This window comes from Tamandua tetradactyla, chromosome 9, assembly GCF_023851605.1.
Source record: "Tamandua tetradactyla isolate mTamTet1 chromosome 9, mTamTet1.pri, whole genome shotgun sequence".
In the NCBI taxonomy this organism is placed as follows: domain Eukaryota; kingdom Metazoa; phylum Chordata; class Mammalia; order Pilosa; family Myrmecophagidae; genus Tamandua; species Tamandua tetradactyla.
Window position 1 is genome coordinate 36698676 of NC_135335.1, and position 243793 is coordinate 36942468.

The window sequence follows — 243793 nt, forward strand, 5'->3', positions numbered from 1 at the left end:
TGTGCCTTCTCGGATGGGAGAGAAACCCTGAACTTCATTGGCCTTCTTGAACCAAGGTATCTTTCCCTAGATACCTTTGATTGGACATTTCTATAGACTTGTTGTAATTGGGACATTATCTCGGCCTTAGAACTGTAAACTAGTAACTTAGTAAATTCCCTCTTTTAAAAGGCATTCCGTTTCTGGTATGTTGCATTCTGGCAGTTAGAAAACTAGAACAGGTGATGTGCATAGTTGCCAAGTTGACAAGGGCCGAGCACTGTTGTAGTAAGGTTCATGTGTCAACTTGGCCAGGTGATGGTGCCCAGCTGTTCTGTTGCTGTGGTCTTAAATCATCAGTATGTGAATTTCATCTATGGCTGATGACATCTGTGGGCAGCTTAAGGGAGTACCTTCCTCAATGGGTGAGATTTAATTTAATTAGCTTGAGGCTTAAAAGAAAAAGTCAGAAGAGAGCTTGGCAGCTCAGCACAGGCCAGCACAGCTCAGACCCCGATATTTGGAGATGCATAAGGGAAATGCCCCAGGGAAAGCTGTTTGAATCCAGAAGCCTAGGGAGGTCAGTAGACATCCACGTGTACCTTCCCATGTGACAGAGGAACTTCAAATTTGTAACTAAATAAATCCCCTTTATCAAAGCCAATCCATCTCTGGTGTTCTGCATTCTGGAAGTTTTAGCAAACTAAACAGGTTCCATGTAAAATCTTTTTTTCTTTTTAAGTGTCCTATTACAAAAAAAATGAAGTTTGAAAATGACTGGATTCAATAATATTTATGGTTTCTAGATTTCCTATGGAATGCACAGATTGCTTTGCCCTCCAAAACTTATTCTCTACGTGAACTGAGCACACATTGTGTTTAGTGGGCCTCCAGGTTCTGAAAGGATTACTTGAGCAGTAGCTATTAGAAAGAAGATTTTGGTATTTGTATATGTTCCTAAATTCTAAATAAATTAGTGGCAGTTTAGTTAGCTCTTTGGAAGCTGAGTCTGGCCTTACAGAATAGGCTTGAGTGTAATGTTTATCCTTTTGCCTTCCTTTCTAGTTTTTGACTCCTTAGAAGTTATACTAATAAATTATTGTTTTTTGACTTCATTAAGTCAGGCAATATTGGGTTCCAAAAAACCTAGTTTGTCTGAAGCCCACCATGGTGGTCATAAGACCTATAATCCCTTGCATTGTTAGAGATGACTTCACCAATGAAATGTGAGCTGGAGCTTGAAGTGTGGGGAATATTTATACAAGCAGAAGAGAAAGAGAGGGCACATTTCTAACCTCATGGGAAGAGGTGAACAGGCAGGGACGCACAAAGGATATTTGGAGAACAGTGAGTAGCCCAGTTGTCTGGAGTAGATGGTTTGTGGAGAAGGAAGCTAAGAATTTATATTGAATTTTGTTTACCTGATGAAAAGCTATAGTTTGACATTAATGCTCTAGACACTGGGAGCTATTCTGGGCATGCTGAGTCAGGGATGTGTGATGAAGAAAGTGATGCTTTAGGTTTTATCTGGGCAGGGAAATGGAGCCTGGGAACAGCAAGACCATTATAATGATACAAAGTTAGGGGACTTGAGCAAAGGCAGTAATTGCTTTTGAAAACAGCAGCATCAAAGGGTCTAAAATGGTAACCCAGTTAATATGAAGTTAGGAACCCAAGACTTTTTAGAATACTCTCATTTGTATTCCTATTATATTTTTGTTAGTCTCCCTGAAGGATTATGCCTTGTAGAGGGCATTTCTGGGTTATACTACTACTCAAAGGAAGGGGTTCTTTATGGTTTCTCTTTGTAAAGTTTTATTGTATGAAGGTCTATAACCATATTTTCAGATAAGAATCAAAGAACACCTGCTGATTTCTGTGCCAATTGATTATTACTTGAAAGAAAGGAATATTTTCAAATAGGGTGCTTGAAAGAACTTCATTATTTTTCAATAATGCTGTCAGTCATTTCATGGGCCATGGCTTTCCTCAGAGAAACCAAATTTGAAGGTTTAAAAAGGACAGTCCAGGCAGCCCAATTAGAATGTAACAGACTAATAAAATGATTTTAAAGTTAAGGAACGACTATTTCCTCTTCCCAGTATAGACGTCACACCTCTTTTCCCATGACCCTTACTCACCTGAATTTGTCTTTAATTCCCAAACCATCTCTCGCCCATGATACAAGAACTAGTTAAAAAACTAGCTTTCTAAGAAATCTCACTCACTCTAGCAAAACTCTAACTAGGTAAGACCTGTTCTCAATACATTTTTGTCAGTATGTATCATTCAGTTTTGCTGTGGAAACAAATAACCCCCAAAACATCAATTGCTTAAGCAGGCATTTATTTTCCACTCACATTAGATGCTGGCGGCTTTGCTCACTTCACTTGTCTTCTCGTTCTGAGGGACAGCGTGACCACTCTGTGACAGTGGGAGAAGCAAGGGAACTGGCAGAAACTCGTGGTTTCAGTTCCATTGGCTCCCATGCCCATCTGATCCTGTGCCCAATGTCAATGGAACAGGGAGGCACATCACTTGGCAATGGGTGGAGCTGCATCATCCTTTCACAAGTAAGGAGGAAAGGGAAAATGCAAAAAAATACGAACTACCCATAATGCATGTTGAAGACATACATTCATCCAGCATGCTTTTAGGGTTATCTATAAATGATCTATAAAATAAATGCAAAATAAATAAAAAAGAAAAGGAAACAAGAAAGCAGTCTTTTCCTGATATAATGAAGTCCTTGAAATGGTGATTTTAGAGAAAAAGATCCTGATGTGAACGTGCTTGACCAATCCATGAACTTGGCTAAAACAGCCAAACTCTGGCTTCAAAAGTCTAATCAGACCTAAAGGCTTGATATCTCTTTGACTGACTCCCAGGTCTTGAAACCAGTCAAGGATCCATTTCCTTACTTTAGAACTATAAAACAGATCCAAACAGAGCAAATTCTGAAGAAAAAAAATGAGACCTTTAAATCATTCAAAAGGACAGAGAGGTCTAGGAATTTCCTAAGGAAAAGTCATGTTTTACTCATACATACCCAGACTGCTAGAAAATTACATGTCTACAAATAGTTCCCAAGTCCAGCTCAGGAGGTAACTCTTAATGAAATCCTTGAATCTGAAATTGTTTGGTCCCAGCTGCAGTTGAGCTTCTATTGAGACTAAGGTCCCTTTTGCCTGTGGTCTGATCTGAACATCTCTCCCCTAGTCCCCGAGAGACCTTTGTATTCTAGCTCACAGCTTTAACTGATGGGTTCAGGCTAACATCTTCTTGTATCCCGAGAATCTTTCCTCCCAAAGACACTCCACCTTAAAATTCTCCACTCAGTAATTAAGAGTCATCTGGTCTCATCTGGGGGAGTTTGTGAGGTATCTCTTTGTGGCAGATTGGATTATGTGCTCCCTCAAAAGACATGTTCTTAATCTTAAACTGCAGCCAGGTAGGTGTGAATTTATTTGTTAAAGACCTGTTGCTGATAGTATTTTTAGTTAAGGTGTGGCTAACCTAGAGTGGGTCTTAATCCACAGTACTGGAGGCCTTATAGAGAGAAGACCAGAAGCCAGAATCAGCGAAGGCCACACACCAAGAAGCTGGAAGTCAGCAGAGACCAGAATAGCAGACACAAGGAGAGAGACATGCAAGCCAAGGAATCGCAAAGAGTGCAGGAAGTCAGCACGAGAACATTCATTATGTGCTCTGGGGAGAAAACATGGTCTTCCTAACTTGGTTTTGGACTTCTAGCTTCTGAAACCATGAGCTAATAAGTGCTTGCTGTGTCTGCCAACCCATTGTATGGTATTTGTCATAGCAACATGGTAAACTTTTATACTCATATTTCCATAACAGTAATAATTATATACTATAATCATTTATTCATGCAGAAAATGAAGAAATTACTCTTCTTCATCTAAGCCTTTGGAGATCAGCAATAGTAAGAGTCTGAAGTTTAGTTTGGGGATGTTCTTATATTTTCATAACAGTTCTTCTCAGAATCCCTTTTCTAATCCATTACATACTTTATTAGCTGGATCTCCACATACTTTATTTGACTTTGTAACAATCTGTTCAATATCTTTCTCCTTAAGCTGTAAACTCTGTGATGGCAAAGACCTCATCTGTTTTGTTCATCTTAATCACTATATTCCCAGAACTTAGCAGAATACCAAGCACAGAGAAAATGAGTGGAAAATATTGTGGATTTACTGATTACAGTAAAGCAATATTGGACTAATTGCTTAGGACTTTAGTTTCTTTATCTGTAGGTTTCATCTTCAAAGTCTTTATTGGATGACTGATTTATATGCTTGATTTGTGAAGCACACTAATGTATGCAACTTATTATGAAATGTATCAAAAAAGATGGATTGTTGGATGCAGAGAGGGTTGGGTCAATATGGAATATAGCTAGTAAATAAAATGTTAATTGTAGAATATGGATGGTGGATATAAGGATGCTCACTGTACAGTTATTTCAACTTTCTGTGTGTTTGAGAATCTTCATTCAAAAATGTCAGGAAAAATGTGGAGTTCAGAATAGCCTAAAACACAGGTTTTGGTAGGAAAAAAGCTGAAGGATATAATTCAATATAAAAATTAATAACATTGGGAGTGGCCATGGCCTGGGTGATCTGTGGTAATGATGGAGTTGTGCAGAGTTGTGGATGAGTGGGACTGCTGAATCACTGAAATGATATTTCTTTTGGTCTCCAGTATCTTAGAGCAGCTGGAGGTAGGGACCTGAAATCGTGGAGTTGTGGCCCATGCCAGGCTCTGGGGTCTGTTCTACAACTAACTGGTGTGCTGTGCTTTGAAATTTGTTGCTTTTTTCTATATATGTTATTTTTCACAAAAAAGAAAAAAAAAAGTCGATTGTGATGAAAAAAAAAATTATTCCTTCTAGCCTCCAATGTTCTGGAACAGTTAGAAGGAAAATCTGAGAGGAACGTTTGGTAGCCCATAACAAACTCTGGAATCTGTCCTGTAACTACTTGTTGAAGAGTGCTTTGAGAACTATTGCTTTTTTTCTTTCTTTGCTTTGCTTATATGTTGTTATACAATTTAAAAAGTTAAAAAACAAAAACAACAGTTCAAAGTGGTTAAAATGGGGGAATTTATGTTATATATACATTACAATAAAAAAATTTTAAATGATAGTTCAAAATTATGAATAGAACAGAGATAAAATAGACACACATTTTAATAAAATTATGGGAGCTTGCAAAACAGTATGATTTGTAAGTAGTAGGGGCTGTGAGTTTGCTGTGAGAGTTAAGAGGAGAGAACAGTCATGGAGGACTACTGAGATTGGCAGAAAGTGCTTCATAGAGTAGGTGGAATTTCAGCAGGGGCTTGAAGGATATGTAGGAGTTGGATGGATGATGAGGATAAGTAAAGGAATTTTTAAGGGGCCAAGGATAGCTAAAAAATGATAATGTGAGCATACACGTGCAGCAAGAACACAAAAGAAAGGATGGTGAATTTTACAGCAGCTTAGCTGGAACTGAGTAAGGGGAGATAGGTTGAAAAGCAATGATGATTATAAATAAAATGTATTAGGTTTTTGTTTAAATGTGCGAGGTACTGCATGCAACACTTTCCATGCATCATCTTCTATGAAGCTAGGATTATTACTAAAATCTAGACTAGTGACAAAACCCAGGCTTGGAGAAGTTTAGTCATTTGCCTAAGGTTACATAGCTAGCAAGTGGTAGAATCTGTACTGAAACCAGGTTTGTTTGGACCCAAAGCCCTTACATTTAGCCACTAGACAAATCGTGGTCAACTCCAAGGGCCTTAAACACCAAGTTCAGGGGTTTGGGCTCCACTCCCTAAGCATGGAGATTGTCTTAGTTTCCTGGGCGCTATGCCAAATACCACACAGTGGGATGGCTTAACAATAGGAGTTTATTGTTTCAGTTTTGGAGGCTGGAAGGCTTGCTTCCTCCATGCCTTCCAGTCTTGGAGCATTACAGTAGGGAGAATTCTGGCTGGCTGGCAAACCTTGGGTTCCTTGGCTTTCTCATCACATGGTGTTGTCCTTTCCTTTTTTCTTCAGGGTTCCACTGACTCTCAACATCCAGCTCCTCCCCATGGCTGTCTCTCTCTATTTCTGGATGTGTTCTGCTTAAAGGACTCTGGGAGTCTAGATTAAGACCCAACCTCATTCAGTTAGGTACACCTTAACTAAAAATAGCATCTTTACAAGATCCCATTTATAATGGGTTCATACCCACAGAAATGTAGGTTAAGACCAAGATGTCTAAATTTGGGATGCATAAGCCACCACAGGGCTCCATGGCAAAATTTTGTCTAAGGGAATGGAAGGGTCAGAGATTTTTAAAGAAGTGTACCTGGAAGAAATGTATAAGAGATTGAAGGCAGGAAGCCAGATTAGGAGGCTATCATAATAGGAGGTGCGCATATACCCCCTAAACCAGAATGATAGTTGTACAGTCAGAATAAAGGAATAGTTATCACAAAGAAATAATCTACAGGCCTTCTCTTTCTACTAATATTATATTGAAATCTATTGACGAATTCATTGCTTCAGTGTTAAAGTGCCTTTAGATCTCAAGAGTTATATTGTGTTCTCCCAATGACTGTGCAGCCCACTTTCCAAGTCACTAGGTCTCAGGCTGGTTTGAGAGTGTATATAGGCCAGCATTTGACAATCCGTCTTTGGTTTCTATCTTATAATTCCCTATTATTACCAGTAAGGTCTAGCGTGGATCCAAGACGTTCAAATCCAAGTGTTCCCATCAGTCTGTATGAACTGCTTTTCACCATGTGAAGGGTGAAAATTCTTATCAGGAGAGATGTATGTGTATTTGTAGATGGCAGAAAATTATCAGAGAGGTGGCATTCCCCTGGGAGCATTCATTTATACATGGGGTGGGGTCCCTTACCAGTTTTACTGTGTTCCTCCTCCCTCTCCCTTGGGTTATCTTACTGATAACAGTGGCAGGCTGGGGATAAGTTACCATGAAAGCAAAAGAAGAAGAGTCCTGAAAATATAGGCCATTAGACATGCCCTTGTTGTGCATGTGTGTACTCTGTTGATTCTCAAGCGAGATAGAAAGCAAGTTCTCAAAGAATGAAAGGGTCTTGAATGAGAGGAGGGTAAATCACAGAGAATGAATAATTGCATTATTTTCCCATGTGTTCACACTCAACAGGCTATGAAATTCAAGAGACTGTAAGAGGAAAAGTACTATTAAAACATGAGCCCAAAGCTCAGACACCTGAAAGTCATCTATAATAATGGAAAGCCCCATGGGCTATTGTGAGGCTTAAACAACCTGTTGGATGAATCAGTGCTTTGTAAACTGTAATGTGCCTCTAAACAGCAGGGAGCTATATAAGCTGTAAAATACTAAACAATGTGAGAGATTATTATTATTTGTGGAGGAAAACATTATTCTGAATGTGCCCTGTAACTTCGGAATTAGACAGTAATAAAAGGTTTATTTTAACAAACAATAGAATTTGTCCATTGAAATGCCCTTTCAAGATAGCCTTCATGAGGCTAGACATTTATTTCAAAGAGAAACTATTCAACATATCTGAGATTCCTCTTCTGGGATTAATTTCCTTCAGAACCCATTTATAAGCACACACAATGTGTTTTGGGCCCTATGTATAATCACCTAGCTTAATCATTAGATTTGACTCCAAAAGAATTTTAGCTGTTTTTAAAAATCAAAATTCACTCCCTAGAGCAATGATTCTTAATCTCTTTTTGTTTTGAGGACCTGAAAAAATACACAGTACAACAGTTTGTATGGGAGTCTCTGGATTCACAGGTAAAGAACTCCTCCTCTTGCAAAAGTTAAAGAAATTTTAAAAATGTACTACGGATCTGAGGGCAATTCATTTCTGAGCACATGCGGCAGTCTTGTTGGAATAAATGTGTAGCATCTCAAAGAAATTGCTTTGAAGGAGACCTCATTACTGTATGAATGATTGGTTGGTGTGAGTGTTCAAAATGAACCCCTTATAGTCAGATGGGGCGTGTGTTGTCATTTCTATAGCTGCAGTGGTTTTTGCTCTGTGTACACGTGTCTATGTGTGCACGTCTACTGCTGATGGGTTCCTGAGGCAGCACATGTACTTCCTTGATCCTCAGAGGGGCGCCCTTCTTCCTCCACAGGTGTCCACCCTCCTCCACTCACATGGCCAGTTCAAACTGAAAGAGCCGTAGCCCTAGGAAAAGGTGTTAGATGAGGTGAACATTGTCTGCCACCTGGTTGCAGAAGTCAAAGAAAGCCATTATTGGTGTTCATTCAGCAGCTCCCGGAATTCCTGGAAAAGAGGGGCTTTGGGATTTGTACAGCGGGTCTCCTTTAAGACAGAGAGGATTTCTTGTACGTACAGTGCACGCATGCGCAAATGTGCGAGCACACACACACACACATTTATAAGAGCTACTTCATTTAATTCTTAACCTCCTCCAAAAGGGAATATTGTCTTCACTTTATAGATGTGAAAACTGAGACAGAGAAAATCTCAATAGTTAGCAGAGCTAGGATTTAAATGCAAATTTGAAGTCAAAGCCTGGCTCTTTCCACAGCCCACCACTGTCTCTTCCCATTCCCTTTCTGGCTTTTTTGAAATGGTGACACAAGCCTCTTCCTCTCTGTAGTGCCTCTGGAAATGAAACACATTTCATTTATCTCGCAGAGGATGATGTTTCAAAGGGCACACCAGACACTAGGATTGAGACTCATTTGCTTCTAATACTAACGTCCTTGATGACCTGGCAACCTCCTTACTATGTCTAGGTCTCAGTTTTCTCATATGTAAAATGAGGTGCTGGAACTAGATGAAACTTTCCAGCCAGAAAGTCCAGGTGCTTTGAATTCTGTGCAATCATGCCATTCCCTGCAGCTGGAATCCCCTCCTTGCCCTGATGCTTACATCTCACCTCACAGGTACAGCCTTTTCTGACCACCTTAGATGGAAGTCTACTGACTGCAAAAACACTTACTGCTTGGTGCCATTTTACACACACTTGGCTCATCTTATTTAATCTTGTTCCTGATAAAAATCAGAATTGATAAAAATCAGATCTGATAAAAATCAAAATTCCTCATTTTATTTAGTTCAGGTCTTTAACTCCTATATAGTATCTGAATATGAATAAAACACAATTTATGTTTTAACTGCCTGGTTGTTTCTATTTTTCACAAACAGTGCTGCAACCTGTATTCTTTCACTTGGTTTGTCATGTACATGTTTTGGGAGATTCTCTAGATGGATGTGGAACGGCTGAGTCATCGGTTTTGTGCGTCAGGTATTGCCAAATCGTTCTCCAAAGTGGGTATACCAATATACGTTCCTACTAGCAATATTTAAGAAGAGTTCCATTTCCTGTAACCTCACCAATACTTATCAACTTAATTTTTTTTAACAAGCTGATGGATGTCTAACATTTTGATTATTTGTCCAACGAATGACTATGGCACTTACCACTTTCTCTTTTATGCTATATTTGTATATATGCTGCCTGCACAAGGGCAGAATCCTTGCTTAACTCAGTTCTATATTCCTCCCATAGTAATTGCACAATAAAGACTTGTGAATAAATAAATGGATGAATGGAATGAATTCATTTTATTTCCCAAGGAGATGGTGAGTTCCATGAGGGCAGGGAGGGATGAGGCCTTTATCTCTATTAATCTGGGAAAGAGGACGTGAATATTTTGGAATCCCCCAAAGCTGGAGAGATCACCAAGCACAGTGGTCATAATTGCCCTACTGAAGATCTACAATGGACTGTGACTAACCTCTCGGAAATCATCAAATATTTGCTAATTATTGTGAGTAGCCAATTTCCCAATCTCTGTCCTGTGGCTATCTTTATTAAGAAAGTGTTTATAAATGGAACTTCCCTGCCCCTAGTCCCACCCCATTACTAAGGGTTAGATATAATCCATATGTCCTTTGTACTAGGGTGCTGCATGACCTATGTTAAATGCCTCCACATTTTGTCACCCCAGCAGTTCCAGGCTGAGTCATTTTCTAAATAAGCAACTTGTGGGTTTTGGTTTGACATCACATGTGGAAGATCATGAGTAATTTTTTAAGAACCAGAGTTATATTTGATCAGAATAAGGTATCTTGTGTATGTTAATCATGGCTTTAGGACAAGGGGTCAAAAAGCTCTCTAACCCTCTCCCACCCCTCCTTTCTCTGGGTCAGGGAGTAGAAAGACATGAAAGGTGGATATGGTATGAAGAATTTTTGGGTATATATATTGTTTTGTTGACTTACCACATTATGCAAAGTTTACTAAAATTATATATTATTGCCTCTGCTAAGATTAAATGAAAGTAGTACAGCAAAGCAGTTAAGGTGATGAATTCTGCAGCTCCCTTGCTTGGGTTCAGATTCCAGTTCCACCCCTTAGCAACTGGGTAACCTTGAGGAAGTTATTGAACTTGATATGCCTGGTTCCCTCATTTGTCAAATAATAATAGTACCTATCATGCAGGGTTGTGATCAGAAATAAATAAGTTGATAAATGTTAAGTGTTTAAAGAAGTGTCTGGAACGTAATATACAGGTATTTGTAACTAGTTCTTTGAATCCATCACAATGTTTAGCTAATAGTAAGTGCCCAACAAATGCTTTCTGACTAAATGAATGCATTTTATTAAAATATATTTAAAGGCAGGGGGATAGAAGTGATTGCAAATGTAGACTCTTGGTTGGAGACTGAAGAGACCTTAAAGATCAATTAGTTTAAGCAAATCACCTTCCCTTTTTGTTTGATTGGTTTGTTCCGATTATTTGTGTCCTGGTAGAAGGAGGATTATCACCAACCTGGCGCAACTCACCAGGAGGTTCTACTTTCTGTCTTTTAAGTATAAGAAGTAGGCATGGTTCAAGATCCTTGAACCCAGGAAACAAGGAGCTGAGGTAGTTAGAAAGAGGACCCTGGTCCCAGAGAAATTCACTCTCTGACCTCCTGGCAACTACTGCTTGTGAGAAGAGTTAGCAGGATTGTGGCATTTGGATGAGTATTTTGTTGAGTTAGTAGGATGGGTGTTATGTATAGGACAATTATTTAGATAAAATGTTAATATATTGATTTATTTTTATCAGTGCAGATGTACTACTTTCTTCACAGCATTTGTGGTCTCTGGGAATGTACTCTTGAGTACTGGAGAGTCATGAAGAAGTCGGGATTGAAATCCCTTGAAGACCACCCTCGATTGCAGGATCCTTCACGATGCTGGAGGCCAGGCTTGTGGGACCCCCATTCACCAGAACAGTTCAGTCCAGGGCCCTTGCACCAAAACAGGGCTTTGGTTGAGGTGCTGGGTGCACCAGACAAGTAGGTCTAACTTGGCTGCTAGTGGAACAAGGGTACTATGTTTGTTAGGAAAGCTAGAATTAAATACAGTAGGTAGAAATGCTGAGTTGCTAAAGAAAGCCCAGCTATCCCAGAAGAGAGAAATTCACAAGGGGGGTACCAAGAGGCCCGGAATAAATGGCAACTAAAGCAGAGACATACTCTCAACTACTTGCAAACACGGGTATACACCTACAACCACGCTCATACATAAACACATTTACACACATACCAACACGTCTTCACCTTCATATACTTTTCACATCCCTACATTTGCAAACACACACATTCCTCACATACCTTCTCTCAGTCAAGGGTGGCCTAGAGGAGACCTCATAGTTGATTCAAATGCTGGTTAATGTTACTAATTTTATTACACCAAAGGTCTTAACATTTATTTGGAGATGAACACAAAAGTTGGCATACTACTATTACAGGGTCATGCATACTCCTTACTGCAGCAAACAGATAAGGACTGCTCTCTAGAGGAAGGAAAAATGGAGATTTTGCAGATTCTTATACTCCCAAATATCAGCAGACCCAAACTGCTTCACCACAACTGCAGTCTAGGAATCTTGTGGGTTGGACAGGTGTGTTTCAAACAGTTAAACAGGTGTAAAAAAGGATCCATGTGTAGGTAAGTTCCTAAAACTCAGAGTCACGAGTACTTTCGGTTAAGTATATATTTCCCAAACATGTCGCACTGACTAAAGATGTGGAGGGGCATGCTTAGCACTGCATCTGAGCCAGGTTAAGCTACCAGGAGTTAAGGTCACCCTGGTTTCACAGGGGAGAATAAGACATGACGGCGCTGTCACAATAAGGCCACTAAACTCACAGCTAATGAGGACCTCAGAAAGAAGCTTTCATGACTACAGGAAAGCAGCGCTTTCTTCCCTGATGTCAGGTGCCCCCTGTTAGTTAGGCACCTGCCCTGAGACCGGCACGTGGTCCTTTCTGAGCTGCACAACATCACTTAGCACAACAGGGCAGAGGAAGGGGCCACACAAGTCAAGGTCATGGGACATCACCACTGAGCGTGACTGACTGCTGGTCAACGTCTTAGGTGCCTTTCCCGGTCAGGCCGGGTGCCCCGTGTGTCTGAAGAGCTAATCTGAAAAGAGGCTGGCAAAGGACTTCCTCAAGCTCCGGATGGTCTCCGCTTTGGCTTCATCCTCATTGGTTGAAGACCGGAAGAAGGAGGACTCAGAGAAGCTGAAGGCATTTGTCAGGGACTGCGACTTGCTTGAAGATAAAAACCAGAAAGAACATGAGAGGGTGGTGTTCCCAGCCAGGCAGGGAAGGACGGTGACATGGGGATACACAACCATTCCCACCCCAGGGAGACCAGGGTGATCAAGGAGAAAGGTGGCAGCCAGAAGGGGCAGTGCTGCTAGGACACCAGGAGGCCCCTAAACTTTTCCTAACCTTGAGTGCTGCTAAAACAGGGAAGAATGGGGGCAGTGTGGGAATGAGGGAGAAGGGGAAAAAAAGAGAAGGAAAAAAGGGAGAATGGAGAGAAGAAGGGTGACTCAGAGTTATTTCTTTTCTTTTCTTTTTTAATTTCCTGCTAAATCTTAGAGGCCTCAACCTGGTAAATACTGATCTAGGAATCACACATCCTTCCCCTCTGATGAAATGTAGCAACCAGGGGCCTTGACAGTTTCCACCAACTGTCGAGCAGTGGAACCTGGATCAGAACAAGTCTCGGTTCTCCCACTTCCTCATTTTTGACTTTAGAATAAGCCACGTTACTCTCTGGGGCTTAACTCATCTGTAAAATATAGATGTTCAATGAAATGACTGCTAGGTCCTGTCTGTCTCTAATTCCAAAAGAACCTTTCGGCTTGCCCCAAACTCTAGTGCCTAAGCATCCCTGTTCTTAAAATGGACGTGAACTCTCCAGCAACTTTCCTTAGAGGAACCCTAATGTGAGGTCTACGGAGTTCAGGGTGTCCAGGGGCAAAATATGTACATATCAATCTGATATAAATTGATTAGGTAGTTTTCTAATTTAAAAATACAAATCACACACATTTTAGGGATTTACTTTTTCCTTGTAGAGCCTAGGGAATCAGAGAGGAAACATGGTGAAGGCAAGAAGGTAGTGGGAAGACACAGCGTAGCATTCTAGAAGACAACAGGAGATCAGGATTCTCCAGTTGCCCATCTTGTCTCTTGACTCCCACTCTGTCTTTTTCCTGCTGGCTTCTGGCTCCAGAATTTTTCTCCTGGTGGCTTGGTACTCCCAGGCCTTCCCTAAATGCTGGATGCAACCCAGGAAACTCCCTTCAACAGGACTGCAAATGGTTTCTCTTCTCCCGTAAGCCTGTGGCAGAAGCCCTGCCTTTCATTAGGGCTGGGATGAGCCCAAACATGCTGGCTGGGAGTGGGGGCTCCTCTGCATTCACAGGCAGAGGGCAGAGGGCACAAGCCTCGGCCCAGAGGGGGTGACAGCCAAAGATCTGTCCACAGATGGGGGCCAGAGTCACAGAATGAGAAGGAAGGAGAGATTAAGAAGTCATCACGCAGAAAACAACCGGGTTGAAGGGAGATTATGGGGCAGTTGATATGAGAAATGTGCCCTTGGCTTGGGAAGCGGGAGGGTGATGCCTCTCCTGACAAACAGGACGGGAAAACCCAAAGAAAGCAATAATCTGGAGACGGAGCCCTTAGCCTAGCTTTGCCACTAACCAGTTGTGTGGCTTTGAAAAGGAAAATTAATCGAATCTCTCTTGCTGTTTCCTTGTCTGTGCCATGAGTAGATCATCTCTGGTTTATTTGAGCTCCAAAAACTATAAATCCCTTTTTCCTGCTCCCTGAAGACTTCACTGATTGCACATTACCTCACTCTGAGGAGCTCTGATGGGACTGTAATGAGAGAGGCCTGTTGGGGAACACTGAAACCAGTTCAGAAGCATCTCAGGTTCTTGAGGGAGAGGGTGGGAAACCCAAGTGCTGGCTCTACCCAAACACAGCTATCTGCTTTCCAGGGAGGCCTCGGGTCTTCCCTCTGAGACAGAACAGTGTGATGGGGCTTCTAGGGTTACTGCTGGGAGCTAGAGAACCTATGAGGATGGAGTTCTTCAGGGTCTTGGGCCCTCCTCTGAGGACCACACCAGAGACTGACCTCCTTCTGACAGAGCTGAAGGTAAAAAGTTGAAACAGATTTAACTACTTCTCCCTTTTCCTTCTGGGCAGGCTTGATGATTGGACACCCTAAACTGTGAGTCAGACGCAGTAAAGATCTATCTATCTATCTACCTATCTACCTATCTGTCTGTCTATCTATCTATCTATCTGTCTGTCTGTCTATCTGTCTGTCTATCTATCTATCTATCTATCTATCTATCTATCTATCTATCTATCTATCTATCTATCTATCTATCTATCTATCTATCTATCATCTATCTATCTACTATTTATCTATTTTTCTAATGAGAGAAAGAGAAGAGAGAGGGAGAGAGAAGAAATGGAAAAAGAGTGGGAGGCAGGGTTAAAAGTAACAACCACTACCACAAAAACACCCTAAATTGTTTTCTTAGGGAAGCTGGTATAAGAATAAGATGGGCAGTAACTCTGCTTCACTGCCACTCCCTGGGAAGAAAGGGGAGGGTCTGAGCTTCTAGGTTTTCACTTCCCTCTTTCCTACTCTCTCCAATCAACCCAGACTGTGCTTACCCTTTCCCCCTCCAAAGGAACACCACCACAGAGTATCTGTAGGAGGACTGACTGGAGGTGCTTTCTAGCAGCTCTGGAGCCCAGAGCCTGTGAGGAGGGGCAGGAAGAGGGGGAGGGGAAGGAGCTGCTGAGTTGTCTCTTACTTGAGCTGTGGGTGAGGCTGGGGCTTCTGTGGTGGAGCAGCCGGGGGTGGCTGGGCCTCTGCCAGGGAGCTGCTGCTGGAGGGTGCATCTCCGTGGGTGGTGGGGCCGCCCGGCCGTGGAGGAGTTGAGGAGGAGGAAGAAGAGGAGGAGGAGGAAGAGGAGGAAGGTGGCAGTGATGGTCCAGGGGGGAGCCGGCGTGGAGGCAGCACCTTGCCTGGGGGTTGCATTCCTTGGGGTTGCCCAGGGCCCCCTAGGTTCAGTACAAGAAAAACTTCATAATTTAACCATATTAAAGGGTATCCTTATTAGAATCTATGTCTCAAAGGGTGTGGTTAGTTATTTATCAAAAGGATAAACTATTACAAGAAGCAACCCGAGGCTCTGAAGAGCTCCAAGAGGAGTCCCTCAATCCCCCCGTACACTGCTGCTATGTGCTTGTCCTCAGAGATTCAGCAACTCAGTCTCTGCAGAAGTCAGAAGCACAGAGATGAAACCATGGGGTAAGCAGGCCCCAATCAGAGGCGAGCTCTCCCACAAATGCCCCCTCACACTGCGGGCTGGCCACATTCCTCTTCCCCAGGGGATCCTCAGCTACAGGCCACTCTGCTCTGGGGCCTAGGGAAGACCTAAATTTCACATAGCAGAAGCAGTACAGGATGGTGGAAAGAGCACTGGATCTGAAATCCAAAAACCTAAGAAATAGTCTAGCAAGTCATCAGACTTCTCTGGTCTGGTCCTTGGTTTCCCCAAGAACAAAACCATGAAAAAGTATATCCTAGCCTTAGTTATCTCACAAGACTGTAGTATGTTTCTAGGATAATAATGGACGAGAGAGTTCTTGTAAAAGAACGAGGTGTTTCACAGTCATAGGTGATCACTGACTGAGTGTATCTGTTTGCTGCTGGCCTCCATCTAGTCCAGGTCTGCATTAATTTGTTACATTCCACATGGCCACCAGTGCTTTGTTTCAGCATGAACCTCAAGCCCCATGACCAAGATGAGTCCTTTCTTCCCAGGACCATCCTCAGGAGTTCATCATGATGTACCTCTCAGGTAAATGTGGTGAAATCCTCCATTATTTCCAATCCCATTCTCCCCTGGGGATTTGGTAAGAATTATATGCAAAGGAGAGTTCCAAAAAGGATATACCTTTCTCCCAGCATAAGACAGAAAACCATCAGGCAGCCCATAGAGAACAAGGCCATCCTTCCTCTGGGATAGGTAAGCAGTAAGTATAGTACCAGAGTGCTATGATTTGCTCAGAAGTCAAAAGACATCCCCATTTGTACACATTGACTAATGAGAGAGATGCACAATTGCCCTGGGAGATTCAATTTCTCAGCCTCAATTCCACATCATAGATCTATTAGAAGGAGAGGGTTCACAGAAACTCAATAGCAGAGGATAGGGATTTAACTTAGTTTTCTGGAAATACCAGAACTCTTACACCCTCAATTGATGCAGAATTGTCTGTCTGTGCTACAACAGCATGATTGTCAGCCCATTTACCCACTACATGGCATCAGCTCCCCTTTATCATCATCAATGACCAATCAATGTCATGGTCAGTTACATTTAAAAATGAGAGAAAAGTAGTAAGTTAAGTAAGCAAAACCATAAACATAATTTAGTATGCCTAAGAGGTTCCAAGTTCAAATCAGAGTAGTGAAGATGGTTCTTGATAGATTAGCAGGTTATTTCACGTTAACTGGTTTTTGCCTTTCCAAAGTCTGACATCATTTGTATTAGCACTTTCTTGTAAAGTAATGCAGGTTGATAGCTTGGCCTCTTGTACCAGAAACCTGAGTGCTCTTCTATTTGTACAGGGAGACTTGTATAGCCAAAAACTTTACAACTTAACACTGAAGACAGATATAACTTTTCCTTTATTGCACGTTAAGCTGTACAAGAGAGTCACAAAAGAGAGGTACTTCAATCACACTTCCAGCATTGGCTGAGGTTCTCCCAGCTGGATCAGTACAAAAAAGGGGGACAACATCAGAAAATAAATAGGTACAAAAACACCTGAACAGCAATCCTAGACTGTGACATGGATGTCCCCCAGGCCACAGAATTGTCCCTTAGCATGCTGCCTGAGGGTACGTGGCAGTCAGGTTACACTGCCTGCTTGTGGTTTGGCAGTGGGAGCCATGATCAGTTTCTCCACTACCTGAGAAGTCTTGCCTGACACCCCTTTGCAACCTGACTGAATTCGAATGGCAACTTCATACTTGTGGCTCATGGATATCACATGAAAAGCACCTAGATGTTCATATTGATAACATGCAGAAAAGCAACACCACTGTCAGTTCACCATTACCGCTTAGACAAAAATAAATAAAAATTAAAAATATTCCTGCATTCTGGGAAATGTTGCTTTATTCCTTTCTATCATTTCATCAGATTGGGAGGTATTTAAGAACCTGAATCTTATGCAACCCACCTGGAAGTGTATATATGCATATATGTATATATTTACAACAGATCAACAACTAGCATCATCATCTGAGGGAGGGATCACACGAGAACATTCACACTCAATGCATTTCTCTGTGGCCTCGGACTTTGCCAGCAACAAAAGGAGAACACAGGGCACATGCCCCTTGACTCGTAAATTGTGTTATATAACACCAACACCAATTACTCCTCAGACATGGCAATCCAGAACAGTGACACGTCAGTACAGAGGTGAGAGGGAATGTAAGAGTAGAACCAGAAGCACTTCTTCTAAAAGGCAAACTGCTGGCATGAACTCCACAGACCGTCTTCTAGAGGAGGCCATTTGCTGCCTGTTCCCAGCCTAGCCAGGAGATGGCGAGATGAGGCACAGAACCCAAGGCCTGGCTTTCCTTAACTGTCTTATCACCTGCCCAGAGGTTGGTTGCTTGTTGGAGTAAAGAGGACACACCCGTGACGGTTCTTCCAGAGCCATGGCTATGGGGCCTCCACCCATAACACACACAAGCTAAAACCTAGTCGGTTCTTCCCAGGAGAGATAAAGGCTTCATTCTCGACTCCAGAGGGCTTTAGTAATGGCTGAGGACAGTGGGACTCCACCTCAGAGTTGCACAGGCAATGTACCCACTTGAATGAAATGGAATATTTTGGATTTGGTCTTGAGTTATGATGCCTCAGGAGAGGTCAACAGCAGAATGATCTGATTCTTCCCACATTTTCAGTCTAGGACCAGCATTGCTAAGGAACCATCTCTCTATACAGGTAAAACTTTGGAGAATACAAAGCAGCCTCAGTTCCACAGAAGCATACATATGGCCAATTCAGAAACAGCAACAAAGAAACAACTTGGGGGGACTGGGATCAATACACAGAAAATATTCACAAGTTCACTTTGATATTGCACTTCAGCGGCCCCATTAAAAAAAAAGTCTCATAGCTAATTAGTTAATAATAAAATCAAAGGTGAAAATACAGAACACATTCCTGATAACAGTTTGTTCGTTATATTTCATGTCATCACTAAAAATACAAGAGCTCTACAAGCACAGCCAGCCTATTCACATATACTCAAACTGCACCGTACTTTAGCAAATGGAGAAAAAGGTGGATGCCTTCAAATTCAATGGATGGAGCTATGGAATTTAGACCCTGAAAATCTCTTAAACGTCTATTCACCCTAGTCATGCAGAAAGGAAGCAAAGAGCACAGTTCATTAAAGATCCCAAGCACACTCATGGCTGCAAGCAGTGGGGTTGGTGGGTGGGGCTAATCTGCGCCTGAGGAGAGGGAGAGGGGAGTTGGGTTTTATTTTTGTGCCCCTTACTTCTCCCCTGTCCAACCCCCTACTTCTATTTCACCCCACATTATGTAATAATTTAAAAAATACGATCAACCCATTCAGAAGATAGACTTGGGAGAGGCACGATTCTTTTGTACACTGTTGACAAACAGCCCTGGAATCATGAGTTATACAGAGAAACGTAAGTGAGCACTACAAGCACGAACAGGAACAGGTAAACAACCAGACAGAGGGAGCTGACACTGCATAGGAAAAACACAGTCCAGTCAGCACTGAAAGAACGCAGAAACGGCACCAATGGGAGGGTCTGTGGCTCCCCTCCCCGCCTTCCTTGCTTTTTTTTTTTCCTTTTCTTTCTTTCTTTTTGTTTGTTTTTGGCTTAAAATTTCTGCTTTGAAAAATTAACTACCAGTGACTTTAAGAAGCTTGGACTTGTTTTGGCCCTACTGCAATGCCATTACAGTCGAGAATATACTGTAAACAACCTTGGGGGGGTGGCCGCTGAGGAGGGGTCTTGCTGGTGTCCGGATCCTTAAGTGTCCCGCTCTGGAAGACAAAAAGGCAAGAGAGATAACAAATAATAATAATAAAATTCAAAACGAATTCCAAAAAGAGCTCCTGTGGCTCTGTGGTGTGGCTGCAGTGGGATCCAGTGAGATCTGGCTCATGCACTCTATGGAGCCAAAAACGCCAAAGAGGCTCTCAGCCTCTGGGGTGTTGTTCGGGGCTTGGACTCACTCTGATATGGAGTGTCTGAGACCTCCTTAAGCTCTTTTTTCATTTAACTCCCTTTTAGACTTGTTCTTTCTAGGAGGTTTGAGTCCTGACACCATTTGGCTTCTTCTCTGGTGCCTGCCTGCTGCTGCACTCCCACTTGTACTTACAGGGGTAGGCTCCTGAAGGAAAGGGAGGGTCAACACCAAACTCCAGAGACTGGGTTGGGAGGTAGGTGACTCCAGGGGCAGGAAAGACAGGGCTGGCTTGCTTCTCATCTAGAGTTAACTCCAGGATGGGATCAATGCTGGGGCTGACTCAGAGGTCAGATCCCTCTCTTTGGGCTGGGCTGGAACTCCCATGGGAGGAGCCTGAGAGGGGGTGGGGGCAGCCATTCATTTCCCAGCACCAGCCTTACCCAGAGGGAAGGAGTAAGATATTAATGTAAAAGTGCTCTAGGCCAAGCTGTTTTCCCCTGCAAACAGCATAATTAAATTTTACCCAACAATGGGGCTCCAAGCCCATGCCTTCTCTCCTTCCAGCTTTGATTCTGATTATGCCCTGACAGGATCAAAGACTCATGTGACTTCAGTTTATCTAACATTTTTATAAAGGCAGTGAGCACTTGAAGTTTGAATTAGGCACAGGAGAAATGCCCTAAAAACCTAAGGGCTGCCAAGTGGGCTGATGGTGATGTCAAAAAGAAGCCTGCAAAATGGGCTGTGTCTTCAGCATTCTCCCACTTCCTCTTTCAGTGTTCCTTTCTCCTTGTGACAGGACCCCCAGTCCTACCCCCACGTTGAAGCTGTTCCTCATTTTTTTCCCCCAGGGGCCCTCAGATTCTGGTCATCTATCTCCTCTCCCGCTGATTAAGGCCAGTTTTCAGCTTCACTACCAGAGAAGAAGTGTCATTTTCCCAGTGCCACTGTCTTTTAATATCAGAACTGCCTAAAACCAGTCTGCTATAGAATTTCAGACAGCAATAGCCAGGGAACCTTTGGAAGGTCCTTAGAGCCACCACACCAAAGACTGCCCATTCTACCTAAAATCCCCAACCTCTCACAAATCACAAATTCCTCTCTTCCAAGTACTCTTGGGACCCAGGAGGCTTAGGAATACCCACCCCCAAAAAACCATCTGGAGACCATTCTGTCCAGTCATCAAGACCCATCTGTTTTTCTCACTTAGTATCTTCGATTCATCTTCTCTTGGACAACCCAGGTCAGATCTTTATCATTTTTTTGCTTAGACTACTATAATAGTCTCCTAATCCTTCAGTCTTGTCTCTCTCCAATCTAACTTCTCCATGGCTACCTATTATCCTCCTAAACTCCTTCCCTAACTGCTACTCTACTGCTCTGAATAATTTACAGCTAACACTTAACTGAGTGCTTACCATGTACCTGGTAACATGATGGGCACTTCTATGCAGTATCTCCCTTAATCTCACAACAGCTCCAAGGGTAGAAACAATTATTCTCAGCATCCCTAATGTATAGATAAGGAAACTGAGGCCCAAAGAAGCTTGGTAATTAGCCCAAGGTCATTCAGTAGAGGCTAATGCAGCTGGGTGGGGAACCAGTCTGTGTGGCTCTCCCAATTTTTCCCCATTGTCTACAGGTGGCGTTAACATCAGACTGGCATTGGAAATGTGCTTCAGCTTGGCCACAATCGGCCTTTCTAGCCTTGTCTGTCTACTATGTCTTAAACACAACTTCTTCTACTGGACCTGGCTGCTCATTGTTTATTTTCCAGTCAAGGCCAAACCACTGTTTGTTTAGGCTGAGTCCCCTCCCTTCTCTCCTTTCTTAGCAATCCCATCCAACACATCCTGGAGCCTAAATCAAGTTGCACTCCATCCCTGAAATCTTCCCTTCTGAGGGCCCCTTTTGACAGTGATCTCCTCTCTGAAATCTTGTCATAGCACTTAAGAGACTCATATACCAAAGGGGTCATTTGCAGTGCTGTCTTGTCATCCTGTGGAATTAATGAGGCTCCTGAGAAGACTGCCAGGAGCAGTCCGCCTCTGGCAGACCGCATCTCCATCTTCTCATGGATTTCCAACAGTACAGTGCACACCACTGTTATTCAACATTGTGCTAGAAGTTCTTGCAAGAACAGTTAGGCAAGAAAAAGAAATAAAAGACTTTCAAATTGGAAAGGAGAAATAAAACTTTCACTATTTGCAGATGACATGATCCTATATATAGAAAGTCCAGAAAATTACCAGCGCTAATAAACGAGTTCAGCAAAGTGTTGAGATACATGATCATCATGCACAAATCATTATACACTAGTGATGAGCAAGCTGAGAAGGAAATCAAGAAAACAATTCCATTTATAATAGCAACTAAATTAATAAAATATCTAGGAATAAATTTAAGCGAGGATGAAAAGGAGCTGTACAATAAGCTACAAAACATTGCTTAAAGAAAAGACCTAAATAAATAGAAGGATATTTCATGTTCATAGATCAGAAGACTAAATATTGTTAAGATGTCAATTCTACCCAAATTGATTTACAGATTCAGCATAATTGCAATAAAAATTTCAACAGCTTACTTTGCAGAATTGGAAAGATAAATGATCAACTTCACTTGTAAGTGTAAGGGACCCCTAATTGCCAAAAACATCTTGAAAAAGACAAATGAAGTTGGAGGACTCACACTTCTTTAAAGCATATTACAAAAACCACAGTGGTCAAAACAGCAAGATACTGGCATAAAGTTAGATGGAATTAAATTGAGAGTACAGAAATAGAACTACACATTTATGGCCAATAGATATTTAACAAAACTTTCAAGTTTACTCAATTGGGAAAGAAGAATGTCTTCAACAAGTGTATTGGGAGAACTGGATATCTATATCCAAAAGAATGAAAGGGGACCCCTATCTCAAATCTTATTCAAAAGTTAACTCAAAATTTATCAAAGACCTAAATATAAAAACCAGAACCATAAAACTCCTGGAAGAAAAGGTAGGGGAGCATTACCTGTGGTAGGCAATTGTTCCTTAGATTTCACACCCAAAGCACAAACAACAAAAGTAAAGATAGATAAATGGAAGCTCTATAAAATTCAATACTTTTGGCTCATCAAAGGACTTTGTCAAAAAGGTGAAAAGGCAGTCTACTCAAGGGGAGAAAATATTTGGAAACCACATATGTGATGTCCAGAATATATAAAGAAATCCTACAACTCAACAATAAAAAGATAAACAACCCAATTTAAAAATGGGCAAAAGACTTGAATACCTATTTCTCCAAAGAGGAAATACAAATGCCTAAATTTGTACATGAGAAGATGCTCAACATCATTAGCTATTGGGGAAATGCAAATTAAAATCACAATAAGGTATCATTTCACACCCACTAGAATGGCCACTATCAAAAAAAACAAAAACTAATCAAGGGTTGACACGCCATCTAGTAGGCACCCTCCCCTCCTGATGTCACTATTCCTTTAAAACACAGCTCGAAGAACAAATATCCGGAGCCATTTTCTCTTTCCTTTTGCTGGCTTCCCATCTGTTTTCTGTCTTTTGCTCTCCTACCTATCTTTTTTCCTTGCTTTCTTATCCCAATAAACTGTTAGGCTTTGAAAAACAAAAACAAAAACTCTGCCAATCCTAAAGAATATCTAGGGCATAAGATTCTACAAAGGTTCCATGCACTAGGGTAACTCTCCAAAACCTACAACCTCCATATGGGTCCCTGGATCAGATAAAGTCCTGAAATGCAGAGGGGGTCAGCCCTTCCAGAACATCAACTAGTTCTATCCCCTATCCCTTATTACTGACAGCCCCTTCCAACAAGAAAAAGTTAGAATGGGCATAGCCCACATACCCCTAAAGAGTGGGAGAAAGATCAAAGGTGATGGTGGATTTATACAGAGAAGTTTGGGTTTAACAAATGAGTATAAGTACTGAATCATTATACTGATATTTCTTTTAGCCGCCAGTACCTTAGAGCAGCTAGAAATAAAAACCTAAAATTGTTTTTAACCCATAACAAATTCTGAAATCTGTTCTACAACTAAGTGATGTGATGTACTTTGAAATTTATTGCTTTTTTATATGTTATTTAAAGAGAAGGAAGAGTATAATAGAGCAGATACGATTTAACAAATGAATATGACTGCTGAATTATTATATTGATATTTCTGTTGGTTTCTAGTGTCTTGGAGAAGCTAGAGGGAAAAAACAAAAAATCATGGAACTGCAACTCCTACCAAACTTGAAAATCTGTTCATAACTACTTGTTAAAATGTACTTGGAATTTTAAGGACGTCCAAGTCAATAGGCCATGCCCTTAATCCTGAGGCCTACTCTTGTGAAGCTTATGTAGGTAGTGGAGAAGCTTAGACTACCTATAGGCATGCCTAAGAGTTACTTCTGGAGGACCTCTTCTGTTGCTCAGATGTGGCCTCACTCTCTCTACGCCCAACTCTGCAGGTGAAATCATTGCCCTTCCCCCACGTGGGACATGACATCCAGGGGTGAAAGTCTCCCTGGTGACATGGGAGAGGACTCCCAGGGATGAATCTGGTCCTGGCACCGTGGGATCAACAATTACATCCTGAACAAAAAGGGGGAAAAGAAGTGTAACCGATAAAGCATCAGTGGCAGAGAGAGTTCAAATAGAGTTGAAAGGCTACTCTGGAGGTTGCTCTCATGCAAGCTTCAGATAGACCTTGCTACCTATCGTAACTTGCCAACCCCCAACCAGGCCCATTCCAGCCAATTCTAAAGAACACCTAGGGCAATATATAAGATTCTACACGAGTTCCATGCACTAGAGTAACTTTCCAGAAACCTACAACCTCCAAATGGGTTCCTGGTTCAGATAAGTCCTGAAACCTAGAGGGCCCAGCCTCTCGAGACCATCATCTCCCTACCCCATATTCGTGATAGACCCTTCCAATATGAAAAAGTTAGAATGGCCATAGCCCAAACACCGCCTAAAGAGAGGTATGGAAAGATCAAAGGTGATGGTGGAGTTATACAGTGAAGATAGGATTTAACAAATGAATATGAATGCTGAATCATTAAATTGATATCTCTTTTAGTCTCCAAATTCTTAGAGCAGTTAGAAGTAAAAAACCAAAACTGTGGAATGGTAATCCATGTCAAACTCTGAAATATGTTCTACAACTAATTATGGTGCCGTGCTTTGAAATTTATTGCTTTTTTGTATATATGTTATTTTTCACAAAAAAAAGAAGGGAAAAAAGTCAATTGTGATGATAAAAAAACATTTAAGCTTTCTAGTCTCCTATATTTTGGAACAGCTAGAAGGAAAAATCTGAGAGGATCATACGGTAGCCCATGACAAACTCTGGGATCTATCCTGTAGCTATTTGTTGAAGAGTGCTTTGAATGCTATTGCTTTTTTATTTCTTTGCTTTGTATATTGTTACATTACACAATAAAAAAGCTTAAAAAGTGTACTTGGAAATTTATTGCTTTTTTGTATATGTGTTATATTTCACAAAAGAAATAAAAAAAAACAATTTTTTGTTGCAAGGGTAGTTCAGTGGTAGAATTCTTGCCTGCCAGCTGGGTTTTATTCCTGGCCCATGCACTTCCAAAAAAACAAACAAACAAAACAAATAAAGAAAAACAAACAAGCAACAAAAATTCAACAAATGGTGCTGCAACGGGATACTTACATGGAGGAAGAGTGAAATGTGACCCTCGTCATACAGCATTAAAAAAAAAACTACAAGTGTTGGAGGGGATGTAGAGAAAGAAGAAAACACTCATTCACTGGTAATGGGAATGTAAAATGGTGCAGCTGCTGTGATGGTTCCTCAAGAAGCTAAGTATAGAATTGCTTTATGATCCATCAATTCTGCTACTAGATATATACCCAGTAGAACTGAAAGCAAGGACATGAACATACATTTGCACACTGATGTTCACAGCAGCATTATTAACAATTGCTGAAAGATGGGAACAACTCAAGTGTCTATCAACGATCAACGAATGAGCAAAATGTGGTATATACATACGATGTAATATCGTTCAGCAGTAAGAAGGAATGAGGTCCTGATGCATGTTCATCAACATGGATGAACCTGGAGGACATTATGTTGAGTGAAATAAGCCAGGTACAAAAGGGCAAATATTGTATGATCTCATTGATATGAACTAATTACAACAAGCAAAGTCATAGAATTGAAATCTAGAATATAGGTTACCAGGAGCTAGAATGGGGGTAGAGAATGGGCAGGTGATACTCAATTTATGTGGAATTTCTCTGTAGGATGATTGTAAATGTTTGGAAATGGATAGAGGTGATGGTAGCACATTACTGTGAATGTAATTAACAGCACTGAATTCTACGTATGAATGAGGATGAAAGGGAAGTTTAAGATTGTGTGTTACTAGAAGGAAAGCTAGGATAGAAGTGGGGCTGTATAACACAGTGGACCCTGTGGTGGGTGATGTCTGTGGTGAATAGAACACATTTAGGAATGTTCTTTTATGAACTATGACAAATGTACATCGCTACTAAAAGAAGTTAATAATAGGGGGTTGTACGGGGAAAAATATGCCTAATGCAAACGATGGGCTACAGTTAACAGTAATATTTTAATAATCTTTAAATATAAATAAATCTTTAGAGACAGAACTGTATCAGAGGTTGTGTAGAAGGATAGAGGGATTGAGAGGTGACTTCTAAGGGGTATGGAGTTTTTCTTTTTGGAGTAATGAAAATGTTCGAAAATTGATTGTGGTGATGAATGTACAACTCAGTGATTACACTTATAGTCACTGATTGTACACCTGGGATGGTGTGCCGGTTTGAAAAGATCAAGCACCCTAGAAAAGCCATATTTAATCCTGATCCATCTTGTAGAGGCAGTCATTTCTTTTAATCCCCATTTGGCACTGCAAGCTGGAAACTTGATTAGATTATCTCCATGGAGATGACACGCCCATCTATGGGCATTAATCTTTGATTAGAGGGAGATGTGGCTCCCCCCATTCTAGGTGGGTCTTGATTGGTTTAACGGAATCCTTTAAAAGAGGAAACGTTTTGGAAAAAGTTTGAGAGCCCCAAGAAACACAGGAACCCACGCAGCCAGAGACCTCTGGAGATAAAGAAGGAAGATGCCTCTGGGGGAGCTCCATGAAACAAGAAGCCTGAAAAGAAAGCTAGCAGACATCGCCATGTTCGCCATGTGCCTTTCCAGTTGAAAGAGAAACCTTGAACTTCATTGGCCTTCCTTAAGTGAAGGTAAACTCTTGTTGGTGCCTTAATTTAGAAATTTCTATAATTGGGACATTTTCATGGCATTAAAACTGTAAACTTGCAACTTAATAAACTCCCCCCTTTTAAAAGCTGCTCCATTTCTGGTTTAGGACATTCCACCAGCTAACAAACTAGAACAGATGGACTGTATGGTACATAAATATATCTCAATAAAACTGCTTTTAAGAAAACCAGATATATGCTGGAAAATCCAAAAATTACAGTCATTTTACCCACATCATAAAGCACAAGGCTGAGCATATAAAAACGTTTAAATAAATGCTCATTGAATAAATGAACAAACATCAACAATGGGAAAGAAAATCCAAAAAGGCATAGAGTCTAAGTCTTTTAAGAGAAAAATACAGTTCAATCACAGAGTTAAGCCACACTGAATTTGGTTTAAATTTTGGTGAGCAGCTCTGAAAATGCTCAGGTGAAGGAATGAAAACTGAGGCCTAGTAAATGTGCCTGTTTATTAGGCATAGAAGGTAAAGTAAAAAAAAGCCTTAAGAAGAAGAAGGAATTTGGGCTTTGGGGTTAGGACGGCTTAGGGTTGCATCCGCATCTGCTTTACTAGCTTTGAGTCCTTGGGCAAGTTATTTCACCCCTCTGAATCCCTCTGAGCATTTATTTATGAGGTTTCTGTGAGATAAAATATGCTAACATCTATAAAGCACCTGGCCCCAGTAGGTTTTAAATAAGATACATAGGTGATGGTGATATTGGTGAGGCATTTTCCTTTGAGGCTCAACTGTTTCTTAGGTCTCACTCCCATGATGGAATATCCCATGCAGTATGCTCCAATTCCAGGGATTTGGAGAACTTCATTCAGTTATGATGATGAAGCCTCCTCTGGGCTCCCCTGAGAGGAATACTCAGGTGAAGGACAGCAAAAGCTGGGTTCTTTAGTGAGTATACACAATTATAGTTTGTAGAGGCAATGGACTGGCTTTTGCTAGTTCCCACTCCCAGGGGTTCATCCCGTGTACCACAGAAGACTGCCAGTGTATGACCTCAGTGGTCAAGAATATTGTAAGATGTTTCCCTCCCAGAGAAATGGTATTCTCAGAGAAGGTTATAAAAAGAACACACAGCAAGAGAACAGAACCTGGGTCAATGGGTTAAAGCCCCACAGAGGCAGATTTTCACTTACAGTAGGAAGAACTCTCTATAGTAAAAGCAATGGGAGAGGCTATCTTGGGAAAGGGGAGCGCTCCCTGTTAGTGGATATATTCTTGAAGAGGTTAGAGGATTACCTGACAAAGATACTGTTGAGAATATTCCTTAATTAAATGTGAGCTGGACTAGATTAACACTAAGATTCCTTTCAACCCTGAGAATCTAGGATTCCAAGAAAACTTTCTTTTCAGGCTTCTTGTTTCATGAAGCTCCCCCAGAGGCATCTTTCTTCTTTATCTCCAGAGGTCTCTGGCTGCGTGGGTTCCCGTGTTTCTTGGGGCTCTCAAACCTTTTCCAAAACGTTTCCTCTTTTAAAGGATTCCGTTAAACTAATCAAGACCCACCTAGAATGGGGGGAGCCACATCTCCCTCTAATCAAAGATTAATGCCCATAGATGGGCGTGTCATCTCCATGGAGATAATCTAATCAAGTTTCCAGCCTGCAGTGCCAAATGGGGATTAAAAGAAATGACTGCCTCTACAAGATGGATCAGGATTAAATATGGCTTTTCTAGGGTGCATGATCTTTTCAAACCGGCACACCATCCCAGGTGTACAATCAGTGCTAGGCCTCAGTTTTCATTCCTTCACCTGAGCATTTTCAGAGCTGCTCACCAAAGTTTAAACCAAATTCAGTGTGGCTTAACTCTGTGATTGAACTGTATTTTTCTCTTAAAAGAATCATAATCTCTTAAAATATCATAAATTAAGCTTGAATAGTAGAACTCTAGACCCTGGGATGAGCTTACAGGGTGGCCATACCATGAAGGCTGACCCTAGAGCTCCCCAGCCACAGAAAATGCAAGTGAGACTCTCAAGGATGAACTGAGCTCAAAGATTCCTTTCCAAAAGCTTCAGGAGAAGAGCTTCCAGAGTCAGTCCTTTGGTCTGGAGCCAGGGAATGTGCCTTGGCCACCCCTGTCTGGTGCCTTAGGGAGCTTCTGTCTCCAGCTCCACTAAGGTTGTGGACTGAAGACTTCCCAGGGGCTATGGTAGACAGGGAGGAAGTCCCTAAGGACTGTCCCTTGCTAGGCTGAGACATTCTGGCTCCTCCCACAAGCCTTCTGTCTGCTATGGTCTCAGGGCCTATTCCCTGTGGGGTTTGGCTACCATGGGATCTGTCTCTAGTCACCAAGAGCTGCCTGGGATGCTGGATTCCACAGAAGTCAGGCCATTCTGGCGTCACTGCCAAAATCTGGCCTGTAGCCAGCCTAAAGCAGAAACTCATGGCCAGGCTGAGCTGTAGTTTCCTGTAGAAATTTGGGCTGATTCAGGTAAGGATGTGAAGTCCAGCACTTACGCCCAGTAACGTACACAAAAGAAGGAGAATAAATGGTCTTATTGCAGCATAAGAAAAGAAAACCTCAGCTTAAAGGATGACTAGGAATGACAATGAGCTCAGAGGGTGTCAATTTCAATGCTGCTGCCAAAGATCTGATGCAGCTAGAAGTGCATCAGGAGGAGCCTACTGTTTCAACAAGGGGAGGTCATAGGTCCTTTGGTCTTCTGGTTGATCAAGCCCCACAAGAGAATACACACAGTTCTGGGTACCTCTTTTAAGAGGGATACTGGCAAAATAAAATGAGCCCAGGGAGTAGACAGGATAATGAGCAGTCTAAAAATGTCATCTTTCCTCATGTGACTTTGGGCAAGTTATTTAATCTCTCAGTCTCAGTTTCCCCAGCAGGGTGGAAGAAAAGGATTAAATGAGGTTGCTGTGGAAGTACCCAGGACTTAGCAGAAGATCAAAACCAGTCAAATGAAAGTTTGAAAAAATATCAAGGGCTGGCTTGGGTAATAGTGTGCTTCCTGGCATTAGAAATGCTTAAGCAGAGTCTGGGCAAGCTCTGGTCAGAGATGCTGTAGAGAGGGTTCAAGTGGTTGCAGGCGGATGACTTCTATAGGCTCTTCTGCCTCTGGGCTTCCATTTTCCTTCCATGCATTGTTCTGTTCCTTGCGTTCCTGAGATACAAGACAACTCCTTCCCACCCCCAGAGTCCTGGGCCCAGCAAGACCCCAAGGTCCTAAGAGGTGATGATCAGTGTGCCAGTGCAGAGGTGCCATGCATGAACAGGCTGGGAGGGTCTCAGCAAGGAGAGGGTACTGCTGCCCTCCATCAAAGCTAATTGGGCTGGATATCCTGCTAGTGCTTGTGCTGGTGAAGCTCCGAGACTTCTTTCAGTTTGCAGGTCTAGTACTTGGCTGTCAGGAGGAAGATAGCAAGGGTTTCCCATGTACAGGGTCACGAACACCCAGCACTTTCCATTCTTACCTTTCCCTATGCTCTGGTGGGAGTCCCAATAAAGCACAGTGCATGGTATTATGCAGAGTTCCCTGAACTAGGTGCAAAAAGATCCATTGTTCCCGCTTACCAGCTATGCCATTTGAACAAGTTATTTGCATTCTCTTTGGTAATATGTAAAGTAGAGAGAGAAATACCAATCCAACTTAGCTCACAAAGGTGTTCCAGTGCTTAAAATAACGATGTGGAAAGTGCTTGGCAAATATATGTGATCATCACTAATATTATCTAAATATCCATCCAAGGGAATTGAGCTTTAATTGTAGAATTTCAGGTGTCAGTGGAGAAGATATTTTTGGGTGGCTTACTGTTGTTACCTGGTACGTTGTAGTTCAGTGTGTGGAGAATTAAACTGAAATCAGATTACTCAGGAGGCTCTAGGCTGGCTGTACCAGGCCCTCTGAATAGCAGTGACTTGGTCCCAGTAAGGTCCCTGCAGAGGCACAAAAGTCAGTTCAGAAAGACTAAATATTAACTCTTGATGTGTTTGGGAAGGAAATCACTGGCCTGGGAGAGAAACCAAGTCCGTGGTAAGAGTTTCTAGGCTTTTGTCAAAGGCACCTTTAATATCCCAGCCTGCTGCTGTCAGCAGACAAGCTGGAAAAGAGGAGCTCTTCTCTCAGGTCCTTGGCAGGATGGAAAGCGGAGGAAGGAAAGACTCGAGTGACTCAATTCTTAAGAGTTGTTGGCCTAAGTCCAGCTGCCTCCACAGAGGAGAAATGGCCTGTGCTTGCTCAGCATATATGAGACAGGAAATTAGGAAAGGGTCCCAGGGTCTAGCCCCAGGAAAAGAGGCCAGGCCAAGCTCCTTGCTGGACACACCACAGAACTATTCTGATCTGCTCCCCAGGCCCCACTCCCCCGGTCTAGGACCCCAGGGGGAATGAGGCAGCAGAAAGGAATGTGGTTTGGAGGTTATAGGTTTAGTCAGAGCAAAGGGGACAGCATGTTTTCAGGCACCTTTGGATCTTTCTGGGCTCACCCCTCCAGTCACCAGTGCCCACCTTTCCACCCTCTGAGAGGTTATAAAAGGCACCCAAGCTGCTCCTCCAGCCTCCCTGTGGAGTGCGGCTGCTCTGAGGCCACAGCCCATCTTCTGACTGGGGCTGTCTCATAACCTAAGGACAGAAGAAATGTCCCATGGGGGCAATGCAAGATTCTATGGAGGAACAGAGGACAAGGTCATCCAAGGTCAGAATGTCAGCTTCAAGTGATTAAAGATGCCCCTTTAAAGTTAATGCAGCCTCAAATAGTCAGTTTCCCTTAATAGTCTGTTCAGGGATCTAGTCACTTGTGACTTTATCTGAACCTGCCTCAGATCTCATCACATTCTTAGCTTATATTCACTGGGGAACAAATTCCTTTTAAACTCAACCCTGCTGTGGGAAGCAGGAAGGCCATTCATTTGTCCTAAATTTACCTCTTCGAAGCTCAAGTGAAGCCCTTTTACTCCCATGTTTGGGATTTGAGAAACAATTATACCCTACTCCCTAACTGCATGGCTCTTTAGATTTCCCTCCTTAGCCTGGGTCATCTCACACTAAAGAGACCTCATCTTTACAAGACTTTGTGGTTGGAAAGACCTGGCTGCAAATGTTTTTGATTATCTCTTTAGACCAGAGAACCAGTAAGAAAGGATTGGTAGAATGTCCCACTAGAGGCCAGATGCTATTTGTCCTCAGTTCTTCAATTCTGAACTCTCATTGTTTCCTCCTTTCCTTAGTTCTGTGGCTAGAACATATCCTTGATCACAGAATTTCAAATCTGGAAAGAGATTTCAAATATTATCTGCTTTTGGGCAGGTCACGGTGGCTCAGTGGCAGAGTTCTAGCCTGCCATGCCAGAGACACATGTTCGATTCCTGGTGCCTGCCCATGCAAAAAAAATGTATATATATTATCTTCTCCAACAACTCTCACCAGGCCAGCCAATCCTTTCACAATGGCCCTCACCTGTGGTTCCTCCTAGTTCTGCTTGAATAATTCAGCAATGATGTGGCACGTATATACTACATCCCAGAGCAGCAATTTCCTCTCACAGTTTTAGAGTCTATTCCTTATGCCTGGCCAAAACTTGTCTTTCAGTAGGTTTGCCCTTTGGTACCAGTTCTATTCGATGACAGCTATGAGAGAGGCAAAGATTTTGTCTCCTGAGACAACTGCTATTTAACTGTGCTTCTTTTCATTGTTACTCACAGGAGAGATCAGGATGGTGGAAGAGGCTTGTCTTTGTCTTGGACACCATATGTATATCAATGCAAAGGCTGAATCTTAGAATCAATTCTATCAGTCTAATCCACAAGCCAAGCAGGGGCTCTGAACAGCGCCCACCTCAGCCCAACTGTGTTTGGAATTCTTGTATTATCAGTTCAGTCTCTTGTGTCTGGAAGACTTTACAGGAAAATAAAAATATTGGGGACAGTGTAATGGCAAATAAAAATGATCAGCCACATCAAGGAGAACCCAGGACACCATGTCTACTGACACGAATTGGAAGCTTTATCCACCTAAAGTTCTCTCCCTCGTTTCTGGGAGTCTTGGGAGCAGCACACACTTTTCCAGAGCTCTAGGATGTAAGGCCCAGCTCTGATCCCAGGTGAAAGAACCCAAGCCCGAAAATGGAGGCGGTGGTGTGGGGGGTAATGGGAGAACAAGGAGTACGGGCTGTACAGTTATGCAGCCTGGAGGCTTTGGTCATCACTGGCCACCAGGTGTCACTGTCACCTTGAGAACAGTATCCCTAAAGTACTTCAGATTCCATGGTGTAGAGGGCCAGTTGCCCAGGTAAACATTCAGGGAAGCCCCAAAGCTGGAAGTTGGGTCAGGGTGAAGCCAAGCTGTAATCAGCCAGACTGGGCTTTGACATTCACCTCTCTTCTTTCAGCTTCATACCCAATGCCGCTTACATCCCTGCCTCTATTCCTATGAACCACAGCAACCAGCCTGGACCTATTCCCAGGACTTTGTTCTTTGTTTGCTTAATTAATCCATCCCAGGCAAGAGGGCTGGCTGATAACAAAGCAATAGGTACCCTCTACCCAGCCCCTGCCACCCAGGTAGCTTCTTTTATTTATTTATTTTTTTTGACATGGGCAGGCACTGGGAAATGGCATGGCAGGCGATAATTTTGTCACTGAGCCACTGTTGCCTGCTTCCATGTAGCTTCTTTTAGGTATTCTTCTAGAATCAAAGAAATGAATGCTCTAATGGTAGAGTTGCATGCGAGTGGAGGGAGGGACAGAGAGAGGAAGAGAGAGAAAAAGAGAGAGGGGGAGAGGGAGAGGGAAAGAGAGAAAGAGAGAGATAGAGGCAGATGGGCAGTCATAAATCTGCCCTGGTCTTGGTCCAGAATTCTGGGCAAGAAATAACTCCTATGGCTTGTGACTCAGGTCAGAAGCTCCTTTGGCTTAGGTTGCCAGAGCCACAGAAGAAACAGGCCATCAGGAGGAACTTAACTCTAAGGAAGGGCAAGTGAGTTAGTGACAGTGGCCTGCGGGTTCAGATCACCACGCAAAGAATTGGCTGGGCCTGCAGCCTAACTGCGACTGAGCTAGTGTCTCTTGGCTTAGGTCCCTTCTGTTGCATATGACCAAAGTTGTTCCTAGGATCCCGATGTCCACTCCAATAGTCTGACATGGCTGTTAAATATACTTATTCCAACTGGGAACTCATTCAACAAATATGTATTGCAGTGGCATACCAAGGGGAGTGGGGTAGTGACAATGGTTCTGTGGGTGGGAGTAATATTTTATCACTGACATTTGTATAGAATTGCTGCTAGCATATGGTGATCATAAAAAAACAAACCAACAAAAAAACCAGACAAACTTTTGGTTAGTCTTATTGTTGTTTAAAGTCTCTACAGATGATTGACTGTACCTGGGCAGGCTGCTCCCACCCTCCCACTCCTTTGTCCACCTCTAGGCCCTAGAGATGCAGAAATGAGTCCCTATTCTCAAGGAGCTTACATTCTAGTGGAGGAAACAAGAATAAACTTAGCAGAAAATTTAAAAAGGAAGAGGCAGTAGCCAGTGACTAGGTAGCAACGTGGATTGGATGGTTGAGGAAGTGTCAGTTATACTGTCACAAAGGACCCAGCCATGCAAAGATAAGAGCAGTTCAGAGAGAGGAGACGCAGCTAATGCAAAGGCCCTCACCAGGGTGCTTGGGGCACAGGGGAGCTAGAGTGAGAATGGTGTGAGGGCAAAGAACAGGTAGGGGCCTATATGAATTGCTGTGGAAACTGGGGGTTGAGGGGCAGGTTTAAGGGGGAAAAAAACAATAGTTCTGCTTTGGCTGTATTATATTCAAGATGTTTTTTAGACAGCCAAGATATCAAGCAGGGGTTAAATGTAAATTTACAGTACAAAGGAGAGGCTGGGGCAGGAGATAGACATGGACTAGCCAAGATCACCAAGCAGTGTACATAGTGACACCAAGTTCTGGGATGCTGATTTTTAGAAGTTTAGTAGAGTGGAGGAGCCAGCAAAGGAGGCTAAGAAGAAGCTAATGAGGTAGGATGAAAACTAGGCAAGGGTGGGGTCACAGAGGCCTAGAAAAGAAAGTCTTTGAAGGAGGCAGTGGGTAGGTATGTCAAATGCTACAGAAGTTATATGAGATAAGAACAAAAGAGACCACTGAACTTGGTGACATGGAATGACTTTGATAAGAGCAAACAGTGGGGGTAGAAGGCTGACTGTAATGGGTTGAAGAGAGAATCTGATGCGATGTAGGAGAGATAGTGACAAAAACCACTCAAGAGGACTGACCAAGAAGGAAGTTAAGAGAGATGAGGCGTAGATGGAAAGGCATATGAAGCTGAGGGAGGGCTTTGTTTCATTTTCATTTTTTAAATGGGAGATGTTTGTATGTTGATGTGATAATCCGCTGGAAAAGAAAAAGACAGGGGATAGTTGAAAACAAAAAGGAGGATCCAGATCACAACTGAAGGGTGGGCCTTGGTGGGTAAAGATGCAGGTAAGCTGGTAGATGTGGCAGTGGGAAGAGGAGGGCAGTCCTGTCTGACAGCTCCTTGGGCCTGGAGCTATGAGGATGGAGATGTCTTTGGACATATAACAACAGAAATGTGCTATCACCTAGGAGAATTGGGAGGTAGAAAAATGATGCAATCATGGCTTTGTGCCCAAGTTGCAGGGTTTTGCCAAGGGGGACAGACTTTTGGCTGTTTCTTGTCTTCTGTGTGGTCTAGGATCAAGGTATAAGGCTCAGAAGGGAGCTAAGAGAGGATACAAGAAGACACCATTCCACAAATGGTGATGACCTCTAGAGTGATTTCAATTTAGAATATAAATGAAGTTCTGGATAGGAACTAAATCTCATTCATCACTATAGCCTTAAGAACTCAGGGTCCATATACTAACTGGTATTAAGGCTAGCGCTCGGCAGTAGTACAGAGAGGAATAAGGCATGGTCCTTGCCCAGGGGTGCTAAGAATGCTTGGGAAACATTTGCTATATCAATGCAGTCATGACGTGAGAAAAAAAAGAGATCTAGAGGTCATTGAATTGAATTCCAGTTTATAGGTGAGGAAACATAGGTCTAGAGATGGGAAATGGCTACCCAAGGTCCATACACTATGGTAGAGTACCATAACTTAGCACAGTGTACTTTTCACATTCTGCTGTAGCTTCGAATGTGAGGCTGGACAGAGACAAGCTTAACTTTGAGCCTGACTGGCTATTGCTAAGAGGGACTTCTGTAGGAACCCGTATCTTTAGGGAGGCTCATTCCTCACCGTGCTTCCTGCTTATTAACCATATTGGAGATTTCTCTTAAAAATGTTTAAGCTGCAATATTTAATGTTTATAAAATAAGGAGTTTATACCAAAGAGGAGCTAATACCTTCCGTGGAATATAAAAAAATTTCTTCTGTTACTGAACTTTTATGCTTCAGGTATTTTCATATAATCTAAATTTTATTGCTATAAGGGAGCCTAGGGGTTTTTTGGATTCAATTCTCCATTTTACATACAAAGGTGCTAAGGCACAGAAAGGGGAAGAAAACTACTTTAAGTCACCTGCTGAGTCAGTGGCAAGGATAGGGCTCAACCCATGTCTCCTGACTCTCAGCCTAGCTGTCATTCCAGTTCAGAAAGACATTCCTTGCAGAAGGCCAAGAGAGAATGCTACACCCATTTATAGAAATACATATAGCCCCTTGCAGGACTCCAGAGCAGCCCATTTTATCTTGTCTGGGCAGCATAAGGTTCTCTTACCCAGTTACAAATTCTTAAGACACTACCAAATGTTCTCTGCATTTTTGAGAGTTAAAGGGAAGAAAAGGGAAGAAGAGGACTGCTTGTTACTCTTTCTCTAGAGCCAGGACAGGCAAAATCTGCCAACCCCATCATAAACAGAGATAGGGTAGACTAAACAGACCCAAGTCTTTTGACTCCATCAGAGTAACAAAATCATAAAACCTAACCTCAGGCTTAACTAAGGATGTAAAGGACTTGTACACAGAGAACTATGTAACATTGCTAAAAGAAGATTTAAATAGGTGGAAAGGCATTCCATGCTTATGGATAGGAAGGTTAAATGTAGTTAAGATGTCAATTCTACCCAAAGTGATCTACAGATTCAATGCAGTACCAATCAAAATTCTGACAACCTACTTTGAAGACTTGGAAAAACTAGTTACCAAATACATCTGTAAGGGAAAGACACCCCAAATAGCTAAAAGCATCCTTAAAAAAAAAGAAGAAGTAGGAGGATTAACACTCCTTGATTTCAAAACTTATTATAAAACCACAGTGGTCAAAACAACATGGTACTGGCACAAAAATAGAAATATTAACCAATGGAATCGAAACTAGTGTGCAGAAATAGATCATCAAATCCATGAATAGCTGATCTTCAACAAGGCCCCCAAATCCACTGACCTGGGACAAAATAGTCTTTTCAATAAATGGGCATGGGAGAATAGGATATCAATAGCCAGAAGAATGAAAGAGGACTCTTACCTTACACTTTATATAAAAAGTTAACTCAAATTGGATGAAACACCTAAATAGAAGAACCAGTACCATAAGGCTCCTAGAAGAAACCACAGGGAAACATTTTCAAGACCTAAAAATAGGAGGTAGCTTCCTAAACTTTACAGCGAAAGTACAAGCAACAAAAGAAAAAAATAGATAAATGGGGACTCCTCAAAATCAAATGCTTTTGCACCTCAAAAGACTTTGCCAAAAAAGGTGAAGAGGCAGCCAACTCAATGGGAGAAAATATTTGGAAATCACACATCAGATAAAGGTTTGATATCCTGTATACATAAAGACAGGATATAAAGAAATCATACAACTCAACAACAAAAGAATAAACAACCCAATTATAAAGTGGGCTAAAGATATGAATAGACATTTTTCTGAATAGCAAATACAGATGGCTAAAAAAATCACGAAGAGATGCTCATTCTCATTAGCTATAAGGAAAATGCAGATCAAGACTACAATGAGATACCATCTCACACCTATAAGAATGGCTGCTATTAAACAAACAGGAAACTACAAATGTTGGAGAGGATGTGGAGAAATTGGGACACATGCTCTCCTGGTGGGAATGTGTAAGAGTACAGCCCCTACGAAGACAGTCTGGCAGTTCCTCAGAAAACTAAATATCGAGTTGCCCTATGACCGGGCAATATCACTACTCAGTATATACCTAGAAGAGCTGAAAGCAGTGACACAAACAGAGATTTGCACACCAATGTTTATAGCAGCATTATTCACAATCACCCAAAGATGGAAACAATCCAAGTGCTCAACAGACGAGTGGATTAACAAAATGTGGTATGTACATATGATGGAATATATGCAGCAGTAAGATGAAATGACATCCTGAAGTACATGACAAAATGGATGAGCCTTGAGGACATAATGCTGAGTGAAATAAGCCAGACACAAAAGGACAGATACTGTATGACTCCACGTTCACTCCACTTTCATGACTATGGTAAAGGTAAAATCAGAGGCTTGTAATACAGAATATAGGGGACCTAGAGATACACAGAAGCTTGGGATGGGTATACAGTTAGCTAATGAGGTTGAACTTAACTGTAAGGGAATAGATAGAAGTAAAGGCGGTTCAGTAGTGGGTCTGTAAATTTTATTACCATATTGAAAGTGAATGTAATTGAAAGTGGTTGTATAGACTCATGTGTCCCACCAATTAACACTACAAATACAAATAAGTTCTTGCATGAACTACTGCAAAGGTATGAATCTTGTATAATGAGCGTATATTTTCAGCATAAATGGGGAAAATGCTATTGCATGCTATTGGCTCTGTTTAACAGGAAAATATCAACAGCACCATAGCAATACCATGGGCACATAATGTGGGGAGGGACAAGAGTTAGGGGGAGGTTTGGATTTTCTCTTTGGTGAGACTGTGTTTATTTGCTATCTTTCTCTTGGGAACAAGGAAATTATCTAATATTGAGAGTGCTGAGGGACTGTTGACTTTGGAAATTATACATGAAGCCCAGTAGATGGAGGTGGCTGAAAGATGCACTGAGAAGTAGATTGGCAAACAATGGTGTATACATATGATCGAACATTGTGCTGTTACAAAAAGGAACAAAGATGTGAGGCATGCAACGATGTGAATGAACATGTGGGACATTTGGTGAGTCAAAATAAGCCAGAAACAAAAGAGCAAATATTGTATAATCTCATGTAGAAAATACTTATAAGAAAATTGGGGCTGATTGTAAGCTCTTACAGCAGTCACCTTTAGACCACAGCGGTAATTGTTATTTCTGGATTTTGAGGGGCTGTTTTATATAAGTATAATCTGGTGTTTAGAGATAAGAATGAAGCCAACCAGGTTGGGATTAAGGTAATTCAGAATATAGGGGTGGGAAGACATTGTCTGTATTTTAGAATTTTCTTACTTTTTGAGATAAAAGGAAGAAAGGTTTATTTTGTCCAGAACCTAAATTTCTGCAGCACATAATCCAACTCAACCTGTCTGGATCAATCATTTAAACAATCCAAACATAGGGGGTCCAGAATAAGAATGAGAGCCTTTAATCCTGCATAGTTTAATGTAATGCCTGGATACATCCTAGAGTATATTAAGCAGATAATCAAAAAGTATTGGCAAAGTCCCTTGAGGAATGGGAGAAAAAATATGAAACTATTAAACTTTACAAGTGGGGAAACCCTGGATTCTGTGTCAAACATTAGGGACACCCAAATCAATAGGACAAGCCCTTGAACTTGAGGCTTGCTCTTACGAAGCTTATGTATATAGCAGAGAAGCTTAGCCTATCCATAGGTATGTCTAAGAGTCACCTCCGGAGGACCTCTTTTGTTGCTCAGATGTGGTCTCTCTTTCTCTCTAAGCCCAACTCCTCAAGTGAAATCATTCTCTATATGGGACATGACATCCAGGGGTGAATGTCTCCCTTGCAGTGTGGGAGATGACCCGCAGGGATGAGTCAGCCTCTGGTGCCATGGGATCAACAATGCCTTCCTGACCAAAAATGGGAAAATAAGTGCATCAAATAAGGCATCAGTGGCTGAAAGAGTTCAAATAGAGTCAAGAGGCTACTCTGGAGGTCAATCTTAAGCAAACTTCAGTTAGAAATTGCTGCCTATCATAGCTTGCCAAACCTCAACCACAACCATTCCTGTCAATCCTAAAGAATACCTAGGGCATTATATAAGATTCTACAAAGGTTTCATGCACAGGGATTACTTTCTAGAGACCTATGACCTCCAAAATAGATCCCTGGACCAGATAAATCCTGAAATGCAGAAAGATTCGCCTCTCAGAACATCAACTATTTCCCTCCCCCATCCCATATTATTGACAGCCACTTCCAACATGAAAAAGTTAGAACGGGCATAGCCTAAATATCCCTAAAGAGTGGGAGAAAGATCAAAAGTGATGGTGGAGTTATACAGAGAAGGTAGGGTTTAACAAATGAGTATGAGTGCTGAAACATTATATCGATATTTCTTTAAGTCTCCAGTACCTTAGAGCAGCTAGAAGTAAAAGCCTAAAAGTGTGGAATTGTAACTCATACCAAACTCTAATGTATTCTATAACTAATTGTTGCGATGTACTTTGAAATTTATTGCTTTTTTGTATATATGTTATTTTTCACAAAAAAGGGGAAAAAAAACAAGGAGTATAACAGAGAAGTTAGGACTTAACAAATGAGTATGATTGCTGAATCATTATATTGAGATTTCTTTTGGTCTCCAGTGTCTTGGAGAAGCTAGAAGAAAAACGAGAAATCATGGAACCTATACCAAATTTTAAAATCTGTTCTACAACTACTTCTTAAAATGTACTTGCAAATTTATTGCTTTTTTGTATACATCTCATTTAGGAAATACTCATAAGAAAGCTGGGGTTTTTATTAAAAATTGGGTTTTTTAATTTATTATATTTCACAATTTAAAATGTCCTCAGCACCCCCATCCCTGCCAAAAAAAAAAAAAAAAAAGGAAAAAAAAAATCTAACATCAGGCCTGATATATATATATGTATATACATATATATATATTTTTTGGCCAGGAATCAAACTCATGTCTCCTGTATGGCAGGTGAGCATTCTACCACTGAACTACCCATGCACCCTAGTCTGGCTTTTTTTAACCATGAAAATTTTTTCATCACTTCTGTTAAGTACAATATTTAAACAATGGACTTGTATCTCTGACAAGCAATTAAGCTTTGTTTTTCCAAATCACCGACTGTAATTCTGTAGTGGCTAACATTCCTGAAGTGCAGGGAATAGATTCCTGCACTTGATCAGAGGTTGGATAGTGTGAGCCAGCTACAGAACATGTGAAACACCCACCAGTGGTAATATATGATAACCTCTTGCCTCCGAGGACTACTTTCCATTTGGATACCCAAAGAAAGTCTGAGTCAACATCTTAGTCCAACACCTATTAGCCATGATCAGTGAAGCTGGAACAATTCTACTGAAAATAAATTTTTAGAGCTCAAAAGACATTTAGATATCATCTCATATTACAGACTGGTAAACTGAGGTGCAGAAAGAGTACTTACTCGCCAACTGTCATACTGCTTTATTTCATCTGTTTTAATGGATATCTTTCTCATATATTACGTTTCCAGTCTTCTTAAACAGAATAGGGAATACTGACTAAAATTTAACCCTTTCTTGATGATTCAGACTCAATATGAACATCAACTATGTTCTTATGCAATGATTCTGTGAAATTCAAATGCAAGAAGAGAAATATAAGGTAATTTGCTTCTATATACACAATCCAGATTGCTTTATATATATGTATTTTTCCCCTTTTCTCTCTTCTTTCTTGCGGAAGAGTTTCTAGAATCCAATTATCCTTCTGACTATGGCAGAACTCCCTGAGAGGTACTGTTCTTTAGAAAAGGATTGATGATCTTAAAGCCTGAGGTTACAGGGAACACAAGCTCAGAGCCGCTTACTTACATAGTAACAACAAACTTTTATTGAGTGTTTTGTTATGTGCTAGGCCATATTTTAGGTGGTTTATCTCATTTAATTCTCATAACAACCCTATGAAGATATTATGTCTCCTGAGATACACAGAAGGATGGAGACCTTATCCAAGATCACGAAGCTAGTAAATGGAGGGTCCAGGACTCTAACTTGGGAAGCTCTTTCTTCAAAGCCCACACTTTGAATCACTATCCTATTCTCAGTAACTGTTTGAGGTAGGATTCTGAGAGAATTCTCTTACAAATGATAAAATTTGAGTCCAACAGTAACTTCCCCCCAAAGTTATATAGCAGCTAAGGGACAGAGCTAGACGAGGACTCAGTTATTTGATTCCTAGTCCCAAATTCTACTGCTTCTTGTACAAAATTCGGTGGAAAGAAGAGTTCGGAGATATTTTTGAAAATTGAGATCTCTCGAGCCTGCAGGGTCTGTTTCCCTTTGGCCCATTCTAGACCGTCAGGGCCTGATGTTCTACAAAAGCTTCCGTTATGGATTTCCCCACCAGACCTGCAGTTAGCATACTGTCGCTGTGAGTATGACCGGCCAAGAATCTTGTACCACAGCCAACTGAAGAATTCTGCTTCCTCTCCTTTAGGAAGGAAAGCAGATCTCTAATCTGAGTTTTGCCTTGTTACTCTCTCCAAGAACGAGAGACCTGACATTCCCCTCTCTGTCAAAGCAGACTAGCAGATTCCCTAAAAGACCCCTTTTCCTTGCAAATTGGGCAGGTTTGTCACACACAGTGAATAGCCCCATCTCAGTTTAAAAGTAGGAGCATCCTGGGGTCCAGGGTAAACTGGGACTCTGTTTCCTGGGAGACTCCCAGGTCAGAGGGAAGAGATCCTGTACTCACTTCGTGCTTGGACAGCGCTAAAGCTGATACTGTAGATTGCTAAGGAGAAGGGCCCTGTAACAGGTGGTGGAAGGCAATCAGGCCTCTGCAGGGGAGGGGACGCGAGGAAAGGAAAAGGGAGAAGACCCATAAAATCATCCAGGCCTATGGGTATCTGACTTCAATGCCATTCTGGAGTCACCAGTCTAGAGTGGTGGGCTCAGAAATGGTTCTTAGCTCTTCTACGTCTCTTCTCAGTTGCTTACCTGTGGCTGCTGGGTGGTTAAGGGTCTCTGAGGAGACAGGGCAGGGGTCCTGGACAGCAATTGGTTCATCTTACTGATGACTAGTTCAGTGATGAGCTGTCTGTCCTCCACCTGGTGTTCCCCAATCAGTGGCATACTGCAGTCCATGACCTGGTAGAAGATGGGGCCCAAGTGAGGAAAAGGTCTGGAAACCTAAAAGACCTGGTACAGTCTTTCAGACTGGGTAGGACTTAAGCTGGTAGACAGAGACTGGAGAGGAAATCGTGTTCTTGGCTTCAACTGGAAGCATGTTCCTTTGCAGGAGGAAGATCTTTGTCCCCAACTCCTGCAAATCTTTGTCTTGGGCCCCTACCCCAACCTTCAATCAGATTCAGCCTTAGTGAGACTGAAGAATGATTGCTGAAAGTAGTGGAGAGAGATAGAGGTCAGGACTTGAAGGTTTGTAGGCAGGGAGAGCAATTTTCATCTCTAACTTTTTATCCTCATCAATCTCTGTTTCCAAACATGCTCTGCTCAGTGAATGAGTAGATTCCCATCTTCGTTCCTGGTCTGGGATGCCATCCCTCTCTTTGCCACCAATCCTGATTCTTCCTGTCCTTCAAGGCCCAGATCAATGTTTTGCTCCCTTCGGAAGTTTTTGCCCAAATAGGACCATAGACTCTGTAGTCCAACGCTCTCATTCATGCATGAGAAAACAGGCCACCCAGAGAGGTGAGGTGACTTGCAGACACGGCATCCAGAAGGCTATATCCCCAGCAGGCTATGAAGAGGATTCTCAAGTCCACTTGGGCTCCTGACACTAATATTCTGGAAATACCTACAACTCCTTGCAGGGAGCCTTTCCTCCTCGCAGGAAGACAGGGCAAGAATGTGTGTGAAAGAGTACTATGGCCATTGCCTTTCCCTTTAATACAGGGAAAGGGAGTCAGCAAAGTTGTGTTCAAGGACTGGACTCAGTAAAGTATCTCCAAGGCCAAGGGAGATACTAAGAACCTTCTGCATCCAGGAGACCTGGATTCTAACCCAGTTTGAGGAAATAATTTATTCCCTGGCCTTGGGTACATACTCATGGCTTTAGGATTTAGTTTCCTCACTTGAAAAATGAGCAGGTTGGACCTGAAGATTTCCAAGGCCAGCCTTCTGAGACCAAGAATGGTAACAACACTACAGACTTTCCCAGAGGAATGGTATTAGCCTACGGTCCCAGGAATGCAGATCTGGCATCTCCTACAACATGGTGAGGGTTGGTGTAGCTGGATGGAAACAATGACACTCCACTGATGCAGGTGTCTAGCTACCCACATCCACAGATCTACCATCTGGGAACCTTCCCCTGGTCTAGGTAACTCTAAGCAAAGTGCAGTCTGGGCTTCCCACATAGTTCTAAAGACAACACCTTTAGCCTGGAGGGCTGTCTGTCTCTGAAATGTGCCTTAGGCTAAACGTACCTCAAAAATGTAGTCTTTCCCATCTTTGCCATGTACTGCTTTAACAGCACAGATGTCCAGGCCACCAAACATCTCAGAGCAGGTGTCCACCCACAACTTGTACCTGGAGGGAATAGCAAAGCGTTTTGACGCTGAGCCATTTCATGCTCTTCTTCTGCCTCTCCCATTCCCACCTCTGCCTCTCTCATTCCCTATCCTGTCTCTATCCCTCCCTCCCTCTAGCCCCATCAAGCACATTCCCTTATTTACAGTGCCCTCCCACTCTGCTTTACATGTCCTACCCATTTTTCCAAACCCAGAGGAAGTCTTGCCTCCTCTAGGAGACCTTCCTCGGCTGCCCAAGCCCACACTAACTACTTCTTTCTTGTAACTCCTATGGTACATAGCCTTTAACTCCATAAAATTTACCACATAACCCAGACCTTTCTGATCTTTTTAACTGGCTGCTTGGGCCTTTGTGTTTATCCTTCCTGTTGGATTAGAGACTACCTTTGGGTAGGGCTCATCTCTTAACCCTCTTCGTGTATGAAAGTCTGTCTCCCTGGGCTGGGCACTTCTCTCACTTACCTGTCTGACATGGCAATCTGCTCCAGCATTGCAGAGCCGGTGTTTGTCTTCCAATTCCCTGAGATAGATGTCCTCCTGCAACAAGGTCCCACAAGGACAGCAAAGGCATAAGCCACTGCAGCAAAGGGCACAAAACCTTCCAGCATTTTAGCTCATCCCTGCTTTCTCCACCCATTCCTCACACAGATAGCCTAGGTGGCGGCTAGTCTATAAGCTGCTGCCTCAGCCAACCCCCCACCTGCAATACCCTCTTCTCTACCAGGATCCAGCACAGACCACTCTGGCTCCATGAGCCCTCCCTGATCTTTTCAAATAGATGGGCTGTTGTTCTTCTTAGAACCCCCTACAATAGTCTGCCTGAATCTCATAATTCTACATCTACTTTTTACTTTAGTTATTTGAGCTAAGCCTTACATCCACAGGGTTTGTCAACCACTTGAGGGTATATCTTGTGTCTTCCATTCCCAGTAGCCTACCGACTCAGTACCTGAGCTGAATCAGCATATACAAACTGAATTGCACTGTTGATCTTGGGAATTCCTTCAGGGTTCTTGTGTATATCTCCCAATACTTCCTTACTGGACCACTCATTCAACAATCAATTTCTGAAGGCCTACAGTATGAGCAACGTGACTCTGGGCACAACAGTTAACCTCTCTGGGTTTAAGTTGTCTCATCTGTCAAAAGAGCTGATGGCATCAAGCTGTCAACCTCTTCTCTGCCGTCCCCACCATAACCTCCATCAATGAGTATATGTTGGGATTGGTTAGTTTTGGACTAAATAGGAGGCAGATAACCTGGGTTTCCAGTTCCAGATTTGCTCTTGACTGGCTGGATGACTTTGGGCGAACCATTTTAGCTCTCTGAGTTTCTTATCTATAAACACAAAATTGTCACGAGGACCAACTGATTGATACAGGTTTAAAGAAACTGTAAAGCACCAAAACTATAGCTTTTAAATTATTAGTCTTTATGCAGGCACAGTCAAGAACAGAAAAGCCCTGATCACATGGTTGACAGAGCCCATCATGTGCTATCCCTGTCACTAAGTACTGTTTGTAGACTGGATGTGCTAGTCTCCATTTAGCAGTTAACAGGAATATTCTCCCCAGAGATCTGGTTTTAGAAACTTGGATACTGAGATATACAGTTAGTTTTTCAGAGCCATATGGTGGCCCAGTGAAAGGACTGATGGGGCAATAACAACTCCTCACACGTGTACACTACCAACTGCTTTCCAAGATTCCCGCTTATTAAGCTGTGCCTTAGAGTTTCATTTAATCTCTCTGGGTAAGCAGGCTGGGGTTCTTACCCTTGTTTTTCAGACAAGGAGACTAAGACTCAGAAAGGTTAGGTGACTTGTCTGAGATTGGATATCTAGTCAAAGTAGATATGATAAAAATTCAGGTCCTCTGCTCCCTCTATGTGATACACTTTATACCCCATTACCAAGTTCAAAATCATACAGCTGAGTGGCTTGCAAAACCTGAGCAGAAACACAAAGACAGAATCATAATAAAAATATACTGAATACACAACACTGTTGGTATACAAATGAGTCCCTGTGACCAGACTGGGCTCCTCACGGGCAAGGACAGAGAGTCATTCACTTTGAAGTCCCCAGCACGAAGCCATGATAAATAATAGGGTTTTAGAGCTTTGAGTGACTAATAATAATAATATCCCTTACATATGGGTGGCACTTTAAAGTTTACAAAGTCCCCTAAGCTTTTACTCCACACCCTTCTCTAACAAAGGAGGGCATAGGACCCAGATCTAGACAGGCTGCCTGGGGCATGTGGAAGTAGAGGGGATAACGAGAGGTCACTCAATGATAGTGGGTGACCCATAGGTCATCTGACCTCCTCAAAAGGCCCTATATTATTGCCTACTGAGAGGCAGGAACAGCACACCATCTCTCCATCAAACATGGATGCTCTCAAAAAAGTTTGAGGAGACTCTCAAACCTCATCTTGGCTACTGCCAAGTCAATTCTTTCTTCTGAGAGCAAGAATATAAAAAGTTAGGGGGAGAAGAGTGGTGGAGAGAAGCTGAGAGGACCTAAAACACACCCTTAAATAACTGACGGTTCCTTGTAAATAAAGCTGCTCTGGTCACTGGCCCCCATCAAGACTTGGGAATTCTCTTTTCTTAGGCTTCATTTTAAATTGCTTTGGGAAACCCTGACCCTTTGGTGTCTCCTTTTAAGGTTAAGACACACTTGCTCCACTGCCATCATCAATAAACATTTTCTGTTATTTCATCTTTAAGATGAAAAAATTATGTGTAGGAATAAGGACCCTCATTTATTGCCAGCAGTAATGTAAAATGGTATAGTCAATTTGGAAAACAATATAGCAGTTTCTTACAAAGCTAAACATAGGCTTGTTACATTACCCAGCAATCACGTTCCTAGGTATTTACCCAAATGAGCTGAAAAAATTATGGCCACAAAACCCTGCGCAATATGTTTATAGCAGCTTTATTCATAATTGCTCCAAATTGGAAGCAACCAAGATGTCTTTCAATAAGCGAATGGATAAACAAACTGTGGTATATCTATTCCATGGGATATTATTCAGTAATAAAAGATGAGCTATCAAGCTATGATAAAACATGGAGGAGCCTTAAATGCATATTGCTAAGAGAAAAAAGCCAGTCTGAAAATGATACATACTGTATGATTCTAACCGCATGACATTCAGGAAAAGGCAAAATATTAGAGAAAATAAAAAGATCAGTGGTTGTCAGGGGTTCAGTGGGAGGCAAAAGGATGAATAGGTGGCGTACAGGGAATTTTTAGGACAGTGAAATTATTCTATATAATGCTGTAATGGTACATACATTATGCATTTGTCAAAATCCACAGATCTGTACAATATAAAGAATGAAACCTAATAAAAACTAGGGACGTTAGTTAACAACAATGTATCAATATTGGTTCATCAGCTGTAACGATGTACCATACTAAAACCAGATGTAACTAACAGGAGAAACTGGGGTTGGGAGTGGGAAGAAACATTGGAAAACTGTATTCTGCACTATTCTTCTGTAAACCTAAAACTGCTCTAAAAATAAAGTCTATTTTAAAAATTAGAATATGGGAAATTTGCTTTCATAGATGTCTGAAAACATCTATTCTTCCGTTAGATAGTTTTTAGAATAGCCATTGAAATTACCCTGTTTTATACTGTGAAAATAATTTTAAAGTAACCCTAATTTTTTTTTCTGAAGCAAGAAATCTATAAATATAAAATTAGAAACTTTAAAAAATTAGGAATCTAGTCAATAAAGGCAAAAAAACTTCTATTGGTTCAAGGACACTTTCTTGAATACTTATTGGGTGTCTACTCAGCATCTGCTGCTATACAAGGGAGTGGGCATGCAGAGATGGCTGCAAGAGCTCGGAGTCCGGAGGAGGAAGGGACACTAATAACACACAAGTGAAAAGGGCTAGAGGTGAGGGAAGGGGATTCTGGGAAAGAAGCACAGGGAAGGGACTCCTAACTAATGCTAGGGTAGTGAATATAAATACTGAATGAGGGGTGAGCAGAGGACAAAAAGGAAAGAAAAGCAGAAATGTGTGGATAAGTGAAGGGAAGGCTGTTTAACCCTTGAAGCCTGCTAAAGTCCTGAGTAGCATACAGAAAATTCTTATGTTCTTTTTTTTGTAAAGAAAATACAGTTTTTTAAAAAAGTGCATGTGCAGTTACTTTCAAAATTGGAATGTAAATGTTTTGCCTTTCTATGTGTGATAATGAACATTAGGCAGTCTGGAAATCTTTTCTTTCTCTACACTATAATAGAAGAAACCTTTTTAGCTTTCCACTCTGGCAAATGACCACAGTTATGTGGAAAAGTCACCTTCTTTCATAACCACTAGGCTTTTAATGATCTGAAACATTTTCAGGGCTGTACATTTATATCACATTTCTCTGCTTTGGCAGTCTGGTGAAGCCTATGGCTCCTTTCTCAGATATATAAAATATATAAGGTGTAAAAATATGTAAAATATGATCACAAAGGAACCCAAATTTCTTTAAACAGTTATCAAAATAGAGTTATCAAAATATTAAGCAAATATTAGTAGTATGTCTGCTTCTTTGTAAATAATAGGATGAAGTATCAAGTCTAATAACTACCAGGATTTTGAAGTAGTGATTAGAGTAATTGATATTTGGAGATACCTACAACTATAGTATGATTAAAAAATATCTATGTTCACCATTGGTGACAAAGTCACATGTACTGCTACTGTAGTAGTTGTCTATGTTCATAATTGAAGGGAATGCTACATTTCACTTAAAGGTTAATGAAATAAATCATATTTTTTTTCTCATCTTAACAGACCTTCCCTCCTCAAATTTAAAAGGAATCTAGGATAAGAATCTCTGACTTAAATGGCACCCTCTCTTTGTTATTTGGGCCGGAGGTAAAACTGAGAGTAGGTTGCTACCTGGAGGCTAGGATTCTCCATTCTGGTACAGGAGAAAATGGAGAGGATCTGCCAGGACCCCTCCCCACTCACATGTAAGCCTTGTAGTTGTTGCCTATCTTCTGGACCCGGATGTCATACTTGGCATCAATGAAAGGTTCTGCTGTGGCGTACGTCTGGGTGAGGGCCACCACACTAGCAATGTCCTGGAAGTCATAGTGGTTTTCCACTTTGACCTAGTATTAAAGCAAGGAGGAGGGGGAAAGAGGGAGACATACACACAATGAGAAGTCACAAGAGCCCTGGGCCTCCAAGCCCCTCAGGGTGTTTCCAATCCAGGTGCAAATACGGGTGTCACATCTCCCTAGGAGACCCACCGTCCACTAGTTTTTCTTCTCAGGGCTCAATGGCTGCACCTGCTGTACCTGCTCCAAGGGACCAAACAGGGGGTCTGCATTCTGCTTGGAAAAAGAAACCAGGCATTGGGGACAACTTATTTAATAGGCCACACCTTGATCTTGGGGCTTGCCCCTATGAAACTTATTCCTGCAAGGGAGATGCTAAGTGTACTTTTAATTATGCCTGAGAGTCACCCCCAGAGAACCCTTTTTGTTGCTCAGACGTGGCCTTTCTGTCTGAACCAACTCAGCAGGTGAACTCACTGCCCTCCCCCACATGGGACATGACTCCCAGGGGTGTAAATTTCTCTGGCAACCTGGGACATAACTCCCAGGGATGAGCTGGGATCCAGCATCACCGACTGAGAAACCCTTCTTGATTAAAAGGGAGACAAGAGAAATGAGACAAAATAAAGTTTCAGTGGCTGAGAGAGATTTCAAATAAAGTTGAGAGGTTATTCTTATGCATTATATAGATACTCATTTTTAGTTTTTAATGTATTAGAATAACTAGAAGAAAATACCTGAAACTGTTGAACTCTATTTCAGTAGCCTTGATTCTTGAAGACGATTGTATAACTATATAGCTTTTACAATGTGATTGTGTGATTATGAAAACTTGTGGCTGATGCTCCCTTTATCCAGGGTACAGACAGATGAGTAAAAAAATAGACAAAATAATTAACTAAATAACGGGGGTAGATAAGGGGTAAAAAAAAATTGGGTAGATTGCAATACCAGTGGTCAATGAGAGGGAGGATAAGGGGTATGGGATGTACGATGTTTTTCTTTTTATTTCTTTTTCTGGAGTGATGCAAATGTTATAAAAATGATCGTGGTGATAAATACACAACTATGTGATGATATTGTGAGCCACTGATTGTATACTTTGGATGGACTGAATAGTGCATGAAGATCTCTCAATCAAAAAATACAAAAAAAATACATAAATAAAAGTTTGGCAACACTAATGCCATCAAAAAGGACCAAATCATCTTCCCCTTGGAAAGAATTCATCAGTAAGGAGGCAGACAAACAGCCCTTACATGTGCTCTCTGAAAAGTATCCTTCCAGGCCTCAACCCTAGAGTTCAGCAGACCAGTCTGACTTACCTTGCCCATGCCTGAGTGAGCATGGCCAATTTTTACCACCACAGGGAACGTGGGCAGTGTCAGCTGGAAGCAGAGGAGAAAGGAAGGAATTAGTCAGAGTTTACAGTTTCTCTGTGGAATTTCACAAATATTTTTCCAAGAATATCCTTGGAAGGGTCCTTAAAGAATACCCCAACCTACTTGCTTTACAAATTGAAAAACTGAGGCTCTGAGAGTGACAGTGATTTGCCTAAGGTCACATCACATATTAGTGGCACAGCTACAGGAACCTTGCTCTCCTAGATGATATTCTCTACATCTTTAAAACTTGCTGCTTCAACCTTCTCTGCATAAGACAAGCCCCAAACAGGACTGGTCCTCAGCCAAAGAGAATTTAAAAGCACATCTTCGATCAGGTAAATTTTACTGTCTGTAAATTATACCTCAATAAACCTGTTTATGTCTCTCCCACTTCTTAGTGCTTCCCTCCCCTCTTCAAATGTCCAGCTTTCCTGTACTGAACCTGACCCTCCTCTCCTTTCACACACTCTTCACTGCTCATTACTACCCATAACTCATCACCAAAGACAGCTTTATATATTAGGCCTACTACCCAGCTTTGGGGTTAGAACAGAGTTAATATAAGAATTCAATGTTTAACATTCAAAAGAGATCCTTAAGAGGGCAGACAATGGTTGGTCAGTGGCAGAGTTCTCGCCTGCCCATGTAATAAAAAAAAAAAAAAAAAAGAGAGAGAGAGAGATCCTTAAGAGACTAATATCTACCTTGAGGTATCCATATTTTAACAGAGATGCAATAAAAACTAAAAAGGACTTAACACAGAACCACCCTTCGAAGGCAGGATTTCAAACAATTACAAATTGGGGATGGAAGAAGTAGCACGGTAGAGCAGAAGGGGTACTCAACTGGATACGAGGAGACTTATTCTAGTCCTTCCTGCCACGAACTTACTGCAAGATGTGAAGTCTTGGTTTTCACATCTGTCAAATGAGAATATTGGATGGGGTGCTTTACAAAGTTCCCTCCAATAATATGTAAGACTCTACCTTGGTCTGGGGTTGTATGAAGAACCAACATGGACACCAAACCTCATCTTTCTCAGTCAGATTCAGTTCTCTTTCAATTTCCTGCTTTTCAAATACCACTACCAACATCAAAACAAAAAGCTGCCCTTTGAAGGAATGACGTTGACCCTGATAAAAAGTCAGATTCCCATGGGAACTTAAGTGTAATTTAGATACTGGGAGCATCTCAGAATCTTAGCATTCCTGGCTGAGGCCAGTTGAGGCTGGTGAAAAGAAATCACACAGTTTTACACTATTTTATGGAAAAGAAATTGAGGCTCAGAGAGGCAAATGTTGTGAAGCTACCTAGTAAGAGTGGGAATCTGAACCCTGCCTTGTACATTCCAGGCCAGCACAGTGTAGACCCATCCTACAGGAATAACCTCAAGTGTCCCTTTTTATTTGGTACCTTAGAGCACTGTGCTCTGTCAAACAAAGCGGATGAGACTCCAGTCATAGTGACCCCAAGCACCTTTCTTCTTTGTTTTCTAAGCTGTCCCATCTTCTACAAACAGGACATAGTCTCAAGTGAGCAGCACCATAAGGTGGGAATTAGTGTAGCTTTAGGTCTGGGGAGGGCTTTCAAGTCCCCAGTTTGCCCTAAGGGATGGGATACTCCTCCATGAGCATTGTCCCCAGCCATCTGTAGAGTCTGAGGCACTGGGTATGGGAAAGGGTTTTTAAAGCACTGGTTACTTTCTCTGACATCCCTCCCCACCCCCTAGCCAACAGAGCCAAGACACACACACACACACCGCAACTTTCTCTGCCCTATCCCATTACTGTTTGCTGTTGCTTTGGAGCCTCATAAATAGGGCATTGAAAACACTTCCTGCAGCTGAAAGAAGCCCTGAGTAGCTTGTCTCTTTCCCAGTGTGCTGCTCAGCAAGAGGCCCGTCCTTCTCTGTCACTGTCTCTTTTGCCTGTTGTAATTCTGTCTGCCTCTCTCTGACTCTGCATGTCTCACTGTTTCTGTCTCTGTCTCTGTTCACTCTCGTTCCTTCTGCCTGATTACAGTCCCTCTTCTCTATCTTTCTGCCTATGACACCATTCCCTCTCTCTGTGCCTGCCTTTCTGGAATCAGATGGCTTAATTGCTCAGACAGGGAAATAGAGGCCACGGTCCTCTCTCCTGGCTTCCCTCTTCATCTTTCTGAGCCTGCCTGTCAGGAGGACCTCAGGTCCTGCAGCTGCAAGTGGCCTAGAGCCAGGAGCAGGCGGAGTCCATCCGGGCGGGATTGGCCCTAAGGCCACTCCATAAAGCCTGGGGTGAGGGGCACAACGTTCAGAAGGGGACTTGGAGGGGTTGTCTGATCTGACAATCCCCAGAGGCTCATTTACGGTGTCATGCACCAAGGTCCACAGACCGCGCCGGGCTGGGCGCTGTTGCTGCGGTTGCTGGTTCTGCTGCGGCCCCCAGGGCTGGGTGAGGCGTGCAGCTGTGCCCCTGCACACCCCCAGCAGCACATCTGCCACTCTGCGCTGGGTAAGTCAGGAGGCCCGAGAGGGGTAAGGGGATAGGGTGGGGGTTGGTATGGGTCCAAGCTGTGGTCTAGAGGGAAAAGAAGGAGTTCAAATCCCATACTGGTTGCCTCGAGCTGCTGATGGGTTGGGAAGGGCCGGGTGCCAGAGCAACCTTGAAAGCACCAAGCCTGGCTGGTTTGTAAGGAAATAAAGACTCATAGTAACTCCCTTCTTTGGCCATAGTGCAATCATAGTGTCATTGAAAAGAATTGTCACCATTCAGTGATTACTCTGAATGACAAGATGGAGGTGGAGGCAGGTAGGGTAGAGGTGCAGCTTGCCTTTTAAACACTCTGTTTCTGTGTCCAGACCTGTAACTTTGGTTGCCACCATGCCCCCACTCCAACACACACCTTTTGCCCTTTCTCTTCCTGTTGTCTGGAATGCGTTTTCCTCACACCCTTAAATTCCTGGCAAACTCCTACTCATCCTTCAAAGCTTAACTCAGATATTCCCTCTTCTCTCAAGGCTTCCTCCCAATTACCTACTTGGTGCTCTCACAGCCCTTCTAACATCTCTATGATCTTACTATACTATGCTGTCATTCTATATAAGTGTGGTCTCCACTAGACAAAGAGTTATGTAGGATAGGGACCCCATTTAAATCACATCTACGGGCCTAGCCAGGCCAAACACAGAGGAGGTACTTTATAAACAGCTTTTTACTAAGTCTGAGAAATGGACTGCCTCAGTGCAGAGTCAGAACATTTTACTAATTCAATAAACATTTACTAATATAAAATCTGAGCAGGCTCTGGTTAAAGCCTTGGGCTACATCAATAGATGAATTGCACATTTAAAGTCCTCAAGGGACTCATCCTCCCTCTAACCTTACTCCTACCTCCACCTACTGCAACCCAGAGCTCTCAAAACAAATGGGCTCAGAAAGGTAGAAAAGCGAAGAGGTTGTAGGACTCCTAGTAGGAGCAACCATTGCAGAGGAAGAGCTTCATACATCCCTTCTCCTCATTACCCAATGCCATCTAATCCAATAGTTTTCCTACAAAATCCTTTGGGCCCATAATCATCCAGATCCTAGATGGACTGCTCCCACAGATTGTTGCAAATTCCTTCTTTTCTCTTCCTATGCAGTGATCCGGGCCAAAATCTCTAGTGAGAAGGTAGTTCCTGCCAGTGTAGACCCTGCTGACACCCAAAAAATGATCCGGTATGAAATCAAACAGATAAAGGTACATGGGGACAGGTCAAGGCATTTACCCCCTTGGACAGTTGGAGGGAGTGTGGTCTGTGTTCTGGGAGAGGTGGGGCTGGTAGGTTTCAAGCCATCTGCCTCAGTATAGATGCTGAAGTAGAAGTAGATGTGATGTGGGGGCAGGGTCCACAAAACTCAATTGGCAATGTTGGACGAGGTCTCAGTGTCTGTGCATTGGGGCCCTGGGAGGTACTTCCCCCTCGGTGGGAAAACCCAAGGTTTAGATTTTTTCAGAGCAAAATGAACCCGCTGGACCATCTGTGTACACCAAATCCTGAACCAGCCTTTTGCTTAATTTTTTAGACGGAGAAATGAGAAATTTTTGTTTATAAATGTATAAAATACATGTACTGACTCAATATTCCTTTTTTTTTTTGGTAATTGCCTTTCAGATGTTTAAAGGGTTTGAGAAAATCAAGGATGTTCAGTATATCTATACACCCTTTGATTCTTCTCTCTGTGGTGTGAAACTAGAAGCCAACAGCCAGAAACAGTATCTCTTGACTGGTAAGTTGAAGACCAGCCACTGGGCTTGGTAGATTCTGTCCTGATGAAGGCAGAGACCTTCCCTGAGCAGCAGGCTAGGCCTAGAGCACTTGCTTAGGCATAAAAAAGAGAGGCAGGTTTCTGGCTGTGGGGCATCCTTTGAGTTGGGAGGAACGTTGGTAACCCCCCTTTCAATAGATAAGTCCTCACTAAAGTGACTGAGGCCACTGCTTCAATATTTTAAGATAGTTTGCTTTTCTAGCTAGTGCAACTGGTTCCATTTTCACAGTTTTGATTGCTGTCCATTTTTACGGTATCTTGACAAAAATTCTTCCCTCTGAGACTGCTCTTGATGGGTTCAGTTCTTTCCCTTGCCCCATGATGGCCCTTTAGAGATCTGCAGGCAATAGCCATGTGCACTCTTGCTCTAGGTCTGCTTTTTCTCAAGATGAACTCTTTCTGTGAGCCATTGTTCCCAGATTCCTTCCCACCCTCACCACCTTCTCAAATGCCTACAGCCTATCCCTGTTCCTCTCTTAGCAGGGGATCCAGAACCAGACACAACAGGCCTTAGTTTCACAGAGTAAATGAGGATTGTATTTGTGAGCCTGTGAGGCTGTTAGCTTTGGATAGCCACATCAAGTCCTGGTTCATAGTGTGTGTGTTTAACTCACCCCCAGGACCTACTCTGGGGGTACAGGAAAACACAGCTCCAGATAGGGGCCTTTAGTCTACCACGGTTCTATCTCCATGAACTTGGGTCAAGACAGGTCTCCTCCATATTGTACCAGTTAGCTAGAGTAGTTAAAGAGCTATATAACCACGTGTAAGAATATGATTCCATAGGTGAATGAATGCAACACCAAATTATCTAGAGTTCAGTGAAAGGAATTATTTGTGTGGTTGTGAATGAATGATTAGGGAAGATTCCACTGTGTAAGTGAATTCTAAACTGACCCTAAAGGTTGGAAAGATTTAAAAAGAGAGAGAGAAGAAAGAAATAGCATAGCATTGGGAGAACAGTGGAGAAATTTCACCATCTATTCATCCATTCAGTAATAATGAGTACCTACTTGATGCTAGGCCTTGGGCAAGAGAGTGAAGATTCAGTAATAACTCTCAGTCTTCAAAGAGTTCAAAGTCTAGACATGGCTTTTGGGAGGTCATAGGCATCAGAGGCCAGAATGGTAAAGGGTCCTCAGTCTAAGGATGTGGAACGGTGCTAACCTAGAGAGCTTCTGGATAGAAGAGACAGAGGCAGGGCACACTGCCACTGAACCCTCAGTTCCTAGAACTGGTCAACCAGGCCTCTCCAATCTCTGTTACCCTGCCTCCTTTCAAAGTACCTACCCTCTGGGTGTCTAGTCCTCTGCAAAGCACTGAAGTATATCAGGGAAACAGGAGACATGGTCTCTGCCCTATAAAAGGTCAAGGTCTATCAGCAGTTGGGAGTGGGGGTATAAGTAACAAAGCACAAGCCTACTGAAAAATCATCAGTGGTGTCCATGCCCTTCAGGAGAAAGCACAAGCTCCTTTATCCGAGGTAACCTGAATACTCTTGACCTCTTTATCTCCTTCTACTTGTCAGTGACAGTTTCCATACCCTCTCTTTCCCCAGATCTAAGCTAAACTATATGCAGTTTACATAGTGTTCTGCTCGTCTCTCCTCTTCTGCTTCTGTATAAGAGAGTCTTAATACCCAGAAGTCCTTTTCTCCAACTTGTCTGGCAGATGAACTAACTCATCCCTTCAAGGCCCAACTCAAACATCATCTTCTCTTTGACACCTTCCTTGCCCACCACCCCTTTAATAGATGGAGGTAATTGCACTTTCCATTGTTCTTAATACTAGATCTTGTATGTAATGACATAAATAGTGTAATTTTTGCTGACTTATCTATTATACTAGTTTTTAAGTTCCTGGGGTCAGAGATCATGTCACATTTATTTCTGTATTCCTGGTACCAGGTCATAATAGTTGCTCAGTGAGTAAATGATGGAGCTACTAAAGTTCTAAGAGAGCTATGGTCTACAGTGGTCAGGAATGGCTTTGAGGACAAGGTGGTCCTTGAAGGACAGGAATAAGTTTGGTAAGTAAGGAAGGGGGGAATTTCTATAGGGAAGGAGAAAGATACCAAGATAGGAATCCACAGGGCAGGAGATTGACCTGTGTAGATACTGGGAAGGGTTGGAAAGAAGGGGCCTATTATGCATTAAACATTGTCTAGAACTGTGCACAGAACTTAACAGACATTTTCTCATTCAATCCTCACAACAACCTTATAATTTTTACCTTCCAGTTGAGAGGTTATGTGACTTCTGAAGGTCACACAGATAGTAAATGATAGAAAAGAAGGTGGTCCCACCCAGAGCCTGACTTCCAAGCCCATGCTCTTCTCTGTGCCAGGCTAAAGGAAAAGGACTTGGATTTGGTCTGAATGCCAGATTCCCCAACTTTCTCTTGAACAAGCATAATCTGTTACTCTCCTCGATATTAAAATTGTAGTGGTTTGTGTGGTCCCTTCTGAGCCCCATGACACCATTGCTACCAAAAAACCATTGGAGAGGTTGCAATTCTGGGCTCTTCATGGACCTGGGCCCCAGGAACTCCAGGATCAGACTAAACCTCTTACGTGGCTCTCTTCCATCTCCCACCAAAGGTCAGATCCTTAATGATGGAAAAATCTTTGTCCATCTGTGCAACTACATTGAGCCCTGGGAGAACCTATCCTTGTTGCAGAGGGAAAGTCTAAATCATCACTACCATCTGAACTGTGGCTGTCAGGTAAGGGATTGTTTATTTCCAAGGCATTTTGCTGGTGGTGGGATGCAGTGGAGGTATCATGAACCTTGCAGCCTCACCCAACATGCATTCCTTCATGTGTGCATGCATTCAATCATTCACTGTACATCTACTTGAGATCTGTCATGGACCAGGCACTATACAAAGTTTGGGATGAGAAAGCAAGATGGTTCAGAGTCTCTGATCTCAAAGTACTTAAATTTTGGCTGGGAAGGCCATCATATAAGGCAGACTGAGATAAAAGTAACACAGCTGCCATTTAAAGAGCACGTGCTCTTTGCCAGGCCCTAAAATGGTCACTTTATAAAAAAATTTAATTTAGTCTTTATAACAAACTTATGATGAAATAAGATTTCCATTTCATGGTGAAGAAATTAAAGCTCTGGAAACTGAAGTAATTTGTTCAAGGTCAGTGGTAGATTAAAGACTCTAGGGTCTGCTTAACTCCAAAGATGCCATTAGAGAGGCAATATTTTAGTGGGGAACACTGTGGAAGGAAAAAGCGTAGGAATCCTGGGGACTGAGGAAGGTTTCATAAGGTGGGGATGCATTTGATATGGGCTGTAAGGATGTATAGAAGGAGTCTGGAAGGCAATAATGAAAGAAATCCTTGCAAGTGGAGGTATCCTTCTCATTGTGATGTTGTGTGGCCATGACTCTAGATCACCACCTGCTACACAGTGCCCTGTACCATCTCGGCCCCCAACGAGTGCCTCTGGACAGACTGGCTGTTGGAGCGGAAGCTCTACGGGTACCAGGCCCAGCATTATGTCTGCATGAAGCATGTTGATGGCACCTGCAGCTGGTACCGGGGTCACCTGCCCCTCAGGAAAGAGTTTGTTGACATTATCCTGCCCTAATAGGGACCAGTGACCATCACATCCCTTCAAGAGTCCTGAAGACCAAGCTAGTTCTTCCCTGCAGAGTTCTGGCCATCACCGCCTGCCTTACTGTTGCCAGCAAATGAGAAGTATGAACTGGACAGCTAGCCAGAGTTAGGGCAGTGATGGGAAAAGTCACAGCTTATGTTTAAAACCCCAGCCCAGAACCTGTCAAGGGTTAAGGAAGGTAGTGTAACATTTCTGTCCTGCCATCAGCCCTTCTTCTTTGTTTCCTAAACCCCATTAGTCTAACTTATACCTATCACTTAGAATTTTGCCTTGATCCTGGCTCAGTTTATTTGCCACAGCCAGAACTATTTCTTTTTCTCCCCAGGAAATTGTGTTTTCCTTTGTCTTAACTAATAGGATAGGGGAGAAGTGGTGACTATAATACACATGAGAAGGTGTAACCTTGTGATATATAAAATCAGAGGATGGGCTGACAGTATCAAAAATAGACTGATTTGGGGGGAATGAAAGATTAGCATACCATGGCTGTATGTCTCTACCTCTCCTGCCTCAACTCATTCTTATCCTCTGAAATACTTCCATCTGTTTGGAGAAGAGTCTAGGGAGATACAGAGTCACTCAGTATGAGATATAGAAGGGTCTAACTTCTCTCCCCGTGCCGGAATCCCTCTACACCATTCCTGCTAGAAAGTCTAACCCAATTAGCACACTTCTCCGGACAAGAATAGACTTAGGTATTTTCTGTCCAGGTTAACTATCCCCCGTGCCCTCAACTGATGTTCATAAGGTTTTCCTTCTGCAACTTTTAGATGGTCCTTCTCTACTAGATTAAGGTTTTCGTTCCCATTTCAGAGCTTTTTTAATCCAAAAAAGTATTTTCCTTGTAGAAATGAAATTTCCCCTTCATCAATTTTTGACACTTCAGAGAGATCATAAGAGGTCCTCTCTTAAGGGAAAATTACAGGATGGGGGGCAGGTGAGAACTAATACAAAGGCCCTTTGGGAAATAGGATGGTCTTTGTAATTGTTGTAATCTGTTTCAGTGACCAGTCCTTTCTAAATGGTACAGTGGAGAAAAACTAGGTTTGACCCTCCAGAGAGCTCCTCTACCCTACAGCTCAGACCCTTACCACTGTAACCTGGTCTCCCTGAGATCTCTAAGCACAGGCTCCTCAGGGCTCCTTATTCTCTGCAGGGCTCCCTGGCCTGCTTTGAAAAGGAAAGTCCTTATGTTGGCCTCGTGACAGGGGCTTAAAATTCCAGAGCCTCTTCCTCTGGAAACTCTGGCAAAGATGAAGAAGATGTTTCTTTGAAAGACCAAGGTTCTATCTGTGGTTTTCTGATGAACAGGGTCATGCACAATGCACAAAACCAGAAGGCTCTTGATTCACAGAAATGGTGCAAACAGAGATCCCTTTTGGAGAAGGGAGCGGGAGGTGGAAAAACATGATCTGTGTTCCAGAGTACAATATTTGGAATGCTATGACAGAGTCTCCATTGGAGGGTTAAGCAGGATCACCAACTGGCTGCATAGGCATGGAGCTGAGGATGTGGGCACAGGAAGAAGGGGGTATGAGTCCTAGGTTGCTTTGGAGAAAAAAAATTAGCAATAGTCTCCTTATCAAGTAACCACTCCATTTCTCTGCCCCTCTGACATCTGAGGATGGCCTCAAGGAAGGCACAGGGTTAATCTCAGCATTCTCACAATTCTGAGAAAATCAAGAGACTGGAAAAACCTGGTAAAAAATAAGAAGAACACCACCTTACATCCAATGAATGCTTTGTACTTTTCTAGTGGGCACTTGCTTAAAGCATCTCGCTTAAATTTTGTTAGCACCATACTACCTACCTTGATTGGTGAGAATCATGCTGACTTGACTCTCTTATTGGGAAACTAATACACAGTGAAGGAATATAACTTATCCAATGACACATGACAGAGGGAGTACTAGAGCCCGAAACAAAGGTATCTTCTGATTGTTGTTCCATGGGTTTTTTATTCTCTCTGCTTGGTAACCTGCCTTTGTTTCCACTTTTCCCTATTCTGTCTCCAGATTTGGAAGACAAGGGGTTATCAGCTGAAATCCAGCCACTTAAGCTTACAAAGCGGCTCCACAGTCCAATCTCAACAGAGTCTTCAGGGTTGAGATGCTGAGGTCCTCATCAGATTCCCATAGTCACTGCAGCTAAGCTCAGAGTGAAACAACAGAGAGACCAATGGACCCACTCAACCACCTACCATCTCTTTGTGGTTGGGATAGTATGTTTGTTCAATTAGTGGGAACTTTTCTCCTCCCAGTGTCTTGTAGATGGCCACCAGCTGGGCAAACTGCAAAGGAGAAGCAAACGTTTCAACTTTTCTAAGACAACATATGGAACTGACAGACAAAATATCAATCCAACAAACAAATATTTATTGAGTATTTTTCTCTGCTGAGCACTTTGAGGAGATAAAAGGGGTGTACAATCTCTATCTTCAAGGCTTAGTTGGGGAAGGAAGAGTAAACTAACATTCTTGAGTACTTACTCAATTTTACTGGTGTATCATTCAATCCTCATATCAAATTGATGAACAAGGTACTTTATTATCTTTATTTTACACATGAAGCTTACAGAAGGTAAGTAACTTGCCTAAAGTCACAGAACTGTAAAGAAGTGACACTGGGATTGAAATTTGGGTCTCTTTAACTCTAAGCACTTGCGTCTATGAGAAATGGCAAGAGATGAAGCTGAATAAGATTAAGTAAAATTAGTCCAAGCTATGGAAGCACAAATGCCAGGCAAAAGGATAGTAACTTTTTTCTGTGGCAGAATGGGGTCATCAGAATTTAAGTAGGGAGTGTCACGAATGGAAGAGCTGTTCTTCAGGAAGATTTAGATGGTTATGGAATGCAGGATAGACAGACCCTGTATATCTGGGACTTAGTAAGGACTGAACTCACTGCACCCTTCACCTATAAGAAATTGGAACAGCTCCATGGAGAAGAGGTGAAGTATGCATTCCCACCGTGTCAGGGTTAAAAGCCTTTGAAAATATCTTCTGTGTGCCACTCCCCCTCCTCCGATTCACATTTTAAAAGTGGAGAAACTGAGGCCTAGAGAGGTCATTTATCCAACATCAACAGTAATCGAACCAATTCATCACCAAGTACTTTTGTTCCCAATCCCTAACTCTCTCTACTCCTTCAAGTAGCTGCCTGTTAGTGTCTGCAGAGGCCATGCTCCTCCCACAGGAAAACTCCTAGGACTTTCTGGCCCAATCCATTCACAAACACACCCATATACCCATTCCTGGTGCTCGGGGAAGCTGGAGGCATCTTCTCTCTAGAGCTACTGTATTGGTCCACACTTTAAGTCGCCTAAATCTGAAACAGCTAGAAGGAAAGTTGCCAGACCAAACCCACCTTCCATTTATTAGAGAAAGGAAAGCTCAAACAGTTTTCAAAGGCTCATGTCCTATTCTTTGTAAGGGACATTAGCACATGAACTGTTAATGCTGAGATAGGGGATTGGAATGGTAAAAACTCAGAACTGGGTTGTTAGAAAACTGAAATCTTCTGCTTCTTGTTTTGCTTCTAACTTGTTAGGGGTCTTTGGGCAAATAATTTCCCCTAGCCAGACCTTGTTTTCTTCATTTACAAAATGGGGAGGTTGAACTTGATTGGCTCCTCAACATTTATACCACAAAGAACATCCTTTTTTTTTTTTTACTTCCTCCCAAACTCCATTATCAAACTGCAGTTTGTGATCATTTGTTGTGATTCTTTTTGTAAGTAAAGATATAATTTTGTTATTTTTGTAACACTGGAAAACACTAGGATTTTGAGCCACTCCCTTTAGTGACACAGTTAGTGACCCTAGACCTCTAAGGTCTCCTCTAGGACTGAACCTATGATTCATGGACTCTCAGGCCCCTAAGATTTTATTGTTGAAAGAGACTTTAGAAAATCTCTAGACTAGCACTCAAATTTTACAGTGAGGAGACCGAGGCCAGAGAAGCATGGAAAAGGCTCCCAGATCACATATGGATTATAACTAGGTTGGGACAGTACTCAGGTGTTTTTTTCTCCTTCTCCAGTGCATTCTCTATTGTATTGGCTGTCCTTGCCATTCTTTGGTTCTTCAACTTACTTCACTGTCTAGACCAACCCCTCAGACCTTCCCTGCCTTCTTCGATTCTCCCCACCACTTCATCTGACCCTTAAGTCCAGCTTGCCCACCTTGGCCTGGCTGGACTCGTGCTCTGCCTCTGGATACCTGCCTAACCTTTCAAGGTTCTTCAGCATTCACAGAGTGCTGTTGCCAGATCTGCCTAACAATCTCTGTCCTGCTGTAGCCCACGCTCTGGCATGGCACCAAGGCATGTGGGGTTCTATCTTCCTATTGTGTGGGAGAGTTACACAGACAATACACAGATGCCAGAAAGGCCCACGGCTGACTCCCAGAGCCCTGGGACAGCCAAGCCCCAAATGGCAGCTAGCTCCCAGGTGCCAGCTAGGTCCATGGGAGCTCAACCCGCCCACCTCTACTTGATCTCCAGCAGTCCCTGCCTTCTCAAGGGACTGAGCTAGGCCTCCAAACCCTGCCACCCTGGAAATTTATTATCTAAGTCACAGGTACACAGTCACCAATTAAATAAATATAGTATCAGATAAGGACTAGCTCCTCAATGCATAGACAAACAAATTAATTTGGGAGCCTACAGTAGTGTTGGCAATGAATAGGAGGAATCTATGTTCATTATAATCACCTATCCACTGATTCAGAAAAGACTCCTTGGAAGATACAGGATTTCAAGATCAGTTTGAGTAATGTTGTCCTTACCCCTCCTGGGAATAAATGCTTTAATTCAACTCTGGTGCATCTGTCTCCAAAAGAATCAGAAAGAGTGACAGTAATAGTGGAATTTCAGATCAATATATAGCAATAAGGGGCGGTGATGGTCTTTGTTCTCTGAATGCCACTTTCATTGACAGTTGATTTCTGCCTCCAAAATTCCTAGTGTACCTGCTTTGACCAATTTCAGAGATAGCCAGATGTGCTCAGAGACAGAGTAATGCAAGGTTTTCCAACCCAACTGAGGCCTCTTCTCACACCACAAGCAGCCACAGTGTAGAAATTTAGAAAACATGCACCAAAGCCATCACCTCAGAGGAACCCACCTCTCATTGTCAACAATTCCGTACATTCCCATGAATAGGCAGAGAACAATATGTAAAAATCCGTTAGTGTGGTAACCGCTTAGTGACACTGAAGGGAGAACTGGGTGTTCGGGGAGCCTACTGCTTTCACGTAATGACAAAGGCAATGCTGGGATTGTGAATAAGCGAGAATGTGAACTCTCACCAGGTCTCAGGAGTGGCAAAGCTCTAGACACAGGCTCTGCCTGATCCTCCCCTCCCTGGCCTCAGGCACAGTTCATGAACAGAAATCAGAGAACTGGTTTCTTTGAGATCCCAGATACTAGGGGACTTAACCAGGCTGGCAAACTGGTGGTAGATATAGCATGCTCTGAAGGTCTTGGGAGAGTGGCAGGTACAACTGTTATTCCCAGTTTATAGACAAAGAAATGAAGGCAAAGAGAGGTATAGTCATTGGGCTATTAAGTAGTGAAATCACTCAGAAAAAGCTGGTAATAGTAGCTGTGTGTCTACAAAGGAGCCAAATTCTAACAGACTATGGAGGGGAGGGGAGGTAGGGCATATGTGCAGTAGGGAAGGTCATATTACTAAGGAGATAGGGAAGATTCTTAGAAAAGAACTTGGCAAAGGCCTCACATATGCTCTTCTTTGATTAGCAACACACTCAAATCACACAACTCTTCTAGCTTTGTTTCTGGGGAACTGTAGGGGTCCAGGTGTCTCAGGCCACACAGAGATAAAGGCTGAACAAGTGAAGCTCTGGAACCCAACCCTCCCTCCTTAATGGAAGCAGCTCCCAGATCTTCTGACTCCTTGCCCATGATCTTTCTCTTACACTGTAAGGTTTTACTGGCTTCTAAGGGAAAAAGAAAGCTGTTAGTTCAAGTGTGAAAAAAAAATGATCAAGATCAAAGTAGATGAATCCATTTGGTTAAAAAATACTCCCTCCAGCTCCTAAGTGGTAGAGAAGCTTGGGGTCCAGGAACTTCACAGTTAGCCATCAATGTTGTGAAGCTTGGCAAGCCAGTAGTTTGAGAACTAACATTTGATTTTTGCAAAACAAGATGAGGAGGATATGATTAGGGCAGGCATTTCCTTCAGAGGGCCAGCACGGAGTGACAGTTAGAGGAGCTGGACCTCTGCAGCTGTCAGAGGAGAGGACAGAGTACGCCAGTAGCCATCAGAGGTTACTCTCCCCTTCCCCCAGTCTCACTCATCTCTTCCCCTGAAAGTTTCTACTCCTCAGAGATTTCCAGATTGGAAAAGGAACAGAGAACCAGACCATCTTCTTCCTTATACAGTAAGCCATTCCAGATGAGAGGCAGTGTGATCTAGAGAAATCCTGGGTCTGTAAATTTGGCAAGTTTCTTAATCCTTTTTGGGTCTCATCTCTCTGTAAAATAATGATAATATCTTCCTTGTAAGGTTATTGTGGGGAGTAAATGAAGTTAATGTAGGAAAATCTCAGAAACTGGCACCCTATAGTAAGCACTTTAATACCTATTACTTTCCTTTTCTTTTTCATATCTTGTATGGAGGAGGAAGATCTGATGATCACTACACTCACTTCCAGCTCATATAGGTGTCTTATGCATAGACATATGTAGATAAAATCTCATTTTAAGGTTGCTGAAGCACATAGTAGGGCTCTGTCACTAACATCCCTCTGAGCTGGACCCCTGCTCCTCACTAGCCTTGGGCCCTTCCAATAGCCCTTCCAATAGTCCTCATTCTAAGAGGCAAGAAGCAGCATTTTTTATCATTGCAACACATGGATGAAGGCAGAACTTACAGACCTGTAAGGGATCCTTCAGAGAACCTTTATATGACTTTTTTGTGAAGCCAAAGGCCCATGCTACAGTAAAGTCTTCCCAGCTGTGACACATGATAACATGCGGTTGTGCTATCATAATCTAACCAGGTCCCAGCTGGCACTCCTCTCAGATCCTCTCAGCTGGTGCCGTCTGTATCTTGATTACCACTGAATCAGTGATCCTCTTAGAGGACTGGGAGATGCAGGGTCTTTTACTTGGAGGAAAGAAGGGACTTACTTACCACCCAAGGCTTGTCACAAAAGTTGTAAATGGATTCCAGTGAATTAATGCTGGGGAGGCCTGCATACTGCATGCCAATGATGAGGTGGCGGAAGTCCTCATTCTCTGCCATGCCGAATGCATGCTGGCGGATGAGGACAAAATCTGGCCGGAAGGACCTGGTAAGAATTTGGAGGTAGGTTTGTGATTAACCTCAGGCCATATATCATACTTCAAGCTGCATACATCAACTTGTCTCCCATTTCCAAAGTCCAAGATAGAGAAGGGGTCTTAAAGACCACCGAGCCCAAACAACTCATCTTATTGGTATTCCTTCATGGACTGGGAAATGAAGTACTATGGCCAGACTGCACTTTCTCAAGTAGATGTGAAAAACAGATTTCTGAAACTCCTTCATTCCTTAGGGTTAAGCATTGTCTTTTTCTCTAAGGTACAAATACACTCAAGAAGGGAGAAACAGTTCTCAAGTCTTAAGTGAAAAGAATTTTCCCTGTCCTAATGGGGCAGTATGAGAGCCTGTACCTCCTTGCAGTTCCAGAGTTGGTGCTCAAAGTAGTTCCCAGCAGATTTCAAAGACTTGGCTGACTTCACTGTACTGCCACAGAGATTCCTGATCTCAGTGTCCTGTGCTGACTCCTTAAAGATGATCCTTAAAATAGGCAATGCCCTCATCAGGCCCCTAGGAGAGCAAGGAGCCAGGCTGACTGAGAACAGATTCCAGACTTCCCAATGTTATTCTTCCAAAGCGGACGCTAGGGAGGGGTGCAAATATTTTTCGCACAACTGAGGTTGAGCAATGGCTACAGGAAATACTGAGTACAGAATGTTCCCATATGTGGGAAATCTCCCTGCATTCACCACCAGCCAGCAAAGGTCCCTGCAGCTGCTTCACAGGACCAGGGCTCCTGTCTTTGTGCCTCAACTTCAGAGGAACCCCACCTTCCCAGAGAGTCAGTGCTGTGGTAGCCTCTGTTCCCAAGGCTCTAGGGTTTAGCAATTTCACACCCTGTGCAATGACCTAGCTGGTTCTTTGCCCAGGCACTCATCCAACTCCACCTACATACCCAGCCCTACCCCAGGCTTGAAGATCAGTCTTTCAAAGTGGGTGTTGAAGGAGCCCTTCTCAGTCACTTGGGGACTTAGCACAAAGTCAGCAGGGCATCTGACTTCAGTTCTGGGAAACTGGCGACAGCTATATTCCTGAGATTATACTCTAATACCCTATATCTCAGTTTAACGAATTGCGTTCTAGACTTGTGGCTGGCTCCTGAGTTCCCACATCAAAACCTAGAAAGGCCTGCCTTATTCCCTCCAGGCACCCTGCAACTGGACCTTGCTGTCACCACCTGCTTGTGTGTGAGCATCTCCATGATTCTCTGCCTGCAGATAGAGGAACTCATCCTCCTCCTCTTGTAGGATCTCCCTCAGCTCACTCCCCACCTGGCTGAACCTCTTTATTATCTTCCTTCTTAGTCTCTAGGATGTAAGGGCTCACACTTCCTTTTCTTAGCTTCCAGACATTCCCAGTCCTCCCATTCCTGTCCACTGATACCATCCTGAAGCAAGACTCTGTTGTCTGAAAACCAGAAGCCATGGTGAACGCCTGAATCACATCTGTAAGTCTCATCACCTCCCTTACAGAACAGTTGTATTACATTTTAGCACATCTATAAGAGCTCAAAACTGATAATTTTCTTTCACCTACAATGTCCCTTCCAACCCTTGGCTTCCTTATCAACCTTATGATTCCCAGGGATGAGGAATATAGACAGAACATAGGTCTGGGAGCCAAGAGAACTTAGACAGAACACAGGGCACTGTTATGAACTCACTAGGTGAATCTGAGCAAATCAACTGTGAAATGGTAGAGCAAACTAGAAGAGGTTTTCAATTTTTTTTTTAAAGCATGGCCTCCTGTTTTCCAAAGGAAATTTATGCAGAAATAAAAGCACAGAGGTGCAATGGCTGAAGGGCATCAGGAGTTCTAGAACCCTTTTGGTGGGAATCCAATTACCTCTAATTGAGTCTGTGAAGCTTAAGGTTGGCTTTCTTTGCTGTTGGACTAAGAGCTCCCCAAGGTCGGGAACTGTTTTTCTCTATCTACCTTTACTGTTTCCACTTAGCACACATCAGTACATACACCATACATAGCTCTGCTCTCTCATTCCACGCTCGACTTTGAAACCACCTCCTCAAACCAGAGGCAATAACTCTGGAGACAGTGACCTTGACCCTGCTGACAAAAAGGGCCTTACCGGACAACCTTCGTGCCATTCCGGAGCACCTGCATATCCACAGCGTAGGTCCCATCCGCATGGGCCACCAGGTTGAGCTCTGAAAACTCTGCCTGGAGAAAACAGGAGGGGAATAAGATCGTGGTTCTAACCTTGGCAATCCTCCACAACACGACAGCAGCAGCCGCAGCAGCCCCACCACCAAACATTCATTTAGTTTTCAAAGCATTTTCAGGAACTGATATCATCTAATTCTTATAGCAACCTTATGAGGTGGATAAGATAGAGATAATTATCCCCATTTACCAAAGGAGAAAACGGAGTCTCAGAGCAGGTGAGTGACATTTCTGGACAAATGAACCTTTATCATTGGCAGAGATAGGAGCAAATCTCAAGTCTTTTGACTCCTGATCAGCATCCTTCGATCTGTCTCTCTATAGAGCATGAAAGCTCACCAGGGCAAAATCCCCTGTATCAGTTTCAACATAAAAGCACTAGGTTTTAGTTTAGGCACCTGGTTTCAGTTCTTCTCTGTCCCCAGTTAGCTGCATAAGACATAAAGCAAGTTACCTGTCCTCTCTGGGTTTCCATTTCCCCCATCTAAAAAATGGAAATAATTTTTATCCACCCTTCTTATCTGACAAGTTGTTTTAAGAACTGAATGTAATAATAGGAAAGTACTTTGTAAATCATAGCACACTGTATAATGAATAACAAGTAATTCTTATTGTTACCTAGAAAATACATGCATTGTTTAAACTGGAACCCCTCAACCTTAAATGGACTTACTCATCCATTTATTATGAAGCAAGGGATAGAGAAAGATAAAAACCAGGCCATCTCACCCTATCAGGACTATACTGCATTAGAACAAGATGGTTCTTTTCTTGGATCCCCTGCAATACAGCCTTAGGGCCCAGGTTAGGTACCACTGGAGTCAGCACACCTGAATGGCAGTCATGTGCTCCCAGGAAAACATCTTACTATACCAACAGTATGGAGGCTGGCCAATGTCCTAGGAAGATATTTAAGATTTTCCTCAGCTTGGGAACTGTGGACTGCAAGAGGGCCCCAAGAGTCACACTTTTTGCTCTCTATAGACCCCAGAATCATGTAAAAGGAATTGGGGAAATTAAAAGATGCAGCCTTTTAAAGCACCATCCCTCACAAAGAGAAAAGCCCTGGGGACAGGGTAGGGGAGAGGAGGTGGATACCCCAGAACTCAGTGATGGGCACTATTCTACTCGGCAGAATTGGATGGTTCACTCTGGAATGCCAAGAGGGAACAGTGATGACACAGACGCAACTCTGGGCTTCAGGCTGATTACCTGTTCTACTTTGATATCATAATCTCCAAGGACTTTTTTGCCCCGAAAGCTCTTGGCCCTAGAGAAAAGAAAAAAGAAACACGTAAATTAGTTTTGTACAAGTTTCTAGTTCAGAGATTTACTATCATAAAGAGGATTACAGCAGACAGAATCCCAAAATGAGAGTCAAGAGATCTAGTTTCTGACTTTATGTCTATTATTTGATCACCATAAGACCTCAAGCAAGCCACTTCCTCTTTCTCAGCCTCAATTCCCCCATCTATAAAATAATCCAAAAAAGTCTTTCAGTTTTAGGTTTTGTGATTTTATGATAATATCCATGGCCTTTTGGCTACCAAAAACCCAAGAAGTCTAGAAGGAGGATTCTCCCTTATGTTTTTCTTGGTAAAGACTATGTCAATCTTATAAATCTCTATAGTTTTCTTATTTCCCTGATCCTACTTTTTGTTTCTGAGATTCTAGTTGATTCCTACCCTTGGAATTTTAGTTTTTAAAGACATTGCTATCATTTTCCCTCTTTGTATTCACATTTCTGTAAAGGAATTGAGGCAATTTGTAATTTAAAAAGCAAATACAACCAATAAACAGTTAATGAGAAGGAAATCATTATAGTGGGGAAAAAGGTGTGGGGGGCAGGACTAAGAAAAGCTACTATAATTGAACACAAAATTTATCACATGTTTCTGAGCAGTCAAGAAAATAAATCAAGCTGAGTTAATACAGTACTTATTTTCCCATTTTGTTATGGATCTAGAGGAACCTTGCTTTGTAAGTGGACTATGCTTATGTTTATATTTATATTCGTTCTTACCTTACCCCTAAACTGCCCCCACTATAAGATTTTCTTATCTGCTCATTTAGGCTCGTGTTTCATTTGTATAGCAGCCTTTCCACACCAAACCAGTTAGCTAGGTCAGGCTTGCTTTTCCAGTGCTTACATTTTCAAATTGGCACATTTTGCTGGAGGTTCTCCAGGAGTCCCTCCCAAAAATAAAGGAATAATCCAATATTTATTGGGCATCATATCTTGGAATTGTGTGACAGTTGCTTTTAAGAGCTTCTCATTTAATCCTCATAACAATTTATGAGACAGGAAGCAGGGTCTTCACTTTAGAGATGAAGAAAACAAAATTCAGAAAAGTAGAAGCCTGTATTTAAGGTCTATAGCAGGTCAGTGACACAGCCAGTATTCACATCCAAGTCTGTAGGATTCTGAGTCCAATGTGCGGCACGGTGCTACCTCCCTTCACTGACTGATTCCCTCCATCCTCACTCCCACTATGCTGGGTTGCATTATTTTTTCTCTCCACTTTCCCTCTCCTGCCCAAAAGGGACTTAACAACACTATGAGCAGTAAGCCACAAATACTTCCTACCCTGGTTCCTGTTCACTACCTAAGACAAGGCCAGGCTATTTCTTTTCCTCTCTGGGTTCTGGAACAGCCCGTTCTAGGAAGCTGTCATTTGTCCTATCCAAATCCCTGGCCACCCTTAAATTGCTCCTCAGAGGCACTCAGCCATCCTGGAGTTGGATCACTAAGGTCCATCCTCCCACCTCTGCCCCAATTCCTTACTAAGCTTCCTCAGTAAACTTCTGGAACCCTGATCCACATTCCGAGCTCAGGCAGGCCTGTCAAGCAGGGTGCCAATAGTGTATCCCATCTGTTTGACTACTATTCTATTTCATTTATGGGTTTAAATAAAAGAGTCTATACATAGTATTATCACTGATCTATAATAATCAGATCTTGGGCTCTGTCCACTATTACAAAAAAGAGGAGCTACAGTAAATGACTCATAAGGTTTCTCTCAGTCCCAAAACTCTTTGCCTAAAGAGCCTTAGTCCTTTCTTGCTTTCATGTGGCGTGTCTACCTTCTCACCAGCAATAGTTTTCTGATGCTTTCTCTCATCTTACTAACTCAAAATAGTTCTCCTTTATGAGGCAAGACTCATAGACATTAATAATAACCTCCTATTCTGTATGATGCCTTGTATTTTGGAAGCACATTTCTTGCCTTATTTGTCCTCATAGCTCTGTGGAGTAGCTGGGACAGATAGCTCTGCTCATTTGACTGATGGGAAAACTGAAAAACACATCAATTAAATGAGATGCCTAAATCATAGAAAAGTTCATAGGCGTTAAGCATCAGGTACTAACATGCTGCCAAGTTTTCTAACTCACCCATTTTATTTCTGTGGTCTTTGAACAGTGGTATTCAAGTGTATTTATAGATTCTAGCTAGATTTATCTGCCACCTCCTACATCTGCCCATTGACCAAGTTGGCTAATGAAGCTGTTTTCATGCCTCCCCCCACTCCCATCTCTCCAATTATCCTTAATGCCTTTTCCTTAAGGTAATTTGTCCTGTTGGAAATCTTAGTCTGTGTTTCCTGGTCCCGGGTCACTGACCTTTCTTGGCTGAGCCATAGCCTTGGGGAAAAGGAGCCAAGATGACAGATAGATGGGGCATAGAGCCCTCTTCTGGAGAACGAGCATATTCTTGCAGCTCCTGGCCCTTGGACGTTTTAGTTCCAGGTATTTTCATGAAAAATGTTGTAACTTATAAGCAAGTGGCAGAAGTATTCCTAAATAATAAGAGTGCACTGGTAGGGGACAATGTGCTAGAATCTCCATAGTGTGGGCTCTGGAATCAGTCAGGGGTTTAAATCCTATTTGCACTTTCCAAGCTGTGTGACCTTAGGCAAGTGGCGTCAAGTTTTTTTTTTTAAGTATGTCATATGGTTAAACTAATCAAGCACTATCTTCAAAAGTACATACAGGAATAAAATGAAAAATAAAAATTTCTTCTTCCCAAGCTTGCTCTCATCGTACATAATTCCCATTATTAGTTTCAGGCATATATCTTTCCAATGGGGGGAAATGTTAGGGTATGTTTGCATACATATATGTGTCAAACATATACATATGGTATCATGCCACATAAAAATGTCTTTTTTTAACTTTGATGTTTTTGCACTTAAAAATATATCTTTGTGATATGATTTTTTTTTTTTGGTGCATGGTCCAGGAATCAAGCCCAGGTCTCTCACATCGAAGGTGAGCATTCTACCACTGAATCACCCCTGCACCCCTTTATTATAAGCTTTTAGCACATATCAATGGACCTCTTTCTTTTTAATAGTTGTATGAAATTATACTTTAAGGGTATGCAATAATTTGACCATTTTTTTGTTGTTGAACATTTAGATTTCTTTCTTTCTTTCTTTCTTTCTTTTTTTTCTTGCGTGTTTGCTATTACAAAAACACTACAATAGCTTATATGTAAGAATAAAGCCATAGGATAAATACTTTACTGCAGAATTGCAGATACAAGGGATAGATGTAATGATAGTTTTTATTGATACTGCCTAACTGCCCCTCACTCAAAAAAATTATTATACCATTCTTACCAGTGTCTGAAAGTTTGGAAAAGTTACTCCACCTCCCTTATTTTTCCCCACAGACCTTTGCATAAGCTGGGCCCAGAGAAGGTGCTCAGTAAGGACTTTCTGATTGGCAGTCTTGTCAAATCAATCCCAATTCATCCCGTGTCCACTCCTAAACAGAACCCAAGATGTATATCCTTGAAGCACAGACTAAAAATATCTATGATGCCTGTTTTGTCAATTTCCCTCTATTGTACATTTTCTTAACAAGCCTAGCAGCTGAGGATCTATGTGAGTTTAATGGCTTGCAGCTTCCTTGATGGACCAGGTAATGAACCATCTCCTCTACTGTGAAAATGACTAGAAGTCTCCAGAGTTAACTCTTCTTAGCCAAGGCCATGGATACGTTCATCAATTCTCATCCATCTGCCCGCAGGACTTATCATTGTGAGGCTGAGAGCAACTGTTCAGAGATTTCTCTGCTAATGCCACTTCAAAACCTGGCTCCTCCCAGGCAAGTCCCGCTTAAGTACTTTTCTTTTCTATGTATGGGATAATGGAGAAAGAGCTCCAGAAATAGGAGCCAAGGTAGCTGAGTTCAGGCCTAGTTCTACCACATCTCAGCTGTGTGATTCTGAGCAAGTAACTACCTCTCTGGCCTCAGTTTCTTGGTGTGTAAAATAGGGCTAATAATTTAATAAAAATAGTGAACACTCAATAAGCACTAAACACTGTTCTAAGAGTTTCATATATTTCAATTCATTCAATAAGTGGCTCACAGGTTGTTGTGCAGATTTAATGAAATCAGATGAGAATAAATGATATGAAACTGTTTTGAAAATGGAAATACTATACAAATATAAAGCACTCTTAGCAAAATGCAATGAATATTTATGTGCCAGGTATTATGCTCTTTTACTACCACAGCCAATGTGGTTTCTTTCTTTTGTGACGTTTTATCACATTTACTGTCTGCACAAACAGCCTGGAGTGTAGATCCCCACTAGGTTACTCAGATTTGCGAAGAATCAAAACCTCCAGCTAGAAGATGAAAGCATTTGCAGGCTCCAGAAGGCACTTAGAGAGAAGGTCTTCTTCGAGCTCCAAAAATCAGCTTAGTATCTAGTAAATGCCTACTACTGATGTAGACTCTTACCTCTGGGGAGGTGCTCTCACTGATTCTAACTCAGGCTTGAACTTGTGGCCAAGCATCTCAAAGCTTCAAGAAGTTAGAAAATAAACTAGAAATAGGAGGAGATTCCTGTTTCCGACTTACATTCCAAGGGTAAAACTCAGGCCTGCCTGTCTTAGAGAGTTGATGAGTGCCTACTGCCACCTACTGGCAAGATGTGCACTGCAGATTCATTTAGTCCCAGTTTGGCCACCCCTGAACTGGCAGAATAGCTACTGACTCCTCTGGCCAAGGGATATTCCTCCACGTGTTTATTTGCTACTATGACAAACATGCTGGGAAATTAAGTGTCTCTTCTAAAAGTGTGTAACCATACACTTTCACCATATTCAAGCTGAATAGCTGGCTTTTAGAAACCTGCAGAAAGAAAGGCCATGGTTTGCCAGTCAATTCAGAAAAAATTTGCTGAGCACCCAATGGTAGGTGCTAGGGGGTTGTAAAAAGCATTAGTATTAGTTTCCCGGTGCCTGTCTATGCAAAAAAAAAAAAGCATTAGTAGTCACCAAGTATAGAAAAACACACCTAGAAAAGGAGACCAATATGCATATGGGTAATTGCTAGGGTCCCTTTCAAATCTAAGATTTATAACTAGAATTCACATTCTTACCTTTCAGTGTTCTCCTTAAAAAGAAGATAAAATATTCTAAGATACATACACAAGGTAACAATAATAACAATGTTTCCTATAGCAAGAAAGATACACAGTGAAAAATAAGTTTCCCCTACCTTCAAGGAGTTCACAAGTTAGTGGGAAGACAGAAACATAAATAAAAGACTGTAATGAAGGGTTATACGCTGCAACCAAAGAATGAATAAGGCACTATGGGAACCCAAAGGAAGGAGCAGTTCTCTCTGCTTAGCGAAATCTAAGCAGGCTTCACAGAGACTAATTTGAGTCTTAGAGAAAGAGCAAGAATTTGCCACATAAAAAGGAGAAAGCAGAATTGAAGGGTAAGTGCAAAGGCACAGGGGCTTGAGTGAGTGGTGTGGGCACTGCCGTGGTCCAGGGGACTGGAGGGAGGTGTATATATTGGGTGTTGGCAGAAAAGAGGCAGGCGGGCAAAGGGCTTCGAATGTCAGGCTGAGGACTCCTAAATAATTAACATTTCGTCAATCTTGTTCCATGTATTCCTTGCGCTGTTTTGATTGTTGGATGATTGTTGTAGTATTAAAGCAAATCCCAAATATCACACCATTTCTCCTGTAAATATTATCATCTCTAATTGATAACGAATTTTAATTTTTTAAATTTTATTGTGGTAACATACATACAACATAAAATATCCCATTTTAATCATTTTAAAATGTACTATTCAGTGGTATTCATTACATTTGTGGTGCTGTGCTACCTTCACCATCTGTGTAATTGGCAATGACTTTTAAAATATAAGCCCCATGCCATTATCTCACCTAACAAAATTAACATTTTTTTATTAATTAAAAAAAATTAACTAACACAACATTTAGAAATCATTCCATTCTACATATACAATCAGTAATTCTTAATATCATCACATAGATGCATATTCATCATTTCTTAGTACATTTGAGTCAATTTAGAAAAAGAAATAGAAAGACAACAGAGAAAGAAATAAAACGATAATAGAGAGAAAAAAAACCAAAAAAACTATACCTCAGATGCAGCTTCATTCGGTGTTTTAACATAATTACATTACAATTAGGTAGTATTGTGCTGTCCATTTCTGAGTTCTTGTATCCAGTCCTGTTGCACAGTCTGTATCCCTTCAACTCCAATTACCCATTATCTTACCCTATTTCTATCTCCTGATGGTCTCTGTTACCAATGACATATTCCGAGTTTATTCTCGAATGTCAGTTCACATCAGTGGGACCATACAGTATTTGTCCTTTAGTTTTTGGCTAGACTCACTCAGCATAATGTTCTCTAGGTCCATCCATGTTATTACATGCTTCATAAGTTTATTCTGTCTTAAAGCTGCATAATATTCCATCGTATATATATACCACAGTTTGTTTAGCCACTCGTCTGTTGATGGACATTTTGGCTGTTTCCATCTCTTTGCAATTGTAAATAATGCTGCTATAAACACTGGTGTGCAAATGTCCGTTTGTGTCTTTGCCCTTAAGTCCTCTGAGTAGATACCTAGCAATGGTATTGCTGGGTCGTATGGCAATTCTATATTCAGCTTTTTGAGGAACCGCCAAACTGCCTTCCACAGTGGTTGCACCATTTGACATTCCCACCAACAGTGGATAAGTGTGCCTCTTTCTCCACATCCTCTCCGGCATTTGTCATTTTCTGTTTTGTTGATAATGGCCATTCTGGTGGGTGTGAGATGATATCTCATTGTGGTTTTGATTTGCATTTCTCTAATGGCCAGGGACATTGAGCATCTCTTCATGTGCCTTTTGGCCATTTGTATTTCCTCTTCTGAGAGGTGTCTGTTCAAGTCTTTTTCCCATTTTGTAATTGGATTGGCTGTCTTTTTGTTGTTGAGTTGAACAATCTCTTTATAAATTCTGGATACTAGACCTTTATCTGATATGTCATTTCCAAATATTGTCTCCCATTGTGTAGGCTGCCTTTCTACTTTCTTGATGAAGTTCTTTGATGCACAAAAGTGTTTAATTTTGAGGAGCTCCCATTTATTTATTTCCTTCTTCAGTGCTCTTGCTTTAGGTTTAAGGTCCATAAAACTGCCTCCAATTGTAAGATTCATAAGATATCTCCCTACATTTTCCTCTAACTGTTTTATGGTCTTAGACCTAATGTTTAGATCTTTGATCCATTTTGAGTTAACTTTTGTATAGGGTGTAAGATACGGGTCCTCTTTCATTCTTTTGCATATGGATATCCAGTTCTCTAGGCACCATTTATTGAAGAGACTGTTCTGTCCCAGGTGAGTTGGCTTGACTGCCTTATCAAAGATCAAATGTCCATAGATGAGAGGGTCTATATCTGAGCACTCTATTCGATTCCATTGGTCGATATATCTATCTTTATGCCAGTACCATGCTGTTTTGACCACTGTGGCTTCATAATATGCCTTAAAAACAGGCAGCGTGAGACCTCCAGCTTCGTTTTTTTTCCTCAAGATACTTTTAGCAATTCGGGGCACCCTGCCCTTCCAGATAAATTTGCTTATTGGTTTTTCTATTTCTGAAAAATAAGTGGTTGGGATTTTGATTGGTATTGCGTTGAATCTGTAAATCAATTTAGGTAGAATTGACATCTTAACTATATTTAGTCTTCCAATCCATGAATGCGGTATGCCCTTCCATCTATTTAGGTCTTCTGTGATTTCTTTTAACAGTTTTTTGTAGTTTTCTTTGTATAGGTCTTTTGTCTCTTTAGTTAAATTTATTCCTAAATATTTTATTCTTTTAGTTGCAATTGTAAATGGAATTCCTTTCTTGATTTCCCCCTCAGCTTGTTCATTGCTAGTGTATAGAAACACTACAGATTTTTGAATGTTGATCTTGTAACCTGCTACTTTGCTGTACTCATTTATTAGCTCTAGTAGTTTTGCTGTGGATTTTTCAGGGTTTTCAACGTATAGTATCATATCATCTGCAAACAGTGATAGTTTTACTTCTTCCTTTCCAATTTGGATGCCTTGTATTTCTTTTTCTTGTCTAATTGCTCTGGCTAGAACCTCCAACACGATGTTGAAGAACAGTGGTGATAATGGACATCCTTGTCTTGTTCCTGATCTTAGGGGGAAAGTTTTCAATTTTTCCCCATTGAGGATGATATTAGCTGTGGGTTTTTCATATATTCCCTCTATCATTTTAAGGAGGTTCCCTTGTATTCCTATCCTTTGAAGTGCTTTCAACAAGAAAGGATGTTGTAGGCTGGTTTTAATGGCTTCAAATTGCAAAGTCCTGGGATCTGAATTCCCTGAGAGAGGAACTCCACCTGAGTTGCGTTTCACCCCTCCCATGGGGAAGGCTCATGTGGTAGAGAGCCCTGAAAGCAGCCTGTTTCTGTGTTTGGGGCAGTTGCACCTTGTGTAATCCCGGCGCTGAGCCCAGAGGCAACTGAGCCTCTGAGCCTCCGTAGAAATAGCTGCAGAAGGCTCTGTTTCGCCCCCTTTCCTCTTTTTCAGTTAGACCAATAGGCGACTTCCACCTTGATCAGCTTCGCCTGAGCTGGGGGCCTACTTCTAGTAGTCAGAATTTGTCCATTAACGCCACTATTGGTGTTTGGTTGGGCTCAGTCCCCGCTACTGTTTGGAGACTCTTTCCTTTCCCTCCGGGTAGCTGCCTATGGGGGAGGGGTGCCGGTCACCAGCCGTGGCTTGGGAAACTCACGATCTGAGACCTGCTGCCGGACCGGGAAGCCACCTGTGGGGGAGGGGCGCCGGTCGCTGCGGCCTGGGAAACTCGCCGATCTGAGACTCGTAGCCGGTCCTGGAAGCTGCCCGCGAGGGAGGGGTGTCGGCTGCCGGCTGCCGCGGCTTGGGAAACTCGCCTCTCTGAGACTCCCAGCCCGTCCAGGAAGGAGGGAGGGAGGGGCGCCAGCCGCCAGCCGCCATGGCCCGGGGAAGCACGCACTGCTTGGGGAGCTCACCGCAGCGGATTCTCACAGCTGGTCCAGCCAATCCAGACTGGGGTACACTGTGTGTCCAGTCCCTGCCGTGGCCCCGGGAGCTGTTCTGCACTGTTTATGGTTATTTAGTAGTTGTTCTGGAGGAGGAACTAAGACGCGCGCACCTTACTAAGCCGCCATCTTGGCCCCTCTCTCAACAATGATTTTTATTAACATCTTTATTAAGTCTATATTCAAATTTTTCCAACTGTCTCTCAAAATGCTCTGAAAGACTTTTTTTTTTTTTTTTTTTTTTTTAAAGGAAAGACAGAGAGAAGGAAGGAAGGATAGAAGGAAGGAAGGAAGGAAGAAAGGGAAACATTTTTAAACATTTTCTTGTTTTATTGTATTCTGTTTCTCCGTTTTTGTTACATGGGCTGGGGCCGGGAATCGAACCGAGGTCCTCCGGCATAGCAGGCAAGCACTTTGCCCGCTGAGCCACCGCGGCCCGCCCTCTGAAAGACTTTAAGCAGAGAAGTGACATGATCTGAGAGGCTACTTTGGAGTGTGGAAGAGGCTAGAAGCTGAAAACCAGGGCCCAAGGAGATCATTTCTAGTTACTGGTGCAGCAGCTAGACTGCAGGATTTGCTGTCTTACTAGCAGTTGGCAAACCAATAACCTGAACTATCAACTCAATTGCATGATTAATTAGATCTTGGAATTTAGAACTTAGTGGTAAACACAGTGACAATAAAAAATGGGATGTGATGAAGTGATGGAGAGTGGTATAGGAGTCCCATTGTAAACATTCTCAAATAGAGACATAAATGAGAGCTAACATAGTCAGATAGGGCCATGCATTGGCAAAGAGGTACTTAGACTTATCGAATTTACAAACCATAACATTTTATTTCAGTACATGAATAACTGGTTTAGGAACATGAAACAAAGAAAAGAAATAGATACTTTTCTGGAAAAATGGTAAATTTCTGTGGCTGGTCTTTGATATTATTAACTCAATGATTAAGTTGTTAAATTCAATGCTCTGCAACTAAAGCACTTCTTAGAGAGCATGACGCACGGTGTCTTAGTCAACATTCACGTAGATGATTTGGAAGAGAGCGCATATGGAAACTGCCAGGTTTGCAGATGGCACTCAGCTCTTCCAGGGATTAAAATGCCAAGCTGATTAGGGACAAATTGAAAGATGTGGATGTGGGCAGAAAAGTGGCAGATAAGTTGTAATGTGAGTAAGTGTAAGGAAACACAGTCAGGGAAAATAATCTTATCGGAAGATCGTGAGCTGCAGTGCTCAACCACAATCCAGTACAGGACCCTGGACTGACAGAAAACTTTTTCCTTAAAATAGCAAGCTGTGAACTGTCAGACAAAAATCGAGAAAGAGCAAGAGAAAGGTGAAAAAATGCTGGTTATCATCACAAGGCTTACTGGAAAAACCCAGAATAAAGCATTTCTCACTCTCCGACTGCATCTTGTACAAGCCCTAGTACTTCTCATATTTGTGATATAGGGTATCAGGTCCACTAACCTACACTCAAATATCATGACAAAAGTAGAAATGGTCTGGAGAAAATAAAGAACAAAATGAAAAGGTTCTGATTTTAGGAAAAGCTAAAACCAAGAATCTTCTTTGGTCTGTAAAGATAAAGATTGAAAAAGGAAGAGGGTGTGAAAGGGAGAGGGTATGAGACCACTGAGTGACTACATACAATATTACTCATCCTCAGATAACCTAAATTAATCCTCACAATATTTCATGCCTTACAGGAAGGAACATTATTTCAATGTTATTGGTTTTACAGGAAAATGAGGCTCAGATAGATTGTGACTTACTTAAAGGTGGCAGTTAATAAGTGGCAGAGCAAGTAAAATTAAATCTCAGCTCTTCTGAGGATCCAATTTAGAGACTATATAAACTCTGCATCTTTGTATTTCCAGTGTTTGCCCTATTGTTTGGTACATAATAGGTGCTCAGGAAATGTTTACAGAATTATTGAGGTTAATAGAGCTAGATACTTGGAGTTTATATAAGAAAACTATGCTCATTTTGATACAGAGTGTTGGGTTTGAAGAACTCTGAGGATCCCTCTCTCTTATCCTTGAAAAAGATATCACTTATCCTTCTTCAGAATTTATGAAATTCCATGAGGTGATTTGCAGGAGGACTTAAACAGCCTGAGGTGGTAGATGAAGCCCCCTAAGAAAAACAGCAATCCCGATGCTCTGAAAATAACTAATTTCTGAATAAACACCCCAGATGTGACTTCAGTTGGGAACAGCAAATCAATTTTCCTGAAGACCTCTATTTTGGGGCATAATTAAATGATGCAGTATCACAAGATAACAAGATTATCAAATAGAGAAAAAAAAAGAATCCTGTAACTCAGGAGAATACATTATGGGAAGATTAGATGCATTTGTCTGTAATTATAGTGGAGCTACAGAACAGAATGCTTTGGAGTCATGAGACAGATTCTCTTTCCATGACCAGCTTATAAAATTACATCAAGCTGATTTGATATTGAAGCAAGTAGGTCAGTTATAAAGTTTGCTTTGGAAAAAAACTGTCAGGCAAATATAATTTTCAAAAGAAGTGGATTTATTTTATGCCAGACAACAAGGTTCCTAGCATTGACACAGTTCCAGGTTTACCTCCAGTGTAAGGTCCCAAATCACATCCACAATCACCATACTCCCAAAGCTGCACATTTCTGTCCTTCCGTTGCAGTCTAGATACAAGAAAATGTCCACCATGATCTGGCCCACTCTTCTATTTCAAACTTAACTCCTGCTACTTCCCTACTGTCAGATTCCTGCAGGATCTTTGTTTGAATTAGAAAAAGGCACCCCTTCCTCTGGGTGGACACACCCCTGCACCAGGGCATTTGGCTTGGCAACCAGCATGTGGGGCTGTATTTCAGTCCCTGCTTGTCTCCTTAGACAGATGCCCTAGTGCAGTGAACAAACTGCACAGACATATGCAGGATCCCTGTCCTACTCCATCTCCCATTCAGACACTGTTTCCCCACTACCTCTACTGCCCCCGTGCCTTCATTCACTTAGAAATCACCTTCTTCAAGGTCCAAAACAAGTTCTGCCCTCCTTATGAACTCTTGCACCCAAATTTGCAGAGATTTCTCCTTCCTCTGTAAGCCTAGTCTGAAACCCATTCATTTGTTAACTTTAAATGGGCACAAACTAGTCTTATCCTCTGACTTTTCATGCATGTGTCACTTCCTCCCTACTATCGGAGAAGCCCCCTGAGGGTGCCCACTATTTTACACTTCCTTTCTATTCCCCAACCACTCACCCTCACATCACTGCTAGACACAAAAATATATACCCTTAATAAAGACTATTGCTTGACTCCTAGCAGAGGACACTCACCCACCTAGAACTTGAGGGAACAGGAATCATGATGCATAAAACAGCATCACACAAGAATATATAATACCGTATGTTCATCAAATGCTAAGAACAAATAGCCATTTACAACTGACCAAGATGGCCTGCACTTCCCTTCAGCTTGACCAAACTTGACAGGTTTCTCCCTGACTCCAGGGTCCAGATCCGTCATCCCCACCCTTATACTGCCCAGGTGCCAGAGGGCTCCAACGAGGAAGTTCTCCTCTTCCTCTTCCTTTCTCAGTGGCCCTTACAGATTCCAGGTGGTCTAATTACCACAAAGGAAAACATTCCGGACCAAGTGGTCCTAATTACAACCTCAATAAATCCGTCATTCTTCCAGGGGATCAAGTCCCCTGTCATCTGCGGGTGTTTTTTCACCAGCCCATGCCAGCCCTTATAAAGCTGGCTGTTCTTTGTTTCAATGGAGTTGAAATTCTACTCTTTCTCTCCCTGTTATATCAGCCTCTAAATTAAGTCATCCTTACCTGTTTAACATTGTCCATCATAACTTTTTCTTTGACAATACCTTTCAGCTGGAGTATAGCTCCCTGGCTCAAAAGATAGAAAGAGTACCTTTCCCATCAGTTTACAGAGAAATAGGTTTCTCAGGCCAGCTCAGAAACTTTGCATTTTAAGCAATTGCTGAGTGGCAAAGTAGAAAAAGCATAGGTTTTTAGAGCCAGACTAATCTGGGTTTACGTCTCAGGTCCTCTACTAGGCTCTTTACCACTCTACATCTTCATCTATAAAATAAGGATAATACCTATTTCTGAAGTTTGTGTGACTAAATGATTCTGCCTTCAACATATTCCTCAAACATGCTAAACTTATCTGCACTTTTACGGATTTGGCTTTTGCTACCTGAAACATTCTCCCCCAGATCTTGCATGTCCTGCTTCTTCTCAATATTCAACTCTCAGCTCAAGTAGGGATTCTGTCCTTTGGTGAGGTTTTCCCTGACTACCTGAGCTCCCAGTCATTCTCCATATATTATCTTCAGAGACATTAACTGTTTGTTTGTTATCCATCTCCCCAACCAAAACGCAGGTTCCATGAGAGCAGTGACCTTGCTGTCATGGTGGCCACTGTCTCTATCCTATACCCAGTTCTGTTATAATGCCTGGCATGTTAGGTGCTCAATACCATTTGCTGAATGAATAAATGGGGTAAGTAAAGTATCTAGCACAGCATCTAGCCATATGTTAGGTCCTTTTTCTTCTCCATCTTTTATGCAAAATTCACTGAGTTCAACAATATGCCTGGGTGGGTCCTGTAAAATGGAGGACATCTCAACAAAATGGATCCATTACTAGAATGCTGACCAGAATATACAAATAAAGACAGTAATAAGACCATTTATTCCAATGTGCATGGAGATCATCCTCTATCTTAACACTGAACTTAGGTAGAAATCAATATATCAGTTATTGAAAAAAAGTATGCATTTCACTGGAATGTGCTATATTTACATATAAGGAATTAACAACACAATGTGCCATATTTACAATCATAATATAAGGAGTTAACAACACAATATGGGAGGGAAAATTTTGCTTTGGGTCTTTTTACTTATTTTACGTATGAGGAAACTGGAGTTCTGAGAGAGGAAATACTTGACTAATTCAAGGTCAAAACACCTTGTTAAGAGGCACACTACATTCCTTTTCCATTGCACCATGCCACCTCCTTAAAGCAAAGAAGGTAACTTTCCTTAAAATCAAGGAGCAGTGGAATTCAACAGACAGAAATCTCTGAATGGATATTATAGGATATGGAACTGAGGACTTGATTTCCATTCAGAGTGCTTACAAGGTCCAGTGTGATAAAGAATGTAAACAGCTAAGCATTATAGAAGCGTAAGGAAGTTTTATTTATTTATATCATTTCATGATACTGCATTACCAGCACACAGATTATACAGCAAATTGCTGGAAGGAAATAAGAAATGAGCTCTCTCCACATTCTGCTCTTATTAGCAAAGGATACCTGCCCCTCTTATCTTGGTCCAATGCAAGCTGTCATGGCTGATATTATCAGCCTACTCACTACCACGGCTCAGAGAAACATCCTTGGGCCTCCAGGCAACAACACTTTTGATTTCCAAATCCAAACCCAGGTGGCATATTCTATCCTACAATTTTCCAACAGGTACCAATTCAGGGGGAGATGTTATTCCCCAGAATACGCACCAACATCTGAATTTTGGCAGACTGGCAGGAGAGTTGGCACTCTCCAGGAGGAGACACACCACAGATGCTCAGGTGCAACTGAGTTTAGTAACATAGAATCACAAAGCAAAACAGTGAATGGAGAAATGGACCTTAGATGCTATTCTATTGTATTAGTTAGGGTTCTCTAGAGAAACAGAATCAACAGGGAACACTAGCAAATATAAAATTTATGAAAGTGTCTCACGTGACCGTAGGAATGCAGAGTCCAAAATCCACAGGGCAGGCTGCGAAGCCGACGACTCCAATGGATGGCCTGGATGAACTCCACAGGAGAGGCTCACCAGCCAAAGCAGGAATGCCACCTGTCTCCTCTGAGTCCTCCTTAAAAGGCTTCCCATGATTGGATTTAGCATCACTAATTGCAGAAGACACTCCCCTTTGGCTGATTACAAATGGAATCAGCTGTGGGTGTAGCTGACGTGATCATGACCTAATCCTATGAAATGTCCTCATTGCAACAGACAGGCCAGCACTTGCCCAATCAGATGAACAGGTACCACAACTTGGCCAAGTTGACACCTGTCCCTAACCATGACATCTATCAATTTCATATGTGAAAAAACAATGAGGCTTAAAAAGTGGCCCAAGGCCGCATGGTGGGAACCCTGTGGAAACACTGTTCTCCTCTCAATCTAATGCTCTTTCCTTTGCACCAAGTTTAGCCCAGAGTGAATCTGGATAGAAGCCTTAATATAGAAGCTTTATATATAGAAGAATATACAAACATATATGGTGCCATTCCAGCTCTCTTCTCCTTATCATTGAATTTGTCTTTCCTCTTAGCCACCTCTAATGATCCATTTAAATGCTCCTCACATTCAATAAATCCTAAGAGTAGTTTTAAAAACCAATCCAAACTAAAGAGACCCACAAAAGACAAAAGCATCCTAAAAAAGAAGAACAAAGTGGGAGATTAACACTCCCTGACTTTGAAACCTATTGTAAAGTCACAGTGGTCAAAACAGCATGGTACTGGCACAAAGACAGAAGTATTGACCAATGAAATAGAATTGAGATGCAGAAACAGACCACCAAATCTATGGTCAACTGATTTTTGACAAGGCCCCCAAATCCTCTGAACTGGGACTCAACAGTATTTTCAATAATTGGGCATGGAAGAACTGCATATCAATAGCCAAGAGAATGAAAGAGGACCCCTATCCTACACCCTGCACAAAAAATTAACTCAAAGTAGATCAAACAGCTAAATATAAGAACTAGCACCATAGTTCTAGAAACATCTTCAAGACCTAGTAATAGGAGGTAGCTTCCTCAACCTTACACCCAAAGTACAAGCAACAAAAGAAAAAACAGATAAATGGGAACTCCTCAAACTCAAATGCTTCTGCACCTCAAAAGATTCTGTCAAAAAGGTGACGAGGCAGCAAACTCAATGGCAGAAAATATTTGGAAATCATATATCAGACAAAGGTTTGATTTCCTGTATATACAAAGAAATCATACAACTCAACAACAAAAGAACAAACAACCCAATTATAAAATGGGCTAAAGATATGAATAGGCATTTTTTTGAAGAGCAAATACAGATGGCTCAAAAGCACATGAAGAGATGCTCATTTTTACTGGCTACAAGGGAAATGCAGATCGAGACTACAATGAGATACCACCTCACACCTATAAGAATGGCTGCTATTATACAGCAAACTATAAATGTTGGAGAGGATGTGGAGAAACTGGGACACTTATGCACTGCTGGTGGAAATGTACAATGGTGCAGCCACTACGGAAGACTATTTGGCTAAATATCGAGTTGCCTTATGACCCAGCAATAGCACTACTTGATATATATATACCCAGAAGAGCTGAAAGCAATGACACAGACATTTGCACACCGATGTTCAAAGCAGCAGTATTTACAAGCGCAAAAAGATGGAAACAAATCAAATGTCCATTAACATTTGTGGTATCAACACAATGTGGTATATACATGCAATGGAATGTTATGCAGCAGTAAGACAAAATGACGTCCTGAAGCACATGAAAAGATGGATAAGCCTTGAGGACATAATGCTGAGTGAAATTAGCCAGACGCAAAAGGACAGATACTTTATGATTCCACTTTTATGACCAGCATAAAGGTATAATCAGAGGCTTATAATACAGAATATAGGGGACTTAGAAATACATAGAAGCTAGAGATGGGTGAACCGTAAGCTAATGAGGTTGAACTCCAACGTAAGGAAATAGATAGGAGCGAAGGTGATTTTCCAGTGGGTCTAGAAGTAACATTACCATATTGAAGATGAACAAGATTGAAAGGGGTTGTATAGACCTACGTGTCCCACTGACTTACACTAGAAACGTGAATGAATTCTTGTAAGAATTACTTCAAAGATAAGATTCTTGTATAAACAGTGTTTAAGTCCAGGGTACAAGAGGAAAACTGCTATTGCATGCTATGAGCTATGTTCAAAAGGAAACCATCAGCACTACCACAGCAACAGCAGAGGTAAATAATGGCAGGAGGGACAAGAGTTAAGAGGAGGTTTAGATTTCCTATTTGGTGAGGATGTGCTTATTAGTTTTCTGTCTCTTAGGAACAATGGAACTATCTAAAATTGAGAATGTTGATGGACTGTGGACTTTGGGCTCTCTACATGACGTCCAATGACTGCAGGTGGCTGAAGGATGCACTGACGGAGAAGTAGATTGGAGAACAATGGTGTATACTTATGAACAAAGGCTGTGAAGCTACAAAAAGGAAAAAAGTCGCAAGGCATACAACCATGTGAGTGAACATGTGAGACATTTGGTGAGACAAAATAAGCCAGAAACAAAAAAACAACAACGGTATGGCCACCTTTAGAAAATGCTTATAAGAAAACAGGGGCCTAGATTGAAAGCTTTTAGAGCAGATACATAAAGTCCAGAGTAGTGATTATTATTTCTGGATTCTGAGAGGCTGTTATATATATATAACCTGATATTTAGAGATAAGAATGAACCTGAACAGGTTGGGGTTAAGGTAATTCAGGACACAGGGGTAAGGAAGACAGTGTCTATTAGAACCACACATACTCTTTGGAAGAAAGTTTATTTGATCTGGAACTGAAATTTTCTATAGTGCATAATCTAATTCAACCTATCTGTATAGCTAATTTGAACAACTGAAATAAAGGAAGCACAGAATGAGAAAGAGGTTCTTTAATCTTGCATATATAATAGAATATATAGATTATATTCTATTAATTATATAGATTAATATACTCTGGAAACATCCTAGAGTATATTAAACAAATAATACTTTGCCAAAGTATTGGCAAAGTCCCATGAGGGAGGGGACAAAGACTATGGAACTATTAAATCTTAACATCAGGGAATCCCCTGATACTATGTCAAACTTTAGGGATACCCAAATCAATAGGTCATGCCCTCGATCATGAGGCTTACTCTTGTGAAGTTTATATAGGTAGCAGAGAAGCTTAGCATACCTATAGGCATGCCTAAGAGTTACTTCTGGAGGGCCTCTGTTGTTGCTCAGATGTGGCCTCAGTCTCTCTAAGCCCAACTCTGCAAGCGAAATCATTGCCTTCCCCGCTACATGGGACATGACATCCAGGGGTGAAAGTCTCCCTGGTGACATAGGAGAGGACTCCCAGTGATGAATCTAGACCTGGTACCATGGGATCTTCAATTCCATCCTGACCAAAAGGGGGGAAAGAAGTGTAATTAAGAAAGTATCAGTAACAGAAAGAGTTCAAAGAGAGTTGAGAGGCTACTCTAGAGGTTGCTCTTATGCAAACTTTAGGTAGACCTTGCTACCTATCATAACCTGCCAACCCCCAACTCTGCAAGTGAAATCATAAGAAAGGTCCCCAGCCAATCCTAAAGAACATCTAGGGCAATTTGTAAGAGTCTACAAGGGTTCCAGGCAGTAGAGTAACTTGCCAGAAACCTACAATCTCCAAATGGTTCCTGGTCCACATAAATCGATACCTAGCCCATCCTCTCCAGAACATCAGATAGTTTCATCTCCCCACCCCACATCAGTGACAGACCCTTCCAATACAAAAAATTTAGAATTGCCATTGCCAACCCCAATGAGAGGTATGGAAAGATCAAAGATGATAGTGGAATTATACATAGAAGACAGTACTTAACAAATGGATATGAAAGCTGAATCATTAAATTGATATCTCTTTTAGTCCCCAGTATTTTAGAGCAGCTAGAAGTTAAAAACCTAAAATTGTGAAACTGTAAGCCATGTCAAAGTCTGAAATATGTTCTACAACTAATTGTGGTGCTGTGCTTGGAAATTTATAGCTTTTTTGTATATATGTTATTGTTCACAAAAAAAGGACAAAAAAGTCGATTGTGATGATAAAAATGTATTTAAGCCCTCTAGCCTCCTATATTCTGGAGCAGCTAGAAGGAAAATATGAGAGGATCGCATGGTAGCCCATGACAAACTCTGGGATCTATCCTGTAACTACTTGTTGAAGAATGCTATGAAAACTATTGCTTTTTTATTTCTTTGCTTTGTATATATACTATGCTATACAATAAAAAAAGTTTAAAAAAATAAAGTAACAGAATATCTAAGATCTGTGGGACAATTTCAAAAGGACTAACTCATTCTATAATTGGAACATCAAAATGAAAAGAGAGACCATAACAGAAGAAATATCTGAAGGAAAAATGGCTGAGCATTTTCCTAACTTAATGATAGATACCAAGCTCAGAAAACACCACGCAGAATATATGCCAAAGTTTAATCATATTTCAAATCATATAAAAATTGCATAAAAGACAAAGAGAAAATCTTAAGAAAAGTTGAGAGGAGGGAGGCAAGGTAGAATGGAAGGAGCATCTTATAGGGAATAAGAGTAAAAATTACAGCATAGTTCTCATCGGAAACCACGCAAGCAAGAAAAAAAGAGGATAGAAATATTTAAAGTATGGACAGAAAAAAACCAATCTAGAAATCTACAGTCAGTTAAAATTATCCTTCAAAAGTGAAGGAAAAATATAGAAATTTTCTGACAAATGAAAACTGAGGGGTTTCATAACGACAGGCTTTCCTTGCAAAAAAAGCTAGGAGAAGTTCTTCAGGTAGAAGAAAAATGCTATAGGACAGAAATTCAACTCTACATAAAAGGAGGGAAAATATCAAAGAAGGAATAAATGGTTTCTTTTTCTTTTTCATAAAACAATAATTAAAGGTTTTCGTAGATGGAAAAAGTATGTTATAATCGTATCAAGTCATGATTTTTAATATCATCAATGGTTTTGAATAGTGTATGATCAAGTAGTTTGCACTTAATATATTTAAACAAAACAATTATTCTCTCCCATTGCAAAAGTGAAAAGGAAACCATTTATGAGGTCAGTGATTTTCATTTTTATGGGAGCACAGTAATAACTAGTCCTGGATGGAAAGTGAAATAACTCTTAGAAGTCAGTCATACGTCCTGAGACCTTTGGAATATCTCTCCTGATGCCAAAATCTAAGGAACAATTAGATTGCACACTGCAAAATTTGTATACATTTTTTAAAACTCTAAGTAATTCAAATGGTCTGTATTGATTTTTTCTACTCCTGAGAAATACAAATCTTTGACTTATTTTAATGGAGCACCTCTCTTCAAATTTCCAGAGGATTGACTAGCTACTGGTGTTCATGTTATATTACTGTAAACAAAAGAAGGCTAACTTCTTTTAATAAACCTTATTATTATTGCAATCCCAATTGCAACTTGGATTTAAAAAGAGAGAATGTTATCCAACATATGGGTAAGCTGACAATGACAAAATAAAAAATATCATTTATAAAAATGTTGGTATCAAGAATTTGATAGTATCACCCTCTCACTTGATGGCCTATTGATAATCAAGATCTACTGCCAATTTTATTTAAATATGCCAGAGAATAACTGGGAATTTTATTTTTGCTTTTGGAAACATGATTAGTTCTTCACTTGTCATCCTTTCAAAGAACAGTAGAGAGGACACCTGAGCCTCTCTGGCACTCTCTTTAATTTCAAAGCTGCCCTTCTCCTCCTGTGTGACTCTGATTGTATTGTCACTCAGGCAATTCTATCCATCTCCTACCTAAGGGTATGCTTTTCCCCAGAACACAGAGATTGCTCTAAAGCAAGGGCACATAATCCAAGCAAGTCCAATCAGAGTCGTTCCTTAAGAGTTGCCATATGAACACAAAGGGATGGCTAACCTATTCCTTTTGTCCACAGGCTGTAAATACAAAGGCTCAGGGTTGCTGCCAGACAGAGAGAAAGCCAGTCTATAGTAGGATAGGATGAGGCCAATTAAGAAAAGCCATGACAGGCAAAATTGAGAGATAAAAACAGAGAGGGATGAAAACAGAGATAGAAAAATGAGATACAGGGCTGCAATGATATTGTTTGAACTTTTTGCCTAACACCAAATTTGTACTGTTTGTCAAATTTGTACTAAGTAAAGTCTTGGAGTTTAAAAAAAAAACAAAAACAAAAAAACCAATTCAAACTCATTAACCTGAAAAATCCAGTTCATTTTATCATTACTGTTTAGACACACTCCTTTGAAAAAAAGTCTATTATTCAGCTCTGTTATAATGAAACTCTATAACTCTTTAAAAATATTATAATTCTCATTCATTTACTCATTCAACAAAGATTCATTAGATTAGGTATCTACTCTTTGTCCAGCATTTGTGCAAAGCACTGGGTGAGGGTGCTTCGAAGAAGAAGGAGAGATTTCTTAACACAAAGAAGAATAAAAATAAAATTAGTGTTAACAGTACAGTAGATTACTTATCCTAGAGTCCAAGGACCAGCATTATATTAACGAGATTAATAATAGCTAATATTAAATACTTCATAGCACTCACAAGTCACTGTGCTAAGCACTTTATATGTCTTATTCAATTAATCCTCACATCAATCATTAGATAGATAACATTGTCTCCTAATTTTACAGGGAACTAAGGTACAGAGAGATTACGTAACTTGCTCAGGGAAGGTCATGCAACTAGTGCATGACGGATTTGGGATTTTAAATCAGGCAATTTGACTCCAGAGTGGATCCTTTCAGCCACCTTACACTACTACTGCTAAAATATGGAATTATTCAAACGGACGTTTTGAACAGTGTCCATAAAAAAAAATCTCACAATTGTACAAAGAATTTTCTAAAATAGTCACTTTTATGTATGCTTTTCTATTTTATTTTTTAGATTAAAGTTTTGTAATTTAAAAAAATGCTTGAGCATGACAAATTTCTACTACTATTTAAAATGGATGCTTCCAAAGAAGTTTGACTTTTGCAATAAAAATATAGCAAAATGCTGGAAGGAAATAAGAAATAAGTTCTTAAAAATGGATACTTAAGCAAGATATAGTTTGGTATCTTTCTCACTAATAACCACCCATTATAAACGTAAATCCTCTTCTTTTATTCACTGTGGTTTTCAAGAGAAAAATGTTTAAAATCTTTTCCTTAACAGCTTCTAAATAACTCTCCAAATCTTGAAATTAAAGCTTTCAGAATTTCTTTTTAGCTAAGGCATATACACTTCTAAAACTTCTTTTTTATTTTATCATACCTTACATGAAAAAACATCTTTTAAAATCCAGTGTACTCTTTTGGAGGTAGGATACCTAAACTTTAAAAATATTGGTAATCTAAAACAGATTCTAGGCAATCTTCATAATTAGTTTCTATTTGTGCTATAGTTGTACTATAGTACTTTTTAGTGATTAGGATAAAATGGGGAAATTTTCTCAAAAGTGGTGAGCAGGTGTTAATTTGTGTAGTTTAGGAATTCATCTGGATTGCATTTTCTTCATTTGTAAATGAAGGGATTTTACCACAGGACTTCTAAGATTTTTTTCAGGCTCTGACAGTCTAGGAGTTAAACAGTGAGTAGAACTTCAATATGAGACGTGGAAAGGAAATTTCAAGTAAAGTGCTTAAGTAAAAGTTTTGCAGCCTGAAAGCGCATTCAGAAAGCCCTGATGAGAGATGGTACAGTCATGGTTTAATATGGGATATGACATGGTTGAGGGGAAATGACAAGGCAATGGCAATAAAGCTGAAAGATGGGACGGAGCCAGACAAGTTTCTTGCTCTGGTTTGCCAATGACCCCAAGAGGGGCCTCCAAAGACCTAAGACCTGTGAAGTTAATAACTTGAAATTCTGGGAATGATGAAGCAAAAACTTTGGTAGTATTCTCATAACCTCTCTCTAGAAGAGAGATTTCTACATGAATCCTGTTTATTTCTACTTTGTGGGATTTCCTAAGATAAAGCTGAAATCCTCAGGCCATGGGAAGTTTCCCTCTTTGTGTCCACAATTTTGGTATGTGGCTGAGTTCACTTGAGTGGGTTAAAGTCTCCAACAGAGAGTCTGTCTGTATCATTCATGCGTATGAAACCTAGACTAGGAAACTAAAAGTATACCATCAAATCTCATTCCAATGCCAGAATGTATCTACAGTGTTCATAACTAAGGGTCATCAGAGAAATTACCACTTCTCGGGGTTTTTCTTTTGTTTTTTTTTTTTTTTTTTTCATTTTGAGACAGCTGATTTTTAAAAAATGGGCCTAAAATTGCCATCCTTAACTTATTGTTTGTTTCTGGTTCTGCCCACATAAAACCAATCTGCTCCTTTCTTGTACAGGGCCACCACCCTGTGGGGGACAGTGAGCAGGCCCTCCTCAAACTTCACTTCTTCAGCCTTCAATGCCCCTGTTCTAAAGAACATTCCCCACATGACATGGTTTTCAGTCTCATCCTGAAGGCTTCCCTTTAAAAATACTCCATTTATATTCTTAGAGTATGACCTGTAATGAAGTTAGAGCACAAATTTAGTGAAATTCTTCTGGATTGGGACATCAAACCTGAGTAAATTGGGAAGTATTGGAAATTGGACAAATCTGAGTTTTTATTCAGTGTGGCTTTCTCTGGACAAACGTGATCCAGAAAACATAATCTTAGAGAAATGCAATTCTGTTTGTTTCTTTAAAGTAATGAATTTTAATCAGACCCAGTGTTAACTGTTTAAATTTGTCATCATTTTATCAAATTATAATGTAGAAAAACTAAATTTTATTAATTAGAATCCTCAAGGAGCTATAAACATTTCTCCAAATTTAAAATCATTATTTGTCTAAAGGAAGAAATAGTTCAAGCACATGGAAATATTTAAATGATGTAATAACAAATATCTGTTTATTTATCACATAAGTTTGTCAAATATTAATATTTTTCTATATTTTCTTAAGATTTAAAAAAATACAGCATGAATATACATAGTTGAATTCTTGCACATTTCTCCTCCATTCCATCTACCCACCCCCCAGGAAAACTACTCTGAATTAATGTTTATTAAGTCCATATATGCATTTATATAGTTTTACTATATGTATACATATCCATAAGCTATCTATAATATTGTTTCACTTGTTCAGGGTTTTATATAAGTAATGCTATTCCGTATGTCAAAAACTTGCCTTTTCCTACTCCATATTATGTTTTTGACATGTATTTATAGTAATACATAAAACTCTGGCTCATTTACTTTTATTTTTGAATACTCTACAATTTATTTATCTATTGTCCCAATGATGGACATTCAGGTTATTTCTGAATGTTTGTCATCGCAAATAATGCTGAATTGATTTCCTTGTATAAAACTCCTTGTACAAGTCTTTTCTTTTTAAATGTCCTTTTTACATTTTATTTGTATTCTTTTTGTGGTTACCCCTAATTTTTCTTGATAATATGCCTACTTTACTTACCAAAGTATAAATGTGATCAAACCTATACTCACCTCCTTAACAATATAAAGTATGCCTTAAGACTAATCACTCTCTTCCTGTTTTTCTTCTCCTCCCATGGTACATATTACTATGGTCCAATATTTTAATTTCATCTTGTTTTTATATTCACTGAATTGGTCATTATGTTTGATTTTATACAGTTACATTTTTTTCTGTTCCCTTTTTTTAAAGAAATTTACTCACACTTACCCATTTCCCTACTTACTATTGCTTTTTTTCATGTCACTACTTCCTTTTGCATTCAACTTTGGACTTCCTGAAGAACATTCATTTTTAGTAGTCTTTTCAGAAAGGAGCTCTTAGAATAAACTTGATGTCATTATTTGTCTAAAATTATCGCTCTTTTACTCTCACTCTGTGATGAAGGTTTAGTGAGGTGGAAAAGTCTATACAGAGGTGGCTTGCTTTTTCCTCTCAGTCACTGAGGACATTATTCCATTGTTTATTTTGCCATTGAGAAGTCTTATCCCAGTCTAATTATGACTCCTTGTAGGATATCTCTGCTTTGTCTTTATATGCCCTTAAAATCTATTTTTTATCTTTAATGTTTTACAGTTTCACTATAATATATCCAGATGTGGCATTATTTTAGCTTATCCTTTTGTAATTTAACGTGCTCCCTAATTGATGCCTTTCATCACTTTTGGAAAAATTTCAACCATTGTCTCTGAATATTGTCTCTTCTGCATTCTCTCTATTCTCTCTTTCTAGAGCTATAAGTGAACATATATTGGACCTTCTCATTTTATCCTCTATGTCTCTTAATCTTGCTTTCATATTTTCCTTCTCTTTGTCTCTTGAGAGTTATTATCATACATAATTTCAGTTTTATCTTCCCTTTCACCAGTTTTCTCTTTAACAATTTCTAAATTTGTGTTTAAGCAAGCCTATATATTTTTTAAAAATATTTTTATTGTGATATCTAAATATACCATACAATCCATCCAAAGTATACAAACAGTGGCTCACAATATTATCACATAGTTGTGTATTCATCATGATCATTTTTAGAACATATGCATCACTTCAGAAAAAGAAATAAAAAGACAAAAGAAAAAATCCATACCTCCCATAACCCTTACCCCTCCCTCTCATTAACCGCTAGGATTGTTATCTACCCAATTTTTTGTAACCGTTCATTCCACCTATTATTTATTTATTTTTTGTCCTTATTTTTTTATTCATCTTTCCATACTTTGGATAAAGGGAGTATCAGACACAAGGTTTTCACAATCACACAGTCACACTGAAAAAGCTATATAGTTGTACAATCATCTTCAAGAATCAAGTCTATTGAAAGACAGTTCAACAGTTTCAGGTACTTCCCTCTAGCTACTTTAATTCACTATGTACTAAAAAGAGATATCTATATAATGCAAAGGAATAACCTCCAGGACAACCTCTTGGTTCCATTTAAAATCTCTCAGCCACTGAAACTTTACTTTGTCTCATTTCTCTCTTCTCCCTTTTGGTCAAGAAGGTAAGTAAGCCTATATATATTTTCAGTTTTAATGATTATACATTTTTTTGTGTTTCTAGGAACAAAAGAAATTTGCAGAGATGAACAAAAATGTATTTGTTATATCTGCCTTACTTTTTTCATGATCTCTAGCTCTTTCCTCATGCTTTTTATTCTTCCTTGTCTTTAATCATTTTAAACACACTAATTTCATAATCACTACATTGTTTTATCATCTGAAGAAGGTTTGTGTTAGCTTCTCCTAGGCACCCCAGGGTATCACTGGGTGGATCTACTTTTTTGTGTGTTAATTAATCAACTTGTGCGACCTCAAGCCACACAGGTAACATTATGCAAACTCCAAACCCTAGTGAAGACCTATCTGTGGTATGAATTCTCAGAGGGAGACTTTTTATTTCTACCTAGAGCATAGGCTAAGAAGGACACCTTTCTTGCGTCTATGAATTAATAAGAAGATACTTTTTTCCCATCTATTATTTTATTTAAGGTCCTAGTCTCACTTGTGGGTCTCAGCTTTAACTCAGGTCTTGTAAACACCCAAGTCTTCACCTCCTGTTCCTGTAGTATTAACATGTGGGGTATTAAAACTCAAGCCCCACGGTTACCAAGATGGATATCTCATGAAGGCTGATACAACCTCAGCTTATAGGTTTATCACTCAGTTGTTTTTAGTTTCAGCTTCTAGAGATTCCTTTTACTTTCTTACAAGTTCAATTATATATTTTACACAATTTTATTTTTTTGTCCAGCGTTGTTAGGAATGGTGGAGAATTTTCAGATTATCAAGTTCAAATTATTGCTGGGAGCAGAAAAAAGAGTGTTTTGTTGTATCACCCAAAGTACCCAGCCACAGATAAGTTCAAAAGCATACTTCAGTTCAATCCAGTAAACATTTATTGGTCCCTACAACAAATGAGGCTCTGCAAGATATAGTCTTTCCCTAGTCTCACAGAGTTTGTAGTGTAGTAGTAGAAAAATAGTAACAAAAAATATAGAATATAAATCAAATCATTATAATAACACAAAGTTATATTTATCCATTTATTAAAAAAACATTTATTATCTACTATAAGTGAGATGCTGTTAGGTGTTAGAAATGAAGAGATAAGGTATATATACCTCTTTCTAGGAACACTGTCTAGTGTGGGGATCAGATACAGGTAATCAAAATAACAGTATATAAGTACAAAGCTAGAGATAGACACTCCCTATTATGGAAGGAACCTAATCCAGCTTGGAAGAGTCAGGGTAAACATCCCAAAGGAAGGGGTACCTGAGCCCATGCTATATTAAATAGGAGTTAGCCAGGTAAAAGTGAAGGAAAGGGGGCGGGCCACAGCAGCTCAGCAGGCAGAGTTCTCACCTGCCAGGCCAGAGGTCCGGTTTTGATTTCCAGTGCCTGCCCATGCAAAAAAAAAAAAGTGAAGGAAAAGGATTGGAGCAGGGAATTCTGGGCAAATGAACTGCATAAACAAAGGTATGAAAGTGAGAAACAACATGGTATAAGCAAAATTGCTATGCATATAATGTGAAGCAGGGAATGATGGGAGAAAAAGCTAACACAGGGTATTTCAATGAAAGGAGATTGCATAAGGTTGGAAAACAGGAAAAGAGTATTGAAGAAGGTGGCATTTAGGCCAGATCTGGAAAGATGAGTAGGATTTTGATAGGTGAAGATGAGGAGGAGGAAGCAAAGCCTAAAGGCAGGAAAACACAGGGTGTTCAGTACCCTGGAAGAAAACACAGGATCATGAAGGGGACATTGGGAAATGAGAACAGAGTGGTAGATTCCTGCCAGACCACAGAGACCTTTTAATGATTGATGACTCCTAGCACAGAGGCTGAGATATATTCCCTTAGGTAGGAGCTAGAGGCCTGTGTAAAACAGAAGAAACAGAAGCTAATGAGGAAATTGCGATTATAAACACCTATCACCTCCAAGGGCTTGGAAGGCCCTGCAAAACACACCTGGTCATGGCATTTGGCTGCCTCTGAAACACACAGCCAGACTAGCCAAGGGACAGGAAACATCTGTGCCACCATGGCCTGCCTGAATCCGCTCTTTCTCTATCCTTCTTGGCACCACAAAAACTGGGAACAAAACAAAGGCTGAGGCAAGCCCCAGCCTGGGTCCCAGAGAAAAACAATAACAAGAGGTGGCCAACCTGATTTACCAGTGGAGAGGGGAGGTGGACCCTGTCAGTTCTCACTTAGGGGAATAAAATAAAAGACTCATTGTTACTGACTTCTTCCCTTGGGAAATGAGCCTTAAAACAGTAAACTGTGGTTAAAAGAGCATCAGGGGATTGAGAAAACCCCTAGAATGAGCTGGGACTCAGCATCAAGGGATTGAGAAAACCTTCCTGACTAAAAAGGGGAAGAGTGAAATGAGACAAAATAAAGTGTCAATGGCTGAGAGATTCCAAACAGAGTGAAGAGGTTATCCTGGAGGTTATTCTTACGCATTAAATAGATATCACCTTGTTAGTCAAGATGTAAGTGGAGAGGCTGGAGGGAACTGCCTGAAAATGTGAAGCTGTGCTCCAGTAGCCATGTTTCTTGAAGATGATTGTATAATGATACAGCTTTCACAATGTGACTGTGTGATTGTGAAAACCTTGTGTCTGATGCTCCTTTTATCTACTTTATCAACAGACGAGTAAAACATATGGAATAAAGATGAATAATAGGGGGAACAAATGTTAAAATAAATTTAGATTGAAATGCTGGTGATCAGTGAGGGGGAGGGGTGGGGGGTATATATGAATGAATTTGTTTTCTGTTTTCTTTTTATTTCTTTTTCTAAATAGATGCAAATGTTCCAAGAAATGATCATGATGATGAATATGCAACTATGTGATGATATTGTGAATTACTCATTATATATGTAGAACGGAATGATCAAAAGTTAAGCATGTTTGTGTTTGGTGTTTTATAAAAATTTAAAAATTAATTTAAAAAAAGAAAACATCTGTTAAATGGAAAAAAGAAAAGAGTACTCATCTGGAAAGGAAACCTGGGTTCTAATGCAGATCTTGCTGTGTGTATCTGGCAAGATGTTTCAATTCTTAGTCTCTGCTTCACCATGTGTATTGTTAGGGAAATTGAACTAGACTAGTGGTTTTTAAACCATGTTCAGTAGAGCTCCAGTAAATCTCAGGGAACCCCTGATCCCACTTCAACGAAAGCAGTGCCATCTTTTTTTTTTTTTTTACCGGTTTTATATATAGGGTTCTACATAGAACTTTATTTGAAAAAGACATTTAGCTACTTTTAAAAATCTGAAAATCCCTGAACTAAATAATCTCTAATATCCTTTTAGACTTCAGTGATCTATGAATTTGTAGTTACATAAGTTACTATTAGGGGTCCAACTGGGAGTTCCCATCTTGAAGTCACTTGGGACTGGGACTGCATAAAGAACTCAAGGTGGGGGGAAGGTCCAGAAAGGGAGAGCAAAGGCAGGTATGGAGGGGAGAAGGAGAGGAAATGAACATGGGAGAAACATCAAGAAGTGGGAGCTGTGGTGTATACATACCACACCTCGGCTGCAAGAAAGAATGAAGTTGTGAGGCATGCAACTAGGTGAATGAAACGTGAGGACAGTATACTGAATGAAATAAGCCAGAATTGAAAAGACATACTATAATGCCTCATTAATATGGACTAAATATAATGTTCAAACTCTGAGAATTGAACTTGAGAGCATAGATTATCAGGTTGGGGCCTATTGTAAAGGTTCCAAGATTGTAAGCTCTTACAGCAGTCATATCTATTCTGGAATTGTAATTGTTATTTCTAAATTCTGAGATGCTGAGCTCTTTGGGTGTAACCTGGTTGTTCCCTGGAACTTTGAGCATTTGTGTGACACCTGAGACTCAGAGCTAGAGCTCAGTAGCTATGAAAGTCAGCATTACCCCATACAGCAACTGCTAAAAACACGAAAAAGTGATCAAACTTCAATTAGAGATATAAATAAAACTGATCTGGGTAGAGCCAAGGTAAATCAAACTAAAGCGTAAAGGATGATATTGACTGTATTTTAAAACTTCAACTTCTTTGTGATACCAAAGGAAGGAATGTTCATGTGGAGCAAAATTTATATTTTTGGTAGTACACTATCTAATTTAACTTGTATAGTCAGCTTATTCTAACACCATAATTATAAGGAACCACGAATAGGGAGTGAAATCTTGTTGGTTTGTACAGGTTGGTGTGATGCCGCAATACATCCTAGAATAAGCTGGGTAGAAGATCGAAAAAGTATTTGCAAAGTCCCCATGAGGGACTGGGGAAAGAGGTGGAAATATTAAAATTTCCCATCTGGGGAACATCTGATATTCTTGCAAGCACTGGGGACTGCCAATTTGATGGGACAGGCCCTCAATCTTGGAACTTGCCCTTATGATACTCCTGCAAAGGAGACCCTAAGCCTACTTATAATGATGCCTAAGAGTCACTCCCAGAGTGACTCTCTCTCTCTGTATATATACACATATATATTTTATTGTAAACAACATACAAACATACAAACATTCTTGAAATACAAACACTCTATATATGGTATACAATCAATGACTCATAATATCATCACATAGTTGTGTATTCATCACCATGATGATTTGTTTGAATATTTGCATCTCTCCAGGAAAAGAAAGAAAAAAGAAAAAACTCATACATACTATACCCCTTACCCCTCTCTCTCATTGACCACAAGTATTTCAATCTATTCAATTTATTTTAACCTTTGTTCCCCCTATTATTTGTTTATCTTTCATCCATGTTTTTTACTCGTCTGTCCACACCATAGATAGAAAGGAGCATCAGACACAAGGTTTTCACAATCACAACACAGTCACAGTGCAAAAGGCATATCATTATACAATCACCTTCAAGAAACATGCCTACTGGAACACAGCCCTACAGTTTCAGGTACTTCCCTCAAGCCACTCCAATACACCATAATTTAATAAGGGATATCTATATAATGCATAAGAATAACCTCCAGGATAACCTCTCGACTCTGAAATCTCTCAGCCACTGACACTTTATTTTGTCTCATTTCTCTCTTCAAGAAGAAGAGAAGGTTTTTGGTCAAGAAGGTTTTCTCAATCCCTTGATGCAGAGTTCCAGCTCATTCCAGGATTTCTGTCCCACATTGCCAGGGAGGTTTACACCCCAGGGAGTCATGTCCCATGTAGAGGGGGGGAGGGCAGTGAGTTCACTTGCTGTGTCGGTTTAGAGAGAGAAAGGCCACATGTGAGCAACAAAAGAAGTTCTCTGGGGGTGACACTTGGGCCTAATTTTAAGTAGGCTTAGTCTATCCTTTGCAGGGATAAGTTTCATAGGGGTGAACCCCAAGGTCAAGGGCTTGGCCTACTGATTTGTTTGTCCCCACTGCTTGTGAGAATATCAGGAATTTTCCAAGTGGGGAAGTTGAATTTTTCCTCCTTACTCCCCATTCTCCCAAGGGAACTTTGAAAATATTTCTTTATTCACTGTTCAAATCACTCTGGGATTTATCGGAGTATCACACTAACCTGGACAAACCAATAAAATCTCATACCGTATTCAAGGTTCCGTGTACTTATGGTGTTCCATTAAACTTACCATAAAAGTTAAATTATGAAATGCACTAGTCAAAATATGAATTTTCACCAAATAAAGATTTCTCCCTTTAGTCTCACATAGAAGTTGAAGTTTTAAAATATGAATGACCATCTATTTTCAACATCCTGCAACACTGATATTTCTTTGTTTATCTTCATACAAAAACATTTTTTAATTTGCACATTTAGTCACCACATTGTACACTCTAGGCATTCCTAATTTATATCATCTCAGTTTTTTCTGTCTGTCTTTCCTTCTGGTTTCATAAATGCCCCCAGCCCTTCTCCCTCTATTATTCTCTCATCCAGCTTCATTCAGTATACTTATTGAGCTATAATTAGATTGTATTGTGCTATCTATTTCTGAATTCTTACAACTGGTCCTGTTGCACAATCTGTATCCCTTCAGCTCCAATTACCCAATCTCTACCCTATTTATATTTCCTGATAACCTGTGTTCTTAACTGAAGTTCTCCAAGTTCACTCATTAAAGTTAGTTCTTATCAGTGAGACCATACAGTATTCGTCCTTTTGTTTCTGGCTATTTTCAATCAGCATAATGTCTTCAAGATCTATCCATGTTGTTACATGCTTCATGACTATATTCTGTGTTATGGCTGTTTAATATTCCATCATATGTGTATATCACATTTGTTTAGCCACTCATCTGTTGACGGACATTTGGGCTGTTTCCATCTCTTGGCAATTATAAATAATGCTGCTATAAACACAGGTGTGAAAATGGCCATTTGTGTCCTTGCCTTCATGTCCTCTGAATAGATACCTAGCAATGGGATTGCTGGATCATATGGCAATTCTATATTTAGCTTCCTGAGGAACCACCAAACTGCTTTCCACAGTGGTTGTACCATTATACATTCCCACCAACAGTGGATAAGTGGATATGCCTCTTTCTCTACATCCTCTCCAGCACCTACTGTTTTCCGTTTTTTTGGCAGTGGCCATTCTGTTGGGTGTGAGATGATATCTCATTGTGGTTTTGATTTGCATTTCCCTAATAGCCAGTGAAGTTGAGCATCTTTACATGTGCCTTTTAGCCATCTTGTATTTCCTCTTCTGAGAAGTGTCTGTTCATGTCTTTTGCCTATTTTTTAATTGGTTTGCTTGTCTTTCTGTTATTGAGTTGAAGAATCTCTTTATATATTCTGGATACTAAACCTTTATCTGATATGTTGTTTCCAAATATTGTCTCCCATTGCGTAGGCTGCCTTTTTACTTTCTTGGCTAGGCTCTTTGATGCACAAAAGTGTTTAATTTTGAGGAGTTCCCATTTATCCATTTCTTTCTCCAATGCTCGTGCTTTGGGTGTAAGATCAGAGAACCTCTTTTGTTGCTCAGATATGGCATCTCTTTGGAAGCCAACTCCACAGGTGAACTCACTGCCCTCTGCTGTACATGGGACATGACTTCCAGGAGTGTAAATCTCCCTGTCAATGTGGGACATGATTCTCATGGATGAGCTTGGTCCTGGCATTGTGGGAATGAGAAAGCCTTCTTGATCAAAAGGGGGAAGATAAATTAAACAAAATAAAATTTCAGTAGCTGAGAGATTTCAAATAGAGTTGAAATATCTTTCTGGAGGTTATTCTTATGCCATATATAGATATCCCTTTTTAGTTTTTGGTGTGTTGGAGTAGTTAGAAGGAAATAACTGAAATTGTTGAACTGTAATCCAATAGCCTTGATTCTTGAAGACCACTGAATAACTATATAACTTTTTTTTTCCCCATGGGCAGGCACTGGGAATTGAACCCGGGTCCTCGGGCATGGCAGGCAAGCACTCTTACCTGCTGAGCGACCGTGGCCCCTATATAGCTTTTAAGGTGTGACTGTGTGATTTGAAAACCCTGTGACTGACACTCCCTTTATCCAGTGAATGGACAGATGAACAAGAAAAAAAAAAGACAAAAAATAAATAATAATAGGAGAGTATGGGGGTTATGGGATGTTTTGCGTGTTCTTTTTTACTTTCATTTTTATTCTCCTTTTTTTGCTCTTTTGTATTTTTTGTTATTTTTATTCATTTTTTTTTTTTTGAGTAATGAAAATGCTCAAAAATTGATTGTGATGAGGAATGTACAGCTATATGATGATACTGTGAACCACTGATTGTACACTTTGGATGATTATATGGTATGTGAATATGTATCTCAATAAAATTGTGGTTTCAAAAAAAAGAAGTAGGCAATTGAAGGAACCAGGTCTCAAATAGACCCCAAAGTTTTCCTGACATTGATAAAATCAGACAACCTGAAAAGTGAATGAAGAAAGGGCTTCTAGATAGAATTGTGGAATGTGTGTAAAACTCTGGTTACATGTCTTCATGCAAATAATTAAAACCACAAATAATGAGGGTTGCCTCTACATGTCACAGCACAGCAATGTAGCAAAAAATATTTTTACAGAGAAAAATTACTGTTGCAGAGGGAGTGGGAGAAGAGCTGGCAAGATAACCAAGAAAAGCTTATTTATTACTTTATTCGATTATTAACATTTATCAAATTTCTACTAGGAGCCAGGAACTGCTAGGTTGCTGGGGTTACAGAAATGAAAAAAATACTATGCTTGTCTTCAAGGATCATAAAATGTAGAAGAAACATAACATGTAAGCAAAGTGAGATGGGAAGCTCAGTTCAAAAGAGCTGAATGTTCAAAGAGAAAGTATAAGGAATACTAGCTGATTTCAACAGTAGCTAGAAAAAAAAGATTATTTTTTTTTTACCCTGACCAAGAAAGGACACTTGGCACTGTTACAGAAAAGAAGCCTGATTCTCTAGGGAAATAAGCAGGTCCATTAAAGGAAAATAGTGAGGACAACAATGAAGATTAGAAAAGTCAGACTGACAGAGGGGAAAACAGGAGATTGTGGAAGTTTGCTTAATGTGTTAAACCTGCACTGTCCAATACAGTAGCCACGCCACTGAGCACCTGAAATGTGGGCAGTATGAACTGAGATGTGCTGGGAGTGGAAATACACAACCAATAAGTATGAAAATACTGTAAAGTATCTCAATAACTTGTTTTACATTAATTATATCTTAAAATGAGAATATTTTTGGACATATGGTAATATCTAAAATATATTATTAATCTCACCTGTCTCCTTTTATTTTTTTCACAGCTGCTTAAAATATTTAAATTTCATATGTGCTGCACTTGCAATTAGCATCATATTTCTATTGGAAAATTCTTTGTTAAACCTTGCCAAAAGCCCAGTGCTTGGTGACAGCATATCCCTATAATCAATCTCCTTAGGATACAACTAGACTCCTTAATGTCTTCACATTTTATAGGGGGCCAACAGCATACTGACTACTTAATAATCTTGCACAGACAAGATCTATGAAGGAAGAAGAAAAGTGAAAAAGTCATTCTATTTTGCATCTAAATACCTCTTTCATCATAAGCACGTGGGACTTTCAGCAAGCTTTTTCATTTCTTTTAGTCTGTTTCCTCATCTGTAAAATGGGATAAGATCACTTTCTACCTGTTTTTATATTTTAATTTGAAAGTTAGGCAGGGTCCAGATTATTATCCCCATTTTAAGGGTAGTAAACTAAGGCTGGAGAGGTTTGTTTGCAAATGGACATAAAACTGAGCTTCAGACTTAAGGCCAACATTGTTCCATGACTTCACACTGCCTTTCACACAATAAACAGTGAATTCCTACTCTTGCTTTTTTAGTTAGCTTTTCCTGTATACATCTTATCTCTCAAACCAAATTAAGATCCTTGAATGCAATTATCCTTGTCATATTCATCTCTGTAACCATAATAGCATCTAACACCTTTCCCGGAGTAGTAGCTCAGAAGTACGGTGTGGCACAGAAAGCCAAGACAGAAGAACTGGGAAACCTCGTTACCAGACAAAGGCCATGGATTCTTCTGCCTGACATGCTCAATAATCAATTCCTGAGACACCAGGGTTTCAAAAAGAGAGTTTATTACTAGGCATGTTGTAGGAGAGCAGATGGCCTAGCAGCCCAAAATCTGTCTCCCCAAACTCCAGTAATTCTGATAGTTTTATTAGAAAAAAAGATCCGCAGGGTTTAGGATAATGAACACAGCGGCTCCAGATGACATAATTAGAGTTGATTTAATTATTCAACACGCAAAGACTGATCACCTGCTTAGTCACAGAACATGTGCAAGAAAATGACAGAGAGGTATAGAAAATGACAGAGATACAGGTAACTTGTTAAAGACTAAGCTACTGTGCATGTTAGGCAGGCCTACTTTGATTGTATCCAGTGTTGGTTATCAAGATAACTTTATATTTGGGGTGAATTCATTCTGGGCTGACCCAAGACCCTTCGTTAATAAACATTAGAAGCTGTCTTTAGCGATTACAAGACTCTAAAGTTGAAAAACTAGATAGCTGGGTACAATTGAAGGTTAGTCACAAGGTTTGTACAATCACAGAGGCAGAAGATTAGGGCTATACAATCATTATGAGAGATCAAGGCAGCTGAATTACATTCAGAGATTCCAGGAATTTCCCTCTGTCTACTCCAATATACCAGAAAGCAAAAAGGAGTATCTATATCATGATTCAGGAATCAAAATCATTTCTTAAATCCTGATTTCTCAGTTACAACCTCATTTTTTTTTGGAATCCTCGTCTTGAATCCTGTCTCTGGGGAAGATGCCACTAACTTCAGGGCAGGAAGTTCCATCCTCTCCTATAAGGACAAAAGGTAGAAAACACAGACACACAAGAGAAGATTCAAAATTTGACAAATGAAGTTGACTTGACAATTACAGCTTTAAAGCAGCATTTTAAGCAGGTTATATAACAGATTCTGGCACTACCCACTTATATCATCAAGAGTGCTGTTGGTTCCAGTTCCTGACATTATTTGGAAGGGTGGACTGGGATAGAGTTAGTTCTCTGTCTCTCAGGGCCTTTGTAAACAATAAATGATGAGCTCTATGTGAGCCAGCACTGAAGGTACAAAATCCTGAGTAGTATATCTGAAATAATTTCCAGCATTTCTTTGTAGATTTTGAGACCAGATTTAAACAAGATAGGACATTCCTTTTTCTTCACACTATACCTTGGTAAGGGTAGCATCTAGATCTTGCTTACTATGAATCTAAAGCAACTAGCAAAGCTGTCATTCAATAAGTAAATGCCAAATAAATCAATGGTCATTACTAGGAGAAACTGCTTTGTAGTTTTCTATAGGAATAAAATCTGGATCCAATGATCCCATATTTGGAAGCAAGGAGAAATAAATCACAGAGAAGGTATATCTTATGTAGTTTTATTTATTTATTTATTTTAATGCATCTATTATCTATATAATAATATAATCATTATATAGATACTCCTTTTTGCTTTCTGGTATATGGAGTTGACAGAGGGAAATTCCCAAAATCTCTAAATTGTAATTCAGCTGCCTTGATCTCTGATGATTGTAACAGTCTTTATCTTTTACCCCCTGATTGTACAAACCTTGTGACAAAAACCTTCATTTGTACCCAGTTATCCAGTTTTTCAACTTTAGAGTCCTGTAATCACTAAAGACAGCCCCTAATGTTTATTAATAGAGGGTCCTGGGTCAGCCCAGAGCTAACCCAGCCCAAGCCCAAAATTATCTTGATCTAACCAAAATGGGCCCGCCTGACTTTAATTTACAAGTCACCTACACCTCATTCCACCATTTGCTTACATACATTCTATGACTAAGCATGTAATCAATCTGTGCATGCTCAATAATTAGATTACCTCAAATTGTATCAGTGGGGCCATTGAGTTCATTATCTTAAATCCTGCCCATCTTTTTCTCTAATAAAACTATCAGAATTACTGCAGTTTGGAGAGACAGATTTTGGGCCACTAGGCCACGTGTTTTCCTACTACATGCCTAGTAATAAACTCCTTCTGTCTTTGAAATCCTGGTGTCTCAGGAACTGGCTACTGAGCGTGATGTGCAAAAGAATCCATGGCCTTTGTCCGGTAAAAACATCCACCTGATATAGTCACTCTACAGAAAAATCTTGGGTGACATTGATAGTACAATGATCTTTGCTTCCCCCGAAGTTTAAGTCTTATCAAGGACGCCCTAGATTGTTGGGCTTAGAGCAACATTTGCAATTAACAAGGGGAACCTTCTCTAAAATGTCAGGAATTCCTTTGAAAATCTTTATTGTGGAGAAGGATGTCTGTTACTTAATGCCTCCTCTCCCCCTTTCTCCACAAAACATATAAAGCTCACTCTGGATCTCAAGTTTCCCCAAGACTGAAAGAACTGGAGAGCGGTTCTACTGAAGTGAAACCTAAACAGTCGACATTCTGGACACTCTGAGGAAATACCTCTCCAACAAAATCTTCATTTAATATCTGATCATTGACCAATCACAATACTGGCCACAGTCAGTATTCTGTTAGGCCATCTTTTTCTCTCTGCATTCCTAGTTCCTTTTCCCATTTTTTCCCCCCAAGCGTGTCCTTATTCTCTTCCCCTCTCCTCCTGCCCTTTCTCTAATCCTGCTCCCCTTTCCATACTAGCAATCTGAAATACAGCATTTTCCCCAAATTCCCCAGTTTCAAGTCCAGAAATCTAATTAGGGAGGAGGTTTTCACTTCCTTTTCCCAGGAGTTCAGCAAGACCTACAATTTTCCTGTCTGGAGGCTATGAGATCATTATTGCCAGTCTGTGATTTATCTAGGGCCCCTCACAAAAGAGCTGACATGTGGCCCCATGAATCAGCTAATAAGCTCAGTCTCTTTTCTGCGCTATCATTAACGCTCTGATGCTAACTCAATGACTCATCAGGGCCCTGACAGGCTTAGTTGAAAAATGCCTAGTTAAAAGGACAGGCACTCATCTAAAAGAAAGTAACAATTTCAATTCAATTTAAAAAGTATTGAATACCTATTATTTGCTAGCAGGTACTGGGCCAGGAGATGGGGATATAAAGATGCACAAGGCCCTGCTCTGAGGAAGCCAACAATTATCCAGTTCAACAGAAGTTCACAGAATGCTTACTATGTGCAGCCTACTATAGTAAGTATAGAGAAAGAAAAATGGCATTCTGGAGAGCAAAAGAATACCCCTGCCATGAAATAATTTCTCATCCTAATGTAAAATTAGGGAGGCAAGCATAAAAGACTCTCAGCCAAAAATCCTCAGGATTTAAGTTTCTATGTAAATTGGAACTCTTGGACCTTTGCATACCTTTCCCCAAGAACTATTTGTTTAACTTGCTGAAAGAAAATTAAAAAGACATAAAGAAGTCCAAAGGCAGCTGTGTCCACGAATTTGAAAGAATTAATATTATTAAGATGGCAATACTGCCCAAAGCAATTTGGAATGATGAAAATGTTTTTGTAATGAATGGTGGTAACGGTAGCACAACATTGTGAATGCAATTAACAGCACTGAAATATATATCTGAATATTATTAAAAGGAAAAATGTGAGATTGTATATATGGTGACAAAAGAAAAAAATTTTAAAAATCCATGGAACTACAATTCAAAAACAATGAATCCTAAGTTAAACCATGTACTTTAATTAACAGTAAAATTATAAAAATATGCTATCATCAACTGTAACAAATGTTCCGCACCAATGCTAGGTGTTGGTGGTGGGGTGGCATATGGGAATCCTGTATTTTATGTCTGATTGTTCTGTAAACTCACAATTTCTCTACTAAAGGAAAAAAAAATCCCAATGGCCTTTTCTTCAAAAATGGAAACTCTGACCCTAAAATCCATATAGAACTACAAGAGAACCAAGCCAAGACATATTTAACAAATGAGAACAGAGTTTGTAGGACTCATGCTTCCCAATTTCAAAACATCCTAAAAAAAGCAAAGTATCAAAACAGTATGGTATTGGCATAAGGATAGACCTATAGATCAAAAGAATAGAATTGTGAATCCAGAAATAAACCCCGACATCTAAGTCTAATAGATTTTTAACAAGGGTGTCAAGACAATTAGTTATGGATTCAAGTCCAAACCCCCTGTCCTGAAGATATAAACCCATTTATAAATAAGATATTTGAAAGTATTACTAGCTAAGGTAAGACTAAACTGAATGATGGTGGGCATTAATCCTATATGACTGGAGTTCTTAAGCAGAGGAACTTTGGACACAGGAGAAGATAGAAGGAGACAGATGGCAGTGTGACTGAAGTAGAGCTTGAGTCATGCTGGCAAGCCTCCATCAGAATGTTACAAACTTCAGAGAAAGTATGATTCTGCCAACACCTTGATTTTGGACCTCGAGCTTCTAAAACGGTGAGAAAATAAATTCCTGTTGTTTAAACCAACTGGTCTGTGGTTTTTATTATTGCAGCCCTGGCAACCTAAGATACAAGTTAATGGGAAGAGAACAATCTCTTCAGCAAAGGGTCTGGAAGAAGTGGATATACACATGCAAAAGAATGAAGTTGTATCTCTACCTCACACTGTATATACAAAAATTAACTGAAAATGAATCAAAGGCTTAAATATAAAAGCCAAAACCATAAAACATTTAAGAAGAAAGCATAGGTGTACATCTTTGAGACCCTGGATTTGGCAATGGATTTTTAGATATGACACCAAAAGCACAAGCAACAAAATAAAAAACATACAAGTTGGATTTCACTAAAATTAAAAACTTTTGTGCATCAAAAGACACTATCAAGAAAGTGAAAAGACAACAGTTTGGGAGAAAATATTTGTAAATCATATATCTGATAAGGCTCTAAAGTTCAGAACACATTAAAAAAAACTCTTACAATGCCACAACAAAAAGCCAATCCAATTAAAAACTGGGCAAAGGACTTGAATGCACAATTCTCCAAAGAACATATACAAATGACTAACAAGCACATGAAAAGATGCCCAACATCATTAGCCATCAGGGAAATGATAAAAATCCTAATGGGATATCACATTCACTAGATGGCTATAATTAAGAAAATAACAAGTGTTAGAGAGGATGTGGAGAAACTGGAACCCTCAAACACTGCTGGTGGGAATGTGAAATGGTACAGCTGCTGCCACAAAAAAATTAAACAGAATTATCACTGTACTCAGCAATTCCACTCCTAGGTACATACCTAAAAGAACTGAAAACATGTTCAAGCAAAAAGCTGTACATGAATGTGAATAACTGTACTATTCACAATACTCAAAAGGTGAAACCAATCCACATGTCTAACACATGAATGAATTAACAAAATTCCATACAATGAAATATTATTCAGCCATAAAAAGGTTTAAAGTACTGATACATGCTATACCACGGATGGATGCTGAAAACAGCATAGTAAATGAAAGAAGCTAGATGTAAAAGACCATATACTATGTGATTTATTTTACATGAAATGTTCACAATAAGCAAATCCACAGAGACACAGTGTAGATTAGTGGCTTCCAGGGGCTGAGGGGAAGGGTGAATGGGGAGTGACTGCTTAATGGGTATGAGGTTTCCTTTAAGGGTGATAAAAATGTTCTGAAAATAGATAGTGGTGGTGGTTACATAATATTGTGAGTATACTAAAGGTCACCAATGGTAAATTTTCCTCTGTATATTTTTACCACAATAAAAAAAAAAAGATTATGGAAGGGGAGTGGGAGATAAATATGACCTTTCTTGCTGAGGCATCAATTTTACTCAAAGGCTTTTACATTAAACAATTACAAATACTATGAAGTTAAATGCAAATTTTACACATATTGAAAAAATAAAACATAAGACTTCAAAAATTCAAATTTAAGGCCAGCAGCTAGTGGATTACATATAACTCTCTACTCCTTAGGAATACTTGGATGAAAAAAAAAAAAAAAAAAACACTGCATGAAGATACCAATATATAGAGCTAGCATGCTTATCTGAGCCACAATCATTCCTAGAGAATGGAACAGAGAGGAGTGTGATATCTTCTTTAAGATAATAACAGACAAACTAGGATTGTCATTATTGAGCTTAAAACTTGCATGAAGCCATCTACACAAGATAACCCTGTCACCAAAAGATTAGGCACTAAAGACCCCTCAACAGATCCTCCATTCATTTACGGCTCAACTCAAATCTTATTTACTCCGCAAAGCTCTCCATAGTCACTACAATCTGTATTAGATTTCTAAGGTTGCCATAACAAGTTACCACAAAGCACATGGCTTAAAACAAAGAAATTTAGTCTCTCACAATTCTGGAAGCCAGAAGTCCAAAATGAAGGTGTCAGCAGTACTGGTTCCTTCTGGACGCTCTGAGGGAATCTGTTCCATGCCTCTCCTAGTATCTGGCAATTACTGGCAATCCTTGGTATTCCTTAGCTTATAGATACATCGTTCCAATCTCTATCTCTGTTTTCACATGACCATGTGTTCTCTTTTTGTCTCTGTGTCCAAATTTCCTTCTTCTTATAAGCTCACCAGTCACTGGATAAGGACCCACCCTCATCCAATATGACCTCATCTTAACTTGATTACATCCACAAAGACCCTGTTTCCAAATAAGGTCATATTCACAGGTTCTGGTGGTTAGGAATTGAACATATATTTTAGGAGAACACAATTCCGAGATGTTCAAGTTATATGGCTAGCAGTCACCCTTGATTCCTCCCTTTCCCTCATACCCCATATCTAGAGATATCTAATTTTGCCTCTAAAATTAGACTTTGAGAGTCTAATTTTGCACTCTCAAAGTGCTCACTTCTCTCCATCTTTACCAACATCACCTTAAACTAACAACCATCATATCTTGTCAAACTTACTGTAATACTCTTTTCATTTTATTTTTTAATTTTATTTCTACAAATCTTTGTTCAAGAAAAGCATTTTTATTTCATAAAAATTAAATACGTTACCACATTAAGCCTTTTTTAAAAAGAATTAAATGAAAAAAATCATACAGCACAACCAGATAAATCAAATTTCAATAAGTCAGTGAAGAAAATGGGGCAAAAGAGAAACTGAGAAAAGGTAAGATGGAGTGGAGTTAGTATCCAGAATTCATACTGTAAAGTTCTGTTTTTTTATTGTATAGTATAACATATATTTACAAAGCAAAGAAATAAAAAGGCAACAGTTTTCAAAGCACTCTTCAACAAGTACTTACAGGACAGATCCCAGAGTCTGTCATGGGCTACCATACAATCCTCTCATATTTTTCCTTCTAGCTGCTCCAGAATATAGGAGGCTAGAGGGCTTAAATATTTTTTTATCATCACAATCGACTTTTTTTCTTTTTTGAAAAATAACATATATACAAAAAAGCTATAAATTTCAAAGCACAACACAATTAGTTGTAGAACATATTTCAGACTTTGACATGGGTTACAATTTCAGTTTTAGATTTTTACCTCTAGCTGCTCTAAAATACTGAAGCTAAAAGAGGTATCAATTTAATGATTCAGCAATCATATTCATTTGTTAAATCCTATCTTCTCTGCATAACTCCACCCTCACCTTTGATATTTCCGTACCTCTCTTTAGGGGTGTTTGGACTATGGCGATTCTAAATTTTTGATATTGGAAGGGTCCGTCACTAATATGGGGTAGGGAGATGGAACTAACTGACGTTCTGGAGAGGATGGGCTAGGTTTCAGGACTTATCTGGACCAGGGACCCATCTGGAGGTTGTAAGTTTCTGGCAAGTTACTCTAGTGCCTGGAACCCTTGTGGAATCTTATAAATTGTCCTAGGTGTTCTTTAGAATTGGCTGGAATGGTCCTGGTTGGGGGTTGGCAGGTTGTGATAGGTAGCAAAGTCTACCTGAAGCTTGCATAAGATCAGCCTCCAGAGTAGCCTCTTGACTCTATTTGAACTCTCTCTGCCGCAGATACATTATTAAATACACTTCTTTTCCCCCTTTTGGTCAGGATGGAATTGATCCCACAGTGCCAGGTCTGGATTCATCCCTGGGAGTACTCTCCCATGTCCCCAAGGAGACGTTCACTCCTGGATGTCATATCCCACATACAGGGGAGGGCAATGATTTCACTTGCAGAGTTGGGCTTAGAAAGACTGAGGCTACATCTGCACAACAAAAGAGGTCCTCCACAAGTAACTCTGAGGCATGCCTATAGGTAGGCTAAGCTTCTCTGCTACCTACATAAGCTTCAAAAAAGTAAGCCTCCTGATTGAGGGCATGGCCTGTTGATTTGGGTGTCCCTACAGTTTGACACAGTATCAAGGGATTCCCTGATGGTAAGGTTTAATAGTTCCATATATTTCTCCCATCCCTCACGGGACTTTGCCAATACTTTTTGATTTATCTACTTAGTATACTTTAGGATGTATCCAGGGATTACAACAACCTATACAGGATTAAAGGACCCCTTTCTTATTCTGTGCTCCCTGTGTTTCAATTGTTCGAATGCGCTATACAGATAGGTTGAATTAGATTATGCACTATAGAAAATTTCAGTTCCAGACCAAATAAACCTTTCTTCCATTAGTCTCAAAGAGTATGTATGGTTCTAAAATATGGACACTGTCTTCCTTACCCCTATGTCCTGAATTACCTTAACCCCAACGTGTTTGGCTTCATTCTTACCTCTAAATATCAGGTTATATATATATATAAAACAGTCTCTCATGATTCAGAAATAATAATCACCACTCGGACTTAATGTGTCTGCTCTAAAAGCCTACAATCTAGGCCCCTGTTTTCTTATAAGCATTTTCTAAAGCACATCATACCATTCTTGTTCTTTGTTTCTGGTTTATTTTATCTCACCAAATGTCCCACATGTTCACTCACATCGTTGCATGCCTCACGACTTTGTTCCTTTTTGTAGCCGCACAACCTTCGTTCAAAAGTATGTACCATCGTTCTCCAATCTACTTCTCCATCAATGCATCCTTCAGTCACCTGCATTCATCAGGCATCATGTAGAGGGCCCAAAGTCCACAGTCCATCAACAGTCTCAATTTTAGATAATTTCATTGTTCCCAAGGAAAAGAAAACCAATAAACACACCCTAGCCAACTAGATAATCTAAACCTCCTCTTAACTCTTGTCCCTCACGCCATTATTTACCTCTGCTGTTGCTGTGGTAGTGCTGATGGTTTCCTTTTGAACATAGCTTATAGCATGCAATAGCAGTTTTCCTCTTGTACCCTGGACTTAAACACTCTTTATACAAGAATCATATCTTTGAAGTAATTCTTACGAGAACTCATTCATGTTTCTAGTGTGAATGAGTGGGATATGTAGGTCTATGCAACTCCTTTCAATCCTGTTCATCTTCAATATGGTGATATTACTTACAGACCCACTAGAAAATCACCTTCACTCCTATCTATTCCCTTACATTGGAGTTCAACCTCATTAGCTTACAGTTCACCCATCTCTAGCTTCTGTGTATCTCTAAGTCCCCTATATTCTGTATTGTAAGCCTCTGATTATACCTTTATACTGGTCATAGACGTGGAATCAAACAGCATCTATCCTTTTGTATCTAACTCACTTCACTAAGCATTATGTCCTCAAGGCTCATCCATCGTGTTATGTGCTTCAGGATGTCATTTTGTCTTACTGTGGCATAATAGTCCATCGTATGTATACACCATATTTTGTTGACTCACTCCTCTGTTGATGGGCATTTGGTTTGTTTCCATCTTTTAGTGATTGTGAATAATGCTGTTATGAGCATCGCTGTGCAAATGTCTGTTTGTGTCGTTGCTTTCAGCTCTTCTGGGTATATACCAAGTAGTGCTATTGCTGGGTCATAGGGCAGCTCAACATTTAGTTTCCTAAGGAGCTGCCAAACAGTCTTTCATAGTGGCTGCACCATTGTACATTCCCACCAGCGGTGCGTAAGTGTACCAGTTTCTCCACATCCTCTCCAACATTTATAGTTTCTTGTTTGTTTAATAGCAGCCATTCTTATAGGTGTGAGGTGGTTATTTCCCTTATAGCCATTGAAAATGAATATATCTTCATGTGCTTTTAAGCCATCAATATTTGCTCTTCAGCAAACTGCCTATTCATATCTTTAGACCATTTTATAATTGGACTGTTTGTTCTTTTGTTGTTGAGTTGTACGATTTCTTTTTTTTTTTTTTTAATGTGGGCAGGCATCGGGAATCGAATCCAGGTCCTCTGGCATGGCAGGGGAGCATTCTTGCCTGCTGAGTCACTGTGGCCCGCCTGTTGTACAATTCCTTGTGGTATATACAGGAAATCAAACCTTTGTCTGATATGTGATTTCCAAATATTTTCTCCCATTGAGTTGGCTGCCTCTTCACCTTTTTGACAAAATCTTTTGAGATGCAGAAACATTTGATTTTGAGGAGTTTGCATTTATCTATGTTTTCCTTTGTTGCTTGCGCTTTGGGTGTAAAGTTTAGGAAGCTACCTCCTATTACTAGGCCTTGAAGATGTTTCCCTACATTTTCTTCTAGAAGCCCTATGGTGCTAGTTCTTATACGTAGGTGTTTGATCCACTTTGAATTAATTTTTGTGTAGCGTGTAAGATAAGGGTCCTCTTTCATTCTTTTGGCTATTGATATCCAGTTCTTCATGCTCAATTATTGAAAATACTATTTTGTCCCAGTTCAGAGGATTTGTGGACCTTGTCAAAAATCAGTTGACCACAGGGTGAGCCATGGTGGCTCAGCAGGCAGAGTTCTCACCTGCCATGCCAGACACTTGGGTTTGATTCCTGGTGCCTGCCCATGTTTAAAAAAAAAATCAGTTGACCATAGATTTGGTGGTCTATTTCTGTACTATCGATTTGATTCCATTGGTTAATGCGTCTGTCTTTGTGCCAGTACCATGCTGTTTTGACCACTGTGACTTTACAACAGGTCTTAAAGTCAGGGAGTGTTAATCCTCCCACTTCATTCTTCTATTTTAGGATATTTTTAGCTACTCGGGGTCTCTTTACCCTCCAGATGAATTTGGTAGCTAGCTTTTCCAAATCTTCAAAGTAGGTTGTTGGAATTTTGATTGGTACTGTGTTGAATCTGTAGATCAATTTGGGGAGAATTGACATCTTAACTATATTTAGCCTTCCTATCCATAAGCAGGGAATGTCTTTCCACCTATTTTGATTTTCTTTGATTTCTTTTAGCAATGTTCTGTAGTTTTCTGTGTACAAGTCCTTTATGTCCCTAGTTAAGTTCATTCCTAAGTATTTGATTCTTTTAGTTGCTATTTTGAATGGAATTTTTTCCTTAACTGACACTTCAGCTAGATCATTGCTTCTGTATAGAAATGTTACTGGTTTTGCACATCAATTTTATATCCTACCACTTTGAATTTATTAGCTCAAGTAACTTTGCTGTAGATTTCTCAAGATCTTCCAAGTATAGTATCATATCATCTGCAAATAATGAGAGTTTTACTTCTTCCTTTCCAATATGGATGCCTTTTATTTCTTTGTCCTGCCTGATTGCTCTAGCTAGAACTTCTAGCACAATGTTGAATAATAGTGGTGACAGTGGGCATCATTGTCTTATACCTGATCTTAGGGGGAAAGCTTTCAGTCTCTCTCCATTGAGTACAATGCTGGTTATCGGTTTTTCATATGTGCCCTTTATCATATTGAGGTAATTACCTTTGATTCCTATCTTTTGCAGTGTTTTTATCAGAAAAGGATGCTGAATTTTGTTGAATGCTTTTTCAGCATCAATCTAGATCATGTCATTTTTCCCTTTCGATTATACATATTTTGAGGTTGCCATATAAGTGAGGGCTGAGGTTTCAAGTCTTGTGTAATGGTAAGCTCTGAAGATTTTCTTCTGTGTTCATTATGATTATTTTGTACAGTTATTAATAGACACATAAGATTTTTTTCTAAGAACCTAGAATATGTGCTTAGTATGAATATAAACCAAAATGTTCCTCCAGGTTTGAATGGGGGGAAATAAAGTAAAGGAAATGATTTTCTAAAAATGCTACCTGGTAAGCTTTCTGTTTAAAACATGAGACTCTTCTACATATGCTGGCAGGTGACAAAACAGGTCATATGTAAAACAGTGGCAAATAATAAGAGAAAAAAGATCTTGGAAACAACATTTGGTTGTACAGAGTTTAAAAAACATATTTGTGGTCTTTGATATATTATCACATACATTATTAGAATCTAATTTTGTTAAAGCTATGCAGAGAGGAGAGTCTTCAAGAAATAAAATACTGGAATTTTAGAGCAGAAGGCAAGATGATTTCAATTACACTTTAAGAATGACTGAACAGAATTGGAACTGAAACCCAGACCTGCTAAACTTATACTATATTTTTCCAAATCAGATGAAAACATTAGTGTTTAATGTAAATATCCTACTATGGTGAAACTGCTACCCTATGGACCTGAAATTCTAAAACATGGACAGCCAGGGATGTGGTTGGTGGCTGGTGTCTGCTCACAAAAGCCTACTGCTAGAAGTCAGGGTGCCTCTCAGCTCCCCAACACAGGGCTCTCTGTCCATTCAATGTTTTCAGTTACACTCAGAAGCCAATAAGTGATGTTGCTGAACTCATGTATCCCTTTCATGCCAGGAAAACACTCCTAGTTACTAAGATTACAGGTCAGTAGCCTTCAGGCCAGATTCAGCCGACAGGCTTGTTTCGTTTGGCCTCCTCAGGTATTTCATTTTTAATTAATTGATAATTTTAAAAACTGAGATTTAAGGTAAATTCCTTATTACCAGTGTGCATGAATTTCTGCAGGGCAATCATCTGGAACTGAATAGCACCTCCTCCTTTGCTGGGGGAAAGCCTCTCCCATGTCCCACTGAGCCCACATCTCCAGGTTCCGTGGCTGCGCGAATGCAGGTCATGAGATTAGACTCCTGGGATTCTGGTCCTGGCTGTGTGACCTTTTGACTCCTAGGATTCTGGTCCTGGCTGTGTAACCTCCAGCAAGTGGTTTCTCTTTTCTAACCCTTAGCTTCTTCCAGGGTAAAATGGGCATGATAATAGTGCCTTTCTTATTAGATTGCTCAGAGGATTAAGGGAGTTATATGGAAAACACTTACAGCAGTGCCCGTTTCATGGTAGAAACTCAGTAAGTGTTTATTGTTATTTTATTTTATTATTAATGATTCTTATTCTCATTATTATCTAATCTAGCTCACTTCCCTTACATTTATTACTTGTCTGTCCCTTAATGGTGTTTGACTTTTTGACCCTAACTTTAGGTAAAGAAAGCCCTGCCCTCATTTGGAGTTAAAGGTGACAGCTGGTCTTCTCTGCTGGGCAGTGGGGCCAATAGGGTTGATGCCTGGTGTACAGGTTAAGAGCACAGATTTTACAGCCAGACTGGGTTCCAATCCAATTCTAATACTTCCTGCTAGTAAGTCCTGAGTCAAATAACAACATCTCCATACCTTCTCCATATCTTCTGTAAAACTGTAATGGATTGCTTTTGAATTAATGTGCCTAGTACACAGTAGGTTCTTTTTCTTCAATGATGTTTTAATTAAAATATAGTCATCTAAAGTGTACAATCAGTGGTTCACAGTATCATAAAGCTGCATATTCATCAATTACAACAGATTTTTGAACATTTTCAACACTCCAAAAACAATAAAAATAAGAATAAAAATAAAAGTAAAAAAGAACACCCAAAACATATTCATAACCTCCATACCCTCCTATTGTTTATTTAATTTTTCGTCTTTTTTTCTTATTATTTATCTGTCCATATACTAGATAAAGGGAGTGTCAAGTCAGGTTTTTATACTCACACATCCACACCTTAAAAGCTCCATAGTTACACATGAGTATGATTGCTGAATCATTTTATTTCTATATCTTTTAGTCTCCAGTATCTTAGAGCAGCTAGAAGTATAAACCTAAAATTGTGGAATTGTAACCCATACAAAACTCTGAAATCTCTGAAAGAATTAGTTCTACAACTAGTTTTTCTACAACTAATTGTTGTACTTTTTAGTATATATGTTATTTCTCATAAAGAAGAAAAAAAAGTCAATTGTGATGATAAAAAAAAAAATTTATTCCTTCTAGCCTCCAATATTCTGGAGCAGCTAGAAGGAAAAATTTGAGATGAGGTATGATAGCCCATGACAAACTCTGGGATCTGTCCTGTAACTATTTTCAAAGTTGAAGAGTGCTTTGAAAACTATTGCTTTTTCCTTTCTTTGCTTTGTACATATATTATACCATAAAAAGTTTTAAAAAATAATATTCAAAGATATAAAATTTTTTAAAGCTTTTGGAAGAACCAAAACTAATTCTGATCTGGTTTCCTTTGCTGCAGCAAAATTTGGTGTCCCAAATAAAATGTTCGTGTAGCTTGCAAAAAGGGGGGGAAAAAGACTCTATAGTTATTCAATCATCTTCTAGAATAAAGGTTATTTGATTACAGTTCAACAGTTTTAGGTATTTCCTTCTAGCTATTCCAACACACCAAAAACTGAAAGGGGATATCTATATACTGCACAAGGATAATATCTAGAAAGATCTCTCGACTCTATTTGAAATCTCTCAGCACTGAAACTTTTTGTTTAATTTATCTTCCATTTTTTGGTCAAGAAGGCTTTCTTATTCCCATGATGCCAGGGCCAGGCTCATCCCCGAGAGTCATGTCCCACATTGCCGGGGAGGTTTCCACTCCTGGGAATCATGTCCCACATAAGGGAGAGGGCAGTGAGTTCACCTGCAGAGTTAGCTTCAAGAGAGAGGCCACATGTGAGCAACAGAAGAGGTTCTCTGGGGGTGACTCTTAGGCATCATTATAAGTAGATTTAGTGTCTCCTTTGCAAGAATAAGTACCATAATGGCAAGTCCCAAGATTGAGGCCCTGTCCCATCAAATTGGCAGTTTCCAGTGCTTGTGAGAATATCAGGTGTTCCCAGGTGGGAAAGTTTAATATTTTCAATATTTCTACCTTTCCCCTAGTCCCTCAAGGGAACTTTGCAAAAACTTTTTTTTTTCAACTTTTTTTATTGTATAGTATAACATATATTTACAAAGCAAAGAAATAAAAAAGCAATAGTTTTCAAAACACTCTTCAACAAGTAGTTATAGGACAGATCCCAGAGTTTGTTATGGGCTACCATACGATCCTCTCAGGTTTTTTCTTCTAGCTGTCCCAGAATATAGGAGGCTAGAGGGTTAAATACTTTTTTTATCCTCACAATCAACTTTTTTTTCCTACTTTTTTTGTGAACAATAACATATATACAAAAAAGTTATAAATTTTCAAGCACAGCCCACAATTAGTTGTAGAACATATTTCAGACTTTGACATGGGTCACATTTCACAATTTTAGGTTTTTACTTCTAGCTGCTCTAAAATACTGGAGACTAAAAGAATATTGATTTAATGATTCAGCATTCATATTCATTTGTTAAGTCCTATTTTCTATGTATAATTCCACCATCACCTTTGATCTTTCCATACCTCTCATTGGGATTGTTTGGGCTATGGCAATTCTAAAGTTTTGATATTGGAAGGGTCTGTCACTAATATGGGGTAGGGAGATGGAACTAACATGTTCTGGAGAGGATGGGCTAGGTGTCAGGACTTATCTGGACCAGAGACCCATCTGGAGGTTGCAGGTTTCTGGCAAGTTACTCTAGTGCCTGGAACCCTTGTGGAATCCTATAAATTGCCCTAGGTGTTCTTTAGGACTGGGTGGAATGGGCCTGATTGGGGGTTGGTAGGTTATGATAGGTAGCAAAGTCTACCTAAAGTTTGCATAAGAGCAACCTCCAGAGTAGCCTCTCAATTCTATTTGAACTCTCTCTGCCACTGGTACTTTTTAATTACACTTCTTTGCAAATACTTTTAAATCTTCTGCCCAGCTTATTCTGGGATGTATTGTGGCATCACACCAACCAGTACAGACCAACAAGATTTCACTTCCTATTCATGGTTCCCTATAATTATGGTGTTCGAATTAGCTGACTATACAAGTTAAATTAGATAGTGTGCTGCCGAAAGTTTAAATTTTACACCTAATAAGCATCCCTTCCTTTGGTCTCACACAGAAGTTAAAGTTTTAAAATACAGGCAATATCATTTTTTATCCTTTAGTCTGATTTACCTTATTCTTACCCAGATCAGCTTTATTCATATCTCTAATTGAAGTCTGATCATTTCTTCAGTGTTTTTAGCAGTTGCTGTATGGGTTAATGCTGATTTTCATAGCTACCGAGCTCTAGCTCCGAGTCTCAGCTGTCACACAAATACTCAAAGTCCCATGGAATGAACAGATTATACCCAAATAGCTCAGCATTTCAGAATTTAGAAATAACAGTTACAACTCAGAATATGTGTAACTGCTGTTAAATGCTTACAATCTAGGAATCTTTACAATAGGCCCCAACCTGATAATCTATGCTCTCGAGTTCAGTTCTCAGAGTTTGCACATTATAGTTAGTCCGTATTAGTGAGGTGTTACAATATTTGTCTTTCATTCTGGCTTATTTCACTCAAGATACTGACCTCAAGGTTCATTCACCTAGTTGCATGTCTTACAATTTCACTCCATCTTGCAGCCGCTCAACAGTCCATTGTATGTATATACCACAGTTCCCACTTCTAGTCTTTATTTGATGTACCCTAGGTCATCTCCATCCATTGCAATTTGGGAACCCTGCCACCATAAACATAGTATGCAAATTTCCATTAATGTCCCCTCTCTCAGTTCCTCCAACTATATAACCCAACAGCCAGGTTGCAGAATCATACAGCAATCCCACTCCTAGCCTCCTGTGGAGTCATTACATTGCCCTCCAGAAGGGCTGCACCACTCTACTTCTCTACCAACAGTGAATAGGTACAACTTTTTCTCCACATTTTCTCCAGCACTTGTATCTCTCTGTTCATTTTTAAACAGCTTTATTCACACATCATATAATCAACCTAAATAAAAAAAATCAATGGTTCTCAGTATAATCACACAGCCATGCCTTCACCACTACAATCTACACGAGGACGATTCCATTTCTTCTCCAAAGAATGCCATACCCCTCCCCCATATCTCTGGCTTATTGACATTTATCTTTGGTTAAATCATCTTTGCTATAGTCAATGGCAGCATATAACAATGTTACTGCTAATTGTAGACCCTAGTAAGCATTGATTGTATTCTTTTTTCTGTATACCATCCCATTTTCAACACCTTGCAATATTGACATTTCATTTGTTCACCCTCAGGCAAAAACATTCTTATATTTGTACATTTAATCACCATGACTGCTCACTCTAGACATCAAGTTATGCCATCACAGTCTTTATCCTCTATCTTTCCTTCTGTTGTCACACATGCCCCCAAGCCCTCCTCCCTCAACCATGTTCACACTCAACTTCATTTCGTGTACTGTGCTATTAATTTCTGGGTCTTTATAATCAGTTCTGTTGAATATTCTGTACTCATTCAGCATCAAATGATCACTCTCTACCCTCTTTCTATCTCCTGATAACCTGTGTTTTCAATTTTAACTCTCAAAGTTCACTCATTAATGCTAGTTCATATTAGTGAGACCAAATAGTATTTGTCCTTTTGTTTCTGGCTAATATCACTCAGCATAATGTTCTCAAGATTTACCCACATTATTATATGTTTCATGACTTTATTCTGTCGTACAGCTGCATGATACTCCATAGTAGGTATATACCACAGTTTGTTGAGCCACTTAACTGTTGATGGATATTTGGGCTGTTTCCATCTCTTGGTAATAGGGAATAATGCTGCTATAAACTTTGGTGTGCAAATGTCTGTTTGTGTCCCTGCCTTCAGTTCCTCTGAATATATATCTAATTATTGGATCATATGGCAATTCTGTACTTAGACTCCTGAGTAACTGCAAAACTACCACAGCAGCTGCACAATTCCACATTCCCACCAACAGTGAATAAGTGTGCCTCTTTCTCCACATCTCTCCAACACTGGTCGTTTTTTGTTGGTTTGTTTTTTCCATAATGGCCATTCTATTAGGTGTGATATGATATTTCATTGTGGTTTCGATTTGTATTTTCCTAATAGCCAAGGACACATGAACATTTTTTCATGTTTTTGAGCTGTTTTTATTTCCTCTTCAGGAAAGTGTCTGTCTATATCTTTTGACAATTTTTTAATGGGTCATTTGTCTTTTTGTTGTTGAGTTGTAGTATGTCTTTATATATTCTGGATATTAAACCTTTATTGGATATGTGGTTTCCAAATATTGTCTCACATTGTATAGGCTGCCTTTTTACTTTCTTGACAAAGTCCTTTGATGCCAAGAAGTGTTCAATTTTTAGGAGATCCCATTTATCTAGTTCTTGTTTTGTTGCTCATGCTTTGGGTGCAAGGTCTAGAAAACCACCTCCTATGACAAGATCCTTAAGATATTTCCCTATATTTTCTTCTAAGGATTTTATGGTCTTAGCTCTAATGCTTAGGTCTTTAGATTCATTTTCAGTTAATTTTTATTTAACGTGTGAGACAGGGATCCTCTTTCATCCTTTTGGATATGGATATCCTGCTCTACAAGCACCATTTATTGAAGAGGCTGCTCTATCCCAGTTGAGTTGACTCGATAGCCTTATCAAAGATCAATTGGCAGTAGATGTGAGGGTACACCTCTGAACACTCAATTTGATCCCACTGGTAAGTATACCTATCTTTATGACAGTAACATGCTGTTTTGACCACTGTAACTTTGTAATATGCTTTAAAGTCAGATAGTGTGAGACCTCCCACTTCATTTATCTTTCTCAAGATATTTTTTAGCTGTTTGGGGCATACCACTCTTCCAAAAATTTTTGATTTTTGACTTTTCTATTTCTGCAGAGTAAGTTGTTGGGATTTTCATGGGTATTGCATTGAATCTATAAATCAATTTGGGCAGAATTGACATCTTAACTATATTTAGTCTTCCAATCCATAAACACAGTATGTCCTTCCATTTATTTGGTCTTCCTTGATTTCTTTTAGCAGTTTTGTAGTTTTCTGTGTATAGGTTTTTCTGTCCTTGGTTAAATTTATTCCCAGATACTTGATTCTTTTGGTTGCTATTATAAACGGAAGTTTGTTGTTGATTTCCTCCTCAGATTGCTCATTGCTGATGTATAGAAACACTACAGATTTTTGTGTTGATCTTCTATCCTGCCACTTTGTTGTACTAGTTTATCAGCTCTAGTAGCTTTATTGTAGATTTTTCAGGATTTTCTACATACAGGATCATGTCATTTGCAAACAGTGAGAGCTTTACTTCCTCCTTTCTAATTTAGATGCCCTTTAATTCCTTTTCTTGCGTAATTGCTCTAGCTAGAATTTCCAGCACAATGTTGAATAACAATGCTTTTTCTGTATCAATCAAAATGATCATGTGGTTTTTTCCTCTTTAAATTATTGATGTGGTATATTACATTAATTGATTTTCTTGTATTGAACCAGCCTTGCATACCTGGAATAAATTCCACAGGGTCATGGTGTATAATTACTTTAATGGGCTGCTGGATTCAGTTTGCAAATATTTTGTTGATGATTTTTTGCATCTCTATTCATTAAAGAGATTGGTCTGAAATTTCTTGTAGTATCTTTGCTTGCTTTGCTATTAGGGTGATGTTGGCTTCAAAGAATGAGTTAGGAAGCTTTCCCTTCTCTTCAATTTTTTTTGTTTGAAGATTTTGAGCAGGATTGATACTAATTCTTTCTGAAATGCCTGGTGGAATTCACATGTGAAGCCATCTGGAGATGGACTTTTCTTTTTGGGGAGCTTCTTGATGGCTGATTCAATCTCTATATTTGTGACTGGTTAGTTGAGGTCTTCTACTTCTTCTCGAATCAATGTTGGTTGTTCTTGCTTTTCTAGGAAGTTGTCAATTTTGTCTAAGTTGTCTAGTTTGTTGGCATATAATTGTTTATAGTAACCTTTCATTATCTCCTTTGTTTCTGTGGGGCCAGTAGTTATGTCCCTCCTCACATTTCTGATTTTATTTATTTGCATCCTCTTTCTTTGTTTCTTTGTCAACCTAACTAAGGGTCCATACACTTTATTGACTTTCTCAAAGAATCAAGTTCTGGTTTTATTGTCTCTATCGTTTTCATGTCCTCAATTTTATTTATTTCTGCCCTAATTTTTGTTATTTTTTTCCTTCTGTTTGCTTTGGGGTTAGTTTGCTGTTTTTTCTCTAGTTCCTCCAGGAGAACAGTTAATTTCCTGATTTTTTTTTCTTTCTTCTTTTTTAATATAGGCATTGAGGACATTAAATTTCCCTTTCAGCACTACCTTCGCTGAATCCCATAAATTTTGAAATGTTGTGTTTTCATTTTCACTTGCCTCGAGATATTAATTGATTTCTCTTGTTATTTCTTCCTTGACCCACTGATGTTTAAGAGTGTGTTGTTTAGCCTCCATAAATTTGTGAATTTTCCAGGCTTATACCTGTTGTGATTTCCAACTTCATTCCATTATGATTTAAGGAAGCACTTTATATAATTCTGATATTTTAAAATTTACTGGGACCTGCTTTGTGCCCCAAAATGTGGTCTATTCTGGAGATTAATCCATGAGCACTTGAGAAGAATGTGTATCCTGCTCCTGCTGGGTTCAATGTTCTATACATATCTGTTAAGTCTAGTTCATTTATTGGATTATTCAAGATCTCTGTTTCCTTATTGATCCTCTGTCTGGATGTCTATCCATTGATGAGAATGGTATATTGAAGTCTCCAACTACCACTGTAGAATGTATTTCTCCCTTCAGTGTTCAGTGTTTGCCTCATGTATTTTGGGAAACTCTGGCTTGGTGCATAGATATTTATGATTGTTTTGTCTTCCTGATGAATTGTTCCTTTTATTAATATATAGCGTCCTTCATAGTCTCTTTTAATTGTTTTACATTTGAAGTCTAATTTGTGTGCTATTAGTATAGCTACCCCTGCACTTTTCTTGTTCTTGTTTGCATGAATATCTTTTTCCAACCTTTCACTTTCAGCCTGTTTTTGTCTTTGGGTCTTAAGTACTTAAGTCTCTTGCAGACAGCATATAGATGTATCCTGTTTTGTTTTTTTTTTAATCCATTCTGCCAATCTATGCCCTTTGATTGGTGTATTGGGGTATTTAATCCATTAACATTTAATGTTATTACTGTAAAGACTATCCTTTCTTCAATCACTTTTCCTTTTAGATTGTATCTGTTGTATCTTAATTTTTTCTCTCTTTTAACCCTATTAGTTACCCCTCCAGCTAATCTACATTTCTACACTCTTCTCCAAACGTCTCTCATTTGTCTCTTCTTATGTGCCTGCAGTGTTCCCTTTAGTATTTCTTGTAGAGCACACCTCTTGTTCACAAACTCTCTCAGTTTATGTGTGTCTGTAAATATTTTAAGCTCCATGCATTTTTTTTTTTTTTTTTTTTTTTTTGGCTTACAAAAGCACCTTTTATTTGAGGCAAGAAGTTTGGCTGAAAGGTATATAATTCCAAGCAATTCCAACTATTAGTGGCACTATTTTAACATTATACATTTTTTTCTCCTTGCTCAGGGGTATTCAACTTGGATTTCCTAGTTGGGAAAAAAAAGGGGGGGGGGCAAAGAAAACTGCAAGAGACTTCTAATCCACAGATACTGCTCTTTATACCTCAACATCCAGCTGGGTTAGTCATCAGGTTGCTAATGCACTGCTGAGGAACTTGGGTCACATAACACTTGCAAGAAAAAAGGAGGCAGGAAAAACTTGGGGAAGAATCAGCAATCACAGCTTCAAAACTCAGAACTGAAGGGGTAATCCTTGTGGGAGGAAGCGCTCACCAAGGCACAGACCCTCCAGTCCCTGTTGTAACCGAGTAAGGTAGTCATATCCACATCACTTAGTTCAAAGTCAAAGACCTGAAAGTTCTCAGCAATGCGTTCAGGTGTCACAGACTTGGGGATCACCACCATATTCCTCTGTATGGGGAACCGGATCAACACCTGGGCTGTGTTTTTATTATGCTTGGTTGCAATTGCTTTGATCCTGGAATCCTCCAGTAGGGAAGGGTCCTCAGGCTTGGCCCAGGGTCTGTCAGGAGAGCCAAGGGGACTATAGGCAGTCACCACGATGCCTTTGGATTGACAGTACTGGAATAACTTCTCCTGAGTTAGGTACGGGTGGCACTCAATCTGGTTAACTGCAGGCTTATACTTTAAGCCAGGTTTATTTAAGAGTCTCTTGATTTGGAGATGTTTGAAGTTAGATACTCCAATAGCTTTGACCAGTCCTTCATCTACCAGCTCTTCCATGGCCTCCCGTGTGTCCATAAAATCAGTGTCACAAGGAATTACATTGCCTGTTTCATCCAAAGGGAAAAAGTCCTTTCCAGTCTGAAAGCCTGTAGGCCAGTGAATAAGGTAGAGGTCCAGGTAGTCCAGCTTGAGGTCACTAAGTGTCTTCTGACAGGCTCCTTTCACCATGCTTTTCTTATGGTATGTATACCAAAGCTTGCTGACGATGAAGAGGTCCTCACACTTCACTGCCTGCTCCTTGAGCTTCTCCTGGATGGCCACCCCCACCTCACTCTCATTCTGGTACACATGGGCACAGTCAATGTGTACAGCCAATATCAGTGGCTGCCTTCACAGCCTCTGTCACTTTGCCTGGAGGGGACTTCCAGGTACCCAGCCCCAGGATGGGCATCTTGGCGCCGTTGCAGAGCACAATGTGGTTAGCCATGGGTGTAAGTCTTCGTTGACTCCCTGCATTTTTGAAGTGCAGTTTTGCTGGATATGGAATTCCTGGTTGGCAGTTTTTCTCTTTCAGTATCTTTCACTGCCTTCTCACCTCCATGGTTTTTGCTGAGAGATCCACACTTAGTCTTATCAAGCTTCCCTTGTATGTGATGGATCACTTTTCTATTGCTGTTTTCAGAATTCTTTCTTTGTCTTTGACATTTGACAAATAATTAGTAAGTGTCTTGGCATAGGTCTATTTGGATCTATTCTGTTTGGGGTATGCGGTGCTCCTTGAACCTGTAATTTTATGTCTTTCATAGGAGTTGGGAAATTTTCATTGATTATTTGCTCTATTATTCTTTCTGCCACTTTTCCCTTCTCATCTCATTCTGGGATACCCATAACATGTATATTTGTGTGCTTCACATTGTCATTCAGTTCCCTGAGACCTGTTCAAATGTTTACATTTTTCCCCCATCTGTGTGTGTATGTGTATGTGTGTATTATTTCAGATGTCCTGTCTTCTAGTTCACTGATACTTTTTTCTGCCTCTTCAAAATGCTGTTGTATGTTTCCATTTTGTTTTTCATCACTTCTGTTGTGCCTTTCATTCCCATAAATTCTGCCATTTGTTTTTCCATTCTTCTGTATGGACATCGTGTCTTCTTTTTATCCTGTATGTTTTAACTGTTGAATTTATTTAGAAGATCTGTTTTAACATCACGAATTAGTTGCTTCAATTTCTGTATCTCAGTTGAGGTATTAGTTTGTCCTTTGGTTGGATCCTATTTTCATTCTTCCTAGTATGAGTCATGATTTTCTGCTGGTGTCAAGGCATCTGATTGTCTTGCGTAGTTTATTCTAGAGATTGTTTTATCTCTTTTGCCTAGGGTTTCCCTGTTGGTTGGATTTGTTCTCTATCTGTTTGTCTCTCTTACCAGCCAGTTGTCAGATCTGTTTTGTCCCCCAGTCTCCCCTCAAAACCAGGCACCTATAGCAGCCTGCCTCAGGGATGGGAGTAGGCACAGGAACGACAGAAATGTCTCTGTTTGTGGATAAAGCAAGTCTGCTATCTCCGAGTGGTGCTGTTTTTCACTGTCCTGCAAGACCTGGGTTTGTTTTCGGGTACTGCTTTAGCAGGTGGGTCATACGTGTTTCTCAGTCAAAACAGGGGCAGCTTCCCATTCAGGGAGTCTAGACCCACTTCAGCTGGCCTGAAATAATTTTCTGGGTAGTGTCTGAAAAAGCCTTTTAATTCTCTTGCACTTTATGTTCTGTCCAGTAGATGGTGCAGTTCAGTGACCTAATTGCCCTCAGAGCTCTGGTTGCTTATCTTCAGGTCTGGCTATAAAAGCAGGTTTCCTGTTTCCTCTCTTTGCTGCCCAAAATTTGGCTCAATATGGGTCTGTGTCCCCCACTGTATTTGTGGCAGAGTACAACCGAGCTGTCCCAGACTTTAGCCTTCCCCCAGGTAGGGATCAGGTCTCTCAATGCCATTTCTCACAGGAGTAGGGGGAAGACTTTAGGACCCAGGGCTAGAAACCCAGCTTCTGTACATATTCTCTCACGTTCTCTGTCTCTCACTGACCCAGGCCTTGAAATGCACTCTCCTGTCCCCCAGATCTCCAAAAGATGAGGGTTGTCCCACTGCAATGAGAGAATACATATTCTGTATCCCCATTGGGAAGAGTCCCTGCTGCTGTTTCTTTGTCCATCCTGTACTGCCCTGAGTGAGGTGGAGGAGGGAGGCCCAGCCAGTCCAGGACAGAAATTTCCTACCTGATATTCTTCTACTTCTTCAATTCAGGATTTATAGGGTCCCTCTCCAGTCCATTTCCTCCAGATTTCTGAATAACTAAGAATTGCTCTTTTATAACATGGAATGTCCAAAGAGGGATTTTCAGTAGGTGTTTACGTTGCCATGTTGATGATGTCACCACCCTGTAACAGTCTTCTAACTGGACTCCTTGCTACCTTTTTTTCCTGGCTCCCCTTCAATCTGTTCTCCATAGTTTCTATATTCACAAGAGAGATTTCTGAAAAGCATAAATTAAATCCAGTCACAGGTAAAAGCTTTTCATGGCCTATAAGGCCCTTCATGGTCTGGCTACTCTCTAACTTTATTATATTCCACTTTTCCACTTATTTATTCTAATGTAGCCATGCTGATGACTTTCCTGCTCTTTGAACATACAGATCTTTTCCCCACCTACTGTTTGAACTATTTCCTTTGACAGGGATGCACTATATCCAGCTCTTACTTGACTTTTCCTTATTAGCCCTCAGGATTCAGCTCAAATGTTTTTTCCCAAATAGCCCTTTCTTGGATCATCCTACCTAAAATATCCCTCCCCTACAAATTGCCAAGCTTATTTTTCTTCATTAGTGTTTATCAGTACCAGTGATTATTAATTTGTATAATTATTCTTTGTCTTTTTCTACCAGATGCAAATTCCGTGAGGACTTGCATAGCCCATGTGTGCTGGTTCGAAAGGATGTATGTAGTCCATGTGTACGGGTTTGAAAGGATGTATGTCCCTTAGAAAAGCCATGTTTTAATCAAGATCCCATTTCATAAAGGCAGAATAATCCCTATTCAATACTGCATGCTTGAAATTGTAATTAGATAATCTCCTGGAGATGTTGATTTAATCAAGAGTGGTTGTTAAACTGGATTAGGTGATGATATGTCTCCACCCATTTGGGTGGGTCTTGAAGTTTCTGGAGTCCTATAAAACAGTTAACATTTTGGAGAATGAAGGAGATTCGGAGAGAGCAGAGAATGGTACAGCACCACAAAGCAGAGAGTCCATGAGCCAGCAACCTTTGGAGATGAAGAAGGAAAACGCCTCCCGGGGAGCTTCATGAAATAGGAAGCCAGGAGAGAAAGCTAGCAAATGACGCCGTGTTCACCATGTGCCCTTCCAGCTGAGAGAGAAGCCCTGACTGTGTTCACCATGTGCCTTCTCACTTGAGAGAGAAACCCTGAACTTCATCAGCCTTCTTGAACCAAGGTATCTTCCCCTTGATGGATGCCTTTGATTGGACATTTCTATAGACTTGCTTCAACTGGGACATTTTCTTGGCCTTAGAACTGTAAACTAGGAACTTATTAAATTCCCCTTTTTAAAAGGCATTCTGTTTCTGGTATATTGCATTCCAGCAGCTAGCAAACTAGAACCCCATGAGAACCCCATGAGGACTTGTCCAGTCCATGAGGACCTAGAAAAATGCTCAAGGAATATTTGTTGATTAGATGAGTAGAGGGGCATGAAAATGCAGGACAGAGTTGGGGAAATAAGCAGTTTAATGGGTGCGTATAATTAGTGTATTAGAAGGAGAACAGGTAGTTCAGCAAGTTGAGGCTGGAAATTGTTTGTTTATCTCTTCTAGGTCTCAGTAAGAGAGTTAAATTAGGTTTAAGTTAATAATGTAAATAATTTGAGCTTTTAGCTCCTTCCTTTCATTTACTTTTTTTTTTTTATTAATGCAAATTCCAAATGTTCTGAGAGAATACTGGAGAAGGCAATTCAGATAGTGATTAGTCTTTTGCAATAAATCCAAAGAACATGTTCTGTACATTTCTGGGGTTAGGAAAGGTTCTGCAGTTGAATGATTTCTTACAGTGCTTGAAAATTAGAGAATCAAAATGTCAGAAGATTTGGACATTAAACATGAAGCTCAATGAATGGAGACAGTGAAGGATGCACTGACTGAGAAGGAGACTGGCAAACGAAGGTGTATATACATATGATCAAATACTGTGCTGCTACAAGAAGTAATGAAGTTGTGAGGCAAGCAACATTGTGAATGAACCTGTGGGACATTTGGTGAGGCAAAGTAAGTAAGAAACAAAATAGTGTATGGGTATCATTTAGAAAATAATTATAGGAAAACAGGGGCCTAAATTATAAGCTCTTATAGCAGTCACATTTAGTCCAGATGGTAGCTGTTGTTTCTGGATTTTGAGAGGCTGTCTTAATGATGTATAACCTGGTATTTAGAGATAAGAACGAAGCCAATCAGTTTGGGATTAAGGTAATTCAGAATACAGGAGTAAGGAAGGCATTGTCTATATTTAGAATCTCATTTACTCTTTGAGACCAAAGGAAGAAAGGTTTATTTTGTCCAGAACCTAAATTTTCAGTAGCATGTAATCTAACTGAACCTGTTTTTACAGATCATTTAAGCAATCCAAATACAGGATGCCCAGAATAGGAATGAAGTCCTTTAATCCTGTAAACTTAAGGCAATGCCTGGGTACATCCCAGAGAATATTAAGCAGTCTTCTTTGACAAAGAAGTATTGGCAAAGTCCCTTGAAGGGATGGGAGAAAAATTATGGAACTATTAAACTTTACCATGGGAAACCCCTGATACTGCGTCAAACATTAGGGATACCCAAATCAATAGGGCAAGCCCTTGATTGAGGCTTGCTCTTGTGAAGTTTATGCATGTAGGGGAGAAGGTTAACCTATCTATAAGTATGCCTAAGAGTTACTTCCAGAGAGCCTCTTTTGTTGCTCAGATGTGGCTTCTCTTTAAGTCCAACTCTGTAAGTGAAACCATTGTCCTTCCCCCTACATAGGACATGACATCCAGGGGTGAAAGGCTTCCTGGCAGCGTGGGAGATATCTTCCAGGGATGAGCACAGCCTTGGCATTGTGGGGTCAACAATTTTATCCTGACCAAAAGAGGGAAAAGAAGTATAACAAATAAGGTATCAGTGGTTGAGAGAGTTCAAATAGAGTCAAGAGGCTACTCTGGAGGTCATTCTTAAGCAAGTTTCAATTAAACACTGCTACCTATCAGAACTTGCCAAACCCCAACCAAAACCATATCCGCCAATCCTAAAGAACAGCTAGGGCATTATATAAGATTCTACAAAGCTTCCATGCACTAGGGTAACTTTCCAGAAACCTACAACCTCCAGATAGGTCCCTGGACCAGATAAGTCCTGAAATGCAAAGGGACCAGCCTCTCCAGAACATCAACTAGCTCCATCCTCTTAGCCCATATTCTCAACGGCCCCTCCCAACGTGAAAAAATTAGAATGGGCATAGCCCAAATACCCCTAAAGAGTGGAAGAAATGATGGTGGAGTTATAGAGAGAAGACAGGGTTCAACAAATCAGTATGAGTGTTGAATCATAATATTGCTATTTCTTTTACTCTCCAGTATCTTAGAGCAGCTGGAAATAAAAACCTAAAATTCTGAAACTGTAACCCATACCAAACCCTGAAATCTGTCCTACAACTAATTGTTGTGCTGTGCTTTGAAATTTACTGCTTTTTTGTATATATGTTATTTTTCACAGTCTATTGTGATGATAAATGCACAGCTATATATTGTGAACAACTGACTGTACACTTTAAATGTACACTTTGTATGATTACATGGTATGTGAATATAAATTATCAATAAAATAATTTTAAAAATCAAAGGAGGAGGTGGAGTTATAAAAGAGAAGATAAGACTTAACAAATGAGTATGACTCCTGAATCATTATACTGATATTTATTTTAGTCTCCAGTATCTTAGAGCAGCCAGAAGGTAAAACCTAAAATTGTGGAATGGTAACCCGTACAAAACTCTGAAACCTATTCTATAACTAGTTGTTGTGGTGTGTTTTGAAATTTATTGTTTTGTATATATGCTATTTTTCATGGTTTAAAAAAAGAGATATAAGGGTAAAGTATTTAGTAAATATTAGTCCCTCCTTCCCCCTTTGACACTGGGATCTTATCTTAATTTTTATTTTATTTATTATTTTTTCTTAAGTATTTTTTCAGTAGCATGATATTGGAGAGTACATGGGCTTTGGCATCAGACAGTCCTGGATTAAAATTGCAGTTTCATACTGAAAAAATAGAAGAAATATTTTTCTCACTAGTATTTAATTCATCCTTCTGCCATCACGTATGCCCCCTCCCCCAGCAAGGATTGAGAACTTTTCCCATGTTCAGATTGCTTTCCTGAATATCTAAGTGGATTAATTTGCAATCTTTTGGCTTTTCCCACCTGTCTATAGGCATTCCTCTCTCCAAGGCCTAACTCAAGTCTTATTTCCTTTAGTGAGCTTTCCTGTAGTGAATACTGTTCTTTTTTGTGTGTGTTTATTAGGTTTGTTGTTAACTTTAGCATTTGTTCTAAGGTGAAGAACTGAAGGACCAATGGGCAGAAACTAGAGAAGGCAGAGTCAGGCTCAATATGTGCGCTGGGTGTCCGGATCACCCTCAAGTTCGATGATTCACTAGGAAGACTCACAAGACTCAGTATGTAATCATATTCATAGTTAAGATTTATTACAACAAAAGGATACAAAGTAAAATCAGCAAAGGGAAAAGGAATATGGGGTGAAGTCCAGAGGAAACGAGATGCAAATTTCCAAGAGTCCTCTCCGAGTGGATAGGGCCAACCTAATTCCTGTAACAAGAACTAAGAACATGTGTGAAAGTTGTCTACCAAGGACAGTGTCCAAGGTTTTACTGGGGTCTGGTTATGTAGGTACCCTCTGCCTAGCACATAACCAAAATTCAGATTCCTAGAAGGAAAGCAGATGCTCAGCATAAACCACATTGTCCGTACAGTTTAGGCATAGTAGGTCACTCGTATCAGTCTGGGAATGATGGGAACCCTCCTGAAATCCAAGTTCCTGGAGGCCAGTCAAGGGTCAACCTCATAAGCAGGCCCTTCTAAAGGTAGCATCCTCAGGGCTGCTCTACTAACTGTTTTCTGCCCTCTAAGGTATAAGGAAGAACTTTTTAAAGTACTGTCAGAAGTTGAAGTAATCTAATTTTTAACATACTGTCAGAAGTTGAAGTAACCTAATTTTTAACATACTGTCAGAAGTTGAAGTAAACTAATTTAGGGAATAATGAGTACCTTACTACTAAGAAATACTTACAAATAAATTGGACAAAAAACTGCTTGAGAAGTTTTAAAGAATATATACCCATTGAGACTAGCCAACCCTAGGACTTCCAGAATTCTGTGATATATAATATTTTGTAGTTTCTTTATTCCAAGTGTTAACCCTTTATCACATCAGAGAATAGCATTGGGTTGGAAATCAGAAAACCCGCGCTTTGACTTAATACTGTCTCTCTTCACCTGTCACCTTAATTTTTATCTATTTTACAAATAAACTTTTTATCTCAAATATTCTTCCTAGTTCACATATTTCTGTCCCTCAAGAGAGTACATTGGATTACTTTGATGTTGAAAAGTTCTTAATGATAATTGAGCTAAAGAATACTTTCCTGTTATGTCTAACCATTCTTAGTGTTCTTAGCTATGTTTTTTGAGTCATTCAGATAAAATCTTAATTTTTCACTAGGATACCTTTGACCAGACTAAGAATTCCCACCACTTTTGGCATTGGTGCCAAAAAATCTTGCAAACTAATGTTTTGAGTTTAGCTTCCTACTGTGGGTTCATGGATCCGGGGCAGTGAAGAATGGGAAAACCCAAGGGGGGAACTAAGAATAATGGGAATGTTCTTTTCTTTCTGAAATTGATATTTCCCCTTAAAGTTGGAAAACCTTTAGGTTTGGAAAAACACTCAGATAATACTAGAAGTGCTCGAATATTCCTGAAACTACTGTGTCTCCATAACTTTTCTTTCTGTAGACAGTTGTGATTCTCCTTGAGCATAAAAAGTGTGTGTGTGGGTTGCTGCCTCCCACTGAAGATGGCCCTTCCTCATTTTCCACCCAGTGGTCTCTGGCAAGGATGGTGCAGAGTCCAACCATCTGCTTGTCTTAATTTGTCTGGAAATGGAAGCCCATTGGGCTTGAGGAAGACCCAATTCCTCCATCTGCCTAGCAAAATTATCACAACTCCATTTTATCCCACATGCTGCCAACATTTTACAGAGTGGAAAATGACAACATTTGGGAAACAGTAAGATTCTTAGAGCTATGTAATATGTTTCACAGGTTGGGGTAGCAAGAGGAGAATGCCTGGATGGTCCTTTGCCCAGACATATCTTTCTCCACTCATATAATTAAAAAATCCTATTTATGGCATCTCTGTTAGGTAATCATCTGGGTTTTGATTAAAAGTCTTCAATGGTCATGAATTTATTTCTGCCCTTTGAGATAATCCATTGGATCACTTGGAATATTCTTTATAATGTTGAGCTGAAATTTGCTTCCCTGCGATATCTAACCATTTATAATTTTCCTAATTTTATCTTTTGGAGTTATTCAGACTCTATGAGCAGCACTTCAAAATATTAGAGAATTTTTAAATTTTATGTTAGTTGGTATCCTCTTATATCTTGCAGATGCTCCTGGGAAGGGTAAACTATTAAGACCGTTTTCAAACTAGTTAATCAGGTTCTTTCCACCTAGACAGAGGATGAGATGAGATTCCAGAAGAAAAGGCCAGTTTTGGAGCATTCTTGGTGAAAGTGTTATAGCAGCCTCTAAAGAGCTTAAGGGCATTAGGTGTTTAGGGGGAGTCAGAGGAAGGTAGCTCAGGAGTGCAGAAAGGAGATATAGGATGTTCTAAGGGTTATCTGTTATCTAAGAGGAAGTGGGTGCTGGGGGGCGGGGGCAGAATCCTGGCCTAGATTCAAGTGTTCTGAGTTTTAGTTTTGCCTTTGCACATGATGAACTCTATAAATCTGGGTAGTCACCTTTGGTTCCTAGTTTTCTTATCTATAATGTTAGGGAGTTAGATTAGAGAATTTAATAGGACAGAGTAGCCCTGAAAGCACTTTAGCTATAACTGAATACCAGAAAATAGACTAAAAGCATTTTAAGAAATTTTCTGCTCAGATGTCTATCCTGACTTCCAGAGGACACGTATCTTTGAGACAAGCATATTTATTTCTGAACTCTTTTTGTCTTTTGACTAGCTTCTTAGTCCTTATGAGTTATAAAATCAATTGTACCTTAAGAGATTAACACCCATAAAAGTGGATGAAGCAAGAGTCTGAGGCTGTGTCTTCAGAAAAAATACACTACTTTCCTTTATAACTAATGTGCAGTTAGTTATAAAGAATTCTGAGGTGACTATCCAGGCAGAAGTTGCCAGGTTTGGGGTGGACTATATAACTAAGTAAATAAAACAAGTCATACCCAGGGTCGCATGGAGGCATCAAAAAGTTAGAGTAGCCCCCCAAAGAGAGATGACACAACATAGTGGAAAAATAGTGGACTGAGAGTTTGAAGACTCAAGTTTGAGTCCTGGCTCTCCCACTTTCTTGCCAGTAAGACCATGGACTAGTGAGTTTACTTCTCTGTGCCTGAGGTTCTTAGCTGTAAAATAAAAGGGATGGAATAACTTTAAAGTTTTAGTAACTGAGACTTGGCAACCCAGAAGTGAGGGAACAGAGTTAAGAGTCCCTGGACAGGAAGTCATCTGGACAGCAGGAAGAGTTCCTGGTCAAGAGCCTGATAAAGAAGGTTCATGTTCTTATGAACCTCGACTTAAGTGAAGTCATGGTGCTTTATCTGATTGTCCAACTGGCAGACTGACTAGGGAGTGCTTTTCTAATTTTCCTGCACAGATATCCCTAATGATAGAGGAAGATGAACTCATACCCCAAGTTTTGTGGGGAAGGCAGATGGCATAGCACTAAGTGGTGTAACAGGATTTATTTAAAACATTATATTAAGAAAAGCTCAAGTGAACTTGTATTGTATTCCATAAGTTCATTTTATTCCATAATATACTTGTTTGTTTTAACATTAACATCATGTTTGAAATTATTTTTAGGGAAAAGAAAATTCCAAACTTTCCTTCTCTGTCTCTTCCCCTCACAATCTCATTAGATGGAGGAATTAAGCCAGAAGATATAAATACTAAACTGTTTTCTGTAGTTTATTTCAGAGGAGGGAATGAAAAGGACTTTCCTTAAGCTTATATTTTTATATTACATGAATTTAAAATTCATGTAATATAAATTCTGTACTTTAAAAAGTACAGAATCAGAAAAAAGTGAGACTTTAAAAACATACACCTTTTCTCCTAAAAACTGCTGCGTAAAATTAGTACTACTGCGCTTATTTTTTAGGGATATATACTTTTTGACACATTTCCCATTTAAGAAGCAAGGAGCTAAGAGAAGATGACAATCTTGCCCTAAACTCTTCTCAGAAGTATTCTGATGGTTCATAGCCTAAATGGTAGGTAGCTTTTAATGTTAGTGTTTCCCAAGCCTATTAAAGGCAAAATTTGATGATCTCAAGTATGGGGATGTGGGGAAAGTCTTGTTGCAGTCTTTCTGAGAGGCAGCATGATGTAGTAAGAAAAGGATAGAGCTTTGGAGTAAGCGGGGGAAGCAAACAAAAACAAAAACAAAATAAGAGCAACTTGAGCTGTATTTATAAGTTATGAGGCCTTGGTAAGGTAGCTAATTTCTCTGAACTTCAATGACCGTTGAGAAATGATGTCTACCTCTTCTTAGGGTTGTTGTAAAAATTAACTAAGATAATATGTATAAATATCTAGCAGAGCACTTGGCACATAGTAAACACTTGATAAATGTTCTTTTCCTTGCTACTTCATTTTTTTGGGGGGAAACACTTTATCCCTTTCAGAAATTTTCATATTCAAGGTCAGTTTGGATGATTACAGTTCAAGTTGTGTCATCCTTATCTTAAAAATAAGGCTCAGACAAGGAAAGCAACTTATTTGAAATAACATCCAGCATTAGTTGAAGAACTAGAACTTGAGGCCAGATCTTTTGAATAGTCTCGGTGCTTTTATTCTGTACTTAATTTGAGGGAATAACTTTTTAAATTTAAATTGGTTTATAGATGTTATTTATGCTAGAAATTTACTTCTGTCAAAATAATGAAGCCTCAAGACTTAGTGATATTAGATATCACAGGGAAGCAAATTTCAGCTCAACATTATAAAGAATATTCCAAGCGATCCAATGGATTATCTTAAAAGGCAGATAACAAATGATAACAAATTACCCTTAACAGTTTACCCTTCCCAGGAGCATCTGCAAGATATAAGAGGATACCAACTAACATAAAATTTAAAAATTTTCTAATATTTTGAAGTGCTGCTCAGAGAGTCTGAATAACTCCAAAAGATATAATTAGGAAAATTATAAATGGTTAGATATCACAGGGAAGCAAATTTCAGCTCAACATAAAGAATATTCCAAGTGATCCAATGGATTATCTCAAAGGGCAGATAGCAAATGATAACAAATGGTCTAAACCAATCTTTCTCCTCTTTCTGCTCCAATTCCCACTAGTGTTTCAGATTTTACTTCAAGAGTAGAAAATTTGTTTCTAGCTCCTTTTCTTCCTCTAGCCAGGTCCACATCCTAACTTACTTTATGTTCATTCACTACTTCCACATTTTTTTGACCCAGCACTTTCCTTCACATACCTAATTTCAAACAAAAAGCAAAACAAAAATCAACTAACAACAACAAAAACATGCAGCCATTTATTGTCCACCTACTATATCCCTGATACTATGCTAGGTGCTTATCTATTTTCACTTTATAATTCTTACAATAACCTTGTGTGGACAGTATTATTATTCCCAATTCTACAGAGGTTAAATAACTTGCTCAAGGTCAGATAATTAGCAGGTGACAGAACTGAATCTTGAAACCTACGTTATTTTAACTCTATGATTTTCTTAATATATGCAACTGCTTTCAACCTCATATTATCTTGTGCTTTCTCTGATTAGATCTCTTCTCATCAATAATGAAATCTTCAAATTTAGGCAGTCCTGAGGGTTTCTTCCATCTTCTCTCCTAGCCAAATCCTTATCCTAGCAAAATCCTAGTTCTCCATGAAGTCTTCTCACTATGCTCCCATCTACTGAGATCTTTCCAAGCTCCTCTAAATTCAGAGCATTTATTAAATATATCACTTACTTGAAATTCCTTGACCATTCTTGCATTATTTTATTCCTCATATGTTACTTCTTATGTCCTCAGTCAGACTTCTTGGGTTCAGGGACTGTATTTCATATATTATTGCATCCTATACCTTCCATTGTTTCCTAATGTTTTACCTAATTGATATACAATAAATATTCATTGATTGACCACCTGAAACATTTGGAAAAATTGCTCCTGTCTATGTTAAATTGCAGACACTGGAGAAAGGACTGTTGAGGAAGAGACTGAGGTAACTAATGACTATTCTTCTAGGTTTCTTGAGCAATGCCAAAACGTTATAGGAGCTCTAAGAGTAGCTCTATAACATTTTTCCTTTCTCTCATTTTCATTACTACTCTCACAAGAGGCCCTCTGTGACTCCTCTTCTCCAAGGTCTGTTAGTCATGCCAAAGAGTCCCTTTATCACTAACCTCCTATGGGCCTCTGTGTGCTCAATAGTAAAATAAAGTCAAAGTGATCTCCAAGTTCCTTTCCAGCTCTAATATGCTATAACATCATTTGCCCAGAAGCTCTACTGAATGACAGAGCAAATTATGTATCACATTTCTTTATTATAGAAGCCAAATTGGTTTACTAAACAAGTTCTAGAGAATAAAAACTTCACCATCCAAGCCCCAGACTTAGTGAACATGTTAGTATTGGTGATGTGTGTGGGTTTTTATCAAAGGAAACTTGGGACATAGGAACCGTAATGTTTTTCAGTGTTGGCAGCTGCAATTGAGAAATCCAAGTTAGGAAAAAAATAATTGAAGTCATTGGACCCATTTTGACAAGTGTGGTACTATTTTTCAAAGCACACCCCAGAATAAGTCATTTTTATCCATCTGGGTCAAAGTATGGGGTTTGTTCTCCTCCTGGGAAGGTGGGTAGACAGTTTAATGATGCCTCAGCTTACCAGGGACATTTGATCTTCATAATGGGCTCAAATCTTTCCACTGTTCCATTGGGAAGTTCAACTATAACAAGGAAACTTAATAATAAAAATACCTCAATGTGGGAAAAAATAAGCACACTTTGTTGAAATCAGGTTGCTGTCATCACTGTCTCTGAGCATGCTATTCTCCTTTCCACATCAATGTCTCATTTGCTGAATGTCCTGCTCTTCTTTGCCAACATCCTAACTATATGTATATTCTAACTGTTCTAACAGTCCTTTTCAAAAGCTCACTCCCTTCCTCATCCTCTGACTGTCCTTTCCTTTTTCTCTGAAATTTAATTATAAGAATTTTCTACCATGCAATTTAATGTTTAGTTCTCTACTCTCCTATATAATATTACCTCATTGCTTTATGTGCATTCATTTTGTCTCCTTAAATAGATTATTTGCTTCTTGAGAGCAAGGAGGAATCTTTGTCCATCTCTGTAATACCAATAACATTGGGCTAACCTCATAGATAGTAAGAGTATAAGGAACTTAAAATGTACTAAATCCACATCCTATACTAGGCACTGTTATATCTACTTTGTTTAGTTTTAAATTTTCATAATATCATAAAGGTAGGAAACATTAGATTCATTTTACCTCTGAGGAAATTTGGTTCAGAGAGGTTAAGTAGGGGGTCATCGGCTATGTGGAGTCACTTTGTATTCCCACATGAAGGGAGAAAAATGTCTAGCATGACTCACAGGTGTCTGCCTTGAAAAAAACTGAGATGATGATGTAATTTATGGAGAATCTGGAACAATGGAAGAAAAACAGGTGCAGAACAGAAATGTTGTGCTTAATTTTGAGACGCTGAATAGGTAACTTAATAGTCATGTGAGAAGCTCAGAAGAGAGATTTGAGATGAAGTCATAAATCTGAATTTGTTGGTTTACATGTGGTAACTGAAGTCCTTCAGTGGAAGAGATAGAAAAAGCAGAAGGGGATGGCCTAAATCCTAAAGAACTCCAGCATTTAAAGGTGACAGAGCATAACCCAGTAAAGGTGACTGGACCAAACAGGTTGGAGAACCAGGAAAGATTAGTGTTACTTAAAGCCCAGGAAAGAAAACATTTCAACAACTGTCTACACAAGATGTCTCTTTTTTTCTATCACCTTCCATTTACTCTTCAACCTACTACAGTTTGGCTTCTGTACCATTCTCTGGCAATACACTGAAAAGGCTATTTTCAAATGGCAATTAACTTCAACTGGACAAATTCAGTGGACATTTCTCTGTCCTCTCTATCTTCACTGGAATTTTCTCAGCAACATTCAGCACAGCTAGCCATTTCCTCCTTTTATCTCCTACCTCAGTGGCTTCTCTTTTCTTAGCACCCTTACCTGATTCTTCCCCCTCTAACAATGCTGGTCCTCCTCAAGCCTCAGACATGAACCCTTTTCTCTTCTCTCTCTATAAATTCTTTTCTTAGGTGACCTCAACCATCAACATAGTTTCATGCCACCCCAGTCATATGACTTACAAATTTTTATCTCCAGAAAGACTTATCTTTTGAGTTCTAATTATCTGCCTGACATCTCTATATAGATGCTTCAAATATATGTCTAAAACAGAACTCTCAATATTTTTCTCTTTAAACCTATCTCCTTCCCAGCACCTTTTTTCTTCTTAATAAACAGTACCCTCCATCCTGCTAAGCTAGAACTTTGAAGTAAGCTTTACACCACCCCCACTTCCACTCACCCATTCTTGACATCTAATCTAACACTGAGCAAGTCTGTTCTACCTCAGAATTTATCTCAATTCATACCATTTCTCTCTAGTCCAAGTCTCCATCAGTTTTCACCTAGATTCTTGAAACAGCCTACTAACTGGACTCCTTGCTTCCAGCCTTGCTTTCCAGTAATGTTTTCTCCATATAGTAGGGAAAGAAATCTAAAAATATAAATTTTATAGGGCTTGTATGAGTTAAAGATGAAATCAAGCACTTTAACATTAAGGGGAAAATTCTTGCTGACTACATCAGAATCCTGCAGCAGGTCAGGGTGTGACTTGGAAGAGAACCCAGGTGTTCTGACAAACAGTCCAGAACTTCAGAAGGCCATTTTCACTAATCTGATTCCAAGTGACATCTTCTCAAAGTTAAATACAAATAAAAGCACATTGCTTTTCTGTTTATTCCATTAATTATAAGACTTCTACTATTAGATTGTATAATAGAATTCACTTGTAATCATGAGCTTCCGTTTATGTTTAGGATCTCAGTGCCTTTGACAAGATGGGTTCTTACTCATGGTGCAATGGTAACTTCTTTATTGGGAATCAATTAAAAAAAACATTTCCTCTGTTCCTTTCTGGTGCTATATTTTAGGTATACAAATCTAAATAAGGTACACTATCTGCTATCAAAGATTCACAGTATAGTAAAGCAAATATGGCATGTTAAATATTAGCTATAATAGATGTATGTAAAGAGGGCTATGGAAGAAGATGTGGGAGTAAATGATTCTGCCCAGGGGGAGATGTAATTGGGAAGACTTGACAGAGGAGTTGATATCCAAACTAGACTATAAAGAATGAATAGGAATTTTCCATAAAGGAGAGGACATTTTGGATAGGAAACATAGGCACAGGTATGAAAGGATCCCAGAGGATGATATGGAAATGTCACCAAAAAGTACACAGTGACCCCTAGAACCAAGAAGAGAGAAACTATGCACCAGAAGACAGAGACTCTGAGGAAACACTAATAAATAAAGGTGAAAAGGGGGTAAAGATAGGAAAATAATTGCCTACATATAGAAGGAAATAAGTTACATCAGTGAGAATGGTAGAACAAGGACCCCAAAACTCCTCTCTATAAAAGCAATGATAACACTGACAAAACCTGTCAGAATAACCTTTTTTCAGAAAGCTGCAAATTAACTAAAAGCTTATAGCAATTTGGGGAGCATTTATTCAAGAAAAATGGCTGACTCTCAGTAAGAACAGCAAGCTTTGTGGTGTTTTAATTTGTCCTATTCCAATCCTCACACCTTAGTTTTACTGTAGTCTTGAAAATCAAACGCCACCATTCAAACCAGCATCCTGCAGCTGCTAGAGGAGGTAAAATGCAGTTGGAACTCCTTCAAAGCCTCATTCCCAAAGAAATGTCATTATTTGACCCATCTAGTTTTTTCTTGAAAGAAGGCATTTGCAAGGCTCAATTTTATTGATCTGATTATGTTTTATCCCAGTATTAAAAACCTTTTCCTTGGGGCCATTTGTCAAAAACAATCAGTGGCAATTATTTAATATTGTACCTGCCCGAGGCAGTAGAAGCTTAAAAGTAAATGGTGGAAAATGAGATATTCATAAGGGGCTTTGAAAGAGATGAGATATTCCTGGGAACCAAGAAGGCCACACTCATGCACATGGTTGTGTGCATGTACAAGAAAGACCTAAAAAAGGTCCTAATCTCTCACCTCTGGTAACTCTGCACAAGCAGAAAGTGTAGGCTAGGGCAGACCTGTCAACTGCTTGGTTGAATGTTCAAAGTGTGACCCAATATACACTCAGAATTCCTGGCAAAGACTGGGAGACTTATTGGGTCCAGGCATTTAATTCAATCATTACCAGATCATTAAGCTAACCAAACAGAGACTTCACTAGCCACAAATGACAAAGAATACATACTTGACAGAATTAGCTCAGAAAACTCATTAAATGTGTATCAGCAACAACAAATAACCACAACAATAAACACTTGGGAGAGGAGAGATTCAGATTTCCAGAGTTGCCATATTATATTATTTAAGTGTCTATTTTTCAATGAAAGGTTTCAAGACATGCAAAGGAACAGAAAACTATGGCCAAATACAGGGGAAAAAAGTCAATAGAAAGTGTTTGAGGAAGCCCAGATAGTGGACTTAATTGACACATACTTTAAATCAACTATTTAAATTTGTTCAAAGAACTAAAAAGAAACCATGTCTAAAGAACTAAAAGAACTAAAAGAATGATGCCTCTCCAAATACAGAATATCAACACAAAGATCAAAATTATAAAAAAAGAGCCAAATGGAGTGAGAAATACAATAACTGAAATGAAAAGCATCTCTAGAGAGCTCCAATGGCAGATTTGAGGAGGCAGAAGAAAGAATCAGTGAACTTAAAGATAGGTCAATTGAGATTATCCAATCTGGGGATCAGAAAGAAAAGACAATGAAGAAAACTGAATAGCAATGAACAGTATCTGAGAAACCTCTAGGGCACCATCAAGCATAGCAACTATCAAACAATGGGAGTCCTGGAAGGAGAAGAGAGGGAGAAAGAATATTTGAAGAAATAATGAGCTGAAAGCTTTCTAAATTTGATGAAAGATAGGTCTAGACAATCAACAAACTTCAAGTAGAAAAAACTCAAAGAGATTCACACATTTCATAATCAAGCTGTCAAAAGCCAAAGACGACAACCTTGAAAGCAATAAGAGAGAAGTGACTCATCATGTACTGTACAAAGTATTCTCAAAAAGATAAACAGCTTATTTTTCATCAGAAGCTATGGAGGTCAAAAGATATATTCAAAATGGTAAAAGAAAAAGACTGTCAACCAAGAACTCTATATTTAACAAAATGATCCTTCAAAACTGAAGGCAAGATTAAGACATGATCAGGTAAACAGAATCTGAGAGAACACATGACTAGCAAACCTGCCCTTATGAAAGAGTAAAGGGAGTCCTTAAGTCTCAAATGAAAGAACAATACTTGACTCTACATGAAGAAATAAAAGGAATAATAAGGATAACTACATAAATATCAAAGAAAGTACTTATGTGTTTCCTGTAATTTCATTTTCTCCTGTTTTATTTTTAAATTAGCGAAGTTGTGGGTTTATAGAAAAACATGGAATGCTTCACGAATTTGCTTGTCATCCTTGTGCAGGGGCCATTTTCAACTTCTCTGTATCATTTCAATTTTAGTATATGTGCTGCGAAAACAAGCACATCTACCATTTGATTTTAAAGACCACTTCATAAAATAATAATTATAAATCTGTACTGATGGGCATATATATATAAATATATAATTTGGATGACAATAATAGTGCAAAGGAAAGGGGAAGGAATGGATCTATACAGGAGCAAAATTTCTGCAATTAAGTTAGCATTAATCCAAACAAGCTTATAAAAAATTAAAACTTTAATTATAATGTCCCAGAAAACCACTAATAGCTAAAGAAAAAAATAAAAGTAAGTAGAATGGCAAGGGAAGTAAAATGCTACACTATAAAAAAAATCTATATTTAGCATAAAAGAAGACAGTAATGGAAGAAGAAAAAGGAATAAAAAAGACACGACAAAGAAAATAAGTAGAAAAATGATACATATAAATTTTGCCTTAATAGTGATTGCTTAAATGTAAATGGATTACACACTCTAATCAAAAGGCAAAGATTGATGTAATGGATTAGAAAAAAAAAACATATTCCAGCTACATGCTATTTAGCAAAGACACACTTTTGATTTAAAGTCACAAACAGATCAAAAGGAAAAGGATGAAAAAAGAAATACCATGCAAACATTAACAAAAAAAGAGCTGGAGTGACTACAGTAATATGAAACTAAGACTTTAAGATGAAAATTGTTACTAAAGACAAAGGACACTGTATATTGATAAAAGGTCAATTCATCAAGAACATACAGTAATTATAAATATATGCACCTAAAAAAAGAGATCAAAAGTGCATGAAGCAAAAACTGACAGAATTGAAGGGAGAAATGGACAATTCAACAATAATAGTTAGTGACTTTAGCATTATTTTCAATAATGCAATGTTTTCAATAATGAATAGAGCAAACAGACAGAAGATCAACAAGAAACAGAAGTCATGAACAACACTATAAAGAAACCACACCTAAACATTATCTACAGAACACTTTAATAAATTTAAAAGGTTTGAATAATAATTGCAAAGTATGTTCTCTGATTACACTGGAATGAAATTAGCAATCAATAACAAAAGAAAATTTGAGAATTTCACAAATATGTATAAATCAAACAGCAGACTTTCAATCATAATAGGTCAAAGAAGAAATCACAAGGGAAATGTGAAAAACTTTTGAGTTGAATAAAAATGAAAATATAGCATACCAAAGCTATAGGATACAGCAAAAACAATACTTAGAAATATTTTAAATCAAAAACTTAACCTTCCACCTCAGAAACTACATAAAGAACAAACTAAGCCTAAAGCCACATAGAAGGAAGGAAATAAATATTAGAGCAGAATTAAAAGAAACAGAGAATAGAAAAAGATTAGAGAAAATTAATGAAACCAAAATTTGGTTCTTTGAAAAGATCAATAAAACTGCAAAACTTTTAGCAACACTAAATCAAGTAAAAAAGAGAAAAGACTCAAATTACTAAAATCAGGAATGAAAGAAGAGATATTACTATCAACCTTACAGAAATAAAAAGGATTATAAGGGAAGATTAAATGAACTGTGTGTCAACTACAAACAACTGTATATCAACAAATTAAGTAGCATAGATTTAAATGGAAAAATTCCTAGAAAGATACTGTGCTGGTTTGAAAGGATGTATGTCCCCTAGAAAGGCCATGTTTAAATCTAAATCCCATTTTGTAAAGGCAGAATAATCCCTATTCAATACTGTATGTTTGAAACTGTAATAAGATCATCTCCCTGGATGATGTGATTTAGTCAAGAGTGGTTGTTAAACTGGATTAGGTGACGACATGTCTCCACTAGTTTGGGTGTGTCTTGATAAGTTTCTGGAGTTCTATAAAAGAGAGAACATTCTGGAGAATGAGTGAGATTCAGAGAGAGCAGAGAAAAATGACATAGCCACTAGAAGCTGAGAGTCCACAAGCCAACGACTTTTGGAGATGAAGAAAGAAAACATCTGGGGAGCTTCATGAAACAGGAAGCCAGGAGAAGAAGCTAGCAGATGATTTGATTTTCGCCATGTGCCCTTCCAGATGAGAGAGGAACCCTGGCCGTGCTCATCACGTGCCTTTCCAGATGGGAGAGAAGCCTGACTGTGTTCACCATGTGCCTTCTCACTTGAGAGAGAAACCCTGAACTTCATCAGGCTTCCTGAACCAAGGTATCTTTCCCTGGATGCCTTTGATTGGATGTTTCTATAGATTTGTTGTAACTGGGACATTTTCTTGGTCTTAGAACTGTAAACTAGCAGCTTACTAAATTCCCCTTTTTAAAAGCCATTCCATTTCTGGTATATTGCATTCTGGCAGCTAGCAAACCAGAACAGATACAAAATCTGAAATTGACTGAAAAAACCAGAAAATCTAAATAGCCCTCTAAAGGTAGAGAGACTGAGTTAGAATAAAAGAATTTGCCACAAAGAAAATCCCAGGAGCAGATGGCTTCATCAATGAATTCTACCAGACATGTAAAGAATTAACACCAGGACAGGCAACAGTGACTCAGCAGACAAGAATGCTTGCCTGCCATACCAGAGGACCTGGGATCAATTCCCGGTGCCTGCCCTTGTTAAAAAAAAAAAATTAACACCAATTCTTCACAAACTCTTCCAAAAAACAGAAGGGGAGGGGACATTTCTCAACTCATTCTGTGAGGCCAGATTTACCCTGATACCAAAATTTGACTAATACATTACAAGAAAAAATAACAGATCTCCATTTATAAGAAATACCCAAAATAAGTAAATCTACAGTGACTGTTATGAATTGAATCATGTCCCTCACCAAGACTAGCTCAAGTCCTAACTGCTGGTCCTGTGGATGTAAACCCATTTGTAAATATGATCTTCAAAGATCCTACTAGTTAAGATGAAGCCAATCTGAATCAGGGTGCACCTTAATCCAGTACGACTGGAGTGCTTATAAACTGAGGAAATTTAGAGTCAGATGAGGAGAGAGATGGCCATGTGACGGAGCCAGAGATTAGTTATGGACTGTCAGCAAGCCACCACCACTGTACTACATATTTTGAGAAAAAATGACCTGGTCTATACCTGGATTTTGTACTTCTAGCCTCTAAAACTGGGAGACAATAAATTCCTGTCGTTTAAGTCAAATAGTCTGTGGTAGTTTGTTACAGCAGTCCTGGCTTAAAACTAAGACAGCAACAGAAAGTATATTGATGGTTGTCATATACCGAGGAGAAAAGGGAATGGGGAATAACTTCTTAATGGGTATAGTGTTTTCAAAATCCCAGGGTGATGACAAATTTTTTGAAACTAGATAGAGATGGTGGTTGCAAAACACTGTGGATGTATTGAATGCCACCTAACTGTCCAATTTAAAATGGTTAATTTTATGTTGCATGGATTTCACCTCAATAAAAAAAAAATTAGAAAAGTGAGCAAACAAAAGGAAGAGTGAAACCTTAGCAGTAATATTTGGGAAAAAAAATAGAACTTTTAGAAATAAAAATTTAAAAATAAGTACAAGAGATTGTAATGAATAGCAGATTAAATTCAGCTCAATAGAGAATTAATGAGTTAGAATACTGGTCTGAACAAATTACCCAGAATATAGCACACGGAGAGACAAGTAGATGAAAAATATGAAAGTGAAGTTATATGGAGAATAAAATGAGAGTGTCTAAAATACATGTAAAATAAAAGAGAGGCACTATCTAAAGAGATAATGGTTGAAAAGTGTGTTGGTTTGAAAGATGTACATACCCTAGAAAAGCCATGTTTTAATCAAAATTCCATTTCATAAAGGTAGAATAATCCCTATTCAATACTATATGTGTGAAATTGTAATCAGATCATCTCCCTGGAGATGTGATTTAATCAAGAGTGGCTGTTAAACTGGATTAGGTGACAAAATGTCTCCACCCATTTGGGTGGGTCTTGCTTGGTTTAATGGAGTCCTATAAAAGATGAAACATTTTGGAGAATGAGAGATTCAGAGAAAGCAGAGAAGAACATAGCCACAAGAAGCAGAGAGAAACCCTAAACTTCATTGGCCTTCTTGAACGAAAATATCTTTCCCTGGATGCCTCTGATTGGACATTTCTATAGACTTTTTAATTGGGACATTTTCTCAGCCTTAGAACTGTAAACTAGCAACTTATTAAACTCCCCTTTTTAAAAGCCATTCAGTTTCTGGTATATTGCATTCCAGCAGTTAGCAAACTAAGACAAAAAGTAAAGCTGAGAGAAAACAGAATCCCCAAAGAAAGCCCAAGACTTTTTAAAAATACAAAAAACCTTAAGCCTAAATAAAATGTAGTTAAACTACAATATCAAAGCAAAAGAGTATATCTTAAAAACAATCAGAAAGGAAAGAGAGATCACCTGCAAAAGAACTATAATTAGAACTGTGGTAGTTAGTAATATGAAATAAATATTTCATTTCTATTTCTTTGGGGCAAGCAATAGGATTTTATTTTCGTATTTCTTGAATCAGTGTGTTGCTATGTGACTCCTTTGGCTGATGAAATGTGAACAAAAGTAACATGTCATTTTCTGGAGGACCTTCATGTGATTTATCATTTACCCTTTTGTTGTCTAAGCTATTATGGAAGCCTTTAAACACATGGGTCACTGGATAACTATGTGGAACAGAATCTTCAGTGATTTGTGTAGAAAATATAGTGTGAGCAAGAAATAAACTTGCTGTATTAAACCAGAGAGATTTTTGGGACAACCAAGTCTATTCTGAATGATACAGAATATAACAGACTTTTCAATAGCAATAAGAGGAATCAGAAGACGTGAAATGATATTTTCAAAGTAAAGAGAGAAAAGAAAATAACTGACAACCTAGTATTACATAATAACAATAATAACTAACACATTTAGAATTTATGATGTTTCAGATCCCCTTCTAAGAACTTTATGTATTTTAATTCACACATATAAGGCAATCTAGTTTGTTTTAGCCCACTAATATAATACTATTTTTCCAAAATAAGGGTGAAAGAAAGTTTACCAACCAGTAAAACTTTGTTTAAGGAGCTTCAGGAAAAAGGAAAATAATCCCAGAAGAGAGGCCTGAGATATGAGAAGAAAAAGTGTTAAGAAATGGGCAAACTTTTAGGTAACTGTTTTATTTTGCTAGTGCTGCCAGAATGCAATATATAAAAAAATGGGTTGGCTTTTAAAAGGGGATTTATTAAGTTACAAGTTTAGAGTTCTAAGGCCATAGAAATATCCAAACTAAGGCATCCAGATAAAGAGACCTTCACTCAAGAAAGGCCAGTGGCATCCAGAACACTTCTATCTGCTAGATAGGCACATGGCTGGCATCTGCTGGTCTTTTGGCTTCTGGTTTCAAACAGCTTCCTGAGGTGCAGGCACCCCAGCCCCGCCAATCCCCGCATGTGTACCTGCACCACACCCCCACCCCAAGCACATGCATGCCTGCCCCAGCCCAACCCACCTCTACTGCACAAGCCCAGTCTTGCCCCACCCCTCCCGAGCCCTACCTCCCAGTCCCTGCCCCCCACAGGCAGTCACCAGTGCATAAAGACTGTGGGCACTTACCTCCTTACCGAAGCCACACCCGCCCTTAGACCATATGGTCAGGCAACCCCTCCCCAAACTCTGCACACATGTACATCAGTTTACAACACTCCCAGATCCGCACATGCACACGCCACCCCAGTCATGCCCTTCAGCTCTAGGAAAGCACTGACATGTGCAGCCAGGCCATATACTCCCAGCCTATGCAAACCCAATGCCGACCTGCTGCCCTGGCTCTGCACATGCACACAGTGTTCCCCATCTCTAGAAGAGCGCATACCAGAGCCCCACCCCCAGACCTGAGTGACCTGTGCCCCCACACCACCACATCCACCCCCACCACTGGGTGTCCACACTCACAAGCACCAGTGCAGCATCCCCAACCTGCACCTTCACCTGTGTTGCAGTGCATCACCACACTGCTGTGCCCCACCCTGAACCCTCCACCCTGCTCCACATACATCCCACAAATACAAGGCTTTAGACTACTGAATGAAATCAGCTTCCAAAGTAAACCAATCATGATATTTACATGCCATGAATACAGCAGAAGATCACAATGTAGACGGATATAGCTCAGTCTAACAACCACATTAAAATACCAGAGGAGACACACATGTTGGAACAGCTAATCACAGATGTTCAAAAGATTTTCTACTGAATAAAATAAATGGGACGGCTAATGACATAAAGAAGATCAAGAACACACTAGAAAAGCATAAAGAGTAATTTGAGACAATAAATAGAAAAATAGCAGATATCACACAGATTAAAGATACTGTATACCAAATAAAAGACACACAACAGCAGATTTGAAGAGGCAAAAGAAAGAATAAGTGAACTAGAGTACAGGACAATTGATTATGAACACTCAAAACAGCAAATGGCTAAAAAGATGGAAAAATTTGAGCTAGATCTCAGACAAATGACAGACAAAACAAAGCACACAAATATAAGAATGACTGGTGTCCCAGAAGGAGAATAGAAGAGTAAAAGGCTAGGAAAATTAATTGATGATATAATGGAGGAAAACTTCCCAACCCTTATAAAGGACATAAATATACAAGTCAAAGAATCTTAATGAACTCTAAATAGAATAAATCCAAATAGGCCTTTCCCAAGACACACACTAATCAGTCTGTCAAATGTTGAAGAAAAGCAGAAAATCCTGAAAGTGACAAGAGAAAAACAATCTACTACATACAAGGAAAACCACATAAGACTGAGTTCAGACTACTGAACTGATACTATGGAGGGATGAAGGCAGTAGTATGATATATTTAAGATCCTGAAAGAGAAATACTTCCAGCCAAGAATTCTGTATTGAGCCAAACTGTCCTTCAAAACTGAGAGAGAGACTGAAATGTGACCCCGTCATACAAAAACAAAACAAAACAAAAAAAACCGAGGGACAGATAAAAATTTTCTCCAACAAACAAATCCTGAAAGATTTTGTCAACAAGAGATGAGTCCTACAGGAAAGATTAAAGGGAGTCCTGACAGTTGAAAAAAAAACTGACAGGAGAGGGAGGGTATGGAGGAGGGCACAGAATTGAAGAGTACTAGTAAGGGTAATTTAAAGGATAAAAAGAGAAAGAAGGGAAAGAAAATATAATTTGACAAATAAAATCCAACAGATAATATGGTAGACTATGAAAGACCTTTTCAGTAATAACTGTGAATGTTAACAGACTAAACATACCACTTAAAGGATACAGACTGACAGAATAAATTAAGAACTATAATCCATCTATGTGCTGCTTACAAGAGACTTATCTTAGACACAAGGATACAAACAGACTGAAAATGAAAGGATGGAAAAAGAGTTCCACACAAGCTGTAAAGAAAAGAAAGCAGGAGTAGCTATACTAATATCAGACAAAACAGACTTTAAATGTAAAGGCATCATAAGAGACAAAGATTTATATTAATAAAATGGACAATACACCACAAAGAAATAATAATCATGAATATTTATGCTCCCAGTCAAGGAGCTCCAAAGTATATGAGACAGGCATTGGCAAAACTGAAGGGAGGAATTGATGTTTCAACAATAATAGTAGGAGACTTCAATACACCACTCTCCTGTATATACAAAACAACTCAGCAGATGATCAACAAGGAAACACAGAAGTTAAACAATTTGATAAATGAATTAGACCTAATTCATTCGGGGTATAGGTCATTATGCCCCAAAACACCAGGGTATACATTCTTCTCTACTGCTCATGGAATATTTGGCAGGATAGACCATATGCAGGGGCACAAAACAGGCCTTTATAAATTTAAAAACACTGAAATTATTCAAAGTACTTTCTCTTATCACACTGGAATGAGGCTGGATATCAAAAACCTACAAAGAATGAGAACATTCACAAATATATGAAGATTAAATAACACACTATTAAAAAACCAGTGGGTCAAAAAAGAAATTGTAGAGAAATCTGTAGCTATCTGGAGAAAAATGAAAGTAAGAATACAACTGTTCACCTGGAGGAACTTGAGAAAGAACAGCAAACTAACCAAAAGCAAATAGAAGAAGAGAAATAACAAAAACTAAAGCAGAGATAAATGAATGGGAGAACAAAAGAACAATAGAAGAAATCAATAAAATCAAAAGTTGGTTCTCTGAGAAAATCAATTAAATTGATGGGCCACTAGCAAGACTAACAAAGAAAAAACGAGAGAGGATGAAAATAAACAAAATCAGAAATGAGAAAGGGTGCATTACCACAGATCCTGAAGAAATAAAAGAAATCATAAGAGGATACTATAAACAATTATATAACAACAAACTAGACAACTTAGATGAAAACAACAAATTCCTGGAGACACACAAACAACCTATACTGACTCAGGAAGAAACAGAAGATCTCAACAAACCAATCACAAGTAAAGAGATTCAATCAGTCATCAAAAATCTTCCTACAAAGAAAAGCCCAGGGCCAGATGGCTTCACAGGGAATTTTATCAAACATTCCAGAAAGAACTAACACCAATCCTGCTCAAACTTTTCCAAAACATTGAGGAAAGAGGAACCTGACCTAACTTATTTTATGAAGCTAATAACATTTTAATACCAAAACTGGGTAAAGATGCTATAAGAAAGGAAAACTACAGGTCAATCTTCCTAATGAATATAGATGGAAAAATTCTCAATAAAATACTAGCAAATCGAATCCAACAACACATTAAAAGAATTATACACCATGACCAAGTGGGGTTTATACCAGGAATGCAAGGATGGTTCAACAGAAGAAAATCAATTTATGTAATACAGCACATTAACAAATTGAAAGGGAAAAATCACACGATCATTTTGATTGATGCCGAAAAACCATTTGACAAAATTCAACATCCTTTTCTAATAAAAACACTTCAAAAGATAGGAATCAATTGGGGTAACTTCCTCAGTATGATAAAGGGCCAATCTGTATCTTTTAATTTGTAAGTTTAATCCGCTAACACTCAAAGTTATTACTAAAAATGCATTTCTTGATTCCACCATCTTGTCTTTTTTATTTTATTCTGTTCCCTCTTTCTCTTTGTATTCTTTAAATTACCCTTAGTGGTACTCTTCAATTCTGTACCCTCCTCCCAACCTCCCTCTCCTGTCTATTTTTTCAGCTGGCAGAACTCCTTTTAGTGTTTCTTGTAGGGTCGGTCTCTTGTTGACAAATTCTTTCAGGACTTCTTTGTCTGTGAAAACTTTAATCTCTCCCTCAGTTTTGAAGGACAGTTTGGCTGGGTACAGAATTCTTGACTGGAAGTCTTTCTCTTTCAGGATCTTGAATATATCATACCACTGCCTTCCCACCTCCAGGGTGCTAGTTGAGTAGTCTGAACTCAGTCTTATTTGATTTCCCTTGTATGTAGTAGATTATTTTTCTCTTGCCACTTTCAGGATTTTCTGCTTCTCTTCAACATTTGACAGACTGATTAGTATGTGCCTTGGGGAAGGCCTATTTGGATTTATTCTGTTTGGAGTTCTTTGGGCTTCTTTGACTTGTATATTTATGTCCTTTATGAGGGTTGGGAAGTGTTCTCTCATTATATCGTCAATTACTCTTCCTAGCTCTTTACACCTCTCTTCTCTTTCTGGGACAGCAATGATTCTTATATTTGTGTGCTTTGTTTTGTCTATCATTTCCCTGAGTTCCCATTCAATTTTTTCCATCTTTTTAGCCATTTGCTGTTTTGAGTCTTCAAAGTCAAGTATTCTGTCCTCTATATCACTTATTCTTTCTTCTGTCTCTTCAAATATGGTGTTGTGTGCCTCTAGTATGTTTTTTATTAGGTCAACAGAGTTTTTAATCTCAGTGATTTCTGCTATTTTTCTATTTATTCTTTCAAATTCCTCTTTGTGCTCTTTTACTGTCTTCTTGATCTCCTTTGTGTTATTTGTTATCCCACTTATTTTATTAAGTACAGTTGTATGAACATCTTTGATTAATTGTTCCAATGTCTGTGTCTCCTCTGGTGTTTTAATTTGGTCATTAGGCAGGGCTATATCTGTCTACATTGTGATATGCTCAATGATCTTCTGCTGTCTTTGTGGCAGATAAATATCTTGATGATTTACTTTGGGAGTTGATTCCTTTCAGTTGTCTAAGGCCTTGTGGTGCAGGATGGTTGTACAGCAGGGATCAGGGCACAGGGTAAATCACTCAGAACAGTGACTTGTTTCAGGGCAGGTATGGGCACAGGTTGGGGATGTTAGGCTGATGCTTGTGAACGTGGGCCCCCAGCAGCCAGGGAGGATGCAGCTGTGCGGGTGCACCAGTCTGGGGGGCATATCCCTGCTGCGCACTGGTCTAAGGCACAGGGCCCTTTGTGTGCATGTGTAGAGCTGTGGCAGCAGGTCGGCATTATGCCTTCATGGATTGGGGGCAGATGTGACCAAGCTGCACAGGTCGGTATTTTCTCAGAGTTGGGAATGAGCTTGCTTTAGGATTTTTGACCCCCTAAACTTAGACCTCTTTGCATATCCAAATCCCTGGGAAAGTGGCATGTGACCTTTCCAAACCTACTCTACCACCACAAAGCCAGAAGTAATCTCCACTTCTTCTGAGTCACTATAGTCCTTTATTTATGCATAATGTTTGTCACATAGTGGACATCTAACAAATGTATGAATAAATTAATGAATGATGGAATAGAACAGAGAAGGAAAAAAAGTGAAAAATCTATGCCTTCTAAGGAGTTCTGGTCCTAGGTAGCCCAAGGAGAGGAAAAAATTGGACTCTGACTTATCAGAGAAGACCCTTGCTCTATGGCAATTTTGGTGGTTTGTATTAAGAAATATATACCAGAAATCACCAAAAAACCCATAATATTCTCAAAGACCTTTAGTTCCAGAATTTACGTGACTTCATTAGAAAATTGTCTCTTTTAAGATTTCAAGAGACACCTGGAGTCTATTATATAGGGACAATTTTTCTAGACTGACACTGTGTCATTCCAGGCCCCCTGATCTTTTTGTTTCACCTTGCCACCTTAGTAGACACAATAGACTCATATAATTCCTGATCCCACAGTTGGTAAAAGTTTGTTGTATTAATTATCTATTACTATATAACAAATTACAACAAAGTTAACAGATTAAAACACCTATTTATTACAATTCTGTAGGTCAACAATCTGATATACTGTATTCTCTGCTTAGGATATAACCAAGGTGTTAGCCAGCTGAGTCCTTGTCTGGTATCTTTGGGGAAAAACATGCTTGCAAGTTCATTGTTGTTCTTGGCAGAATTCAGTTCCTTGTGGTTGGAGGACTGACATCTCTGTTTCCTTGTTTGTTGCCACTCATAGGCCACTTTCAGCTACTAAGGCAAGGCAGCTTGCATTTCTTGATATGTGGCTCTATCAATCTTCAAGCCAATAATGACACGTTGAATACTTCTAATCTCTCACTTGCTCTTCTGCTACCAGCTGGAGAATCTCCCTATCTAAAGGTCAACTGTGCCATTCAATAACCTATCCACAGGAGTAAAATCCATCATATTTAATGATCCTGGGAGTAGGGCAAGAAATCTTGGGGCCATCTTAGAGTTCTGCCTACCACATTTGCATATGTTTATTTCCCTTATGAAACCCTTAGAGTCTTGAAGGGAGAATAATGCCTGACAATAATACTTAGTAAATACTGATTTTTATATTATCAGTGACTAAAAATTAATATTAGAAGTTATTATGGGGACTACAACCTTATTCAGTTTTAAATCTCTAGTATCTGGCACAGTTGATAAATGTTTAGATAAATAAATGAAGGAATGAATATTTAATTATATAATTCAAGGTTATGGCCACTATTCTGACATTGTGTATGCATAATATGTTTTTCTACAATCATATGCAATTCAGTTTACAATTTCTTTGTGGTTTTAATAAAATGATAGATTGCAGATAGAATTTCTAGGTTTTTTTAATTGCTGCTTTAAAAACAAAATTTCTCAAATTGCTTATTAACATAAATATTTCCATATTTTTTCTTTTATTAAGAAAGGAGCACTAGAATAGAAGAAGAAAGCTAGATACAAATCTTGACCCTGCTACTAGCTAGGGGTGTGTGTGTGTGTGTGTGTATTTTAGGGGTGAAGACCAGTTGGATTAGATAATACATTCCAATGACCCATGTTACTATGTCATAACCATGTGTCTTGCACATTTTGATTCCAGATATCTAATAGAAATATTTCTCCTAACCACATGAAGCTAGGTATCAGAGGGATTAAGCATTTTTTTTTCTTGCAGGCAGATAACAGCTACAGCTTCTAAGACAAATTTATCTTTGGAATTGAAAGTCTATTACCCTGGGACTATCTAATGCTAATATTTTCCTTCCTGCTTGAGTAGCTTTTTAACTTATAGTTTTGAGTGATGGATATATGGCATTTGCTCAGCCCTTATTGACTATTGCTCAAAAAATAGATTAGTAGATACTTAAACCATCAGAGAGCTTTTCTGTATAATGATATCACTGTACTCAGGCTGGATAATGAAATTCTCTACTTAGATGAGTTGGTAATGGTCATCCAGGGAAGTCATTCTCATCTGAGATGATTCATGTGGAAGCTTCTAAACACTAGTCATGTATTTTAAAGAATGCCAGGTAAGGAGGGGCAATATGATGTATTCATCATCTCTGACCTTCCAGTGCAGGATAGGTTAACTGACCATTTCCTAGAGTCTTTGACCACAGAAGCTTCATCCTCTTTTTGTCATCAAAGAATACCCAACAAATCTCAGAGAACAGTTTGAAAAAGGCTGGTTTCTTCTAATCTAAGAAACTAAAACCAACTCTTAGGAGCACCATGGAGAGTTATTAGAAGTAGCTTTAGACATCATTTGGTTGAACCACTTTTTACAACTGGAGAAACTGAGGCCCTTAGGGATTAAAGATTGAAGAGACTTGCCCAAGATTGTGAGTTGTTGGAAGAAATTGGATGAGAATAATCCAGATGTCTCTCATGCCTGTGCTTTTCTCACTATAGCTCTGAACAAACTAGTAAAATCACCTAGCTACTCTGAGCTAGAAACCCTTTTTTTTTTTTTCTGAAAATGGCCACACCGTTAACATTGACTATGCTTCAGTTTGCGGACAGGAATGGGAAAAAGGCTTTGACTTAGTTTTATGTTTCAAGAATGACCCAGATAGTAAGTTTTTCCTGAATCTAGTTTCCATATTATTATCATTTTTTTTTGTATGCTGTATGGTGGGGTCACATTTCATTCTTTTTCCATGTGAGTATCCCATTATTGCAGTACCATTTGTTGACTTTTTTGTTTGTTTGTTGTTGGTTTCTTTGTGTTTGTTTGGGAAGTGCATGGGCCGGGAATCGAAACTGGGTTTCCTACACAGCAGGCAAGAATTCTACCACTGAACTACCCTCACACCTCCTAGTTTCCTTATTTTTGTACACAGAGTTCCTCTTTTTAACTAAAGGTCCCTTCTTATTTCCCCTGTTCCCCTAACTCACCAGCCTCCAGTATAAACTAATTCAGCCATTTGCTTTTTAAACCACTGTTCTATAGGATGGGAGTTCCCAAGGGTGTCCTGCAATCTCCATAAATTATTCAGTGTCTGCCTTTTATTTTTTTAAATACATAATCAGTTTAGGAGACTCTTTTCCCAAAGCTTTACTTGACCATCTACCTAGAAGACAGAAAAAGATGAAGGGATGAAAAAAGATCATTCAGATTAAACATAAGGCAAAACAGAACTAAAAGCAAAAAGCATTGCTAGAAGGACAACAAGACTCATTATACACATTTAATAGGAACTATTGTGCAAGAAGATACTTGGAAATATGCATGGCCCTAAGTCATAGTTTCCAAATATGTAAACTAAAAGTTGATGGCATTGCAAGAAGAAACTGACAAATATGTGGTTGTAGTGGTAGATTTTTCTAAATCTCTCTATGCATTGATAGACTAAAAAGAGGAAAATTGAAAGTACAAAAATATTCCAATAATAATTAGCAAACTCGATCCACAAATGATTTAGACACCAATAGTTAAACTCTTCTTAAGCACACATGGAAAATTTATAAAAATTTAATCTAAGGCTATAAAGCAAGGCTTAACAAATCTCAAAGACTCAATCCTTGGCTCCTATATGCTAAATTAGAAATCAATATAAAAATATTCTTAAATAATCTACTTTTGGTTAAAGACAACAAAATGAGCACAAATATTTAACTGTATTATCTCCAGAAATTCAACTACAATAAATGCAAAGAGTTGCTGAGTTGTTGTTGTTTTAAGGTATAAATCCACTGGACAAAGAGAATAGAAGACACAAAATTATAGACATTGGAAAATGGAAGGAGGAGCGGTGACAGACTTAACAAACTTGAGAAGGCCAAATCTATGTCATAAGTGGGGAAACCAGAGAAGTAGCCTGGCTTTATACCACAGAACCTCCAAAAGGCTTACGAACAGGTGACAGCTGGTCTTTGGACGTGGAGATAAAGGTAATTGTGAGCAGATGGATTGAATGTCAACATGTACTTAGGCCTCCATATCGTCTCCACTACTGCACACTTAGTTGGGTCCAGGCAAAAGAGCAGATTAAAGCATTAAAAACCATCACTGAGGAAGACCAGACCTGGGACATACTAGATTAAAAAATGGTTCTGAATATGCTTAAAGAGCTAAAGAAAAATATGGACAATGAACTAAAGGAAATCAGGAAAATGACAGATGAACATAAAGATAATATCCATAGAGAGATGGACATCGTGAAAAGGAAGCAAATAGAGCTGAAAACCACGGTAATAGAAACTAAAAATTACCAACAGAGATTGGAGCTGGCAGAAGAAAAATCAGAGAACTTGGTAATAAGATCACTGAAATCATACAGTCTGAGATACATAAAGAAGAAAGAACAAAGAAAAGTGAAGAGAGCCTGAGGAACCTGTGGGACACCATCAAGCATACCAATATACACATTGTGAAAATCCCAGAAGAAGAAAGAAGAAACGGGCAAAGAAAATATTCAAAGAAATAATGACTGCTTACTTTCCAAATTTAATTTAAGACATATATATATATACATCCAAGATGCAAAACACACTACAATCAGGATAAACTCAAATAGATCCACACTGTGTCATATTTTAATCAAACCTTTGAATGCCAACTATAAACAAAGAAATCTGAAAGCTGCAAGAAAGAAACAATGTGCCATGCACTAGGGAGCCTCAGTAAGATTAAGTACCAATTTCTCATTGAAATTGAAACCACAGAGTTAAGAAAGAAGGAAGACATATTTAAAGTGCTGAAAGTAAGTACTTCTGCCAACATGGCACTGTGCATGGCACAGAACATGTGGACTGCCATCTGCAGCCTATGCCCAGCCTTGACACCTGCTATGTCCTGCCCACAGTGGCCCTGTGGGCTGGGGGCAGCCGCCTTCTGGATGTTGTGCACTGATCCTACTCTGTTCTCAGTGCAGAAATTTACAGACAAATAACAAGAAATGGAACTGAAAGAGTATGAATCAGAAATTTTGCCCAGGAAGTTTTGGGAGATGTTGTTTACTGTAGTCTTCCCATGGTTGTGACAAAATTGAACAACCAAGGGAAATCTGGGGCTTTGAAATGTGTGTAAGTGGCTAGTGAACTTTATTCTCCTCTATCAGAAGTAACAGAAATTAATGAAGCTCTTATAGAAAATTCAGGACTATTCAAGAAATCTTATTACAAAGATGGTTGGCTGATCAAGATGACACTGAGTAATCCTTCAGAACTTAATGAACGAATGGATGAAGAAGCATATGAGAAATACATAAAATCTATTGAAAAGTGAAAATGCAGCCCCTAAATAAACTAGTCTGAAACAGTTTACTCCAGCAATATTTTAAATTACTGGTAGATAGAAATTTATAATAGCAACATTTAGCAATACCAATAGGAAAACAAAAACTACTCATTCCAACTATGCTATTGAAAGAAAATGCTCTTTAACTGTCTAATGATAGCAGTATACACAATTTGCATAATTTTCATAGCACCCAATGATGTAGTTATTATGCTCAGAATTCATGAAATTATCTGAGGTAAAAACTACTTGAAAAAATTATGTAATTCATGAGTAACATTGTTATCTTAAGCCTTACATGATATTGTAGCTTGCTTACATCAATCCCTGGATTTGGGTCAAAATACTTTCACATTTTCATTGGAAATAACTTGGAGTGGCGATAAGTTTTTACTATTTGTATACTGTCAGGTGAGGAGCAGTGCTATACCATATTTGCTGGTGCTATTATCATGCAAAGCAACAGCCTTGCAGCAAAAGAAGAAATCCTTTAATAACAATAAAACATTCAACTTTTCAGTTAAAAAAATAAAGTGCTGAAAGCAAAAAATTGTCAACCAAGAATTCTATATAAGGCAAAACTGTCTTTCAAAGATGTGGGAGAGATCATTGTGCAGCGTTTTGAAATTTATTGCTTTTTTTGTATATAAGCTATATTTCACAATAAAAAGTAAAATAAATGAGGAAGAGACAAGAGGCAGGGCAAGATAGCAGCATAGTGAGGTGTGGCATTTAGTTAGTCCTGTAGAGCAGCTAGTGAATAGCCAGGAACTGTCTGAAACAACTGCTTGGGGCCATCCACAACCAGACATACATCATTCACCAGTCTGGAATGGGTGGAAGGGCTGAGATCACAGCAAAGAATTTTAAGTAAAACTTCCAAACTGCAGCGGCTGGCACTCCTCCCCCACTGGCACAGCACGCTCTGTTAGAGATGTTTCCCTGTGGGAAAAAGAAGCTGTTTCCATTAGGAGCAAAGGAAGATAGCCCAACCAAGCTCCAGTTGTGGGTTTTTTGTTGTTGTTGTTGTTGTTTCTTTGTTCGTTTTGCATGGGCAGGCACCAGGAATCAAATCCAGGTCTCCAGCATGGCAGGCAAGAACTCTGCCTGCAGAGCTACTGTGGCCCACCCACCAGGCGTGGTTTTAATGAACAAATTTAGACTGCTGAATACAAGCTCCAAGCACAGATAAACTGAGGAAAGGAGAAAGGAATCTTGAAGTCTCAGAGAAGAGACGGGGCTGATGAAGGAAAAAAAAAGGCTTTTGGAGTCACCCAAGCTCAGAAAACTGGAAAAGGGCTGTGCCCCAAGAATAGGGGAGCAAAGAGTCAGGTACCAACTCTGGTTCTTAACTGGTGAACCTTGGAGGGTGGGGAGACTGGCTCTGAAAAGGGATTTTTTTTATCTCTCTCTTTTTTCTTCTTTTCCTCTCTATTTTTTTCAAAGTAGCTCACTAGAGAAAGCCTCAGGAATTTTCAGTTGTCAGTGCTGACCCAGGCAAGGGTGGAGTTAAGATAATCTGAGAGAAAAAGTCAAATGAAGGAGAGAATTCCCTAAAAGGTGTTTCATCCCCCAAGAAAAGAGGGAGGGGACCCGGCTCAAGTGCGGCCCTCTTTCAGAGAATTCAGACCCCAGGAGCTGGGAATCAAAAACAGCTTACGCCTGCCTTCCACTTCAGCATCTGTCTCAACCACGCACCTGACAGACATAGGGTCTGCTAATAATAAAAGTCTCTGCACTGCTTTATACCGGGGAGTAGCTGTGGGCTGAGAAACACCACCTGCTGGGCAGGACAGAAAAAGCACAAAGCCTAGAGGGAAGTCAGACAACCTGCTGGGTCTCTTCCTCCAGGAAACTTGATACTGATTAAACCCTCCTCCTGAGACCTGGGCCTGCCTTGTTGTTGTTTAGGGTTCTCTAGAGTAACAGAATCAACAGGGAACACTTGCAAATATAAAATTTATGAAAGTGTCTCACGTGACCGTAGGGACGCAGAGTCTAAAATCCACAGGGCAGGCTACAAAGCCAATGACTCCGATGGCCTGGATGAACTCCGCAGGAGAGGCTCACCAGCCAAAGCAGGAATGGAACCTGTCTCCTCTGAATCCTCCTTAAAAGGCTTCCCATGATTGCATTTAGCATCACTAATTGCAGAAGATACTCCCCTTTGGCTGATTACAAATGGAATCAGCTGTGGATGTAGCTGACGTGATCATGACCTAATCCTATGAAATGTCCTCATTGCAACAGACAGGCCAGCGCTTGCCCAATCAGATGAACAGGTACCACAACTTGGCCAAGTTGACACCTGTCCCTAACCATGACACTTGTCTAGGAAAATCTGATTAGGGTCAATCATATCTAGGGAAATCCTCCTCAAAAAAGTTTCCATAAGGCAGGGCAAGAACAGAAAAACAAGGGCTGAAAAATTCTGATCAGTTAAACAGAAGCTGTGCTAGAGATCCAGAATAAGTTGGACTGGATGTCAAAGAACAGAGAACAAAGCCAACCAAAAAAAATGGAGAGATTTAGATATTTCCATATAAACAAAAGCTGAGGGAGTACATTACCACTAGACTGGCTCTACAAGAGATGCTAAAGAGAGTTTTATAGGTTGAAAGGAAAGGATAATAGTATATTGAAGCAGCATGAAGAAATAAAGATCTCTGGTAAAGAGTAATGACTTGAGTAAATATAAATGCCAGTACTTTGGTATTTTTGGTTTGTAACTCCACTTTTTAGTTCCTATAGGATCTAAAATGCAAATGCACAAAGCATAATGATAACTCAGTGGTTTTGAATTCAGGATGTATAAATAAATAATTTGTGAAAAGAACTATATAAAGGGGGGAATGGACGAGTATAGGGACATAGTTTGTGCATGTTATTGAAGTGAAGTTGGCATCAAAGCAATCATGATTGATATAGATTGAAATAGATTTAAATCTATTTAATTCCTGGTGGGAATAGGGGTAACAGGGAATTAATGCAAAATGGGCACAGGGTTTCTGTTTGGGGAGATGGGAAAGTTTTAGTACTGAAAGTTGGTGAGGGTACCACAATATTGTAAATGTGATTAATCCCACCAAATGGTATGCTTGGGAGTGGCTGGGATGGGAAAGCTTATGTGTTATATATGTTCCTGCAATTAAAGAACAGAAGGAAAAGAGCAACTAAAGAGATAATGACAATGCAATGCAATAGGTGATCTTGGATAGGATGCAATGATGGAGATAAAAATGCTCAAAGGGACATTATTGATACACATGAAAAAAATGGAATATAGACCCTAAGCTTTACGTCAATGTTAAATTTCTTGATCTTTATAACTGCACTTAAGGTGGTTACAAAAGTGAATATCCTTGTTCTTGGGAAACGTACATGGCAGTATTTATCAAATTGCCATTTAAGTGTCCCACCAGCTTAGGGCTCTAGCAGTTTCTGCTCCAGAAAAGCAGATGTCACCTGTGACTTTCTGGATTCAACTGTCTCTTCAGATTTTAAAGTAGCAGTTTGCTCTGTTCCCTCAGTTCTCTGATGGGTCCAAGAAAAGTCATTGGTTTTCGGTTTGTTTTGCTTTTTTTTTATAGTTGTCATGGGAGTGATGAGTTCCATGCTCTTTAGGTGTTGGAGCTGATACCTGCTGCTTTCATTATCTTCCTCACAGTTTTATCAATTGGCCAGCTGGGATGCATGTGATCTCCTAATAAGGGAGCAGATTTGGATATGTCTCAGTGGTGGGATCCAGCTCTTGGCCAAATATCAAGGCTCCCTTGTCCAAATAGGTAAGAATGTAGGGCTCAAATACTTTCACAAGAGGCCAATTTTATAAGACGAGAAAGTAGTTGGAACCAGCATAGAACTAGAATGAGAAGGTCCTTTCAGGAGGTGGTTGAAGATATGGTAAAGGTAAGGGCTGCTTTTAGAAGCCATGTTCAGCACTAAGAAAATCCAACAGAATCCTCTAACTAGGTCAGGGAAAACAAAATTATCAAATAGATCTTAACACCCATGCCTCTTTCTGTGTTTATCTCTGTTCATGATTCCCCCGTGTTTCAGCAGTGCCTTCCTATTCCCCTTCCCACTGCTTTTATCTTTACTTATTCACTGGGCCCAATTAATATGTTATCCAAAGAGCAGATACTAGAACTAGTAAGTGGAAACAACAGAGGCAAATTGTTCAACATTGTAAGGAACAATTTGCTTCAGGAGAGGGTTTCCTGAGACTGGCATATTAGAACAGAGATGGAACAATCACTTTCAGGAAAAGAAGTAAATTACTGTATTTACACCACAAAAAGACACAATTTAAATAACTGACACTTATTTTGTAAAGAAAAAATCCTGAGTCCTGATTCTTTTTTAGTTCTATATATATAGACAGCCTAACAGCCTATCTTAATTTAATGTCTTTGGTAAGGCAGCTGGGAACCATTAAGAAATTATTAAAGGGATCACCGATTTGTTGAAAAGAAAATGCATTTATGCTCAACTATCAAGTTCTCCAACTCAACACCAGAAATCAATGTTTCAAACAAATGCAAATGGTGAAGTAATAAATTGCGAAACTGAAGAAAGGTTAAGGGCAAATTTTAGGCATGTGTACCTATTAAAAATGCAGAGATTCTGATTCAGAGGGCTAAGGTGGGATCCAGGGAACATGATTTTAATGTAATCCTATCAGGTGATTTGACAGAGGTAATCGGAGGGTCACACTTTGAGAAACCAGGTTTAAAAATGATTAAAATAAAGAAAATGTTTCAAGTATATTTACATAATTATTTTTTAGTATTAAACACTTGAAATCAAAGAACCAACTCAATTTATGTGCTTATTTTAAGTATTTTCATTATATTTTATCATAAAATCTACCCTAGTTGCCTCAGAGCAAACGTAAAAGCATGCTGAGTAGAAAAGCAGAAAACCAGAGAAGATGGAAGAGGTCAGTTCCCTATAATTGAAGAATATAAAGTTATCAGAGTAAATAAGAGGCTAATAAAAAAAAATCTCAGTAAAAATTAAAGCTATAAATATAAGCTGACTTTCTAAAATCAAGCTACAACCAAAGAAATACCAACTTGAATCTCAGTCAATGTACAGGCACATAATGCAAGTCTAACACAAGTTTATACAAAGTGTTCAGGGCTAAGGTCAGCACCACATAAAAGAATCAAAACTAAAAATCCCTCCTTGGGGTCTATTTTTCTATATGTTTAGGATGGTACTAGTACTGCTCAGCTGCTAGACCATATTTGAAACTCATTTCAAATATCTCTGTTCATGTTTTACTAGAAAAAAATTTCCCCAAAAAAACATGAGATTAAAAGTGTCACTATGTTGAATGCTTGTTTTTTTCTGTTAGACTGAGCACCACAACTAGGCTTTTTATACAGATCAGTTGGGGGGAGGGAATTTAATATACAGGTTTTCACATAATTTTTTAAATAAACAAAACACACAACTTTTCAAAAGTGTGATTAACTGAAGAATACTATAAACACTGGGTTTAGAGAGAAATTATTGTGCCAATCATACTTCTACCTGCCAACATCAGTCAAAAAGGGAAGCAGAAAGAGTTTGTAATTTGGAAACAGATCAAGTTTGGGTTTGAATTCCTGCTCTGCTATCATTTCCATGGGAAGTTATTTCACCTCTTTGAGCCTCTGTAAAACAGGAATAATTATTTTTTAAAATTAAGGTAATGTCTGTCCAGGGATTGGGGGGAGAGGCCAATGAGGAGTTATTGCTTAATGAGTACAGAGTTTCTGTAAAAGGTGATGAAAAAAATTTGGTAAAGGATGGTGGTAATGGTTGCACAACATTGTGAATGCAATTAATGCCACTGAATTGTATCCCTAAAAATGGTTAAGATGGCAGATTTTATGTTATTTGTATTCCACCATAAGAAAATAAAAAACAACATCTTTGAAATGCCCTGGAACAAAGCCCAGCATTTGGTAGTCAAAAAAAAGATTGCTTTTAATGTATACAAGCTCCCTTCTTTTCTGCTATCTACTTACCTTAATTCTTTTGTTAATTCACTAGTTCAGACTTTAGAAGACATTCTTTTCATCAACCTTTATGTTGTGAAGTAAAAATACTAAGTCACACCAAAATGTGTATTACTTAATGAGTTCTTATAAGGAGAAAAACTGAAGTATCACAATCCAGGTTAAAAAACAGACCTTCCCCAGCCACTCTAGAAGCTTTTTCAGCTCCCCGTATCAATCTTAACCTCTACCTTACCCCCTGCCCAAGAATAACAACTATCCTAACTTTCATAGTCATCATTTCCTTATATTTACATCTAAGATACATCTTTAGAAGCTATAGTTTAGAGTTGCCCATTTTAAAATACCTTTGTTTCTTCTAAATCTCTTTTAATCTATGTGTTTCCTTCTTCGTCCCGTTCTTTTCCCGAAAAGAAAAGGATGTTTTCTTTTCAACAGGTGCACTGTTGAAGATTTTGGAGGACTGATTGGGCTGACCACACACCCATGGGAAAGTTCGACATGTTCCTCAGTCCTCTGTGTTTCCTACATGGTGGCAGCTGGATACGGGGGCTTGATCAGACTCATGTTAGATCCCTTGTCCTCTCTTTTCAGGATGCTTATAAAGTCTGATTGCCTTTCTTTTTGTGATATTAATAACTATTGACGTTCAGTGCCTAAATCCATTAATTCACACGAGTTGCAAAATGGTAAATGATAAAACTCTAATCTTATTTTTTTCAAACAAAATTGATTTTTCTTTAAACCAGCAAGCAATAAATAAAAAATGAAATTCAAAGAATAATGCCATTTATAATAGCATCAAGAAAACACCAACCACCCATGGATAAAGACAATGAAAAATATTAAAGATTTCTACACTGAAAAACCACAAAACATAATTGAGAGAAGTTAAAGAAGAATCATTTATGGACCTTAAACCTAAAGCAAGAGCACTGAAGAAAGAAAGAAAGAAATGGGAGCTCCTCAAAATTAAACACTTTTGTGCATCAAAGAACTTCATCAAGAAAGTAGAAAGACAGCCTACACAATGGGAGACAATATTTGGAAACGACATATCAGATAAAAGTCTAGTATCCAGAATTTATAAAGAGATTGTTCAACTCAACAACAAAAAGACAGCCAACCCAATTACAAAATGGGAAAAAGACTTGAACAGACACCTCTCAGAAGAGGAAATACAAATGGCCAAAAGGCACATGAAGAGATGCTCAATGTCCCTGGCCATTAGAGAAATGCAAATCAAAACCACAATGAGATATCATCTCACACCCACCAGAATGGCCATTATCAACAAAACAGAAAATGACAAGTGCTGGAGAGGATGCGGAGAAAGAGGCACACTTATCCACTGTTGGTGGGAATGTCAAATGGTGCAACCACTGTGGAAGGCAGTTTGGCGGTTCCTCAAAAAGCTGAATATAGAATTGCCATACGACCCAGCAATACCATTGCTAGGTATCTACTCAAAGGACTTAAGGGCAAAGACACAAACGGACATTTGCACACCAATGTTTATAGCAGCATTATTTACAATTGCAAAGAGATGGAAACAGCCAAAATGTCCATCAGCAGACGAGTGGCTAAACAAACTGTGGTATATACATACGATGGAATATTATGCAGCTTTAAAACAGGATAAACTTATGAAGCATGTAATAACACGGATGGACCTAGAGAACATTATGCTGAGTGAGTCTAGCCAAAAACTAAAAGACAAATACTATATGGTCCCACTGATGTGAACCGACATTCGAGAATAAACTTGGAATATGTCATTGGTAACAGAGACCAGCAGGAGTTAGAAACAGGGTAAGATAATGGGTAATTGGAGCTGAAGGGATACAGACTGTGCAACAGGACTAGATACAAAAACTCAAAAATGGACAGCACAATGCTACCTAATTGTAATGTAATTATGTTAAAACACTGAATGAAGCTGCATCTGAGCTATAGTTTTTTTGTTTGTTTGTTTGTGTTTTTTGTTTTTTTCTTTTTCCTTTTTTATATTTTTTTATTTTTTATTTTTATTATTATCTTTTTCTCTATATTATCATTCTATATCTTTTTCTGTTGTTTTGCTAGTTCTTTTCCTAAATCGATGCAAATGTACTAAGAAATGATGATCATACATCTATGTGATGATATTAAGAATTACTGATTGCATATGTAGAATGGAATGATTTCTAAATGTTGTGTTAGTTAATTTTTTTTAATTAATAAAAAAAAGAAGAATCAAATATTCATGTTCATGAATTAGAATATTCATCATTTCAATGATACCATTTCTTCCAAAACTGATCTACAGAGTCACATAATCTCAGATCCCAGCAGCTTTATTCTATGTAAGTGCAAACTCATTCTAAATTATGTTTACTTTTTCTCTTTGGAAATTTTCCTAACTTTATAAGATACACACTTAGCTCATTCATTTTAAAGCTTTATTATCTATGTAACTAAAACAAAAATTTCATCAAAACATCACCTTTTTGTATCTTAAAATATTGCTAGGAAGTATTTTATCATCATCCAGTTCTAAATATTTTACATTTTTAATAATTATTTAGTGGTGGGTTATGAAATTTTCAATACATGGAGAATTTTTAAATTGTATTTCTTTGCATTAACTTCTAACTTCCCTGTGTAGTACTCAAAGATCATTCCTCATAACATGTATTTTTGAAATCTGTTGATACATTCTCTAAGACTTATTTATGATTACTTTTTGTAAATACTCCACATATTTTTGAGAAAAATGCATATCCTTAAATTGTCAGATATAAAAATCTTTATGTCCAGACCACAGGATTGTGGGAAGATGGCAGAGTAGGGAGCTCCAGAATTCAGTTCTTCCCCCGAAACAACTATTAACAGGAAGGAAATGTCTGAAACAACTATTTGGAAACTCCAGAGGCCAGAAGAACACTGGATAGCATCCAGAGTGAGAGACACCCAAGACACCCCTTGGGGCACTGAGGAGAGAGGAGGAAATATTCAACTTTCCCATTTGGAGAATTCCTGATATTCTCACAAGCCGTGGAGACAACCACTGCTGAGCCCTCGATCTTGGGGTTCACCCCTATGAAACTTATTCCTGCAAAAGAAAGGCTAAGCCTACTTAAAATCAGGCCTAAGAGTCACCCCCAGAGAACCTATTTTGTTGCTCAGAATAGCCCCCTTCTCTAAGCCAACTCAGTAGGTGAACCCCCTACCCTTCTCACTATGTGGAACATGACTTCCACTGGTGTGAATCTTTCTGACAACATGGGACAGAAATCCAGGGATGAGCCAGGACCCAATATCAAGGGATTTGAGAAAGCCTTCTTTTTTTAAAAAAAATTTTTTTATTAATTAAAAAAAATTAACAACAAACAAAACATTAAGATATCATTCCATTCTACATATATAATCAGTAATTCTTAATTTCATCACATAGTTGCATATTCATCATTTCTTAGAACATTTGCATCGATTTAGAAAAAGAAATAAAAACACAACAGAAATAAAAACGAAACGATAACAGAGGGAAAAAAAAAAATTACACATACCATACCCCTTACCCCTCGCTTTCATTTACCACTAGCATTTCAAACTAAATTTATTTTAACATTTGTTCCCCCTATTATTTATTTTTATTCCATATGTTCTACTCTTCTGTAGATATGGTAGATAAAAGGAGCATCAGACACAAGGTTTTCACATTCTCTGAGTTACACTGTGAAAGCTATATCATTGTTCAATCATCATCAAGAAACACGGCTACTGGAACACAGCTCTACATTTTCAGGCAGTTCCCTCCAGCCTCTCCACTATATCTTGAACAACAAGGTGATATCTACTTAATGCATAAGAATAACCTCCAGGATAACCTCTCGACTCTGTTTGGAATCTCTCAGCCAATGATACTTAGTCTCATTTCACTCTTCCCCCTTTTGGTTGAGAAGGCTCTCTCAATCTCTTGATGTTAATTCTCAGCTCATTCTAGGGTTTTTCTCAGTCCCTTGATGCTGAGTCTCAGCTCATTCCAGGATCTCTGTCCCATGTTGCCAGGAACATCCACACCCCTGGGAGTCATGTCCCAAGCAGCGAGGGGGAGGGTGGTGAGACTGCTCATCGTATTGGCTGGAGGGAGAGGCCACATCTGATCAACAAAAGAGGCTCTCTTGGGGGTGAGTCTTAGGCCTAGATTTTAAGTAGACTTGACCTATCCTTTGTGGGGTTAAGTTTCATATGAACAAACCCCAAGACTGGGGGCTCAGCCTATAGCTTTGGTTGTCCACACTGCTTGTGAGAATATCAAGAATTCAACTTGGGGAAGTTGAATTTCTCCCTGCTCTCACCATTCCCCGAAGGGGGCTTGCAAATACTTTTCCACTCACTGATCAAATCACCCTGGGATTCATCGGGGCATCACTCTGGACAAATGAACAAAATCTCATGTCCTACCTGAGATTCCAAGTACTTATGACGTTCAATCAAACTATCTACATAAGTTATATTAGGAAATGCTCTAGTCAAAATATAAATTTTGTAACAAATACACATTTTTTTGCTTTAGTCTCACACATAAGGCAACATTTTAAAATATTAATTACCATCTATTTTCAGCACCCTGCCATAATGACATTCCTTTGTTCTTCCTCATGCAATAACATTTTTAAAATTTGTACATTGTACATTTCACTATTATTATACACTCCAGGCATTCCTAGATTATACCATCTCAATCTTTAACATCTATCTTTCTTTCTGATTTCATTTATGTCCCCAACCCTCCTCCCTCTATCATTCTCACATGCAGCTTCATTCAGTGTTTTAACATAATTATATTACAGTTAGGTAGTATTGCGCGGTCTATTTCTGAGTTTTTGTATCCAGTCCTGTTGCACAGTCTGTATCCCTTCAGCTCCAATTACCCAATGTCTTACCCTATTTCTATCTCCTGATGGTCTCTGTTACCAACGACATATTCCAAGTTTATTCACTAATGTCAGTTTATATCAGTGAGACCATACAGTATTTGTCCTTCAGTTTTTGGCTAGTCTCACTCAGCATAATGTTCTCAAGGTCCATCCATGTTGTTACATGCGTCTTAAAGCTGCATAATATTCCATCATATGTATATACCACAGTTTGTTTAGCCACTCGTCTGTTGATGGACATTTTGGCTGTTTCCATCTCTTTGCAATTGTAAATAATGCTGCTATAAACACTGGTGTGCAAGTGTCCGTTTGTGTCTTTGCCCTTAAGTCCTCTGAGTAGATACCTAGCAGTGGTATTGCTGGGTCATATGGCAATTCCATATTCAGCTTTTTGAGGAACCTCCAAACTGCCTTCCACAGTGGTTGCACCATTTGACATTCCCACCAACAGTGAATAAGTGTGCCTCTTTCTCCACATCCTCTCCAGCACTTGTCATTTTCTGTCTTGTTGATAATGGCCACTCTGGTGGGTATGAGATGATATCTCCTTGTAGTTTTGATCTGCATTTGAAAAAGTGTTATTGACAGAAAGGGGGAAAAGAGAAATGAGACAAAATAAAGTTTCAGTGGCTAAGAGATTTCAAACAGAGTTGAGAGGTTATTCTGAAGGTTATTCTTATGCATAACATAGATAACCCTTTTTAGTTTATGGTGTATTGGGGTAGCCAAAGGGAAATACATGAAACTGATGAGCTGTGTTCCAGTAGCCCTGATTCTTGAAAATGACTGTATAAAGATATAACTTTTACAATGTGATTGTGGAATTGTGAAAACCTTATATCTGTTGCTCCTTTTATACAAAGTATGGGCAGATGACTAAAAAAAAGAGATAAAAAAAATAATAGGGTGGATAAAGGGTAAAATATATTGGGTAGATGAAAATATTAGTGGCCAATGCAAAAGAGGGGTAAGGAATATGTTATGTATGAGTTTTTCTTTTTGCTTTTTTTTTCTTTTTCTGAACTGATACAGATGTTCTAAAAAATTATTATTATGATGAATATACAACTATGTGATGATTTTGTGAGCCACTTATTGTGCACCATGTATGGAATGTATGTGTGTGATGATTTATCAATAAAAATATTTAAAAAAAAAAGAAAAAAGAGCAGAAATCAAGGAATTAATTGCCCACCAGGAGGCATTAGAGAAAACAACAAACTAAGACCAAAATGAAGAGGAAGATAAATAATGAAGATTAAAGCAGAAATAAATGAATTGGAGAGCAAAAGGCAATAGAATAATTAAAACCAAAAGTTGGTTCTTTGAGAAAATCAATAAAATAGATGGACCTTTAGCTAGGCTGACAAAGCAAAAAAGAGAAAAGATACAAATAAAATCAGAAATGAAAGGGGGTCATCACCACAGACCTTGAAGAAATTTTTAAAAAAACATAAAAGGATACTATGCACAACCATATGCCAACAAATAAGACAACTTAGATGAAATGGACAAATTCCTAGAAACACATACACAACCTATACTGACTAGAGAAGAAATAGAAGACCTCAACAAACCAATTATAAGTAAAGAGATTCAATCTGTCTTGGAAGATTCAAAAATCTTCCTACAAAGAAAAGCCCAAGGCCAGACGGCTTTACAGGGGAATTTCACCAAACATTCCAAAAAGAACGAACACCATTCCTGCTCAAATGCCTCCAAAAATTTGAGGAAAAAAGAACACTACCTAACTCATTTTATGAAGCTAACATCACTCTAATGCCCAAACTAGATCAAGATACTACAGGAAAGGAAAACTATAGGTATAGGTCAACCTCCCTAATGAATATAGATACAAAAATTCTCAACAAAATACTTGCAGATTGAATCCAATGGCACATTAAAAGAATTATACATATGACCAAGTAGGTTTCATACTAGGCATGCAATGGTGGTTCGACACAAGAAAATCAATCAATGTAATACAGCATGTTAACAAGTTGGAAGGGAAAAGTCACAATTATCTCAACTGATGCTGAGAAAGCTTTTGACATAATTCAGCATCCTCTTCTGATAAGAACACTTCAAAAGGTAAGAATCGAAGGATTCTTCCTCAATATGACAAAGGGCATAAGAGAAACCCACAGCGAGCATCATACTCAATAGCGAGAGACTGAAAGCCTTTCCCCTGAGACTGGGAACAAGACAAGGATGCCCACCATCACAAATATTATTCAAAACTGTGCTAGAAGTTCTAGCTAGAGCAATCGGGAAAGAAAAAAAAATAAAAGTCATCCAAATGGGAAAGGAAGTAGTAAAACTTTCATTATTTGCAAATGACATGGTTCTATACTTGGAAAATCCTAAAAAATCTATGACAAACCTACTTGAGCTAATAAATTCAGGTAAGTGGCAGGATATAAGATTAATGCACAAAAATTAGTAAGGTAATTTTCTATACACAAATAATGACCGAACTGAGGAGTCAATTAAGAAAAAAATTCTATTCACAAGAGCAACTAAAATAATCAATTATCTAGGAATAAACTTAACCAGGGATATAAAGGACCTATACATATAAAACTTCAAAACATTGCTAAAATAAATCAAAGATTTAAATAGGTGGAAAGACATATACCCTGTTCATGAATAAGAAGGCTAAATGTTAAGATGTCAAGTTTACCCAAACTGACCTACAGATTCAATGCAATACCAGTCAAAATTCCAACAATCTACTTTGAAGACTTGGAAAAGCTAGTTATCACATTTATTTCGATGGGAAAGGACATCCAGCTAGCCAAAAGCATACAAAAAAAGAATAATGACGTGGGAGGTCTTACCCTTCCTGATTTTAGAACTTATTATAAAGCCACAGTAGTAAAAAAAGCATGGTACTGGTACAAAGAGAGAGGTATTGACCAATGGAATAGAACATAGAGCACAGAAATAGACCACCAAATCTATGGTCAACTGATCTTTGACAAGGCCCCCAAACCCACTGAACTGGGACAAAACAATCTTTTCAGTAAATGAGAATGGGAGAACTGGATATCACTAGCCAAAAGAATAAAAGAAGACTCATAGCTTACACCCTATACAAAAAATCACTTGAAATGGATAAAACACCTAAATATCAAAGCCAGTACCATGAAACTTCTAGAAGAAAATACAGGGAAGCATCTTCAAGACCTAGTAATAGGAGGAAGCTTCTTAGACCTTACATCTAAATCACAAAGCAGTGAAAGAAAAAATAGGTAAATGGGAAATCTTCAAAATCAATTGCTTCTGTGCCTCAAAGGACTTTCTCAAAAAGTTAAAAAGGAAGCCAATTCATTGGAGAAAATATTTATAAACCATATATCTGATAAGAATTTGATATGCAGGATATATGAAGAAATCACATAACTCAAGCACAAAAGAACAAACAATCCAATTATTAAATGGGCAAAAGATATGAAAAGACATTTTTTGAAGAACTATGAATGGCTAAAAAGCACATGAAAAGATGTTAATCTTCATTAGCTAACAGGGAAATGCAAATCAATACCATAATGAGATATCATCTCACACCTATAAGAATGGAAGATATTAAACAAACAGGAAACTACATAAGTTGAAAGGATATGGAGAAATTGGAACACTTGCGCACTGCTGGTGGGACTGTATAATGGTACAGCCACTGTGGAAGACAGTTTGGTGGTTCCTCAGAAAATTAAATATCGAGTTGCCCTATGATCAAGCAATACCACTACTCATTATATACTCATAAGAGCTGAAAGCAATGTCCAAACAGATATTTGCCAGTATTCATAGTATCATTATTCACAATTGCCAAAAGAGGAAAACAATCCAAGTGTCCATCAACAGATGAGTGGATAAACAACAAAATATATATATGATGGAATATTATGCAGCAGTTAGAACAAATGAGGTCCTGACGCATATGACAACATGGATGAATCTTGAGGACATAATGCTAAATGAAATAAACCAGACACAAAAGGACAAGACACTGTCTAATTTCACTAATATGAACCTTCAAAAATGTAAACTCAGAGTCTTAAAATGTAGAATATAGGGGACCTAGAGATAGACAGGAGCTAGAGAAGGGGAACAGTTACCTAATTTCTTCAGATTAGTAAATGAGATTGAATTTAAGGGTATGGGAATAAATAGAGGTAACAGTAGTTCATTAGTAAGCATATAAGTAATAGTGCCATATTGAAGGTGAAGAGTGCCATATTGAACGGGTTGTTTAGAGCCATGTACCTCACTGATTAGCACTACAAATATAATTAAGTATTTTGTTTGCTTGTTTTGTTTCTCCGGCATGCCACTGAGTCATTGTTGCGCCACCCTAAATAAGTTTTTGCATGAACTACTTCAACAATATAACCTTTGTACAAAGAGTTAATATTAGAAGGGTATACAGGAAAAACTTAAAAAAAAAATAGCAGCCAAGTCCATTTCTTCATAAGTGAATTCATTTTCACCAGTTTAACCCACACTTAGCCAAAGCCATGGAAAATGATTGGGTGGAAAGCAGTCAAGCAGAGCTTAAATCCTTGTTTTTCTTTACCTTAGCTATGTGCCTTCAGATTAGCCACTTTTCACCAAGCTTCAATTTTCTCATTTGTAAAATGGAGATAATAAGAAGATAATATGATAGCATAATACAATGGTTACCACTCACTGAGTACTTCTTATGTGCTAGACACCAAGACAGGCACCTTATAAAAACTGAGACAGGGAGGCATCCTTGAACTCTCTTCCTCATTTCCCACATCCAAACAGTCACCACATCATTCACATGATTTATCTGTGAAATGTTTCTCAAATCTCTCCTCTACTTCCACTGCCCTAACTCAGACCCTCATCTTTCTCCCACTCTTTAGGGGTATTTGGGCTATGCTCATTCTAACTTTTTCACATTGGAAGGGGCTGTCTATAATATGGGATAGGGGAATGGAACGACTTGATATTCTGGAGAGGCTGGGTCCTCTGTATTTCAAGACTTTTCTCCTACCCAACTCTCTATCATGCTTTCCCTCAGATGAGAGATCTAGAATAGTTCTAAATCCCTCAAGTTCTACCTTCTCTTCATAAACTGTTATTAATTCTCAAGTCCACTTAGATTTTGATCTTGTACTTTACCTTAATTTTTTCTTGGAAGTATAACCAAAAACTATCACCTTTCCAAAGAAAAAGTACAAGGTAAAGAAATAGAATGGAAGAAACTAGCAGGGAGCTAAGTTAGAAGCAGTAGCCCACATGGAAAACATATGATAGATTTACTAATATTTCTGGGCTCTAAAAGCTTCTTTCTTGGAGAAACTAAATGAATGGCTGAAAGTTTTTTGTCTGAAGGGGTGAGAATCTAACACCTCAGGTACATAGGCGCGCACATGGTCTTGAAGCAGATGCTGTTATAAATTGTGCTCCAAAAGTAGTTGTTTCCAACTGATGCATCAGAGGAATATTCTGTCTGGTCCAGAAGATCTTTGATAAGGAATTTCCACTGGGCTGACACAGGAATAAGCCTGTGTTCACTTTCAGACACCAGGATCTACTTAATGCTGGAGAATAGAGCAGAACCAAAAGTACTTAGAAAAGAAAAGGAGTAGATCACAAAATCTCTTAAGAGCTTCTAGTTCTGACATTTTGGAATTCATCTGTGTTAAGCAACCTAATTGGGGCAGCAACAATTTGAGGAATAGACCACCACAATCCAAAACTGGATGACCAACACTAGCTTTAGAGGAGAAATTCTCAATTCTTGTGCCCCTACCAGGGACATAGAACAGTGTAACAGCTTATTTTTTTAGCACAATGTTCAACAATAAAGAACACTATCCAATGAGCCCAGAATAAGAATGAGGGCTGTTAATCCTGCAAAGCTTAAGGCAATGCCTAGATACATCCCAGAGTATATTAAGCAGATAACCAAAAAGTATTGGCAAGATGCCCTGATAAACCCCAGAGTCATCTGAACAGTGAATAAAGAAGTATTTGCAAAGTCCCCTTGGGGGAATGGGGAGAGAGGGGGAAATTCAACTTCCCCATTTGGAGAATTCCTGATATTCTCACAAGTAGTGGGGACAACCAAATCAACAGGCCAAGTCCTCGGTCTTGGAGTTTGTTCATAGGAAACTTATCCCCACAAAGGATAGGCTAAGCCCACTTAAAATTATGCCTAAAAAGTCACCCCCAGAGAACCTCTTTGGTTGTTCAGATGTGGCCTCTCTCTGTCTCTCTCTCAACCAACATGGCAAGCAAACTCACTGCCCTCCCCTTCTCTACACAGGACATGACTCCCAGGGGAGTAAACCTCCCTGGCAAGGTGGGACAGAAATCCTAGAATGAGTATGCTCATCAAGGGAAAACCTTCTCAACTGAAAGGGGAAAGAAAGAAATGAGACAAAATAAAGTGTCAGTGGCTGAGAGATTTCAAACAGAGTTAAGAGGTTATCCTGGAGGTTATTCTTACACATTATATAGATATCCCCTTTTTAGTTTAAGGTGTATTAGAGTGGCTAGAGGAAAGTGTCTGAAACTGTAGAGCTGTGTTCCAGTAGCCATGTTTCTTGAAGATGATTGTGTAATGATACAGCTTTTGCAATGTGACTGTGTGATTGTGAAAACCTTGTGTCTGATGCTCCTTTTATCTATGGTACAGACAGATGAGTAAAAAATATGGATAAAAAATAAACAAATAATGGGGGAACAACTGTTAAAATAAATTGAGTAGATTGAAATACTAGTGATCGATGAAAGGGAGTGGTAAGGGGTATAGAAAAAAAATAGGGAGAACAAAGGTTAAAATATATTGGGTAGCTGGAAATATTAGTGGTTAATGAGAAGGAGGGTTTAGGGGTATGATATATAAGTCTTTTCTTTTTATTTCTTTTTCTAGAGTGATGTAAATATTCTAAGAAATGATCCTGGTAATGAATATATAACTATGTGATGATATCGTGAGCCACTGATTGTACACCAAATATGGAATGTTCATATGTTAAGAATGTTTGGTTTATATGTTGTTTTGTTAATAAAAATATATTTTAAAAAGTATTGGCAAAGTCCCTTGAGGGATGGGAAATGAAATATGGAACTATTAAACTTTACCACTGGGGAAACCCCTGATACTGTCTCAAACATTAGGAACACACAAATCAATAGGCCAAGCCCTTGATCTTGAAGCTTCCTCTTGTGAAACTTACGTATGTAGTGGAAAAGCTTAGTCTACCTATAGGTAAGCCTAAGAGTTACATCTGGAGGACCTCTTTTGTTGCTCAGATGTGGCCTCTCTCTTTCTAAGCCCAACTCTCCAAGTGAAATCATTGCCTTTCTCCCTATATGGGACATAACATCCAGGGGTGAAAGTCTCCCTGGTGGCATGGGAGATGACTCCTAGGAATGAGCCTGGTCCTGGCACCATGGAATTAACAATGTCATCATAACCAAAAGGGGGAAAATGAGTGTAACAAATATGGTATCAGTGGCTGAGAGAGTTCAAATAGAGTGGAGAGGCTACTCTGGAGGTCATTCTTATGCAAGCTTTAGTTAGACATTCCTACCTATTGTAGGTTGCCAAACTGCCACCAAAACCATTCCTGCCAATCTTAAAGAACCCTTAGGGCATTATATAAGATTTTACAAAGGTTCCATGCACTAGGGTAACTTTCCAGAAACCTGCAACCTCCAGATGGGTGCCTGGACCAGATAAGCCCTGAAATACAGAGGAGCCAGCCTCTCCAGAACATCAACTAGTTCCAACCCCCTAGCCCATATTATCAACAGCCCCTTCCAACATGAAAAATTAGAATGAGCATAGCCTAATACCCCAAAAGAGTGGGAAAAACTTTGTTCTTTCTGGAATTATTCAGAGAAGGTAGGGCTTTTTCTGAAGTTATTCAGAGAAGGTAGGGTTTAACAAATGAGCATGATTGTTAAATCATTATACTGATATTTATTTTACTCTTCAGTGTCTTGGTGCATCATGTAGTAAAAACCTAAAATTGTGGAACTGTAACCCATATCAAACTCGGAAATCTGTTCACCAACTAATTGTTGTGCTTTGAAATTTACTGCTTTTTTCTTTATATGTTATTTTTCACACACACACACACACAAGTCAATTGTGATGATAAAAAATATTTATTCCCTCTAGTCTCCAATGTCCTGGACAAGCTAGAAACAAAAATCTGAGATGATGGTATGGTAGCCCATGACAAACTCTGGGATCTGTCCTATAACTACTTGTTGACGAGTGCTTTGAAAACTGCTTTTTTCTTTCTTTACATTGTATATGTTATATTACACACTTTAAAAAGTTTTAAAAAATTAAATAAGCAAAGCTTTTATAAAGAAAAAAAGTTAAAAGTTGAAAAAATGGATGGATATAAAAGTTGTAGGAGTCTTGTTGGAAGTGAATTTTATTGGTTGTGGTTGAAATTGACTAAGATTTTACAGTTTTATTAAGATTTTTAATAGTTTTCTTATCAGACATATTTTCATACAAAATGAGAATTTGGGTCATTCTGTTAAAATGAAAATGTTTTCTTGGATTGTCTGTTTGCTTTTAGTGAGAAGCTATAAAAGGTTTTTAACCATCTGAGTAATCTGACTAGATGACAAAGATTCTGTTTTATCAGACCAGTATACTTATGGATAGGTATATTGATCATCTCCTTCCCTACTGTTTTAGACAATGCCTCCTCACTTTAAAAAATATGTCTTTTTAAAATTAACGTCTCTATTTTCAAACTTTTCTGTCACCTTGATTAAATAAAGAATCAAAAATAAAAGAAAAAAAAAGATACCCTAAAGAATTTAGCACTAGATAAAGGGCACATATGACAAACCCATAGCAGCATCATACTCAATGGTGAGAGACTGAAGGCTTTCCCACTAAGATCAGCAATGACACAAGGATGTCCTCTATCACTACTATTATTCAACATTGTACTAGAAATTCTATCTAGAGCAGTCAAGCAGGAAAAAATAAATAAAAGGTACCCAAATTGGAGAGGAAGAAGTAAAATTTTCATTATTTGCAGACCACATGATACCATACATAAAAAATCCTGAGAAATTTACAACAAAGCTTCTTGAGCTAATAAACAAATTCAGCATGGTGGCAGGATATAAAATTAATGTGCAAAAATCAGTAATATTTATATACCCAAGCAATGATCTAACTGAGGAGTCAATTAAGGAAAATATTCCATTCAAAATAGCAAGTAAAAAAAATCAAGCATCTAGGAATGAACTTAACTAGGAAAGCAAAGGACTTGTACATAGAAAACTACATAACATTGCTAAAAGAAATCAAAGAAGAATCTAAATAGGTGGAAAGATATTCCCTGCTCATGGATAGGAAGGTTAAATGTAGTTAAGATGTCAATTCTACACAAAGTGATCGACAGATTCAATGCAGTACCAATCAAAATTCCAACAACCTATTTTGAAGAGTTGGAAAAGCTAGTTACCAAATCCATCTGGAAGGGAAAGAGACCCCAGATAGCTAAAAGCATCCTAAAAAAAAAAGAACGAAGTAGGAGGATTAATAATTCTGATTTTTTTTAAAGTTATACTATTGGTTTGTACAGTCAACAAATATTTATTTAACCCCTGAATATTCCGGGCCTGTGCTAATATGCTGCAATAAATTGACAAACCAGGTCCCTAACCTCATGGAGATTATAGCCTTGTAAAAGAACAATATCATACTAATTATACAAAAAATTACTCAGTTACTTAAAATGTTTCAAAATGGGAAGTATAGGTGCTATGAGAGGATATAACAGGGGTCAGACACAACTGGGCTGTACCACATAATTGTGCATGATTTAGGATCAGTTTCTTTTTAAAAGATTTCCTGTATGTCTCAATTTTTTTATTTTTAGTTTTAGTTTTTTGTGTGTCTCAATTTTCTATTTTGTAGAATCACTTTTTGTTTGTTTGCTTGTTTTTAAATATTTTTACTGACAAATTTTCACACTCATAGAGTCCATACATGTTACACAATCAGTGGCTCACAATATCATCACATAGCTGTGTATTCATCACCATGACAATTTTTTAGGACATTTGATTCATTCCAGAAAAATAAATAAAAAGAAAAAGAAAAAAGTCTTACATCCCATAACCCTTACCTTCCCTCTCATTGACCACTAGTATTTCCATTTACTCATTAATTACTGCTTTTTTTTAACATATGATCATCCTGTTGTACATATATAATCAGTAATTCACAATATCATCACATAGTTGAATATTCATCATCATGATCATTTTTAGAACATTTGCATCAATTCAGAAAAAGAAATAAAAAGACAACAGAAAAAAATTCATACATACCATACCCTTTACCCTCCCTTTCTTTTTTTAAATTTATTTATTTTTTATTTATGATACATAACCACATACAAACACAAACATTCTTATTATATGATCATTCCATTCTTGTTATATAATCAATAACTCACACCATCATCACATAGTTGTATATTCATCATCATGATCATTTCTTAGAACATCTGCATCAATTCAGAAAAAGCAATAAAAAGACAGAAAAAAAATTCATACATACCATATCCCTACCCCTACCCTTCACCAATCACCAACATTTCAATCTACTAAATTTATTTTAACATTTGTTCCCCCTATTATTTATTTATTTTTAATCCATATGTTTTACTTGTCCGTTGACAAGGTAGACAAAAGGAGCATCAGACACAAGGCTCTCACAACCACACAATCACACTGTGACAGCCATATCATCATAAAATTATCTTCAAGAAACATGGCCACCGGAGCACAGCTCCACATTTTCAGGCAGTTTCCTCCAGCCTCTTCATTACATCTTGTGTGTGTCTCAATTTTTAACACCACACAATTTCTAGGAATGTTTGAGGGTTGAATAAAAATATTCAAAGCCATAACCTGGCACACATGTAGGCCCTCAATAAATACATGTTCATTCCGTAGGAGTTATGCCCGCCTGGAGAACAGAAAGTGTTGATTCAGGCTTTGTATCCTATTCTGCTATCTCAGGGCCTTTCCTCGAGCTCCTGCTGTCAGTAGCCTCACTAAGACTGGCAGGTGGGGAATAGTGCCATGATCACAGGCCTCGCCTCGCCTCCATTTCCCTAAACAGAAATGGCACTGGTGAGTGAGTACCAGCCTTGCACCCTTCCTGGGTATGATGCAATCTGGGAAGTGTGGTTCCACACGCCTCACCCGGCTTGAATACAATACTTTCTGATTTTAAAACTTATTATAAAGCCACAGTGGTCAAAATAGCAAGGTACTGACACAAAGATGGAAGTATTGAACAATGGAATGGAATCGAGAGCACAGAAACAGACCACCAAATCTATGGTCAACTGATCTCTGACAAGGCCCCCAAATCCACTGAACTGGGATAAAGTAATCTCTTCAATAAATGGGCATAGGAGAACTGGCTAACAATAGGAAAAAGAATGAAAGAGGACCCTTGCCTTATATCCTACACAAAAATTCACTTGAAGTGGATAAAACATCTAAGTATAAAAACCAGTACTAGAAGAAAATGTAGGGAAACTTCTTCAAGACCTAGTAATAAGGGGTAGCTTCCTAAACTTTACACCCAAAACACACGCAATAAAAGAAAATAATAAATAAATGTGAGCCCCTCAAAATCAAATGCTTTCATGCCTCAAAAGACTTTGTCAAAAAGCTGAAAAGGCAGTCAATTCAATGGGAGAAAATATTTGGAAATCATACATCAGATAAAGGTTCGATATCCTATATACATAAAGAAACCATACAACTCAACAACAAAATAACAAATGACCCAATTATAAAATGGACTAAGGATATGAATAGGCATTTTCCTGAAGAGCAAATACAGATGGCTAAAAAGCACATGAAGAGATGCTCATTTTCATTAGCTATAAGGGAAATGCAGATCAAGACTACAATGAGCTACCACCTCACACCTATAAGAATGGCTGCTATTAAACAAACAGGAAATTACAAATGTTGGAGAGGATGTGGAGAAATTGGGACACTTATGCTCTGCTGGTGGGATGTATAATGGTCTGGATCCCTTGGAAGTTTGGTGGTTCCTTACAAACTACATATCAAGTCACCCTATGACCCAGCAATAGCACTGCTCAGTATATACCCAGAATAGCTGAAAGTGTAACACAAGCAGACATTTGCACACTGATGTTCACAGTAGCATTATTCATAATCACCCAAAGATGGAAACAATCCGTATGCCCACCAACACATGAGTGGATTAATAAAATGTGGTGTTTGTATATCATTGAATATCATGCAGCAGTAAGACAAAATGACGTCCTGAAGCACATGACAAGATGGAAGAGTCTGGAGGACATAATGCTAAGTGAAATAAGCCAAACACAAAAGGACAGATACTGTACAATTTCATTTTTATGACCATGTTAAAGGTAAAATCAGAGACTTTAAATATAGAACACAGGTGATCTATAGATACACAGAAACTAGATGGGTGAACAGTTTAGCTAATGAGGTTAAATTTAATTGTAACAGACAGACATGAAGGCAGTTCACTCACAGGTCTATAAGTAATATTACCATATTGAAGGTGAACATGATTAAAAGGGGGTGTAAGTTCTTGCATGAACTACTGCAAAGGTATGAATCTTGTACAAAGAGTGTATAATTTGGGGGGTATAGGGTGGAAAATACTATCACATGCTATGGGCTATGTTTAATAGGAAAACATCAACAGTACCACAGCAACAGCAGGGGTAAATGATGGGGGGAGGGACAAGAGTTATGGGGAGGCTTGGATTTTCTATTTGGTGGGGTGTATTTATTGGTTATCCTTTTCTTGGGAACAATGAAATTATCTAAAATTGAGGATGTTGATGGACTGTTGACTTTGGACAGTATACATGGGGCCCAAAGATGGAGGTGGCTGAAAGAAGCACTGAGAAATAGGTTGGCTAATAATTACATATACATATGATTGAATATTGTGCTACTACTAAAAGGAACAAAGTTGTGAGGCATGCAACATTGTGAATGAACCTGCGGGACATTTGGGGAGGCAAAATGAGCCAGAAACAATAGAGCAAACATTGTATGGTCTCATTTAGAAAATATTTATAAGAAAACTGGGGCCTAGATTGTAAGCTCTTACAGCAGTCACATTTCGTCTGGAGTGGCAATTGTTATTTCTGGATCTTGAGGGGCTGTTTTATGTATGTATAACCTGCTATGTAGAGATAAGAATGGAGCCAGCCAGGTTGGGATTAAGGTAATTCAATATATGGGGTAAGGAAGACATTGTTTGTATTTTGGAACCTCATCTACTCTTTGAGACCAAAGGAAGAAAGGTTTATTTGTACAGAACCTAAATTTTCTGTAGCACATAAATGTAACTCAACCTGTGTGGACAGCTTATTTAAACAATACAAACACAGGGAGCACAGAATAAGAAAGAGGGCCTTTAATCCAGCAGAACTTAATGTAATGCCTGGATATATCCCAGAGTATATTAAGCAGATAATCAAAAAGAATTGGCAAAGTCCCTTGAGGGATGGGAGATAAAATATGGAACTATTAAACTTTACCACCAGAAAAACCCCTGATACTGTCTAAAACATTAGGGACATACAAATCAATAGGGCAAGCCCTTGGTCTTGAGGCTTCCTCTTGTGAACTGTATGTATGTAGCGAGAAGCTTAGCCTACTTACAGGTATGCGTAAGAGTTACTTCCAGAGGACCTCTTTTGTTGCTCAGATGTGGCTTCTCTCTCTCTAAGCCCAACTCTCCAAGTGAAATCTTGCCCTCCTCCCATGTGGGACATGACATCCAGGGGTGAAAATCTCCCTGGCGGCATGGGAGATGACTCCCAGGAATGAGCCTGGTCCTGGCACCGCAGAATTAACAATGTCATCGTAAGCAAAAGGGGGAAAATAAGTGTAACAAATAAGATATCAGTGGCTGACAGAGTTCAAAAAGGGTCAAGAGACTACTCTGGAGGTCACTATTACACAAGCTTTAGTTACACATTGCTGCCTATCATAGCTTGCCAAACTGCCACCAAAACCATTCCTGCCAATCCGAAAGAATACTTAGGGCATTATATAAGATTCTACAAAGGTTCCATGCACTAGGGTAACTTTCCAGAAACCTACAACCTCCAGATGGGTGCCTGGACCAGATAAGCCCTGAAATGCAGAGGAGCCAGCCTCTCCAGAACATCAACTAGTTCCAACCCCCTAGGCCATATTATCAACAGCCCCATCCAACATGAAAAATTAGAATGGGCTTAGCCCAAACACCCCTAAACAGTGGGAGAAAGATCAAAGATGATGGTGGAGTTATACAGAGAGGGCAGGTTTAACAAATGAGTACGACTGATGAAACATAATACTGATATTTCTTTTAGTCTCCAGTATCTTAGAGCAGCCAGCAGGAAAAACTAAAACTGTGGAATTGCAACCCATACCAAACTCTGAAATCTGTTCTACAACTAATTGTTGCGATCTGCTTTGAAATTTGTTGCTTTTTTGTATAACTGTTATTTTTCACAAAAAAGAAAAAAAAAGTTGATTGTGATGATAAATTCATCACTATATGATGATATTGTGAACTACTGATTGTACACTTTGGATGATTATATGGTATGTGAATATATAATACACATTAATAAAAATTAAAATTAGGGTAATGGTGGCTCAGTGGCAGAGTTCTCACCTACCATGCCAGAGACCCAGGTTCATTTCCCAGCGTCTGCCCATGTAAAAAAATTTTTTAAATTTTAAAAGTTAAAATTGAAATTAAAAATATCCTTCATAGAACCAAAAAAAGAAAGAAAAGAAAAATGCAGTGTCATAAAACAGATTAATATAATAGAATAGCAGATTTAAGAAATCTTCTTGCGTTCATATTTTTTAAGTCATTTTGAAGTAAATAAGCAATGCAAATTGACAGATTTTTCAGTCATGCTACTGGAGCAATTATAAACCATCTGAATAAGATACGGAACAAAATAAATAAATAAATAAAAGATATGGAACAATAAATATATTTGTATTAAAAAAAAGAATTTAGCACTACATATCTAATTGTCACAGTTCTACCAGGTAATCTTAAATTCCTGTTCATTCAGAAAGCCATTATGTTTTACTCAAAAATATTGTGCAGAATTTATCTTTCTTTTGTCTTCATAATCTGAACCACCTTTATTGAGAGGACACAAAGAATCAAAGACAGGTAAATCCATTGTCACATACTGTTCTAGTTTGCTAGCTGCTGGAATGCAATATATCAGAAATGGAATGACTTTTAAAAACGGGAAATTAATCAGCTGCTACTTTACAGTTCCAAGGCCAAGAAAACATCCCAATTAAAACAAGTCTATAGAAATGTCCAATTTAAGGCATTCAGGGAAAGATACCTTGGTTCAAGAAGGCCGATGAAGTTCAAGTTTTCTCCCTCATCTGGAAGGACACATGGCGAACACAGCATCATCTGCTAGTTTCTTCTCCTGGCTTCCTATTTCATGAAGCTCTCCAGAGGCATTTTCCTTCTTCATCTCCAAAGGTCGCTGGTTGGTGGTCTCTGCTTCTCATGGCTCTGTCGTTCTGCTCTGCTCTCTCTGAATCTCTCTCATTCTCCAAAATGCTTCCACTTTTATAGGACTTCAGAAACTAATCAAGACCCACCCAAACGGATGGAGACATGCCTCCAGCTAATCCAGTTTAACAACCACTCTTGATTAAATCTCATCTCCAGGGAGATGATCTAATCACAGTTTCAAGCACACAGTGCTGAATAGGGATTAGAAGAAGTGGCTGCTTTTACACAATGGGATTAGGATTAAAACATGGCTTTTCTAGGGGCATACATCATTTCAAACCAACACACATACCAAGCATTGGCGTGCGAGCCAAAAGTCCTGGATTCCTGTCCAGACTTTTCTACTGCTGTGCTCACTTTGGCAAGGCATTTACCCTTTTGTTATTCCTCTGGGTACCTGTTTTCTCTATATTTAAAATGAAGACATATGATAAAATGATCTTTCCAAGTCTACAAAACTATGGATTCATCCTAAACTTCAGCCATCGCTGTTAAGGAATGCACACTAAACAAAGGAGGGACCTCAAGGATCTGCTGTGATAAACCTTAGCACTCTAAAATTCTTGCAGAGAAGCTCTGACAGTTGGGATTTGCTTGTGTTGCCGAATTCCAGCATGACAGGAGCTCTCCAGGGTACTGATTCCATCTTTGACTGGTTTCTGCCTTTCCACTGGAAAGGACCTAAGCACTTTTTCAAATCTATCGACTCAGGCAGAGCTGTGGCAAAAACATAACGCATCACTCAATATCATAGCAGAAAACATCACAGAGCTAGAAAACAAAATGAATCTCAACTTAGTGTGGCGTACCATACATTTTCTACACATTCTCCAAGCCATTCATACAACTCTAGTACTAAACTAGGACCCAAGTCTTCGAACCTTTAATCTAATGTTCTTTCCACAACTCCTTTCTGCTTTTTTGAGACCCAATGTTCAATTTCCCAAAGTTATGCTAAACCAGTGAGCACTCAGATTGCTTTATTTCTTTTTTTTGTTTGTTTTTTGTTGTTGTTGTTTTTGTTTTTTTTTTACATGGGCAGGCACCGGGAATCGAACCCAGGTCCTCTGGCATGGCAGACAAGCGTCTTTGCCTGCTGAGCCAACGTGGCCCGCCCTGATTGTTTTATTTCAATGCCTGGCATACATTAAGTGTTCAATAAACATTTGCTGATGAATGAGAAAGATGGGTCCATGAGCATTCGTGAACCTCAGGTGCCTCCAGTTTCACAGTGTCTCACATGCATGTTCACAAAATCCATTTTTTATGGAATTCAAAAGACTGAAATAGGCTACCAGGACTGTCTGCTGATATAATGGCCCAAAGAAGGTGCTACTATGTTGATTTCTGAAGTTCCAAATCAGTGAGCTCATGAGCAAGGGTCTGAAGTTGGACAAACTTGAATTTTTTTGTATGCTTTACAGCAGGAGTCACATTTCATTGTTTTTCCATGTGAGTATCCCATTATTGTAGCACCATTTGTTGAATTTTTGTTTGGTTTTTGTTTGTTTGCTTGCTTGCTTGTTTTGTTTTGGGAAGAAGTGCATGGGCCGGGAATTGAACCCAGGTCTCCCACATGGCAGGCAAGAATTCTATCATTGAACTACCCTTGCACCCTTTGGACAAACTTGAATTTGAATCCTAGCTATCACTAGTTGCATGATTTGAGAAAATTACTTACCTTTCCTAAGCCTCATTTAACATATTTATAAAATGTGAGAAATATAAGCTATACCTGAATAAGATTGCTGAAAAGAGTAAATGAGATAAATATATTAAAGCATTTACTAAATAGGCACTCTAAGACGTACTAGGCACAATTCCTAGTACACAATAAGTATTCAATAAATGTTAGCTATCATCACTTTCAGGAGCAGCATCTTTATAGTAAATCTCTGGCTTCTATAACTACTAAATTAAAGACTTTATATATGACCAACAGCCTCAAATACTTCAAATAATTTTGTTGTTAAAATATCATAATGCAATTTCAGGGTGCAAGGGTAGTTCAGTGGTAGAATTCTCAACTGCCATGCAGGACACTCAGGTTTGATTCCCAGCCCATGTGCTTCCCCAAAAAGCAAACAAACAAAAAAATTCAACAAATGGTGCTGCAATAACAGGATGCTCACATGGAAAAAGAATGAAATGTGACCCTCCACATACAACCTCAAAAGGGCCCTAAGTCTGTCAACAAATAATTTGTTTATCTGGTCAAAAAACAATTATGATTTCAAATATTATTAATTCCCTTCAAATGGCACTCCTCCCATCTTCCCTCTTCCTTCTAAGTAAATGATCTGGTCTCCTACTTAACAGAGAAAATAAACTTCCTCAACTGCCCACCAAACAATTTAGTATTTCTGTAGCCTCATCCATGTTTTCCTCCTTCCCTTTTGTAAAAATAATAAGTCAGGAATTCTTCTCTTTTCTAAGGCCAATACTTACCACCTGTAAGTGAGGCCATATTTTTGTCCCTCTTTTAAACCAAACTTACACTAACAAGCATTTGTCTCTCCAAATCATTTGCCTTTTCCTTAAAACTATGTATGGTACATAATTGGTACCTTAGTGTATACAAAGAAATATGAGGCACTGATGAAAAAAGAATAAGATAGTTCTTTTTGTCCTGATGTGGAACAGTAATGGAATAAAATATATTGTTCTGAATTCACACCCACATACCCACTGCCGACTGGATATATATCCTGTACTGGGATGTGTCATAGGCATTTCAAACACATGACTGAAACAACATTCATCATCTCCCCTTAAAATCTATTTCTCATGATCCTCCAGTGTTCCTTATCTCAGTAAATGGCACTGCAATCCACCTAGTTGCTCAATCAGAAACATAGTTGATAATCTCATAAGCAGCGGGGACAACCAAAGCAATAGGTGGAGCCCTCAACCTGGAGGTTTGTTCATATGAAACTTAACCCTGCAAAGGACAGGCTAAGCCTACTTTAGGCCTAAGAGTCACCTTCAGAGAACCTCTTTTGTTGCTCAGATGTGGCCTCTCTCTCTCAAAAACAAAAAGAAAGAAAAAAACAGAGTTCACATAATTTGACACTTCCGTTTTGTGCTGGTTTGAAAGGATATATGGCCCCTAAGAAAAGCCATGTTTTAATATAAATCCCATTTCATAAAGGTAGAATAATCTCTATTCAATACTGTATGTTTGAAACTGTAATGAGATCATCTCCCTGGAGATGTGATTTAGTCAAGAGTGGTTGTTAAATTGGATTAGGTGACAACATGTCTCCACCCATGTGGGTGGGTCTTGATTGGTTTATTGGAGTCCTATAAAAGAGGAAATATTTTGGAGAATGAGAGACTCAGAGAGAGCAGAGAATGCTGCAGCACCACGAAGCAGATGAAGAAGGAAAACGCCCCCCGGGGAGCTTCATGAAACCAGAAGCCAGGAGAGAAAGCTAGCAGATGATGCCATATTCACCATGTGCCCTTTCAGCCGAGAGAGAAGCCCTGACGGTGTTCACCATGTACCCTTCCACTTGAGAGAGAAACTCTGAACTTCATTGGCCTTCTAGAACCAAGGTATCTTTCCCTGGACGGATGCATTTGACTGGACATTTCTATAGACTTGTAATTGGGACATTTTCTCAGCCTTAGAACTGTAAACTAGCAATTTATTAAAATTCCCCTTTTAAAGAGCCACTCCGTTTCTGGTATATTGCATTACAGCAGCTAGCAAACTAGAACACCTTTCCTTCATCCCCCATCTAACCATCTAATCAATCATCAAGCCCTGGAATCTGATCTATTAAATATTTCTTATATTATTTAATCTCTATATTTTCTGCCATTATATTTGTACAAGATACCATCATCTCTCATCTTTTAATGGTTTCTCGGTATCCACTCTTCCTACAATCCAGTCTCTACTAGATTGTAGCCAGAGGAGTCACTTTAAAAGGAAAATCTAATCATGGCTCTCCTTTTTTTTAAACTTTTATATAACTTGATATTTCTATTAGAATAAAAGGCAAAATTATTAGCAAAACCTATAAGTCTCTGCTAGATTTAGCTTCTGCTTACTCCAGCCTCATTTCAAACTATCCTTCCTCTCTACATTCCAGTCACATAGGAATTTATTTCTTCAAACTAATCATGTTCTATCCCTTTCAGGAGCGTCACAGATGATGTTCTTTCTCCCAGAATGTTCTTCTCTTTATTCTTTGCTGGTCAACTCCTATTCATCCTTCAGGTTATAGTTTATATGTAATTTCCTCAGTGAAACCTTTTTCAACTGCCCAGATTTGATCAAGCCTCTTTGAATTCCACCCCCTCCAACTTAGCAGTCATTCATTCATTTATCCATTCAGCAAATATTTATTGAGCACCTTTAGCATATCAGTTGCTATGCTAGGTGCAGAGAATATAGTTGTGAATACTGACAGTCTGTTTCCTGATTAAGCTTATATCCTAGTAGAAAATATAACCATTAAACAAATAATTATTTAACTACAGTTGTAATAATCACTATAAAGGAGGCATATAGGGAACTTTGAGAATGAATGAATGTCTAATAAAATGGGGGGGAGGGAGTGAAAGCCAGGCCTTCCAACTTCAAATCCCATATGCTTTTTTCCCACTACACTATAAATTCAAACTTCATTTGTATTTCTTAGCATAACTGATTTTAGCTTTTTCTTCTTAACAACTCTACCAGACTCAAATTCTATACAGTTCTCTCTTGTGCTTCAGGGAGGCAGTCCTGAGCTCACCACGACTCACAGCATGCAGTACTCCAACTCCACAGGGCTCACAATCAGCTCACCATGAGCACTACTGTTGAAGATTCCAGTAGAGCAGGGATTGTGAAGGATGAATGACATAAATAAATAATTACAGTAGAGTGCAGGGGTATGTGCATAGGACTACAGGAACCCATAAGATGGAAGAATGAATTCTGTCTGAGTGTAATAACATAAGGGAAAGTACTTTGTGAAATGGAAGCACTCCTCAGATGATCGTTACTGATTCTGGTGGCATAGGTGGTGATCTCTCTAAGCAATGGAATCCTCCAAGGACAAGAAATCATCTATTTAAACTGAAAAACAGTATAGCCATTTATTTTCCAATAAAAAATGAAATACCTTTCTCCTCACTCATTCTTAGCATCTTATTTAACTCATTTTGAATTTTACAAGAAAAATTCCTACTGGCAGCGTAGAAACTAATATATATTTTTTTATTTTCTACCACACTCTATTGCATCAAAAAAAGATCATAAGATAAAAGTCTGACAATTCCCACTTATTATGATTGCATCTCAGTCATTAAACAGTCATTGAAGCTAAAACACACACACACAAGCTTAAATATTAAGTGCAGTAAATTTCCTTTAAACCTCATCTTAGCACAGCTTCGTTACGGCACACATAATGCCTCCTGGTGGTCATACAGTGGAAAGACACTGGTTTGAAAGGGGACACTGACTAGATTTCTAGAAGCCTGGAGAGCCCAGGATGGGAACTTCTGGTCCGCACCATCTCAAAGGCATACAGTAGTATTTTTAACAATCTGGCTCTGCCACTTATTAGCTGTAGAACCTTGGGTACATTTCTTAACCTCTAATCTTTAATTTCCTCACTCATAAAATGGGAATGATAATTGTGTCTCTCTCCTAGGGTATTTGTGAGGATTAAACATTATATATATATTATGTTTAATTAAGAGCTTAGAACAATGCATATCACATCATTATTTATCAATAATTTAAAATTATTAACTTCTATTCTCTGCTCTGCTCACCATTTCCATACCCCAACTCTGTTCCTCATACAAGCAAGTTTCTTCTTGCATTAGAGACTTGGTATTTGCTTTTACCTTAGCTGGGAACAATCTTTCTTTCAGATTTCCCCAGTTGGTTCTGTCCAATTAACTATGTCTCAGCAAAAAAAGTCACCTTCTCAGAATGGACATCCCGGGTGAGCCTAGTCCCTCCACCTGACTACCACCCAAACACATACCAACTTGCCATTCTCTATCCCAGATTTTATTATTTTAAATAATATTTTATTACCCTTCATAGCATGACTCTCAAAATTATCTTGTGTATTTGTTTCTATTTGTTTGTTGTCCACTTCTTTGCTCTAAAATATGAGATCACTGAGAGCTTATTTTGTTCACTATGCCCAGAAGAGTACCTGGCATATAGTGGGTTCTCAACAAATAATTATTTAAAAGGAAAAAAGCATTTGCTATATTATTCTTATCTCTTTCAGCACTAAAGCTCTATGGATTCTATAAACTCAGTGCCAGAGAGCATAATAAAAAATATAGAAATCCTGAACGATAGGTATTTTCTAACTCCCCAATAGGAAAAAGGTGCTGTGGTTCACAACAAGAACCATGATGACGTAGACTTGTAGTTAAAAGGGACGCCAAGGACTTCCGGGGAAGACGGCAGAGTGAGGGGCAGTAGCGTTCACTCTTCCTCCAAAAGCAGCTAGTGGAAGGGCAGAAAAGGATAATTTTTCAAATCTTTGAATATCCTAGCTACTCGTGGAGTGGGAAAGACAAAATGAAATATAATATCCTATCATGAGTCTGAACGAATTTGACTGTTACAGAAGAATTCCCGTTCTTTTTGCCTTTGCTTTTACTATTCAAATTATCTCCCCTCTCCTCATCTGAAGCTCACCTAACCTTTAAGGTTCAAATTACATTGTTCTCCTGGCTTCTGATTTCATTTCTCCATTTGACTGCGTGAGGTGTATCAGGAAACTAAGACTCCGAGAGGCTAGAAAACATTCAGCAGGTAAGAGACAGCACTATGACTGTATAAATTCACTGAAGCATCAGGGCCACAGAGTCCAGATCTAACTATGGGGAAACACAATGACAATTCAGTGATACCAAAAACATCTAGGACACCAATTTGAATTATTCTGATTAAAAAAATATTTAGTTTATTTCAAACAGGTATCAAGACAGAAGTAAATCAACCACTTGAGCGACTTTTCAGCCAAGTCTATTCATTTTAAAGGTGAGAAAATAAAGCTCAGAAAAGCTTGTCTGAAGTCATTTTTTCAGTTCGGACTCTTAAATCTGTGAGTGTAAACTATGCCAAAAAATAACTTATTGACTCACATACATGAAAAATTCAGGCTTTGAATTCAATAAATTTTAGGAGTTCAAACAAGAGCCTTGTTGCTCTCCATCTCCATTTTGGTTTCATTTCCAGGCAGAACTTCCCCTGAGGGCCCCTGACATCCTCCAACGTTCAAGTCCAGGATAAAAAAAAAAAAAAGGATCAAAAGCCATAGATCAGGGCAGGCAGTGGTGGCGCAGCAGCAGAGTTCTCACCTGTCATGCCGGAGACCTGGGTTCGATTCCCGGTGCCTGCCCATGAAAAAAAAAAAAGCCATAGATCCAAACTGAGATTTATGCCTGTTCTAGTTTGCTGGCTACCGGAATGCAATATACCAGAAATGGAATGGCTTTTAAAAAGGAGAATTTAATGAGATGTTAGTTTACAGTTCCAAAGCCAAGAAAATGTCCCAATTAAAACAAGTCTATAGAAATGTCCAATCTAAGGCATCCAGAGAAAGATACCTTGGTTCAAGAAGGCCAATGAAGTTCAGGGTTTCTCTCTCAAGTGAGAAGGCACATGGTAAACACAGTCAGGGTTCCTCTCTTATCTGGAAGGGCACGTGGCAAGCACGGCATCATCTGCTAGATTCTTCTCCTGGCTTCCTGTTTCATGAAGCTCCCCAGGAGACATTTTCCTTCTTTATCTCCAAAGGTCACTGGCTGGTGGACTCTGCTTCTTGTGGCTGTGTCATTCTGCTCTGTTCTCTCTGAATCTCTCTCATTCTCCAAAATGCTTCCTCCTTTATAGGACATCAGAAACTAATCAAGAGCCACCCAAATGGACGGAGACACGTCTCAACTTAATTCAATTTAAGAACCACTCTTGATTAAATCACATCTCCAAGGAGATGATCTAATTACAGTTTCAAACATAAATACTGAATAGGACTTAGAAGAAACAGCTGCCTTTACAAAATGGGATTAGGATTAAAACATGGCTTTTCTAGGGTCCATACATCATTTCAGACCAGCACAATGCCCGTGCCTAAATCAATCTCAATGGTCAGAAGGATACAATGCTCTCATTAGCAAGGTATGAACTACATGCCCATCCCTGGTTTCAAGGATAAAGCAAGCACAAGGTCAAAACTTGTATTTTGACTCCCAATTCAATATTTTTTCTATTATATATCATGCTAACTTTCCTGGAAGAATAAACTATAAAACAGGATCTCAATGAGCTATAAGCTCTGAATTATGTGAAGCCTAAAATGTTTTGCTTTGCCTATTAAAAGCTATGTTCATAAAAAGACAGCTGCACAAAGCTCTCCAGGAAATAATCCTACTCCATATGGAGTTTCAGCATCATCTATCAAGATGATCTTAGGGACAGGCCACGGTGGCTCAGCAGGCAAGAATGCTCGCCTGCCATGCCAGAGGACCTGGGTTCGGTTCCCGGTGCCTGCCCACGTAAAAAAAAAAAAAAAAAAAAGATGATCTCAGTCTTATAATCTACTTTCCATCCATACATGGCAGGACCAGAAATACCTAATAGAGGATCATCTATAAGGATGAATCTTAGAGGAATCAAAAGGCCCCCAACCCAGACCTCTACCTTGCTACTCGTCAAAATTTTAAAGAATTCTACCAGATTCTATTGGATCTGGAAGGCCTTCTTCCAGTTTTCCTAAGGAAATACAGACATACTAGGAAGGAAAAATATACTCATTCAAACACATTTAATCAATGTGGAACAAAATGCTAGGCATTTCACGTATAAAAACGGGAAAGAAGAAACCTTTCCCTTTGAGGAGTTTGTGGTTTGACTGGGGAGGCAGATATGTAACATAATTATAATGCATTGTAAAAGAACTAGGATAGATCTCTTTATAATGTGATATAGAACAGAGCTCAGCAATCCCTTCAGTATAGAATTAAGTGACAGACAGGAAGGCCCAGAGAAAGTGTGGGGTACACCATGAGAGAAGATGATGTCAGTAAGAAGAAAGATAGGAAGAAATCAAAGATGAACTCTACCTTCTCAAGCTTGGTAATAGAACCTGGAAAGTGGAAGGAGAGGAGGAGGAGAAAAACAGAAATTTAACTAACAATTGAATTAATTAATTCAATTAATTAGCTAATGTTATGAATAAGGATTCCTGATAGGTAATATGAAAGACATAAAAGTGAACACGACATGATCCTCATCCTCAACAGGCCTACAAATACTTGCACAAATAAGACACAGGCACAAACAACATAACAAAAGAGAGACTGTAGTAAGTGTAACAAAATTGAAACAGATAAACTGCTAGGGATTTTCAGATGAGAGGGTAGAGTGGAGAAGAAGGCAAAGGAGAAGAGGGTGGGGGAAAGAATATTAGTAGGAAGAAATCTAGGAAAGCTTCATGAAGGAGGTGTGAATATAAGAAGATGGGAGATGGGAGAGACAGATGCTGAAGTCTAACCCCAGAAGGAAGTCCATATGAAAGACCTCTGCCTCTGACCCGCCTTTGATTAATCCACCTTTTACAAGTGCTCAGTCACTCTGGTTCACATAAAAAAAATCCCTCAGCCAATTAACAAAAGAAAGTATATGGCTGAAAACAGAATGAAAGAATATTCCTAAGAGATGAGCTTTCTATTTATCCTTCTGGGCTTTATATTTCTGACCAGTAAAATAAGGATAAATAGTCTCTATCCATATAATGTTGTTGTGAGATTAAATAAAATATTAAAGTACCTAGAACATGTCTGGTACATAGGAGACCTTTAATAAATACTAACTTTTCTTCCCTTCTTTCTTCAGATCTATAAGTCTGAAATACTTACAAGGACTTAAATCTGTCTAGTTCACAAGAGGACATTACCTTTTCATAAAGCTCCCAGCATTTTTTTTCCATGGTAATGAGTAACAATCTCTACAAATCCTTCAGGGAAAATTGTGCTTAACCTGGGGCAAGTCAACATTTTCAACAGACCCGAAAACTTAGGCTCCAGCATTTTGAACTCTAAATGATCATTTAGAGCTCATAATGAGCTCTAAAATGATACATGAATATAAGTTATTATTTACAAAACTTTCTATGTGAATTATTTAACAAAATGCACTGATATGTGACGAGCCCCATTTTAAATACCATGGGGAAATAAGAGAAAGAAAATATCGTCTGTGACTTCAAAGGGCTCATGGTCCAACTCTAAAATAAAAATTGGAAAATAATTGAGGACCAAATCATTTGGAAATTACTGTTTGCTATAGCAGAAAAGACAGTGATCAATGCTAAGTGAAGGATTTAGAAATCTGAACTAAAGCCTTGAAGAACAGGTAGGATTTAGCCAGAAAAGAAAGGAATGAATGTTTTGAGCAAGGGAATATAAGGGGAACAGAGAGAAGACTGGCCTAACGAGCAGATGGTGAATGCTGGGGAAGATCATAAGAAATAGATGTGAATGCTGGGGAAGATGATAAGAAATAAAATAGATATAACAGATTTCAAAGCTAGACAGTATTGCCTAGATCTGATGCAGAGTGGCAGCTCCTGGAGGTACCTGAATGGCAAAAGCCATGATGAAAGCAGGATTTTAGGAATACAGAGGCTGGCAGCATTTACAGTCTAGATTGGCAGGGGAGAGACAAAAGACAAGGGACACCAACAAAAAGGCTGTGGTCCTAATCCAGAGCATGCTCATCTTCACTGGCTGCAAAATTCATGACTGGCAGAAAGATCCATAATTTATGGAAAGCTGTTTACTTCTTAGCAGCATTTCTAAGCCTTTCCCAGAATTGTTTCCTGTGTTAACCTCACTAAACTAATACCTGGAAGTCTGCATATCACATCTCTTAGAATCTCAGTGCAGAAGAGAAGCTTGGAGGACTCATAGATAAGCTCCAATCCAATATAAAAATGATCTCTGAAAACAACATGGATTGGGTCATATAGCCTCTGCTTAAACATTTTGGCCTAAAAAGTACCCATATTTCACCAAAGCCACTGTCCCTGCAAACAACGGAGGTCAAAAACATCAGCTCCTTAAAGGAACATTTGGTCTGTTTGAGTCTGGGCAGCTCTCTCTCTGGGAAGTTCAGAGTTAAGCACTGCTGGAGGGAAAGGAGGGATGACACTATCCTGCAGCTTTAACAGAGATTCAGGCCATCCTCAGTAGCGGCTGGCTGCAGGGAGGCAGGTCTGAGTCAGTCTGTCAGGTGATGAAATCCTCACTCCATCTGTTCTGAAGAAGTTGTCTGCCAACGCTGATGCCTGGACACATGAGCTCCCACTCCCACACCTTCTCCTTTCTCCTCTGAAAAGTAGAAACAAAATCTGTTTCAAAGCTTCATTTTTCTCCTCTTCCCAACCCTCAGCTCTAAGAAATTACCTCTCAATTATAGGTAGTGGAAGAGAATAGAGGAGCAAATATTTCCCTAGTGACTCCAAATGGGCTCAATGATTACAATATGACCTACATTCAGCAAAGGGTGCCTAGCCTTCCCGTCACTAATTCCCTTCCTTTAACCCTCCATCTTTGTTCCTTTTATCCCCTTTCTCTTTTTTAAAACAAAATATTAGATATATTTTTAAGCTGGTGATATATGTATGTTATAAAGCATAGTAATAAAATGAATACTCATGGACCCACACTCACTTCAAGAAACCGGACTTGTCAATACCATTCAAGCTCTGCATCACCCCTCCTGCTTCACCCTGGCCTCCATCAGAGGTAATTGCTATGCTGAAAAATTTTGAATTTACCTTTCTCTCCTAGAACAAAATCAGATTAATTCCCTAATCCAAAATTCTGCTAACTCCTATTTTTCCACTCCAAAATCTACCTTCACCTTCCTTTTCTGTCTGGGAAGCCGCAATTTCCAGCCCATCTCCCATCAAATTCCAATCATCTTTGGGAAACTGAATCCCTACCAAATCTTAGTTTTTGATAACTTAACCACTGTATGTCCATGGAGTCTCTACTCCTCAAACTTGGGTACAAATCTCCCAAACTGCCAATTTGTGTCCCACACTGGCATACTTAATACATAATCACTCTATCCTTTATCATTACTGAACTAAGTGTACAATGAGTATTGCAGGCTCTCCCAACACCAGGGCTAACCTAGCTAAAGTGGGCCACTGTTAGAGGTCCAGAACCCCATGGAACAGCTCGTGTGTCATCCACACTAGACCATTAACCCTTTAAAGGCAGGAAACCTGTCTTCTTGTACATTAATCATTGGTATGGCCAATGATTTAAAGATAGCTCTAATTTAAGGTTAAGGTCTGATCCTACCTGATCCTAAAAAAGGATGGCCATACAACTAAGAAAAATTTGGGTTTCTTTCTCCCTATCCTAAACTCCTGGCCTGATATCCACAGCAGATCCAGTTCTGTCCCTGTGCCCATAAAGCTAGATTTATCAGAAATAAATCATGACATACTTTGCTTTTGGTATACCTATATAATGGAATATTATTCAGCCATAAAAAGAAATGAAGTTTTGATACATGCTAGAATATGAATGAACTTCAAAAACATAATGCTGAGTAAAATAAACTACCTACATTAGGGCAAAATACTAGGATTCCATTTATATAAAATCTAGAATAAGCAAATTCATACAGACAAAGTAGATTGGAGGTTATTAGGGCCTTGGGGGAGGAGGGAATGAGGAATTATTGCTTATTAGGTACAGAGCTTCTGTTTGGGGTGATAAAAAGTTTTAATAATGTAATAATGGATAGCAGTGATGGCAGCACAACACTTACAAAGCTCAGAATGGAAATTTTATGTTATAGATGTATATGTGTATGTATATGTATATGTGTTTATATATACATATGTATCTCCACTTTAAAAATTTTTAAGAAATTTTAAAAAGAATGAAGTACTGATACATGCCACAACATGGATGAACCTTGAAAAGATTATGCTAAGTGGAGGAAGCAATATACAAAAGACCACATACCACCTATTATGTGACTCCATTTTTATGAAATTTCCAGAATAGGCACATCATAGAGGCAGAAAGTAGATTAGTGGTACCAGGGGCTGGCAATGGGGGGGTGGGACTGGGGACTGGCTACTAATAGGTATGAGGTTTCTTTTTGGAATGATGAAAATGTTCTGGAATTAGTGGTGATGGTTGCACAACCTTGTGAATGTACTAAAACCACCAAATTGTATACTTCAAAAGGGTTTTATGGTCTGTTAATTATATTTCAATTTTTAAAAGCCCCAGTTACATATCATGTCAGTCTGTCACTCCCACCTCTGCCACATAGCTAGAAATTATCTAAACTCATCACCGTCCACAGTGTAATCTGTCTCATTGCCAAAATGAAGAATTACTTATAGCCCTTTACTTTGCTAATTTCATAAAGGTTACTCTTCTGATTGTGTTAATTCTCCAGAACCCCTTTTCTGACCCTGACCATCCCTAAATTTTTTTCCACTAAGCCATGAAATTGCTGTGACTCTAACAGTCAAATCATTTGGCTTTCAGAGTCATGAAGTGGAAAAAGCATGTGTGTGGATTTGGAGTTATGTACCCCAGAAAAACACCTTCTTAATCTCAATCTATTACTGTGGGCATGAGCCCGTTGTAGACAGGAAGAAGGTATGGACCAACTGAATCAGGATGGGTCTCATCCTATTATTAGAGTTCTCTATATACACAGAATGAAATTCAGACAACAGAGAGAAAACAATGGGAAGAAGCCAGAAATCAGCAGAACCCAGAGAAGCCAGGAGAAGCTACCATATGCTTTGCCATGTGACAGAAAAGCCAAGGATCAAGAACCACGAGCAATCAGCCCCAGAACATTATGGTGTTCTGGGAGAAAGCATTGTCTTGATGATGCCTTGATTTTGGACTTCTACCCTCAAAACCATGAGCTAATATATTCCCATTGTTTAAGCCAATCCCTTGCATGGTATTTGTTTTATAGCAACCAAGAAACTAAATCAACATGGGTTGTGAATTCAGATAGCCCAAGGTTTAAATCCTCACTCAGCACTTTCTAGCTGTATGAAACTTTGGGGAAGTTACTTAACCATTTGCTCAAATGTAAGGAGACAATACCTCCTTGAAGGTATAATGAGATGTATGTTTATAATGTGTGTAAGATGCCTTGTCATAGTAGGTTTTAATCAATGCCAGTTTATTTCTTCTTATGCCTTTGTAAAAAAAAAAAAAAATAGATGACGCTAACATTGGCCCCAACTGACCAGGTAATATGACCCAATCTGAAACTTTTCTTCAACCATCATAAGAATCTCAAGGGACCACGACATCTCCAAAGTCACAGATTATAAAAAGGAGGGTGAGTGAGCAAGAAATCCATCAGACGTGTTTAATTGGGAACCTGTTTCCCAGCCTAATGCAATTCACAGGCTTATGGTGGCAGGCTCCCCTGAAGCTATCTAGGCAAGCAGACAGGTGTTTGACAAGAGAATGAAAAAGCACATTGTTCCAATTACCACAAATGTAATGCATTTCAAATAAACATATGTTTCTGGGGTTAGAATAAGGGGGTCCATCATGCAGAGACGCTGTAAGGCTGAGCCACAAAGCCGACTCTAATTTTACTCACAGGAGGTAAAATTACAATCTTGCCATTTTCATCTCTAGTGATGTGTTTGAATGGCAAGGACACCACTGAGTTTATAGTGTGGAGACTTGCTGTCCATCAGCATAACCTCCCCTACTCCTCTACCCTTTTGTTTTATGTGAGCATTACACACATATCTGGTACCCTAAGATAATTAGGAAGAAATAAATGTAGATCCCAGGTCACCAAGCCTCTCCCTAAGACGAGTCATTTCTGACTTTGGGAGCATCACCACTACCATAGCAACCATCCAAACTCTACTGTGTGGATCAGGGATCCTGAGTCTATAGTAATCCAAATTTCACATTTTTAGGCAGTATTAATTCAAATGACATTTACATTCTTCATTGATCCTCATCATTCTAACATTCAAGTTTCTTTACAAACTGGCCTAACGACCCTTCCAACGTCATCTCTTAGCATTCCTTACTCTTTCCACTTTTCATCATACACAATATCCACTCCAAGAATGCAACATTTCCAAAATCTCAGCGTATTCTCATGCCTTCCTGCCTCATTCCTCTAGCTGAAATGCCTTATTCCCCTACTGTCCTTACCCATGTAGTAAACTTCTACTCTTCCTTAAAGTCCAGCTTAGGTGATGCCTCCTTTATCAACCCTTTCCCAAACTCCTCCCTTAGGCAAAATTAATTTTAGCTCCTCCATTCCCCTATGGTGGCCAAACACCATATTTTTTATATATATGAAGAAAATATTAAGGGTGAAAATTTTTCTGATTTACGTTTTGCCATTCATAATCTGTCATGAAGTAGATAGGTTCTTAGTAGAAATCAACTAGTCTGGTGGATTCCAAGCATGTATTTGTCACAAAATCCTTTGCTTAAACTAATATCTTAGGAGAAAGCTCATTACAACAAACAAAATCAGAGCTGTTCTGGTTGTAATAAGAAATAGGACAGTTAAAGTATCTCCTACTTGGCTCTTACACAGTAGCCCCTCAGGATGGTCTAAGGAACCACTAATCCCAGTCCAAATCCCTCTTTTTATAATTATAAATTAAGAAACCTAGGCCAAGAGAAGGAAAATGAGATATTCAAGATGACATAACAATTTAGTAATAGGGCCAGGACTTAGGTCTCCTGTCTTTCAGCTCTTTTTATCACTTGGCATTCTTGTCTTCCTACTGTTGGTGGAAAAAACCTACATGAAGAAAACTCGTGAGAGAGAGAAATAAGAGAGGCATGGATAGTCTTAAAAATTCAAATGGGAGCTTCTTCCATCAGCCTGCCAGCTGGAGTAGAGAATATGGCAATAAAATATCTACCTTGAGACAGTCTTAATGACTAGCTGCTAAATGATTCAGTGGGGAAGCAGTGAGAGCACAGGATTGAGGGGGTGGGGGGGTGGAGTCTGGTTGGGAGGCTGCTGTTTGCACAACTCAGATTCAGTGCCAACGAAGTATTCAATCTCAAAAAAGGGCCACCTCTATGAAGGGCTTTCAGAATCATCAGGAAGAGGCCCCTCCATTCACACACACACACATACACAAATAATAAAAATAAATAAAACCTCTTACCCATAAACTGTGATGGGAATGATTTGGATTCAAGGGGATCTAAGTTGCATTCAGGATGGCAATTATGAGCTTCCTGTTTAGCCTGTGAATCTGTTTTTCTGGCTTGTAAAGTCACCACAGTACTACTCATCTCACAGTTGATATGGGTATTACAGTGATTAAATGAGATCATGTAGTACATGGCATACAGCAGGTATTAAATAACCGGTAGTTTCCTTCTTTCTTTATGTCAGGCATATCGCTTTCTTTTTAAGTTTCTTATAACATAAAAGCCCCTGAAATTTAAAATACTGACATTACCAAGTGTTGGTGAAGAACTCTCATGCACTGTTGGTGGGAGTATAAACTTGTACAACCACTCTGGAAAGCTGTTCAGTAGTATCTACTAAAGCTGAATATACATATGCCCTATGACCAAGGAAATTCCACTTCTGGGTATATATCCAAGAGAAAAAAGAGCTTATATCCACCAAAAGACATATACAAGATTTATTCATGGCATCATTATTCACAGTAACCCAAAACTGAAACAAAGTTTCAAAGTTTCCTGTAGTATACTGGGTGAGCAGAACTCTTCCACTACATACCTCAGTTGTGCCTAAGGAGATATATGCAAGAATTTTCTTCAAAATTACTGCATCATTGTGGCCTCTCTCTCCAGCCAACATGATGAGCAGTCTCACCACCCTCCCCCTCTCTGCGTGAGACATGACTCCCACGGATGTGGACCTTCCTGGCAACGTGGGACAGAGATCCTGGAATGAGCTGAGACTCAGCATCAAGGGACTGAGAAAAACCCCAGAATGAGCTGAGAATTAACATCAAGGGATTGAGAGAACCTTCTCGACCAAAGGGGGAAGACTGAAATGAGACTAAGTGTCAATGGCTGAGAGATTCCAAACAGAGTTGAGAGGTTATCCTGGAGGTTATTCGTATGCATTAAGTAGATATCACCTTGTTGTTCAAGATGTAGCGGAGAAGCTGGAGGAAACTGCCTGAAAATGTAGAGCTGTGTTCCAGTAGCCATGTTTCTTGATGATGATTGGACAATGATATAGCTTTCACGATGAGACTCTGTGAATGTGAAAACCTTGTGTCTGATGCTCCTTTTAGCTACTATATCAACAGAAGAGTAGAACATATGGAATAAAATAAATAATAGGGGGAACAAATGTTAAAACAAATTTAGTATGAAATGCTAGTGGTAAATGAAAGCGAAGGGTAAGGGGTATGGTATGTATAATCTTTTTTTTCTCTGTTATCGTTTTATTTCTTTTTCTGTTGTCTTTTTATTTCTTTTTCTAAATCGATGCAAATGTTCTAAGAAATGATGAATATGCAACTATGTGATGATATTAAGAATTACTGATTGTATATGTAGAATGGAATGATATCTTAATGTTTTGCTTAATTCTTTTTTAATTAATAAAAGTTAAAAAAAATTACTGCATCATTAATAAACAAAAGAAAAGAATATTCAGGGAGAAGAACTCTAGGATATTCTATACAGGAAATGAATAACGTGGTATCAGGAATAGAAGATTATAAGCATTTTGTTCCTTGGTGCAAAAAATCAGATGTAATACCAAAACAGAGATTAAACCTGTCTTTAACAATTAGAAACAGAACACAATTAGAAATTGGGTTTCTACCCATGTTGGAGCGATATACATCAATAGCAACCTTGGTGAAACCACATGTGGTAAAGGCATCCTGTACAAGATGGGAGACTTTTTTAATCATTTGGAGACTATTTGGCGTTTTAGCCCAGGTCTACCTGGCTACCCAAGAAATTATACCTTGCATTTTTCAATTTCTTTTGAATTTCGCTCACTTCTTCACTCTCAGCTTGTCACCCTCAGCTTGTTTTTCAATGAAGTTGTTAAGCAGATGGAGCTGTCTTTGAAAGAATGGCATGTAAGCCGTATGGTCCAGAAACAACTGTATCTCAGGAATTAATGACATATAAAGTTCACCACACATCGAGCAGAAAGAAGAACCAATGTCACTTACCTACAACTAAGATTGTTCACATTTAGGAAGTGCTTTCATCATTAACATTTAGAAGTCAGAAAGCATTTGTTAAATACAGGTTTAATTATAAACCTACACCATTTAAAATTTGCACATAGAATACGGAAACATACAAGTACTTCTGTGTATATAGAAGTATTTTCTTTAGCACGTATACTTCAAAGTAATGTGTAGATCAGCATGTGCTGCGTTTACAACAATGGAATGTCATCACTGTTGCTAGAATACTGACATCATTCAGAAATTCAGCGTGCATTACATTAACCATATCACATTTAAGTTATTAATTCACACTCTGTGTAACTTGTTATAGGGCTTGCCTTGTGGCTTAGTTTGAGTAATCATCAGGTATTTTTAAACTTTGACTTAAAAATACTGTCAATAAAAGTCTCCTGGCAATTTGATCTTTTTTAATTGTTTTTATGGGTGGTAATATTCAGTGCTATAGTGAGGTTAGCTTCCAGATACACAGTTAATATATTTTTTGGTGAGTCCAGAGCTTTAAGCTACCCTCTCTCAGGTACTTTGGCTCCTTCAACAGTGCTAGTTGTACTTCAAATTTTGTCTTCAACAGATGAAGATGGCTGATACATCTCCAGTATTATGCATCCCTATTTTCTATTTATTATAGTATTTCAAACTATTTTTAAAAAAACAAATCAATATAAGGATTGGAGTGGTATCTTAGAGGTAATTTGTTTATTTAAAAAAAAAAGTTTACAGGAAGAACAAACCCCTAAGAGAGCTGATATATTGAGAGTGATAAGGTCCAAGAACACCACATTCTGTGACAACCTTATATCCATTCCTTCTTCTTCACTGCCATGATCCTCTTTCAAGTCTCCTGTAGCTCACAGAAGGAAAACTAAAACCTCCTTCTAACTGGTCTCCAGGCCTGCAAAATTTCTTCTTCCTCCCATCTTCTACACTGCCTCCAGATAAATTTCCTAATTAAAGTATTACCCTGTGCCAAAACCTTCTCGGCTCGCCACTGACTACAGGACAAAGTAAAAATCTGAGCTTTGCATCCAAGGTTCTCCTTATCTGATCCCAATCTACAACTCCAGGATTAACTCATAATTCCTGTTTATCCTAACCACAGCTGCAATCAAATCAAACACTCACTACCTCTAACACTGCCACATTCATGTTGTTTTGCCTTCCTCTTTTCACTGGACTTCATTTTCCTCTAGGAAAAAGACTTGGGCAGAAAGAAACTATTCATTTTCAAAAAAATGATTTTAAAAAAAAGGTTAACCAATGATTCAATGAAGAAACTACAAGAGAAACCAGTAAATATCTCAAGGTCTTGAAATGAAAATGAAAAAATAACATATCAAAATTTGTGGGATGCAGCAAAGGCAGTGCTGGGAGGGAAATTTATTGCCTTAAATGCCTATATTAAAAAAGAAGAGCAAAAATCAGGAATTAACCATTCGCTTGAAAGAGAAAGAACAGTAAAATAATGCCTAAAGAAAGAACAGTAAATAATACCAAGGCAAACAAAAGGAAAGAAATAACGAAGATTAGAGCTGAAATAAATGAAATTGAGAATATGAAAATAATTGAGAAAATCAACAAAACCAGAAGTTGGTTCTTTGAGAAAATCAATAAAATTGATAGATCCTTAGCTAGGTTGGCAAAAACAAGAAAAAGGATGCAAAGAAATAAAATCAGAAATTGAGGAGGAGACATAACCACTCACCCTGCAGAAATAAAGGAGGTAATGAAAGGATACTATGAAAAACTATATGCTAATAAACCACGTAGATGAAATGGACAACTTCCTAAAAAGGCATTGTGGTAGTTAGGTTCAGGTGTCAACTTGGCCAGGTGAAGGTGCCTAGTTCTGTTGCTGTGGCCATGAGCCAATGGCATGTGAAGCTCATCTGTTGCTGATTACATCTGCAGTTGGCTAGGGGGCATGCCTGCTGGAATGAATGATGCTGATATAATTGGCTAGATGCTTAAATGAGAGAGAGCTCAATGCAGCACAGCCCAAGCAGCTCAGCACACCTTATCTCATCACTCGCAGCTCAGCCCAGGCCTTTAGAGATGCAGCCTTCGGAAATGCAGAAAGGTATCACCCCTGGGAAAACTGTTAGAACACAAAGGTCTGGAGAGAAGGCCAGCAGAGATCACCCTGTGCCTTCCCATCTAAGAACAAACCTCAGATGAAAGTAAGCTGCCTTTCCTCTGAAGAACTATAGGTTTTTAACTAAATAAATCCCCTTTTATTAAAAGCCAATCCATCTCTGGTGTGTTGCATTCTGGCAGCTGTGGCAGACTAAAACAGTCATGAACAACCAACATTGACTCAAGAAGAAATAGATGACCTCAACAAACCAATCACAAATAAAGCAACTGAATCAGTCAAGAATAAGCTCCCAAAAAAGAAAAGTCCAGGACAGGATGTCTTCACATGTGAATTCCAACAAGCATTTAAGAAAGAATTAGTACCAATTCTACTCAAACTCTTAAAAAAAACTGAAGAGGAGGGAAAGCTACCTAACTCATTCTATGAAGCCAATATCACCCTAGTACCAGAGCCAGACATAGATACTACAAGAAAATTACAGACCAATCTCTTTAATGAATACAGATGTAAAAGTCCTTAACAAAATACTTACAAATCAAATTCAGCAGACATTTAAATAATACAGCATGACTAAGTGGGGTGTATTCCAAGTATGCAAGGCTGGACCAGTATAAGAAACTCGAATAATATAATACACGACATCAATAAAATCAAAGCAGAAAAACCACATGATCATCTCAATTAATGCAGAAAAGGCATCTGACAAAATTTAACATCCTTTCTTGATGAAAACACTTCAAATGATGGGAATAGAAGAGAACATGATATGGGATATATGGGGATATATGGAAAAAAACACAGCTAACATCATCCTCAATGGGGAAAGACTGAAAGCTTTACCTGTAATATCAGGAACAAGACAAGGATGCCCACTGTCACCACTGTTATTCAACATTGTGCTGGAACTTCTAGCCAAATCAATTAGACAAGAAAAAGAAATAAAAGGCATCCAAATTGGAAAGGAAGAAGTAAAACTCTCTCTGTTTGCAGATGACATGATACTATATGTTGAAAATCTCAAATAATCTACAGAAAAGCTACTAGAGATAATAATTGAGTACAGCAAAGTGGCAGGGTTCAAGATCAACACCCAAAAATAGGTAATGTTTCTATACACAGCAATGAGCAATCTGAGGAGGAAATCAAGAAAAAAATTCCAATTACAACAGCAATCAAAATAATAAAATATTTAGGAACAAATTTAACTAAGGATACTAAAGACCTATATACAGAAAACTACAAGAAATTGCTAAAAGAAATCATGGAAGACCTAAATAAATGGAAAGACATACCATATTCATGGATTGGAAGACTAAATATAGTTAAAATGTCAATTCTACCCAAATTGATTTATAGATTCAATGTAATACCAATTAAAATCCCAATAACTCACTTTGCAGAAATAGAAAAAACAATAACCAAATTTATTTGGAAGGGAAGGGTGCCCCGAATAGCTAAAAATATCTTGCAAAAGAAAAATGAAGTGAAAGGTCTGGCACTACCTGACCTTAAAGCATGTTACAAAGCTACAGTGGTCAAAAGAGCATCATATTGGCATAAAGATAAATATACTGACCAATGGAATCAAACAGAGTGTTCAGAAATAGATCCTCTCATCTATGGACAACTGAATTTTGATAAGGCAGTCAAGACAACTCACTGGGACAGAATCAGCCTCTTTAATAAATGGTGTTTGGAGAACTGGATATCCATATGCAAAAGAATGAAAGAGGATCCATATCTCACACCCTAAATAAAAATTAACTCAAAATGAATCAAAGACCTAAACATTAGAATTAAGACCATAAAAGTTTTAGAAGAAAATGTAGGGAAATATCTTATAAATCTTGTAATAGGAGGCAGTTTCCTAGACCTTACACCCAAAGCATGAGCATTGAAAAAAGAAAAAGATAAATGGGATCTCCTCAAAATTAAACACTTTTGTGCATCAAAGAACTTTGTGAGGAAAGTAAAAATGCAACCTACACAATGAGAAACACTATTTGGAAACCACATATCAGATAAGGGTTTAGTATCCAGAGTATTTAAAGAGATTCTTCAACTCAACAACAATAAGACAAACAACCCAATTAAAAAATGGGCAAAACACATGAACATCCACTTCTCAGAAGAGGAAATATAAATGGCTAAAAAGCATATGAAAAGATGCTCAACTTCACCGGCTATTAGGAAAATACAAATCAAAACCAAAATAAGATAACATCAGACAGCCACTAGAACGGCCATTATCAAAAGAAAACAACAAGTGCTGGAGAGGATGTGGAGAAAGAAGGACACTTATCCACTGTTGGTTGGAATGTAAGATGGTACAACTGCTCTGGAAGGCAGCAGGGCAGTTCCTCAGGAAGCTAAGTATAGAACTGCCATACGATCCAGCAATCCCATTACTAGGTATATTTTCAGAGGACCTGAGAGCAAGAACACAAATGGACATTTGTACACCAGTGTTTGTAAGCAGCATTATTTATGATTGCCAAGAGATGAAAACAGCCCAAATGTCTATCAACAGATAAGTGGCTAAACAAGCTCTGGTAAATACATATGATGGAATACTACACAGGTGTAAGAGAGAATAAAGTCATGAAGCATGTAACAACATGGATGAACCATGAGGACATTATACTGAGTGAAGTTAGCCAGAAACAAAAGGAGGACTACTGTTTGGTCTCACTAATATAAACTAACACTAATGAGTGAACTTTGAGAGTTGAAGTTAAGAACACAGTTTGTCAGGAGATACAAATAGGGTAGAGATTGGGCATTTGGTGCTGAAGGAATACAGACTGTGCAACAGAATTGACTGTAAAAAATCAGAAATGGATAGCACGATATTACCTGATTGCAGCGCAATAACATAAGTACACTGAATGAGGATAAAAGTGAGTATTACTGGGCGGGCCGCGGTGGCTCAGCGGGCAAAGTGCTTGCCTGCCATGCCGGAGGACCTCGGTTCGATTCCCGGCCCCAGCCCATGTAAAAAACAAACAAACAAACAAAATACAATAAAACAAGAAAATGTTTAAAGATGTTTCCCTTCCTTCCTTCCATCCTTCCTTCCTTCTCTCTGTCTTTCCTTCCCTTCCTCCCTCTTTAAAAAAAAAAAAAAAAAAAAAAAAAAAAAAAAAAGTGAGTATTACTGAGAGAAAAGGGCGATGGGCAAGTATGAAACCAGAAGGAAAGAAAAAAGACAAAGACTGAGATGGTATAACTTAGGAATGCCTAGAGTGGACAATGCTGGTGATTAACTGTACAATATAAAAACGTTTTTGCATGAGTAAGAGCAAATGAATGTCAACATTGCAAGAGGTTGAAAATTAATGGTATATAGGAAAAAGTACAATCAATGCAAACTAAGGTCTACAGTCAACAGTAACATTGTAACATGTTTCCACTGAATGTAACAAAGGCATTATAGGTCAAAACTAAAATGTCAATGGCAGGGGGAGGGAGTGCCCTATGGATTCTATGAGGAAGAAAAGGAAATGTCTTCATATAGATTATGGTGATGAAGGCATGTATATTTACTTAGGTTGGATTCTATAGTGTGCACATAAAATTGTTTAAAAATGAACAGAGAGAAACAAGTGCTAGAGAAAATATGAAGAGATGTACCTATTCACTGCAAGTAGGGAAACTGAGAAGTGCAGCCAATTAGAGGGCAGTGCAGTGGTTCCACAGACGGCTCAGGGTAGGGTTTTCATGAACCTGCAATCCCATTGCTCAGTATGCACCCGGAGGAACTGAGTGTGGGCACACGAATAGACAATTGCACACTGTGTTTATGGCGGCAATGTCTACAATCCACAATGGATGGAGCCAGTCTAAGGGTAAATGACTAAGGGAAGGAAGGGGAAACTGTGGTGCATACTTACAGTGGACTACTGAATGGCTGCAAGAAGGAATGAAGTTGTGAGGCATGCAACTAGGTGAATGAACCTTAAGGACAGTATGGTGAATGAAATGTCAGAAACAAAAAGACAAATATTATCATGCCTCACTCATATGGAATTAACTATAATATAAAAACTTGGTGAACTGAAACCGAGAGCATGAGTTATCAGGTCGGGGCCCCTCATAAAGGGTCCTAGATTGTAAGCTCTACAGTCACATACATTTAGGAGTTGTAATTGTTATTTCTAAATTCTGAGATACTAAGCTATTTGTTTATAACCTGGTCATTCCCAGAAACTTTGGGTATTTATGTGACATCTGAGACTTAGACATAGAGCCCTGGAGCTCTGAAAGCTCTACTCCATACAGAAACTGTTTTAAAAGTTGAAAAAAGGGATCAGACTTTGACTAGAGATATGAATGAAACTGATCTGTATAGGACTAAGGTAGGTCAGAATACTGGGTAAAGGATGATATTTATATAATCCATATTTTAAAACTTCAACTTCTGTGTGAAACCAAAGAGAGAAATGTTCATTTGGTGCAAAATTTACATTTTGGATACTACATTTCCTAATTTAGCTTGTATGGTCAATTTACTTGAACACCAAAAGTACATGGAATCTTGAATCTTGTTCATTTGTCCAGGTTAGTGTGATACCCCAATATATCCAGAAGTAATTTGGAAAGTAAATAAAGAAGCATGTGCAAAGTCTCCTTGGGGGACTGGGGAGAAAGAGGAAATACTCAATTTCCCCATTTGGAGAATGTCTGATATTCTCCCAAGTAGTGGGGACAACCAAATCAATAGGCTGAGCCCTTGATCTTGGGTGTGCCCCTATGAAACTTATTCCTACAAAGGACAAGCTAAGCCTATTTATAATTATGCCTAAGAGTCACCCCCAGAAAACCTCTTTTGTTGCTCAGATATGGCCTCTCTCTACGCAATTTGTCAAGTGAACTCACTGTCCTCCCCACTATGTGTAACATGACTCCCAGCAGTGTAAATCTCCCTGGCAACATGGGACAGAACTCCTGGGATGAGCCAGGACCCAGTATCATGGGACTGAGAAAGGCTTCTTGACCAAAAGGAGTGTGTTAGATTCAGTTATCAACTTGGCCAGGTGAAGGTACCTAGTTCTGTTGCTGTGGATATGAGCCAATGGTACATGAACCTCATCTGTTGCTCATTACACCTGCAGTCGGCTAAGAGGTGTGCCTGCTGCAGTGAATGATGTTTGATTTAATTGGCTGGTGCTTAAATGAGAGAGCTCAATATAGCAAGCCCAAGCAGCTCAGCATACCTCATCTCAGTACTCGCAGCTCGGCCCAGGCCTTTGGAGATGCAGAAAGAAATCACCCTGGGGAAAGTTGCTGGAACCCAGAGGCCTGGAGAGAAGGCCAGCAGAGATCACCCTGTGCCTTCCCACATAAAGAAAGAACCTCAGTTGAAAGTTAGCTGCCTTTCCTCTGAAGAACTAATGAAATAAATCCCCTTTTATTAAAAGCCAGGCCATCTCTGGTGTGTTGCATTCCAGCAGCCAGCAAACTAGAATAAGGGGGAAAAGAGAAATGAGACAAAATAAAGTTTCAGTGGCTGAGAGATTTCAACAGAGTTGAGAGGTTATCCTGGAGATTATTCTTATGCATTATCTAGATATCCCCTTTTAGTTTATGACATATTGATATGGCTGGAGGAAAGTACTTGAAACTGTTGAGCTGTGTTCCAGTAGCCTTGATTCTTGAAGATGATTGTATAATGATAAAGTTTTTACAATGTGACTGTCATTGTGAAAACCTTGTGTCTGATGCTCCCTTTATCCAGGGCATGGACAGATGGATAAAAAAGAAATAAATAATAGGGGGGACAAGGGGTAAAATTAACTGGGTAGAATGAAATACTGGTGGTCAATGAGAGGGAGGGGAAAGGGGTATGGATGTATGACTTTTTTCTTTCTTTTTATTTCTTTTTCTGGAGTGATGCAAATGTTCTAAAAATGATCACAGTGATGAATACACAATTATATCATGATTTTGTGAGCCTCTGATTGTACACCATGTATGGACTGTGTGTGAGTGAAGATTTGTCAACAAAAACATTTTTTTTTTAAATCTGACTATTCCCTAAGGTTAAAAAAAAAAAAAAAAGCTTAACAAAGCCTATACACTCCCCAAAGGTACTTCCTTTATCCATTCTCACTATTTCCTTGGTGGGGGAGATATTACTTTAGCAACTCCAATTTCATCTTTACATGACAAAATTGCAAAATATGAAGAATAAATTTAGACCCTAGCAAAAATAAATAAATAAAAAGAATAATAATTTCATCTCTCAATTCCTTGGTTTCCCACATGAGGATGATGATAACAATGATTTTTTAATTGACAGCACTCTAGAGCACTCTCACTTTCATAACAATTTATTTCAATGAAGTCTCACTATCACCCTGGAAAGTAGGCATTCTCCCCACATTTATAGATAAGGGTACCAAGGCCGAGGTGATCTGACTAGGATTATATTTCAGTTCAAATATTCCTGAGTCTCTGAAATAGGTGAGAGCTTTGATAACTTCCTACCACTCTTCTGAGCATCTCCTTCTCACTAATCTCCACTCACCTACCACTGAATCTATTCTATATTCCATCCCTGCAGGGACTGCTCTCATTTTGTGGTTATAATCTCCAATATATTGCCTGAGACCACCATACTCATCCTCCTAAAAGTATTCATAATTCTGTAGAGACCTCCAAGTTCAGAAAATCTTTAAGATCCAAACAGTGAATCTTCAATGGTGAAATTGTAGGTAATGTAAGATGTGAGATGACATTTTGGAAAAGAAGACTATCCAGAGCCCCCAAGAACTTCATATTCCTTCAATAATTTTGAAAGCCTACTAAATACTTTTTGAAGACTGCTAATTGCTGAGACAAAGAAGAAAACATAGCCCTTTCCCTAAAGGAATTCACAAGCTAGTGTAGACCCCACAGATGTCACTTCTACATGCAGTACTAGCTCTAGCTCAAAGAATCTGATTCTTGACTGTACAATCACAGACGTTTTTTGCCAATTGATGTAAATCCTCAAGAAAACATTCAACCCATCATCCATTCTTCTTCAGAAACAATGAATATTACTTCAAAATCAAATCACCACATGTAAAAGAATGAAAGTTGATCCCTAACTCACACCATATTTAACTCGAAGTGAATCAAAAGACCTAAATATAAGAACTAAAACCACAAAACTCCTGGAAGAAAACATAGGGAAACACCTTCAAAATCTTGTATTGGGCAATGGTTTCTTAAAACCAAAAGCACAAGCAATAAAAGAAAAAAATAGATAAACGAAGTCTCATTTAAAAAAAACAAAAAACTTTTGCACATCAAAGGATACTATCAAGAAAATGAAAAGGCAACCTACAGTTTGAGAGAAAACACTTGGAAATCATATATCTGATAAAACGTTTACTATCCAGAACTTCTACAATTCAACAAAAGACAAAAGGAACTCAATTTTTAAAAAAGGCAAAGGACAATTAGACATTTCTCAAAAGAAGGTATACAAATGGCCAAAAAGCACATGAAAAGATGCTCAACATCATTAACCATTAGGAAAACACAAATCAAAACCACAATGAGATACCATTTTGCAGCCACTAGAATAGCTACTAATAAAACCTGGAAAATAACAAATACTGACAAGGATATGGAGAAACAGGAAGTTTCATATTGTTGGTGGGAATAAAAATGGTTCAGCCATTGTGGAAAACAGTGATTTCTGAGAAAGTTAAATACAAAATTATCATAGGATCTGGCAATCTAACTTCTAGGCTTATACTCAAAATAACTGAAAGCAAAGACTCAAACAGATGTATGCACACCAATGAATGTTCACAGCAGCATTATTCACAATTGCCAAAAGGTAGAAGCAACCCAAATGTCCATCAACAGAAAAATGGACAAAATGGAAAAACAAAATGTGGTATATCCATACAATGTATTATTCAGTTACAAAAAGGAATGGAGTTCTGATATATACTAAAACATGGATGAACCTCGAAGACATTATGTTGAGTAAAAGAAGCCAGACACAAAAGTACAAATATCGTGTGATCTCATTTATATGAAAAATCAGAATATGTAAATTTATAGGGACAAAAATTAAAATACAGATTATCAGAGTAGGGGTGGGGATGGGGAATTAGAAGTTAATGTTTAATTTGGTATGGAGTTTCTTTGTGATAATGGGAAAGTCTTAGTAATGGATAATGGTGATGGCAGCACAACATTGTGACTGTATTTAACCCCACTGAGTTGAATACCTGAAAGTTGCTATAATGATTAATTTTAGAGTTGAATATATGTTACCAAAATAGAACTGTACAACAGAAACAGTGAACCCTAACGTCATTACAGAATATAGTTGAAATATAATTATAATAATATTGTTTAACCAATTGTAACAAAGCTACTATACTAATGCAAAATGTTAATAATAGGGATAACTGCATGGGAGTAGGTTATATAGGAACTTCATACTTTTGCATGATTTTTCTGTAAACCTACAACTGCTCAAATAAAAAAGATTATTAAAGATATTTTTAAATTATTTTTAAAGAATCAAATCACCAAGACACTAACAAGTAGACTGCCAAAAGGACATTTATTTGTCTGCCAAGACAGTTTACTTGTCACACAACATATTTATTAAAAAATGTTTGGAGAAAACATCCAATCTTACCTGTACTGATAGAAATACATGCAAACAGTGAGGTTAAAAATGGTCAGTGGACTGCAAATTGGAAAAACCTTACTTAGAAAGCAATATAGACATATCTATCAAAAGCTACATAGATCATCATAGCATTTCCTGAATGCTATCCACTCCTGAAATTTGGGAATGTCTACAGTTACACCATGTATAATGGCGAAAAACTGGAAGTACAATTCTTGAATAAAAGTATAACTGAGTGAATCATGGTACATATTAAAACTATGTAACAATATGTAAAAATTATTTATAAGTAGAAAAAACAAAATATCAAAGTATAGCTAAATTTCAATCACAATTATGTAAAATTCCATTTGCATAAATATTTATATTAGAAGAGAATATGGAAAAATATGAAAACAGTTGCTCTATTGGCATGGTAAAATTCAGCAAGAAATATATTCTATTTAAAATTTGCAGGGGTACAAGGGTAGTTCAGCGGTAGAATTCTTACCTGCCATGCAGGAGACCCAGGTTTAATTCCCAGTCCATGCACTTTCCCAAAAAACAAAGAAACAAGTAAAAATAAAAAACAAACAAAAATTCAACAAATGGTGCTGCAATAACAGGATACTCACATGGAAAAATAATGAAATGTGACCTCGCCATACAGCATACAAAAAAAAATTTCCTGTAATTGTGTTGCTACAACAATAAATCACAATCAAATATTTTTTAAATTGCCTGTCTTCCCCACTAGAGCATAAGTTTTGTAAAGATGGTACAGAGTCTCTTGTGCTCAGCATTATATTCCTAGCTCCTATTGCATAATTCATGAAAAAATGAATGAAGTACATGAGGAACATCAAAATAAATACCCTCAAGTAGGGGGTGTGGGGATAGATAATTAAAAACAAACAAAAGGCTCATCTCTATGTGCCTGCTTCTAAGCTCTAACTGTGGAAGGAAAAATCAACCCATTGAAGAATTTCTGTGAGGTTTTTCTTCCCTCACTACCACTTCTTTAGAGAAAGGCACAGGGTCCTGGGAAATGGGCACAGCAACACAGTTCTCCAAGATTTTCTGAGAACACACAGAATCAGAAGGGACAAAAGCTTCAAGTCCCTTCCCTACCCCAAAACAACTCGCTGCTCTCTGATTCCCAGACCCTTCCACATAACTATAACTGAAATTAAGATTGGACAGGGATGAGGTAGGGTATGGCAAGAGGGACTGGCTATGTGAAAAAAAGAGATGGAAAAGACAGATCAGCAGGGAACGGTATTTTTAGTAGGAACTTAAGGCTGACACCCCTCTGAACTTTGGCTGAGAAATAAATTCCCATGTATAAAGAAAAAGAAGAATTTTTAAGGATTTGAGTTCTGGAGTGAAAAATCCCTTTCCCTGACAACTCAATATTAGTCTGGTATATGCCAGAGACACCAGAAGGAGTCTAAGTTATAAAATGATTAATAAGCATTAACAAAACATACAGGGAAAGAGACAATCTTTAAGTTGTTTTTCAAACAACTTATGCAGCACTTGTCATAGATCATATAGGATCTTTCCAACTTAAGCAACTTTTTATCTATCCTTGGTGCTTCTGTGCAAAAGCATTATCAATTGGCTAATGCAGAGCTCAGAAGGGAGCTTAGTGGCAGAGAAAAAAAGGACACTAAGGAGAAAACAATAGAGTTAAGAGGAATCTAGATTTTAGATGCAGCTCTATCTATTCCAGTGTTACAACTTCAAATAAATTATAAATCTCCAAGTCTTGTTCTCCTAATGTAAATGGGAAGGTACCTCACAACATTAAGATGACAATTAAATGAGAGGATGCAAGTCAAAGTATATTATAAATTGTAAAATTTTACTTAAGTATATGACCTTATTACAGAATGACAAATATTATACTCTCCTTCCAGGATCAAAGTTAAGTGCATCTGTCAACCAAACTTGACCTGCAGAAGTTATCTAGAGGCTGCAGGAAAATCAAACTCATCTCACTTTGCCTGTTAACTGATGTTTTTTTTCTTCCATACAGTAATTTTTCATGTAGGCAGGTGGCTATATGGAATGAGTCTCCTTTCCCCCAATCTTGGTCCTATTGGTTATTCATTCCTTAGAGTTAGGGAAGCTTTACTGTTTGCATGCTCCTTCTGTGAAAATGTAAGCACCTTAAAAGGCATTGCCAATAACTATTAATAACTCAGAGTTGAATTAAGATTAACTTAGCCTGAAGAAAGGCTAAGGGATAGGAATATGTATGTCAACAATAATTTTATCTAATTTCCTAAGAACTTGTTGATTTCACGTTTTCAGTCTCACAGACTCCAACCACAAAAATTTTACTCAAATTTTCACATTTTAGCATTTGAAATCTCTCAAACTTTTTTTTCAGAATATAGTTCACTTCTGGAATGGGTTCCCGGTCATAGGACAACTATATTCATGGACAGAGAATGAGAGGCATCAATGGGGAAAGAGAGTAGAGAAAAGTAAGAAAATAAAATTCACCTTCATATTTCTGACTAGAATCAGCAGCCCTGTTACTAAGGAAAACCTGTTTTCTTTCCTAAATTCTTATTCCTAATTCTAGAAAATCTGCCTAAGACAATACTTAAAAGGGAATTAAATGGGGAATTCTTCCTCACATCTACCCTCAATCCCACCTGTTGCTACACTTTCAGCCAATATATATTTAAATCCATAGTGTGTATTGCAGTTTGTAAAGCCCTTCTGTCATGGTCAGGTTCATGTGTCAACTTGGCCAAGTGGTGGTACCTGCTTGTCTAGTTGGGCAAGTCCTGACCTGTCTGTTGCAATGAGGACATTTCATAGAATTAAATCATGATCACATCAGCTGCGTCCACAGCTGATTCCATTTGAAATCAGCCAAGGGGAGTGTCTTCTGCAATGAGTGATGCTCAATCTAATCACTGGAAGCCTTTTAAGGAGGATTCAGAAGAGACACGTTCTCTTCCTGCTTCAGCTGGTGAGCCTCTCCTGTGGAGTTCAACGAGACCCTCCATCGGAATCATCAGTTTCACAGCCTGCCCTGCGGACTTTGGACTCTGCATTCCAAAAAAGTGTCACGTAAGACACTTTTATAAATTTTATATTTGTGAGTGTTCCCCATTGATTCTGTTTCTCTAGAGAACCCTAACTAATACAACTTGGTACCAGGAGTGGTTCTTAAGAAACAGAATCTTAAAAATGGGTTTTTATTAATGGTTTTCTACTCTGACTGGACTCAAAGGCACTAAGGACTCTGATTCCCATAATCAAAATGACACTCCCAATCCATGGAGTGTGTTGGTAAAAGAGATAGTCAAAATATCACCATCTGATTCTCCTAATGCTTTGCTTGTATGAAACCAGGCTCTGGGGGATAATATTTTTTACCTTTACAGAGTTTTGTGGAAATAAGAGGAGAGAGATGTTAGTTGGTTATTGTTAGATACACTGGCTACATTAAGGAGTGAAAGGGATGGGCTTAAGGCTTCAAACCAGAAGCTTAAGCACTGTCTGACAGATGAAGAAGTTTCTATGAGTATCCTGAAGGAAAATCTTATTTCCTATAGCCGCAGACTTGAGATCTATGAAAACCAGACTCAGAATCTTATTGTTAGAGTAGCAACTTTACAACATAAACTGAATCTCAGTGTTGCATGGTGTCTGCCATTAAAATGAGGGCACTGATTGGAAAGCAGTGGGACCCTGAAAAATGGGATGGTGACATATGGATTGATAATTATGTCAGGGGTGAGGCTGAAACCCTAGGTCATGCTGAGTGTTCTCTAGATAACCCTGCAGCAGTCTGCCCTGAGGACATAGCTGTCCCACCTCCAGCCTGCCTTGAGGCACTGGCCACCCAACTTCCTCCTGAAGGGATTAGCCTAGAGTGATTAATCCTGTTTCACCAGAGGAAACTGCAAATGAATGCCCGAAGAAAATGACTTGGAAGATATTTCTAATTCTTTTCATGACCTACCCCCACCACCCCTCATTTCTTCCAGATCTATAACTAGACTAAAGTCCCAACAGGCCCCTAAAGGTGAGGTACAAAGTATCACACATGAGGAGGTACATTACATTTCAAAAGAACTGTGTGAGTTTTCCAATTTAGATAGAAATCAGGGGAGTATGTGTGGCAATGGATTTTAAGGGTGTGGGATAATGGTGGGAGGAATATAAAGCTGAATCAGGCTGAATTTACTGATATGGGCCCACTAAGCAGAGATTCTGCATTCAATGTTATAGATCGAGGGGTTAGATAAGGCATTAACAGTTTGTTTGGATGGTTGGTTGAAACTTGGATCAAAAGGTGGCCAACATTAACTGAGGTTGAAATCCAGACTTGCCAGGGTATAATGTAGATGAGAGAATCCAGAGGCTCAGAGAGATTAGAATGTTAGAATGGACTTATCATGCAAAGCCTGTTCCTACACCCCAGGAATGTCCAGAGGATGCACCTTTTATAAAAACAGTGAGAAATAAATGTGTGAGACTAGTGCCATCATCCTGAAGAGCTCTGTAGTTGCATTTCTCTGTAGTTCAGATATTACTGTAGGAACTGCTGTCATTGAGCTGGAATCCTTAAACAAATTGGGGATGCCCAGATCCCAAGTTGGCAGAAGCCAGGTGGCAGCACTTAATCACCAAAGACAGGGTAGACGTGGCTATTATAATAGACAGCAAATTCAAAGCAGGTGTCAAAATTATATGACTCACAGAGATTCGCAGCATTGGCTAGTAAATCATGGGGTACCTAGAAATACAATAGAAGGGCAGTCTACTAAATTCTTGTTTAAGCTGTATAAACAAAAGAGTTCTAGGTCAAGTGAACAGAAGTCTAACCTGAATTACAAATACACAGAGTCAGGGTCCCTTAATCAATTTCCAGACTTGAGACAGTTTACAGACCCAGAGCCCCTTGAATGAAGGGGAGGCCAGGTCCCTTTGGGATTGAACCCTGTTACACAGCCACAAATTTACACTGTTAATCTTCCTCTAAGCCTTTCCCAAGGAGACTGATGGTCTTTTACCGGGGTAATTGTGCACTGGGGAAAAGGAAATGATCAGATATTTCAGGGATTATTAGACACTGGTTCAGAAGTGACATTAATTCCAGGGGACCCAAAACGTCACTCTGGACCACCAGTCAGAGTGGGGGCTTATGGAGGCCACATGATCAATGGAGTTTTAGCTCAGGTCCTTCTCACAGTGGGTCCAGTGGGCCCCTGGACCCATTCTGTAGTTATTTCCCCAGTTCCAGAATGCATAATTGGTACAGACACACTGAAAAAATGGCAAAATCCCCACGTTGGCTCTCTAACTCGTGCAGTGAGGGCTATTATGGTGGGGAAGGCCAAGTGGAAGCCTCTAGAACTGCCCCTACCTAGCAAAATAGTAAATCAGAAGCAATACCGGATTCCTGGAGGGATTGTAGAGATTACTGCCACTTTTAAGGACTTGAAAGATGCAGGGGTGCATCTTTCAACTCTCCTATTTGGCCTGTACAGAAAACAGATGGGTCTTGGAGGATGACAGTGGATTATCGTTAAGCTCAACTACGTGGTAACGCCAATTGCAGCTGCTGTTCCAGGTGTGGTATCATTGCGTGAGAAAATCAATACATCCCCTGGTACCTGGTATGCAGCTATTGATCTGGCAAATACTTTTTTCTCAACAGCTATTAGTAAGAACCACCAGAAACAGTTTGCTTTCAGCTGGCAAGGTCAGCAATATACTTTTACTGTCCTACCTAAGGGGTATATCAACTCTCCAGCCCTATGTCATATTCTTGTCCGCAGGGACCTTGATCATTTCTCCCTCCCAAAAGACATCACACTGGTCCATTATATTGATGATAGCACGTTGATTGGACCTAGTGAGATGCTGTCTGGAGCCTTTGGAAGGCCCCTATAGGAAAATCACAACACAGACCCTTAGGATTTTGGAGCAAAGCCTTACCATCTGCTGTAGATAACTACTTGCCTTTTGAGAAACAGCTTTTGGCCTGCTTCTGGGCCTTAGTAGAGATTGAACGCTTAGCCATGGGCTGCCAAGTTACCATGAGACCTGAGTTGCCTATCATAAGCTGGGTGTTGTCTGACCCACCAAGCCATAAATTTGGGCATGTGCAGCAGCACTCTATTGTAAAATGGAAATGATACATACAAGATAGGGCCAGAGCAGGTCCTGAAGGCACAAGTAAGTTACATGAAGAAGTGGCCCAAATGCCCATGGTCTCCACTCCTGCCACACTACCTTCTCTTTCCCAGACCAGAGCTATGGCCTCTTTTGGAGTTCCTTACAGTGAACTGACTGAGGAAGAAACTCAGGCCTGGTTTACAGATGGTTCAGAATGATGTGCAGGTACCACCCGAAAGTGGACAGCTGCAGCACTACAACCCCTTTCTGGGGTGTCCTTAGCACAGTGGTGAGGGGAAATCCTCCCAGTGGGCAGAACTTCAAGCAGTGCACCTGGCTGTTCATTTTGCTTGGAAGGAGAACTGGCCAGAGGTGCGTTTGTATACTGACTCATGGGCTGTCACTAATGGTTTGGCTGGATGGTCAGAGACTTGGAAAGACCAGAATTGGAAAACTGGTGACAAAGAGGTCTGGGGAAGATGTATGTGGATAGACCTTTCTGAGTGGGCAAAAAATATGAGGATATATATTTGTGTCCGATGTGAATGTGCACCAGAGGGTTACATAAGCAGAGGAAGGTTTTAATAATCAAATGGATGAGATGACCCATTCTGTGGATACCAGTCAGCCTCTTTTCCCAGCAACTCCTGTCATTGCCCAATGGGCTCACGAACAAAGTGGTCATGGTGGTAGGAATGGAGGTTATGCATGGGCTCAGCAATATGGACTTCCACTCACCAAGGCTGACCTGGCTACAGCCACTGCTCAGTGCCCAATCTGCCAACAACAGAAACCTACACTCAGCCCCCGATACAGTATCATTCTCTGAGGTGACCAGCCAGCTACATGGTGGCAGGTTGATTACACTGGACCACTCCCTTCATGGAAGAGGCAGCGATTTGTTCAAACTGGAACAGACACATACTCTGGATATGGGTTTGCTTTCCCTGCACGCAATGCTTCTGCCAAAACTACCATCTGTGGGCTTACAGAATGCCTTATCCATCGTCATGGTATTCCACACATAGCATTGCTTCGGATCAAGAAACACACTTCACATCAAATGAAGTGCGGGAATGGGCACATGCTCATGGAATTCTCTGGTCTTACCATGTTCCCCATCATCCAGAAGCAGCTGGATTGATAGAATGGTGGAATGGCCTTTTGAAAACTCAATTATGGTGCCAACTAGGTGGCAAAAACTTGAAGGCCTGGGGTAATGTTCTCCAGGAAGCTGTATATGCTCTGAATCAGCATCCGCTGTATGGTGCTGTTTCTCCCATAGCCAGAATCCATGGGTCCAGGAACCAAGGGATGGAAATAGGAGTAGTATCACTCACTATTACCCCTAGTGATCCACTAGGAAAATTTTTGCTTCCTGTCCCTGCGACCCTGAGCTCTGCTGGTCTACAGGTTTTAGTTCCAAAAGGGGGAGTGCTTCCACCAGGAGAAACAACAGTGATTCCATTGAACTGGAATCTAAGACTGCCACCTGGTCACTTTGTGCTACCCATGCCCCTGGATCAACAAGCCAAGAAGGGCACTGCATTATTGTCTTGGGTGTTTGACCCTGACTATAAGGGGGAAATAGGACTGCAGCTACACAGTGAAGGTAAAGAAGAGTTTTCTTGGAATATAGGAGGTCCCCTAGGGCGTCTTTTAGTACTATATGCCCTGTGATTAAAATCAATGGAAAACTGCAACAGCCCAATTCAGGTAGGACTACCAATCGGTCTGAAACTTCAGGAATGAAGGTTTGGGTCACCCCACGAGGCAAAGAACCATGGCTGGCTGAAGTGCTTGCTGAGGGTAAAGAGAATATGGAATGGGTAGTGGAAAAAGATAGTGATAAATATGAACTATGACCACATGATCAGTTACAGAAACGAGGACTGTAATGCTGTTTTGTTCCTGTTATACTATTTAAGTTGTAAGATATCAAGTTTAAGAATGAATATTACCCAAGGATTTGCACCCTATTCTGGAGAGAGTTAATGTGCTTCCAGTTATATGCAGGACAGTTGAATATTGTTAGGTGAAAGAAAAAATGTGTGTTTTAATGTTTTTTATTTAAAACTTAGGTATGGTTTAAGGTGATATGTATAGCTGCCAAGTTGACAAGGGGTAGACTGTCATGGTCAGGTTCAAGTGCCAACTTGGCCAAGTGGTGGTACCTGTTTGGTTTAACAGTTTAGGAAGGCTGTAGAACTAAACACAGGACCCAAAGTCTAAAAAACCTGGGGTCTAGTTCTGACTCTACAAGTTCCTAGCTATGTAAACTTAACCAGCTCAAATCTTTATTCCTTCATATATAACATGAGAATTACATTATTATTGTTCCACATGTACTATTATGTGGAATATTAAATGAGACAATTGATGTGATGGCACTCAAAGGATAAAGTTTCTATAAATAAGCCACCTCAAAAACATATTCCCTGATTGCCCTCCCCTCTACATGGGACATGACATCCAGGGGTGAATGTCTGCCTTGCGGTGTGGGAGATGACCACCAGGGATGAGTCAGCCTCTGGTGCCGTGGGATCAACAATGCCATCCTGACCAAAAGGGGGAAAAGAAGTGTAACAAATAAGGTATCAGTGGCTAAGAGAGTTCAAATAGAGTTGAGAAGCTACCCTGGAGGTTACTTTTATGCAAGCTTTAATTAGACATTGCTACCTATCATAATTTCCCAAACCCCAACCAAAACCATTTCTGCCAATCCTAAAGAACACCTAGGGCAACATATAAGATTCTACACAGGTTTCATGCACTAGGATAACTGTCCAGAAACCTACAACCTCCAGATGGGTCCCTGGATAAGATAAGTCTGAAATGCAGAGGGGCCAGTCTCCAGAACATCAGCTAGACCCATCTCCCTATCCCATATTATAGGCTGCCCCTTCCAACATGAAAAAGTTGGAATATTCCTAAAGAATGGGAGAAAGATCAAAGTTGATGGTGGAGTTATACAGAGAAGGTAGGGCTTAACAAACAAGTTTGATTGCTGAATCATTATATTGATATTTCTTTTAGTCTCCAGATCTTAGAGAAGCTAGAAGTAAAGATCTAAAATTGTGGAATCGTAGCCCACACCAAACTCTGAAATCTGTTCTACAACTAATGTGGTGATGTGCTTTGAAATTTATTGCTATTTTCTACATACGTTATTTTTCACAAAAAAGAAAAAGAAGTCGATTGTGATGATACAAAAATATTTATTCCTTCTAGCCTCCAATGTTCTAGAGCAGCCAGAAGGAAAAATTTGAGAGGCTGGTATGGCAGCCCATGACAAACTCTGGGATCTGTCCTGTAACTACTTGTTGAAGAGTGCTTTGAAAACTATTGCTTTTTTCTTTCTTTGCTTTGTAAATATGTTATATGATAAAATTTTTTAAAAAACATATTCTCTGAAGACTGTTTCAAAGCACTGGTAAGTAGTGTTTTCTAAACTATGTGCCACAAAGGCTCCAACCAAAATAAAAGAATATTCATCAAAATTTGTTCTATTTTTCAAAATTATTTTTCGTGACATGGAAACCTGTTCATGATTTTACTCAGCTTGAAGGCTCCTATAAATACTCATGTGGTATGCTGTCATCTTAAAGCTGCAATGAAAATCTGATTGTCATGGTGAAACATTTATTGAACATCTCTCATTTGCCAGCCACTATGTTAGAGCATTTTACAGTTTATTTCATTTGATTCTCTATAAGAATCCTTAGAGATATATATTATCTCCTTTCTAAAGATGAAGAAACTGAAGTTCAGAAAACAAGAAATTGCCTAAGGTCAAGCATGTTTTATATCATTGAAGGAAATAAACACCAAGTTGTATAGGGTCGAGGAGTTATTTGGAACACCGTTATGCAGTCATTACAGAGCACAGTGGTTAAGGCATGGATTCTGGAGCCAGACTATCTTGAGTTCAAATCCCAGATTCACTATGAGCTTTAGTTTTCTCATTTGTAAAATGAGACTAATATTTGCTTGATTTCATGGCCTAGTAAGATTTAATACACCTTCTTAGAACAGTGCCTGCCCAAATTGTTAGGTGTTATCATCAATTCTCTCAATCTCGCTATCCAAACTTCTTGTTCCCTGCCCTAAAACCTTTATGCCGACTAGCCTAAATCTCCTCTACACACCTTACTCATTACTGTTATTATGCTTTTGCTTTCTCTTCCTTTTAATGGAAATGCTTTCCTCATTAATCTAAATTCCACTCAGCCTTCAAAGCCCAGCTCAGATCTAACCTTTCCATGAAACATTTCCTGACTTCTCCAGCCCACAGTGATTTCTTCCTACTCTGAATTCCTCTTTAACTGTCAAACAACTCAATCTCTAGAAATCAAGTGCTGGGAGGGCCCCTGCAGAAAAAAAAAATGATTTTGCCCAAATTCCTAATTTTTGAAATAGGAATTGAGGCTTAAATTAGTCAATTTAAAAGCTATTTGGTCAAACTAAAAGCTATTTGGCAGAATTGAGGTTTGAGTCCAGACGTTTTAAATATTTGTAATGCTCTTTTCACTATACTATCCTAATTGTGTCTTCCTTGAGATCTTGTAGGCGTTCTCAAAACTGAAAGTATATATTCTGTAATTATCTGATTCCCCGTATTTCAGTGGTTTGATAGCCTTCATGGCAGGTAAGACACTGGAGTTAATAGCTATTTGCTGACCAACTGATCAGTCTTTCACTGGTGCCCTTTTATCCAACAGTTAACATGTTTGTGAAAACAGAATCCTATAGGACTTAAATTCTCATCATTAGCTATTCATCAGGGGGAAGAAAGGACAGAAGAGGGAAATATATTCATATGTATCCCTAAAGTCTCATCACAAAGTTCAACAAAGGTCTCACTCTAGATCTCTGGAGCTAGAGGTATAAAATAAAAAGTTTTCAGCTGTAGTGTTCATGGATTGTAAGACTAAATATAGTTAAGATGTCAATTCTACCTAAATTGATTTACAGATTCAACGCAATACCAATCAAAATCCCAACAATTTATTTTTCAGAAATAGAAAAACCAATAAGCAAATTTATCTGGAAGGACAAGGTGCCCCAAATTGCTAAAAGTATCTTGAGGAAAAAAAACGAAGCTGGAGGTCTCACGCTGCCTGACTTTAAGGCATATTATGAAACCACAGTGGTCAAAACAGCATGGTACTGGCATAAAGAGAGATATATCGACCAATGGGATTGAATAGAGTGCTCAGATATAGACCCTCTCATCTATGGACATTTGATCTTTGATAAGGCAGTCAAGCCAACTCACCTGGGACAGAACAGTCTCTTCAATAAATGGTGCCTAGAGAACTGGATATCCATATGCAAAAGAATGAAAGAGGACCCGTATCTCACACCCTATAGAAAAGTTAACTCAAAATGGATCAAAGATCTAAACATTAGGTCTAAGACCATAAAACAATTAGAGGAAAATGTAGGGAGATATCTTATGAAACTTACAATTGGAGGCAGTTTTATGGATCTTAAAGCTAAAGCAAGAGCACTGAAGAAAGAAAGAAATAAATGGGAGCTCCTCAAAATTAAACACTTTTGTGCATCAAAGAACTTCATCAAGAAAGTAGAAAGACAGCCTACACAATGGGAGACAATATTTGGAAACGACATATCAGATAAAGGTCTAGTATCCAGAATTTATAAAGAGATTGTTCAACTCAACAACAAAAAGGCAGCCAACCAATTACAAAATGGGAAAAAGACTTGAACAGACACCTCTCAGAAGAGGAAATACAAATGGCCAAAAGGCACATGAAGAGATGCTCAATGTCCCTGGCCATTAGAGAAATGCAAATCAAAACCACAATGAGATATCATCTCACACCCACCAGAATGGCCATTATCAACAAAACAGAAAATGACAAGTGCTGGAGAGGATGTGGAGAAAGAGGCACACTTATCCACTGTTGGTGGGAATGTCAAATGGTGCAACCACTGTGGAAGGCAGTTTGGCGGTTCCTCAAAAAGCTGAATACAGAATTGCCATACGACCCAGCAATACCATTGCTAGGTATCTACTCAGAGGACTTAAGGGCAAAGACACAAATGGACATTTGCACACCAATGTTTATAGCAGCATTATATACAATTGCAAAGAGATGGAACAGCCAAAATGTCCATCAACAGATGAGTGGCTAAACAAACTGTGGTATATACATACGATGGAATATTATGCAGCTTTAAGACAGAATAAACTTATGAAGCATGTAATAACATGGATGGACCTAGAGAACATTATGCTGAGTGAGTCTAGCCAAAAACTAAAGGACAAATACTGTATGGTCCCACTGATGTGAACCGACATTAGAGAATAAACTTGGAGTATGTCATTGGTAACAGAGACCATCAGGAGATAGAAACAGGGTAAGATAATGGGTAATTGGAGCTGAAGGGATACAGACTGTGCAACAGGACTGGATACAAGAACTCAGAAATGGACAGCACAATACTACCTAATTGTAATGTAATTATGTTAAAACACTGAATGAAGCTGCATCTGAGGTATAGTTTTTTTGTTTTTCTCTCTATTATCGTTTTATTTCTTTTTCTGTTGTCTTTCTATTTCTTTTTCTAAATCGATGCAAATGTACTAAGAAATGATGAATATGCATCTATGTGATGATATTAAGAATTACTGATTGTATATGTAGAATGGAATGATTTCTAAATGTTGTGTTAATTTTTTTAATTAATAAAAAAAAGTTTTCAGCTGTGTTATCATTATTATTAATATTGGGGCCCTCCAAGGTTTCAAGTATACAGTAGAGAAAAGGGACCTCGATTCCATTACACAAAGCCCAAGCCTCCTTGGGCAGGTTTAAATTAGGCTGAAGTTATTGTATAAAGTTGTTAGATCCCTGCAATGGAGAAACAGATAAGAGGCATATACCTTAGAAATGGGATCACAGTTCCATTTAGAAGGACTGACATGGAAAAATGGTGCTAGACAGACAGAAGAAAAGAAAGATATGCCTACAATTTAAGTGTACAAAGACATCTCAGAACCTAGGCTGAGAGTGGAGAAACAGAGAGTACTCCAGCTGTTCTCCAGAAAGAAACAGCAAGCACGGGGTGCTTATTTATACCAGGGAAGGGTGAATTAGAGAGGGATACATAGTCAGGCATGTATACAGCAGGTGCATATTCAGAATTATGTAAGGGAATATGTAGGATAGTCTAAACAATAACTAAAGCTCTTAAAGCACTTTTAAAAGATTAATATATATATAATATATATTATATATTAAATATAAAATTATATAATATACATTTTATACCACATCTTGTAGACTAACCACCTTCGGTTAATGTAGCTGTCATCTGCTTATATTTACAAGGAGCTGAAGATGTGATTTTGCTCATCATTCACAGTTTTAAAATTTTTGAGTCATTTATTGGTTCAACAAAAAATCATTGAAAACCTTGTCTTACCAAAAGGTGAGGAAACAAATAAAATTTATAGTCATTGCCTTCAAGGGGATCTCAGCATTGTTGAAGGTGGGAAGAGGAAGAGACAGATAAACAAAACTTGATTATAATATAGTGAGTTAATTGCTATGAGATGCAAATGTATTATGATTTCTAATACAAATTGAAAGAATTAAGGAAGGCTGACTGAAGAGTCAGCAACTGAACTGAGTCTTGAAAATTATCTAGGAAAAAACAAGCTGAAAAGCACTGCAGATGGTAGAAGAAGTATAAACAAAGACATAGTGGAATGGCACATTCAGCTAACTCTAAGTGGTCAGTGATGGCTATAGCAAAGTGAGTGGTGAATCAGAGGCAAGACTGAAGAGGTAAGCAGAGTCAGATTATGAAGGGCTTGCTGTGTACTTTTGACATTTTTCAATCACAATGCTGTTTTGATTCTCCAGAACTCTATCCTATGTTATACTGTCTACTACCATTTAAGAAGTTTACTTTTTAAGAAAACTAATATATTATTAGTGATAATTTGAAGAGCCCTTAGAGACCAGCACATTAAACCATTCCCATACTTCTACTTTGCAGGTGAAGAGAAAAAGAAGCCAAAAACAAGCTGTATGGAAGAAGGTACACAAAATGTCATGAAGGCTAGAACAGAGAAACTCTGGTCCCAATTTTATTCCATCGAGCCTTTGCTCTGCTGTAGACCAAGTAATACTTTCCAGTATTGTGGGCTACCATGGTTCTCTCATTCAGTCTCTAAAGACTTATGGAATGGTTGAAAATTAGTAATTAAGTTAGTTTATATTTTACAGAACATAAGAGTGAAAGTATCCTAAAATCTATTATTAATGTGAATGAGAATGACTTTCAACATTGTAAATATGCCTTTAAGCACAGCGTACTCTTCCTCTCCATTGTTCTCTTCAATACTTTGTCTCTTTCTTTGAATCTCCCTGTTCAACTAAATTTGGCAAAGATTTACTGACCTCAAACTATGTATCAGACACTATTGAATGTAAGGATACAAAAATAAATAAATTAATAAGCCCTTCGTCAAAGAATTTACTACCTATTGGTGGAGGCAGATGCATAAATAGATAGAACATTGTGTTGAGTCCACTGATAAAGATATCCACAGGACTAAAAAAAGGACACAGAAGGGTCACAGATACCCAGTACAATCTAGGGAATTAGAAAGGAGTTTTCATCCCCAAAGTGTGCAAAACAATCACCTACACAATAAAATTTGGAGAACTCAAGGAAAGGGCCCAGGATAGGTTGGGCACCTTCAATTTAAAACAAGGAAGGATGCAACCATAACTACTATGGCACCTAATCCTTCACAAAGTGCTTTTTCAGAATCTTATTTTATTTAATTCTCACAATGTTATATTGTTATTTCCATGTTGCAAATAAGGAAACTAATTTTTGTCTGTGTTATTCTAGAACTTAGTATCTGGTAAACAGTGATCCTAATGAAGACTTGTCAAATGCAGTGGGGGGGGGGGGGTGGTTAGAGAGTTTATTTAACACTTATGGGGTTATACAGCTAATGATGGAGCCAGAACTCAATCCTAGGTCTTTTGACCCTCAATTCTATATTTACACATTGACTATAATCTTAATGAGCCTTACAATTTTACTGTGAACTAGCAACAATTTCAGAAATGCCTACTGTCAAGCAACAAGCCAAGGCCAGCATATTTCCTCCTATTCTAACACTGCATGGACATACTTAAAGTTCAGTCACATCTGTGGTATATGCTTCCCGTATTTTCTCCAAAGTTCACTTGCCTTCTTCTAAGTTACTTTTTTTCCTGCCACAATGAAGTGGTATCTGCAGAACAGAAAAGTCCTCTTGACCCTCTCCTCTCTTGAGAGAGTTAAGTGTAAGAGACAGAAAGTAGAGTACAGGTTATTAGGGGCAGGAGGGAGCAGAATGAGAAATTAACTCATTAATGGGTACAGGGTTTCTTTTTGGGGTGATGGAAAGTTTGGGTAATGGATAATGGTGGTAGCAGTACAATACTGTGAATGTGATTAAAACCACTGAATCATATGCTTGGGAGTAGTTGAGATGGGAATTTTTATGTTGTATATATATTACAACAATTAAAGATAGACTAAGGGAACAATGACAATTAAATTAACTATACGATCCTGGCCAGGAACTGATAATGGAGGAGAAAACGCCCAGAAGGGCATCATTGGGACAACTGAAAAAGTTAGAATAAGAACTATATGCTTTATATCAATATTAAATTTCTTGAACTTGACATCTGTATTTAAGGTGGTTATATAAGTATCTCTGCTCTTAGGAAATGTACAAGGAATTGTTAAATATTTCATAAGCATGATATATGCAACCTACTTCCAAATGTTTAGAAGATAACGATAAATAGAAAGATGATAGAATGATAATAAGAAATGTGGCAAACCGCTAATTGTTGGTAAATTTGGGTATCTGGATAGGGAGTATGTTGGAGTTCTATGCATTGTTTTTGTAAATTTCTTCTAAACGTGAAGTTAATTCAAAATAAAAAGGTTAAAAAAAAAAAAAGAACTATGTGTAGCCTTCTGGTATCCAATAGCATCTAGGTGGAAAGCTAAAACAAAGCATGACAACGCTACCCAATGAGAATGCAGACGGTCTCACATTCAAGATTTAGAGGTGCACACACAATGTGAGTACCATTAAGGACACACAAAAATTTGGATGCAACTGTCCATCCTAAGGACACTGTGTTTCATAATGCCCTCATCCATACAATGGTTATGATCCAAAAACACTATGTATATATCAAGCAGTTGGACACTTACTGTGATGATTCTTTTTGCAAAAGAAACAATCTACTTTATAAGAAAAAATCATCCCCTAATTTATCTGCAGGCAAATTTGGCATTTTTTTGCAGGAAAAATCTGGGTTCAGATCCTGCCACTTCAGCTTTATAGGCGATTCATTCATCTATGAAATGGGAATTCTTACCTACTGCTCAAGATCACTGTGAAGATAAAATAAGATAACATGTACGAATGTATTGTGTAAGCTGTAAAGCACTATGTGTATGGCAGGAATAAAGAAATCAATACCATTAGACATGTCAACATATGTACACATATATACTTGTGGTTGAGAGAAGAACTCAACCACAAGTCCCCAATTCCCATTGTTAAGAAGGAAACACACACACACACACACACACAGCAGACCTAACAAGCTACCAGGATCTCTTTTACAGAACATCAAATGGCAGTAATATGAAAAAGGAGATACACTAAACAGAGAGTACTCCAACGTGAGCTTTTCATCCAGGGAAACATTTCATCATTTGATATACTCCTCTCCTTCCAAAGATTTACAATCATTATCACACAGAAAAAAATTATAGAGCTACAGTTTTTGAAAGAAAATGGCACAAAAGCTATACCATGGAAATAATGCAGAGCTAGAAAGGATCTCAGAGGTCTGTTCTACTCCTCTCATTCTATAGCTTTTAAAAAATCAATGTCCAAAGAGGCAAACTGGTTTACATAAGAATACAAAGTGACACATTTTAATCAAACATCTTTAAGGTTCTGATAGTCATATCTTCATTCCCCAGGACAGCCTATCTCTGTGTTCCCACAGCATCCTACGCACACTAATTACCATACTAGATTAAAATTCTGTTTAAATGCCTGTTTTCTTCCCTGTTGGACTAGAAGCTCCCAGGAGACATGTCCTGTGCCCAACTCATCCTTATATCCCCAACTAAAATTAATCCCCAGTTAAAACTGTTTTGTAAATATGAGGGCAAGGTATTTACTTCTGGCAAACTTCCTATTTAGGTTCTGTTCCCTTTGAGGGATGCTCAGCAAGATATAAAAAAGACTAATCTTTCAACAAATCTAAACTTGGATATCTATAGAAAGACAGTAAGTGATCTTAGGTCCATAGGGACAATAAGGTAAAAATGGATCCCTGAAAAGAAGGACATCATTGCAGGACAGGACCCACTAAATTTTATTAAATTGTTGGATTTTGATGACCATGTCTCTAAGAGGTTTCTTCAACCATATGACCTATAGTGAAGCAATATACACAAACATATATAATAATATATACACCATATACACAAATATCAGTAACACAAATAAGAAACAGTGAAACTGTGGGTATAGTGTGATATGCTCAGTTGGTTTTTTAAGCACTTACGGACAACTCTGCAAGCTCCTAAACCAAGCAGTCACACACAGTCCTTTAAAGGACAAACTGGATTAAATTTGAGGAAGACTAAATTAAAAGTGGAAAAAAATGAATTGGAGTCAGAAAATGTGAGATCTAGTCACCATTCTTTCATTAATTTCTTATTTGACCTTGGGCAATTCATTTCATTTCTTTGAGCTAGCTGGTCACTCAAGATCCTGCAAGTTCAAACCATTATAAGATCAACACTTCTTGAGAGTTAGGGATGGCGAAAGATAAAAGTAGTTAGGGAAGATACAGGGAGACTATGGAACTGAAGGTATAGTGAAAAAAAAGTTTAGTAGTGTGACAGACTTCTGTTTTAGATTCTAGCTCTGGTTCTACCATTAATTAGCTGAGTAACCTTGAGCAAGTCACTTCACCATTCCAGACCAAAATTTCCCCATTTATAAAGTAAGCCAGATGTTCTTCCAACAACTCACAAGCCCTGGTCCAAACTGACTAGTGTAGATGCCCCTATTCTTAATGAAAAGCCCAAATGCTGGCCAGAAGAATAGTAAGGAACAAAAACAGGTGCTGAGAAACATAGTTTTTTCACTGACTCCTCTTTTTCTGCTGCTATACTTCCCTTACACTGCATACTTTCTGAACTGACCCAGCCCTATTTTTACTCAAATTCTCAGTTCAAGCCTCACTTCCCTATATGAAGATTTCCCTTTCCAATCTAACCCACGTTGATGTCTCACTCTTTTAAACTTCTACAGTACATGTGCCATTTGCATTGCTGTTGTAGAAATTAAATGTAACTTGCAAAGAGATTAGTACAAAGCAGCTGCTCAATAAATAACAGTAGTTGTTGGTGTTACCACTTCTTTTGCACTAATCACATACCCTTCAGTTCAGTGCTTCTCAGACTTAAATGTGCACATAAATCACTTGGGGGTCTTGTTCAAATGCAGATTCTGATTCAGTAGGTGTGAGGTAGGACCTGAATTCTGTACCTTTAACAAGCTCCTGGGCTCCTGCCAATGCTGTTAATCTGAGGACTATACTTCAAATACAAGGGACTAGTTTTCAGTATACTTTATTTTTAAAATGCATTTATCTTATCTACCCATCTGGACAGTAAGCTCCTAGAAGGAAGATAATGTCTCACATTTCTTGGCATATATATCCTACACAGGGATACTAAAAAAATCGCTGTTGACTTATAGGTGCAGTCTCTAGACAAACAAGAGTACCTGTGTTGTACTGATTTCCAAATTGAACACTGAGGTGTACAAAGATGAAAGAGTTCACTTGTTCCCTGGAATTAGAAACACTACCATCACTGGAATAGAGGGAGGTGAGGCTCTAGGAGAAAATTTACCTCTTTATCAGTGAATGTAACCCACAGAAGAAAAAGCAACATATATAAATAGACACATGTTTCTTGTGTAAGTACAAAGATCATTAAAGTGCTGTCTTTACTGCACTTCAAATTTAGGTATTGACCTTAAAAGACATGCATTTTCAGGCAAAAAAAAAAAACAAACCACAAATAATAGTTACTAATAATGTAAATAATGAACTTTGATTTAATTTTTTGATGGCAGAGATACATTTTTCAATAATCCTTTTGTGTGCAATTCATCTAAAGATCTCAGAAAACCAATAAAATCCCATTTCAACACCCCCCCCCCAAAATGAGAGAGGTTTTCTCCACCAATATTCCCATGAACTTGGGCAGTAATGAGGTCTCCAAACGCCATTGCCCACAATTGCACTTATAAAAATTCAGAGGAATCTACTGTACATTAAGGCTGCTCTGAGAGGCTTTCTACTTTAAGCTCTTCTTTTAAGTCACCAATTATTTAAATGGTTGCTAACATCCTCTTTATTTTGGCAATCTATAATCCAGATGGGAACAATATTCTTAAATTCTAGTAGGAAGCTATGCTCTGACTTCGTATTCGAGCACCAGGAAAATGATACTGGGAATATTTGGCACCTGCTCACTGAATACTACCTAAGTCGCTCAAGCTGTGAGACAAATGTACTAAAATGAGCCTCCAGAGCAAAAAGCACCTTTTTGTCACTGTAATTGTCATAAACAGGTACTTGCTCCGTAACTCAGAAGACTTTCTATATAACTGTTCATTGGTATTTAAGTGAGATGTTTTTAACCAATTTAGATACATGTTGGAAGAACACAAACTCTGTGACTCTGGGAATGGCTAGCAAGCACAGAAACAAAACACAAAATTGGTGTCAAGCACTAGACTCAAACTGGATTTATGAGTTTTAATAAATCAGAGAAATACTTCAGAGAAAAATCACAAAATAGTTAGGAGTCAGCCCACAGGAAAGTGGTTTCTATTACTTCCATCAGAAGTCGTCTCTAGGGCAAGGCAAATTCTCTAGTTCATGCCAGGCAGACTTCCTAGAAAATAATACTATCCAAGGAGAGTTTCAAAGCTCAAGCTACTGAAGCATTTATAACTAAACATAAATCTGCAGCAGCCTCATTGCACCCCTACAAATGAGTATCTACCTTACTCATGGTAGTATTTAGTTAATAACTGGTACTTAGACCCCAACAAACACCTTCAATAGGATAGGAGATCAAGGCAAGCTGCAGAAGGACCAGATTCTTGCATAGAAAAATGAAACACCTATGTCATTCTCATCTCTCCTCTCCTAGTCCAATTCTGGCCTTTCCTAAAGATTCATCTTTTGTGAAGCCTTCTCAAATAACTCGGAGTCTCACAAATCACTCCACTTACTGAATGCCTTTGTTAACATGTACTGTCTCAAGCAGTAATTGTAGGTTCCCTTTGTTTCATGTATCCTCCTTGTCTCCCAAATTTGACTGAGTTCTCCTTGAAGTCCCCATACTGGCTAGCACTAAAGAGCTTATTATTAATATTGTTAATAACATAATAATAATGGAGAGGCAATATAACAGTGGAGTGGCAATAACAGAGTCACAAGTTCAAATCCTAGTTCTAACATCTGGTTGCTATATGACTATGAACACATTACTTACCTTTGGTAGGTCTCTGTTTTGTGGTGAGAATTCAATGATACATTATAGTACAGTGTTTGGCACAGAATGGATGCTCAATAAAGCTTAGTTACCTTCCCTTCCCCTTTAATAAGCACTTGTTGATTTTAACCAAGTTAGTGTAATTCTCCTTTGGAGGCTGCCAATGGCACCGCTGTATGCTCTTATTCTTTGACCAATGCGCTACTGCTTGTGCATTTGTCATTTCTTGGCAAAGGCCCCTTCAGATTTTCTGCTCCACCGTCATGAAGAGAAAAAACCAACCACATAAGTTTCCTAAATGACGATTCAGAATGGTCACATTAGTGGCACCTCCACATCTACACCTCACTTTCACCACACCCACACCAGCCCTCGCTCCCTCCAGGTCTCCAATGAGAGAGTGATGGAGAGAGAGTGACAGAAAAGCAGCCAAGCAGTCAAAAGCAGAAACAGATAAACAGCTCTGTGGTCCCTCTGTGCCTCCCTCTTGGGAGGGAGCGCACAGATCCAATCTCCAACCTCAACCCCTCTGAGAAAAACGAGGCAAAAAAAAAAAAGAACCTTTCCCAGTATTCCTGAAGAAAAAGCAACCCAAATTCCTCACCTGGTCATTTCTTCAAGCTGTCTGTCCCTTCCACCCGCCCAAGTCTACCACCCCCCACTCCAACTACCTTGTCTGTCAACTTCCCATTACATAAAATAGAATCACTTTTTGTTAATGTCTCAAATGGACCTCATTCATGCTTTTATCAAGTGGGAGCAACATTTTCCCCCAATCTTCAGCATCTTGAGTCGGTAAGATGCCCCACGTCCCTTAAAAAAAAAAAGAAAAAATAATTCTTGAATTCTTGACTCCCTGTGTACTGCATTAAGGCAGATCTCTTTTTAGCTGCAGCCCTTTAATGACCCAGAATATTTTAATTCAGTCTTCATCTTTCCAGCTGAAAAAGGCCACCATCACTGCCAGCACACACACCCCCCACACATACACACAACCAGAGGAACAAACAAATCCACAAACCCCTCCCTGCTGCACAGAATACAATATATATATATTAATTCTTGAACGCCCCCCAGCCATGCTCCAAGGGGACAGGCCCACCGACACCTGGCTGGGGTAACGCGGCTGTGATTCCATCAACCTCGATGGCAGTACCTGCTATCAGCCTTCATAGGTCCAGGTTAAAAAAAAAAATTCCCCACCATCACCCTCCTCCCCCCCCCAAATACCAGCTTTCATTCCAAATTCGTTCCGTGCCTCCTAAAGTAGACCCTTTCCTGAATCGGCCTTAAATATCTCTTTGGCTATTTAGGACCATTTTCCCCTGAGCTTTTACGTATCAGAGGTGAAAAGTCTGCGCGCAACACCCCCCTCCCCCCTAAAAAAGAAGAAAAACAACAAAACTAAAATTCTATTTCTTAAGACTCTTTCTTGTGGCGTAAAAGTAGCTCCTACTTTTATTTCTCTAGGGAGACTGGAGACAAGTGAGGAACTATTTTACCTCGGGTTTCACCTCTCCATGCCGATCCATGCGACCACCCCACCCCCCACCCCGCACCCCCCGCAACCAGGCGCGCGCTCCCCACCCCCCTCCGTTTCCTCCCTGCGGGACAACGCAGAACCTCCTCCTCACTGGTCTTAAGTGTTTCCTTGGCTACCTGGGACCATCTTCGCCTCAGCCTCCGGGGGCCTCCGGAGCCCCGAGCAGCGGCGGCGGGGCACCTACCAGTCGGTGTGCGGCTCGTCGACGACCAGCAGCACCTTGGCCTTCCTGGCGGCCGCGGGCGCGGGCGCGGGCGCGTCCACCAGGCCCGCCGACGCGGCCGTCTGCTTCACGGCTTGGGACAGCGAGCTGAAGAAGCTGCTGCCCACCGACGGCGCCGCGGCCGGCTGCGGGGCGGGCGGCTGCGCTGGAGCCGGGGTCGGCGGCGGCCTGCGCTCGGGGCCCGGGGAGGCGGCCGGGGGCGCCGACGAGGCCGCGCCCGGGCCGGGGGGCGGCGGCGGCGGCGGCTGCTGGGGCTCCGGCCGCTGCAGGTCGGTCATGTAGCCATTGGGCAGGTTGGCGATGAAGCTGCTGTCCGACAGCCGGCGCCGCAGGAAGTTCATCATCTGGATTGAGGGGCTGGTGGCGCGCGGGGCGGCAGGGCCGGGCGGCGAGAGGCGGAGGGTTCGGCTGAGGCGCCGAGGCGGCTGAGGGGGCCGAGGCGGCTGAGACTCAGTCCCAGCGCCACGAGCCCAGCAGACAGCCGCGGCGGACTGGGCCTGGCCAGCCCAGGGGCTTGAGGCTGGGCGCGCGGGAGCGGGCGGGGCTGGGGGCGGGGCCACCACTATCCCCGCCCCTCGGCGCAGAGCTGGTGCCGCCCCCGGCAGGCTGCGGGTGCTGGGAATCCCTAAACCACCGGCCTCCAGGCCTAGGGCTCTGAAGTCCAGCAACCTAAATATGTGTTTGCTGGGGCGGGCGTAAAGGAATGGAGCTCTGTACCACCTTTGGGGGCGAATCAGAGCCATGCCTTCCCCCTTCAGACGGAGGTGAAAGCATCACTCCCGCTCCCCCTTGAAGAGGACAGAGGTGTCAGCTTCCCTACACTAAGATGAGAAAGAAAAGTGCCACCCTCTTTATACATACAGACGGAGACCCTTTAGTGAAAAGGAAAAGGACTACCTCCTTCCCCAAAGCTGAGGAGAAGCTGTAGGTGGTAGGGAGATGGCAACATCTATGTGCTCCCCCACACACACCCATATGGAGAGAAAGAGTGGAATTGCCCCTTCCTCAATCCTCAGTGCCGGGGAGAAAGGAGACATCTTCCCTGCCCCAAGGTGAGGGAGACAAGTTTTCCCTCCTCCCAAGCTAGTGGAGAAGAAAAGGGCTAGCTCTAATCTGGGATGAGAGGAAACGAATCCTCTCCACCCTGTCTTGGAAGGGAGTGTGGGGTACATTTTGGACACCTGCACTTTAGGGTTGATTCAGTCAGCAAGTTCTTCTCTTCTCCTTCTCATTGATGAGAGAGAGAAAAAAAACATGTATAAGGCTGGAAACTCTCCTGTAGGAACCCCAATATCTCAGTGTTTACTTCACTGACATGCATTTTGGTGTGTCCTACGTACTACCAAGAAGATTAACTCTTCCAGAGCTTGCTCTCTATTTGCTTTTACAGTTCATTCATTGACCAGTCTTCCATGAAGACTACTCTAATAGCCACCTTCTCATATACAGTCCCTAAATTGTATGTGACCTCTGGATACATGTTTTCACCTCTCATGAGATATATTTATTCCCTGTGTGGTATTGGAGCAGAACATAGCAGATATACTTTGCAGTCAGACCACCCTGGGTGATGCATGACCTTGGGCAAATTCCCCTCTGAGGCTCTTTTCCTCAATTGATAAAAGGGTATAACGTTTTTTCAAACTTGTTACATGGATTATATAAAGTCATATATAAAAAACACCTGACACATGGTAGGTAGTCCCTGAGCAGTGGCTGAATTCTTATTCTCTTTTTTGAACTGATTCTCAGTAAGTACTTACTGGGCTGAATGTAATCAATGAGTGGCTTGTCATTAATACTGGCAGTCAGAACTTTCCTCCCACACCCCAGCAGACCCTCCACTTGGGGCCTGGAGATGTGCACAATCCACCTCTGAGCCAGAGACTGACTATTGTGGGAGAGTCCTCTAGCCAACTAGAATAATACAGTGGTCTTTCCATCTACCATATGCCAGGCACAGTGGTAAGCACTAGAAAAAATTCGATATGAATAGGAAATGGCCTCTGCCTATGGACAGTTCACAATCTGTATGGGCTGAGGGAGGGAGAGGGAAGGAGAAGTGCTAAAGCAATTGACACAATAAGATGTGCAAAATGCTATAATATAGTTGGGCAAAGTGGTTTGGAAGCACCAAGGAGGGAGTGATTCATTATGCCTGTGAGGGTCAGGAAAGTTTTCTTAGAGGAGGTGACATTTGAGATGGGTCTTGAGGCAGCTGTAGGAGTTTTCTAACAGAGAAAGGGGAAAGACACTCAGGTAGAGAAAGCATGGAAATATGTGAGTTGATGACTCTTCCAGGAACCTTTCCCTCAACCCTCTAGGCTGGGCTGAGCATTTCAAATCCTATGCTTGGCTTTATCATCACCCCCGAAGGAATTATAAAATATTCTGATGACTCTTCTATTTCCATCACTAGCACATAAGCATTTCATGGATAGGATTATGTCTTAGTCATTTGTGGATCCCAACAGCAAGCAGGGTACCTTGCACATAGTAAGAGCTTAGTTGTTTGATAATTTAACTCTACTCTTACTCAACTCAGTTCTTGTGTCTATTGGAAAATATGCTAAATCACTAATAACTTAACATGAATTAATTTAATGCATTGCCCTTCCTAGAAGTACTTTTTAGAGGATTAAGGAATCTTATCCAAACATACAGATCTCTAAAGGTGGAATTTCAGATACTGTATCACTTGGATTTTTTTGATGATTGCATTGCCCTTTTTTCATATTTCTCAAAGAAATTCCCCCTAACCATTAAGCTTGGAATGTATGTATAATATTTTTTAAATCAACCAATCAACATACATACTTTGAATACCTAATATGTGCAATGCATTATACTAAGCACTGAAGGGTAAGGGAGATGCAAGGATCAATATAACTCAGGTTCTATCCTTAATAAGACAGTTCATAACATGTGACCTCATAACAGTTCCAGAGAAGTCTGTGAATGGCCAGAAGGTAGAGCAAACAGTGGATGTTAAAAGAGCCAATGTAAGAAGAGCTCTCTGGAGTAGGGGGAGATTTCACAGGGGAGGTGGACTCAGGCCTTGTAAAATGGGTACAATTCAGATGGGTAGGGAAGAGTATAGTAACAACCAAGATGGAGGCAATAGCAAGAACAAAGTCAGGGAGGCTGAACTGTATATAAGAATGAGTAATCTACTTTTTCAAGGCAAAGATATCGTTTGTTGTTGTTTGTCCTTATGTTCCTTAAGCCTTAGCAGAGCAACTGGCATGTTGTTTTCACTAAGTTATATGTAGGGGAGGCTCTGGGAGGTTGTATTTGTATTTATGTCTATGTTGTTAGTGTCTTTTCAGCTCCTCTTTTCAGATTACAAGCACCTCAAGATGAGGTATGCTGTCTTTTGCTTCTCTCAGAACGCTCTGCAAAGTCTAACATAAAATACAACACAGAATGAGTGACCCAATCTTGTGAGCTGGATCAGGATGTTCCCAGAGAATTGCTTTACTTTAGATTTCTTCATTGAAACAATGGAGGCCCACAAACCCATTACAAAATATTATCAAATATTCCATTAAATTATGAAGTTACTTATTGGCATGTTTTAATAACAATATATTCTTGTGGAAGAACAGTTCATATTGTCTTATAATTGGGTCATTAATCTGTTGTTTATGATCAGAAATCTTTCATTAGTTGGTACAACTCTAAATCACATCTGTTTCAACCAACATCCTCCTTCATATTCCAGTGACTCTTTGATGGCTTGAGTTTTAATGAGCTGTAATGAAAATCTTTCCCTTACCCTCACCTGTGGACCTAGGTTCCAGATGCAGGAAGAATACAACACTATTGGTTTATCTTATGTACTGCCTTTCCCCTGGATTTGAAGGGAGAGCAAAATTTAGACTTTAGGAACAGTTAGGGTCTTTTCTACTTTATCGCCCTCTGAAACCAATCAACCATTCCTCTGCCTCCAGATAGAGGGCACTTCTCCCTAATCAATCAATGGGTCAATCAATGGAGGGGTCTCCAAATCAATCGATAGAGAGGTCTCCCCTGCCTTAATCACTCAGCACCATCTCAACCAACTGTCAGAATCTCCAGTTCCTGAAGCCCAGGTTGTATTTGTATTGAGGTCTTCCCTGTGTGTAATCTTTTTCTTCCCATTAAGTTGTAAACACAAGTAAATATCTGGCAAGGACATATGAAAGCATCCTGTCAAAATCAGGAACCAATTTAAATGCTTTGCTGTCTCTCTGATTTCTCTCTTCTCCT

At 39.2% G+C, this 243793-nt stretch overlaps 2 protein-coding genes, 1 non-coding gene and 3 pseudogenes across 5 annotated transcripts; 3 read left to right on the forward strand and 3 right to left on the reverse strand.

Annotated features, from left to right (window-relative positions):
- Positions 1 to 11101: 11101 nt before the first annotated feature.
- SYN2 (synapsin II) lies at positions 11102 to 239949 on the reverse strand. 3 transcript variants are annotated; one of them, XM_077116514.1, is made up of 13 exons: positions 239504 to 239949; positions 69628 to 69685; positions 68321 to 68412; positions 66067 to 66223; positions 61110 to 61199; positions 50932 to 50994; positions 49515 to 49657; positions 44987 to 45061; positions 44420 to 44522; positions 42972 to 43121; positions 19413 to 19473; positions 15171 to 15420; positions 11102 to 12591 (listed from the first exon to the last, which is right to left on the reverse strand). In XM_077116514.1, the coding sequence occupies exons 1-13, from the start codon at positions 239884 to 239886 to the stop codon at positions 12456 to 12458; spliced, it is 1761 nt and encodes a 586-aa protein (XP_076972629.1). In that variant the 5' UTR covers positions 239887 to 239949; the 3' UTR covers positions 11102 to 12455. The 3 variants fall into 3 exon arrangements, with proteins under 3 accessions (XP_076972629.1, XP_076972631.1, XP_076972632.1); XM_077116516.1 differs by lacking the exon at positions 239504 to 239949 and adding an exon at positions 111447 to 111982; XM_077116517.1 differs by lacking the exons at positions 11102 to 12591; positions 15171 to 15420 and adding an exon at positions 15502 to 17139 and having other exon boundaries at positions 239504 to 239945.
- TIMP4 (TIMP metallopeptidase inhibitor 4) lies at positions 53275 to 59130 on the forward strand. Its single transcript, XM_077116518.1, has 5 exons — positions 53275 to 53480; positions 54611 to 54708; positions 55124 to 55238; positions 57877 to 58001; positions 58682 to 59130. The coding sequence occupies exons 1-5, from the start codon at positions 53342 to 53344 to the stop codon at positions 58877 to 58879; spliced, it is 675 nt and encodes a 224-aa protein (XP_076972633.1). The 5' UTR covers positions 53275 to 53341; the 3' UTR covers positions 58880 to 59130.
- LOC143646991 (aldo-keto reductase family 1 member B1 pseudogene) lies at positions 126602 to 128472 on the reverse strand (annotated as a pseudogene).
- LOC143647425 (U6 spliceosomal RNA) lies at positions 145515 to 145621 on the reverse strand. Its single transcript, XR_013158052.1, has one exon. It is a non-coding gene; the product is annotated as a U6 spliceosomal RNA (small nuclear RNA).
- On the forward strand, positions 160912 to 161417 carry LOC143646052 (glycine cleavage system H protein, mitochondrial pseudogene; annotated as a pseudogene).
- LOC143646333 (coenzyme Q-binding protein COQ10 homolog B, mitochondrial pseudogene) lies at positions 197031 to 206237 on the forward strand (annotated as a pseudogene).
- Positions 239950 to 243793: the final 3844 nt, after the last annotated feature.

Coding starts and splice junctions, on each gene's coding strand:
- TIMP4 (XM_077116518.1), top strand. CDS start 53,342: ATGCACCAAGGTCCACAGACCGCGCCGGGCTGGGCGCTGTTGCTGCGG. Junction 54,709..55,123: donor ATGAAATCAAACAGATAAAG/GTACATGGGGAC, acceptor ATTGCCTTTCAG/ATGTTTAAAGGGTTTGAGAA. Junction 55,239..57,876: donor GAAACAGTATCTCTTGACTG/GTAAGTTGAAGA, acceptor CTCCCACCAAAG/GTCAGATCCTTAATGATGGA.
- SYN2 (XM_077116514.1), bottom strand. CDS start 239,886: ATGATGAACTTCCTGCGGCGCCGGCTGTCGGACAGCAGCTTCATCGCC. Junction 19,474..42,971: donor TAACCACCCAGCAGCCACAG/GTAAGCAACTGA, acceptor TTTGTCTTCCAG/AGCGGGACACTTAAGGATCC. Junction 12,592..15,170: donor CAGCCTCACCCACAGCTCAA/GTAAGAGACAAC, acceptor TTTATCTTCAAG/CAAGTCGCAGTCCCTGACAA.